The following is a 285,526-nucleotide window of genomic DNA, read 5'->3' on the forward strand; positions in this document are numbered from 1 at the left end:
GCATGGCACAGTTCAAGTCATCAGAATTAATTTTTTCATGGAAGATTTCGACAGGGCCTTGCCTCCTCGTGCCGTCCCCACCTGCCACCCCTCCGTGTCCCACTGCCACTCCCCCGTGGGTCACAGTGACCTACGCTGCTGCTTGCCGGACAGGAGAAGGAACACCTGGCAAAGGCTTTTTCCTCTGCCGGCTTTTGTCCCTCTGCTTCAGGACACGGCAGAGGAAATGGAGGCGCCCTGCGTCCCTCCGCTGTCCTGCGGGGAGGAGCGGGCTCCCCTCGGCTGTCCCTGGGCAGTGTCCCTCCCTGGACGGGGGCACCCATGGGGTGCTGTCCCTGGAGGGATGCTGTCCCGGGGCATGGAGACAAAGGGCGGATGCTGTCCGGGACAGGTGTCACCGAGAGTGGTGGGTGGCCCCGGACAGATGTTGTGGCGCGGGATGGGATCACGGGGACGGTGTCTCTGAACGGATGCTGTCCCAGGGACTGTGACCGTGCATGGAGGCTGTCCCTGGCGGCAGGCGGTGTCCCGGTCACCCTCTACAGGCGCTCCCAGCCGGGAGGGGCCCGTGCCGCCTGAGGACCCCGCCCAGGCCGGGTGTCCCGGGGTCCCGGGGTCCCGTTCTCTCGGGGTCCCAGTGTCTCGGTGTCCCGTTGTCTCGGTGTCCCGTTGTCTCGGTGTCGCGGTGTCCCGGTGTCGCGGTGTCCCGGTGTTCCGTTCTCTCGGTGTCCCGGTGTTCCGTTCTCTCGGTATCCCGTTCTCTCAGTATCCCCTTCTCTCGGTGTCGCGGTGTCCCGTTCTCTCGGTGTCCCGGTGTCCCGGTGTCCCGTTCTCTCGGTATCCCGTTCTCTCGGTGTCTCAGTGTCCTGGTGTTCCGTTCTCTCGGTATCCCGTTCTCTCAGTATCCCCTTCTCTCGGTGTCGCGGTATCCCGTTCTCTCAGTATCCCCTTCTCTCGGTGTCGCGGTATCCCGTTCTCTCGGTATCCCGTTCTCTCAGTATCCCCTTCTCTCGGTGTCGCGGTATCCCGTTCTCTCGGTATCCCCTTCTCTCGGTGTCGCGGTATCCCGTTCTCTCTCGGTATCCCGTTCTCTCGGCGTCTCGGTGTCCCGGTGTTCCGTTCTCTCGGTGTCTCAGTGTCCCGGTATCCCGTTCTCTCGGTGTCTCTGTGTCGCCCCCCGCGCGGCCGCGAGATGGCGCCCTTGTGCCTGGGAAGGCGCGCGGGGCCCGACGGCGCGGCCGGCCCGGGCCGGGCTGGGCCGAGCCGGGCTGGGCCGGGCGGGGCGGGGCAGGGCCGGGCCGGGCCACACCGGGCCGTGCCCGCGGGGCGCGGCACCGCCCAGGTGTCGGTTCCCGATGCCAACCACCCAATGGGACCTGTGCCGCGGCGGATGCACCGGACCCCCGCCCCGCTGCCCCCCTCTCCCTTCGCCGCCTGGCCGCTGCCGACCGGCGGGCTGCGGGGCGCTTTGCCGACGGCCGCGCCGGCACCGGCCCCGCTGTAACCCCGGGGAAGGGAACGGCGTGTTGGGAGGTTTCCGAGCCGAGAACTGCCGGGGATTTTCCCGGTGACAGCTTCCCCCGGCCCCGTACGGAGCCCCCGGGACCCTGCGGACGGCGCGGAGACGGGAGGTAAGGTACGGGCACACGCACCCGGGAACGCTTTATTTCATCGTTAGGAGGACTCGGTACCGCGGTGGTTTCGCCAGGGATCAGCACGGTGCAGCGAGCGCTGCGGGGCTGGAGCCTCCCGGGGGCGTTGGGCGGTCCCGGGCCCCTCGCCGGCTCCCGGGAACACTGCCCGGTGGGGCGGAGTCCTCCTGCCCCAGAGGGTTCGGTCTCTACTGAACGGACTTGGGGCGCTCCGCGGGACCCGGTGGTCCCCGCGCTGCCCGCGGAGATCCGCCACCGCCCAGTGCGCACTGGCTAAAGAAGTAACCACCGGTGACCGCGGCCGCGGAGCCAAAACACCGCTGCGTCCGCAGCTCCCTGGCAACGGGACGGTCTCAGCGGGGCAGCGGAGCAGGGACAGCAGGGACAGAGGGCTCCCGGCTTGGGAAGCGGCTCCGTCCGGTTCCGCTCCGCTCCGCGCGGCTCCGTGCCCGCTCCGCTCCCGTCCGCGCCGCCGGCCCCGCCCCGGCCCCGCCCCCGGCCAGCGGCGCTATCCCATTGGCGGCGGCGCGGCGCGCAGGTCCCGCCCCCGAACGCCCATTGGCTGCGGCCGGGCGCCGCCCGCCCCCGCGCCGCCCGCCCCCGCGCCGCCCGCCGGCGCTCCGGACTGCGGGCAGTGGCGTGCGGCCGCCGCAGCGAGCGCCGGCGGGAGCGGGCTCGGCTGGCTCGGCACTGCACTGCACGGCTCGGCTCGGCTCGGCTCGGCTGCTCGCCTCGCTCCTCGCTCCGGTACCGCTCGGCTCAGCACCCCGCTTCTGCTCCCGCACCCGCTCGCCATGCCCGGCCCTTCCGCGGCGCCGCCGGCACGGAGCGCCTGAGCGGACGGCGTTGGCGTGTGCGCGGGGAACCGCGGCTCCGGTGCCCGCAGCCGCCCGCCCGCCGCCGGGGCAGCCCGGCGGGCGCTGCCCGCATGAGCGCGGCGGGCCGCTGAGGCGCGCGGCCGGCGGCCGTCGGGGCGCGGCGCGGCGGGCGGAGCGGCGGCGCGGCCATGGGGGCTCTCCCGGCGCTGCTGGGGGCCGCCTTGCTGTGGGCCGGCGCCGGGGCCCTCGTCAACCTCAAGTACTCGGTGGAGGAGGAGCAGCGGGCCGGCACGGTGATCGCCAACGTCGCCAAGGACGCCCGGGACGCCGGTTTCGTGCTGGACCCTCGGCAACCCGCCGCCTTCCGGGTGGTCTCCAACTCGGCCCCCCACTTGGTGGACATCAGCCCCGGGTCCGGGCTGCTGGTGACCAAGCAGAAGATCGACAGGGACCTGCTATGCCGACAGAGCCCCAAGTGTGTCATCTCGCTGGAGGTGATGTCCAGCTCCATGGAGATCTGCGTGATCAAGCTGGAGATCAAGGACCTTAATGACAATGCGCCCAGCTTCCCCACTGACCAAATCGAGCTGGAGATCTCGGAGACGGCCAGCCCTGGCACCCGGGTGCCACTGGAGAGTGCCTATGACCCGGACTCGGGCAGCTTTGGTGTGCAGAGCTATGAGATCACCCCCAATGACCTCTTTGGGCTGGAGACCAAGACGCGGGGTGACGGGTCTCGTTTTGCTGAGCTGGTGGTGGAGAAGAGTCTGGACCGTGAGACCCAGTCCCACTACAGCTACGTGATCACGGCGCTGGATGGTGGTGACCCGCCCAACTTTGGCACGGTGGAGCTCAGCATCCGCGTCATCGACTCCAATGACAACAACCCGCTCTTCGAGGAGCCAGCCTACACCGTCAGCGTGCCTGAAAATGCCCCGCCGGGGACGCCAGTCATCCGCCTCAACGCCTCCGACCCGGACGAGGGCACCAACGGCCAGGTCCTCTACTCTTTCCACAGCTACGTCTCTGAGCGGGCCCGGGAGCTCTTCCAGATTGACCCCCAGAGCGGCCTCATCACGGTGAGTGGTGCCATCGACTACGAGGAGGGTCACGTCTATGAGCTGGACGTGCAGGCCAAGGACTTGGGGCCTAACTCCATCCCTGCCCATTGCAAAGTGACCATCAGCGTCCAGGATGCCAACGACAACCCGCCCCTCATCAACCTGCTGTCTGTCAACAGCGAGCTGGTGGAGGTGAGCGAGAACGCCCCGCCGGGGTACGTCATCGCCCTGGTGCGCGTCTCGGACCGCGACTCCGGGGCCAACGGGCGCGTGCAGTGCAAGCTCCTGGGCAACGTGCCTTTCCGGCTCCAGGAGTACGAGAGCTTCTCCACCATCCTGGTGGACGGGCGGCTGGACCGCGAGCAGAGGGACCAGTACAACCTCACCATCCAGGCCAGGGATAATGGCATCCCATCCCTGCAGGCCACCAAGTCCTTCACCGTCAAGATCACTGATGAGAATGACAACCATCCCCACTTCTCCAAGCCCTATTACCAAGTCATCGTGCAGGAGAACAACACTCCGGGGGCCTACCTGCTCTCGGTGTCGGCCAGAGACCCTGACCTGGGCCTCAATGGCAGTGTGTCTTACCAGATCGTGCCGTCCCAAGTCAGGGACATGCCTGTTTTCACCTATGTCTCCATCAACCCCAACTCTGGAGATATCTATGCTCTGAGGTCCTTCAATCATGAGCAGACCAAGGCCTTTGAGTTCAAGGTCTTGGCAAAAGACGGGGGTAATCCCTCTCTGCAGAGCAATGCCACCGTCAGGGTGATTGTCCTGGACGTCAATGACAACACGCCCGTGATCACGGCCCCGCCGCTGGTCAACGGGACGGCGGAGGTGTACATCCCCAGGAACGCGGGGGTTGGCTACTTGGTCACCGTGGTCAAGGCAGATGACTATGATGAGGGTGAAAATGGCAGACTTTCCTACGAAATGGTGGAAGGAGACAGAGGATTTTTTGAGATCGACCAGGTCAATGGAGAGATAAGGACCACCAGAGCCTTTGGGGAGAACGCCAAAACAGCCTATGAGCTCATCGTGGTGGCTCATGACCATGGGAAAACATCTCTCTCGGCTTCTGCCTTGATTTTGATATACCTGTCTCCAGCTCTGGATGCCCAGGAGTCCATAGGATCTGTTAACCTCTCCTTGATTTTCATTATTGCCCTGGGGTCTATTGCAGCCATTCTTTTTGTCACCATGATCTTTGTGGCAGTCAAGTGCAAAAGGGATAACAAGGAAATCAGGACCTACAACTGCAGGTAAAGATACCTTTGTTTACGTGCACCTGCGGGTCTGCTTTGATTTTTGCCACCGCGGTTACTTTTGCATTTGCTGCTGTATACTCGGGGGCGGTGAAGAGGGGTGGATTTGCCTGAGCAAATTTGAACAAAACTGAGCTTCCTACCCCTGCAAGAAAATTTCTTGCAAAGCTTTAAGAAATTGCTCTCTGCGAGGAGAGCGCAGAGTAACGAATCGACTTAATCGTGCGGCTTGACAATCTGTTGCGGCACCGCCGATTTGCCGTGCTCCATCACTCGCGGCGGGCAGAGCGGCGTTCCTGCCTTTTCCAGGAGCACGGCTGGATCCCGGCGGGGCTGCCGAGGGGGGAGAGCCCCCGGGCCCGCAGCATCCCCGCAGCAGCCGCTGCCAGCGGCATCCCCGAGCCTCGGCGGGCGCTCAAAGGAGCTATTGTGTGCCCGCTGCGGCTCCCGGCCACGGCACGGCACGGCGAGCAGCCCCGAGCGGCTCCGGCACCGGCCAGGGCTGCCGGCGACGGCTCCGGGGCATTTTTGTGTCGTTTTGCCCCGGCTGGGCCAGCGCTCCTCGGTCCGAAATGCCGGAGGGGAGGTCAGCCCCGCGCCTGGAGCCGCTGAAAGGCTGATCGGGGAAATCCAGTCCCCTGAATATGTAACAGCCTGGCGATTATTGTCTCTCTTTTACTATTCTCTGTGTTACACAAGTTAGGAGACAAATGCTAACCACACATGAATATCAATCAGATGCCATAAAAGAGCAGCTGCAATGCCTCATAAATGGTTTAATCCTGTTACTAGTGAAATAGCCATGACTTCTCCATTCCTTCGGCACCGAGTCGTTTCAGAGAGGAGGGATGGAAATTAATTTTGCTCTACCTTGGAAACGCACGCTCGCCCCTGGCAATTCAGCGGCGCGGGGGGATGTGCGGTCTTTAAAGTTTTATTTACGCAGAAATAATGCCGGAGAGTCGGGGCATTGTACCCCGTTTTCACAGCGTAAAGTGCGTATATAAGCCTTTTTGCTCGATGGGGGAAAAATCATCTGCAAATAAAGGTCGGTCTGTGCTGTATTATGGGATGTCTAGCTTCGAGTGAAAGCTCACAGACCAGATTTCTTGCCAGCTCGGCCCATTAAAAGGGGATGGGACCTGAATGGATAAAAATCATGTTGTGGTGGTGCCCCTAACAGCTACCCACAAACGTATAAGCCCCGGGTTTACTGTGACGGCTTGGGGATTAATGAAGTGCGGTTTAATTAAATAATTGGTCAATAGAGAAAGGACAGAAAAATGAATGCCTGCAGGAAATAATTGGGCTCTCGCATTGCCAAACTTAAACATTTAGGTAAACAAAACAATTAAATCTTCATCAGGCATTGTTAGACGAGTCAGCAGCATATAGACTGTTGGCACAACAGCAGTCCCTGCCTCCCTGTGATTTATCTGCAGGCTCGGGGTGCTCGGGCTGTGATCAGTGTGTGTCTGAGCAGGAGTCAGTGCAGCGGTGGGGAGGCACCAGGCAGGCTCGGCGATCGTGGGGCACCCTCTCCCCACGCCTTTGGGCTTTGCAGTGCCTTGTGTGAGAGATTGTTCACTCGAGCTGCTGGAGACTCTTCACATGACGTGTTAATTTATGAGGCACATATGAGGGCTGTTCGACTTAGTGGCATTTTCATGCTCAGGCAATTGGCTTTCTGGAACAAGGATATTTGTCCAAGATTTGCCTTTCCAGATAAACTGTATTATTTATTTATCCCGTTATTTCTGTTGCAGCTATTGGATTTTTTTTTTTTAATGCTGTTGTCATAACAAGAAGAGGAGCAAAATCCTGACTTTCAGATGTGCATTTCTGACTGTGCATGGCATTTGATGTGCTTCCCTAGGAAATACCGAGTTGCCCAGTGCTGTGCATGTACAAATTAATGGCAGGGACTGTTGTGGTGCTCACTGTGGGAAGATGAGCCACAGCCACTCTGAGCCCAGCAGACCCAACTAATGCAAGGTGCAAATAATTTGTCATTATTTGCTTGGGTGTTGTTTTGCAGTAACTTTTTTCCTCTGGTGTTTTGCAGAAGGCAAACAAGGCAGTTCATCAGTTGATTCTTTTGGCAGGTGGGAAGCGAAGAGGGAAGGAAAGGCAGAGAAAAACAAGCTTGCAGTGAAATAAAAAGGTCAAAAAGGATCATTTTTCTTTGCAAAACACACGGTTGTTGTTCTCTGGTTTTGAGAAGGTGAAAGCATTTCCCAGCAGAAGGGGATGTGTGTGTCAGTGTGAGGCAGGAATGGAATTCAATTGGAGAAAAGATCAGGTGTGATCAGGAGACAGTCAAAACACCAGCAATTTAGATAAAGCATTAATAAACAAACAGCCTTTGGAGTGTGAGAGAATTGAGCTTGCCAGCTAGGACTGCTTCTGGGTCTGCTTTATTTACTGCTATGGAAAACGAACCGGGGAAAAAATCTGCTATTTGTTTTGAATTTTCATTATGGGGACCAAATGAAATCACTTTTAAAATCCTTATTATGCATGGAAATGAATGCAGATACCCTTTTCAGTTCATGGATTTTAACATCTCCATTTTTCTCTTCTGCAGGATGGACTTTACTTCTAGTAACTAAATATCAGCAAATACATAGACTAGGTCAAAACAGAAGCATTCTCCCTTCCCATTTTTTTTTTTTACATGTTTGACCTGAAAACGTTATGCATGTGAAAATAAGCTAAAGGCCGTGTTGTGCCACCAGCCCCAAACCATGATGTAACGTGCATGACTAAGAACCTGCACGGAGATGGGGCCAGGCCCTCTGGGTTCCTGTGTGGGAGTTTAGCGGGGCAGGGTTTCGGATGCTCTCAGCTTCTCATTTCCCCTCTGTCCCCCAGGATCGCGGAGTACTCCTACGGGCATCAGAAGAAATCCAGCAAGAAGAAGAAGATCAGCAAGAACGACATCCGCCTGGTGCCGCGGGACGTGGAGGAGACGGACAAAATGAACGTGGTCAGCTGCTCCTCCCTCACCTCCTCCCTCAACTACTTCGACTACCACCAGCAGACCCTGCCGCTGGGCTGCCGCCGCTCCGAGAGCACCTTCCTCAACGTGGAGAGCCAGAACAGCAGGAACGCGGGCTCCAACCACATCTACCACCACACCTTCACGGGCCAGAGCCCCCAGCAGCCCGACCTCATCATCAACGGCATGCCGCTGCCCGAGGTGAGTGCGGCCAGGGCTGTGCCCGGGGTCAGCAGGGGCTTGTGCTGAGCTGTGCCCGGGGTCAGCAGGGGCTTGTGCTGAGCTGTGCCCAGGGTCAGCAGGGGCTTGTGCTGAGCTGTGCCCGGGGTCAGCAGGGGCTTGTGCTGAGCTGTGCCCGGGGTCAGCAGGGGCTTGTGCTGAGCTGTGCCCAGGGTCAGCAGGGGCTTGTGCTGAGCTGTGCCCGGGGTCAGCAGGGGCTTGTGCTGAGCTGTGCCCGGGGGGGTTTGTGCTGAGCTGTGCCCAGGGGGGTTTGTGCTGAGCTGTGCCCAGGGGGGTTTGTGCTGAGCTGTGCCCGGGGGAATTTGTGCTGAGCTGTGCCCAGGGTCAGCAGGGGCTTGTGCTGAGCTGTGCCCGGGGGAATTTGTGCTGAGCTGTGCCCAGGGTGGGTTTGTGTTGAGCTGTGCCCAGTATGGGTTTGTGCTGAGCTGTGCCCGGGGGGGTTTGTGCTGAGCTGTGCCCGGGGGGGGTTTGTGTTGGGCTGTGCCCAGTATGGGTTTGTGCTGAGCTGTGCCCAGGGGTCTGACAGTGCCAGCGCTGCCAAAATGGCTCTGTTGGTGCCAGCGCTGCCAAAACGGGCACTGCTGGCTTCTGTGTGCTGCACAGAGCAGGCTTTGGTGGCTTCTGTGTGCTGGACAGGGCAGGCTTTGGTGGTTTCTGTGTTCTGCACAGAGCAGGCTTTAGTGGCTTCTGTGTGCTGCACAGAGCACAGTCTGGTGGTTTCTGTGTGCTGGACAGGGCAGGCTTTGGTGGCTTCCATGTGCTGGACAGGGCAGGCTTCAGTGGTTTCCGTGTGCTGGGCAGAGCACAGTTCAGTGGTTTCTGTGTGTTGCACAGAGCACAGTCTGGTGGTTTCTGTGTGCTGGGCAGAGCAGGCTTTGGTGATTTCTGTGTGCTGGGCAGAGCACACTCTGGTGATTTCTGTGTGCTGCACAGAGCACACTCTGGTGATTTCTGTGTGCTGGACACCCCAGGGGGAGGCAGTGATGGAGGATGGGCAGGGGGGAGCAGCCAGCACTCACCTGTGGGTTCTGGGGCAGCCCTGACGTGTGGCCATGGGTGGATGTTTTGTGCCCAGACACTGCAGAGACCCTCAGAGGTGACCCTCAGGGCCAGCCCAGGCTGTCTCCACGTGCCCCAGAGGCTGGAGGTGGCTGCTTGGCAGGAGGATTCTGAGTGTGGCAATGGCAGTGCTCAGGAGAGGAGACACTCTCCTTCACAGGAGTTCTTTTAAAAGGCTGTTGGAAGCAGTGTTGGTGGCTGTTCTCTGGAGGCAGCTGGCCCTGCTGGGGGTGCAGACTGTGTGGGATGTCCCATTGTGACCACTGGCCTAATGCTGTCCCTGCACTCTGCAGGCCCCTGGCTGGCATGGGAGGGATGTGTGGTACCTGCCAAAGGCAGGGAAAGGGACTGCCCTGATCCACACCATCCTCATCAGTTTCTTCTAATTCTTTGGCTTTCCTGTACATCACAGGCATCATTTAATGTTGCTTGTTTGTCTCTCTTTGAATTATTGTTTGGTTTTAAGCAAAACAATCAAAGGTTTGTCATGTTTCCTGCTTTGAACAGAATAACAAAGCTGAAAAAGCAGCTGAAATATTTATGGCTCATTCTGTTTTGTGTTCAGTGTGCTGGTGTAAATGCAAAATGCTGTTGCTGAAGGCAGTGGAGCCGCTTCAGATTCATCCTGGAGCTGCAGAGAGCCGAGCCCAGTGCTCTGCAGGGCTGCTGGAGAGGGCTGGTGCTGGGGGCCTGGTCCTGCTGTGGTGGTATTGGCAGAATGCTCACTGAGCCCTGGTGTTTGACCTCCCCTGAGGCAGAGCCAGCTCTGAGAGGTTGTGTACCAGTGTTGGCCCACATGAGTGAACACTGCTGTTGTGGGCAGTGGTCCCTGAGAAATTCCTGTTTTCCTGGAGCAGTGTCTTCTGGAGAGGACTCTGGAGTGCATCTCTGGCTGGTGCCTTGCTCTGGGCACTGGAGCAGTGGAGCATCCTGTCAGCCTGTGGTTCACAAAGCCCATCACAGGCTGGCATTCTCCAGGAGTGCAGGCTGGCAGTGGGCGGTCTCAGGTGCCAGGGAGGATGGAGGGACCATCAGGACCATCAGAACTCAGGTGATAAACTTAGCAGGCAGCTGCATGCAGAAGGCTCTGCTGCCTGTGCTTCTCTGTGATGCAACAGCTGGGCTGGGCTCTCATGGAGTGTGCCCTCCAGAGATGTCCCTGCCTTGGTCACCCTCTTGTGAGGGACACGGGATTCTTGTTTCTCCCTGTGGCTGCAGCTCGCCCCATCTTCCCATCACTCGTGCAGGTGAGATGCACTGTGCAGGGCTGGTAGCTTGCCTGGAGAGAGAAGTCTGTCTCTTGTAATGAGTGGCTGGAGTGTCAGTGGAGCAGCAGCCCCGGGAGCTGGCCGAGGGCAGCAGCAGCTCACCAGTCCTGCCAAGGCTCTGGTGTGAGAGAAACACGTCCTGGCAGGGTCTGCTCCCCCTCTGGAGGTGCTTCTGGACAAAAGGGCAGGATCAGGGTATGGGGTGGAGAAATCCCAATGGGAAGCTGTTTGGAAGTTTAGTTCAGGGTGGGAATGTTGATGTTTTTTGGCAGAACCCCCGTGTTATGCTTCCAGCTGTTGCAGGCGCAGCTATCTTGCTGGTGGTTGGGTTCTGTTGGCTCCTAAAACTCCCAGTGACCCCTGAGAGCGAGGTGGTTCTTTGGTGCTGGAGTGCCAGCCCTGTCCTGGCCCTCGGGGTGGCACAGACACTCTGCAGCAGCTGTTCCCAAGGGGGAGCAGGCAGCCCTGAGCCCTGGCAGGAGCAGGGAGCCCTGAGCCGGAGCAGCGCTGTGCTGTGCTGTGCTGTGCTGTGCTGTGCTGCTCTGGCTGTGCTGTGCTGTGCTGTGCTGTGCTGTGCTGTGCTGCTCTGGCTGTGCTGTGCTGTGCTGTGCTGTGCTGTGCTGCTCTGGCTGTGCAGGGTGCTATTGGCACAGCTCCGGGGGCTGAGGGTGTAATAAACACAGTCCCTGCCCCGAGTTTACAGAGCCAGAGCCTTCCCTGCAGTGCTTGCAGGGCTGCTTTGTCTGGGCTGGTTTGAATGGCTCCCAGCGATGAAGCTGCCGTTGTTTCCCCGGGGAGGCTCTGAGAGGTGCCAGCATCAGGGAGAGATCATTGCTGCTCCACCCAGGAGTGACTTTTCCTGATGGGAAGGCAGAGCACAGGTTGAGAACAGATGAAATACGAGGTAAATGTGTCTGTGGCAGTGTCACTTGGCATATGGTGGCTGTGGCTGAGGGTAAGCTATTGCCTCTGCAGGCACGTGCTGCCCCAGCAGCGGTGGGTTTGTGATGTGGCTGGTCTTTAACGTGAGCCTCATTTATTTTAACAGTCAGGAGCCTTGAAATAAAAGTCCCCAAGGATGGCTTGTTTGTGGAGCTTCAGGAAATGTTTCTTCTAGTGTGGTGGCAGGTCTCGGGGCTGGGAATAATTGGGTTTGTTGGTGCTTCTCATCTTTCCCTGGTGATCTGGAAAGGATTAAAGAGTGGTGTCTGAGGGGCTGCAACCCCGCTCTGAGGATGCAACAGAAGTTTGAGCCCACCCTTATAAAGCTTTTCCCTTTGGCTGGGGCTGGGCTTGGCTGTCAGCTCTGCTTGTGCCAAGAGAGCAAGGAGGGGATATCCTGGGGTGCTCTGGCCCTGCTGGGAATCAGTGGGTGCCAGGGAGCCACTCAGGGCACTGCCCACAGCCCCTCAGTGCCCTGTGGCTCTAGGCAGTGATGGCAGGAAGCGTTTGTGAGCGGCTCTGGTGATCCTGGCTGACAGCAGGAGGCTTGGCCCCTGTTAGTTCAGACTTGTCTTGCAGCAGGGAGCGTGGGACATGTTGGAGCTGCAAGGGCATTGCTGCTCTGGGGCTTTGCTGCTGCTGAGAGCTCTTTTTCATCTTCCTTGAGCTGGAGGAGAAGTCAGCTTTGAAACCAAAAGGGCTTGTTGTCAGGTTTTGCATGTATATTGCTGGGAGTTGTACCAGGAGATTAAAAATCAAAATTAATAGGAGCCATTAGGCAGCTTCCTTGATAAAAATGTGTGTTGCATTGGGCTGGTGTGGAAATTGGTCTGAATACTGAGCCTTTTAGGATCCAGGGCACATGATCTGCATGTAGAGCAGCCACCCTTGGGTAGCACTTACATGCCTGCACCTTGACTTGGTGGTTTAAAAGTAAACAGTGTGCGTGTGTGATGGCTGTATCTGTGCTTCAGAGGCAGTTTTACATCCCAGATTTGCACTGCTTTGGGAGGTGGTGTTCATTTGCTGCTCCAGGATGGGAAATACCCTGGGTACAGCAGCTCACTGTCCCCAGGGCTGCCCTGGGGGCACCGTGGTGGCAGGGCCCGGCTGCCAGAGGCCAGGAGGTGTGACATGGAGAGGGAGAGCCCTCTTTGAGAGGCTGTGTGTGCCAGGGTGGAACTGGCAGGGAGGTTCTTGGCTGGCTCTGTGGGATGGCTCTGTGGGATGCTCTCTGGGATGGCTCTCTGGGATGGCTCTCTGGGATGGCTCTCTGGGATGGCTCTCCAGAATGGCTTTCTGGGATGGCTCTCTGGGATGGCTCTCCAGAATGGCTCTCTGGGATGGCTTTTTGGGATGGCTCGGTGGGGTGGCTCGGTGGTGGCAGCGTTGGGAGGGAAGTGGCAGCCCTGACATTGCTCTGTGAACAGAGCATGGATCAGGTGTGCTCCTGCTCTGGTTCTGCTTCGGTAGGGCCCACTGGAGGAGAAGGTCAAGGTGGAGCAGCCTCTGACCCAGCAGGACCCACACACCCAGCAGTGCCCAGCCCCGGGGGCTGTGGCCATCCGGAGCTGATGGCCACCATCAGTAAGATGGGGAATTACTGGTTTTAGTGATAATCCCGGTCTAATCCCCCAACCTTGATACACTCCCCCATAATCCTCACTCACACTGATTTAGCTGGGGCTCCTCATGGCTGCAGGGATTATTTGAGGGAGCAACAGTTGCAGGATAAGGCCCCGTTGGTTTCTGATCTGCTTTGTACTACCTGGAAAGCGTTCTGCTCACTGTGGGAAATGGTTTTCTGAGCACAATAGAGCAATTTTCGTTTCAGGCAGCACCGGCAGCTTTTGCTCTGGCTATCTGGCGGTGTTAACTAAAGCACATTTCTACAACACACAAAGATTTTTGTTTTGTAAGAAATGAAATCAGCGTGGCTGTTTCTCTTTCTCTGTCATTTCTCTACTTGTCAATTCTTTCTTCCCCTCCAGCTTATCCTCCTCTTCTCCGCTAGCCTTAAAAAGCCCCCAAAGTGTCTGTTATAATCACATTTTGTGTGTTACAACCAGAATGAATGTACTCACTTTAATATGCTGGGTTTGAGGAAATCAGTTTCTGTCTGGTATAACAGACAATTTGTTATAAACCGTGCCATTTAGAAGTGAAGGGCCTCGCTTTAGTGCGGCGCTGGGGAAACGTCATGATATATAATTGGAAGGGATTTGGCTTGCTTCTGAGTAATGCTGTGTATAGAGCAGGGAAAAAGGGGAAAAAAGGAGATGATTTCCAACCCGGAGAAAGTTTGCAGTGTTGAGGCAGGCGGGGCTGATGAGATGAGGCTTATTTTCAGGAGCCATAATAATTAAAGCATTATCAGGGATGATGTTCCACTCGTGGGAAGGCTGACTTCGCAGGCAGCGCTGCCAGTCTTGTTTTCTCCTTGGGAGGTCACTGTAACTCAGCACTTTTTTGTGCCTGCCACTGATGCACGGTGCTGGGGAAGGCAGGTCAGGCTCTGCTCTGCTCTGCTCTGCCCCCAGAGCCCGAGCAGCCCTGCCTGGAGCCAGCCCAGCCTCAAACAGGAGTGATGCTCTCAGCTTTAGACATGCACGGCTTGTCCCCTCCCTGGGGATGGCTTCTGTCCCTGCCTGGGCACCCAGCCCCACTCTGCATTGCCAGGGATCATGAGACCCCCAAGCTCCCTGTGTACTGCCCCTGCTGGCCCCAAACCCCAGCAGATCTCTCATTTAACTGTTCCCAGAGTGGTTTGTGTATCGCTGTAGGTTCCCTGACCTCTCTGAGTGTCAGAGGCTGACATGGAAATCAGCAGCTCTTTATTCCATTCTGAGGTCAGCCTAACCAAATTATACAACTCTTAATGCAGTCGCTCCAAGCTGTTGTATGGAGAAATTCCCTTCAATACCTTGCAACAGAGATAAATACAGCAGCTCCCATTTGTGTTTAACCACGCCACGCTCCCTGGGTTTTGGGCAGCCCCTTAGTTCAACGCTCTTTGGCTTTTCCTAAGATCATCACATCATTTAGGTTGGAAAAGGCAGTTGAGGTTGAGTTCAGCTAACAGCTGAACATTGCCATGTTCCCCAGTAAACAGCACATGTTTTGTATTGGTGATGTGGGGCTGCCACCCCATCCTGGCAGCTCCTGGGGCTTTCCAAGGGTTTTCTGGCCTGTGGTAGGGTCCTGGTCGGGAGGGACCAAAGGGGTTTTCTCCAAGGGTTCTTGGAGGATTAGGGCTGGTGTGCCAGTAGCTGCTTGTAATTAGCAGCAAGACCTGAGTGCTGCCATGGATATGATCACATTGTTATGTATTACATACTGTATGTTGTATCTTGTATTTGTGATATCCTACATAGAATCACAGAATCCTTTAGCTTGAGGATTTAAGATCATGGGGTTGAGACAGTCATCTAACACTGCAGTGTTCACACTTGTATCCCTATGCCTACAGAAAGTGTGTATGGAATTATTACATATTGCACCTAATTATGTGGGTATATAATATGTCATATAATCAGATACATCTCATTTGTTTTTATGCTACGGCTTTTATGGTTCACTTTTACTGGAAGTGGAGAGGCTTCTCTTGTTTTCATAGAATCATAGAATGGTTTGGGTTGGTAGGTTCCTTAAATATTTCCTCTTGGAAAATTTGAATTTCTGATGCACATTTTTAATGCATAACTCGTGAAGTCTATAAAAAAGCTTCTGCAACTATATTTACATGGCAGATAAGAATTTTCTCTTAAATTGGGAAAGATTTCTAGTAAGGTTTTTTTAAAAATTTCATCAAAAGGATAGTCTTGCAAGGTACTTTATGGGCTTTCTTGCAGCAGTATCCCAGTGTATTTGTGTTGTATCAAGTGATTTGAACTCTGTGGTTTCTCCCTCTGGTTTCCTTTACTTCCAGCACGTGCTCATGCAGAGGCATCACTGAGGCCAAGTGCAGTAGCCTTTGAATAACCTTGTGTGCATCTGCTTGGCTGGGTGGAAGAGCTGGATTTTCCAGCTGCCATTTCCTGAAGTCCCTCCTGAGGGCTTTGAGCCAGAGCAGCTCCTCAGCCAGGTGCCCTTCCAGGCCCTTGGGCTCCTGCCCTCACCGGCTGTGCCCTGCTGAGGTCTCTCCTGAGTTCCCATCAGCCAGCAAGGGCAGAGCCACTGTGCCCTGCCTGCTTCCATCCCCAGGCTTTGCCTGCAGGCTGCCCGGGGAGGAGCCTCCATCTCTCCTGGCAGCCCCCTCTCCTGGCAGCCCCCTCTCCTCCATCTCTCCTGGCAGCCCCCTCTCCTCCCTCTCTCCTGGCAGCCCTCTCTCCTCCCTCTCTCCTGGCAGCCCTCTCTCCTCCCTCTCTCCTGGCAGCCCCCTCTCCTCCATCTCTCCTCCATCTCTCCTCCATCTCTCCTCCATCTCTCCTCCATCTCTCCTCTCTCCTCCATCTCTCCTCTCTCCCCCCTCTCTCCTCCCTGCCCTCTCTCCTGACCTCTTGCCCTCTCTGGCAGCAGCTCCCGCTCTTGTGTGAGGGCTCAGATGGGTGAGACCCCCAGCCCTGCCCACTCCCCCTCTCCTGCCAGGCTGCTTGTGGGGCTGGCGTGGCCTTGCTTCAATAAATTGTTAGATATTGTTCCCAGTAGAGGCTATAGTTGAGTTCCAATCATTTTCTGTTAATTAAAATACAGGATGGTCTTATTTGTAGCATAAATAGTTGTAATCTGTGTACTTATAAGTGTAATTATAATTCAAATTAGAGCGTGCTCTGCATAGGAGATGGGTGGGGTGCTGTGCAGGCAGTGCTGCCCTGGCAGGGCTGTGCTGGGGCTCATCCCCTGGGGCACCCACAGTCCCCAGGGTCCCCAGGACAGCATCACCCCGGGCTCAGCACAGGGCACTGGGGCTGCTGGCTGCTCCCAGTGTCACTGTTCCTGCTGGGGCTGGGCTTGTCTCTGGCACCTGTTGGAGGGTTTGCTGGAGAAGAGGCACAACATCTCTGCTTCAGTGTCTCCCTCTAGCTCCTTGTCTAAATTTGGAGTGAAGTAATGGCTTATGTCAGCTGGACAAGTGATTTATGCTGAGCCTTGAAGTGTCTCCTGTTTAACATGGAATTACAGAGAATTCTCCCAGGCCTGCTGAAGGCTGGGGACAGCTGATGCTGCAGCAGGCAGGTGTGTGACAGGTACTGCACTTCTACAGCCTCTGATGGCAGCTGAGCAGCCACAGGTGATGCCAGCACTGCCGCACCTGACACCCAGGACAGGCAGGCAGGTGATGAACCCTGTCAGTCAGAGTGTGCTGCAGAGTCACCTGCAGGTGAGCTCCTCATCTCAGCACCCTCTTGAGTGAGATCTGGGTGTGAATGCCTCGTGTTTCTCACGGGGAGCTGGAGCTTGTTGGATTATACCATCGTTTGTACTGGCAGGTGTATGCCACAGGGCAGGTTGTAAATTCCCGTGTTGGTGGATTGCATTAACCCATCCTAAGTCAGGTATGTAAAATTCCATTAAGAGAAACCCCTCTGGCATTTTCTCACCCGTGCTCCAGCTCTGCAGGCTATGCTAATGCAGTGTGTTTGCTCATCTATTAGAAGGATGATGGCTCTAAAATAATAACATTTATCTTTGGCAGCAGACTTACAATAGTGCACACCGAGTACAATTTTGTGAAAGGCTCTGCAGATGTTGCCTCATTCAATCTGGGTCAAAAAGAGTGCTTAGAATCATAAAGGTTAGAAAGAGATCAAATAATTCGGTGGTTTTATTGCTGAATAATGTACTTGGAAAATATCATTCACCATTATTAGACTAAGTGAGTACAGAAAACACAGGACTCAATAGTCATTTCTCAGTATTGGCTGATTTTACTGTTTTTATAATGTAGCTAAATTCCCTGCTATTGATTCCAGCATCGATTATCGATCTGGAAATGTAAATGTAAGTGATGGTGGGAGCACACAGGAGTTGGACACTTGGGGAATCAGGCAGCTCCTCCCTGCAGTGCCTGCTGGTGGGCAGCACATGCTGCGGCAGACTGAGGCTGCTTTTGGGGAGCTGGCAGGGTTTTGAGAGCTGTTTTCACAAGTGAAGATGAAAAAACAGGAAAACACCCATTCTGTGTGTTCTTTTCCGTGCCTGAGAGCTTATGTAAACTTGCTGAGACAAACCCAGATGGGCTGGGACGCCGGCACCAGGATGGGGCTGGAGCCTCTGTCACCTGCTCCCTCCTGGACCTTTCATATTCAGATTCACATCTGGATGCTCTGGCAGGGACCCAGCTCAGACGTTCAGTAAGCAAAGCCTCAGGGCTGTGCCTCAGATACAGACCTGAACCTGTCTGCCCTGAAACACTTCCCGGGCGTTTGGGAGCAGTTCCTCTGCCTCCTGCTTCAGCCCCCAGGGTGCTGTGCCTAGGGGCAGTGCCAGCTTGGGCTGAGACTCTCCCTGAGCAACAGCTGATAATGGGGATTGGGTCAGTGGGAGCAAAGCCACGTCCCATCTGGGCTCTGTGTCCTGTGCTGAGCTGCACCAGAGCTGGCAGCATCACTGAGGGAGCCACAGGCTCCTGCTGGGCTGGGGCTCGCTCAGCCACGCCATGGGCTCCTTTGAGGAAAAAGAAGAGATAAATTTTGGATTATGTTCATCTCCTGTTCCCTGCACTTAGTTGTTGTCAGCATTAATATGCCATTAACACATGCTCATTAGGAGGAGAATGATTGTACCCTGCAGAGTAAGGGGGAAACCTTCATTAGGCACTAACATATTGAACTGAGCTGCAAACTTCACTTGGGAGAGCTGGGGAGTGCACTGCTCCCCTTCAGGTTTCCCTAATTTCTCCTTTTGCTCTGATAAAAAAAGCAACTCATCTTCTGGAATGTATTTTTGGTTATAAGTGGGGAGGATGTGCAGGCAAGCCTGGGCTCAGCCTGGGCTCAGGGTCCAGCACTGAAATCCTTTTGGGACCTCAAATCCATCTTTCCCCAGATAAAACTTCCCCATCAGTGCTTATTTTGCCATGCAGAGAGAACACAAGCCCAAGTCACCCCTCCAAGGGCTCTGTTGGCTCTTCAGCCTTAATGAGATGAATTCTTCACGGGGCTGGGAGATGCTGGGGGAGCAGATTTGTAGAGAAGGGAGGTGTCATTTCTGCGTGCTCGCTTTTCACACTGTGAGGACGTTTTAAGTGTCCGTGTGGCCTTGCTGCCCGCGGTCTGCAGCCATTCCCTGCCACGTGTGACAGGGCACTTGCTGGCCCTGCTGATGACTGCAGCGGGGCTCCCTTGCTTGCTCACAGCTCCAGGCTGTGCCTGGTGCTGTCTTGAAGTCAATCAATAGGAGTAATTGCAGGTTCAGGTGGGGGGGAGGGAGGAGGGGCCCTGGCAGACAAATATTTGGTGATCAAGACCCTGTTTAGGTGCAGATGCCTCTGTGATAGGTAAGAAGGGATGGACAATAAGGACCATATGTGGTATTAAATCAGAATTTATTCCAAATGTAGTGATTTCGTAGATTTCCACAGAGCTGGCAGCTGTCCTCTGTATTAGGAGTGAATGTCCTGGCTCAGTCCCTGCCCCACTGCCCTCTGCCCTGGGGCTTTGCAGGATTTTTCAGCGTGGGTGCAGTGTGGTCCCATCCTCTCTTGCCTCTGTGTAGGCATAGCCAGAGGGAATCCCACAGATCAGTTTTCACCAATAAACCTCAGCAAAGCTGAAATGACATTGGATTGGCCTGGGCTTGCTGTTGTGAAGGTAAATGAGAGCCTAGCCCAGACTGGAGCACGGGCAGGTCCTGGAGGAGGCAGCTCCTTCTGCAGCCAGCAGCAGCCCCAGCAGGAGCAGTGCTGGCTGAGCAGTGCTGTGGGACAGTCCTGATTGCAGGGGGGTGTGCTGCAGCTGCGGCTCCTTGTGGGGACACCCACACTGGGGCTGGGGCTCAGCAGGAGCAGTGCTGCTGCCTGAGGGACAGTCCTGATTGCAGGGTGTGCTGCAGCTGCGGCTCCTTGTGGGGACACCCAGACTCAGGTTGGAGGGCTTCACCCTGCAAAGGTGAAGACAGAGGGCTGGGACTGTCACCTCAAGGTCACTTTGCCTTTGGTGCTCTAACCCCCCTTTTGTCATTGATCCTAAACCTAATGGCAGCCTGGCAAAACCAGACAGGTGATCCATGATCACCTGTCCTTGTCAGGGAGGGAAATGAGCTGGTGAGGTGAGATACCACCGTGGGACAGGCTGGGCTTGGGAGCTTTTTGGGCCTCTGTTCAAGACCATCTCCAGTGGTGGCAGCTGGCCCCTGCAGCAGTGCAGGTGGGTGGCTGTCCTGGCTCAACCCAGCTCTTGGGTATTTTCTGTCTCCCTCTCATCCTGCCACGCTGTCTGCAGGCAGAGCAGCCACAGGCTGGATCTGGTCCCAGCTCTCCATGTTGGAGATGTGGCTGTGTCCATTTGCTGGCTGCTGGCGTGACTCATGTAATCACCATGCGAAATGCATCATTCATAAACTGTTTAGCGTGACCTTTTGTACAGTAGCACTAATTATTATTATCACAGAAGCCCAGTAAACTAGACTAGTAATTATCAGGGATTTATTTGAATGGACAGCTAAGCTATTCTTGGCAAGTTAGTCAAAGCAGTTGTCATGACAGCCACACAAATGTGTCTTATGAATTGGGTTAATTAGGGTAATTAATAACTGTTGTTTTGCCCTTTTTTAACAAGGTATTGCTGAGACACTATCAAAAAATAGCAATTGTACCTAACAGAAATAGTCTTATTTTAGCAGCAACCCTCACATCACCAAACAGAAATAGTAAATACCTGTTGGGTTGTTGTTTCACAGAGAAATGTGCCATCCAACCTTGTCTTTGAGAAAAAGCAGGGGGTTAGAGGCTCTGCTGTAATTTTTCTGTTGTGCTTCCCCTCCTGGGCCATATTACCAAGAAGTTGATCATCATCCTTGCTGATACTGTCCTTATTTATTGCAATGCTGTGCTGCACTGAGCCGTGGGCACAGAGAGGTCTCTGCCATGCCCGGCTCCGTGCGGGTGGTCAGGGCAGTCCCAAGGTGCTCCCGTCGGTGGGAGCAGGCTCCACAAGGACTCGGAGCCAGTTTTGAAGTTGTGGCCATAAATTAGAGCTGTTTTGCTGATGCATCGTCACCGTCGTCATCAGGACAGCAGGTGCCAAAGCGCCGCGGCCTCGCTCAGCACAGCATCTGCTTCCCCTGAAAGGAGCTTCTGCTGAATAAATGCATTTGCTTCTCTGGGAATCTCAGAGGATCCTGAGCTGAAAGAGACCCACAAGGATCCTGGAACCCACTCCTGGCTCCCTCCAAAAACAAAACCATGGTTGTCGTGCTTGTTGTTGATATTGAGTAATGGTAGTTAAAGCTCTTAATAACCAAATAGCATCAAAACATCTCAAAAGGAACAAAAACCAAAGTGCCCATCTCAGGGAGCACCCTGGGTGCCCTTGGTGGCCTCATAGTGGATTGCAGCCTGTGGTGGGTGATGATCCTGTCCCACAGCACTGGGCTGGTGCTTTCCAGCACAGAGCACTGTCTCCCCAAGGACTGCAAGATGTGGTGCTGATGATTAAAAATGACCCAAGATTATGGATGCAACTGAGGAATATTACGTAAGTTTTGTAGAAAAATGACCTGAATAGATGAGTGAAGGCTGAGCTCTATCTATTTATATCACCCCTGGGCTTTCCAAGCCCTCTCTTAACTAAAGCTCATTTGATAACGCATGTGTTTTAAAAAGAAAATAATAATAATAAAAAAAGAAGGAATAAAAAAATAAAGAAGGAAAGGAGGAAAAAAACCCTAAAGAAAAACACCTCTATGGAGAAGGTAGGGTTTTAATGAAGAAATATTTTATACTATTCTCCTACAACCTTAGGGCTAATAGCCTGGAACTGGTACTTTGGCTCCTTAAAAAGCCCAACAAGACAAGCCAATTACGGCCTCTGAAACATTTTTATTTTTAGTTCCTTGTAATAGCAATTTATCCTCGGCTATGGTACATTAACTGGAAGGAACAAGAAGTAGTAAGGTTTTGGCATCTTTGTAATAACCAAGGGGCTGTGTTTACCAGGCTGTTAATAATGTGGGGTGGCTGTGGGCAGGGGAGAGGGCAGGGTGGGGATGGAAAAGGGCACCCAGCTAGTGCCAGGCTGAGATCCCCTCATCTGGAGAGGGCTGTGCTGTCATTCATTTCCCTGCAGTTTGTTCTGGGAGAGCACAGGCTCCTGCTAGCTTGAATTCTTCAGTGTCTGCTGGCCCAGAGCTGGAAGCTTGGCTCAGAGGGGAGGAAGGGCTGTGCAGAGGGTGCTGCTGTGTCCCCAGGGATGCTGGAGCTGCTGGCACCTCTGGGAAGGGCTGAGCTGAGCAAAGGCAGCCTCACATCCACTCCCCGTGCAGGTGAGACAGCGATGGCAGTGGGAGGAAGGCCAGTCCTGCTCAGATTTGCTGCCAGTCTCATGGCTGCAGGGTAATTCTGTGGGCTGGAGAGCTGCACAAGTAGGGAAAAAACATTAAAATAGGGGAAAACTGGTTTTGATAAAGAGTTTTGTTTTGAGCGAAATCCCCTGGAGGCTTCGAGTGGGAGCTGCCTGAGGCTATCCTGATTGCAAGCCTTCCCATGCAATTCCAGATAAACACTGTGAATGATAAAGCCATGAGCACCAGGACAGCGTTTGTCTGCGTTTGATTATCTGCCAGGGTGGGGGCATGTGAGCTGAAGCGAGGCAGGAGCTGCTGCTGCAGAGGTTCCAGGGCTGGGTCTGAGTGCCTGTGACCGTGTGCCAGGGCAAGCCTGGGACCAGGTCTGGCCTCTGGTGAGGCCGTGGCGGGAAGATGCCTGGGGCTGTGTGGGTTGGGAAGCTCTGTTTGCTTGCCCAAAACCCAGAGAAATGGGGTTTGCACTGGGAAATGGGGCAGGGCCAAGGTCCCTGTGGCCCCTGAGTGCCCCAGGGCTGGTGCATGCTCGGGGGGCATCCCCTGGCTCTGATGTACTGAACTGGCAGCAGCATTTCACACCTTCCCTATTTTTAACTCAGCTGCAATGATTTTTGGTTTTTGGTTTTTCTTTTCCCTTTCTTTTTCCTCCTCCTTTTTGCAGTGACAAATCTGTGATTTCTCCTGTTCCCTACAAAATGCATTGGCCTGACCTGCCACTCCAGAAGGTGAATGACAGGGAGTTTTATTTAGCCCTAGAGATGGGAACATTTAAAAAAAGGTTCTTCTGTTATATTTGTTTTCATTCCTAATGGCAGGAGGCAGGGAAAGGACAGTTCTGAAAGGTTTTTTTAACAAATCTCTAAGTCATGCCCCATCACCCTGGGCCTGCTGATTAGATCCAGATTGTTTCTCTCAGTGCCTAGGGAGGGGTGTAGTCTGTGCTGGGAGCTGCATGTGTGGATCCATTGCACATCTGAAAGTCCCAGGTACAGGGAATGAGAAAACCCCCTTCTATCAGGTTTATTGGCTGTTCTGTCCCTGCAGGGAGCTTTCCTTGGCACGCTGAGGCAGGGCTGTGCCCCATCAGTGGGCACATGGGAGGGAGGCATTGCCCCTGCTGCCCCCAAATCCCTCCTGTCCCAGCCAGGGTGGCTGCCAGAGCATCACCAGCCCCTGGCTGCTCGTGGCCCCTGTGAGGAGGTGTCTGTGTGCTCCTCTCTCGATAGCCTGCCCCACTGTTGGGTCAGGATTTTGCTCTTCAGTAGATTTTGAGGAGTGATGCCAAGCTGGTATCTGCTGTGATGGTTCCAGTGGAGGAGCCCTGTGCCGTGCCCCCCAAAAAGCTTTGGGGTTATAGATACCATGTCAATGTAAGGCAGGTGTTTCAGGATTTTTGCTCTTCATAGCCATACTGTAGATTTCTGATCTGCTGACAAATCCAGCCTGGTGACACAGTTTGTGGCTTTGTGGAGTGTAATTTTGGCTTTGTTGTGTGTTGCTGCTCCTGGATTCAATCTGAGTTTTTAATCCTATACCTCTTTTTCAAAATCACATCTCAGCAGCAGCTTTTCTCTTGCCTCCCATCCATTTTCAAACAAAAAATGACAAAAGCCTGTGTTTATTTGGGGAGGGGACAGGAGTTCAGCGTGGATTAGTGGGATGCTTGCGCTATAATAGAGTCTGGCTTGATACTGCTGCTTAGTCTGATGAGAGGAGTGATGCTAAAGGATGAACTCTCCCAGTGATTTCTCTGCAGTGCTTTTTATTTCATCAAGAGAAAATGGAGGCTGGACTCAGTTCCTCCAGTGTTTAATAATGTCCATCATAACGGAATGCCCTTCATTTAAGCTGCAGTAGTAATTAGAGGCTTGGTGGTGTTAAGTAGCCATAGAGTCTGGCTCTGAGGAATGTTCATTGTACCTCATTAAATTTGGAATTACTACTTAAAAGGCCAGAAATAAATATTCTGTTTATATTTCGGGGATAGTAAATCTAAATGGATGCTGTGTTTGCACATCCTTGTCTCTGCTTGTTCCTGCTGAAGTGAGCAAGGCACTGCTCCAGTAGGCTTAGGCAGCAATCAGTCTGCAAAACAGCCTAACCCCAAACCCAGCCCTGGTTTCATTGATCAAGTGCAGGAAAATGATCTGCTGTATTACATCTAATTATAAAACATCAATATCAGATGCTAGATGCACTTACTGGTTCAGAGGCACTACGCTGTAGTTCATAGTTGGCAGGCTCCTGTAGGAGAAGCTCTGGCAGCGAGCTGGGCATGGGGAGAGGGCTGCAGAGGGAGATGCCAGAGGTCAGGTCCTTCCAGCTCTTCCAGGTGATGGCTCCTCAATGCTCTTCAAGGGCTGAATTGCTTCATGTGTTCCCTCTGTCTTGCTGGGGCTGTTGGCAGTTAGAGGTGCATCCTCTGCCTCCTCCCTGGCTTGTGCTGCAGTGCCCGTGGAGTGGCTGCAGCTACGATGGGCACCAGTGGCCAGATGGGTCCTATGCAAAGGTGCTGACCCTGCAGGGGTGTCAGCCACAGCACAGCCTGGCTGTCAGGGACACATGGTGGCTTCCTTGCTGTGACCTGGGCATCGCTCCCCCACTGTGTCTGTCAGCGTTTGCTGATTTTCCCCCATGGTGGAAGCCCCAGTAGCTGTGTGGTGGGGTTTGCACTGGTGTTTAACCCAAAGCCTCGAGCTGCTGCTGCTGCTCCCAAACCTCTGGCACCCACCATGCCAGGAGGTGCCACTGTGGGAGGGTCAGGACCTGGGGAGCAGGAGTTTGGCATCTCCCAGCTGTGCGTGGCTGTGGGTGCTGCAGGTACTGCCAGTCCCAGAGCAGAGCAGGAACAGAGCTCCTCATGTGGGTCAGGCACTGCACCTGGTCACGTCCTGGCCCCTGACCCCGCTCTGGGGCAGAGGAGGGCTGGTAGCACAGGGCTAATTACTAATTACGAGCCATCACACACAGTGGGGAAATCTCTCCTGACGTCCTTTGAGATGTGCTCCCAGCCCAGAGCTGGATCTGCCTCTCCTGCCAGTGTGCAGGGGGACACCAGCTCTGGATCTGCTGGGTCTCTGTGCAGGGGGACACCAGCCCCTGGACCTGCTGGGTCTCTGTGCAGGGGGACACCAGCCCTGGATCTGCTGGGTCTCTGCTGCTGTGCAGAGGGACACCAGCCCTGGATCTGCTGGGTCTCTGCTGCTGTGCAGGGGGACACCAGCCCTGGATCTGCTGGGTCTCTGCTGCAGGGGGACACCAGCCCTGGATCTGCTGGGTCTGTGCTGCTGTGCAGAGGGACACCAGCCCTAGATCTGATGGGTCTGTGCTGCAGCCCTGGATGTACTGGGTCTCTGTGCAGGGGGACACCAGCCCTGGATCTGCTGGGTCTGTGCTGCAGCCCTGGATCTGCTGGGTCTCTGCTGCAGGGGGACACCAGCCCTGGATCTGCTGGGTCTGTGCTGCTGTGCAGAGGGACACCAGCCCTGGATCTGATGGGTCTGAGCTGCAGCCCTGGATCTGAGGGTCTCTGCTGCTGTGCAGAGGGACACCAGCCATGTGGCTGGGTGTGAGAGCATCAGTCCCAGCCTGGCTGCTCCTCTGGGCCGTGGGCTCCATCCCAGTGCTCCATGGGGTTTCCCACTGCGCCTGCTCCCAGCAGGAAGGAGTCTCAGACCGCTTCTTTATTTCCCATGGGCTAAGTAAGCAGCTTGCTAAATGATAATGACTTTCCCTCATTGCTGATGCATACTTCATTTGACCTGGTCCCTACTTGGAAATTTTCAGTTTCCCGAGTGCAGCTGGAGCATTCTTATTTAATTTGCATGAATTTTGTATCACCCACAATATAATTCAAACCATAAGAATTAAATGCTGGTGAGATCTCCTAATAGGCAGCATCAGTTCTATTGCAGATGCTGGAGCCTGAGATTGAGTGGCCCATGGAGAACAGGACTGAGGATACACAAGGACCAGGAGAAGTGGTCTTACAAGTCCTACCCTTCCCACCAGGGAGGCCCAGTGGACTTTGGGGAACAATTTGCCATTTCTGTGGTCCCCAGTGATGCCTGCAGCACAAAGGGGAGTCAGGAGACTGGTGCTCCGGGTGGAGATGTGCAGCTTGAAGCAGAGGATGAGGAGCCGTCGATGTTTCTGGAGGATTTTGTGAAACCAAAAGGAGAGATGCACATTGCAGCCTTGGAGAAAAGTCCGCTTTGTTTTTTAATAATAAAGGGTGACATGCAAGCTTTATTAACAAGGCATGTAGGGGAAAAAAGGCTCAAGGGATAACCCTGAAAAAGTGGTGCTAAATGTGTCATTTTTATGAAGCTGATTTTGTGAAGAGTCCCTACATGCTTTGGCAGGAGGTTGCAGCAGGTTTACAGTAATTTGTGGAAAGATAGAAATGTTTTCACCCTGAAGTGAGAAGAAGGGCAAAAATCCCCTGTGTTGAGATGCTTTAGAGCCATCTTGTGAGGCAGAGGCTGGCAGATGGATGGATACCTGTCACTTCGGGTCGGGAGAGATGGGTCCAGCTCCAAACAGCCATAGACTGTGCTGGGGGCTGATGGGAAGGAACCAAAGCCTTTGTCGAGAGCCTGCATCCACATGCCATGGAGAAAGCTGGATTTTCACCTTGTGGAGTTCGGTTTGAAAGATATCCCTCATCTGAAACTGCTGAAAGGAGGAAGAGTGATAAAGAACCAGCTGCCAGGATTGCCCTGAGGCGAGCGGGCTGCAGGGACATGCCCGAGCTGCTCCCAGCCCGCTGGCATGGCCCAGGACACGTCCCCCTACCCTGGCACTGACCCTGGCAGCATCCTCTGTTTGTGCAGCCCTGCACAGTGCTGCTGGTGCCTGGAGCTGCTGCAGGCTGCTGCCCTTTCTGCTGGCACTGCATGAGTTCCTCTTGACGCGCCTTGGATGCGCCAGGGTTTATTTCTGTTTCTGAGGCAGGGAGTGAGCAGTCCTTAGAGCAGTGCCCTGTTGCTAACAGGCCCTTTGCTGTCAGGGAAGTCCCCCCATTGATATCCAGGTCAAGAAGAGTTACACTGACGTTTGTACATCTTTTTTTTTTTTAATTTAATGGAATTGGCAGTCCTCAACCAAAAGCAACCACTAGGGGAAAAAAAAAAATTAATATTTCCCTCCTGATTGCTCAGTTTGGAGTGTGTCTGTTGTTATATTTATATTTGTGTTGCTAAGGCAGCGGTTAAGAGTGTTTTTCAAATTAGGCACTGGTAAGCAGTGTGGCAAGCCAGGGCTCTCTTTGATGGCACTGCCACCAACACGTCTGCATCTGGAAAGCAAGGACAGACCTGTCCCTGGAGGACAGCAGGGCTTCTCTCCTCCAAGAGAAATGCGGGCTGAGTTCTCAGACTTCATGCAAGGTGTACTTCAGCATTTCTCATGTCTGGAATGTGTTGTTTATTCCTGGCACGGCGGCTGTGGGGCTGATGGTGACAAGTGTGAGCATCCTTTCTTCAGTTACAACGAGGAGATAAGAGCTGGCAGCATGTCTGGGAGGTCCTCGCTGTGCCTGGCTCTGAACATGGAAAGGAGAGGCTGGACTTGGGGCTGGGCTCCCCTTTGATTTCTACAGCAGTGATGCTGATTAGTGAGAAAGTGACAGTTCGTTTGCTTTTGCCAAAATAATGAAGAAGATGAGGGCCAGCCTCTCAGTGATGCACTTGATGAAGAGCACACTTTCATCGGTGCCAGCCAGCCTTACCTTTTCCCTCTTTTTTGTGCTTTGACTTTGTTCTTTGGGTCTCATTAAGAGAGGGAGTGGATCCTTTCCCAATTAAAATGTTGACATGTCGAAGACGCTCTCCTCTCCCATCATTTTGCCTCTGTTTGTAAGTGGTTGCACCTTGCAGGATGAACTAGAATTAAATCAAGTGAACTTTGATTGAATAATGCAAGCTGTAAAGCAACCCTTCTCCGTGAAAAATCTCATTTCTTTTTTATTTTTCTGGTTTGGTCCCCTAGTCTGCTTGGAGATAACCTTGACAGATAATCCCATGGCTAAGTAAAGAAACTGGGCTGGAGGGAAGGATGAGCAGCCCACCCTTGTGCCAGCATGGACAGCACAGGCAGCTCTCACCTCTGAGGGTGCAGACCCAGGGAAGAGGATTTCCCATCCTTGTGGCCGTGTCACTGCTTGTTTTGCCTGGAATCTGGAAGCAATTATCATTCCTTGTGCTGTGTCCAGTGGTGGGGGAATTCCGAGCCTGGGAACGGATGCTGTGTCCAGCCCCTCAGGAGCCCTTTTGTTCTGTGTGGATGTGGGGGTTTCATCAGTGCTGCAGAGCATCCTGAGCAGGGGACACGTGGAGCAGGGAATGCACAGGAAGGACATTGCTCCAGTCCATTGGACAGAAATCAGGGGGAATTTGCTTGTTGGTGAATGAGTTGAGCCAGGATATGATCTTTGTTTTTGGTTTGAAATCCATAGGAAAGCTCCCAGGGATGTTGTTCCGAGGGGGATTTAGTGCCAGGTCTGTGTCTGGGCTGTGGCACTTTGATGGCAGCACGTGTGGTGGTGTCTCCTCAGCCTCTGGGATTTTGGTGGCAGTGGTCAGACTTTCCCTGTGGATCACCTGGGGTGTTCCTTGGCTCCTGAAGCCTTGGTGATGCAGTGTCCATGCTCTGAGTGTTTTAAAGCTCTTCAGTGTACCTGTGTACATTGAAATTTGCTGTCTGCATCCTCTCACCCAGCTGTTCCTCTCCTGGCTTTCCCAGGGCTGTGCACACACAGGGATGGAGGTGATGAGGCAGTGGTGGGTGCAGGGGTCTCCCTGTTGCTGGGCACGGTGATGGGGGCTGGGGATGCAGGGATGGAGCCAGGCTCTGGGCTTGTGATCCCACATCTGCCAGTGCAGGGTGATGGGGGCTCCCCACGCTGTGAGGATTGTGCCAAAAGTGGCTCCCATCCCTTCTGCCCTCTATTGCTTGGCTGCTCTCAGCTCATTGCAGGGCTGGGGGCTGCTGTGAGGCTGCCTGGGGGGAATGCTGTGGGACCCCCTTGGCATGGCAGCCCTGGGACAGACGGACAAACACAGGGTCAGGTGATTTCTGTGCTGTTTGGGTTCTCAGGTATCACATGCTTTGAAAATCCGTGTGTCTGTCTGCTCCTGAGCTCTCAGCACCAAAGTCACCCGGCAGGAGCAGGGATGCAGGAGCTGCAGGGACAGTGGTTTGTGCAGTAAATCTCCAGCGTGGCTCCCCAGCAGTAATTACTGTGTGCAGTAATAACAGAGCCGTGCTCAGCGCTGGGCCAGCTCCCCCGGCTCGCTGCTCCTCGCCTGTTTCTCTCTGGGAGGTTCCTGTTTGGTAAATTGGACATTGTGCTGTATTTCAGAAAAGGTTACACTTAACCAAGGCTGCCTGTGCTTTATGATCTTGGCAGAGCCGTGTAACCTCTGCTGGGGCATGATTGGATTTCACATTGGGCTCTGCTGCAGCAGCCCCACTCCCTGCATCCTGCCATTGTGATTACGTTAGCAGCAGACTCTGCTTTCCTTTATTTATTGAGACATTAAAGATGCATGCATTTATTTTTACCGTGTTCATAATTGCCATAAAAACAGGCCCTGGTATCCCGGAGCAGCTCTTTGGGAAGGAGAAGAGCCCCGGGGCTGGGGCCAGGAGGAGCGTGGCAGAGAGAAGGCAGGACAGGGCTGGGGGCAGGTGGATGCTCCCATTTCTGTCCTGGGAGGATGCTGCTGCTGTCCTGGAGGAAGGGGAGCAGAGCAAAGCCTGCTCCTTCTGCTGCTCAGGGGGCAAGGAGCACCCCAGGGCTGGTGCTGGTGGGAGCCCGGGTGGGATCCCTGCAGGTGTGGGGGGATTTGGGGTGGATGGACAGGTGGGCTGGAGTGCCTGACTTGTGCAAGATCCTGCATCCTCTGGGGTCCCTGCAGTGCAGGAAGGATCCTGGCCAGGCTGTGCACATCCCAACATGCTCCACCACTGTGGTGCACCATGCATCATCTCCCATCACATGCTACCATGCACCTGCCACTGCATGACACTGCACAGCTCCCTCTGCATGGCACTGCACAGCTCCCACTGCATGGCACTGCACAGCTCCCTCTGCACAGCTCCCTCTGCGTGGCACTGCACAGCTCCCACTGCTCAGCTCCCACTGCTCAGCTCCCTCTGCGTGGCACTGCACAGCTCCCACTGCATGGCACTGCACAGCTCCCACTGCACAGCTCCCTCTGCATGGCACTGCACAGCTCCCTCTGCATGGCACTGCACAGCTCTCACTGCATGGCACTGCCCAGCTCCCACTGCATGGCACTGCACAGCTCCCTCTGCATGGCACTGCACAGCTCCCACTGCTCAGCTCCCACTGCACAGCTCCCACCATGTGCCCCCTGATGGCTCCCACCATGGCCTCATGGCTTTCCCCCTGCTCTCTCCCCTCCCTTCTGGTTTCTTTTTTTGGTTCCTTACCTGCTGCCAGCACCAGAGCCCCGGGGCTGTGTAATCTGAGTTTAAAAGATGTGTTTCAACTGAAGAATGAGTTAGTGGGTTTTGCTTGTAAGTAACAACTCCTTTGACTTTTCTCTCCTTCTTTTACTCCCCTCCAACTTTTAAGCATGTCACCCATTGTTTGCTTTCTTATTAATAACAGAGCCCACTGTCTCTGCAAATGAAATGATGTAAAACAAAGAAAAGTGCCTGCATTAAATTCTTTGGCAGGGGATTACCTTGCTGGCATTTACATATCTATGCAATAAAAATTTTAACATGTTAATTATACACTAATAAGAAAAATGCCTTTTGAACTTTCAGTCAAATTGACACACACAGAACTGAGTCCATCAGGGAATTAAAAGCAATTAGTTTTGTAACAGAGCATAGTCACATTGTTTCTTCTTTGCAAATTGTTCTGTGGTCACCAACCAGCCTTTTTTATTGGTGAAAGTTGGTGGAAAGACTGACAGGTCCTGGAGTTTTCCAGGCCTGCCTCTGTCCTGCTCACAGGGGCCTGTGCCATCATGGGATGCTCCTTCCCTCTCCAAAGGTTTCATCCTGGCCCTGCAGACCTGGCTCTTCCCACTCACGGAGAAATCAGACTTGTAACCATCTCCTGTTTTCTTTTTCCTCCTTCCAGACTGAAAACTACTCCTTTGATTCCAACTACGTGAACAGCAGAGCTCATTTAATAAAAAGGTACGTAGGCTTGCTTGGAGGGCTTGCTTTGGCCAGCCAGATCCCAAGGGTTTAATGTTCTTTCATGCTGCCTTATATACTACTTGCTTATTTTAATATGCAAAACTTTTTAAGAGTAATAATTTGATTTTAAAACAGTACTTATTTACCATTAAGTCCCATTGCTCGTGGTTTGCAGTAAAGGAAATATTTTTTTCCTTCTCTTTGGCTTCTTCATGCTGGGAAGGTACAGTAAGTGAGGTAGAGTGCTGTTACCCTGACAACTTTCAAATTCTGAAAGTTTATTCCATTTGAATGCACAGGAATAAAAGGATAGATTTGGGTGGTGAGATCTCCCTGCCATGTGAGGCGGGGAAAATTAAAAAAAAACAACGAGTTGTTTGGGGGCAGGTAATTGGGTTGGATGCAGCTCATGGCTCTAGCTCACTGTTTTAGTTTGAATACCAAGGCAAACAGCACTTGGCTAGGCTGATTTTTTCCCATGTGGGAAACAATCAGTTCAACTGCAACCTAGCAGTCACCCTTGGGGAAACAGAGCCCTCTGGGTGAAACACTGCTGTCCTCAGAGCCTGGCAGTGGGGAGGGAATGTCTCTGGGGGTTTCACACCGGGGTTACCCAGCTGAACCCTGCTGGGCTCTGTTAACCCAGAGGTGAGCATCGCCCCAGGGGCAGGAGGCTCAGGAAGGGTCACCCAGCGTGGTCAGTGCTCCTCACCAGGGCTGCAGGGCTGCAGGGCCAGCTCCCTGCACAGGAGCAGGGTGCAGGACAGGGCCAGCAGCTCCTTGCCCACCTCCCTGCTCTCCCCAGGGCCTGGCCAAGGTGTGTGAGCACCAAGCCGTGGCCGTGGCCATGCCCATGCCCAGCACAGCTGTGCTTGTGACTCTGCAGAAGCCATCACTGAGCCAAGGGTTTTACAGAGAGCAGAAGCCAGCCCTGAACTGTTGAGATCTGATCTGAGCAGTAAAAATATCCAATTATCTGCCTGGCTGAGAGCCCATTTGTTTACACCTTAGGAGCCCGAGCAGCGAGGGAGCTGCGAGCGGGTTCAGCTGTGGAGGGCAGGTGTGCTTGCCCATGTGGCTCGTGGTGTTTAACCATGCTAATGTGACACTGAGAGAGCTGGCTGGCCCGTGCCACGCTGCTCCTGCCAGAGACTCTTCAGGCACACTGAAAAGCCCCCAGATCTATTAATCTTTCCCCGTTCTCACCTAAGATAAAGGCAGGCAGCGCTGCCGCCTGCGCGGCGGGGCTGACTCCGAGCCTGTATTGTTTGGGAGCTGCTGCTGCTGCCGATTCCCCCAGACCTGCCCATCCTTTAGGAAGTGTCAGCCGTGGAGGCACGTCTGAGGCTGCTGCATTCCAGTCTGGCTCACTGCAGGGAAGATAAATGCCTTGTAACACGGGCTGCCTGTGCATTATGAGCAGCAGCCCCGTGTAGGACAGCGCTTCCCCTGCTTTCTGCCTTTGTCTGTATCTTAAGTACAACGGGTGCCAGGAGTGCTGTGCAGACATCTGAGAACAAAACATATTTTCTGTAACATACTGTGGCATCATTTTCATCCTTTGCCTTTATGAAGATGTTGTAGTTCTGCTATCTTTGGTGAGTGAACCTTCTCAAATCCAGCACTTAATTAATCTATTTGTACTTTTCCTGTGTTGTCTGCCTGCCTCTCCTGCTCATCTACACTCACACAAATGAATTGTAGATTTGTAGTGCTTTCTTAACTTAAAAATCTTTGATGTCACCTGGAATCAAAGTCAGCGGCTTCAATAGGGACATCTTTATTTAAAAGGTAATGTTTGAAGGTTTACCAATTTATATGTATTTCAGAGCTCCCCCCTCGTGTGCTTTTGCAGAGCATTAGATGGTAGGTGGTCTGCTTGGTTTCCGTGGAGACACAAAAGGGCTTTTCAAAGTAATGAAAATCTCCAGCTCTTCGGGGCTTTGAAGCCCAGGCTGAGTCTTTCACTGACGTCTCACACCAGATCAGCCAGTGAGAAAGTTCAGAGAAGTGGGTGCAGGTGGATCCTCCCAATGGGTGCAGTTCTGCCATGCCATGGCTGGCTGTGGAAGGAGCACAGGGTGTGTCCCCCCAGGGACACCCTGATGGCTGCTCCACCTGGGTCAGGTGTGTCCCAAGGTGTCCCTGCTGCTCACAGCACCCCTGGTCCTGGGGCATGGCCCTTCTCAGGCTGTTGGGGTCCCAAATGCAGCCAGAAATGCAGCTCTTCATAGAGTCACAGGATGGTTGGGGTTGGAAGGGACCTTAAAGATCACCCAGTGCCACCCCTGCCATGGCAGGGACACCTCCCACTGTCCCAGGTGCTCCCAGCCCCAATGTCCAGCCTGGCCTTGGGCACTGCCAGGGATCCAGGGGCAGCCCCAGCTGCTCTGGGCACCTGTGCCAGGGCTGCCCACCCTGCCAGGGAAGAATTTCTTTGTATCATCAAAATATCATCTCTCTTCTTCCAGTTTAAAACCATTCCTCCTTATCCTATCACTATCTGCCTGTGTAAAAAGTCCCTCTCCCTCTTTTTTGTATGTCCTATCACTGTTTGCCCTTGTAGAAAGTGACTCCTGTAGGAGCTGGAAGGGGCTCTGTTCCCAGAACATTGTCCAGGATGAGCAGTCCCAGCTCCCTCAGCCTTCATAGGATCTGCCCTTCCTCCATCCCTCTGGCCTGGGGGCTGCTCAGCCCTGGGGGAGATCTGGGAGCAGCTCAGTCCTTGGTCCTTCCAGCAGTGGCTGTGCTTGCAGAGGCTGTCAAGGATGTTTGACTGTGTATCAGATTTCCTTAAAGCTGCATGAACTTGGACCCAGAATCACTGGTTTATTTTTAAAAATGAGAATGCATCATCATGATTAAAAGACATTCCTGTTTCCAGGAAGACTTTTTTTTTTTAAGCTTGAAGTGATTAGGACTTGGCTTATAACCTAAAAAAATGGGGTTTAGATCTTGTGTAACTTCAGTATGAGGTAGTGCAACTTGGGAGAGCCAAGTTGTAGGAACAGCTCATTTAACGTATATTTTTTAAAATTTTATTTCAAATTCTGCTTCACCCTGAGCTTCTGTAAGATGAGGGCAGCCTGAGGGTACCCACAGGCTGATGCTAGGGCAGGAGGGGCAGGGATGGTGCAAGCTGGATGCTGTGTTTTGGGGTGCAGAGGTGCCAGTCAGGGAGTGTCCCCCCCAGTCCCTGCCCAGCTCTCCGTGCCTGGCAGTGTCACTGGGTGCCACTGGGCGTCACTGGGTACCACTGGGTGCTGGGGTGGGCAGGGATCTCCCATCCCCACAGGTCTCACTGCAGCACCACGGGGTGTCAGGGCCCACCTTGTCCCACCCAGGAAGTGACAGCTGTGTTTCCCCAGCAGCTCCACGTTCAAGGACTTGGAGGGGAACAGTCTGAAGGACAGCGGGCACGAGGAGAGTGACCAGACGGACAGCGAGCACGACGTGCAGCGCGGGCTCTACTGCGACACGGCCGTCAACGATGTGCTGAACACCAGCGTGCCCTCCATGGGCTCCCAGGGCCCCGAGCAAGGTGAGCCACCACCCGGGGGTGCCCCCTGCCCCCACTGCCCCTCTGGTGCTGCCCTGGTGGGTGTGCAGTGAGGATGCTTGGTGCTTGCTGGGGATGATGCCGTGCATTGGCAGAGTGCTGGCTAGGTATGAATTAACCTTCACGCCACGCCTGTCAGTAAGCGAGCAGTTGGGATTATCCTCTGCTCACGGGCAGGAAAGCCAAGGCCCTGAGACGTGCCTGACAGTGAGGGAGTGCTGGAGTTGGGATTAGGGCAGGAATCAGGGTGCTGTGCCCAGGGCTGGTCCCTGCCTGCCTCCCCTCAGGAGCCTTGATGGTGTGTGCCCATCCCAGCCCTCCCATCCCAGCCCTCCCACCCCAGCTCTCCCACAGGTCAGCAGAGCATGTGGGCAGTCAGCCAGGCATCCCACAAGGGATTAGCTCAGGCCAGTGGGTGAGGGTTTGCATCTTTTCCCTTGCAAAGGTGGCAGCTTTCAGCCCTTCTCGTGCCCATGTGCAGGGATGAAGTCCTGCTCTGAAACCAGACTGGTATTAGCTGCAGGAAGGAAGTCAGAGGAGTTCAGCTGAGCCCAAGTGTCGTTTGTACTTGGGCATGAATGTCGCTTTTAATGTCTGAGGGATGCAAACATCCAATGCAAACATCCTGTCTTTTTCAATTAAGGAGGTTTGGTGCTGGGGCACGGGGGAGCCTCGGGGCACTTGGCTATATCTTGAGATAAGCTGGAGCTGAGGCTCAACTGGAAGCCCCACTGCTAAAAGACTTAAGGATATGAAAACAAAATGCTGTGATTATGAACTGGTCTTCAGCTGTTAAATTCAATTCATGGTAAACATCATTAAAAGCCTTTGTTTTGCTGTCACAAAAGAGTCAAACGGGGGAGAGAGAGTTCTTGCCATCTGCGCCACCGGGTGTGGGATTTTTCTGGGGAGATTCTGATGGCTGTATTAATTCTGGATAGAGTCTGTTAAATGGCCACAGTTAACCCTGTGAGACTCCACGAGGAGGGGAACACAGAGGTCACCTCCACATTCCACGCTGCCAGCCGCACTAATTGGAGAGGGATGGCATCCGCAGCGATAATGTATTTCCAGACAACCCTACTGTGGCCAAAGATGAAAAAAATTAAACATTTCTATAACTGTACAGTGGCAGTTTGATTCTCTGCGGACCAGCACCATGTCAGAGAATGCAGGCTGATAGCTATCATTTATTATTCTTCTATTACAAAGAAATGCTTTTTCATTTCGATCAGGAGAGGGTTTCCTAAGATGCGTTTGTAGTAAGGGATGACTGTGGAAGCAAAAATGTTCATAATTGATTCCCATCCTGGTGAATGGTCTGAGCAACATCTGTTAATTTTTTGTCACATTTCTTTAGCAAAAAACCCAATCTCAATGGGCTGCAGATAGGGTTTTACAGGGATTACATTTCTGATAAGTCTGCGTGCTGGCTCTGATAACAATGCAAACAAGTTAAAAAGGCTGAGTTGGAGGCAGAGCTCCTCGGAGGAGTCAGATGGGAGTAAATATGGTTCAGTCCATTGTAGCATGGACTCCTCACTGCATGTAAAATACACCCAAAATTCAGGTGTATTTCCAGAAGGTGACTTCTGAGGGCAGCCTGTCTGTGTCCCAGTCCTGCAATGGCCCAGGGGGTTGGTGCTCCTGGATCTGGTTTGTTCTGGGAGGAAAGCTGCACTGACACCCAGCTGCACCTGCAGGCCACAATCAGCTCTCTTGTCCTGCAGGACCCACGCTGTCGAGTGTGGGAGAGCTCAGGGTGACCCTGTGAGGTTATCGGGGTGCTGGTGGAGCAATGAGAGGAGCAGCACAGGCGGGGAAGTGAGTGGTTACTGTCACAGAAGCTGAAAAAAAGGTTAAAGAGAGTGTTGCCTGAGCTGATTTGTGAAACAGGAGCTGCAGAAAATAATCAGGAAAATCAAGATGCTGAGATGATGGTGATAACAGCAGTTCCCACATGATTAAAGTGATGGTTTTCACTTGGTAATTTTTACCTGATTTTGGGGCAGAGTGGCAGGGTGGGGAGAAAACACCAGAAATTCATTGAGAAGGATGTGCAGGACTGTTGGCTGGCTCCTGCTCCAAACACACAGTCCTTATCTGGAGAGCAGCCTGGCAGCTCATGTACCCATGCTTTGCTTTTCCTTGTTGTCCCTGCCCAAACTGCATCTCATGTAATCCCAGAGAAATGGGGTGGAGAGTTGTTGGAGTTTGCTTGTTAATGGTAATGATCTCCTGGCTGGGAGCCTGGCGTGGCTCCCCTGTGGCCAGTCTCTGCTGGGCTTGGGCCTCAGCTTGAGACACCACGAGTCCTTCATGAGTGGCTAGCCCTCAGACTGTGTCCCAGAAATCTGTGAGTCTTCATCTGCTCACTGGGTAACCCTGGATCTGCCAGGGGAGACAGTGGTTGGCAGAAATCCCTGTAGCTGGCTGGTGGAGGATGATCCCTGTGTGGTGGCTCAGGGTGGTCAGTGTGGACCTGTCTGGGCAGCCTTTGCCTTCTGAGATGCTGCATTTCCTGCAGAGGGAGGTAAGCTTGGATGGATCCAAGCTCCTTTGTCTTCTTAAACCAATGGCACCAGCGGTCAGTACTCAGGCGTGGGAGCCCCAGGGAGCTGCTGGTGTTTCACTTTCCTGCTGCCACTCTTGGGTGGGAGTGACACCAGCTGCCAGTCCTGCTGGCAGGAGCCCTTTCTCCTCCTTTGGAAGTGACCTAGATTGCCAGAAAAATGGCAAAAAAAATGGAGAGTGCTGAGCTCTAGTGGGTAGCAGCAGGTCATCAGAAATACTGCCTGGAGCTCAGCCACATTGCGTATTTTGGGAGCAGGACTTCTGCCCAGTCCCTCTTTACCTCAGGATCTTAATTATTGATTATAAATTCATCTGATGAAAAGATGGCTTTAATTGCTCTAATATGTACCCAATTTGGAGTTCATTATAGGCCAGGATTGTTTTCCTTCCCTTGCTAATTGGCACCGAATGGGATGCAGAGGAAGGCGGGCACTGGTGCTGTTCCACCTTCAGCGATTGCCTGGCTGCCTGTAATTGTTTGTTTATTTGTGGAGGTGCTAAGTGCTGCTGGAAGTTTGTATGTGCTCTCTTCCTAACGAGTCCTCAGCTGAACCTCCAGGATTTCTGTGAGACAGGGGTGTTTTCAAGCAGCTGCTGGATCTCAGCGATGTTTTGGGATGGCTGGAGTACTCTGCTGGAGGATGGGACTGAATCCTGGGCTCCCCTTTGTGCCTTGGCCTATTTCCCTGCAGGAGGGGGTGGATTTTCTCTGTATCCTGGTGTACCTGAGGCTCCCAGTGCAGCTCTGGAGGAAGCCCTGGCTTGCAGGAGGAGCTGAGGTGTGGAGCTGGTACAGGGACGCTGCCCTGAGGACAGGTGTGGGGTGCTCCTGACCCTGTTCCTCCCAGCACCACGGGCAGAGCTCAGTGGGAGATGTTTTCCAGCCCTGCAGACTGTGGTGGTGGTTTTCCTTGGAAATGGCAGCGTGGACCAGATGTTCACAGGGTAATTGAAAATTCCATTTTATCAGAAAGCGTTTGCTGTCAAAAAGTTTTATCTTTACTTCAACAAAGAGGCTGATTAGATCCCTCAGGACCTGAATTAGCATCTTTGAGGCTGGATACTCTGTTTTGTGATTCAGGTAGTTATTCCTGCCTTGGTTTTCCTCATACTGGTACTTTTTTCTTTAAATCCCTTTGCCCTCTTCCAATCATAGTGTTTGTGCAGGTTTGGCTTGTTTTCTTTGTGTGGATGTGCACCAGCACCTAGATATGCTTAAATGTATTCTACTGCCTTTTTCACCTTGCCTTGAGCAAGAGCCATTCTCGCACTCTCTAAGTCGTGGGAGCCAGCATAGAAATCAGAAAGGAGATATTTCCAATATAAGTTTTTAATGTTAGAAGCAACAGATTTCACACTTATCTTAATTCCCAGTGCTGGCCAGTATTTTAGCCATCAATTACAGAAAGAAAATCATTGGTCCAATGAAGCAGTGATTCACTGTTTAAGACAAAAATAGAAAATATGAAAATAATAAGCACACGCTAATCATAAAATGGCAGTGTTAGAAATAGTCACCACCGACATAAAATAGTGAAAAAGCTTTAAAATCAAAATGAGAGGGTTTTAAGCAATGTCAGTAATGGTTCTCTACAGAGAATTGCTTCTAAAAGCATCACTTCCACTTTTCTGGTGCCAGATCAGCAGTAAAGGTTCACATGAAATGTCATCTGGAAAGACCTGGTCCCGCATTCATTTCCTCATCTGTGTAACTTTGCTCACAGGGGAGATTTAATTGTGTCTGAGTCCCATAAACTCCAGCAAGATGTAGGGTTCTTTGAATAGAAATGGGTTATATTTAAATAGTTATGTTAAGTCTTCTTTATACTATCACACAGTATAGAAATAAGATTTGGATGTAAAGGAGAAATGGGCCCGTGATCTTCACTGAAACTTTTCCTGCTGGTTGCATCCCAAATTATTCGGATGTATCATCATTTAGGGGATCAGGTTTTATCTGGAATATTCCAATTGGTTCTTATGCTCATCTCCATAGTATCTGGGTGTTTTCAGTTGTGAATTGAGAACATGACTAATGGTATTAACTGGAGGCAAACTCAGGTATTAGAAACTGTTGATTTTTTGTAAGCTGATTTCCAGCAGTCGTTCTACCTACAACCCCCTTTCACTCTGCAGAAAAGCCTTTCTGTAGAGCTGCATGCACATAAAGACCTCAGTGACATATTCTGGGGCTTTGGAGGCTGCATTTCTCTGGAAGCTTCTACAAATTAATAAAACTACCTAATTTCTTGTATTCATACATGCAGCACAAGACATAAAGTATAACATTAATGTGTGAGTGACAGCACATCCCTTAAGATGGATGAATGCTGTAAGCTTTCTTTCAGGGCAGTGTCAATTATTCCAGCTCCTCTGATTTCTGTATTATTGCACAGCTCTGGTAAAGCAGCCTCAGTGAGCTCAGTGGTGCTCCTGCAGTGGCCAGCCTGGAGGGAGCAATCAGCTTCTCACAGCACTCTGAAAGCCCTGAGGAGGATTTTCCTGACGAGTGGGTAAGCTGGTCTTTGGGAAGAGGAGTTGATTGTCTTATGATCCCCACACTTTTGAATGATTGTGTGTTGAGCATCTGAGCTCAGCTCTGTGTGGAGGTCACTGATGCTTTTGTCCATGCTCTCTCCATCCTCCCCAAGCTCCTGCTGACATTTCCTAACCGGGCTTGTGGAGGGCATAATGTCTGTTGTTGGACCATTGAATGTAACTCAGCTCCTTCAGAGGCTGATGTGGACAGGCAGAGCTGGCCAGGGGGACAGGTGGCCCCACTTTGGACTCAGCTGCCTTCACCCCTGTGCTGCAGCAGGCAGGGCTCACGTCAGGAGGGTTGGTCTGTGCTGGGAGTTGCTGCTTGGCACGGACGGATCCCCTGTGCTGCTCTGCCTTAGTGCTGCTCTCCCTGAGCCTGGAGCATCCTTGCTGGAAGGTCCTGGGGGGCAGGGGTGACACTGAAGTCATCTCCCTAGCAGTGAGGGAAGCCAATCCCTCTTTGCAAGAGCAGAACTAAATAACAAACAGATGTGCAACCTCCTTGGTTTGCATGAGAAGCATTGTCCTATATCCCACGTTCCTGGCACTCTTCCTTCAGCTTGCAGGGTCCTTCAAAGATAGTTCTTGTGGAGTCTTCATCACTGAAGTTTCTCCATTCAGGCTCACAGGAGTTATAACCTTTAGGTCCTCAAGTTTTTTTCCCCCTAAGCACAGAGAACACTCAGCAGATGTGAACATTTTGGCAACTTGGAGAGGAAAATTAAAACTTGAATCCATGCCCTGTTGTGTAGGTTTGCAATGGATGAATGATCAGCCCAGAAATTTGGAGAGTTTCTACTGTTTTATTGTACTTTTTAATGAGATTTTCTCCAATTCAGTCATTGCTTACCCATATTTTTACTGGGTGACTGGAGAGCAATTTATAGGAGATATGAAGAAGAGGTATTTCAGATTAGAGAATTTCAGCTTCTATTTCTGCTTGGTTTTTTTAACTGTTCCTAAACTCCAGCCCAAGGAGAACCTTTGCAGAGAAGATCTTTGTCTCAGGGTTCAGCTGAAGATGGGGTGGTTCTAACCCTGGCTCTGCCAAAGCCTCCTTTTCCAGAACCACTACCCCATACTTGGATTTTAAGATATTTGCAGATAAACAAACAGTTCAGGCAAGCTTGCAGCTTCCTTTTGCCTTACAAACAAGTCAGAAAAGGCTCCTGTGGCCTCTTTTGCCCCTCTGCCAGTAACTTCTAAGGAAGCCTTTAACACTTTCCTTCTCCCAGCAGTCAAGTCTGGCAAGGTGGTCAAGGTAATGGCCATCGGATTGAGCAGTGGGGAAGGTACATGAATAAAACCAAACCTTCTGCTCACGCAGCAAGCCAGCACTTCCCAATCTCCTCCTGTAATCAATCTACATCGTTAATGACTCTGAAAACAGACTGAACTGCTGGGGCTGGCACTGGGAAACTTGCATTACAAACTAACCATCTCTTATTAACCTTTCGGTGTTTCCTTCACAACACTAATTAGATCCAAATAAAACCAATGTTTGTGAAACTCTTAAGTTAAAATATAATTTTCAGAGAAAATATGGTAAACTCCAGAGCTCCTGTTTGCTTGGCCTTTCTTTTTAATTATGATAGGGGATGGCTGTTACTTGTTTTACAGAGGCTTACATGATTAATGCTGCAATGTTACTGTAATTAAAACAGCAAAAAAAAAAAGATGTGATTGGGGCCTGTATAATTTACAGACATCTCGGCATTCTGGTGGCAGAGCTGCTCTGAGCGTTGCAAAGACGAATCATAAAAATTTATTCTAATTAAAATTGCCAGATTGACTAAACAACAGGTGACTTACATAACTTGAGCGACTTGCACTTGGGGTGAGAAATCATCTGAAATCAGTGAATTATACAAAGCTGCCTATTATTCTGCTAAATGGGAAAGTGTGTGCTTACCATGGCAACCCGCATCAATTTTGCAGCCTCTGGAAAATACAGGGCCCTTTATTAAAGGAATAATCAGCACCAGCAGCGTGGTGACCCCGGGCTCTGCAGGGGCAGGGACACGGCCTGGGGGCTTTGGGGCAGCCCCTGGGCACAGGTGGGGCCAGCAGGTGAAACCCTGCCCTGGTACCTGGGGGCTCAGGTGTGAGCCAGCCTCTCCAGAGGGGCTGCCACAAGTTGGGTGCCTGTTGTTTTTCCCTCCGAAACGTGGTGCAGTTAAATTAATGTGTGTGATAAGGATAAATTGTTTGGACCTCTGCCAATTAGGCTGCATGCTGCAGAGAGCTGTAGGGCAGGGACTGTGTCTCCCCTGGTGCAGGGGAAGGAGCCCACCTGTCTCCAAAATACGGAGATATGGGTGAGTGTCTGAGCTGCTCCAGATCCTGCAGATATCTGCTGAGGGGAGACACACCACTGGGTTTGTATGTAGGTTGTTTTACTAAATGATCTATGTAATAATATATAAGTCAAAACTCTGTAATAATTGGCACCAAACAGCAAAAAGAACTCGCAGCTTTTATCTGTCTTGAGGGAAGTGCTGCCACTCAAAACTTGGGAGTGCTATATTTTATTTCTCATACAGCATATGTGAATGTAAGACTAGATAGTTCTAAATGGGTCACAGAATTATTAAGAAGTTTGGCAGCCTTTCCTCCTGGTGTACGTGGGGAGCAGGAGCATGGGCTGTGCCAGGCTCTGGCTGGGTGTGTGTTGCCTTTGCACAGTCATTTCCCCTTCCCTCCTGCATTTAACCCCTCTGTCTGTTTGGGAAATAAGTTCTTTATAAAGTACTATTATAGATGTGTGTTAGTCACAATGTTTATAATCACGGCACTCATAAGGTGGCCCCTGTTTTTGCTGAGTATCTGTAATGGTAGTGATCAGTTCCCCACCCTCAGCATTAGCTCCCTTAGTGTTTTTATTTTTCAACAGAAACCCCTTTTTTTTCCATTTCCCTTATTGTATTTCACCCTTTTCCAAGTGTGAAGAACAACTTGCTTTGTAACTGGCTTCACTGTTAGGTTGTGTTTCATTACCAACATCCACAGCTGGCCGGGGGTGCTGGCACGTGGCAGCAGGTGACAGCAGGGCACTGCTGTGCCACCTCACCTCTGGGCAGTGCCAGTCACACCTGGGCAGGGCACTGGAGCTGGGCCAAGGTGGGTCAGCCTCGAGGTCGGGGTGTGTGGAATGACTGGCTGTAGTACCAGAGCTTCATCCCAAAGAAATCCTGGCTTAGCATCAGTCCCTGCAGGAAAAAGAGTTTAAATTGAACCACAGGGAAAAAAAAAAAGAAAAAAAAGATGAAAAGCCCCCTCTCTGAATTGAAGCAATAGGAAATGAAAACTGCTGAGATACACTGTCATGTGGGTAGTGGTGCTACCAACCTTGTGCTGCAGTAATTACCTCTATGCATGCAATTTGTGCTCAGCTACGACTGATTTCCCACATCATCCGGTGCCCAGGCTATATTCAATCAGTCCCAGCTGGAGAGAGCTATCTTGGATTATTTGGTGAGATTTCCCCACAGATGCTGCCTGGCACGCCAGGGAAGGGCTGCGGAGCCCCCCTGGCCCAGGCTGGAGCTGTGGGGACAGTCACAGCAGGGTCCCTGCCCCAGGGACATGGGTGCTGAGGACCTGCAGCGGCTGGGGTGACAGGTGAGGAGCTTCTGGCACCTCCTGGGGAGAAGTCTTGGCTCTGCTGGGTGCGTGCTGGAGGGAGAGCAGGTTCTGTGCTTGTTCCTGTGCTGTTTCATGTGAGAAATGAAAGAGGAGAGCGTCAGCTGGGAATCTTCCTGAGAAGCCAAGGGAGGTGGGAGTCCTCATCTCCTGCAAACCAAAATAGGTCGAGCACTTGATTTCCTCTGACTGCTTTGGAAGTGTCAGCTTCAGTAAGGAGCTGAGCAGAGCAGGAGCTCTGGTGTGAGTGCAGCCCTGCCTCGCCTGCTCGGGCACGTCCTGTCAGCTCCTGCAGGAGCCAGAGGGCTCCGAGCCATTGCCTCAGGACAGGAACTTCCTCAACTCAGCTACCTGCAATCCTGGATTAGGTACAGCTTGGTGAGGGGTTATCGAGGGGCAGCTCTTGTGTGGGCAGAGGAATTTGGCAGGAAACCTGAAGTTAAAGCTGTGCACAGTAGTAATTCAGGAACTGTCAGAGAAGGGGTTTTTTTGGGAGCAGTAGCTGCATTATTGGAGGGTCAGGCATACTCAGGTGTGTCCTGGAAGGTTACTGTGTGTATACTGGACTTGGATTTGTTTTTTTACTCTCTGTGTTTACCAGTCCATCATCATCATCATCATCATCATCATCATCATCATCACACAATGGTTTGGGTTGGAAGGGACCTTAAGGATCATCTGCTTCCAACCCCCTACAAAGGGCAGGGACACCTTCCACTATCCCGTGTTTCTCAGAGCCCCATCCAGCTTGCCTTGGACACTTCCAGGAGTGAGGCACCCTCGGCTTCTCTGGGCAAGCTGTGCCAGGGTCTCACCACCCTCACAGTAAAGAATTCCTTCCTAGTGTCTTATCTAACCTGTGAGTCTAAAGCTATTCCCCCTTGCCCTGTCACTTTTGCCCTTGTCAGCAGTCCCTTCCAGCTCTCCTGCAGCCCTGCATTTGTTATTTGTGCCACTGCTGGTTCCAGTGGGAGCTGTGTGGGCAGGATGTCCTGCTGTGTGTCCTGGCAGGCTCCCAGGAGCCACCCCTGCAGCCAGGGATGAGTGCCTGGCAGCACTCACAGGGTCACTGCTGTGTCCTGCATTGTTCTGACAGGCCGTGCTTGTGCAGCCACTCTCAGGTTAGTGTGGGTCCCACTGATTTACAGACCTCTCCTGTGCAGGGCAGCCTGTGTCCATGACAGGCCATGAAGCACATGATAACTCAGCAGCCTAAATTATTCAGGCAAATTGAATGTGTTTGGCTTGTTCCGAACTTTAGTTTCCTTTCAGTGCTGTCAGGAGCACAGGTAGCCCTGATGCTTGTATTGGAACTCACTCGAGTGCCAAGGAGACACAGACAGCTCAGGTATAACTTATGTTTTACCTCGTTTGTTGCTTACTTCCACCTTGCTGGGCTCTTTCTGGGCACTTCTGTGCCTCATGAGAATGTTTGTCTTGCTCCTACTGATGCTGCCCTCTGGTATGCTGCTGGGTTCTGGGAATTCTCTGCGTCACGTGGTGGAAAAGCCCCTGTAAAATCCAAAACAAATTCTGTGTCTGTTCCACCCTTTAGTGGAAGTATATTCACTCATGCAAAAATTTTGACCCATTAGTCATCACTGGAGGATCCAGAAACCTCATCTTAATGAAGACAAGTAATTAAAATTAACAATTCTACCTGCAATTCCCTCATTGCCTGACCTCTGCTTTGTCAGTCTTCCTCCATTGTTACTAGGTGGATATATCGAATTAATTCACTGTAAAAATCCACACAACCCTTCTGTGAGCAGCCTTGCCTTGCAAGGACCACCGAGCTATGGCCAGCAGATGGACAGGAGATGCCTTGTCAGTGCAAACATGTCCCCTGGCTTTCTGGACACTGTTCAGAAGCTTCTGGGATAGGTGAACAAATTGGCTTTCACCCTCCAAACATGTGTCTGGAGATTTAGGAGCTCACTCAAAGCCTTTTGAATCCACAAGGATTCTTTCAGCTGAGACCACTGGGCTTGAAATAGGACCCGAGGGAGATGGCATCCTCAGGGACGTGCCCTGAGACATTGGTCATCTAAGCCTGTGTTCAGAAAAGAACTGAGGGAAGAGGGGATCTCTGCTGCTGAGCATCTCCCTAATTCAGTGAGCAAGACAGAGCCTTGGGAGATGGAGATTTGCCTTGGAAAATTCCAGCTGCAAATGAGATGCATGATTTTAGGAATTAGAATAATTACCCCCTGGAACAGGTTCCCAAGGGATGTGATATATTCTGTATCACTTAGAGTCTTTAAATCACATTTGCATATTTTTCTCAAAAGCGTGCCTAGTCACTCAGAGTGCAGGGCTGTCCTTGAGGAGCACAGTGTGACAGGGCTGAGCCTCCCCTGCTTTCAGGGCAGGAGTCACCTGGTCCTGCATGGGCTGAGCTCTGCAGATCCCTGCAGCAGAGGCTTTGGCACATCCTGGAGAAGAGCTCAGGGCTGTCCCTTGGCCGGCGCTGGCGGCTGTGCAGGAATGTGCAGAACTGAGCAAGTAACTGAGCTGGGGATGATTCAGAAGCCAATTCCCCCAGCCAAAATCTGCCTTCTCTTCCCCAACACACGCAGTCCCTTCCTCTGAATCAGATGTCCCCAGGCGCTGAGCAATCCTGGCTCTATCAGTGTTTCCAGGACCTTCCCTCCCACCACCCCCTGAGTGATGAGAATATTTTTGTAGATCTCATTTCCTGGCCTTTCCCTTTCATCTCTCAAAGCAGCAAGTAAATGAACAGCCCTTTAGTTTTTAGTTACTGCTCTGCACCCAGTGAGCTATCAGAGGCTGTTGACAATGGCTTTTCTCTTTTCCGTGCTCCTGCCTGCAGGATTTGGGGAGATAATTCATTTGGTCCTGGTGCTTTGTCAACTTTCAGCACTTGTAATTGCCTAATGATCAGTGCTGATGCTGTTGTTAAGCCTGTTAAAACTTTGTCCTGCTGAACAGCCAGACTGTGCCTGTCTCATCATGTTGTGCCTGCTGTGCTGGCTGGGGCTGCCTTTGATGCTCCCACCCTGGCCCCATCTTTGGTTGCTGCTTCCCACCCACCCCAGGCACTGCCGAGGGGATGGATGGATGCAGCAGGGTGCTGCCCACGCTGAGGAGCTGCACCTGGAGTTACAAATAGCTGAAGAATAATCCCTCAGAGAGTCAGATGCTCTCCAGGGTGAATCCCCTCTCGGCCCCAAGGAGCCTGGAGCTGCTTGGGGAAGGTGGGCTGGTGTCTGTGCCTGGTGGGGTGGGTGAGAGCAGCTCTCTGGAGCAGGCTATCACTGCTAGAGCACTGCTGTTTAGCAACATGCCGCTATTTCTGCTTTTCCATCTCTCTTGTGCCTTTTCCACCATCATTATAGTTTTTCTAGGGCTCTAATTGGCCACATTTCACGCCACCACCTCTTCTGCTGCTCATCCGGGGTGCCCAACTGGCTGGTGCCATCTCTGGAAGCCCCTGTCGCTCATCCTCGCCTCCTCCAAGGCTGGTTTTTAATGGCACACACTGAACATTAGTGCATTACCATCCCTTTTCCAAGAGCAGTCTCCATCCACTCTTCTCTCGTCCCCCAGTGCCTCATCCAATTTAATTAATTATACTTAGTATATTACGCATCCTGTCAAAGTTTTTCCTTTCCGAGGTTTAATGGTTTTTTAATTCTAATGCATGCTGCATGTGGAAGCGTTTGAGCAGTGAGGGAGTGTGCAGTGGCAAGGAGGCAGCATTACAGCATGTGCTGCAGGCAGCCAGGGTGGGTCCCTGTAGAGAGGCTCCAGCTGAGCTGCTGCAGGACTGAGCTGCCTCCTTCCCTCTGCTGCTGCTCAGGGGCACAATCAGGGGCTGGGGCCAGTGCAGGGGGCACTGCAAGGGTTTGGGTTGAGCCCACTCGCCCTTGGTGCATCTGGTGGAACAGGAGAGAGAGGGCTGGTGGCTCAGCCCCAGTGTCCTCTCTGCAGCTGCAGCCCGTGCTGAACTCAGGGTAATGAACCTGCCTCTTCTCCTTGTGCTAACTGTGTCTGAAAGCACCGATTCCATCAGTCATTGCAGGCCTGCCTTATCCCCTTGCAGAAGGGAGGTGTTGAGGATGTGGTGGGGACTGGGCTGAGCAGGTAACGCCGGCTGGGGCTGGTTCCTATCGCTCTGAATTTCCCAGAGACACTTAAAAGGCTTGGTCAGGAAAGTGGTTCAGCAGGAATGACTTTGTGGGGTCTTACACTGACTAGCTTTGGGTATTTCCAGATAAAACCTGCTCAGACTAAGAGGGTTGTGGGTTGGTGGTTGTTTTTTTCCTGCCTGTCAGTGTTGCAAAGTGCTTAGGTTTTGAAAATCCAGCTGGGCTCTGTCTGTCTGTCACACCATCACTGAGAGTAACGATGCTGTGGTGCAATTTAGCTGACAGCCCTGTGAACTGGGGCCAGGAGCCAACACAATCCAGCCTGACCTCGGGGCAGTGCTGCAGGAATGTGCCTCAGGAAACCAGAAACCCTGCGAGGCTGCACTGGCAGGAGCTGGGGCAGAGCTGGAGCAGCCCATCCTGGGGAGCAAGGGCATCCCACCTCTGCACTGTATCCACAGCAAGGGGTGTGTGGGACGATCCCAGTGAGGTGTGCAGCCCCCAGGTGGGACTCAGAATCACTGCCCAGGTGCCCATGGGTCGGCAGCTGGGAGGGCTGGAGCTGTGGAGCTGAGTGCTTTCCTTGCAGTGCTTGTGCAAGTCATGGAAATGCAGTTATTTTCCATTCCAGTTGTTCAGCAATCCCCCTGTGGCTGTGGAGCTGACAACCCCAGACACACTGCAGGGCTTGTTCTCCATCTCACCCCCGTGGCTGTGGGCCCAACAGAGCGGGGTAGGGTCGGACAGGATGACACCCCAGCTGGATTGCTGGAGTTGAGCTTGTCCATGACTCACAGGTAAAGACATTTCCCCAAGCTTATAATGAGGTTTTAGATTTAGCTATTGACCTTATAGTAGTTTTACATGCATGTTTATCTGCCCTTTGGATTAATGAAGGTAAACTTAATTGCCAGAACAAAGTTTCATCTAATTAAATGGATCAGATTCTCAGACTCTGGCAATTCTGTCATGTCTTCTCTTGGCCCTGGGGCACTGTAACCCACAGCTGGCATTTCCCTGGCATTCTTGTTATCCCTTGTGGAGCTGGAGCCTGCTTTGAGCCCTCTCTGCAGCTCCATGGCCATGCAGAGAGAGCAGGAATGTCCCTGTGAGTCAGGTGCTGGGTCAGGCTGGACAATGCAGAGCAGCTTTTGCAGACCTGTCCCAGATCCCTGTGGGATTTTCTGATGCACCTGCCCCCCTAGGCAAACATCTCATTGTGGTCCATCCCTGTGCTTCAGAGCAAAGATCCACCAGCATGGAAAATCCCTGTGTTCATCTGAAAGAGACTTCAAGTAGAGCACCAGGGAGGGGATAATGCTGAGCTCCAGGGTGGAAGCACGAGAGGTCAATGTCATGATGAGAGATGGCCAGCAACCAACATTTCGGTTTTCTAAGAAAAGGCGTAAAATTCCCCAGCTCTCCCTTGATGGTGGGGAACGCCCCATTGTGCTGGGAAGCCTTCCAGCTCCCTCCACTCTTCAGAGCTGCACACTTTTAGAAAGTACAAAGAGCTTCTCATAATGTTTTGCCTTGTGGGTACGTCTATGATTAATTCCGTGCAAGCATTACTGGTGCAATAACAATACTGAAGGTCCTAAAACTGAAAAAGGAAACACATTTGGCTCGTACTTCATACACAATCACTTACACTTAAGCTATTGATAGTTGATTGGGATCTGTAGACTGCTGGGCTGGTGCCACTGGGTTTCTGAGCGCGCTCAATGGCTGGAACAGACAGCGAGGCTGTAGGTTTTGGCAAGCTGTAGGTCTCATTAGTCAGGCTGACTGTATCTGACACGAGAGATTCCCATCCACCAAGATGAAGCTCACTTCCCTAGGCTTTGGCTGACATCCCAACAATATTTACATGAAGGACAACAGAGGATCAGTGTTAGATTAAGGCTGTGAGTTTCCAGTAGGCAGACAGTTAAATATTCTATTGAAATACTCTTTTGATTATTTAGATAATAATGAAGTTTATGCATGTCCTTGAGAAATCTGGGGAAAGGCAGTTGTTTTATGCTAAGCATGCAAAGATGTGTTTAATCTTGATAATAGGAGTAAATTATGTATCAGCGTTTATAACCTCAGCTCCTTTCTTTCTCACTTGTTGTGTGGAGCCACCAGAAGCCTTGCAGGGAAGGGTGGCAGGAGGAGGGGGCAGCAGCCTCCCCACGGCACCCTGGCCTTCACATCCCCGCGGGAGGAGGATCAGGATGGCTTGTTCTGCTTTGTGCTGGCCGAGGGAGGTGCTGGTTGAAGTTATGGCATTGACCACGAGCCCCCGAGGAGAGAGCAGGGATGTGCTCTGACAGGCGCTGGGCCAGGAGTTGGCCCAGTACAGGCATCCAGGAATTGCTTCTTATCTCCCCCAGCTGTAATTTCTGTTTTGTTGGATTTTTATCAGGATCGTTGAGTTGCCATTTTCTGACCGACGCCTGATTTTGAATAGGACTGAGTAATAATTTGATTTATTGCTGCCGTTGGAATGTGGCTGCCTGGCTGGTCCTGCCTTACCCTCACAGAATATGTGAATTTGCTTTGTCTATGACAATAGCAGAGAACAGTAACCTTTGGATTAATTTGTTTCAGTGACCGAAGTCCCATTAAATGGAAGGCAGCTGGTGTCAGAGGCATAAACTGAGACAAAGTTTTGCTCCCAATTGTGGGAAATGTGTTTAAACAGACTAGAAATGTTTCCATCTCTGCAGGGTATAATATACTCAAATGGTTGCATTAACATGAAAAAAGTCTAAGGAAGAGTGTATTTAGGACAATCCCTCTGTATCCAGTGCTAATGAAATTGAATTGCAGTAATGAAGTCAGGGGTTGTGTCTGCGCCCGTGCAGGAGCTGCCTCAGCATTGATGGAGCCGTGCCCAAGAGTGGTGGAGCACTAATGGCTCGAGATGGAAGAGGTCCATCAGAGCCCAGAGTGCTCTCCTCTCCCTGCCAGGGCTGGATCCCACATCCCAGAGCTGTTAGGATGCTAATGAGCCCTGGATGGAGGCAGAGTGCTGGAGTTTCGGAGGTGCTCCATCCCCGCTGCTCAGGGGCCAGCAGAGCTCCACAGACCACTTAAGAAAAGGATTAATTGGAGTTTAAATGGTGTGTTCCGCCGGCCCTCTGAAAGGGAATTAATTTTTCCTTGTGAATGAGGTGGGGATTGGCCTGCGGTCCTGGATAAAGGGGAGCAGCCAGCATTAAATTGCATTCCAGCCCATAATAATACCTTCTGGGTCTGACTCTGCCGTGGTGCATGGCATAGCCACACCACAGCTCCTTCTGGTGATCACCCTCCTTCCCACAGCCTGCTCCTCACCCAGAGGCATCAGCATCCCCAGGAAATCCTTGACATCGACTCTGTCCTTGCCCTCTGCTTGCAGCTGGCCAGGCACCCAGGTCTGCCTGTCCCTCAGTCCTCATTCACAAAGCAGGGACAGCTCTGCAGAAGGGAGGGAGTTATTCATGGTGATGCAGAGCAGGGCAAGAGGGGAATGGGCCAGCTGTAAATCAGAGGGAATCCTCAGCATTTCCTGGGAGCTGTCTGTGTCTGCAGCAGCTGGGGACAAGCCCCCTTGCTCACCTCTGCTGACCATCCCAGAAGCACTGCCCATGAGCTGCATGCAGCCACAGGTCCTTATCAGCAATTGCTCAATAAATTAATCTAAATGACAGCCCTTGTTTCATTAAAATAATTCCTGTGCTTTGTCCAAGCACTGTTGACCTTCTGTGTTGGGACAGACAATCCAGGATTAAAAATACAGCATTTTTAGCTTGCATAAATCCCAAATAATGGTGAAAGAGAGGAAGAGAAAGGCTTCTTGTGGCAGTAAAGAGCATTTGTCACTGTCCCTGGTTATTAGTATCCTCTGAGCATTGTGCAGGGGAAGCCACGCCAGGATTACATTGCTGCATTGACTGGAGATTTCTTATTAGGAAAGGCAAGGAAGGCTCTGTGAAGCCCATAGGTCAAAAATATAATACACTATTCCTCACCTCTCATTTCCTGATGTTATGCTATTAGAGGAGATAAGGGAGAGGTGCAGAGTCTTAATTTACAAGCGAATGATGAACCGCGGCTCGGGACTGTTTGTATTTTGCTGGAGCTTATTATTTTATCTGGAGTGTGATGCAGAGGATCGCTGCCCCTGAGCCAGAAACAGCCACTCCTGTTGGGGTGGAGGGGTGTGGGCTCCACTGGTGTGCTGAGGGTGCTGGGTCCTGAGAAGATGAAGGTGCTGGAGTTGAAAAGAAACCCCGAAGTAGCTGGAAGAGGAGGAGTGTTAAATAATGCAGTCGCGCTTTGTCCATGAAAGATGGCTAACCATGAGTAAACAGCCACAACAGTGTTTGATCCCTTCGTGTTTACTATTTATTCATATTTATTATTCATAAATTCTGTCACAAATGTTGGGCGCGCACCCCAGTGAGACATTTGCATTTTATTTTAAGTTTGATTCCCCCCCGCCCCTCAGTTTCATGAACGGAGATTTAATGATTTGCTTTTCCACATTGCTCCCGTGCTGGCTCTCCCTGGTTCTCCTCTTCTTGTTTCAGGAAGAGATTTCTAACATGGAAAAGTGATATTTGAATAGATTCCCCTAAGGCAATCAATTTACTTCTAATTTGTCTGGAACTAAGCTTTTCTTTGTTGCAATGAGAAAGGATTGAAACTGCTGTAAAATTTATTAGCTTCCAGGAAGATTTTGAAATGAATTTTTTAATGATCGTGCTGTTTGCTGTACCCAGGAGCAGTGTCATCGTGATTACAGTATAATCACACGTTTGCTGAAGGAACACTGAAATGTGGAGCTAGAGCTGGGCTCCTGCACGAGGGGACCTTTGGCACTGCCCAGGTATGGGCACCGCCTAGGTACGGGTTGTAGCCAGGTACGGGCACCGCCCAGGTTTGGGTAGTACCCAGGTATGGGCATTGCCCAGGTACTGGCACTGCCAAGGTACTGGCACTGCCCAGGTCCTGGCACTGCCCAATACAGGTACTGCCGAGGTACTGGCACTGCCCAGGTACCAGCACTGCCCAGGTACTGGCACTGCCAAGATACAGGCACCACCCAGTTATGGGCACTGCCGAGGTACTGGCACTGCCCAGGTACCAGCACTGCCCAGGTATGGACATTGCCCAGGTACTGGCACCGCCCAATACAGGTACTGCCCAGGTATGGGCACTGCCTAGGTGCTGCTACTGCCCAGATACTGTCACTGCCCAGGTACTGGCACCGCCCAATACAGGCACTGCCCAGGTACTGGCACTGCCCAGTACAGGCACTGCCCAGATACTGTCACTGCCCAGATACTGTCACTGCCCAGGTGCTGGCACCGTGGCTGGCACTGCCCAGATACTGTCACTGCCCAGGTGCTGGCACCATGCCTGGCGCAGCTGCAGGGCTGGGGGCTCTGGGCTGGGGCTGCTCATCACAACGCTCCCCCAGGCTGTGCATGTCCCAGCAGCCTGGGATCCCTCGGTCCCTCTTTGTCTCCCCTTATTTCTTGCTCTCAAGCAGCTCCTGCTCCTCTTCCTTGCTCGCCTGTAACAGCACAAACGAGCTCTAGTTATTCACCGTGGCAAAGCTGCTCTGACACGGATTGGATTGAACTGAGCGCCTGTTTGGAAATGGAAACTCCAGGGACTATTGTCATCGCCCAAATTGCACCTTAGATTGTATAACAGCACATGTCATCTGGCCATTTATCAGGAATATTACATTCCCAGGCACTTGCACCTTGCTACGATTTAACTTTGTCTCTTTGGCCAGCGTTGCAATTCCACTGGAGATAATTCAATTGCTGGGAGCTGAACGGGCACCTCGCGCACCCGCTCCGCGTTGCGGTGCCTCAGGTACCCGGGTGTTGGACAGGGGACTGGGGGATTTGTTCACCAGGGCCATTCCTCAATCCCCCTGTGATGAGGGAAGAGCCCGTGCTGTGTGGAGCTGGGGGCTCTTGCTGCAGTGCCCACCACGTGTCCTCTGCCAGCTCCTGCTGGGCTCTGCCTGTTGGGCATCCGTCCTGTGTCCCTGCTCTTCCGACCAAGAGCTTGCACAGTGGGATTGGAAAGTGCCAAGGGTCTTGGCTGGGTGGGGGATTTTTATCTCTCCCACCAGGTCTACCTGCAGCTGCTGGTCCTCGGCAGCTGCTGCCTGGCTGAGACCACAGCAGTTGTGGGTCTTTGTAACCCATAAAGTTGCCTTTGTGCTGGTCTTCTGAGTTCCAAGTAGAGCTCTGATTTGAAATCTGGAGCTTAACATGGATTTTGGTTGACTTGTTGAGGAACGTGTTTATTCCAGAGGTGGCTGTGGATTTTATGTTATTTCATATTTGCTATGCAAGAGCTTATGTTTAGTAATGACATTTTTCCTGCCAAGTCTGACTTCAGGATAACTGCTCACCTCTTGACGAAAAGGCTTGTGCCAGGATGTTTTGTCCCTGGGGAATGTTTTAAAAGTGACCCTGCTCTAAGGTGCCCTGAAACAAAGTTCTGGGTTTGTGCTGGGTGAGGGCAGTCTGGCTGAAACACGGGTATTGCTGCAGTGTGACCTGCACATCTTTCATATGTATAGGGCACTTACCCTCAAGCGAGCTGCTCAGCGTGTCTCTGGGCCAGCTGGGTGCCACATGGGTGCCCCCACGGGTGTCCCCACAGCCTGACTGGCAACTGAACTATCCCCTCTGTGTTTGCAGTGTCCTCAGCTCCTTAGAGAGTGCAGCCCAGGTCATGCCCTGGGCCGTGGTGGTCTCAGCCCCTGGCCATGGTGTTCTCCAGCCCATGGTGTTCTCAGTCCCCAGCCCATGGTGTTCTCAGTCCCCAGCCCATGGTGTTCTCAGTCCCTGGCCATGGTGTTCCCCAGCCCATGGTGGTCTCAGTCCCTGGCCATGGTGTTCCCCAGCCCATGGTGGTCTCAGTCCCTGACCATGGTGGTCTCAGTCCCTGGCCATGGTGTTCCCCAGCTGTGCCAGCTGGCAGGTCCTTGCCAGCCTGGAGCACTGGGGCCCTTGGGGGCTGTGTCAGGATAAGGTGCTCATGCTCACACAGAGCAGTGCCAGAGCTTGGGGTCTCACCCCACTTTGCCCCTCTGTTGCTCCCCCTCCCTTTGCCTGTCTCTAGCTCTGGTCAGGCAGAGTTTCAGCCTGCTTAGCCCTGCCATGAGCACAGGGGTGGGAGCTGTCTGCTTTGGCTGCCAGGCACTCACCACGTCGTGGTTCTGGTGGTTATTACCTGGGCTTTGCTCCATGCATCAAGAACATTTTGTCACTGCAGACAGTAACAGCTGTATTGACTAGGGCAGGTCTAGGGCTGTAAAAGAATTTCCTGTTGTTCTATTTCTGATTGTTAAAGTGGTAAAGAACAAGACAGAACAGTACAGTAATGTGAATGTGAACGTGAATGGCTGTCCTGGGTGCCATCAAAGCTGGGTGAGTCAGACTGAGCTGCAAAGGGCAGCACCAGGAGCGTGCCCAGCAGCTCCCTGCCTGCTGCCTCTGTTGGGGCGGGAGCAGCATGCAGGGATCAGCCCTGGCTCAGCCACTGGAGGGGCTCAGACCCTGCTGTGCATGCCTTTGGATCTGGGACAGCAGAGGAATGGCATTTCTGTGTATCAACAGGCCTTGCTTGAGGCGTAAAAATAATATTTTATACCAGCTACAGGGCTAAGGCAGTGATGGATGGGTGGGTAGCTGAAGATGCCCGTTCTGCCATGTTGAAGAGGCTGCTGCTGGGGGCTCTGTGCTGGTCCTTGTGTCTGCTGCCAGGTCAGGGCTGCTCTGGGCAGCCTGGACACATGTTGTCCCCGAGAGCAGGATGGTTCTGGCTGCAGGGCATGGTCTCAAAGCTGAGATGTGTGCTGAGCACAGAAGCAGAGCAGCAGAATGTGCCATGGAACTACCTGTTGTCTCAGGTCTGTGGATGGTGGTGACTTGTGACCCTCTGTCTGTCAGCCTGGCCTCTTTGAGACTTGTTAACATTCCCTTCCTCATACAAAAGATTGAAACAGTATAATTTAATGTAATGCTTCTCAGCTCCTTTCCTCCCTGCATTTCAGCTGCTGCAGGTTCTAGACAAGCATTGTAATGTCCAAAACTGATCATCTCCCTGGCAGAGAGGCACCAGGCCCTTTAGTGAGCTGCTCTTAAAGCACAGGTGCCTTTCTAGGCTTTGAGGAATATCCACTTGCATTAATCAGGGAAGTCCTCCATTTGTTTCTAGCTGTAAAATGTGGCAGTTGGAATAAATGGGTCAAGGCAAGACCAACCTGCCTGTGCTCCCTCTGGAGTGAGGTTTGCCTTGGCTATGGCAGACCCATGGACTGGGGGCTGAGCTGTGCTGCTGGGCAGGGAGGGTGAGGAGAAGGAGCTCCCCTGTGCCTTCTCGTGCTGGACCAGCCAGCCCAGCACGCTCACAGATCCAGCTTTTCATGTTTGTGGAGAGACTGAAGTGATGTGTGCTCCAGCAACACGCCCAAGGTCACACAGCACAATAAATCAGTGTCTCATCGGGATGAGAATCCAAGATATTTCTGTAGCCCCTCCAGCCATCACCAAGTCCTCTGCTATCACAGCCAGACTACACAACTTTGTATGCCTGTAGCACCCTTTTGAAGTTAAGCTGTGGATAAATAGGGAGACAGCAATATTTTCTGGGCCATTTTTCTTTTTTTTTTTTCTATTTTGCTCAAGTACTTGAAATTAGCAGTATCAAAGTATAAGATCATGGGCTTTTAGAGCTCAGTGCTGGTTGTTCAGTGTGTAGGGCTCAGGGCATCCTTCTCTCAAGCTGCTGTAAAGGCAGCTGCCAAAACCCAGACCTCCTCCCCTCCACCCAGCCCTGTGCTCCACATCACTGGGTTGCTGCTCTGATGTAGAGAAAAAGCTGATGTTTTACCCATATATTTTTCAATTAATTGGCTTCTTCTCTTTCTTTAAAAAAAACCCTTTCTTGGTGGTTTTTTCTTTTTTTCTTCTTTTTTTTTTTTTTTTTTTTTTTGAGGTCTGCCTTTTACTCGTTTATTCTCTGTAAGTGTTAAGCTGCTCATATTTTGGTGCATTGTGTTATGTGCTGAGAATTTTTATCAGCCGCCCTAGTGCTCGCATGTGGTGGAAATACCAATGTGTCTGAGGAGCGGAGGTTATGCACACAGATGTACAGAGCAGCAGAAGGAATGGTTTTCAGACAGAGGGAAGGAAATCTGGGCTGAGCCTGCTCCTTCCATCCATCAGCCCAGCCCCGACTGAGCGTGGGCTCCTGGGGGTGATGGCGTTGGAGCTTTGGTGCTGCTCCCAGCGTGTGTGGGTTACGGGAGGAAGGAGCCCCGTCTCTGCGTGGGGAAAGGCTGTGCTTTATGAGGGCTGCTGCAATTACAAGCTCTTATCAAATGAAGGAAAAGCCGAGACTGAAAAGCAGCCAGGATCCTGCGGTGTTCGGCAGGAGCCACGGTCGGATGCTCAGCAAAGGCTGGGCATGGTGAAACTGCTGAATTTCATTTCCAGCTTTGCACTTGGCTGAGCCTGGCTGCTTCCCTGAGCCTCGGTTTGTCCATCTGTGATGTGGAGGTGAAGCTGTGCAGTCCTCCGGGATTGACTGACAGTGCAGGAATGCACACAGGCCCTGGGCACCAGGGTTTGCACTCGCCTGAGAGCCCTTGGACCTGGTCTTGGAGGATCCTTGGGAAGGGTTAAACCACCAGTCCGTATTTCAGCACTGTAAAGTGGTGTTGGGACGACAGCCCCAAGTCGAGAGAAGGAATCTTTATTGCTCCTGTATGAATAAAGCCCCGGCACTGGGAATGACACATTTAATCTTCAGTGGAGTGGACAATCTTGGAGATTTATAAAGCCTCTGTTGTGTGAGAGGTCAGTGGGGATTAAGCAACAAGTTAAAACTCACATATACAGCAGAACCACAAAGAACCTTCCCTCCTCCCCCTCTTCTTTCCTCCCTCTGTTCCTTTCCCCTCCTTGCAAAAAGTCAAACTTAAATGTCACGTCAAACCAAGCTTAAAACATGGTGGCTTTTAACACTGGCCACTAAACCCAGGAACCACTGGCTCTGAGGGCTTGACACATGGTCAGCCCTGTTGTGATGGATTTGCTGCCGTCACTCCTTTTCCAGGCTCCTGTGCTGGTGCTGACAGGTGACACACAACCTACTGGAAATTAAACTCCAGTCTGTAGAGCCTCGAAAGCGACGGCTGTTTGAGGTTCAGTCAGTGCTGCTTGGGGCAGGATCCCCTCTGCAGTGCCCGGGCAGGCTGGAGGCTGTGGGCACCCCATTCACCGTGCCTTGTGCTTTCTCCCCACAGAGCCGAGCGAGGGCTTCCACTGCCGGGAGGAGTGCCGCATCCTGGGCCACTCGGACAGGTGCTGGATGCCGCGCGGCGCCGTGCCCAGCCGCGCCAAGTCCCCCGAGCACGGCAGGAACGTCATCGCGCTGTCCATCGAGGCCACGGCGGTGGACGCGGAGCCTTACGCGGACTGCGGCGCCAAAAGGACCTTCGCCACCTTCGGCAAGGAGGGCGGCGAGCCCCCGGCCGAGGAGCGCCTCGCCAACCCCAAAGGCAAAAGAACGGTGGACTCGGCCGCCTGCTGCAGCCCCAAGGTGAGCGGCGCCGTCCGCGAGGCCGGCAACGGCTGCGAGGCCGTCAGCCCCGTCACCTCGCCCCTGCACCTGAAGAGCCCCTTGGCCGGCAAGCCGGCGGCGCCCTACGGAGCCGGGCACTGCGCCGGCGGCCGGGAGCCCTTTGGGAACAGTGGCCCTTCCCGGCCCAGCGAGGCAGAGCCCCGGGGCGCGGACAGCGAGAGCAGCGGGCAGGAGGGCAACCCGCTCCTGCAGGCAAGCCGGGAAAAGGACTCGCCCGGCGCCCGGAGACTAAAGGACATCGTCCTCTGAGCAGCGCTCGGCCACAGGAGCATGAGGATGAGGATGAGGGACCGCACGACTCCCAGCGCAGATTGTTTTTATCGCTTACCAATGGTTCACAGATTGCTGTATTTAAAAGCTTTCCCTAAATGTATTGTTTATAAATGGAGCTATCGTTGATGTGACAATCCCACGTGTCTCGAGGGCGGCAGGGGTGTGCAGCCCGAGCGAGGAGCCGGTGTTCGGCTTTGGCCGGGAGGCAGCGGGTGGCGGGGGCAGAGGCCAGACCCCCCCGGTCCTCAGGAGCGCTCGGTACCCCCTCCTCGGAGTTTATATATTTTTGTATCTCAAAACGAAGATAAATTTCCATTCCTGGAGAGAATTGAGTGGCCAATTCCTTATTCGGACATCTTTAGTAACCACCCCGGCGGTTTTGTAGTCTGGACGAAGTAGCGGCTGTTTCTTGTGTGGGACTGTTCAAAGTGACAGTCGGGTGAGTTTCAGTTCAAATTCACCCAGCACGAGGTTGTTTGTCTTTTAAGGTGTTGGTGTTTTGCTATGGACACCCCTGCATTTACGAATCCTTTTGCTGTCACATACTTATCTGTACTATTATTGTATTTGATATTGCAAATTACTGTATGTCTAGTGATGGCAAAAGGCTTTCAGGCTTAAAAAAAAAAAAGGAATAGAAAAAAAAATAAATCACAATCATCTTACTTAAACTTTGGGGAGCCTGCAGTTTGCAGCCCCGGTGGAGCAAGCGCTTCTTCCAGCCCCCACCATTGCCTGCAGCCTCTCCCTGCTCCTGCAGGAAAATATCAGGGCATTATGGGAAGACGTTTTTGGGAAAATCCTGCCTGGATTGCAATTGTCAGATGCACTGTGCTGAACTTTTCCCCTTACCCGTTTCTTTTGCATAATTTCAAGGCAATGCATGGAAAGGTTTTTTTCCAGAAGTTGGTTATTTTGGTTTTTTTCCAGTTCCCAGATTTAGATATCCCTCGCCTCCAGTCATTTCCAAGTCAAAGAGATGGAATTATTTTAAGAGATCTAAATTACCTTCTCAATTAGACACACACACTTCCCAGTCAGCGTTTCCTAGCCATGATTACACCAAGAGGGTGTGTGTAGGTATGACATCATGGCATGGATTTTAGACCCTTCTGATTTCTTTCTATCCCTGCATCATAAATAAGTATGGAATGAGCAATAGTGATGTTAATTTAGGGGCAGACAGGTGATACGTAACAACGCTACTAATTCAATTAATGTGCCTTCTTAATGGAGAAAAAATTAAAGCAATTCTTTATTTTTTCTCATAATTAAGGACTTTTTTGTGTGGGTACAAATCTACTCATGTAAAATTGATTTGAAAATTGAGCTACTTTAATAGCCATTTTGTAGAAGGGAGAGAGGGAAGGGATTCCACAGCTCTCTGCTCTCTTGCAGTGATGATTCCTCAGTGAGGTATGAGTAAGGTAGAAGGATTTCAGTTAGTGTATTATTATTATTATTATTATTATTATTATTGCTATTATTATTAACCCTTCACTGAACAGATTTTTCCTACCCTCAATAATGTTTCCTAGAATTTAAAATTGATTATGGAAGGAAAAATATATAGCTCTTGCCAATGTTTGCTGTACCAGCAAGTTGAAATTAGTGGTTTCTAGAGAAAGAGTCTTTCTAGGTCTACATATCATGATAAAGTATTTGTTACTTGATTTATTTAAATGAAAAACAACAAGAAAACAAGTTCCAGTTGTTATCATCCTCAAAATAAAATTAAACTCCAGCCATTTATTTCTTCAGGGCAGATTGATCTTGCCTGAAGCCACAGCTGGTCTGAGACAGGTCCAGAGTCAGCCTGTTCCCCCTGCCACTTGCTAGGGCCAGGAATTGGGAAAGAATCAACAAAAAAACAGTTGTCTAATGAAATTTGTGATGCTTCCCTCACTGGTGTGATGACTACCTCATTCAGCTCCCATCCCACGTGCTAACATGATGTCCTGCATCCCTCCAGAAAGCAAACTGGGCGTTTTCTCCCCTCTTCTGGATTCTGAGCCCATTTTTCAGGGATATGTTGTTTCTGTTCCCGCTGTGTTTCCTGCCTGTGTACTGTTACTGCTGTCATTTATTTCTGGGTTTTTTCCCCAAATGTGTGTTTTATTATAACACGAGCAAAGAGGAGAGGGGCTGGCTCGGGGCTGTTGGAGTAACTGGGTGTTCTGTAACTGTTCAGCTGAGTTTATTCTGATCTTACCTGGTTTTGTCAGCTCTGGGAGGTTTGTTTTTGGCGGGAGGGGGGAACTTCTCCCGTGTGTTTGCGGAGAGACAGAACCTGCCTTGCCCATCTGTCAGGTGCTCTTGGCTTCACAGGGCAACGGCTCCACGTGGCCCCATCATCACCAACACCTCTGCCAGGAGGGGACCCAGCTTCCCCATGGCCCGGGGTGGGGTGGGGAGTGGGGGTCCCCCCAGGTGCCCCACCACCGTCCCCAGGTGCCTGGAAAAGCACCAGCCTTAATTCCTGCCGAGCGTTGCCCCCTGCCTGCGGAGCTGCCACCACCAGCCTTGTGTTTCGGGTGAAAAATAGATGCTAACTGAAAAGGAAGAGAGGAAAAAAAAAAAAAAAAAGAAAAAATAGAAACATTTCTCTAATTTACCCAGAGGAAACGTTCCTTGCCACTCTGAATAAAAGCACAGCCGAGAAAGAATGTGAAATAATTCTGTATTAAAAGGGGACATTAAGGAGGTCAGTAAACCCTTATGCCTCCAAGAAAATCATTTAAACACCAGTTTTCTGGGCTGACCCAGGCTGCAGCGGGGGATGTGAGCGAGGGGCCCTTCCCTGGCATGGCCTTGCTGTGCGGGGCCAAGGGGAGACCCAGAGAGCTGCCCTGGCTTTGCTGCCTTGGCCCTCTCCAGAATATTTTGGTACTCCTGTCACTGTCCCTCTGTGTCACTCGAGATGAGTTCAGGCTCCTGGGCAAATTGCAGTCCCTTGGTTTTTTTCCTACTTGCATCGAAACTGGCCATGCAAAAAATGTTCCAAGCTGCAGGGCGGGCAGGAAGGCTTTTTGGAAGGGTTCCAGATGTAATTATTGTGCTTTTTAATAACTTAAACCTGTCCTCAGATTTGGTTTAGGAAAAATCGCTGGGATCTGTTGGTTCCCTTCAGGCAAACTTGCTCTGCTCCCCTGTTAATCCAGGAGAGCAGCAAGCACCGACGATTCTCCCCCGAGCATGACGAGGACCCCATCTGGAGCAGCTTTGGGGCTGGGGGCCAGGGGCTGAGCTCTTCCCTGCTCCCTTGGGCGCCCCTGGCCTTTCCCACCCTCGAGGCTGCAGGGCTGTGCTGGGAAGGATGGTGGAGGGCTGGGGGGCACAACTGATGGCTGGAAACATCCCCCCTCCAAGCACTGTCTGCTGAGGTTGCTGCCGTTCCCTGTTTGTTGTGAGCTGGAGGTCGCCTGTGGATCACACTTTGTGCAAAAGTGAATTCCTTTCTTTTTTAATTTTTATTTTTCCAAACAGGAAACAAGTTGCTTTTGTGAAGAACACACTGTCTGATGAATATGTTGAAATTATTCTTGGGGAGGGCAGGGTGGGAGGGAGAGAAAAAAAAAAAACCAATCTAATTTTGAATGGAAACACATTTGTCTGTCATTGGGGAAAAGTGATGGTCTTGTTGCTACAGCTGCTTTTGCAGCTCTGGGTAATCTCTGATCCAACCTGTGAGCTGTGGTACCGCCGGGGAGAAACCCCACTGCCCCCACTGCCAGCTCTGCTGGGGCTGAGATGGAGCCTCCGCTGGTGCCAGCTGATGTTCAGCTGATCTGAGCTGGGGGAGAGCCTCCAGACACCCCTGGGGTAGGGTCTCAGACACCCCTCCCTCACCCACTGGCTCTATTCAGCTGATCTGAGCTGGGATGGGGTCTCAGACACCCCTCCCTCACCCACTGGCTCTATTCAGCTGATCTGAGCTGGGCTGGGGTCTCAGACACCCCTCCCTCACCCACTGGCTCTGTTCAGCTGATCTGAGCTGGGCTGGGGTCTCAGACACCCCTCCCTCACCCACTGGCTCTGTTCAGCTGATCTGAGCTGGGCTGGGGTCTCAGACACCCCTGGGCTGGGGTCTCAGCCCCCCTCCCTCAGCAGTGGCTCCCAGCAGCAGCAGCAGCAGCCACCCGGCGGCCGCGGCACCGAGCGCGGTACGTTCTCGTCATGGTGTCTCCGTTGCCGAGTATATGAAGAATAAATTGTTGTATATGCTGATATGTATGTTATGTACATTTTCACAGTGATTGAATCATTGTAAACAACAAAATGGAAAAAGGAAAAAAAAAAAAAGAAGAATCACCATTCTGTCTATTTTATGAAGATGATAAAGCAGCTTTATTAAATTATTATGATTCTGTTTCCAAATGGTGTACCTGCCACATTGGGATTTTTTCATCTGATGAGAACTTTGTTTTCCACCTAAATGTGATTTTCTTTTCTCTGCTTTGAGCATCTAATGCATTTTAGTATTAAAGCAATTATTGAATAAAATGGAAAGTAAGTGTTTGGTTAAATATGCCTCAGTGGGTTTGCTTTGATGGGCTCCAGGTGCTGGTCCTGCAGAAGCCAACGCACGGCTGGGTGCCACCCCAGCCCCGTCCCTGTCCCATGGCTGGTCAGCTTTGGCACCCCAGAGGCTGCAAAGCTCAGACAGAACTTTCCTGGTCCTGAGGAGGGGTCATCACCATCCCCAGTGGTGACCAACTGGCACAGGCAGACTCTGAGCCCCCGTGAAACTGCGCTCGGTGCTGGTGCTCTGCTCTGCCACCTTCACCTGCAAGGGGAACACCACTGGGAGAGGGATGAGCACAGGTAGGAAACGCCTCCAACACACACTTCTCCACTGAGGCATGGCAGAGACTTTCTTTTCTGCAGTTTTTCAGGAGGGTGCTTTGGAGGAGATGGTGAGGAGCATCCACTGCCTCTGAATTAACTGGTTGATGGACCGTATTTACACATGGAGCATCCAAGCACTTTGTGGCTACCAGGCTAAATGCTCCCACAAGGTCTCTGCTCACTCAGTGGCTCAGTCAGGGTGACACCAAGGTGGAGCTGGAACAAGAGCAGTGGCACGGGAAGCCCTTTCCCTGGCATGGGAAGATGCTTGAGCTGCACACCGAGCATCATCCTGCCTGACAGGGACACGGGAACAGAGGTCAGCTGCAGGTAACCACACCTGGGTGAGGCCCCATCACTTCAAACCAGCAGGGTCTGACCGGCCTGGGGTCAGCTTTGTCACAGGTGTGTGCTGGCACGGGGACGCCAGGTAACGGTGCCCAGCCAGCCGGGCACCAGCACCTGCAGCTTGTTCGCACCCTCATTAGTGACTCATTTGGCAGGTGGGTAAGAGGAGATAATCCAGGCTGTGGGAGGGAGGCTGCTGTTTGTCTGAGGGGGGTGGATTGCTGCCGGGCTGGGGAGCAGCGGTGCCGCAGCAGCAGCGGTTCCGTGCCCGGGTGGGCTCCTGCGGTGTGCCCGGGCTGGGACCCTGCCTGCACCGGGGACCTGGAGCCGGAGCTGTGCCAGCACCGTGACTCGGCTGCCAGGTAGGAGCTGAGCCTGTCTGGGGAGGAGCTGCCCAGGTGAGCGGTGGGCAGAGGGGCTGCCCAGGCTGCGTGGGGTTCGCTGGGGGAGCAGGGCGCAGCCCCAGCCCGGGGGCTGTCTGGGGGATGCGATGGGGCTGAAAGCCCCTCGGACGGAAGGGTTTTCTCGTGGTATCGCAGCCTGCCGGAGCCCTGCGGGTGCTGGGCTTGTCCTGGTTTAGTCGCCTCCCTCCGCTCGCTGTGCTGGCTGGGCGAGCGGCGACGGCAGCTGCAGCCGGGTCCCCGCCGTGCTCCCCGGCCAGGTGTCACTGTCCCCTGTGCCCCCCGTGTCCCCTGTGCCCCCCGTGCCCCCCGTGTCCGTGCCAGCGCCGGGGAGGGCCGGGAGGGCGGCCCGGGAGCGATCGAGCGTCTGCCGCAGATAAAACCGGGATTGCCTGTCTGGAACCGGGGATGTGCGAGGGGAGGATCCCGGGATGCAGCGAGCCCAGGCAGCCCCTGGCACTGGGGGCTCTGGCTGGGCACTGCTGTGTGTGGCACTGCTGGGATGCTCTGTGAGCCCCTGGCACTGCCTGGCACTAGGGGCTGTGTGTGGCACTGCTGGGCTGCTCTGTGCGCTGCTGATAACCGAGTCCTCGGGGTGCAGTAGGCTGTGGGCTGCACGCCCAGGGAGGGACCCGTGGGCATCCATCGCTGGTGGCCTGAGCTCCCCACCCTCCCTAGGAGGCCGTTCTGGGGTTGGGTAGGTGGCTGGCTGCCCCTCTCCCATGGGAGAGAGTTTCTGGGGGTGCTGCAGGGCACCCCGAGGGACAGAGTCCCCACCCTGCTGTGCCTCTGGCTGCAGTGAGGGGCTCAGTGTGAAGCCAGTGAGAGAATAAATCAGCAAAGAAAGCAGGCAGCCCTCACCAGGCAAGGTTCAGAGCCATGGATCTCGTTCCTGTTTCTTCTGGACGTTATTCTATATTACATTTGATGTTAAACTGGAATATCTAAACAGAGCCAAATTGGATTAAGAAGCAATGACTTATTGTACAGTCTGACTGTTAAGCCCACAAAGACAAGAATAAATAAATTGGAGGAATCAAAGGCGTGAAAGCATAGAGCAAAAATATATATAATTTATCTCTGTTTGAGGCAGGGCTCTGCTCAGGGCCTGTTGTGGGCCCGGAGGGGCAAGTGATGGTCCCTGTTCTGCTTTTCTGTTGTCTGGATTTAGGTTCTGCTCCTGTGTCTGGTGCTGGACCAGCTGCCTGCTTGCCTTGGGCAGGAACTGGAGTCCAACAGCCCCAGCGGGCTCCCACTTGTTTAACTTGCAGCTGTTTTTTGTTTTGTGTTGTTGTCCTTTCCTCCTGAACGTGATGTAAGCGAGCGTCCCCAAAGAGCCGTGGCAGAACAAACACAGGCAGGTGCACAATTACAGAGCTCACCTCTGCTGCCACACGCAGCCTGCTCAGCTCCCCCTCCCTGCTGGCTGCTGGAACGGGCTCTGCAGGAGGGATGGCTCTTTGGGGACACTCTCTGGGCTTTGGGGCAGCCATCACCCGCTGGCAGGGCTGTCTGGGCAGCTTCTGTGGGGACACAGCCCGATCTGCTGTGCTGCAGAGTGATCAGTCACTGCAGCCCAGCCTGCAAAATACAGCAACCCAAGAAAGCAGCACTGTGGTGCTGCTGTGGAAAACCCAGCCGTGGCAGTTTCCATTAATACAGATAAAAAATTGAGACACAGGGCAAACAATATTAACCCCATCACTGATCAAGCTTAAAAGCTTTTCCCAAGAAAAATTGTCTCTGGATTGCAGTTAAATAATGGGCAGGGGGGTGGCTGTGTGCAGAAGCCTCTGCCATGGTGCTGGCAGGTGCTCCTGGCCAGGGCAAGGGAAGGTGGCTGGGGTGGCAGCAGAGGGTCAAACACCAGGCTGATCCCTTGCAAAGCTTCAGGACATAAGAAGCTCCAAGTGCTCTGTGCTTTAGGGGAAAATGGCACAGAAGCAGATCATCAGCCTTGGCAGAGGCCAATCTCTGCTGCCTGAGGGTGATAAATTGTCTTCCAAGGCAAAAATAAAAAGGAATTAGGATAATAAAACCTCCAAGAGAGAAGCTTAGTGTGAGGGTTTTCAGCTTCCCAGGCAGGAGGAATGGAGGCTGATTGCTGGGAGCTCATATCCCCAAGCGTGGAGGTAACTGGGGCAGGGACTGCCCCTCACCTGTGCGAGCCCTGGTGGGTGTGAGAGCCCAGCATGTCAGACCTGCTGGGCCACTGTGCTGCTGGTGCAGCTTCATGGGCCAGGGCCCACCTTGGAAGGGCTGGAAGGGAGGTGGGATCTGGGCAGGAGGCTCCAGGGATGGGGACTGCAGCAGCTTCATCCTGGCACTGCCATCAGAAACCTTCTGTGCCCATGAGGGGAGCAGGCAGCAACAGGGTTGTTTGGACTGAGAAAGGGAAAATGAGCAAATAACATCCTCCAGGTTTTCTTTTTTCCCTTTTTTTTTTTTTCTTTCCTAACTCTCCTGATAAGGAAAGAACCTTTTTTTAAACTCCCCCCTCTGTGTCTGCTGCACACCAGCTCAAAGGCTGTTCTTTATGTATTTGATTCTCTGTAAAATTGATCTTATTCTCTTTGGAGGAGTTAGGTTTAAATCACAGGATGAAATTCTGGCCACAGTGAATCAATAACAAATCTCCAATCAACCTCAGCCTGGGCTAGAGACTTTGGTCATGGAACTTAGGTTCCCTGCTTCCCAGTGGGAAATGTCATCTGTTGATGGAGGACATTCTTTCTTTGCTCAGTGAGCAAGTCCCAAGGTCTCCATTAGAGCACTTTGGTTCTTCTGTCTTTCTGCTCCAGCCCTGCCTGCCTGTGCTTGGGACTGAGAAAAGGGATGAAGTCTCCAGCTCTAAATTCCAGTGGGAAGCCTCCAACACGCTGCCATGGGCCTCCCCAGCCTTCCTCTGGTTCACTCTCCCCCCCTGTGCTGTGTGAAGGCACAGCACAACAATGGCTGGCCTGGCTGGGTGAGGCTTTGCTAAGCCAGCCGTGAGCTCTGGCTCTGCACCATCCCTCCTCCATCGTTAGTCCCACTCTCCAAACCCTCTGCATCCTGCAGTGCCTCGTCCCTGGCTGGTGGCGTAGGGAAGTTGGCCAGCATTGACACTCACAGCCATTCTGAGAGGGTCTCCCAGGCAAAAAAAAAAAAAAAAAAAAAAAAAAAAAAAAAAAAAAAATTTAAAAAGTTACTATTTTAATTTTTAAAATTTTTAAAAAAAAATTTTAATTCTTCTTGTTGCTATAGTAAATTCATCCACCTCCTTGAAGGTGATGGGGGCTGGCAGCTGGGTGCCATCAGCTGCAGTGGTGGGCTGGGTCATGGCTGTGTCCCCCCCCGACCTCTGCGGGGCTGTGTCCCCCCCTCTCTCCCGGTCTGTCCCCACGGCAGCCCCGTCCCCCTCCCCACCGCCGGCGCAGGGAAGATCCCCCGAGGCAGATGGTACAGCAAAGCTGTGTCTTTATCGGGCGATACTGGTAGTGTTCAGCTGCTTTTGAAGTCTCCAAAGAGAGCTGGGATATTTCTTGATCTGCTCTTAAATAAGTCATTGGCGCTGCTGTTAGCTCGCATTAAGCACGGAGGATGCGGGGAAGCAGCGGGACCGGAGCTCGCCCGCACGGGGCTCGCAGCCCTGGGCCAGCCTCGGGAGGAGATTTCGGGCTGCTCAATATTTGATGTGAGAAGTTTATTTTAGCCCGAGCCAGGCTGAATCGCTGCGCCTCCACTGTGCCGTTAGTCGGAGGGGCAGCCTCGGATGGTTCAGGGCTGGTTTTGCTCCTCAGTTTCTCATTTCAATCTCAGCCTGGTCCCCGCGCATCCCTGGCCACGGGGGCTGTGCCCGAGCCCTTCAGCGCTGGTTTTGCTCCTCAGTTTCTCGTTCCCATCTCATCCCTGGCCACAGGGGCTGTGCCCCAGCCCCGCTGCAGCCCCCGGAGCAGCTCCCTGCCCATGCCCACGCCTGCCGGGCTCTGCATCCCTCCCGAAGCCTGACGGAGGCAGGAGCTGCTTTCTGCTCCACCGCTCGTGGTTGGCACCCGGGTACCCTTTATTTCCTGGTCCTTTGCTTGTGCTGAGCAGTGGAAGGAGGAGGGCTTGGGAGGCTGAACCCGTGCCCGATGTCCGGGAGGGATTCAGTGCTAACAGAAACATTGACAGGTCGGGCTGTGTTTTTTAAATGCGCCTTTTTCACTTTTGCTCGTTCCCCTTGGACTCTCTTCCCACCAGCAGCACCTTTAGCATTTATCTCATTCGAGTCCTCTAAGCAAATCTTATCTCTACATTTATTGCATCTTCGGGAATAGTAATTTTCGAGTCAGCTTTCACATTACTCCATATTTGTTACTAGTCCTCTGTCGAGGGAAAAACCTGGCTCTTTATTAGTTCTCTGCCTGATACAAAACATTTAATTTGAACAGAAACCACCAGGAGAGAGATACATATTGCTTTTCATAACCAAAGTGTCAACATCTTGACCAGACTGTAGCTGAAGCAATCTTTACCATATGGTGGATTTTTATACTTGAACGTCACATCTGCATCCCCGCTGCCTCTCCTTTCATTCCAGAGATGCTGTGCTGGTGATAAAAGGCGCTGTCTCCGTGTCCTTCCACAACACAATCACAAAAGGACCCCTCAGCAGATAAGGAACTAAACCAGAGATACAATAGCTGTGGCTTCCCACTGGCTTTCTGCTCAATAGCTTTCTGCTATGCAGTTCACACAAAAAAAAAAAAAAAAAAAGGAAAAGAAGAAGAAGAATAGCAATGAAGGAGCATGTGTTGGGAAAATAAGCCCCAGTAAATCCCAGGGAGGGCACGGCTGCAGAACATGCTGGGAATAGCGACTAGAAGTGGGCTGAAACAAGATGAAATATTTTTTAAACATTTTTTTTCCCCCCAGATTCCTGGTAAATGGGATGCTCCCCACAGCTTCACTGAAGCTTGGGGGCCTTCAGAGTACTCAAACTTGGTTTTTGGGAAAATGGGGCTGTGCTAGCATTGAGTTTTACTGCAAGGTAATGCAGAAATCTGTATCAGCTGCTGTTGGATCCTGGTAGGAGCAGGATGTAGGAAGTTTCTCACTGGAAAGCGTGTTCAGAGCCCAGGGCAGTGGGGAAGGAGCTGTGTGTAGCTGTCACTGAGCAGCAGGCAGAGGCCATGCACAGCCCCTGCTGAGCCAGGGCTGTGCCAAAAGAGCTCCAGTCTCACCTCTGGTCTCTGCCTGCTCAGGCACTGCCCCTGTGCTGCTCCCCAGCCCTCCTGAAGGATGTTTTGTTCCTTGGAGAGTGATGGGAGCCTCAGAGCCCTTCCTGGCAACAGGATTTCTTGCCATGCTGTGTAAATTGGCTACAGATGCCTGCTTTTGCTGTATTGAGGACGCAAAGGCTCTGCTGCCAGCCCTTCCCTTCTCTCACCTGGGCTGGGCTCTGCCCTGTGGGCCACCCCACCGTGTTTCCACAATGGATATTTTCATTCTGCCATTTCCTTACACTCCTGTCTGCCCTCTTTCCCACCCCTGGGGCCTCGCCTTTTGCCACTGGCCTTCCCACACTGCTTTCCACATCCCTGCTTTGCAGAGCCTGTGGGCTTTGCTTGGGTGCAAGGATTCCAGGGTTGGGCTCCGTGCTTGGCACGTGCCCCAAACGCTTGCCTCAGCATTTTGCATGCCGCAGAGGATTTTATTGTATTGCTTTAATGGGAAGTCATGCAGCTCTGAACCCCAAATACACAGCTCTGTAAGAGTAGTGGCTGGAGGAATCCGCAGATAATTCAGTCCTGCCTCCCTTAAGTGAAATAGGATGTTAATACAATACAGTGGAGAATCGCTAATACAATCCTATTTTTATACTAGCACTTTCATGTCATATTAGAAGAAGATTCGACTTTTAGATCTTTTTTAGCAATTTAGCACAGTGAGGATTTCATTATACTGACAAGAACTATTGACAAAAAGAAACACATTAGAATTGGGAGGATAATGGTCCTGGGGAAGAGGAAGTTTTGCAAGGCTTTTCATTTAAAACTGGACTGGGCAAAGTAACAGGCACTGTGCTGAGGGGAATAATCCTGCATTAGCAAAGGGGTGGACTGGCTGACCTTTTAAGTCTTGTCACAGACTAATAGAAGTCAGAGATGGAAGAGACTTTTAGGTCACATCAAACACTTCTTCCAACCCAGCGCAAGATTATTTCTCGATATATTTGATGGTGTTTTTTTCCACTCCTAAAAGTTCCAAGTCACGAAGCTTTCTCTCCTAAGGAGCCTTTTCATACTGTTTTACCCAGTAAGCGTGCGCTTAACTTTGCGCACTATCATTAATTCCCCTGAATTAAAGTTGTTAAATCCTGCCGAGACTTAAATTGGATTACTCGCAGCCTGCAAAGTTAAGCACCTGCATAAGACTTTGCAAGAGGGAGGTTTAACAGATCTTAGCATTAAGTTCTTCTCACTTTTCCACCTTAATCTTTATTTTACTTCGCAGTTCTCTCACCTTTCCCTTGCCTGGTTCAGCTCAGCCGCTCCTTCTCCCTCCCCCTGATGCACTGACAGTTCTCACCTTCCCCGAGGTCTGAGATCTCCTCCCCAGACTGGCTCTGGCTCTGCAGGCATGTGAGGCACAGGGAATGCCTTGGCAGCAGTGGCTTCTGGCACTGGATTAAACTGGGATAGCCTTGCCACAGTGAACAATTAAAGTGTTTTTGCCGCCCCCTGCTCCATGGCACAGCTTTGGAGTGAGAGGAGAGGGAAGCACGGGGATGGGTGGTGAACCTCGCTTGCTGTGGGTCTGTGACAGGAGGAGGAGAAACTTTCCTGCTCCATCTGCTCCCAGCCTCCTCGACTAGGTACCCACTTTCCACACTGAGAGCAGATGTTCCTGCTGGAAATAGGCTTCCCTTCTGAAGCTGGAGCCATCACTTTGCATTAGAGCCTGCAAGCCTGCTTCCTGCCTTATAGTGCTTTCCCTGCTGACAGGGTGTGAGGCGCAAAACATTTTAAATGAAGATCTTTACAATTGTGAACATGCTGCAATAAATATTAATGCTGACTTGTTAAATGGCGAACCAGCAGCTCCTGCAGTGGCTGGGGATGCCTCTCCTTAGGTGACACAGGACAGCTGGGTGCTGCCCTGTGCTCCCCAGCCTTGGCTCCTGCTGCCCAGGGGATGTGTCCCTGCTGCTGTGCCCCTCCTGCCACCTCGAGGGACTGCAGCACCAGTGGCTCGTGGGGAGGGCTTGGAGCTGCTCTGGCTGGTGCCAGGATTTTCTGTGTGAACCATCCAGGAGGGTTGGAGGGCTGCCCTGCAATGCCCAGACTCCCTCTTACTCTGTTTAATCACCTCAAAGGGACAGACAAGTGTAGCCATGATATTTTCTGAAAAATCCCTTTGCCAGGATTTTCCTCCTGAGAAGCCGAGAGAGGCCTCAGGAACAAAATGCAAACATTGATTATCTGCTGCTGTGGAATGCAACAGGTGCATCTGGGATTGGCCTCATGTGGTTGTTTCTAATTAATGGCCAATCACAGCCAGCTTGGACTGTCTTGGTCAGTCACAAGTTTTTGTTATCATTCCTTTTCTATTCTTAGCCAGCCTTCTGATGAAATCCTTTCTTCTATTCTTTTAGTATAGTTTTAATGTAATATATACCATAAAATAATACATCAAGCCTTCTGAAACGTGGAGTCAACATTCTCATCTCTTCCCTCATCCTGGGACCCCTGCAAACACCATCACAGACAAGAGCCCTGTGTAACTTGGTTCTGGGGGGTGCAGATGAGCACTGGTGGAATTGTTATCACTGAATGAAAGGCTGCTCAGAGGGTGACCTGTTGCTGTTAATTAATGTATTACATTAATATGGGGGAGGTCTGAATAGGCTGACCAAGGCACATGCTCAGGTTCAGTTGTTCCCCTGGTGAGGGCTGGGGCTGCAAGCAGGGTTTGTCCAGGCTGCAGCCCAGCTCTCTGGCTGCCTCTTGCCTGCTGAATAGCCGTGTATTGTCCAGGCAGGAGGTGGATTTTCAGCGGAGACAAAAGCAAGACAAGTTCCTTTTTGAGATTTTAAGCTTGAGTTCATCCAGAGGAGACAATTTACTTCTCTTTGTTGTTTCCAGCATCATTCATCCCTTCTGTTTGTGCTCTGTAGACGCTGAGCCTGGGATATCATCTGAAAGAAGTTTCTCTTTCAGGATCTTTGATGTTAGGTTTGTTATATGTATATTTGAAAAGTACTTCTGCAGTGACAAAGCTCGGCACTGCTCCTGCTGGGCTGATGTGTGTGTGAACCTCTCCAGTGAGTGGCAGTGATTAATCCTGCAGCACCATGTGCTTTTGTTGCTGCACCCTCCCAGTGTGGGCAGGGCAGCAGCACTTGGGTTTGAGCTGGTGACAAAGGGGATGGAGCAGTTTTCCTCCTCCTCAGGTGTGGAGGAGTTTGGGGTGGGGCAGTGCTGTGCCCTCTGTGGCCTGCCAGGGCTGCTGGGGATGGGAGGGCAGGGCAGGTCCAGCCGGGGTGTGTGAAATGCTGCAGGGCCCCCGGCGGGCCTGTGAAGATGGGCTCCTTGTGCAGTACACTGCTTTCAAACAAAAAAAAGCCCTGCAGGTGGCCACCCCCAACCAGGAGGGCTCAGCTGAGGATCTGAACCATCCCTCAAGCACCAGCCCTGCAGAGAGCAGCTGGAGCCCTGCCCAGCTCCTGTCAGGGTGCCGTTGACTCCAGGTTGGCTCCTTAGCACCTTGCCACCCGTGAGCAGAGCAGAGGGTGCTTGTGCCAGCCCCGGGCTCAGCTCTGTGCTCAGCCAGCAGCAGGTTCTGGGAGAAGGTCTTGGAAACAGGGTCTGAGCTTTCCTGCAGCAGAGCCTGCTGGCTTCCAGCAGGGAGGGACTGGGCTGCCCCGAGCCAGGGATGGCAGCCAGGCCTGCTAGCCAGCTGATCCACTCCCCTGTTTGTGTGTGTTGTCTCTTTTGAAGCAGCTCCTGCCCTTGGCTACCGCAACATCTGGTGGTAATAAACAGTGCCATGTAATTGTGCTCTGTGTGGAAAAGGGTTTCCTTTTTTTTCAGTTTAAATTTACTCATTGTGGCACTGGTGGTAATTTGTGGGGTGTTCTTTTTGCCACAGCCTGTGGTGCTGTGGAAGACCTGACACCCATGGGGACATGCTGAGTGCACCCAGCGTGTGGCCCTGCCAGGCTCTGTGTCCCTGTTGTAGGGGCTGAAACCTGCTTTTGTTTGCTAGATGCTACATAAATAAAATCCAGATCTGTCACATTTGCTGCTAATTGGCTTGCAAGGGCTGCTTGTTTGAATTGTGGAGCTCTCACAGAAATGGGTGACCTTTGGCAGCACTAATGTTTCCAGAGAAATCCCCGAAGCTCCGTGCCTTCCCTCACTCCTGCTGTGAAAATCTGCTGAGAGGAGCTGCTCCCCTGCTCTCCCATGCCTTCCCCCACTGCCCTGCTCTCCCCAGCCTTCCCCCTCTCCCATTCTCCCATTGCCTTCCCACCACTGCACTCAGCTCCTCTTCAATGACACATGCCGGGAATGCTGCTCGTTAATTAACAACGAGTTAATTAATGAGAAGCAAAAGTCCAGTGCTCAGAGTTGTTAAGAAAGGGCACTGAAGAAAACATTCTCAACTTTTTTGGCTTCTGGGCTGTTTCTGAGGCCCCACTCAGGTCACTGGCACATCTGTAGGTGTTTCCCAGGTTAGAGAGGAGCAAAAATTTCCCTGCAGGAGAAAATCCTGATGTGGCTTGGATTGTGATGTGCAGAGGATGTGGTTGGAAGGCGGTGTGCTGCCCAGCCCTGTGCTGAGCCAGCTGTGCTGCTCTGTGTGGGGATGGGGCCGTGTGCCTCTGGAACAGCCTGGCTCTGTCATCCCATGGGGCTCTATTTGTAGGTTTCAGTTTTTGCTGGTTCAGCTGCTTGACTCAGCTCAGCAACCCACCAGCTAAGCACCTAGTGCTGGGCCAGGGCAGGGTGAGCAGTGGAGTGGGGCAGCACCCTGAACCTGCCCCACAACACCCCAAACCTCCATGGAACTGCATTGGGCTCAGCAGCATTTGTGCTTTTATCCTAGCAGAGTAGCTGGCTACTTCTTTCCCATCTGTCCTTGCAATGTCTCTCCTTATTATTCCTTTATTTGTATTGATTTTGGTTCACTGGAACCTGAATTGCTGGGTGTGTAAATTGCTGGAGTCTGGCTCTCCCTTGTGTGTGGCTCTGACCTGGGGTGCAATCCCCAAACCAAAACCCCCCAATGGTCAGGGCCCCCACGCCAGCCCCTCTATCGTGTCCCTCCATCCTTGCCCACTGTCCCGAGGTGTCCCTGGGTTGTGCTGCTGCCGGGGAGGTTTGGGTGATGCATGCTCAGCCCCTGCTATTTGTGCTCTCCCTTTCCAGCCTAACCATGGTGATTTACATGGCAACCTGATGAGGCCTGGCATTTCAGTGCCTTTATGCATTTAGCGGCATCAGCTCCCATGTAATTTAATTGTCTGTGTTTTAAACATAAATCAGCAAACTGTGGGCTGGAGCAGAGCAAACTCCTCACTGGGCACAGAGGCTGTTCCTGCTGCCTGCCCCTTGGGCAAGACATGGCCCTCAGGGATGCTCCTCAGGGATGCTCCCTGCAGAAAATGAGGCTCTGTGCGTGTTTCAGTGAGGCTTTGGGGGGTTTCAAGCAAGGTTTTGGGGGGTTTCAGCGAGGCCATGGGTGTTTCAGCTGGATGAGCTTCCCTTCAGGGCTCTGGTTAGGTCAGCATGGAGCAGAGTCCTGGCAGTGTTCACCCTGGAAGGTGGTTCCTGCATCCCCCCCTCTGCAGCCCCACAAAGCCCCTCGGAATGTGACACCTCTGTGGACTCCCCTTCCAGCCAGTTTTTGTTTGAACTTGGCCAAGGGGCTCAGAATTCATTAGGCACTGTGACTAATAGTTGTGACTCAACCAGCCTCATTTCCTGAGGAAATTGGGCTAAATGCTTCCCCACAAGTTCACGGGGAGCGGCTGCTCTCAGCAAGGCTTTGATCACCCCGTGTCAAGCGTCTGGGCAAAGTGATGTTTGGGTTTCACTGGCCTCTCTTTGTGGCTCCCTGGTTGGAGCATGGTGAGAGCAGCACCCGTGCTGTGCCGCCTGCTGCTTCCCCAGGGCCTGGGGAGAAGGTGCCAGCAGAGTGGGAATGAGAGCAGGGATGTGCTAATTGGGCAGTGTTTGGGCTGGGGACAGGCTCCCCCTGCCCTGCTGGCTCCGGGGGATTTCCGTGGCAGATTCCCGCTGCCACAGCTGTGTCCCTGCGTGTGAGTGGTGCTGGGGAGCAGTGCCAAAATCCTCGAGGGCACTTGGCCCTGCTGTCCTCCTATCCCTGGGCAGCCGCTGTGCTGGCCAAGGCCGCTGCTTCCCTTCACAGCCAAGGCCAGGGATGAGCTGCCTGTCCCTGCCAGCTCCCTGGGCTGTGGGGAGCACACGGGGAGTGATCCCACGCTGGGCAAGTCACAGCTGCAGGCTTGGGAGCCAAGGTGATGCTTTTCCCAGACATCCCCCAGTGTGTCCTGCCTTCAGTCCAGTGAGGGGAGCTGGGATGGAGCTGCTTGTGTGGCCACCCCAGCAGCCCCTTGGACTTCTCTCACACTCCCTTCCTTCACCCCTGGCCAGCTGTGTCCAGCCCACAGGAGCAGCAAATACCAGTGCTGTTTTACCCTTCTTTTGCACTCTTCCACAAAGTGTTTTGCAGGCTCTTTGGAACGTATAAATCCTCCCATGCAGGGTAAATCAAGGACCAGAGGGAGGTAAAAAATAACTTAGGGGAAAAAATAAACCTCACACTGCCAGGTCTTAGCAGATGTATGTATGTCAGGGTACATGTTACACTGGAGCTCTGGCAGTAAGGAGCTTCTCTACACCAGCTTTTTGTAAGCCTTTTTGTATGTGAGTGCTCCCTGTAGGGTAAAGCAGCTTCCTGGAGCAGTTATCTCCTGCAGCTGCACGGCATCTCCACACACGGCTGGGGCTGGCATGGTCCAGGCTGGGCAGGTCCTTGCAGGGTCAGGGCTGGGCAGGTCCTTGCAGGGTCCAGGCTGGGCAGGTCCTTGCAGGGTCAGGGCTGGGCAGGTCCTTGCAGATGAGGCTATCCTGATGTGGAGCCCGCTCTGCGCGGGGCAGGAGCAGGGGGTGCTGTAGCTGTGATATTTTCTGAAAAATCCTTTCCTTGGGAATTTTTCTCCTGAGAAGCTGAGAGGCCTCAGGAACAAAATGTAACCAATGGTTATCTGCTGCTGTGGAATGCAACAGAGGCATCTGGGATTGGTCTCATGTGGTTGTTTCTAATTAATGGCAAATCACAGTCAGCTGGCTCGGACTCTCTGTCTGAGACACAAGCTTTTGTTATTCATTCAATCTTTTGCTATTCTTAGCCAGCCTTCTGATGAAATCCTTTCTTCTATTCTTTTAGTATAGTTTTAATATAAGGTATATCATAAAATAATAAATCAAGCCTTCTGAACCATGGAGTCAGATCCTCATCTCTTCCCTCACCCTCGGACCCCTGTGAACACCATCACAGTGTGCAGCTGATTTCCATAGCTAATTCAGCTCCGTGGCTCTCCCTGGAGGAGGTTGATATTTTGGGATGCAGCAGGTGTGAGTCAGGGTGAGCCAGGTGTGACCTGTGAGCATTGCCACAAACACCTTGGTGGGCTGGGGCCAGGAGGGCACAGGGTAGCTGGGGGCAATTTATTCCCGTAACGACATTCACAGTCTGCAGGCTCCAACAGAGAATGATCTATTTTTGTGTGCTGGGTTTCTGCCCATGGAAAGGCTTGTCTCGTGTCCTTAGCACAGAGCATGTGGCTTGTGCAGAGCACAGTCACTGTCTCCCAGGATGGGCTGGAGGTGTGAGAACAGACCTGTGCTACAAACCCTCCCCTTGCTGGGGCTCTGCTCTTCCTGCCTGGTGCCAGCTGAGTCCCCCCTCGTGGTGCCCAAGGTGCTGCTCCCCCATCCTTGCAGGAGAGCCTGGGAAGGGGATGCAGGCTGGAACTGCTGCATGCCCTGAGGCAGAGGGGCTGGGAGCAGGGTGGATGCTGGGCAGCTGCAGCCAGCCTGGCAGGGCTGTGCTGGGCACAGGCACTGGCAGCAGAAGGATTATCCCTGCCAGCAGTGGGGCTGGAGTCCTTGTGGGGGCAGAAGGAGGTGGCACTGTGTTTAGTAGAGACGCTCGCAGCTCCAGACAGTGTGAGAGCGATGCAGAGGCTGCACCCCCGACAGACAGAGCTGCCAGGCACACTGACAGCAGCTCCAGCTCGTGACTGAGGCTGGCTGTGGTGAGGGATGCTCTGAGCCCCATGTACAGCCTCTAGCTCGCCTCCCAGACGGGGCCTTTGCTGCGTGGGTCGGGCCCTTGGAGCACAGCGAGGGTGGTGGGCACAGCCCTGCTGCTCCTGGAGCCCGGGCATGCAGCAGGAAACTCTGCCGGGCCCGCTGCCCTTCTCATCCAGCAGCTCCTGGATAATTTACGAGCAGCCTCCGCTGGATGAATATTTCCCATAATGAACGTCGGGCTCATTTTCACGTTTTTCTTCTGCTCTGTTTGTTTTATTTGTTTTTATCATGAGAGAGATCCACTCTTTGCCTCCTGCCTAGCCCTGTCCCGGCCATGCCGTGTCCCCCTGTCCCGGCCATGCCGTGTCCCCTATCCTGGCCATGCCGTGTCCCCCTGTCCCATACCAGGCCGTGTCCCCCTGTCCCATACCATGCCGTGTCCCCTGTCCTGGCCAGGCCGTGTCCCCCTGTCCCTGTCATGCCATGTCCCCTATCCTGGCCAGGCTGTGTCCCTGTCCCTGCCATGCCATGTCCCCTGTCCGGCCAGGCTGTGTCCCTGCCATGCCGTGTCCCCCTGTCCCTGCCATGCCGTGTCCCCTGTCCTGGCCAGGCTGTGTCCCTGTCCCTTTGCTGGCTCCTTTCAGAGGTCGGTGCGGGCAGCGTGGGGCAGGGACAGCCACAAAGGGAAGCAAAGAATCCTCCCCAAAGGGCCGGGGAGGAAGGCAGGTGGCCTGTGAGCATCGGGCAGGCAGACAAAGGGCCGTGAACAATGAATGGGAGCTCCGGGAGCACAAACTCGCCACTCTCGTTTTCCCCCCATTGCCCAGCGGCACCCCAGGGCTGCCAAAAGGGAGGTTTTATCTCCCAAGGGCTCTGCAATGGTGTTGGAGGCTGCAGATGCAGCCTGAGGAGCGGGTCCCCAGAGAGAGGGGATGCGGTGCCACTGAGGCATTTCCCTGGAAATCTTCCTGAGCTGCTCGGAGGGTGCAGAAACGTGTGCCTGGTGAAAGATGAAACTGCCAGCACTGAAGTAGAGAAAATAAACCTCTTAGGCAGATGGATTCCGCAGGTCAGGCATCGGCTGCCGGCAAATAGAGAGCTAATGACTTGGTTTTTGTCATGTACCAGGCATAACTATTCCAGGGACCTGCCGGTGCGCAGGTGGAGGGCAGGGGCAGGTTTTATCTTAGCACACTCATATTTAAAGGTGCTACCTTGTGATTATGTCAATTTTTCCTGCTTTTTCCATTCATCTATCACTCTGTGATGAGCATCTGTTTGTGTCAGAACAAGGAGTTGTTGACGGCACTCGAGCTGAGCTGCTTTGACCCGCACTTGGCGGCGCACAAAGGCATTTCTCTTGCGGAGATTAGCTCTGTGCTGCAGCGCCGGGCGCCGGCCCCCTCCTTTCCTCGGGGCCTCTTGCAGAGCCTGCGAGGTGAGGAGCTCCGCAGAGCCGTGCTGGATGGAGGGTCCTGCGGCTGGGTGACTCAGAGCTGCGGCTGCCCTCGCTCCCCCTGGAGCAGGAACCGCCTGACTCAGTGCGGCTCCATCACGAATGTGCAGAGCGAGGAGAGATGCAGGGGGAGATTACCGTGTGCAACGGGAGCCCCGGCCTGTGCAGGGCTGTTCTGGCTGGGATTGGGTGTTTATAGGTGCAGGGGCAATGTGTGGGTGAGAGGAACATGGAAACAAGGGCTCAGGGGGGACAGGGATGTGCCTGCAGGAGGCTTGGGGTCACCACGACTCCTCTCTTTCTGCCTGTTGCTGGCTGCTGCTCTCTTCCACCCCGCAAAACAGCCCAGAATTAGCTGGGAAAGCAATCCAGGAGCTGCCAGGCTGTGAAGGTAAACTGCTCGGTGCTTGAAGGTCCTCCTGAGCTGTTCCATGGACTCTCCCATAGATGGGGATAGTATTTTTCCTAGAAGGAGACAGCATTTTTCCTACACCCAAACCCCTTGATTTCTCACTGGTTGGGACTCCAACTTTCTGGAAACATTTGTGAAGTGTCTTGTGTGACCCCAAACATCTTTGGGCTTTGTCATTGTCACCTGAGCTCCTGCTGCCACAGGGTGCCCATGGGCTGAGGCACTGACTGACCCTAGAACCTGAGCTTCAGCACAGATTTCTGGGCTTGGGTATCACACAGTGACCACTCTTCCCCCACTTATGTGTGACCAGAGAATTAGTCTCATCTCTTCCCAGTTCTTTGGTAGAAATCTGAGAAGGGAAGCCTTTTCCTTCCATCCCTTTTCTTTGATAATTAATTAAATAAATAGAACCCTTGAGCAAATGAAATGTCATTTCCCATTCAGGCAAATACATTTGGGTTAGAAATCTAGGTCAGAATGTAAATTATCATGCTGCCTTCTTGAAGGTGAAGTCCCTGAAATGCACTCAATTTAACTGAAATTGGGGATTTCCCAGTTTTTGCAAGCACTTTATTTTCCTTCTAATGAATACAAGGAAAAAACTTTTCTGAAATTGCCAGGGGATACAATCTATCCCGAATGGCTGTAATATTATATAATAAAATAAACCTTAACAACACATGCCTTATGCTCTCAGAGGTTCTATTTTGAGCATGACATGTAGGGTGTTAAATTTGGTGGAAAATCTGACCAGAAGTCAGAAAATAAGTTGTGTTTTTTTCAGAGAGAAAATGAGACTTTGTTCATTTTGGTGCCATGGAGAAGAGGGACCCATGGGTGCCCCTCACACAGGCCAGGGGGGCACAGAGCATCTCCCAGTGCTGGTGGCACCTCCCTGTGCCAAGGTGTGGGATCAGGGACACCCACATGGAAAGGTGGAGTGAGAGGGACCTTTCCAGTGCTCCCATCCCCTGGGCTCTGCTCTCCCTTTGCCCAGCTGAAGTGGCCCCAGCCTGCCCAGTTTGGCTGTACATGAACCACCAGTGGGAGGGAATGGGAGGGAACGCACAAATTCAGTCTTGTGGTTGATAGGGAAAGACAAACTTCCAGTATTACACTGGGCTGAGACCGTTTGGACAGCAAAAACCTCATTAGCACTGTAAATTATTTGTCAGAAGGTGCAACCAGGAACAGGAGCTGCAATCAGTTCTGAGGAATTCTGTGATAGGAGCTCTCTGCTCTCACTGCCCCCTCCCACCTCTTATCCAGGGAATTAAATCCTTGAGTGTTTCTATTTATCACACAGTCAGTGTTTGTTTGTCTCAGCGTTAACATTTCCTTTCTTTTTTGTCTTTAATCAGCTGCAATTATTCACTTATATTCACGGGTAGCACTAATATAAAAATAGGTGCATTATGAATATTAAACTCCTGCAAACAAAGCCCCGAATTAGATGATTTGTGTGCTCTGTGTACGTAGCTTTTCCTGCCTGGATTATGCAGTGAGCCATATATTTTCCCTCTTCTTTTCTCTTTCATGCGATGCAAACGCCAAAGGGTTCACGGGGGAAAGGAGATGGGGAAACTCTGGTGCCCTCTGAACATTGCTGTGAGGTGCTGCTCACAGTGAAGTCTGCAGGGGGGAGCCTGCAAAGATGAGCTTTAAATTGCTTTAAACCTGGATTGCAGCTGGGAGACCCAGGGTGGTGGGGAAGCGCCTGCTGCTGCCCTGCCCAGAGAGAGGATGGCTCAGTTATCTCCCCTGCCTGAGACCTGCCCAGGGCAAAGCCAGGTTCCTCACCTCCCCAAGGCCAAAGCCAGGCTCCTCACCTCCCCAAGGCCAAAGCCAGGCTCCTCACCCTCCCAAGGGCAAAGGCAGGCTCCTCACCTCCCCAAGGCCAAAGCCAGGTTCCTCATCTCCCCAAGGCCAAAGGCAGGCTCCTCACCTTCCCAGAGGCCAAAGCCAGGCTCCTCACCTCCCCAGAGGCCAAAGCCAGGCTCCTCACCTCCCCAAGGCCAAAGGCAGGCTCCTCACCTTCCCAGAGGCCAAAGCCAGGCTCCTCACGTCCCCAAGGCCAAAGCCAGGCTCCTCACCCTCCCAAGGGCAAAGCCAGGCTCCTCACCTCCCCAAGGCCAAAGGCAGGCTCCTCACCTCCCCAAGGGCAAAGCCAGGCTCCTCATCTCCTCAGAGGCCAAAGCCAGGCTCCTCACCTCCTCAAAGCCAGGCTCCTCACCTCCCCAGAGGCCAAAGGCAGAAGGATCAGTCCCTGGGCATCCTGCCTGCATTTTCAGCAAGTCTGGTTTTGGGGCTCCTCTCCCAAGCACCCCTTCAGCATGGGCTCTCCCAGGGAACTCACATCATCCCTGGCTGGGGCTGTTGTAGGGTGTGGGGCTATATAGGGTGGGAGTTTTTTGCTCTAGGTCACTAGGGGACAGAGTGGGGGACTGGGACCAGGCTTTAGGGGATTTGGGATGTCTCCCTGCTGCTGTGGGCACACCATCCTCGTGTGTTCCCATTGCTGGTGCCCTGGGATGAAGTTGGACCCACTGCTGTTACCTTTGACCAGGGCTGCTGCCCTTGCTCCCCTGGAATGCTTTTGTGGGCAAAGTCAGGATTACACACCAGCTTTGTCTTTGTCCTCTTCTGCCTCAGATTGCCCTGGGTTTGTTGAAGGGCAGCTGGGGGCCAGTGCCACAGCCTGCTGCTGCTGCCATTGCTCATGCCCCTGGTCTTTGGCTGCGTGGATGGCTCTTTGCATTTTTAATGGTATTTTGTATTGCTTTTCTTGTACTGCTCCTGGATATTTTGCAGTCCACATCTTTGTGGATGGATGCAATGAATCAATAGCGAATAATAATCTGAGTCTAGAGGGAACAGAGTTTGCAAAGCAACTCACCATTCACACTTGCTGGAAGCATGGTGAGAAATCACCAGCATAAGGCCGAGTAGAGAGAAAATTACCTGGGAGAGGGACAAGAAGGAAATCCAATCTCTGAAAATGAAAATAGATTTTTTAAAGTGCTGTGTAAAATTATACATTTAATTCTTTCTCTTTTAGCATCAAACCTTAGAGCAAATTGTGCCGTAGCAGCTTCCTTGCTGCTCTCTTTTGCTGACTCTCAGGAGCTGGGGTGTTAGCCACTTATTTTTCCCAGTACTGCTATAGTTTTCCATCTTGTTCCTTAAAGGATTGGATTTGGGAGTCTTTTAAATCGCTGCAGTCATCTGGGGTGAGCGGTGTTGTTGCCATTTAGACCTGCAGGCTGTCCTGGGGAGGCTGCCATCCTCAGCCTGGCTCTCCACAGCCCTGGCACCGCTCATTCCCGGGGCTGTGCCTTCCACCACAGCTCCCCCTTCAGCTGGACTGTGCCTCTGGGGCTGCTGTGCCTGATGGATGTCCCCGGTGTAAATAAAATCTGTTCCAGGGGCTTGAGCCGCTGGCCATGTTCATCCCCTGTCCCTGCTGCTGCTCACTCTCCGGCCAGGACGATTGTCTCAATCTATCACAATTACCAAGAGCCTTCAGCTAAATAACTTGGTAAAGATCCACTGGGAAAATTCATTGGTTTGAGATCTTAGAAATAGATTTTATTTACAGGGAATCCTAGACAAGAGCTGGCCCATGTGCCTGTGCTCGTGGGCAGTTCAGCCCCATAGGACAGGCTGTCTCTGCCCTGTGGTCCACAGTCCTCACCACCCACCAGCACTGGAAACTTGAAAGTCTTCTTGGAAGGGGATCCAATAAGAGAATGGTTTGAGCGGGAAGGGACCTCAAAGACCACCTAGTTCCAACCCTTCCACACCTGGATTCCTTATAGAGGGATGTTTAACCCCACCTTCACTGAGAATAAAGGCATAGGAAGGATTTGCTGGCAGTGCCTCTATCCTGGACAAAGTTTCCCAAAGCCTTTCCTGTCTGGGCTGCCCATACTCCATTTTCAGGACTAATGTTAGCATCGGAGGGCTGGCTGGAGATAGGATCATGTTACAGCAACATAACAAATTACCTGCTGTCAGCAGAGCCCTGATACGGGCTGGGGATGTGCTCTTCCCAGTGATCTTTCACTGACATTTAAACTAAGCTGTTTTAAGGATTTAAGAGCAGTCATAACAGATCATAGCAGAGGGCCAGCCAGCCTGGGAGGGGCTCTGGCCACAGCCCTGGGAAGTGAGTAGGAAGAGGCAGAACTGCCCTGCTGCCTCCCCAGGGCTCCCACCACCCCCAGCACCGGGGCGGGCTGGAGGAGCTGCAAAGGGATGGGATGGGTTGGGTTGGGATGCTTCAGCCCACGAGGGAATTTTCTCCTACTCATTTCCTTTCTTTTCTTGAACTCCAGTAAATTTTAATCATCTGTAAAATCCTGTGGTGAGATATTTCAAAGCTTAACCCCATGCTGGGCTTAGGGAAGTTTCCTGGCTCAGTATTTGATGTTCTGTGGATCATTTCTGCTGTGGTTTGGGGTGTACATACGTAGCAGAGGATCTACTCCCGTGTCCCAGCCCATATTCCTGGGCTCAGCAGGGCTGTGGCTCCTAAATCCCCTACAATTTGGTGCCTAAACCCTGTGAATTCCAGGAGGCTTTATACACTGGGTGAGGAGCAGTGTGTACAGTGAGATGCCTGATTTTGGCCGGGTCACTGCGTGCTGCTGTGGCTGTGCTGCTCAGCACCAGGCTGACTCTGCTCTGGCCATGTCCCTGCTGCCAGTGTCCAGGCAGAGTGGCACATAGAGGGGACAAGCATTTGTAAAAAATCACGTGAGTGGTGGGAGCTGAATAAATGGTGCTTATTTCGTGCTCTCTGAGGGCCAGCTCCTGGCTGCTCTCTGGAAGGGAGCTGTGCACGCTCTGTCAGGGATAGCTCTTGTTCCAAGCACTAAATGCCAATTTGGCTCCCTTCACCCGTTCCCAGTTCACTACAATTGACTCGCCCAGTGCTGAGTGTGATGGGCCAATGGGTCTGGGCACTGTCTGGGGCCTGGCCCTGCTGGAAGGGGCTGGTCTGGCCAGGGGTGGTCAGAGCAGGGCTCCCTCTGCCTCTCCCTGCCCCATGGACCTTCCTTCCTTCCTTCCTTCCCCTGCTAATTTAAATACGATAATCTTCGTTTAGCTACTGCATGCAAATCCCTAAATATCGTAATTTTGATTGCCTCTCTGGCAGTTTAAAGGATTATATCTAGGTTATTTTTAGCCCAGATCATTTCCTTGATCTGATTTCCAGGCTGTGCCCAGAAGGAGCGTGAGGCAGGTGGGATGCAGAGGGAAGCCATGGGGGCTGAGCATCCCAGGGAGGCTGCAGCCACAGAGGGGGTGAGGGAGAGGCCCCAGGGTGGAGGTGCAGTGTTTCCATCTCGTGCAGAGTGACGAGCTGCATCATTGCAGCACAGCTGGGCCTGCGGAGCTGGGTTGGTGCTGCAAAGTGGTTCCTCATCTCTCCATGGCTTTGGCAAAAAACTCCGTGATTTTCTTCACCTCCCTCTCAGAGCATGTTTAGGACAGACAGGAGGTGCAGGGCACCCTTTGTCAGCTCTAGCTGCCTCTTGAGCCCCTGTCCTCTCTCCTCCACCTCTGTCCAGCTGGCTCAAGGTTCCCAGGCAGCCTCTTCCATCTCCCATGCTTCAAAGTCAGCATCAGTGGCACAGCAAGCCCCCTTGCTCCTTTCACTGGGGGATTTAGCTAATGCTCCCTCCAATCCCCTTTGCTTCCCTGCAGCTTAGTGTGGATTTCCATCCCCATCTCATCAGCCCACTTGGGTGCAGCCCTGAGGCAGCTCAGCCCCTCCTGTGCTGGGGGCCCAGGCAGGGCTGAGGGTGCTGAGCACCAGATGAGCACAATGGGGAGCAGCTCCAGGCCCAAGAGAAGAAGTTAAAGACAGAGAAAATCCTGTTGTGGCATGTTTGGGCTCCAGAAACCCTGCTTGTGTGCCTGCACATCTTGGGGCTCTGGAGGGGGAGCCCAGGGAGGAGCAGCAGAGTGGCAGAACCAGCTGTGCCATGGTCCCAGAGATGGCTCTCGGGCTGCTGAGCCTTCCCTGGTGATGGAGCAGAGCTCTGGACTCATCAGTCATGTCACATTGCATTACGTGATGCAACGCAACGTGCCATGACTGATGCGAGCCAACGTTAAATGTCATAGAGCAATGGATCAGCTCAAGGCTACGGTAATTTTATGTGCCCATTTAATCTGGTATTTAAAAACAAACACTCATAGCAATCTGCATCACACGCTACATTTTGCAAAATTGAGCAGCAAATCTGTACCAAGCAAATTATATAATTCTGTCATCTCTCAGCCTTGTGTACATGTGTGCAATGCTGCAGTCAGGTTTACATTGGTGTCTGGCTCCCCTCTCACGCCATGAGCATCACCAGGGCTGTGCAGAGTGCCCAAGGATGGGGTGTGCACTCCTCAGGCCCTGCTGGGGCAGGTCCCACTCTGGCATTCCCCACCTCGGGCTGGGTGCCACTCTCACCACTGCAGGTAGAGCAGCCCCTGCCACCACCCACTCCAGGCAGGTCAGCCAGGCTGCTTTAGATCAGTCACTTACACTCCCAAGCTGCAAATGACAAAGGGTTTGGTCTGGAGGGCATTTTGGGTGGCCTGAGCTAAGGTGAGTGCAGGTGTGGGGGCACAGCTGCACCCACATCTGTCTGCAGCTGCACAGAATTCCAGGGCTTCCCTCTCCCTGGTGGCCTGCAGATGCATCTGCCATGTGTCCCATGGCCCAGGCTCTTCTGCAGACTCAGTCTTGCTGTCTTTCAAATCATCTCGATCTTTTGAAAGGGAAAAGCCTCTCCTGTTGTTTCTCCTCCCAGCTCTGTGTCTGTGTGGCCTTGGTTTGTCTCTGCTTGGAGAACAAAAAAAAAATCCCTTAAGTGCTTGCTTAGTCCAGCCCAAATGAGGGAAACACTTTGACATGAGCTGAATTTCAAGCAGGTGCTTAAGGGCTGTCCTGGGATGCTTTCCCAGAGCAGAGCAGGGCAGAGCTCTCCAGAGCAGGGGCCATTCCTCCTGTTAATGGCCAGAGCAGCAATAATGGGAATGGATGTTTCCCCTGCCTGTCGTAGCACCGTCACATTTTATCACCAAAAGAAGTACCTGGGTCCCTTTGCCTTGCTGGGCTCCTTTGCTGTGTCCCTGTGCTGGGTCAGGGGGGCACCCCTCTGGATGCCCTGCCCACTGCCTGCCCTGCCTGCTGGGCAGTGATTCCTGGCAGGAATGCTGCTTTCCCTTCAAGGCAAAGAAAAACCACTCAAACCAAGCCAAAGGAGGGGACCCACTGGCCTGCCAGGTGTCCCTGCCCTGTGGGTGTTTTCTGGTGGCTTGTGCTGAAGACCTCCACTGGCATCAGTCCATGTGGATTCCTGCTCCTTCCATCCCCAGCCTCTCACCATTCAGCTCTTGGTGTGCTTTGCAGGGCTCGTGTCTGCATTTGCAAGGACACCCTGGTGTCAGAGCATCCCCTTTGCCAGCAGAGATGGGCTGCTGAGGTCTGGAGGCTGACAGGCTTGGGAGAGCACGGGCTCCCCATCCAAACCTCTCCCTTCCAAGGCTGGGTGCTCCCTAGACAGCGTGGCTGGGGCAGGAGAGCTCAGCACAGCACGAACCAGAGCCAGGCTGGGCTCAGCTGGTGCCAGGCACGCTGCTGGGCTGGGATCTGTGTTTGTGCACAGACCTTTCCACGGGGGGCTGTGTTTTGCAGCATTCTCCAGCCCTTTTCCCTTTAATTTCTGAGGCTGCCTGGCAGCGTGCAGCCAGGTAGGGATCCAGGGCTGGGCTGGAGAGAGCAGCTCCAGAGAGGCTCAGCAGCAGCAGCACGGCCAGGCAGCGTGGCTGTCTGCAGGGTGTGTGCTCAGCAAACACATCCCAGGGCTCTGCAGGTACCTGCTCGCGGCCTCGGAAGTCTGTTTTTACATCTTGAATCAGAAACATGCAATGAAAAATTCATATTTCGGTTCAGATCTTATTTTTGGCTCAAGATCAGAAAAAAAAAGTTAAGTGGGGAATCTAATGTGCATTTATATTTGCGGAACTCGCTAGCAGTGGAACTGCTTTGTGTCTCACACAGCTCATGCCAAAGTGAAGGATTTGCTCTTTCATTTTCAGCCTGGGGTGAAATTTTACAGTTGAGATTATAGGATCCTGAAAATAATTGTTGCCCCAACCTTAACTCTTACATTATAAATGAGGATGCATCATACTCAGCATGACTGGGAATTACAGAAATTAAGGATGAAAAAGACCTCATCTCCCAGCCAGTGTAGGATTATTTTGTATGGTGTATTTGATTTTTTAAAGCATTCTCTCTCCTGTTGTGATGGCCATTTTCCTCCCAGAGCAGTGCTCTTAATGAACACCTCCATTTCAGGAAAGACACAACGGTGGTGTCCTCATGCTGTTCTTCTCCAGAAAAAGGCAAGAGCAGTTTCTTTGCCTTGCTCTGTTATTCTTCTGGCCCAGGGAGCTCAAACATATTCAGGGCTGAGGTGAGGCTGAGGTTTGCTGCATGCCAGGGCTGCCAGCATTTGGCTGGCACCATGTGCCACTGACTGTGTGAGCCTGGGAACAAGGAGACTCCAGCTCCATCCCCACCAGTGACCTGCCATGCTTCCCCCTCACCCTGCCTCCGAGTGCTCTGCCACCCTGGCACCAGCCTGGGCTCAGGACAGCAGCACTGGCACTGTCCCCACCCTGTCCTTCCAGCGTGGAGCACAGGCAGAGAGCCACAGCTCTAGTGGCACTGGTTTTCTTCCTGAGCTTATCAGGACAGATTTCTGCTGTGGAAAGAATAACCAAAAGCTGTGAAAAGGAAGTTTTCTTTCTGTGCTTTCTTTTTCTCCCTCTTTGCCCATCCAGGCTGGCTCCTTTCCACCCTCCTTCCACTTCTCTTTGTTGTTGCTAAAAAGATTAAACTTGTTTGACCAGGTTCTGAGTCAGCACAGTTGTAAGGGGAAGATGAATGAGGCTCTTTAACCCTGCTTATCCTTCCAAATGCCCTCCTCCTGGAAAGAAACACACACACGTATGCTCCGGGAAACATCAGTTTTAATGTTCCTTTTATTTTTAAGTCATTCTTTCCCCCAGTCTTATTTCTACTTCTGTCAGATAATGGGGCTGCTCTCACTCCTGCTGCTCTCTGTGCTGAACCTTTCTCTGCTTTTCCATGCTGAAAGGGCTCTCCCTTTCTTCTGCATCTTCTGCAGTAAGCCAGAGCAGGATGCGTGATCCTGAAAGGCCAAAGTGCCTTTGTTCTTTTGTCCCCAAAACCTTTCCCCTCTCCCCTTGAGTCTCACATCTTGATCCTTTTTTTCCCTGAGTCCTCGGAGGAGTCTGCTTTCAAAGCCCTTTCATCCTAGCAGTAAAAATTGGAAGCATGAAGAGAAAGATGGAAGAGGGTACAGAGGGATGGGGCCTAAACCCAGCCAGAGCAGGTTTGGGATGGGCTGGGATGCTGCTGAGCACTGGGGGAACTTTGGGAACCTTGGCTCTTGCATCTCCTGACTTGTGGTCAGACCTGACCTGTCCCATCCCTGAGCACTGCCGTTGTAGGGTCCTGGCACCTGCAGCATCCCAGCCCCAGAGCATCTCCCCAGCCCCGGGTGGAGCCAAGGTGGAATGGAGCCTCAGGGCGGGATTGCAGTCCCGCTGTGTTTATTGCTCCCTGCATTCCTGTTTGTTTGACATCCTGCCGCCAAAGTCCACAGAGATCCAAGAAATGTCTTAAGCTTGAGCCTTGGGAGAGGCAAATATTTTGCTTTCCTGTTTGGGGGATAAACAGAAGTAAATGGTGCATCCATAATCCTGGAGCCTGCTTTACAAATGCCTCTGTGGTGGTACTGCGTGTCATTCATGTAGGTGACTTTTACAATGAAAAATCCCATTTAAGCCTGACCTTTCACGTTCTGGAACATAATAGACTGTGCAACCAGATCACATCCTGCTGCTGGGGACACCACTGACCTGCAATATTAGTTTTGTAAGGGAATGGGACACTGCAATCCTGGAAATTCATTGGTCAGAAGTTGTGTTCCAGGAAACCCTTGGGGAACTTTGCGGGCAGTGCAGGGCACAGAGGCTGCCCTCAGCTGCCATCACCATGGTCTGGAGGAGGTGAGAATCTCCCTGATGAAAGGTGGGCAAAGGAAAGAGTCTCCTCTCTGCAGGGGGGTCTGCTTGTCTCCCAGGGACCAGGGCAATGGAAATGCAGAGAAGGTAAATGAGACAGAAACGAGCCCTGCTCTAGAGCAAGCACAGAGCCATGTGGGTGATGTGTATTCTGCCTGCATGAGATGGAATGGGACAGGTCTAGTTCCCAATCCCAGCACCACTGCCTGTCCTGTCTCTGGGTGGAGGCCAGGAGGGGCAGCCCATGCAGGTGGGCCAATTTTGGCTAATTTCCAGCTAACAGTTAATTATCACTGCCATGCTCCTCGCGGGGCTCTTTGTGCAGCAGCTCAGTGTTGGCTGAGGAGGCTGAAATTCCCCTGCTCCCTCTGGCTCCCGGGGCTGCAGTGGCTGCTGCTGGAAGCATTTATGTTAATACACTATCAGGCAGCCACATCCCATGGCTTATCATTTTCATCAAGTCTTGGTTTTATGGTTGAAAGGAATTACTTTCAAAAGACCATTACCACCTCCCTGTTTCTCATGGCCTTATGCCTACCTGCTGTTAAGCTTTTATAAAGGCATATTTTTCCTGTGTAAAGCTCATAAAAGCTCCTACTCAAGTCCCATGCTTGAGTCCACTTCCCTCAGTCGGGCTCTGACTGATCCTGGCTGGAGCTGCTGGGAGCTGGGCAGGGCAGGGGGGAGCAGCTGCTGCCCTGGCTCTGCAGGGCTGAGTGGTGCTGCCAGCACCCCGAGGCCAGGAGTGATTCTGGGAGGGTGCCCCAGGTCCTGCTCAGGGAGGACTGAGAGTTTTGAGAGTTGAGAGTTTTTTGCAGATTGAGGAGTTTTTGCAGGACAATGGCCACGTTCAGCCGATGCACAATCCAGCCTGCCTGTACTAACGGACAATGCACACGTGCACAAACAATGAATAATGGACATATTCACAAATGGGGTCGGTATATCCTTGAAAGAGATACAGGAGGAGTCATCAGGACTCAGCAGGTTTGTCAGTGAGCTTGGGAAAGTAAGAAAAAAGTGGGCCAGATGACCACAGCAAGACGTGTGAAAAATTAGATGATCCAATCAGCATTCTAATTTATATGTGTGAACAGCTAGGATTAACCAATCATATATTAGCTAGAGACACGTGGACAGTAGAGATTTATTATAAATACAGTCTTTTTAGGGATAATAAATTTGGCTTCACTGGATCATATTGGTCATGGCCTGATGTCCCTGAACCTCTGCACCCTGCAGAGGACAAGGGGACACAGGAGTGCTTGGCCATCTTCAGGCAGGGAGAGGCAGCTGACCCCGAGCCTCTGAGGTCCTGCTCACCCCAAGCACAGATTTCAGCACCTCTTTAACCTCTGGGTTCCTTTTGGAGCCGAGCTCCTCACTGCTGAGGGGGGCAGCCCTGGGCTGTGCCACAGGTTCTAGGGCTGGGGCAGGCACTGCTGGCAGGGCAGCATCTCCTTTAGCATTCCTGCCACATCCACTGCTGCTTTACTTTTTATTTTTTCACTGGTGGGTTGAAAAGGGGCAGGCAGCTAGTCACACTGCCTGATAGTCACTTGCCAGTAACATAAAAACTCTCATGCGCCAATATATCAATCAGCGTTACGTGTCAGCCTTGACTACTGCATTCAGCTTCCATCACCCAAACAAAATCATGCTGGAGCAGCTGAGGAGGAGGCTAATACTGCTGGCTGGAGGCATGGCTGGGCATACAAAACAAGGCTGGGGAGCTGGGTGGCCGAGCTGGCTGCTGAAGCTGGGGATGAAAGCTGGGGAGATGCAGGATGCAGGCAGGGATGGGGTGTGCCCAGCAGAGCCTGGGGTGCTCCCTGCCCCTTGGGGACAGACGTGGTGGCCAGAGCAGGGTGGGGGTGCCCTGCATGGTCACTGCCAGGAAGGGGTCACAATCACATGGCAGATAAGAGATGCCCATGGCTCTAGGCAGGAACGGCCAGGGGTCAGTACCTGCAGCTCCCCAGCCTCCTCCTGCTGCCCTCCACACCTGCCACTCCTCTCCATCCAATTAGAGTAATTGCAGCCTGTTAAAAGGAGGTAATGGTTTCCAGAGGAGCACTGTGTGCTGTCACCATGTCCCTTTCCATGAGGTGTTTGCTGCTTGTTAGAACCTGTGCCAGCCCAGGTGCCCGTGGTCACTGCTGGGCACGGACAGTGACCATGGTCACTGCTGGGCAGGGACAGTGGCCGTGGTCACTGCTGGGCAGGGACAGTGCCCGTGGTCACTCCTGGGCAGGGACAGTGGTCACTCCTGGGCAGGGACAGTGCCCGTGGTCACTGCTGGGCAGGGACAGTGGTCACTCCTAGGCAGGGACAGTGCCAGTGGTCACTCCTGGGCAGGGACAGTGGTCACTCCTGGGCAGGGACAGTGGCTGTGGTCAGTGCTGGGCAGGGACAGTGCCTGTGGTCACTCCTGGGCAGGGACAGTGGTCACTCCTGGGCAGGGACAGTGCCCGTGGTCACTCCTGGGCAGGGACAGTGGTCACTCCTGGGCAGGGACAGTGCCTGTGGTCACTCCTGGGCAGGGACAGTGGTCACTCCTGGGCAGGGACAGTGCCCGTGGTCACTCCTGGGCAGGGACAGTGCCTGTGGTCACTCCTGGGCAGGGACAGTGGTCACTCCTAGGCAGGGACAGTGCTCGTGGTCACTCCTGGGCAGGGACAGTGGCTGTGGTCACTCCTGGGCAGGGACAGTGCCTATGGTCACTCCTGGGCAGGGACAGTGGTCACTCCTGGGCAGGGACAGTGGCTGTGGTCACTCCTGGGCAGGGACAGTGCCCATGGTCACTCCTGGGCAGGGACAGTGGCTGTGGTCACTCCTGGGCAGGGACAGTGGCCGTGTCCTGGTCCTGGCAGTGCTGGGGGACTGGGGAGCCCCTGCAGCCTGTGCTGGGCAGGCAGGCAGGGCTGTCAGTGAACACTAAGTTATGTTTTGGATTAAATTGCACAGAAATGTGAATGTGACCGGGGCAGCCCCCAGGTGCTCAGTTACCTGCTGATGAGGGGTTTGCATCCCCTGGCTTTGCACAGGAGGCTTCCTGAGGAGCCCCTTGCAGACCATCTCTGGCCCCAGGCTGCTGCAGGACACAGAGCTGGCCTCAATTGTCCCTGGGGTGGTACCTGGGATGGAGAGCTGCAGTGTGGGTGCTTTCACAGCAGCACAAACCTCCAGGCTTTGTGCTTCTTCATATTCAATATGCGAGTGGCCACTGTATCTCCTGATTATTTAATTTGACTGGAATAAGAGGTATTTGTATTCATTTCCAGAGATGATGTACAGGCCTGATCTTAAACTGATTTAGACAGTATTGTACATCATGAAAAATGAGAATGGGGAAATCTAATGTATGGGTTTTTTTCCTTTAAAAAAAAAAAAGGGCACTTCACAAACCTGTACAGAATTACAAGAGATAGGCAAATGCTGTCACAAAAGTCTCTCTTAAATGACAAAAGGACATGAAGAATAGCACTGCTCAGCAGCACAATACAAGCTCCAATAATACCATCACATGCTTCCTCTCAGTAGTTTGTAGTAGGAGGGCTTTGACAGATGTCCTGTGTCAAACCTTCCCCTGGTCACTGGAGCTGTTACCGGTGTCTCCGTGCCCTCTGGGGCAGGGACTTGGCTTTTCCAGGTGCCTGCACATCCCCTGGGCACGTCCACCCCTCCATGTCTGTGCTCCAGGCCTGGACTCATCTTGTGTCTGTGTTGGCTGGCTCAGGCACGATACCATAGAATTGTAGAATGATTTGGGTTGGAAGGGACCTTAAATATCAGAAGTTCCAACTCCCCCACCGTGCCTGTGCTCTGTGTGGGCAGTGGCCTGTGAGCCTGGAGCTCTCTGGGGGATGTGTCTGTCCCGGCCAGCCCAGGTTTGGGAGGGTGAGTGCAGAGGCAGAGGTGAGGGCTGCTGCTCTGGGTGCTTCCAGCAGCGTGTGGCTCTCCTTGCACACACAGACACCTGCAGAGAGAGGTGCTGCTCCGTGCTGGGGGGCTGCAGGCCAGGAGAGGTGACACCAATGCCTTAATGACAGCGCTCCAGGTGGGAATTAAAGCCCTGGCTGTGGCTCAGGGGTGCTGTGACCTCTGCAGGCTCTGATTCTAAGCAGTTATTAAAGCTGATGTGATGGAGGGGGAGAGGCTGGAGCAGGTGCCCTGGCTGGGTGGGAGCACACACACACACACACACACACACACACACACACACACACACACACACACTCATCTCTTGCTGTGTGATTTCTGTAGCTGCTGCTCTGATCCTCCTTCCAAAATCATCACAGAGCAGTTGTGGGAGCTGCTAGGAAACAGCAGTGTGATTGGAGGTGGCTGTGTGCCTGTCAGAGGTACATGGATCCTTCTGGGAATCGCTAGGATCAGCTCAAACCTTTCCATGGAAGCACATATGTTTGGATGAGGGCCATGTTTTGACCTTGACTGGATGGGAGGTTTTAATTATCAGAGCTGGCTGAATAGCACACAGCATTTTGCCACGGGCAATTTCTAGGAATTCTTTTCAGCACTGCTTACACCTTTTGGGCTCTGCGTGTATGAGCACACAAATAAACCCTCTCCAAAGCAGGTGTTTTCACCTAAGTCACATGCTGAGTTCACGGTGATATTATTTACACCTCTTTGTGCTGTTTCTGTGCTGTAGTTATAAATATAACTTACACTTTGCCGTGTCGCTGCAAAGAAAGTGTGAGATCCCAGTTCAAGGAGTCACAAACCTTCAGTCAGTGCCACGGGGTGGTCTGGGGGTCAAAGCTGGGTTTGCAGAGCCTGCTCCTGCATGGTAGGAGTAGAGGAGCCACTGCAGGCAGTGTGAGTGTGCTGGGCATGGCCTGTCCCACCCCACCTCATGCCATCCCTGTGTCCTTCAGAGCTGTCCTGCCTCCTTCCCAAAGCATCCCACTGTCGCAGACAACTTTTATGAAAAATCCTTTCTTTAGGATTTTTCCTCCTGAGAAGCTGAGAGACCTCAGGAACAAAATGTAACCAATGGTTATCTGCTGCTGTGGAATGCAACAGGTGCATCTGAGATTGGTCTCATGTGGTTGTTTCTAATGAATGGCCAATCACAGCCCAGCTGGCTTGGACACTCTATCCGAGATAGAAGCTTTTATCATTCCTTTCTATTCTTAGCCAGTCTTCTGATTAAATCCTTTCTTCTATTCTTTTAGTATAGTTTTAATGTAATATATATCATAAAATAATAAATCAAGCCTTCTGAAACATGGAGTCAACATTCCCATCTCTTCCCCAGTCCCAGAACCCCTGTGAACACGGTCACATCCCACAGTCCCTCCTGGGCTGCCCCTCCCGACAGCCAGGGAAGCACTGGGAGGTTTGGAACTTTGAGCTTTAGGAGACGCTTGTTGCTGCTTAAATAGATAACAATCAAACGAAAACAGTCTTGTGCGGCTCAGGGGAGCGCTCCATCTTCGCGGTGGCACGGAGTGATTTAGCCATTAAGGTTAATGCTTGTCTTCCTGCTGTCTGCTGGAACTCTGGGCCAGGCAATGCAAATAGCTTAGCCAGTACTTTTAAAGGTCATTGTGCATGAAAAAATAAAGATCATACACCGCTCATGGAAATGTCCTTAGTAATCACTGCCTTCTCCGGGAGGAGGGACCCGGTGCTCCCTCCTGGAGCGTTTATCTCATCCCACTGGGAGTTCAGGGACAGCCCTTGGATTTTCGGCAGCTTGAGCTGCAGGTTGGCATCACCTCCAGCACTCGTGTCCCCCGTGTGGTTTGTGCCCTGGGTGATGGTGGTTTGGCAGCCCCTGAGCACGGAGGCTGCTGGCTCCAGGCACACACCACCAAGGCACACAGGGCAGGTCTCACCTCTGGGCTCTTCTCTGGGTTTCCTGCAGGAATCCTTCGTGTTCAGACCTTCCTTTGTCTGCCTTCCCCACAGGATGTCTTGCTCCTAATTTATCTAGGAGGTAATTTTAATCCTTCTCTCCTCAGACAACTGGCTACCTCCATGCATAATTAATTTATTAACACACTAACCTACTTTAAGGTGATAATCTCATTAGGGTCACAGCGATCTCAGCCTGGCCGTGTGACAGGAGATTTCAGAGAACCTAAATTCCTTGGTATCCGTGTGGACAGTGCCATTCCCTGCAGACAGCCCTTTCCATCTCCTGGGGCTGCCCCACAGCCAAGGCTCTGGACCAGGAGCAGTCAGTCCTTTTGGCAGTGCCCTTTAGGAGCTCCCTCCTCTCATTCTTTGCTGAGTGGAGCTGCAGGATTGTGACTCCCGCGGGGAGGAGAGGAGGGAGCTGCTGTGCCCAGCCTCTCTGATGTGGGTGTTTAGCAGCACTCTAATAGCCTCCCCTCTCAGCCAAGTGAACTGCATCCTCTGCTCATTACTGCAGCCCTTCAGAGGAGAGGAGAGCAAGAGAAAAGATCCCGTTCAGTCTCGCTGTTTGCAAACAATGCCAAGAGGACGAGGACTCCTCTGTTTGTAGTGAGCTTATATAAGAAATAAGCAATAAATGAGGAAATCCTGGTGACCCGCAGTGTGCCCCAAGCCCCAACGTTTCTGGAGTTCGACTGTCCATGGACATAGCTGCAAAGTGAAATGAAAGCAGCTTTTAAAGTCTCTATTCTTCTCTTCTGCTGTGAAATTCCTGCCTCTCTTTGTCGAGTATGATCTTTGTTGGTGTTTTCTTTGTGCCTGGAGTAATTTCTGTGTTGAGAGGCTGTTGTGCTGCCGCGCAGTCGTTGCTTACCCTGACACACAGCCCTTCTCCCTCCTTCTCCCTCCTTCTCCCTCCTTCTCCCTCCTTCTCCCTCCTTCTCCCTCCTTGGGAAGCTGCTGTGCCAGCGAGGCGCTGCCTCTGCTGCTGGGGTGGGGGGACACCAGCAGCCCCCAAACCCAGGGAAGGCAGCTGGGCTTTTGAGACTGTTCCATGCCATACAGAAAGGATATCAATGAATATGAATAAATATTGATATTAATTGTCTCAGCCTGCTGGAAGCTCCTGAAAAGTACATGTCTGGGGCTCTGTAAGAGGCAAGCTGGCCTTAATTCTGCTGCCACTGAGCAGGCTGTGCTGACAGCCCTGCACAGGTGCTGATGTTTCTGCAGTGCTGGTGGAACCAGGGGGACAGGTGAGATTATGCACAGTGTGAGGAGTGAAACGTGCCCTGTACATCTGCAGGAGAGCAGGGACTGAACCTTGTACTTTATAACTTCTCTGGCTTCTCATCTGTAAACTTCCCAGTCAGGGTAACAGATGGGGACAGCTTGGATGTTGCAGATACAGTTTGATGTGTATGGACTTGAGCCAGTGTCCTGTTGAAGCTGAGGGTTGCCTTCCAGCCGCAGCATCATGGCAAATGAATGAATGCAGGCTCTGGGGTCATCAGAAATACTCACCCTGTCCAAGGAGTGGTGTGTGTGGCTGGAATACCACACCTTGTGAAGGCAGGCTCTAGTCCAAAGCTGCACTGAGCTCTCCCACCCTGATGCAAGCCTTGTTCTTGCTGGGAGTGCTGCAGGCTGGCAGGGGAAGGAGGGTAACACACCCAGGGAGATGATGAAGGATGATGGGGGATATTCCCAAAGAGTCTGTGTGGCTGCTGTGAGACCAAAGCCAGGGCTCCTGGCTGAGCCAGACCCCGTGCAGAGGGTGGAGGGCAGAGCAGGGGCTGCCCCTGGGGGCTGCTCACACCCACCAGGGCTGCCCAGCTCCCGCTCCCCAGCTGGCAGGGGAGGAAGGTGAGGAGGCACCCAGCCTCCTCCAGAGGGGAGCTGATGCAGATCTTCTCCCTGCTTTAGCCCATCTGTGTGATGGTTCACCCTCCTGGACACCCACAAGCCCCTCTGTGCCATGGCAGATGTGGGATGCTCCCTTCTTTCTGTCACTCACCCCTGTGCTGCAGTGTTGTGCTGTCACTGCGAGGCATCACAGCCTGGCCAGGCGACATCCTTGGCTCCTTTTGCCCCTCTGCCAGAGGATGTCTCCTTTGGAGAGGCCACCAGAGCTTGCACCCAGCTTGGCTGTGTGACTGTGAGCTGGTAAATCAGGCAGAGAGACTTGTCACCCTGGCTTGGGACGCTGCAGCTGTCCCTGGCTGGGCTGGCACTGCCCTCACTGTCCCCAGTGGCTCTGGGGCCGCGCTGGCAGCAAAACCTGCCCGTAAAACTTCAAATCTCTCTGGGGGCAGAAATGGGGGATTCAGTCCTCCCTTTCCCCTCCCTCTGGCAGCACATTTCCTTGGAATAAAGCTGCTTTAAACTGCTTCCCTGGCTGGTCCTGCTGGGGTGAGCTGCATCTGCCTGTCATGTCACGTTAGCGTTCCTGGGAGTGTGTCCTGACATCCCAGGCAGGCCGGCGGGCCAGGGAAATAAAGTTGCTCTATGTGAAAATGGAAAAGTCGGCGCTTTCCAGAAAATAGGGCTGGAGAACATCAGCTGCAAATGGGAAGGAAGGAAAGAAAGGGCTTGTCTGAGTGGATGAAGGGATGGCTTTTAAAAGGCAGACCCAGCTTCCACCGGTGTCAATGGAAAGCCTTACACAAACGCTAATGGCTGTGGAGTCATGCCCTGAGGCATTATATTTTTTGGGATGATGTCAAATTGTAGCATCTTAAACGAAGCCTTTGTGTAGGGACTTTTTTGATTCGACTGCTTAGGTAAGGTCTTTAGTGAAGTCACTTCACCTCTCCCTGCCCCTGGAAAACAGCTCTCATGAAACCGTGAAACTTTATCGAGTGCTTTGGGATCTGTAGGTGGAGCGAGGCTGTTGGGGATGCATTGTTATCACTCTCACTAGAGAATGATTTGGGGCAGGAAAAGTGTTTGTGATTCTTTGGACAGATCTGCAGAGGGTAGAAAAAAATGAGTAATTTGTCCCCTATTAAAACATTGTGAAATACTCCAACTCTGGAATAATTTCCCTTGGGCTTTTAGAAACCCCCTGAGTTCAAAGCATCCACCCCCTGACGCTCCAGCCTAAGCTGTATCTTGTAATCTCTGCTGTACCCTTTGGGAAATCTGCCCACAGCTTTGTGTACACAAGAGAGACTCTGCTCAGGAAATTTTATTAAGAAAGACATTTTTTTTAAAGCGGGATTTAAATAGTAAGCTACATTCTCCCTGTCAGCAGCTCTCTCCCTGCATGCCTGGTGGGTCCTGCTCTGGAGCAGATATCCATCTCCTGTCTGGCACCTGGGCATCTCTGGTAAGCAGGGCTGGTGCTGCCTGCAAGGAGCGGGGCCCCAGCTGGTGTGGAGGCTGTGAGCACTCACAGCCCCTGCAGATACACCCTGCACTCCCCTGGCTGTCCTCTCAGCAGCCCTGGCAGGATGAATTGGGCTCAACCAAACACAAATCCTAAAAAATCCTGGCCTTTTCTTCCATCTCCCACCTAGGCTGAATAGCAATCATTATCATCTACAACCCTAAACTCACCCTCCTCAACTTCTACCTATAGGCTGTAGTAACTGCAACCTAAACACCATCAAAGTCCTAAAGCTGTCTACCCTAAGGCTTTGCCTGGAAGGGGAGAGGGGAGCAGCTCCTCCAGGATGTGGCAGGTCACAGGGACAAGGACAGGGCTGGCATGGTCTGTGAGCTGCATCTCTGCTCAAGGACGCAGCCTGGAACAGGCTGATGGCTCATTTTTATTGTGGTGGTCCTTGTGGGGAGGAGGCTCAAACTGTTTCCCTGAATTCCCATCACATCACAGAGGCAGCACTGAATATTATGGATTCTTTTTGCATTGCTCTGATAAATACTGTCTACAGGGTATGTTGCAACAAATGTTACAAGTCCCAAATATAGCGTTTCAGAAGCAGTACACAACTTGATAATCTCATTATTTGCTACTCCTACACAATATAAGAGCATCATCACATCAGCCTTATGTTTTGCTGCAATAGAAATAATTAATAAAAATCAAACTGCCACCTATAATGTCTTTAAAAAGCAATAGAGAACATGCAGAATCTACTCTGAAAACAGCTTCAGGACTAGAGCTTCTGAAACTTCTCACCTAAAAAAAGGAAGAATTGTTTTGCATTCAGATTCACTTTGAAAGTTGTAAATACTTTATGGCAGTTTACTTGCAGAAAACGGTGAATTTTTAAAACATGAATTTTGAGCTGGTGCTCGTTCTCAGGGTTGTGGGTGGCTGAGCAAAGTGCAGTTCCCTCTGCAGGTCCTCCTTCCCAGGTGTGCCCAGCTCCCCTGGCACAGCTTTGGGCCATTCCCTCGGGTCCTGTGGCTGTCACCACAGAGCAGGGTTGGTGTCTGTCCCTCCTCTTCCCCTCCTAAGGAAATTGGAACTGCTCTGAGCTCTCCCCTCAGCTCCTCGAGCCTGAACAAGCCAAGTGACCCCAGCTTCTCCTCATGTGGCTTCCCCTCCAGACCCTCCACCTTCCCCATAGCCCTCCTTTGGGAGCTCATCGTGGTGTTCTAGAGCTCACCAGTGTTTCTCCATCTATAACAATTGTATGTCTGGGCCATGGTTTGAGCTTGGGCCAGCCTCACTCAGGTAGGAATCGTCACAGCACTCCCCGTCTGGTGGTGGCCATGGGGTTATTTTCCATTCGGATTGAAACACTCTGCCCTCCCAGCCACCGAGCAGCCCAGGCTGGGCTGGAGGTGCCCGAGCAGCGAGCAGGAGGCTCTGGCTGTGTCTGAGGAGTTCCCCAAGGGGCTGGCATTGCCAACCACCGTTTAAAAGCAGCAGCAGCAGCAGCAGGAGCTCTGTATTCATAATGAAAAATTCTTCAGCAAGCAAAGCAGTCTAAGGGACTGCTAGAAGGGAGCCTGCCCAGCTGGGAGTCATTTGCAGATGGTTCTGGTTCATTTGTTGGCTGCTTTTTGCCTGTCTCCATCAGCCACCACTTGCCTTGGCTTAGCAGCACACTCGGAGCAAATTCTTTGCTTTAAGCACCTGAGAAGTCCCATTGACTTCAATGGAGCGACTAATGCTCCTGATTAAAGGTAAGTAACTGCTCCCGTGTTCTGCTGAATATGAGGCTTGGGAATAGAAAGAAACGGGAGGATCCTGCCCGCACAGGAGGGAAACTTCAGTGGAAATGTTTACTCCGGAGGAGTGGCCGATTTCCTACCCACGGTGACTTTGGCCATCTCCTTTTGGGAAGCTGTCCACACTGAATGTGTGGCTCCAGACTGAACCTGGACCCTTTCCTGGCCAGGAAAATGTTCCTGTTCCATAGGATCCGTCATGTAAAGTCAGCAACGAGTGGGTGGGAGCAGACACAAAGTGTTTTGGAGGAGGAAGAGGAAGGTGAGGAAGCCATCTCACCTTCCAGAGCACCAGCCCGGGGTGGGAGCAGTAAACCCATCACTCCCTGAGCACGTTTTGAAGCTGGCTCGGTGATGGCCCGGGCTGGTCCCTGCGAAGGCTCCCAGGTGGGAGCAGATCTGCTGTGGCTGCTCTGCCTGGCAGTGAGAGCCAATCTCCTGGAGAGAGTGAAGCACTGCCAGGACCAGGACAGAGCTGATGGGCCACTGGCCTCGGGGGACTAATGGGCTGGCTAATAAGGACACGGGTTTTGACATGGCAGAGCAAATAAGAATTGGCAGGCATTAACCTCAGACATGTCTGCTACCTAGAGAAATCCAAGCCCCTCTCTCACTCTTGTCCTGTTTAGCATATTAATGTTTAATTCCATTAGCATCAGCAGCGGTGGCTGTGTTCAGCTGGGGAGCTGCTCAGGAGCCTCAGGAGCTGCTGCTCTTGGAAGGGGGGCCCGTGGCTGCCCAGGAGCCCTCAGCCCCTGCCCCAGCTCTGCAGCATTTGCCAGCCCTGCTGTGGCTCCCAGCATCTGCCTCTTGCTTGTGCTCCCCTGCTAATTCAGCATCAGCTCCACAGGCTGTCTCCTGCCTGGCTGTGCATTCCATTGCTGCTCTCAGAGGGATTTCCCATCCTTCTCTCTCTCTCTCACCCCTTTCCCCTTCACGTCCAGGGTGCAGTTCCCCTGTGCCTCCCAGGAGAACAAGGTTGCAGGGGTTGCTTCCAGGATGGAAATAGGACAGGGCAAGAGCTCCTGACAGAGAAATGAAGCATGTTGATTCATCTCCTGCAGCCTCCCCTCACTAAGTGGCCGTGGCAGCAGCAGCACGGTGCTCAGTGGTGCATTTCCCCTGTTCGACCCGGCAGCCCTGCACCTCTGCAGGAGGATTGATCACAGGAGCCCGGGAGAGGAGCAGACCCAGTGTCTGCTGCGATTCCTTGCAGAGCTGATAAATCTAATCAGTGAGGTGCTGTTCTATTTTCCCCTCCTTTCTCCCCTTAATGTTTCCCTTTAAACGAGATATTAAAAATAGGAATATTAATTTGGCAGATGGTGCAATTGGGCTTTTGGCAGGAGTCTGCACACTGTGCTGTGGAGCTGCAGACCTCTGTCTCCACGCTGGAGCTCTGAGGGATGCTCTGGCTCCTCTCCAGGCTCTGCCTTCCTCCAGCTCCTGCTCCCTCCTCCAGCTCTCAGTGCTGGGGCACAGGGAGCTCTGATGGGTTCTTGCTCCAACTGCAGCCAAGCAGATTTGATTTCTGACAGTTCTGAGCCATCACCAAAGGGTGGAAAGCTCGTTTCTGCTTTAATTGCAGCCAGGTTTGATGGCAGTGGGAGCACTGTATGTGTGGTGCTTTACTTTTGTGGGGTCAGGTGAGTCTCAGTTCTGAATTTGTGGGGCTCCTGGGTGCCCTGGGCTTTTGCAGCGTCCAAGAACCCCTCCTCAGGAGGGCCTGTGGGGGCTGAGTCTGATGGGGAGATGCAAGCAGAGCATTTCCACCCAGAGACTTCTCTGGGCACTGGGATCAGTTTTTTATCTTTTTCTTTTTTTGTGTGCTGTGTCTGATTGGTCTCAGCTCCATCCAAGAGGAGGGTTCTGGTATTTCACTGCTTTCCATTGCCTGAATTTTCAGAAACACTACAGAGTTAAGTTTCCCCTGAATTTTCTCTGCTGGAGCTTTGGCCCAGTGCTGCAATTTCACCAGGGGCAAAATGAGCCCTGATTAATCCCAGCATCAGTGCTGTGTCCCTTTAGTCCATCCTGTTGTTTAACATGTCTCCCCTCACCCTGTGGCTGAGCCCAGGCTCAGTTTTGGGGCTGTATCTCAGCAGGGTCCTGGGAATGGCAGGGAACAAAGGCAGAGCCAGGCCTCGCACTTGCTGTTCATTTTTCACATGCACACAAAGATTTTTTTTGTTTTCCCGAATTCTTTTGGCAAATTTTGTTGTCCTTTGAACTCCTTCTGGCTTGTCTGTCTTTGTTAGAGTGTGATGCCCAGATCTGGGTGTGTTGCTTCAAACAGCAGCCCGAGGAGCACTGGGAAGAGCAGAATAATTACCTTGCAGGGATGCAGCAGCCTGGTGCTATTGACTTCTGTTCAATCGATCATCCCCCCCAGCCCACTCTCTGTTGGATGGCTGTTTGGCCAGATATCTCCATACAGCCTCTCTGCTTTTGTTTATTCCTTCCTATGTGTTAATCTTTTGCATTTGTCCTCCTGAATCTCTTTGTATTGATTGCAGGCCACTTCTTTAATTCATCAAGCTCGTATTGTATTTTATTCCTGTCCTGCAAATTATTTGCTACCCTCCCATCCTGGTAAAATGCTCAGATTTCATTAGCATACCCCTGGTCTGGCTTCCAAGTTGTTAATAAAACTATTGAATGGTATTGACCTTGCAGGGCACTCAGTGGGACCCCACTTAACATTTCTGCCCACTGGACTCTGACCTGTTGAGGTGCATGCACATGTATTTTTAATCAGCAGTACATCTTTGCTCCTGTAGTTCATCTCATTTACACGATGTAAGGAGCCATATGATGTTTTGATAATGGAAATGATGATCTGTGCAGCCTGAGGATCTTCCTGGAGGCAGACACAGCCCCTGCCACGGTGCTCTCTGAGCCCCTGTCTGCTGGGCAGCTGCTGATAACAACGGGCAGGGCTGGTGTCAGATCTGAAATGAAAATATGCTACTGCTCTTTAAACCCTCAAAACTCCTCTTTGGGCCCCTTCTGCCAAGCTGTAGGGTCTGCTCTGCCCCTTGGGCCTGTCTGCAGGCAGAGGGTGTTGTTCCATCAAAAGGGGATCACCTTCAGCCACACCATTGTTTCCCAGTTGTTCTGTAACCGAGGTATCTCAAAGCTTGTTTTCATTTCAATCTCGCTGATAATTTCCATATTCTCACAATCTTTTGCCAGGCAGTCACATTGATAAGGCTTTCCTGCTTCATCTTCCCCAGCACCGTGGGTCCTGCCTGGTGGGAGCACCAAGGTGGGCACTGTGCAGGGCAGGGGCTGTGCCAGGCTGCTCCCGAAGGAGGGCATCACCCACAGGGGCAGCTCTGCCCTGGGTGCTGCCATCTCCACCTTCCCTGGCTGCTCCCAGCTCCCTGCCAGGGCTCTGTTCTGTAAAGGAGCTTATCCTGAGCGTGTTTGCCTCGCTCTGCTGGGGATGGAAGTTACCTTTAAGTACAGGGAGAGGCGACAGGGAAAAAAACACCTCTCACTAATTCAGTAATGTGCTTTTGACTGCCAGAACCAGCTTGCATTTCACACTCCTGCTTTAGGTGCTGCTCCTTTTGCCAGGGCCAGTGGCTTGAGGGCCAGGGCTTGCTGGGAGCATCCCCTGAGCTTTGGTCCTGACTGTTCTGAGCCATCACCAAAGGGTGCAGAGCTCGTTTCTGTTTTAATTGCAGGCAGGTTTGATGGCAGTGGGAGCACTGTGTGTGTGGAAACACCATGGATTCCTGGCCAGCAAACATCAGCCCATCCCTTGACCACTGATGGACAATATGCTCCCAACACATGAGAAAATTAAACCCTAATGAAAATGGATCCTTCTGATCTAGAGACCACTTTAGAAAATTTGGGGATAAATTGCTCTGGCAGCCTTTGCCTGGATGGGGCTTGCCTTTCATCTCTTTAGTTTATTGGAAGCTCCTTCCCCCACACACTTCATTTGATGCCCTTGGATTTTATCTGGAGTTGGAGGAGGCTGAGCTGTGTTCATCCTGATTTCCCTCACTCTCCTGGGGTGCTGCATGCTTTCCCCTCCCTTCCCTCAGCCTCCTGAGGGGCTGGGGACAGCCCAGGGCTCTGGCACGGCTCCCCTGGCCCTGGGGCAGTGCCAGGCCATGTCCCACTGCTCCTTTCCTCTGCAGGGTGTCTGCTCTGGCACTGCTGCTTGTGCCTGTGACAGCTCCTCTTCCTGCTAACTGTTATTGAATTACAGAGCCTCTTAATTGTCTCCTTTTCCTTGAAGACTAAATCAAAGCAACTCTTTAGTTCATTAGTCTCCTTGCTGTCTGTCAGAACTGACTTTTTTGACTGAGTCTGTCAGGCTGTGCGCCTCCTCCCTTCTCTCCCAGTGACTCTGAAGGAATTCACCTTCCAGTGGTGTTTTTATGCCTCAAAGTTGCATTTTGGGGACTCCCCTGTGATCACCAGTGAAAACCAGCCACGGTTGCATTGGGGGACCAATAGAAGTGAGGGAAAGGGTGTCCTGGCCCATCCTGTCCCATCCTGGCCCATCCTGTCCCATCCTGTCCAGCCCCCATCCCTGGTGGGCAGCTGAGCTCCCAAAGAGTCAGAGCAGCTGCCCTTGGGCAGGGCTGGCAGGATCTGCCCCTGGTGCCTGACATGTGGTGAGGCAAGATATCTTTCCTAGAGTGTGGATGCAAAAATTGTTCCTACAAGGTGCAGAGTTACATTGATTGTATTACTGGATTATCAAATGATTAAAGCCATTAACAATCCACTCTTGAGCAATCAACGTAACAATGTTTAGTTGCCTTGCAGTAACAATTAAAAGATGAAGCAATTTGCAATAATTAGGTAGTATCTGGAAAAAGTAGTCCTCATTAAGAGAAGTTAAAAAGACTTTTTCTTTTGGTTGAGATGAACCTAGCAGGCCAATTTTGCTCCTTCTCGCCCTCTTTCCTTCCCCCCCTGCATTTTAAGAAAACAATGTTCTTTTTCAGCCTTTTATAGCAGCAGAGATCAAAGGGGATGCAGTGACTGGCTGCACCCAGGGGATGGTGGGGATGGTGGGGATGGTGGCACATGGCGCTGGAGGTGGCAGCTCCTTTCCCAGGAAAGCTGTCCTGGGTTAGTGCTGGGCTCTCGGGCTGTTTGCTGCCCACTGGGGTTCCAGGGCAGAGCCTCAGCAGTTTCTGTGCAGGGAGGCCTTGGGAGCCAGCACCTGCTCAGGCACTGCCTGCTCTGCCCTCCCTCTGCCCCCACGAGGAACGGGCACCACCTCCAGGCTGGTGCCAAGAGCAGAGCACGGCCAGGGCAGGGCCAGCAGCAGGGCTGGCTGCTGCAGGAGGGTGTGGGTGCTGTGCCCTCCTCGTGCCCTGGGCACTGAGCCCCTGGGAGGGCTCGGAGCTGCTGCCAATCCAGCTGTGGGGGCTGCTTCTGCTCCAGCTGTGGGGGCTTCTGCCAATCCAGCTGTGGGGGCTGCTGCCAATCCAGCTGCGGGGGCTGCTGCTCATCCAGCTGTGGGGGCTGCTGCTAATCCAGCTGTGGAGGGGCTGCTGCTCATCCAGCTGTGGGGGCTGCTGCTGTTCCAGCTGTGGGGGCTGCTGCTGTTCCAGCTGTGGGAGCTGCTGTTCCAGCTGTGGGGGCTGCTGCATGCCCAGGTGCTGCAGGACCACACAGCCACGTCCCGATGCTCATGTGGGGGCTTCTGGATGTGACAAGCCAGGGCAACCTCAGTGCTCAGGAGCAGGAAAGCAACTAAGGGCCCAGCTATACTGGGCTGAATTACTGAATTACTTAGCTGAATTCAGGTGTTTTGAGGTAGTGAGTCAGGATTTTGGGATACCTGGTGCTGTTCTGATGGCCACGGGAACTGGCTCCAAAGGAGACCTCATCTGTGTACATCATTGTCAGGCTTTGCTGGGGCTGGTGCCTCAGAAGATGCTCCATTTCCTCACACAGTGTAAAAGTAGACATGTTTCTCTTCTGTGCCCTGTCTCCAGGCACATACTTGGGTGATGTTTCTTTGTGTTTAGTGCCATCAGCCAGAGGGAAGTGGAGGAAGAGGGATGTGGGATGTGCTGTGCAGAGGGGCTCTGTAAGAAACTTGGGTGTGCAAGTGCTGGGCTCTGTGTGTGGAAGTAAAAATGAATCCAGTGCTTGTGTGGAAGTGCATATCCACCATGGAGGGGCACTGGGAAACTTCCAGGAACAGGTTTGTCAGATGCATAGCTCATGCAGAGATGGGTATGTTACTTCACTGGAAAATAATCTCCTTGGTGACAGTCCAATCATCCTGTCTGGAAGGTTCTGCTCCAGAATTTCAAACAGATTTTCCACCTGAAGGTACAAGTGAAGATGTTCAGGTCAATAAGTAATTACAGACATTGGGATCTTGGGATCTGGCTCCTACCCTGGGATTCCCTCTTCTGCTCTGGCAGAGTGAGCTGTGGCCAGGATCTCCTCTGGCTGGCACCAGGCAGGCTTAGATTATCTGCTGCACTCACGTGGCAGCTGGTCTGTGGCCCCTGAACCTCACTGGCACACATATCCCTGGAGAAATGCCATCCATCTCCACGTGGGCTCCAGAGCTGCATGGTGGGGCTCAGGAGCTCGTGGGTGGAGTAGAGAAACGTGAGTTCAGAGCACCAGCTTGGGGTGGGGTGATACAAACAGGGTGGCACAGTCTGGGGCCTGTGTGGCAGGATTTGGGATTCAGGACTCCCAGCACTGTGCAGAGCCGCCAGTCAGAGCGTGCTGGGGAAAGGGCCTGGATTGCCTCTGGTGAGTGAAGCAGCACCAGTGTGTCCTCCTGTGCTGTGGCCATATGGGAACCATCTGGTGGGGATGCAGGCTGTGCCTTGGCGCTTCCCTGGAACACGCAGCTGTGGGCTGAGCTGCCGTGGAGGCACAGCAATCAGGAGTGATAGCAGAGACTGGAAAGTTGTCACCAACGATAGGAACTGATAGCAGCCCGTGTTCTTTAGCAAACCACTGCTGTCACAAATGGAAAATGAGAATGGATTGAGCTGCATTAGGACTGTGAGAGTAAATCATCTGCAGTTTCTGGGATATTTAGAAATACGAGGATACCCTGAAGGTATCTTTGCTGATGAGAAGGCTGGAGTGAAAAAGTCATTTGAATAGTGGATAGACAGGAAAGATGCAGGCACTATGATAATTTATATAGTCATCAGGAGCCGAGCAGCATCTGCAATAAATGGTCACAAAACCATCAGAAAGTACTCAGGCACATATTGGCTGTAGCTGTTTCTGGGCTGGAGCAGGGCTGACTGGAGCAGAGATCATTCCACACTCACTGCTGGGCACGGTAGATGTAGATCAGACACGTTTGTTCTGGCTGCTGAAAGATGAACATGGATTACAGCTCAGGTGTAGGCACAAGGAGCTGGCTCCATCCATCACTGTCACTGGCTGACGTTGTTGGAGCCCCAGGAATGCATCATCCAGTCTGAGCCTAAAGCTGAGGGAAACTGGAACCACAGGAGTGCACCATCCAGTCTGAGCCTAAAGCTGAGGGAACCTGGAGCCCCAGGAATGCATCATCCAGTCTGAGCCTAAAGCTGAGGGAAACTGGAGCCCCAGGAGTGCACCATCCAGTCTGAGCCTAAAGCTCAGGCCAGCCAAGCCCTCCCAACAGGATCCATGGGGATCCCTCAGTGTGCCTGGGAGGAGCTGTGGGGCAGCTGCAGTCTGTCTGCTCACACCAAAGCTCAGGAGGAGCTGGGGCAGCTCAGCAGCGTGGCCAGAGCAGGGCTGACAGGGCTGCTGGGGGTGTGTGGTGCTCTGGGGGTGGCACAGCAGGGGCACAGCATGGCACAGGCACCCTCCTCCTCTGCCTGGCACAGGCTGGTGGCAGCCCTGACTTGAGCAAAAGGGGATGCAGTGCAAGGGAAGAGTGACTGAAGGATGTTTTGATGTTTCTCTTGACTGTCATTCAGTATTTCTTAAAAAATCCTGCCGGTTGCAGATTTAAATGAAAACCCACTATTTTTCTACTGCCGTCCTCCTCAGCTGCTCCCAGTTTTCCCCCCCAAAATGCCCATGTATTCTCTTGCCCCCAGAGAAGTGTCAGCTATTAATTGTGCCTTCTAAGGAACCCATCCCTGCACAGTGCTGCCTGTGTGGGTGCCCACGGGCTCCATGTGCCCAGGCTTGCCAGGGCAGAGCTGGCACAGCTCCGGGTGCAGCAGCAGCAGCAGCAGCAGAATTGTGCCAGTGGCTGGAGCCCAGGGGAGAGGCTGGGGCTGTCCCTTGCCTTGGGGCAGCAGAGTGAGCCCCTTGCTGCTGGCCCAGGGCCTGTGGGTGGCACTGGGAGGGCTCACAGTGCTCAGCAGAGCTCCCGTGGCAGTCTGGGACAAGCATTGCAAACGCTGCTGGCAGACTCAGACTGGTGTGAGTCTTGCTCTATATTTATGTTGCCAGGTATTCAGACTACTTCCCAGAGTAATGGGCTCTGCCAAAATAATTTATTCCTGATTTCAGCAGTGTGTGTGCGCATCTTTCTGCTTTTATTCACAAATAAAAGTTATGTGGAATGCTGTCTTACAAGAACAGAAATATATTTAGTGATTCAGGTTGTGTTATAAAGCATGAAAATGAAGCTCATGTTGTCAGTCAGTGGTAGGCTAAGACGTATTTATACCTTTGGTCATAATTTCTTTGCTTTAAAATACGTGGTTCGGGGTTTGAACTTGCACAGGAAAAGCAATAGCACTTACAGGGGAAATGTAACAGACATGCTTTAAAGAAAAATTCTGTGTGTGAGTATATATATGTATATACAACATATACTTTGTAATATCTATTTATCTGTCTTTAATGTTTTAAACCAAATATACTGTCAGAGAAAAACACAGCCTTGCGCTTTGCTGAATTTCTTAGGAATTTTCAAAGCCTAAGCATGTCATACAAGTCCTGAATTGGCCACAATTATTAAGGCTGAGGTTTTTATTTTAATGGGCTGGACACCCTGCTGTACTGGGCAACACACAGCTGCCTCTAGCAGCTCGTGGTGCTGCTGCAAATTAATAGAAATAGGTTATTTCCATTTTGGAAATGGAGATAAATGATATATTTGGTCCCATCCAGGAAATCTGCAGCAGAGTGGAAAATCAGGCCTCTGTCACAGAGTCCCCTCCAAGCACTGCACCATGAGCCTGTCTCACCTCTTGTCTCTATCAAAGGTTTCTGAGTGGTTTTAAGTCCTGAGCTCGGTTTGGCACAGTTCCTTGGTGCTTTTACACCAATGCTGAAAGCAGTAATTACATCATTGCTTGTAAAATCACCTAAAGTGAAAGATGCCACAGCTCCTGGTGCTGCTGCCTGCTCCAGTGGCATCTCCTGGCACGGCTGTCAGAGTGCTGCCCAATCCCCTGGCTGTGCCCAGCACACGGGGGTGCCCCATGCAGGTGCCCTGTTGCACACATCTTTTCATGAAAAATCCTTTTTTCAGGATTTTTTCTTCTTGAGAAGCTGAGAGGCTTCAAGAACAAAATGTAAACAATGGTTATCTGTTGCTGTGGAATGCAACAGGTGCATCTGGGATTGGTCTTATGTAGTTGTTTGTAATTAATAGCCAATCACAGCCCAGCTGGTTTGGACACAGTGTCCGAGCCACAAACTTTTGTTATTGTTCTTTTCTATTCTTAGCTTAGCTAGCTTTCTGATGAAATCCTTTCTTCTATTCTTTTAGTATAGTTTTAATGTAATATATATCATAAAATAATAAATCAAGCCTTCTGACACATGGAGTCAGATCCTCATCTCTTCTCTCATCCTCAGACCCCTGTGACCACCGTCACAGGGCCCCCTTCCTTCATCCCCACCTGGGTTCCCAAGGGCAGGAGAGCTGAGCCCAGGGGCTCACAGCAAGGGATGCTGACCCTGGCAAAGGGAGCTCCTGGCAGGGCCTGCCCTGACCAGGGGTGTTTGTCCCTGCTGTGTTTGGGGTGTGGGAAGCAGCCTGGGCACTGCCATGCTCTGCTTTCCGCTGGCACTGCTTGTCCTTTTCCCCAGGAGAAGCCCCAGGCACCCCTGCCCTCTCAGCAAAGGGAAAGCCCACGAGCCAAGGTCCATCCTCCAGCCCAGGAGAGCTTCCCTGGCTGGCCATAAATTCTCATTAGGCTGGTGCTGCCGAGTGCTGGGCGGCCCAGGGCGGGCCCAGGATAGGTCAGCTCCAATGACTCGGTCGTGTTCACACTCAGACTCGTCCCTGGTCGCAATGGTGGCTGCTCAGCAGCGCACACAGAGCACAGTATGTGGGGAATTAATTAGCTGTGTGCTTCTCAGAGGGAGCTGCTGAGTGCTGCCCTGGGCACTGCAGTGATAGCAGTGCCTTCTGGAAGCACCAGGGTCAGCCCTGCCTTTCCAGAGCTGCCAGGGAGGGCTCCTGCCTCTGCTCCTGCGTTTCTCCCTGCTGAAGAGGCAAAGGCCCTTCCCAGCTGTCCCTCCCGAGGCAGAGGAGCTGGGCCAGCAGCATCCTGCCCTGGTGAGATCACCCTGCTGCACTGCTGAGGGGCCTCGGCCTGCCCGAGAGCTCTCTGCAGCGCAGCAGGGGATTGGTGCTTTATTCTTCTTCCCTACTTGATCTTCTATTTTCACCTTGGGCTGCTGTGCAAATAGTCTGGGAGATGGGCTGTGTGTCAGGGTTGGGCCAGAAGCTGGCCAGAGGCCCTTTGCATATGCAGTTGTTTGATGTCTGCTCCCTGTCCCGATCTATTTATAGGCCAGAACTTTCTGCAAATTTGAAATTCGTTCTATGAAAACTTACCCAAACTTTCTTTAAATGCTTCCTTGTCCCTGCAGTCCTTGTGGAAAGGTCAAGCTGTGCTCATCAATGTATTGATTACACATTTCTCCTTCTATTGATTCTGGTTAAAGACTCTCATGATAGGTGCCCTGGATACTAATCCCTAAATGCATTGGAGGCTGCAGGAAAAGAGGAGGAAGATCCTAAAATTGTTTCAAAGTTTGCTGGCTTTTAACATGTCAGCCATGATTTACCCCCATAGAACAGACCTGAAAGCTCGGGGAAAAGATAATTCCTGTGATTTCAGAATGTTTGATGTCAGGCATTTAGGGAACAACAAAGATTTAGTGACTGTGTGCAGCTTGAAAGGGGGAAGTGGGCTTTTTTCCCCATTCCAGCTTTATGAAACAGAATCACTTTTGTCCTGAAATACAGAAGGGGAAATCCTGGTTGAGACCTGTCCACATGGAACTTGGCAGAGCCTTTGTTTCAGTCGGCAGCCCCTCACAGCCAGGAGGAGCTGCATTTCTTGTTACTGATGCCAGGCTCTGGCTTACCACCAAACCTTCATTTCTTTTATTATGGGGCAGAGGACCCACGGTGGCAGATGCATTTGGTTGAATTATCTCCCGTGGTGTTTTCACAGCTCTGCTGACACTCAAGTTTCACTTTCCTCCGCCGTGCTCAGTGCAATTCTGTCAGCTTCATTGGGAATTCCTTTCAAGCTGCAGGATGTAACGCAGTAATTAGCACTGTTCCCTGCACAAGGCAGGAAAAGAGGCACCAGGGGATTGAGCTAATATCCCCTCTGTGGGGGCTTGGTGCAAAGCAGTGGGCAGAGCAGAGGGGAAGGAGGAAGCCCCAGCCAGATGTGATCCTGCTCGGGAGGCTTGGCCCTGCAGGGAATGAGAGCTGCGGGCAGGAAGCCAGGCCAGGCAGGGTAATGGTGCCAGGGGTGAGGGACGAGCTCGTCCTCACTGCACCAAGCAGATAATTGAGCAAGAACCTGTGGCTGTTTGAGCACAAGAGGATGGTTCCCAGCTGGCAGAGCTCTGCTGTGCCCTACATAGCACGGGCTGGCTTCATGCTGGGCTGGCATGGCTCACAGAGCTCCTGGCATGAGGAGGAGGAGGAGGAGGAGGAGGAGGAGGAGGAGGAGGGATTGGCTGAGGTGAGGCTGCTCCTGCCACCTGCAGAGGTTCAGGTGGTGGGGACAGCAAGCACACTGAGGGCTGTCCCACTGCACTGCACAGAGGTGGAGGGAAACAGCTGCCAACCTCTCACAAACTCATCCAAACCACCCGAACATATTTGTTCATTAATTTGTTACCAAGAAGGTTGTAATTGGAGCCATTTTTGGTGTTGCCAGTAGGAGAATTTAATGTGCCATCCAAGACACCCAAAACCCTGAAGGTTGTTGTGACAGTGTTCACAGGGGTGAGGGAAGAGACTAGGATCTGACTCCATGTTTCACAAGGCTTGATTTATTATTTTATGATATATATTATATCAAAACTATACTAAAAGAATAGAATTTCATCAGAAAGGCTAGCTAAGAATAGAATAGGGAAGAATGATAACAAAGGGTTGTGTCTTGGACTCTCTGTCCGAGACAGCTGGACTGTGATTGGCCATTAATTAGAAACAACCACATGAGCCCAATCCCAGATGCACCTGTTGCATTCCACAGCAGCAGATGAGCATTGCTTACATTTTGCTCCTGAGGCCTCTCAGCTTCTCAGGAGGAGCAATGCTAAGGAAAGGGTTTTCCATAAAAGATGTCTGTGACAGGTTTTGAGCAGAGTGAGCACAGGAAGCTCCCAGAGGTGCTGGTCAGGACCTGCCCAGGTCAGAGAGGTGCCAGCTCCAGCAGAGCCCCTGGCAGCCACCACATCCGCTCAGCCGCGCTCCCAGGCACAGCAGCTCTGCAAAGACAACATTGATCTGAAATTTAAATCCAATGTAGTAACTTAAGCATTTTAAAGTGCCTGTGAATCAATGGAAATGATTGAAGTCAAAATCCGGACGGCCACACGGCTGTATCATATAATACTGGCCCAAGGTTGGCTTTCTCTGAGCAAGGGTATCTTCTAACACAGACTTAATCTTCAAAGCATTTTAAATGCTGCAAAATGCTCATCCTGCTAAAAGTCTTTAATATGAGCCTTTTCTGTGCCCCCTTAGTAATCGGCAGTGCTGTCGCTGGGATTGTGATCTAATGCTTTATGGATGTTTTTCTGCTTCATGCTTCCCAGGGCCCTGGGAGTGAGTCATGTGTGCTGGTGAGCACAGATCCGATTGCAAAATGCACTGAGATGCTCTGGGAGCACACCCAGGCTCTCCCAGGATCTGTGCTGCAGTTCTTGCTGGATAAGCCACAAGATACTAAATGTGATGGGTATTTAGGATTTGTTTTCAGAGCATAATCCCACTAATACTTTCCTGTCCGTTTGTCTGATCGATGCAAACGCCACTGGAGCAGGCTGGCCAAAGCCTGCAGGACTGTGGGGTGGGAGGCATTGCCTCTGATCACACCAGGGCCGTGGAGAGACCAGGAGCCAGAGATCAGGATTTCACACGGCGCCTCTAGGGTGCTTGCACTGAATGAGGCTGTGAATAAATAGGATTTGCTCGGGGTGCTGGGCTTTATGGAGGGGCTGCCATGCACGTCCTGTCTTCTGGAGGCTTGACTAAGCCTGCACCCACGTGTGCCCAGGGAACCTTCCCTGATGTGTTTCTATTTGATATAAAAAGACCTTCCACCCTTGGACATCAGTGACCAACAGCCCTGTGCATGTGGGGGCCCGCTGGAGTTTAGCTTAGCTCTGCAGCATGGGACAAAGGGCTTCCCTCAGTTTCTGTTCAATCAGCTGCAAATCACTTCCAGACAGCCATGTCTCCTACTTGTATTGCAGGAAACAGTGAATAATTGTCCCCTTCGTTTTTCCTACGTGACATTCCTGATTTTATGGCCTACTTAGATGCCTCTTTCCTGGGAGTAGGGAATCCCAGCCCAGGTAATGGCTTCTTGGATGGGAGCCCTTTCACAGCCATGTCCACATCTGTGCTCTTTATTTGTTGTTTCCACTTGAACACATTCAGAAGCTGCAGACCAAAGCAGAGCATTTCCCATTTCAAACAGAAATATGCTGGGCAGTCCCGAGTGAAAATAACCTTCTCCACTGCAGGCTCTGGCCATTTATTCCCCTTTTTAGCTTTGTTTCTATGGAACAGTTGTTATTTCAAGAGAAGTTTTGGTTTTTGCACCATGGCCCCTTGGTTCCAGCAGCACTTTGAGGGCTCCCATGACTTCCATCAGCTGCATCCCCCTGATTCCCACACCAGGGGGAAATAATCAGGTTTTGATGCTCCCCACAGGTACCAGAGCAGCTAGATAAGGTACTCACAAACAGGTGGCATCAGTGCCTGTGCCTCAATCTGTGCCTCACTTCCTCAGTTTCTGGTTTTACACGGGCTCTACAAGCTCAAGGATCCAAGCAGGATGCACTCAGCAATTCTGATGGCGAGGATTCTGTGTGCACACGGCCATACATAAAGATTATTTCCACCTTTAGATTGGAATAAAAATTGCACATGAGCCGTTTGGGACTGCCCCACCTATGGATTTTATTGAGCTAGAACCCCGTCTTCTGAAAAATCCCCGCTGTAAGGTTTTGATTGCATCTCAGAAGCTGCTGGAGGAATTGTATTTTAATGTGGTTTATTTTCCTCTGACAGCTCTCGGGAGGCACACACCCACATGGGGCTGTTCTAAATGATTGTGTCATTACATTTGAACCCTCAGTAAAAGGGTGGTTTTCGGCAATTGAATTCATATGTTTAATTTGGAATTTTTGTTTTGTTGCTGTATACAAATTAAGGTCTCTGCCGGTACAAACACAGCTTTCTAGTAAGCCTGGAGGTGTTGAAATGAAAATTAGAACTGTGCAAAGGTTGGTTCTTTTTTTTTTTTTTTTTTCTTTTTTTGTTAATGAGGTCTGTAAGGCACAGGCTGGAGTTTGCTGCAGCCTGAAAGCTCAGTCCAGAATCACAGTACAACCTGAATTACAGCACAGCTCCTGCTGGCAGTGTGGGATCCTTGAGACTGCTGCATGGCCTGGGTGGGAGGAACCAGCTCAGGGATGGCCAATGCTGCCAGCAGCCCCTGCCCGTGATGTGCAGTGCCAGGGGATGGTGGGGCTTGGCACAGGGCTTTGGCAAAAGCCAGAATTTGTGGAAGTTCTTGGGTCCTTTTACACATAGCAGGGTTCCAGGTGAAGCTGTGGAAGTTCTTGGGTCCTTTTGCACATAGCAGGGTTCCAGGTGAAGCTGTGGAAGTTCTTGGGTCCTTTTGCACATGGCAGGGTTCCAGGTGAAGCTGTGGAAGTTCTTGTTCTTCTGTGCCATGTCCTTTTGCACATGGCAGGGATGCCTGGGGTAGGGTACAGAATCACAGAATGGTTTGGGAGGGACCTGAGGGATCACCCACTGCAAACCCCCCTGCCCTGGGCAGGGACACCTTCACTATCCCAGGCTGCTCAGAGCATCCAGCCCAGCCTTGAGCATCTCCAGGGATGGGGCATCCACAGCTTCTCTGAGCTGCCTGTGCCCCTGCCTCTCCATCCTCACCGTGGAGATTTTCTCCCTAATATCAAATTAAGAATCTGATGCCCAAACCCACTTCTTTCAGCCTGAAGTCATTGCCCCCTGTCCTGTGGCTCCATGCCCCTGTCCAAAGCCCCTCTCAGCTCTCTGAGAGCTCCCTCAGGCCCTGCCAGGGGCTCCCAGCTCCCCCCAGAGCCTCCTCCTCTCCAGCCTGATCCAGAGGAGAGGGGCAGAGCCCCCTGAGCACCTCTGTCGGACTCATTGCAGCAGCTCTGTGCCCTTCCTGTGCTGGGCACATTCAGTCTGGGACACCAAGGACTGGCCATGGCCTGTGACCTGAAGAAAGTCACCAGATGCCACTTTGTCCCTCAGCACTTTCCCCCAGGGGGGTTTGGCCCCCTGTGCTCCATCACAGCAGGGCAGAAGCAGGACAGGTCCTGATCCCCCTCCTTGCACTGAGTCATGGCTTGGAAAAGCAGCAAGTCCTGCTCTGCTTCCCACATCTGGGTTATGAGATATCCATGTCTTGAATTATAATGTTTTAATACAGACACATAAAACTTCTGCCTTAAGACACAAAATGATCTGTAACTATTAGGGATTACAGTTGAATGTTCCTGTTGGGGGAGTTTGAATCCTGAGGCTGCTCAGGGGATTTTAATACTCTTGTCTGGAACAGCTGGTGCCAGTGGAAGTGTGCTGGATGAGACAGTCAATGGGCCTTGTCTTATCTCTCATTCCTCTTTTCATATATTTTTATTTCCATCTGTGAGAGATGTGCCTGTGTTTCAAGATATGAGCAGAGAGCAGGCAATGTGGATTATCAGTGGAAAGGCTGAGCAGGGAGGCAGGAGAGCCCAGGGAAGTAGGGATGCAGCAGGGAGACAGAGCAGAACTAGAGACCAGGAGATGGCAGAAAAAAAGTGGGGTTTTGGTAGGCCCTGAGTGATGGAAGGAAAGGGACTGAGTGGTGGAAAGGCTGAGGGACAAAACCTCCACAGGGAGACAAAAAACTGGGACAGCTGGAAACTGGGAAGGGAAGGAGTTCTGGAGAGTGGGCACTAGGCAAGAAACAGGCAAGGGTTGAAGAGAAGGAGAAACCAGCAGAAAACATCTGAGGGAGGCACCATCCCTGCAATGCACTGGGAAACTGCCAAGGGGAAGGAGCAGTTTCCCTGTTATTCCTGCAGCATCTACCACAGATTCTATAGTGTGGAGCAGGATCATGATGCACAAGTTTCTCCACAAGAAGTTTGTCTCCACCTTACACAACTTTTCATTTAAGAGACAAGACAAACAGAAATGCAGACATTGAGATGGAAAAATAGGAGATAATGAGACCACAGTCTGGACATGCAGGACACCCTTTTAAATGCTGTTTGCCACACATGAACAGTGTAATTGATGTCTGTATTTCTGTAGCACAAACTGGCATCTTAAGGAATGTTTGAGGAGAACAGCAAGGCGAAGGTTTACAAAGACTCTGTGTTGTCCTGAAGGGTCAGAAGAGGAAGAAAAGGTTTGCCAGGCAATAGAACAGCAGAGGTTTGCACCATCGGGGGAAATGGCGAGACTGGGAGTGGTGGTGAGTTGTGGGAAGGATGCATGGATAGAGATTCTGTGTGGTGCCACAGGGACCAGGGCTCTGGGAAAGCTGTACAAAGGGTGATGGGGTCAGGAAAGGAGCTGGCTTTGGCAGCAATATTCACCGTGAGCTTTAATGCCTCAGGATCCTGGAGGATGTCATGTTAATGGAGGTCTGAGATAATGAGAGGGCAGACAAGAGCCCTGGTGATGTAAATGAATACAGAATGCAAGGGACATGATGCAGAACTTCTAAAAATTCAGACAAGCTCTGGCTGTGAGGTGGCAAGGGCTCCAAGGGGAAGCTGTGTCTGAGGAAGGTGCCCTCGTGACCAGCAGCACAGTGAGGGTCTGAGGGGAAGGGAGTGACCACATGAGGGCAAGGAATGTCCTTGCCTTGAGGACAGAAACTGCACCCACTGTCTGGAGGAAAATGAGGACAGCAGACAATGGAAAGAATAAGTTATCTGCCTGTGTGTGAGAAACATTCTTTTAGCACAGAAAAGATTCACCCAGGGCAAGAGAAGAAATAACTCTAATCACCACCCACCTGCTCCTCTCAGGCATCGTTGCTAATGCCTCACTTCAGCGTGGTGCTTCACCAGCTGAGGCAGGCTGAGATGAGGAATTGCAGTGCACAGCTCCTCCATTTACCCTTCTTTCATCCTCCAGAAACCTCTCCAACATCCAAGAGCAGGAATATTGCAGGGTTATTGTTCATCCGTGGATGCAGAGTGCAAGTGTGCAGTGCAGCTCACAGCTGCTGACACAACCTGTGCTTATCCCCAGCTGGGCAAACATCTGCTTAGGTGCTCCAAGAAGATCATCCTTGGTTGCTTGTGTTTATCCTCTGTGTCCCAGGATACTGTAGGGGAAGAGAAGAGAACCCTAAGCCATTAGTTGTGATCATTAAAACCACAGCACTGGATTTTATTCAGCATCTGCATCCTCATTTTGGCAGCCAAAAGTCCGTACTGCTCCCTAAGGCACTTGCCAGTGGCTGTTCTTGTACTGTGGGCTTGCAATGACTTTCAAGAGAGCTGTTCAGCCCCTCTTTTTGGGGCTGGGAAATGGTTAATAGCTCCTGTACTTCTCTGCATACTTCCCACAGTGCTGCACTTTCTGCAGTGCCATCCATCACAGTGTGAGGTGCTCAGTGATCACCCACGCCAGCCAGGGCACCGCTGTGGTGCCACAGCCTGCCTGTGTCTGTGCCCTGCCATCCTCCTCACACCTCTCCCCTGGGCTGCTCGGGGAAAAGACATCTCAGCCTGCTTCAGGAGCACCATTAAGGGAGAAAACAAGCTGGCAGATATCAGTTTTTGAGCCATTCTTATCTGATTTATTGCGAAAGTCACCCCTTTTGATTTAGGTGGTGCTGATAGTGAATGAGAAAACATGTGTTTCTAAAACAATGGCAATGAAAACATTTCTTGTCAGGGACTGTAGTTTATTGTCTTACTGCTTGAAAAGTAAAATATCCAGCAGGGAAGACAGTGTGTCATCATAAAGCAAATGTGGATTATACAATACGACAATAACTTCACGGGAAATGCCCAGAGCCGCTTCTGAGCACAAGTTATGTCGAGTGGTTTGTGCTCAGCAATGCTGCAAACCCCCTCCATCACCCAGAGGTCTGCCAGGACAGGCTTTCTACAGCTGAGAATGTGACTCATCTGGCTGTGCCTCTGATTCTTCATTTTGTATTGGCTCTTGACCTGGGCTGTTCTCCAGGGAAGGATCCCCGGGGCTGTGTTCAGCATCTCTTTGCTTTCTTGTGTTAGGTGGCCCTCCAAAAACACAAACACCTGCTCTGAGCCATGTCTTAGGGTACCTGAGCAGAACAGCCTTCTCAGCATCAGCATTTGTGCTCACATTTGGTGCCTGGGACCATGCTAGCTTTGGCTTCTCCTCAGAAGGAGCTGCTGGTCTCAGTGCAGGCACTTGGCAGTGCATCCTGCATTTCTCTGTCCCTCTCATTTCCCTGCCTGGGCTCCTCTCCCTGATTCTGTTTGACAATGTTTTCTTTCCCCATTTGGCAAGTCAGCTCACCTCTAAGCCTTATCATATTTAAATGTTTAACTGCTCTCAGACCTTAATTAAGAGTAGTAGCAGCAGCAATAGCTGTAGCTGCAGGAATGGCAGTGATTTTCCTGTCTTAAATTTTAATGGCTTTTGTACCAGGCTTTCCAGAAAGGGTGATTAATGGTACCTAGAGAGGCTGAGGTAAATGTTTCTCCATGCTGATTTTTGCCCTTTCTATTCATGGCCCCCTTTTTTTGACATGAAAAACTAAAAAGTCCATTTAGAAATAATTCTGTGATTATATTTTTTCTGGGGTTCAGTAGGTGCTTAATACAGCACTTAATATATGTGTTGAATAGGAGCTGATCCCTTAAAGACCCAGCTCTTGGTGGTCTCCATGCCAACTCAGCTTTGCTTTGAGCAGTAATTACTAATATTGTTGGTAGTCTCCAAGGATTTGATGGTTTTTGGGACTTAAGCTTCCCTAGGCTAACCTTTGTTTTTTCATCTTTTGTACCAGGCTGAAAGGAGTATATGGACTTTTCATTTGATAGAAACACCCGTGCCTGAAGTTTTAGTGTTTTAGGTTTGTAGAATGGGTCATTGAGTCAAGGTGTGAAACATCTGTTTGCATTTGCGGTGAGACACCTAAGGGAGTTTTAAGACCAAAATAAAAAAAGAAAAGGAAAAAAAAAAAACCACCCCAAAATCAAAGGATGTGAAAACTCCCTCAGGTCAGGTGGCAGCATCCTGATTATTCCCTTGGACAGAAAATATTTATTGTGGCTTGTAACCGTGTCCACCAGGCGGTTAATTAGCAAAGCAGATATTGTCACAGTGGAAGCAAGTGAATGCAATTCATAGCAAATCCTCCAAGATAAGCAGCAGCCACAAAGGTGATTAAGCTGTGAATAAAGAAAAAGCCCAGAGCAGGGGGGAAAGCAGGTGGATTTCGGTACATGCCCACAAACCCAACCCGTGGCACTGAGCAGGGAGCCGTTTACATCGGTAATGTTTGTACTCCCACGAGCCAGGATCCCACACCGAGCTGATTGATCCCGAGCAAGGAGTGCCTCTGCATTAAAGACCTTATGATTTAAACGTTACAAACGCTGGCCAGGGGCTGGAGCTGGAGCAGCAGAGCAGCGTGTCCATGGAGCACTGCCACAACCTGCCTGCTGTCACCTGCTCCCCTCGTCAGCAGCGAGGCACTGGCGTTCTGACAGGGCAGGCACCGTGCAGGGATCCTCCCAGCCCTTAATTAAGCATCAGAGAGGCACGGCTGTATTATTGCAATCTCGTGCTTTGCAGTGAGGGGGTCTGGGACAGCTGGGCTGGGCTGGGTAGCCCAAGGCTGCTTGGTGAGGGGGTGAAGCTGCCATCCTCTCTGGCATTCCCATGCTGGCTTCTCCCAGCTGATTGCACTAAGGGATGATTGTAAGAGGTATTTACTTGTATTTCAAAGCATGGGAACAAAGGCAGCAGCAAAAGGAAAACTTTAGATGACAGAAGGAAGAAATTTATACTACATTTTTAGAATTACTGTATTGTCATCCTTGGTTGGAAAGAGCTCAGATCTAAGCTCTCAGGTTATTTTTTTCAGCTATGTAGGAGCATCTCTGCTTCCTCTTAGCTTGGCACAGTCTAAGATTAGCATGTGAGTGCCTCTGGCTTACAGAGCCTGGCTGTACACATGCCTTCTCTCTAGATCATCAGATACCAGCTCCAGGTTTGGACAGGTTATTTCAGATTATTGGGCCATTCGTGTGCTGATATACCCCCATAAAACCAGAACTCTGCCTCATGGTGTTAGAGTACATGCTATGAAATCTACAATACTTTAAACATCTGTTTTAAGGCTTTATCTAGTAAAGACAATAAGCTTTGATGATTTTTTATTTTGTCTTTCTGGAAACCGAATGTGTTTCCTATGGCTTATGACCACAATTCATTTCTAAGTGATTTTCCCTGGCCAATTTCCATTTATCATTTAAATAATCTAGGAACAAAGATGAGGTATTCTGCAAGAAGGTATATGACTCTGTAATCATTCTAGCTTCATATCCCCTTTGGGGGAATTATCAGAGATGAAATGACCTTCCTGGCTATCAAGCACTGCCAGTGTAACAGGGATGGATAATGTGACACCCCTGACACAGAGCCAAAGGCAGGTCGAGCTGATCACGCTGCACCCGGACCTGAAAATGACAGAAACTTGATTAAAATAAATGTGAGAAAGAAGTCTGAGAGTGATGGGAGCCCTCTGCCAGCTTGCAGGAGAGTGGGGAATCTCACTGTGATGTATGGCCTTTACTGTACTTTTCATTTGGACTGTGATGAGGGAAATTTACCATTTTACTGTCCTCTCCAGGGACCTTGTTCTGTTCTCTTTGTGCTCTTTAGAAGGAATCCATACCTAGTGCCTGGGAAAAGTTGGTCTCTGGCATCCTGTACAACAGCATTTGACACCTACAAAACTCAGCTTCCCCATTTGGTGGATGATGAGTACTGTACATCTCTTATATGAGTTGTTAAGAGCTTGGGTTGCTGAACTTGTAGCATGCTCCATCACACAAAACTACATGGAAAAATCAATATTCTATATTAGTGCCACTATTTATTTTTCCTCCAGAGACTTCTAGAGCAGTCAACAAGATACTTTAGCACTTATTTGCTCAACTTTTGGGCTGAGAAACTTACATAAGATTTTTGCTTTTTATACTCCCAGGAGCTCTTATCACACTTCTTGGGTAGGCAGCCATCTGTGGCATGTAACACTGCAGAACAGTGTCTAACAGAACTGAAATTGCAGACAAAAGTCTGGAAAAAACTTTTGTGTAGACCCTCAAGCTCGAATTTGGCCAAGGGAAATTAATTTTGTTAGTTCTATCTAAGATTTTTGCTGTTAAGGAACATATGATATCTGAAGTGATGTGGAAGCCCTAATGGTCCCAGTGTAAGCTTCCTTAGAGGGTAAATTGGAATGTTGGTAAATATGGGCAGGGCTGAGGGGTCATAGCTGATCTCCAGTGTAATTTGGAGTGTTGATAAATATGGGCAGGGCTGAGGGGTCATAGCTGATCTCCAGTGTAATTTGGAGTGTTGTTAAATATGGGCAGGGCTGAGGGGTCATAGCTGATCTCCAATGGTGAGCACTTTGGCTTTGGCCATGGCTGTGGGACTGTACATTCATTCCTGTTCTTTGAAAGCAGTGCTCTATTTAACACAAGGCTGTGCCCAGGGAATATTCCAAGGAGCTCTTGGCTGTAGATGCCACCTCCCTTTAAATAAGAAACACTGACCCTGGACTTTCAGGGAGGAAGATGAGTGGAAGGGATGAGCAGGAGTGCACTTGCAGAGCTGTGGGACAGCAGGGCCGGGGCACAGGAGCCCTGAGCCTGGATGAGAGGGAATCTGAGTGCTTCCCCTCATCACACCCCAGTGCCAGAGGGTGCCCTTGCTGCTCTGCATCCTGGAGCAGAGAGGTTCTGGACTCCTCTAACTTCATTTTCCGGTTCATCCTCAGGAATAGTTGTGCAAAGAGCGTGATTTATCATGTCTGTTATGGTGATCTACCTTGATTTAGTGGTGGAATTACAATGATGGATCATACTTAATTATGATCATTAAAAGACATCAAAAATGTAATCGGCTGTTCATCATATACCTTATAAAGGAAAAAAAAATACCTCAGGATTTTAAAGACTGGGACTCTAGGTGTTGATAAAATTAGAATATGTTTTATTCATGCGGTGACACAGCGTTCTTCCTTCGCTGATTCCTTGTCCAGGCGTTTAACTTCGAAGGCATTGGGGAAGGATTTGAGCGAGACTTTAATGAGGGATAAGCAACCACGTGTCCTGGTTTTTCCACGGGCCCTGTGGGGTGCAGGTCTTGCCCCAGGTTAAGGAAATCCACTGGGCCCCATCCTCGGGGAGAGCCCGTGCAGCGAGACAAGCTGCAGATCAGCACCCAGGTGCGAGCTGTTTGGATTCTGGAAAGGCAGATTTGCCCCTATTTGACCTTGATTAAAGTCTAGCACAGTTTAATGAGGCAACATAAAATGCAAGTCAAATGCTCAATAGGGAAAATCTTGTCAGACATAAGGAACAATTGGGATCAAGTCAGTCAGGGCTTCCCTGGGCTTTTAATGACCTGTTAGATTCAGCTTTACCGAGGGTTTTACAAAAAAAAATAAGTGATAATGACTGAAGGGAGCATCATTAGTATCGGAGTGAAATGGCTAATGGCTCCAGATTGCTCACAGGTGTCAGAGAAGAAAAGTTCCTCCCTGGGCAGCAGGCTGTGTGATGCCCCCGAGCGCTGTTATTGGCACTGCAGGAGAACCCACCAAGGTTAATGGAGATGGGGCCCCCTTGGTGCCATGGGAATGCGAGCAGAGCACAGGAGGGGCAGGAGCTCAGCGCTGACATCCCTTCCCTGGTGCCAAACCCGCTGAGGGGACCTTGGCAAGATCGGGGAGGAACCATATGGCTGAAGGCAGGCGCTGGAACATTTGATAAATATTACTATTAGAGTGTGTTATTAGTACAGTTTGGTGCCACAACAGGAAAGGAAAGGTGCTTTGGTCGTGGTCTGAGCTATCTGAGCAGCAAACCTTTCTGTTGGCCACTTGTGCTCAGCAAATGCAGGAGTCCATCCGGGGAGCTGAACACAGACATATCTGTCTGTGATGGTAATTAACGTTGGCACCGTTTATCACATTTCCTTTGCATCCTCAGAGTGTAGCTATGAGCAAATCAAAGCAGGATACATTTTCCAAGAGGTTTGCTTTGATTGAAAAGAGAATTCAGGGAAGTCCAGTGGCCTCTATTATACAGCACTCCAACTCAGATGATTGCTTATCCCATTTGGCTCTAAAACCTGTAGCACATTATCATGCCCCAGTTAACAGATGGCAAACTGAAGACCAGAGAAGATGTGCCCAAGGTCGTACAAGGTTGGGAGACTCAGAGGGTATGGAAAACATCTGGTAATTGCATGTGGTAGTGAAATGATTCCACAGAGCATCTCAGCCAGTGGTCAGCAGGGGAAGCAGAGAGGGTCACTGAGAGGCTTTCATGCTCATGGAGGTGGCCAGGGGTGAGCAGGAGAAGCAGAGAGGGTCACTGAGAGGCTTTCATGCTCATGGAGGTGGCCAGGGGTGAGCAGGGGAAGCAGAGAGGGTCACGGAGAGGCTTTCATGCTCATGGAGGTGGCCAGGGGTGAGCAGGAGAAGCAGAGAGGGTCACTGAGAGGCTTTCATGCTCATGGAGGTGGCCAGGGGTGAGCAGGAGAAGCAGAGAGGGTCACTGAGAGGCTTTCATGCTCATAGAGGTGGCCAGTGGTCAGCAGGAGAAGCAGAGAGGGTCACTGAGAGGCTTTCATGCTCATGGAGGTGCTTGCTGTGGCCAGAGGGGGCTGGCTGCCAGGGCAGGACAGGCACAGAGGGACATCAGGGGCTCAGTGTTGTCCTTCTCATGGTGAGGCTGTGGCTGTGGCTGGGAGTGAGTGCCCTTGGCTGGAGCTGACCGCAGGTGCACAAGGAGGAGCAGACACTCCTCCTCCTCCTCTCCTCTGACGCTGCTCTGAGTCCTGGGCTGGGAGCTGAGCTGGGGATCCACACGGTGGAGAAGGGACCACCATGGTGTGGTGGGCCCAGCTCAGGTTGTTCCTTTCTAGACCTGAGAGGGGATGGAATTTAATCTCCTCCCTGCAGCAATCCAAGTCCCAGCCAGGGGCTGTACAGCAGGGTTTTGACCTTTTCCTTTAGAAGAGCTCCACTTCTTGCCAAAAGGGCAAATTCTTACAAGTGTGTTTCCCTCTCTCCTGTGGGGCCGGAATGCATGTGACTCACTTTTCATTCTAAGAGCAAAGTGTTTTCACAGAGACAATTGAAAGAAATTAAGAATGGCACATCATGATCATTTATATCATGTGTATCTCAGAAAGTTCATCAATTCATATTACATTAGGGAATATGTAAACTAAATGTGCACTCATTTGGCATAGTCCTCAGAGCAATTATTCTTCAGTTGATTTAGTACACTTGATAAAAATAAAGGTTAAGGAGGATGTTAATTTGGGATTTATTTTTTTTTTTTTGCTGGTTTTTATAATATATTAGAATGCAGATTAATTCCAGACTTTATAATACTGCATCCAATTCACTATCATATAAAAATAACTTGCATAAATCAGGGAAGTGGGCCTGATCCTTGTGCTTGAACACTGGCAGGGAATTTTGACATTGACTTCTATAGGAGCAGGCCCAATGTCAAAACCTAGATATAACATGAATCCGTGCCAGACACGTTAGAGCTCTGCTAGGAACATCCTCATTGGAGCATAATAATATGTGAGAGAGACACACACTGTGAGCACTCCTGGGGTTGGGGGCCCTGGGCAAAATGTTGGTGGCAGAACTAATTCTAGTCTGAGGAAATTAGAAAGCCAGTGTCGTGAAATGTTGTTGCTTCCAAATCTCAGCCCATCAGACTACCCAAGACCTACATTTTTCTGTCCAATTTTGGGGGTGGGGGAGTGTTGGCAGGACATCCTCAGGAGACAGTGAAAAGAGATAAAACTACTGCAGATTTTTTATTTTTTCTCTGAGTTCAAGAGAGAGGAGTGAAAAACCTGCCAGAGCTGCCCTAAAATTGCTAATGAAAGAGAGTGAGAGAGGCATTTGCTTCAATATGCTCAGCCAAAATGGGATTTTCAAAGGAGTCTGGATAAAGACATCAGACACAAAGAAATCAGTACCTAATAAAAGAACTTACCTGAGTCAATCCTGCTGATTGGCTTCAATAGCAGACATGTGGGTGTTGAAGCAGAATTCACTGCAGAAGTAAAAAAAAAAAAAAAAAAAAAAGAGAATGAAGAGGAAAAAGAAAAATAACATGCAAGTAGTAGGGAATGCTAATAACCCGAGTAGGAAAGGGTCCTGCCTCTGCAGGGCTGAGAGGCTGCTTCACAGCACTGGGAGGAGTGCTGACAGTCCTCTCCCTCAGGAGCAAACCCAGCCTCTATCCTGGTGTGGATCTGGGGGCAGACGAAGCGGAGGAAATCTCCCCAGAAGAAAAATAGGATTAGAGAAGCATTGAATAAGGAATTACATGGGAGTTATACACGGGAGCTTTCACTGTAGAAAAATGGGGTTACATACAAAAACCTGTGCTTGGTTCAGAAGACTCTTACCCATTGCCTTGTGACTGAGGGATGGCATGGCACACCTTCATTCTGCTTTCACTGCCACTCCCTGTCCCTGGTGCTGTGGGGACAACCCTGGTGTCCCTAGAGCTGCCCCAACCCATCACAGCCATGGGAAAAGGCTTTTTCTCCATCAAAATTTCCCCCTGTACACTGATCCCACAGCCCTGGTGCATTTGGGGTTTGCAGACAGCCTGTCCTCCCTGGCAAATCCAAAAGCAGCCACACAGGAGCTGGCATGCAGGGAGTGAGAGTAGCTTGCCATCCTTTCCCTGTCCCTTGGCACTGCCAGCCCTGAGAAACCTGCTCCCAGGAGTGCTCTTGACAGCTGTGGCTGCCCAGGGATGGGGTCAGTTCTGTACAGGGATGGGGGGGTCAGCTCTGTACAGGGATGGGGTCAGCTCTGCACAGGGATGGGGTCAGCTCTGCCCAGGGATGGGGGGGTCAGGTCTGCACAGGGATGGGGTCAGCTCTGCACAGGGATGGGGGTCAGCTCTGCACAGGGATGGGGGTCAGCTCTGTACAGGGATGGGGGTCAGCTCTGTACAGGGATGGGGTCAGCTCTGTACAGGGATGGGGTCAGCTCTGTACAGGGATGGGGGGGTCAGCTCTGTACAGGGATGGGGTCAGCTCTGCCCAGGGATGGGGGTCAGCTCTGCACAGGGATGGGGGTCAGCTCTGTACAGGGATGGGGGTCAGCTCTGTACAGGGATGGGGTCAGCTCTGTACAGGGATGGGGTCAGCTCTGTACAGGGATGGGGGGGTCAGCTCTGTACAGGGATGGGGTCAGCTCTGCCCAGGGATGGGGTCAGCTCTGCCCAGGGATGGGGATCAGGTCTGTACAGGGATGGAGCTCTCCCTTTTATCCTTTCTGCATCTCCCTTCTGTTCCGGGCCCAGGTTCCTGTGGACACGGGTACACAAGCAGGGAAGGTTTTGTTGTGCTCCTTTGACATTGTCCCTGTTTGGATCTGTGTGTGTAGGAGACAGCTGGATTCACGAGGATGCCAAGCTCCAGCCATCCTTGGTGCAAATCCTGTTGGACCATGTGCATCCAATTCTCCTCCCTCCCCCGGGTCGGGGGCGCTGGGATGCTGGAAGAGCTCGCCTTGGCTGGGGAGATGGGGGCTAAAATTAGGCACAGACCTTCCTCTGTCCTCAACACAGCCGTGGCAGGATTTATTTCTATCTTTTGTGCATCCTTGGGTGCCTTTTGGTGGCAGTCTCCAAGTGCAGGCCTGAGGGGTTGCGGTGAGGGTGGCTGGGAGCTCTCGTCTGCTCAGGGCTTTGCTTTGGATTATCAGGCAGCACAGGCAGGCCCGTGGTGCCTGGCTTCCATTAAGCTCATTTTTTGGACCAGTGAGTAAAACTACACATTTCCACATTTTTTGGAATAAGAGAAGCGTGCTGAGCTGGAGTTCTCAAGATGCCAAATGTGATTTCACAGCCACTATCCAGATAGAATTGCCCTTTAACATCATCCAAGAAGTTCTTATACACAAAAATTATTCTGTCATACATAAAATGGCCCAAGTAATTTGGATGAGTTATTTAATCAACTCTGCCTTGCTGTAATCCATGAACAATTTATGATGTTCTTGAATGTCCTCATAATTCAGTTATTTCTTGCTAGATAAGTTGCACGAATAAGTTGTGGCCTGTTGTCTGCATGTAAGTGATTAATTAATTGCATATTTCTGGATGCTGGAGTTTAAGTGCATTGGTCAGTCTAATTGGATCAGTAGGCCACATGGTGTACTTATGTTCTCAGGTTGGATGGATGCTTCTCCTTGAAAGAATCCTCCAAGAATAAAAATTCCTGATCAAGCATTTAAAGCAGGCTGAAATGCCAGGATGCAGGCAACCACAAACTCCATCAATTAGGAGAGTGCTGCTGGCATCCCGGAAAGCAAAGTGCTGCATTGTGCAAGCCTTTTTCCAAAGGAGAATTCCAGCTCCTGAAAGTATTCATAGAAGTATTACCTAATAATCACTTTGCCAAGCTCACTCCTGCCAGCAAGTTCAGTTGTTAAAACACATGTAAAGTACAAGCTCAACTGAAGCAAATTTCTATGAAAATTATGTATAGCACATGCTTTCATCCGCTCTTCTGAGCTCTCACAGGGCTGATATTAAAAGGATCAGCAGCATCTCTCTTTGCACCATGTTTATTGCAGTTTCATGTAACCTGAATGCCACGTACATCCTGGCTCTGTCATTAATTTTAAGCTAGGTCAAATTCATACATATTAGATAATAAGCATTTTTAGTCCCCAAATGTGTGTGTTAATTAATTTTATTTCATTCAGAGTAATTGTCCTTATAGCTCTGTGCTCATTAAAGGAAGAGGTTGAGAATCCTCCTTTGTGCTGGGCTTAATTTGGGTGGAAATCACAGAAGCTGCCTCACAACTTCTCTGTCAATGTAGATGAGTTCTGACTTGCAGGCAGCCCCCCTCCTCCCCAGCACTATTACTGACTCAGGAGTCCTTTCCAACCCCTCCGTGTAAGCACACATGACTCTGAGGAGGCAGAAATTACATCCAAAGCAGTAGAAATAGCCAGGGAGACCGAGTTTTGTGTGTTTTCCTTTTGAAAGATCTGAGCACCTTGTACTGAGTGGCAATGCCCACAATGGGGCAGGTGCTGGAGGGCCCCCTCCCCATCCCCTCCCTGTCCTGTTCACCTGGCCAGGTTAACCAGCTCTCCTTGCAGGTGGCACCCAGGGTCTGTCACAGTGCATGAGCCCCAGCAGGAGCTTCCTCATCTGTACCTGACAGCACAAACTGGGGTTTAGAAGCAGCTCTTGGGAGATCAGGTAGACTTGCTGAGGTTGGTACAGATTCTGAAACTATTTGTGTTGGTTTTTTATTATTTTGTTTTGTTATCTCGTGTTTATTAGCAGGGCTTGGGTGCCCCAGACTTGTCCTTTCTCAGTGTCAACCACTTGAGCCTTGAGACCACTGCTGCAGGTGCTGTTCATTAAAAACCCATTTCTCATTTCTTGGGAATTTGTAAATGAGCCCTGCACAGGCTGTTCTCTCCTGCAGCACTGGTGCTGCTGGACACCTTTGTGTCCCTTTGTGTCCCCTTGTGTTTCTCACCCATTTTTGCTGTGAGAGAAGGGCTTTTTAGGGGTTCTGCTGTGGAGCCAGTGTTTGAGCTTTGGATTTAGAGGAGGTGTGGCTCAAGCTCATCTCTCACAGATCACAGCAGAGGATGAAGATGCTCAGCACCAGCTGGGTTGGTGAATATTCCCTGGTGAAAGGCTGCCCTCAGCTTCTGCCTCCCCCAATTGTCATTTGCAGTTGACATCTTTCCTGACTCAACCAGACATGTAATACTGAATAACACATTTTAGCCCTGAGTTGGCTCCTTGAGGTGTGTCTAAAAAATGTATGAAGCACCAGCCTGGGTCTTGGCTTTCCTTGGTGAACTTCCGAAGATGTGATGGGTGAGGAAGCATTTGAGGAGGAGGCAGTCCCGAAGGGAACGTGTCCCTCCAGAAGGTGATCCTTAGAGAGCAGAGCAGCCCAGCCTCTCCTATAAATACAGCATTTCTCCTCACCTGAAGAGGGCAATAAGATGTGCAGCGTGTCCTGATGATCATCAGACATGCAGCATTCCCTGGGCAAAGGAGAAAAGGCAGTTTAGAAAGAAAAGGCCATTTAAAACCAAAGGGTCTTGAGGAGACTTCTCTTGCAGCTGAAAGTCTTCCACAGAAAGCGCCTCTGATGGCCCTGCACAGGGAGCCTGCCTTTCTCCAGCCCTCTTGAGGGTTCTGTTTGCACCATTTTTGCAATGCTGATCTTCTCAGCTAACGCCTTGAATTCCTCTGCCTGGTAACGCAGTGTGGTCCTCTGAGGCCCCTGGGCCTATTTAATTTCATGCATGTGTAAGATACCTTTTCCCTTTTGGCACCATGATACCAGCTGCAGTCACTTTAAACACTGCCAGTTATCAGAATCTGTACGGGGGACAGGAGGAGGGAGAAGATAATGGATTTGCCTTGAGAGCTCATCTAGAAATCCAGCCCTACACAGCACACTGCCTATGTAATGTATTACTTTTTAATAATGTAAATATATTAACATTAGAGCGGTCTTCTCAATCTTCCATACCTAAACATTACATCACCATCAGGAGCAAATGTAATTAGATATCATAAATATGAAAAATATTGGGGCATTAACATAAAGAGCACCAATAAGTTGCTTTGCTTGTCATGTAATGGAAAGGCATTAAGGGTTCAGTGTGCTGCACAGGGATGGAGCCTAATGCGAAGGGACAGCTCTGGTCTGCAGAACCTCACCCGAAATAACTTCACAGGGACACTGGCAGGGCTTTTTTAGGTCTGAAAGTGAACATTTCTGTGAAGTTGATTAGTGCTTGCAAGCGCTCTGTGCTATTTTCTAATCAGTGACATTCGCTCTCTTGGTTATTTAATGGTATTAGCAGCAGCAAAAGTGGAACCATTTGTTTCAGGCCAAGCAATCATAATCCTGCTCACTCTGGGTGCTGGTATTTAAGTATGCGTGGGATGCTGTTTTCATCCCACACTCTTCTATAAGATTTTTGCTTTGCAAAGTTTTCCAGTCTCTTGGTCTTCTGCTTAGCACCCTCCAGGTAAGCCTGGAATTGAAGAAATGTCAACCATTTTAAGTAAGGTACAATGCCAAAATGACAGATGAAGATTTTAAACTTCCAAAGCAAAAAGGAATTATTTAGCATGGCTCTACTGGGAGTACAGGCTCATGCTGAGAAAAAATGGGATGCTTTGAATGACTTTCTGGTGAGGAAATCTGTGGAATAGCCCAAGAGGGAAATGCTGAGTCCTTGTTGCTGGGGTAGATTAGATCCACGCTGGAGACACCTAACCTTGGCTGGAAGACAGGTCAGTGGTGCTTTCCCAGCAGCTGTGCAGGGGTTTTCTAGGCTGGCCATGAGCTCCTGGAGCCCCAGGATCACATTGTCCATGTGCAGGGGAGGGCTTGGTGAGTGATTCTGACCCAGGAGCCGCATCCTCGGGCACGGAGGGGAAGCAGAGCGGCGCAGCGTGGCTGTGTGCAGCCAGCAGCAGCTGAGATAGCTCAGCTATCTGAGATAAGGCTGTCCCTGCTGCTCCCCACCCCGTGCTGCCTCTCTGTGCCAGCTTTCTGGAGCATCCACCGCTTCCCTGCCTGCTCCAGCCCGTGGGCACGAGCAGGGTGTGACAGTGAGTGGGGTCAGCCTGGCTTTGCAGGGAGCACCTGCAGAGGGGCTGAGCAGGGAGTGGGGGTTCCCTGGTGCTCAAGCCTTGCACTGAGCTCTCAGCGCAAGCAAGCCCAGCCAAGAGGGTGTAACTGGGCCTGGCCTTGGAGAGCCAGAGGTGTGCCAGGGGTGTCCCCTGGCTGTAGGGTGGGAGGAGACCCTGACACTGCTGGCAGTGGCTGAGCTGGGTGTCCCAAAGCAACCTGTCACTGGCAGTTCTTCTTTTGCCTCCTGCAATTACCCTTGGTCTAGGTTGGGATGCCAAATCCTCTTTCACCTATATCTCTTTTTCTTTCTGTACATACCTTGTTCTCTAATTAGTTGAATTTCTGTCTCTGCTTTACTTCCACTTTAGTCCTTTCCCCAGCTCTGCTCTTAGATCTTGCTGTTCTTTACTTTTTGTCTGCCCTCTCATGGCTGGATATTTACTTGCTTATTTTAATTTCTCCGGTGGGAAAGAAGCCTTTCCCTCACCACGTCTTGTAGACATCAGAGGATCTTCTGGGCCCCTTTCTGTCCTCCCCTTCCCCGTGCAGGCGTTTTTCCTTTGCTCTCTCCCCCTCTGCGAGCTGTGCTGTTGCTCTGCTCTCACTGCCATGGTAACTTCAAAAAGCCACGGCCATTTGATATAGCAGAAGTCCGCAGGAGAGAGTGTGTGCGTGTGGATGTGCCAGGGGAGGAGAGGGAGCATCCTTTCCCTTCCTCCTTTCATTTCTAGGTTCAAAGCCCTCCATTGCAGCTGCTGGGAGGAGGCAGGCCGGCTCTCTGTGGGACAGGAGCCGTGAGCCCCACCCTGCTCCCCGTTTTGGGGCTGGGGATGCTCAGCTGCTCCCCGAGCCCAGCTCCTGCCTCTGCAGCAGCCAGGAGGGGGAAAAACGAGGCAGGAACATCTTGAAAGTCTAAAGCATAGCAAGGAATAGCTCTGCTCCTGGGGGAAAGAAACACAGGGGGCATTAGGAGCTCTTTCCCCAGCTCTCACGTTTATTCTTGAAAGTGGAGGAGAACAAACACAGCACTCCAAACCACAGCAGGCACGGGGGATGTGGGCCTGCAGCAGCAGCATGGGGTGGCACTGGGCCCTCGGGGAGGGTGAATGTTGGGGGGGCTCTCCCTGAGCCTTTGGGCTGGAGGGGAGGCAGAGGAGGCAGAGATTCCTCAGGTGTGGCCCCAGGTAAGGCTGGGGATCCCAGCTGGGACTGCAGCACCCTGCAGCCAGCCCTGGGGCTGTGGAAGGGGTGGTGGAGGCTGTGGCTGCAGCTTTCAGCCCCATCCCTACAGAGCAGGCAGCACCATTAGCCCATGGAATCATCAAACAAGAAGCACAGAGCCACAGGTTCAGGAATGGTTTGGGTTGGAAGGAGCCTGAACAGAGAGCTCATTCCAAACTCCCTGCCATGGGCAGGGACACCTTCCACTGGACCTGGCTGCTCACAGCCCCATCCAACCTGGTCCCAAATACTTCCAGGGCCTCCCCATCCCTGCCCTGTGTGCTGGTGTGCCCAGAGCTGGCTGGGGATGAGGGGCCAGAGCTGGAGCTCCACAGGGACCAAGGAGGGCATTCTCTGCAAAGATTTCCTTGTGTAAATACCCTCCTGTGGCTTTTGGTATGGCTGGGGAGGAGGGAGGAGCAATCTGGGCCAGCAAAGTGAAACCTGGTTTTCTAGTCTGTGAAAACCAAGCAGGTAAAGGATAGAGGGAGGAAAGGAGCAGACAGTGGTGACCTTGCTGTGTGTCTTGGAGGAGCAGAAAGAGGTGCCTGGAATGATGCTGTGCCCTGAAATGATGCTCTGCCCTGCTCAGCTGTCCCCCTCACACCTCTAGAGCTTTGCAGTGCACCTTTAATGCCTGGTGCTGCTAATGAAGCAGGATGTGGCTGGAACCCCTTCCCTGGTGCAGTGGGAACTCAGGTCCATGATCTTTGTCATGGTAGCACCACGACCAGGCTGTGTGGATGCAGAACACTTTTCATTTGCACGACTTTCTCAAGTTACCCATAGAGGATTGACCAGGGGCTGGTGCTGCTCCTCAGCTGCTGTGCTGTGCTCCCACCAAGGAGCTGCAGCCTGAGACACAGCAGGAAAAATGCAGCAAATCTTCCTCAGTGGGAGAAGCAGAGGCACACCTGGCCAGGTGGGGCAGGTTGGCCCCAGGACTGGGCACTCCTTGTGCCTCCTGCAGGGTCTGGGTTCAGCTGCTGGCCCTGTTTCAGCAGGCAGGGACAGCCATGGAAACTCCTTGGTCTTGGCTGTGCATCCTTGAACGGATCTGCAGAGCTCCCTGGAGAGGAGAGAACTGATGGGGACGGTCCCAGAGGGAAAATCCAGTGAGAAAAGATGGAAAGAGAAAAAGGGAATTCCATTTGGATTAATGCTGGTTTGGCTTTCATCTGAAAGTGCTATAAAAAATTGGAAGAAAATTGTAAATGAACTGAAGTTTTGAGCTGAAAAGACCTGAAAGTCTGCTAGTGAAGGCTTTGACTTTATATTTTTCTGTAAGCAAATGGCAGACATGTTTTGATGCTTAATCTCATTTATTTTTATTGGAAAGGGTGTTTGGCTGTTTGGTTTTGTTTTCCCATGCTTTATATTGGAGAGAAAACATCCTTGATGGAAATGTGTGATCCAGGAGGGAATCTGAGAGTCTGCCACCAAACACATCTTTTCAGTACAAAATGTCCCCAGCACCAGAATCCTGGGTTAATTTGCCATTCTTGCTGGGCTACAGACAAACTGTTTAGCTGATTAGAGCAGTGCAAACACTCCCACCAGCACACACACTGTGTGTGCTCAAAAACCCACAAACAACAACAAGCCAGGGGCTGCTGTTTCCTACCCAGAGCCATTCAGTCTTTAACCCTGCCCAGCTCCTGGGTGTGAAATCAGCCCAAAAACACCTTTATCCCTGTGAGCCCTGGCTGTGTCTTTGTGTCCTTCTGCCTCCCCACTCCCCCTGGTCTGGAGCCCCCCAGCCCTGAGCAATGCCCAGCTCAACCCTGGGGCTGCACTGCACCTGTGGGGCTGCAGGAGCCTGGGCTGGGCATCAGGAGCTCTATCCCATCCTGGAGGAGATGGAATTGTCCTCTCAGTGTGGTTTGGGAGTGGGATTGAGGAGCTCTATCCCATCCTGGGGAGATGGAATTGTCCTGTCAGTGTGGTTTGGGGCTGGGATTGAGGAGCTCTGTCCCATCCTGGGGAGATGGAATTGTCCTGTCAGTGTGGTTTGGGGCTGGGATTGAGGGGCTCTATCCCATCCTGGGGAGATGGAATTGTCCTCTCAGTGTGCTTTGGGGCTGGGATTGAGGGGCTCTATCCCATCCTGGGGAGATGGAATTGTCCTGTCAGTGTGGTTTGGGAGTGGGATTGAGGAGCTCTATCCCATCCTGGGGAGATGGAATTGTCCTCTCAGTGTGGTTTGGGGGGCTCTATCCCATCCTGGGGAGATGGAATTGTCCTCTCAGTGTGGTTTGGGGGGCTCTGTCCCATCCTGGGGAGATGGAATTGTCCTCTCAGTGTGTTTGGGAGTGGTGTGGGAGCTGCTCATGCTCCTCACAGCAGCTGCAGCAGAACCTGCTCCTCTGGGAAGGCACAGGCTGGGAGCCTTCCTCACCTTCCTCAGCCTCCCTTGTGGCAGGCAGGGGGATGAAGGGTGAAGGGTGGAGGGAGCAGATGGAGGCAGACTCGGGGATGTGGAGCCTGGAGGCGCCACTGGTTCGTTCCCAGGGGAGGTGGGAGGGCTGGCCAGCCTCTCCACAAGGGATGCCTGGAGGAGAATTCAAAAATACTGATGCCAGGTGTGACAGGGCTGCTCCCAAAGCCACCCAAGCCCCAAGGGCAGCTGAGCCCCTCTGCTCCCTGTTTTGGGGTGAGCCTCGTGGCTGTGACACCCTGCTCTGCTGCTGGGGGTGCTCTCAGTGCCTGCCCAGATGAGCTCCTTGTGGCTGGAGCAGCACAGAGCAGTGGCAGCACCTGCTTCCCAAAATCCAGCAGCAGAGCCCCGTGGTGCTTCTGAGGCAGGGACACACACACAGAGCTGTGCCCATCATTCCTACCTGGGGCACTCAGAACCCCACCTCTGCTCCTGGGGAAAACACACCCACACCTCTGTTCTCATGCAGCTTGGGAAAACAAATTTAACACAAAAAAACAACCCACCAAAAAGGGGTGTTTTAAATTGAGCTGATATTTTCCCAAACTTCCTTTCTCTTTGTCCTTGAAGAAAGGCTCTTGGTTTCCTCTGTCTGCTTGCTGAGAATGAATTTCCTAGCAGGGACACCTTGTCAGCTTTTTTTCTTGGGCTCGAATTCAATGTTTCAAATGAAATGCCTCTTTTAGTCTCATCTACTTCATCTACAAGAAGATGGGTGAAAAAATCTATTTTTTTCTTCTTTTTAGAAGATTTCTGTTTTCCCTCCAAGTGGCCTTATGGCTCCTTTTAAGAAATTATATAACAAATTGTGAAAATCTGGAAGGGAGCTGGTAGTTTGATTTCTTTAAGACTCTCCCTTCTGCCACCAAGACAAAGAAAGGGAAAGTAACATTCAGTACACAAAAAAAATATAATAAAAAAAATCAAACCTACTGTTTTGCTTTTGAACAAGGTGCAAATTAGTGAATATTTGTTAAAATTTGAGACAGCAATTGTCTAAAAAAAATAATTTCAAAGAAGAGAAGGTTGTTTTTTCTTCTTAAGTAAAAAAGCCCCTGCACCTTTCTTTCTTTTAACTTCAAAAGGGAGCCAGATTGCAGAGGAAGAGAGAAAAACCTTAAATCTCCTCTGAAGGGAAAGCAAGTAACTTAGTCAAAGTGATCTTATTTGTGAGGGAATAATTTTTGGCTCACTGTGGGGTTTTCCCCTAAGATCACGATCAAGTGGTTTGTACATTTTTAACTGAGCTGGTGGGACCTGTGCTCCACCTGTAGAGCTGTGGGATTGCCACTCACCTGGGCATGGCTGGGCATGGCTGGGCTCTTTCCAAAGCCTCCATCAGCAGGCAGGGGCTGCCCCTTGGCTTTGAGGAGGTGTTTTCAGTGTGCAGGAGCTCAGGGAGATGCTCCCAGCCCCTGCCAGGGCGTTTTGTGTTTGTTTCTGCCCTGATGCAGGCACCAGAGGCACCGAGGGCTGGATCCAGGGCTGGGGCAGGGAAGTGCTGCCTGTCCTGCCTGGCTCCTCTGACAGCCCCTGCTGTATTCATTCCAAATGAACAGCCAGACACAGGGGGATTGCAGGTGTGACCCACAGGTGCTTCATGTTTATGTAAGGGATCATCTGTGGGGACAGGGCCCTCTAAGGAGTGTTCTGTGCTGGATCTGAAGGGCAGAGCCAGCCTTGTCCACAGCAATATTAACCTCCCTACACATCTGTACCCAGCCTTGTGCTGCTGATTTGCCACTGAACTCTTCATTTCAGCCCCAACAAGGTGCCCCAGGGGCACAGAGTGCTCCAGCCCTACCAGTGCCTGTGCCAGCTGCTGCCCAGGAGCTGCAGAGCATCACCACAGAGCTGGGGCAAACTCAGACTCAGCCTCTTGTGCCTGCTGGGATAAACTAAAACTCAGCCTCTTGTGCCTGCTGGGACAAACTCAGACTCAGCCTCCTGTGCCTGCTGGGACAAACTCAAACTCAGCCTCCTGTGCCTGCTGGGACAAACTCAAACTCAGCCTCCCGTGCCTGCTGCTGCCCTCCAGCCCCTGTCCTGGTGGAGATGTGTTGCTCTAGAACATGTAATAAACGACACAGACACACAAATCTCCAAGGTAAAAAAGAGGGAAGTTTAATTTCTGACTCCGACATTTATAGATGTCCAAAAGTGACAGTGGGTTGGAGGGTAACAGTGCCACCTCTCCAATGACATTGGGCAAACCAACAGCCCATCAGATTTCTCCTCCTCCAGAAAAGAATGAAGAACAATGAGTTATTTACATAAAGTGTGGGAGAAAGTTCGTTGCAAGAATGTAAATATCAGAAGGCTTAGAAAAGCTTAAAAAAGCAGGGAGACAGAGGTGCCCTGTGGAGAGCTTTGTGTGTGCTTTCCACCACAGCAGCACAAACACAGGGATGCAGCCTGGCACACTGGGCACCGTGGTTTGGAAGGGGAGGACAATCTGGGGAAGTGATGTAAAGTTTTTTGTGTAATTGACAGTGTGTTAAGCTACTTTTCCAGTTACACTTCTTTTCTTGGAAGTATAGATTTACTTTTTTTTTTTTTCCTGTTTAAACTTCTGATGCGATCACAGTTGTTTATTTTAACACCTGTTTACCTTTTCCTCCCATTCCACACCAGGACAGGGGCGTTGTGTGGGGCTCTCTGCTGCCTGCCTGCCCTCAGGGCACCCAGAGCTGCCACCCCTGATGGAGCTCCAGCAGTCACAGGCACCAAAACCACCAGCAGGACCTGGCAGGTGAAAGGTTTGGCTCTCCCCATTTCCCTCAGGGTCCTGGAAGCTCAGGGGAGCACATGGGAGCTGCCCCAGCCAGGGCCAGGGTGGGCACAGAGATGCTCCTGCATCCGCAATAGGGTAAAAAAAATAAAATTAAATCAGTAAAAGAGCACAAAGCTGGGCAAAATGTGACAACAGAATTACAAACGCTGCAGCCCAAGGCTGGGCTCTAGCTGGGCCTGGTGTCCCCAGAAGTTGAACATTTCCCCTCTTTTGTAGAGCAGCAAAAGCTATTCTGGTAGCTGTCGAGTCCTTTTTGAAAGTTAGTAAAGGTTCTTTTTCTTTTTTGCCTCAATAACCTACAGCAGAGAGTCCTACAGGCTAATTATATGTTTCATTTTGAATCCTTTAATTTTTTTTTGGAGTTCAAATAGATAACTGCGTTTTTTCCCCCACATCTTTGATTCAGACAGATGATTTGCTTCATTAATTGATATGTGGAGGAGGGGGGCCAGAAATGAGCTATATTTATGCTTCAAAAATATCTTTTCCCAACTGCATTTTTTTCTTCTATGAATCCTCATATTTATTTCAAAATTATCCTGAAGTGAATGTCATCAACCTTTGTGCAGGAGTCTTCTGCTGGCTTAATTAGTCTATAATGAATCTACTTCTCATCCACTTTGATTTTCAGCTCTCAGGTTGGCCGGGTGTCAGACTGCACCCAGAAATCTGCTTTCTCTCCTGAGCTGTCACACTGAGGAGGAGGGCAGGGTGCTGGGGCTGCCTGAAGAAATCACAGTTTGGGAGAGCTGGCATTTTGGTTGTCGAGGTGAGAACACATTTGGGAAGTGCTTGATTGCTGCAGAAGCTGCTGAAAACCAGCAGAGAGAATGGAGAGAATGAGAGGAGAATGGAGCCATCCCAGAGCCCAGCCTGCTCTGGGCCCAGCTGCTCTCCTGTGCCAGGGTGATTCACATCCCACAGGGCAGATTCTGTGTGGCCCTGTCCCTTGGTGATGGTTATTTCAGCTCTTCCTTTCCCTGGACAGAAGGGGCAGCTTGTGAAGGGCCCAGCCCTGAGAAGCAAACTCCAGAGTGAATCACACTCGGGGTCTCATCTCCCCAGGGACTTCTCCAGCTCCTCTTGCTTGCTGCTTTCTTCTTTGGCTTTTTCTCTTTGGCTTTCAACACACTTTGGTGAGAAAAAAATGGGTGTGAACAATTTTTCAGGAGAAGCTTCCATTGCAAAAAAAGTGCTTTTTTTAGGAACTCAGCATCTTTGTAAGTGAAATGCCAGAAATCTCACAAGCTGAAGCTGAAATGTGCTGGTTGCAACATTAGGTGCTAACAGTTGGCAAAGCTTGAGTCCCAGTGGCTAAAACAGCAGAGAAAATGGCAGACAGCTCCTTGGCTTTTAAATTTGGGCTGTCTCACTTGTGTGACAGGAGGAGAGAGGGTAGGGCTGGGCTTGGGCTGGCTGGCTGTGGCTGACACTGCTCAGGGACAGCTTTTTATGGCTCTCATCATGGAGACGCTCTGATTGCCTCCCCAGTGCTAACGAAGACATCCCTGATGGGCCTGCCAGGTAGGGAAATGTTATTATCTCTGATTTCCAGATGAGCTGCTCCACGTGGCTCCCTTTGCCTGGCCCGTGACAGTGGTGATGACACATCCTGTGCAGGTGCTGCCTGCATGGGGCTGGGGCTGGCCCCACCATGGGCTCTGAGATGCTCCTAAAACCACCAAAAAGCCTCTCCAGATCAGCAATGGTTTTGGCTGAGAAATGTGGAAAAGATGCCATGTTCACTGTTGGTTTTGTCTTGAAATCTTCAAACCAAACCAGTTGGTGGTTTTTGGGGAGGATTGTCAGTGGTTTTGTCTAGATATGTGAGAATTTTTATAGAAATGACTGCAAAAAGAAAAAAAAAAAGTGCATAACATGTTAGTAACAGTCTCAAGAAAGCTGGGAGAGCAGAAAACTTTTTTTAGGAGAGTAAAAATGGATAGAATATTTTGTGAGGTTAAAAATGTTCGATGCTGGCACTAGCTTGGGGTAAGGTGGGGAGAAATGTTTGTGAAAACCTTCATTTGGGATGAAACCTTTCCTGTGGCAGCTCAGCTCAGCCTCCAGCACGGCACAGGGGCTGTGACCCCTGGCTGGGCAGTGTGTGTGCCTGCCAAAATCTCAGAGCTGTCCCCTCCTGTGCAGTGCAGCTGGCTGGGGACACACCTGGGCTGCAGGCTGGGGACACACCTGAGCTGAAGATTGGGGACACACCTGAGCTGCAGATTGGGGACACACCTGAGCTGAAGATTGGGGACACACCTGAGCTGAAGGCTGGGGACACACCTGAGCTGCAGGCTGGGGACACACCTGAGCTGCAGGCTGGGGACACAGCTGAGCTGAAGCTGGGGACACACCTGAGCTGCAGGTCAGGGACACACCTGAGCTGAAGATTGGGGACACACCTGAGCTGAAGGCTGGGGACACACCTGAGCTGCAGGTTGGGGACACACCTGAGCTGCAGGTGCTGGGGACACACCTGAGCTGCAGATTGGGGACACACCTGAGCTGAAGGCTGGGGACACACCTGAGCTGCAGGTGCTGGGGACACACCTGAGCTGAAGATTGGGGACACACCTGAGCTGAAGGCTGGGGACACACCTGAGCTGCAGGTCAGGGACACACCTGAGCTGCAGGCTGGGGACACACATGAGCTGAAGGCTGGGGACACACCTGAGCTGCAGGCTGGGGACACACCTGAGCTGCAGACTGGGGACACACCTGAGCTGCAGGTTCTGCCCCATCCCTGCTGCCCCATCCCTGCTTCTCCATTCCTGCTTCTCCATCCCTGCTGTCCCTGCCCTGCTTCTCCATCCCTGCTTCTCGATCCCTGTTTCTCCATCCCTGCTGTCCCTGCCCTGCTTCTCCATTCCTGCTTCTCGATCCCTGTTTCTCCATCCCTGCTGTCCCTGCCCTGCTTCTCCATCCCTGCTTCTCGATCCCTGTTTCTCCATCCCTGCTGTCCCTGCCCTGCTTCTCCATCCCTGCTTCTCCATCCCTGTTTCTCCATCCCTGCTGCTCCATCCCTGCTGCCCCTGCCCTGCTGCTCCTGTGCCTGGGACAGACCCCAGGGCTCTGCAGGCACATTTGTGGCAGTGGAAGTTGTGCAGGTCAGGGACAGCCCGAGATGAAGGATGGGGACTGTGCTCTGCTCCCCTTTGACCTGAGCCCAGCAGCAAACTCAGCTTGGCCTCTGGCTGCAGAGGTGGCACATATGGATTTTGATAACTTTCTTCTGCTTAGAGGTCACTGTCCACTTTAAATATTCATGTTCTGAGGGACATTAAATAAATAATGCTGAACTTGTTAAGCTGAGTGGCTTGCAACTTTTGCATTTTGTGCCTTGTTTGCAATTGAGAAGGGATGTGAGGCTGCTAAGTACAACCTGCTCTTGAACTAGGAAAGGTTTTGCTGTTCAGACCCTGTTATCTGCTCACTGGCTTTGAAAAGCAGGACTGAAATGGTTTGCAGACAGGTGTCTCCAATACCTACAGGCTGGTTTCCACTCTGGGGGGGAGAAAAGCTAAAAAAGGGTCCTGCAAATGGATGGTTTTGTTTTGATCAGGCCTCAGTGCCCAGCATGGATGGTTGTGTGTAGTGATGGTCACTCCATGCAGCCTCAGGGCTCCTGGCAGGGTGTCAGGCTCTGCCCATCCCTTCATGAGGATTCTGATGTGCTGCCTGCAGTATTTGCAATAAAGGACAATTTGCAAGAAATCCCTGTGGCATGAGATGGAAAACAAATGGCCAGCACCTCATATGTTATTTTTTTCATCCATTTGATTGGTACCAGAATATCCCCAGGTGCCTTGGGACTTGCAGCTCAATCCAGACACTGGCTTTTGCAGAAGGTGGTTAATGAATATGAGGTTTCAAGGTAGGAGCCTTTCAGTGACATGAGATTTATGCAGAGACAGTGATTATACTTCCTCCCTCCCCCCCCCATCTGCTTCAGCAGGAATATGAATCACCAGCTGAAGGCCTCCTGTATTTGTAAATCAGCTGAAACATAACGGTGATGTTGGGAAGTTGTACTGAGTTAACTGAGCTACTTCTCAATCTCAGAGCTTTACATAACCCCTTCTTAACACACTGTTATTTCCTTTCTGGATAGACTCATAAATTACTCCTGGTACACAGAATGTGTGGGAGGCTGCCTGTTTGCACAGCATGGGACCAGGACCTGCACACTCAAATATCAGCAGACAGCTGGAACACAATCTGTGAAAAGGCACTCAGAGCCTCCAGGTCTATTAAATACAAACTCAGAACATCCACCAAGAATTTTATATCTTGCACTACGTGGGTAATGCCAGAAAGAATAGGTGCAGTACCTCGGGGACTTTGTCAATAAATGTCACAGCAGAGCATCCAAAGCATCTTCTGTGGGCAGGTGGAGGGGTGTGCATGCAGAGCTGGGACATATGTGTGCTTCTGCATGGACGTGACTTTCTGCAGAGCTGATATCTCAGTCAGGAGGCTCAGCCTGTGATAGCTGAATTTCATTTGGTTTCCCATTTTGTGCTGAACCCTAACCATGTAAGAGAATTAGGAAACGTGTCACTTTGGGTTCTGCAGACGTTTTACTGCAGTCATATAAACCCACAATGTATGCAGAACCCAAATTGTCCTTTTCTGAAGTTATTTCCTTCCTAATGTGGGGAAAATTTCCATTATGGACAAAGTTGCCTTATTTGCTTCCAGCAGTACTTCCAAATCACACGCACAGTTTTTACCAGATGAGTGTGGGAGGTGCAGCCCTTTGATGATGGACACAAAGGGAGGCAGGATGGAGACTGCATCTGGTTGCACTCCCATTTCATTGCCTTTTTTATCTTACTGTCTGTCTTCTTCAAACATCAGCATCTGATTTTGAAATGTGGTCCAAGGCCATCTCTTACCCCAAACCCTCCAGTGGTGTGTGGTAACATTTACGCTGCTTTTTGCTCATGTAGCAGCCCAGATGTTACTGATATATCTCAGTTTCCTGTTACCCACATCCAGTAACCAAAATCTGGAAAAACATGGATAAAATTTTCTTTGGTTTTAATCTAAAGGACACTTCTTGATTACACAGATTTTGATACATCTCCAGCTGTGAATAAGGCGTAGGTGTTCAGGCTGGTGAGATGTTGGATTTGATAAGTAGCCCAATCCTTTGGGCATGGAAACAATTCACTGCTCCCAAGAAAATCATCATTTCTGGGGTATTTTGTTTCTTTGAGGAATAAGTTGTGGTCAGGAGGGAAGAGAGAGATGTGACAACAAGTAATGGTCATGAATGGCTGGGTGGATGGTGGGCTGGAGGGAGGACAGGCTGTTCCCTGCCAGTCCTGCTGCCTGCTCATGTGTGGCACGGTTTCAGTTGCATTGCTGCATCCTTCAGTCACCAGAGGATAAAAGCTCTTGCCTACGAGGCCTACCAGATGCAAGGAAAATGCTTTGGGATTTTGGAATAAGAAATGGATAAAAGCCCAAGTGTCTATTTCTCATTGCACTGCTAAGGAATTTTAATAAAATTTGATTTAAGAGGCAGGGATTAGGTATGGTGCCGTGTAAAAACATCAATTAGCAGAAGAACAAAAGGCAGTCATACAGCTTGAGATTGTTAGGAACTCCTGCTAGAAATATTTGGTGGAGAATTTCAGAAGCATAAGTTGCCATGAAGCTGACAATTCTCTTCCTGATTCCTCTGGTAGCTTTCTGTTTTTATAGTCATGGGGGAAAAGAAAAAAAAAGATTAATGTATCTGGTTTTTAGCAATCTATCCAGGGTGTGGAAAAAAGCCCTTCTTACGCTTTGCCTTTCCATTCTCCAGTAATAAATTAACTATCCCAGTTTAAGATGCAATTGTTGTTCTTTTATGTCTCCAGACTAATGCATCGTGACACCTCGATTACACGGAGTGTGGATGGCTCCTGCTGCCCTCTCTCTTCCAGGTGAAAGCCTGTGAGCAGACCAAGGGAATGCTCACCTGCTGCCGGGCTGGGTCTGCCCCATTCCTGCAGCAGCAGCGGTCCCGGCTGGCAGGGAGGACACCATGGGGCACCCGTCCCACGCTGCTGTCAGAGCTCTCAGTGACACCTCTGAAGGGACAATGCTGCTATTTGTGCTCCTGTGTACCTGCTGTCCCTAACAACTGTAGGAAACAATGAGAAGAGGGGGATTGCAGAGCAGCAGGGCAGAACGCGCAGCAGCGCTGTGCCCCTGCTCCTGCTCGGCTGGGCTGGGGACAGAGGGACAACAGGACCACAGCACAGTGAGAGTAATGAAATGTTGTGAGGCTGAGGCTGCCTGGCCCCAGAGCTGCAATAATCAAATCCCGGTAAGGCAATTTAGCAAGCTGAGGGTTTTTTCCCCCAAGAGAAAAGAGTTGGTTGTTCTTTTATTCCATCAGCTGGGCTGTGCATTCCACCCACCCCCTCTGGCTGCTCTGCCCTGGCCAAGCTCTGCTCACCATGGCTGGACCAGCAAAAGCCATCACTGATGTCACCGAAGCCATCCTGGCCCTCAGAGCTGCCTGAGCCCCAGTCCCTGGGCAGAGCTGCTCAGTTTGGACACTCCCAGGCGTAGGCAGTGTTCCTCAGCCCAAGTGCATGAAAACATGATTATTGTCATGAATACACCCTGTGATGCCCTCAGGATGCCCTGACTGAGCCTCCCAGCTCCTGCTGGAGCTACACACAGTGCCCAGCTGTGGAGGCCCTGCTCTGTGCTGGGCTCCCACTGCTGCTGAGGGTCTGTGGAGGGCTGGAGATCATTGTCACACCCTGAGAGTCACACACAGAATAAAGGTGTCTGCTTTCTTTCCCTCCCGCTCCCTGCAGGGCTCGCTTTGCAAACTGCAGCTACAGAGAATGGGAAGCCAGCTAGAGCAGCATCACTCCAGCTGTGGAACTGGGAGGCTGCAACAGAAGACTGCAGGAGGAGGACAAACACACTGGGCTCCTGAAGCACCGTGTTTTGATGGACTTACACTTCCACTAGTGAGACAATGTACTGAGGAGCCAGTGGCACTGCTGCTGCCGGGATCTGGTGACAATGCTGTGACCACGAGAACACGTGTGGCCATGTCCTGCTGGTGCAGGTGGTGGCTGTCACCCTACAGCTCCTTGGCTGTGTCCATCCCAGGCTCAGGACCAGGTGAGTAGCCAGTGGTCATTGGGTCAGCATACAAATCCCCTCCTGCTCCATCCCAACAACTCCTTTGTTGTTTGGCCCTTTAGGAATCTTAATGGGACCCATAACATTTAATGGGTTTGCTAGTGATAATGTCATTTTAAGTGACATAGCTGTGATAAATTGCTTCCACACGTCATTGAATTCTATTTCTAAATTTTTATGTATTTTTGATAGGCCAATTTATCCCTGTTGCAGCTCCAGCCCGTGCAGTCAATGGCATTCCACTGGGGGTGAATTTTGTCTGCTATTTACAGTGTGTGCTTTTAAGCAGTGATTGGTGTGACAGTGTGATCTGTACAGCTGTCTCTCTGTATTTATTCTTTTGCCTATAAGTTTGATTTATACTAGCTTCAAAAAAAAAAAAAAAAAGCTCCAAGCTTTTCATGTGAATGACTTTAGGTAACTGATTAACGATTACTATTAGCACGGCTCTAATGGAACTGGGCTTGCCAAGTTTATGGGCTTGGCTGAACAATTGCAGGTAAATCTGCTGGGTGCCCCTCTCCAACTCCAAACCTTTTCTGAGGTTTCCTTTATAATTGGACAGTGCCCTCTGGGTTCAACCCGAGCTGATGTGTCTGACACGAGGTTCACTGCCAGGGCTGTTTGATGTCTGCTGGCAGCGTGGGTACGCGGGAGCCAGGGGTGCTGTGCACCAGCCTGCTGCTGCTGCTGGGGACAGCCAGCCCACGCCCCCAGCCCACAGAGGGGCTGGCAGGGGCAGGCAGTGCTCCCGTGCTCTGCCTGAACTCGTGCTCTAGTCCTCAGATTTGTTTGCAGTGTTCTAAGGGCTTCACACAGTGTCTGGGAGAGGCAGCATCCTTTCGGGTTCGTGGCACTCAAAGAGCCCCCAAAGCTCTGCTTGCAAAGCTGCCTCTGTGTGTGTGTGTGGGGCTCTGTGGCTGCAGTGAGCTGTCTCCTGCCCCTCTGGGGGCTCATTCTGGAGTGGTACTGATTTGTTCTGGGGGCTCATTCTGGGGTGGTACTGCTTTATTCTGGGGGCTCATTCTGGGGTGGTACTGATTTATTCTGGGGTGGTACTGATTTATTCTGGGGGCTCATTCTGGGGTGGTACTGATTTATTCTGGGGGCTCATTCTGGGGTGGTACTGATTTATTCTGGGGTGGTACTGATTTATTCTGGGGGCTCATTCTGGGGTGGTACAGATTTGTTCTGGGGGCTCATTCTGGAGTGGTACGGATTTGTTCTGGGGGCTCATTCTGGGGTGGTGCTGATTTATTCAGTACCACCCCAGAAATCTCTTGGAGATTTTGAAGGAGTGCAGTGCTGAGTTAACCCCCTCTGCTTGGCTTTGTGTTTCTTCTCTCCCCCTGGACCAATAATGGCAGAGTCTGGTGGCCAGGAGCACCTGCAAGCAGCAAAGCTCTGCTCCTGTGTGTCTGTGTGTCCCAGGGATGGTGCAGGGATGGGCTCCTTGCTGCTGAGCCCTTGTGGAGAGCAGCACAACCAGCCCCACCTCACCCAAACCTGCCTCGAGGTGCCAGTTGGGACCACTCATCAGCACAAACTCCCTCCCAGCAGAGCAGCTAGTACACAGTTAACATTTTCCAGCACTGAGACCTCTGGGATGTTTATTCCAGCATTTTCCTGCTTGAGTTACCACCTGTGGTAATAGGAGGAAGGATGGCTATGTCAGTGAGATGTTCATGTCCTGCAAAAAGAAGGAACTTGCAGGCCAGGAAATGTGTGTGTTTTCCTGAAAGTTTGAGTCCTGAATTCCTGAATGTGTTTGTTTTGATGTGTTTGCAGAAGGGGCACCAGGAGCAGCAGCAGAGGGGTTCCATTTTCCCCAATCTCGTGCAGTGCAGCCATCCAGCTAGGAGCACCCTGGCTATTTAGTTGTCAGATTTGTTCCTGTCAAAGTCCTAGGAAGGGAATAATATGGGGATTTTTTTCTCTTTTCTTTAATAAGACAGCAATGCTTCAAAAGTAGTAGGGGATAAGGCAAAATCTGGGAATACAAAGCTTTTTTATTGTTGTTACTATTAATCACAGCTCAAGCAGTCCTGCCTGAGAATCACTCTTGTTATTTTGTCTGCTTTCCTCTGGTTTATGTTCCCTGAGAAGAGTTTGATTAAAAACTGTTGCATCTCATTTTGCTCACAAGGCTGAGGTACTGTACTGCTGTCACCTGTCTGCAGCCAAAATTATACGACACATCATGGAAGAGGCTGAATATTTTCTACTGGTTTTGATCTTCTTCAAAATATCGTTTTCACTTTGTGTAGCTAGAGAATAGTTGGCCTCCTGCCGTTCCCATTCACTTCTTACCCTTGAACAATGAGAATAAAATCTGCCTGCAGTAATGTTCAGTTTATGTTGGGGAATTTTTCCAATACAGAAAGGAAAATAAAGAAGCTTTATGAAATAGCGGTGCCATGCTCAGATAAACAGATATTTTTGCTGTTAACTTCATATTCAAGGGGTAGCAAGGAGGTCAAGTCTGGCTGAACTCATAGCAGAACTCTGGAACTGTGCGGCCATTCATTTGGCCTTTTGCACTTTTGGGGATTTTTTTGACAATACGCTTAACTCATGCAGATTTTACCTTCCTGTGTGAAAAATGGGCAGGTTTATTGCAGATGTAATGGTGTGAATATGGGTTCCTCAGGGCTGGGGGATGCCATGTCCCCGCAAGCAGCCCAGAACAGGAATGTGTGCTGGGCAAGGCAAATATCAGCTGGGAGTGTCTGTGCTTGTGTTTGTCACTGCTCTCAGTGGTGCCAGGGGACCCTGACCTCCAGGAGTTCTGCCCTGCCCAGCCCTGGGACCCTTTCCTGCTCCCTGCCTGCCCTGGCACTGATGCTGTGCCAGCCCAGCAGTGGCCCCATGGAAATGGGGATGCCAAGCAGGTTTCTCAAGAGCACCATGGCTGTAGGAAACATGTGCATTTGCTAGCATGACTCTGCAACCAAACATCAGCTCAACTACTTTTTATTACTAATTTCAAGCTCCAGCTGCTGCCTTGAAGCATTTTGTTTTGTCATTTTGAGAGTTGCTGCTCAGAACAAACAAAAGGGAGGGAAAAATGAAAGCAAGGCCCCTAAAACTCCCTAGTAACGTCAAGTCTAGCAAGGATGGCTAACCGTGACTAATCACCCATCAGGGTGGCTCATCTGTCAGCTATCAAAGCATCATCCCTAGAAGTTTACTAAAGCTTTTTAAGGTCTAAGCTGAGTTTGCTGCTTGTGACAGAAGCAGGGTGGTGGCAGTGTGTGGCCAAATGTCTGTCACAGGGTCTCCTTCAGGCCTGGCCACAGAGGACAGTCAGTGCCTGGGTATGTGACTCTGGCCAGAGGTAACCAAGAACTCCAACAGCCTGGGGGATTGCCCAAGTGTAAGGGGACAGAACATAAGTAAATAAAGGTAGTATAGAAAGTAATCATACCCCCTAAAGAGTGCAGCTGGGTTAATTATTAAAGATTAGGAGCGGGCCTGATGTTAATAGGCCGCAGTTGTAGCCAATAAGAAGAGTGTTATAAAAGGGTGGATTGGTTGGTTGAGGGAACTGGAGTCAGTTGGGTACTGTGAGGATAGGGAAGAGTCAGTGCCCAGAGGAGCTGCCTACAGGAAACATCGAGGAGGTGTGAAACTCTAGTGATGTGGAACCCTTGCAAGGTAATGACAATAGAGCTCTTGTACTATAGTGACAGCACCCAAGAGGGGGTTAGGAAGGGGCCTGCTTTGGGGGGGTCCTTGTGCCTGCTTTCACACAGCATTCTTGTTGGTCTCTGATTCTTGCAAAGCTTTGCTCATCCTCTCCTCAGCTCTGCTGTCACAGTGCAGACCAGGTACCTGGTGGGGCTGTGTGGAGGGCAGGGCATCCCTGGCTGCTCCTGCCCACTGGAGGACACGCAGCTCTCACCCTGCCTGCCTCTGCCAGCACAGACTCTCCCTCCCCAGCTGGCTCTGCCTGGCCCAAGCAGGACCAGCTCTGTGAGAGATGGGCTGAGTACAGGGAGGGCACGAGGGCTCCCAGGAGCGGCTGAGGTTGATCCATCTGGAGTGGGCCCTGCTGAGGGTTGTGAGAGCAGCACGTGGCTGTTTGTCACCAGCAGATATTCGCTCTGTGCCTCCTGTAATGTCTCAGTCACCTTCTCCAATCTCCCTGCCAGCGACTTTCCCTCTGCCCTTAACTAATCCATCATTTGGAGCAGCCCCTGGTGCATTTGCTGTTTTACACTGCTGACCTTCAGGCTTTGCTCCCACCATGGCTCCAGGGCCACACTGATCCCTTTTCCCCTCGGAGCCTGCCAACACAGTCTGGTTTTGAAACAGCTTCATATAAAACTGGAAGGAGGTCTCAAATCCAGATCAAGCTTAACATCCACTGCCGATCCCCCACGTACTCAGCCTCTTCCCTCCTGCAAGTTTTAAGCCATTCTTTTCACTCTGCTGCTTTGTGGGGCTAATGAATTTGCTGCTGCTATTCCCTCTGAGGAGGGGATGGGAACAGTCACACAATTGCTGTGAAAGGCTTAGAAACACATGTAAGTAGTTTGGGTTTCTCTGTGAAATCTGAATTCACATCCCTGCTCTCAGTAAAAAAGAAAAAAAAATAATAAAAGGGAGAAACACCAACACTGAAGAGCAACAACTTAAAAAAAAATGTTCATAGGGAGTCTGAGGTTTCTCTGCCTTTATCTCTGGATGGGGATGTTGTAGTGTTGCCTACAGAGCCTTTCTTCTCCGCATTAGGCGAGCGAGGAGATTTCATTTCATACATCATTTACAATGGAGTGCATCAAGAGCAGAGTTGGTGCATATTAACAGGGATGTGGGCAAAGAGTTGGGTTCTTTGAAAGTTTCAAAGCATCTCCACCAAGGAGGGGAGCCCGGGCTGCTGATTCCCTCTCACTCTGTTGTGGAAACTGCGCAAACCAAAAGCCCATGGAATGGAAGGAGGGGAGAACAAAGGCCCTAGAGGCCTGTACTGCAGCAGCATTACTCACTGGGGGCTGGAGTAGCACAGGGATGCTGGAACTGACTGCCCCTAAGCCCTGAGAGGCTCTGCTATCCCTTCTTGCTCTCCTAACTGCAGTACAGGCTCCTTGCAGTCCCTGGCAAGGGTGGTCATGGCTTTGGAGACCATGAGGAAGACATTGTCCTTCTTCCTGCCCAGCCCATCTGACCTGCAGCTGCCATAACCAAGCTTTCTTCAGTGCCTCATGCTGCACGTTGAGCCAGGTCTCCAGATCACTACAGAATGGCCACCCCATGTATTCATGGCAGGATCTTGTAGATAATGACTTGGGCTAAGGATTGATTCCCTTCTTTGTTCATTGTATTTGGGTTGGTTTTGATTTCCTCCTGGCATCTGCATTCATAAGATACTCTTGAGAAAATTGTAGCTTGTGATGAGCTGCAAAACTGCATCTAAGGATGCTGCTGTTGTCTCATCACAGAACTCAAGGTACTGGAGCTCTCTGGAGAGCAGCAGGCACCACAAAACCTGCTGGCAAGGTCTTCTCCCTTCCCTGTTCCTATCTGCTGCTCCTTTGGCAGGAACTGCTCAGGCCACCCTGCAGGAGTGAGCAGGAGAGTCCCCAGTGCCTTGTGGCATCCATGCCAACACCTTGCCACCTTCCTCGTGGCTGGAGAGAGCCTTTGGCCAGGGAAGGAGGGGACCTTGGGCCTTTGTGTGTGGAGAAATCCTCTCAGCCTGCTGTCCCTTGCCTGCTCCACAGAAGGCCACCTATGTGGTCTTGGATTTTGTCTGGAAGAGTCTGGCAGAGAGCCTTAGGAACAGCTCCAGTATCAAGGGCATCTTCCAGGACTGCTGCCCTGGGAGCACAATGATTGCCTTCTCTGCCTGATGCTGCTCTTCCACGTACACATTTGTAGGTCAAGGGATTGGGAGAGATTTAAATAGGAGTTCCCATGGCTCCTGAAATTAATACAAAGTCTTATTTGGCAGACATTGATATAAAGCCTTTCCCGGCTGTTATAAAATTCACCACATTCCATTCTGGTGGGTCACCTTAGCACTGTGATCTGAGGGAGGGCAGAAACAGCAGCAAAAATTCCCCCCACCATGTTTGGGATTACCTACCTGGGCTCAAACACCTTTGGGTTTGTCCAGTAATTGATGTTGAACAGAGAGGTTTCCCTGGATTTACAGCGTTTATTTTCAATTAAACTGTTGACTGGTACTTGCTCAGAGTCTGTTTCCAGAGCTGGTGATGGATTTAAGTTGCTCAGGAGACATTCAGCTTGCTCCAGGTGACATCTTCAAGGTTACAGGAAAAAAAAAAACCCAACATGTTGGGTTTCTGTCAGCTGCAATTTTTGCCCTGTTAGAGTTAGGAAATGAAAATTTACCCATCCCTCCCCCATGACTGTGCTCAAAACTCCACAATCTATTTTCTCTCACTCTTCACCTCTTCTCCTTTATATTGGCTGCTTTGCACCAAAAGCCCCACAGTTACATGCACTTTGACACTTGCATTTCAAAATGCCTGATTGTGGAATTCTGCCAATACCAGCAATTGATCTGGTGCCACAGACCAGCTTAATTATTCAAGGTCAGTCTCCCTCTGTCTCCTCTCGTCCAGGGAGCAGCAGCTATGGGGAATAAAACTTGAACAGTCTTTAAATTTTAATCATAAACTTTAGTAAGTCCCAGGTTTGTTTTGCTGTATGTGGGGTTTTCTCCATTGTGCTGGCTGCAACTTTTGCAGCCTCCTTGCTCAGAGCAGGGCTTTCCTGCTCAGTACAACACTGGGCTTTTGTCAAGCACTGTATTTTACACTGCTATTTAAAATGCATAAGTTGTGTGATCTAAGCAGTTTCCAGTTCACTTTTGAGCTCCTGTAAAACGTATCCCTGAAGGCATTTCAGCTGAGCAACTAAGAAGGTGAGGGTATTAGAGGTTGTGAAATGGCTTGTCTGCTAATTCTTTCTATGTGCATCTCTTCAGATAAATCTCCTGTGACCTCCTGCTACAAGCAGAACATTAGTTAAGTATCTTCTTGGTAATGGAGTGTCCTGGACATGATCCTATATTATACTAAGGGCTCTTCACAATATCTGGGAAGATGTTTGCCTGCAGGGGAATAGCAGAGGCATCCCTGAAAGCACACGAGGTGCAGATGGCTGCTCTGAGCAGTGCTAGGCTGGCTTAAAGTGCCCTGTCCAGCCTGTGGGGCTCACCAGGGCAGGCTGGAGGCTCGGGGGCTGCCCTGCCCCAGGCTGGCTCATGGAGGGCTAAAGAGATCCATTCACAGCAGCCTTGGGCATGCCCTGCGCTTCTTCTGCCCCGAGCTATGGGCAAACAAGGAAGCCTTTGGACCCCTCAGTCCACCCCTGAAGCAACCTGGATAACTGGCAGAGCCTAAGGAGATATAATTTTAATAATAAGTCATTGAAATAATGAGTCTGGCTTTCAGAATAGTAATTATAAAATGAGACATTCTGAAAAAACAAGATCCAAATGGCTTATAAAATTGTTATCATTATTATTGTTGTATTTGTTAATAATAATAATGATAATAATGATGATATTAATAATAATATAGTACTAACGTGGAAGGGGGGCAATATTGCAAGGATGCAAGAGGTAGAGTTATTTTTGTCAGACAAAGGGAGGGAGAGTTGTGGGAAAGCAAGGAAACTGGGGTTGTTAGACAGAGCTCCAGGTTAGACAGTGATCCTGTGAGTAGGAAATGGAGCCTGTGCTGGGACCTGTCCCCACAAGGGCAGTGCCAGAGCTGCCTGGGCAGAGCCCTGCAGAGGTGAGGGGGCACTGAAGGCCCCTGGCCCAAGGGCAAGGTGGTGAGGGGCTGGGCATGCTGGGGACACCCAGCCTGCCCAGGGCTGGGGCTGTGCCAGCTGCCAGGGCTGAGGGTGGCACTGGGCTGAGGGTGGCACTGGGCTGAGGGTGGCACTGGGCTGAGGGCTGGCGCTTCTTCCATATTTTTGGGTGGGGAAACAAAGCCCAGCAATCCCCGTTAATTTTCCAACTCAGCGTGATTACGGTATCTCAGTTTTCCAGCTCCCAGCAATGAGAGGAAAGCTCTGTGTGAGTCAATTATTGATAATGTCTCTGTGCTGGAGATGAAATGGTTCGCTCTTGCAGCGGGCTGGGCTGCCCTCGGTGCTGCGGTGCCTTCCGCGGCGCTCGCCGCCTTTGTCACAGATTTAAACAGCCCTGCTTGAAGCCTTGCCTCTATAGCTGTGCTGTGCTGTCCTCCTTTGTCATGAAAACGTCTCCTTTTTCATCATTTTTAATTTCAAAGCCTTCAGGGCTTGGCTTCCTCAAGGCTGCCTCTCAGTCTGGCTCTGCTCTCCCTCGCCAGCCCAATGGCCAAGGCTAGTTGGCTCTCGCCTTCCTCAGCAATGGTTTATAGCTCTTGGCTGGTGTTTACCCAGCACCTTGTCTCGCTTCAAAATGGATTTCTCGATGTGAAACATTTGTTCCTGAGCTGAAGCACTCGCTGTTGGTTTGGGGGAGGTTTGTTTACTGCAGTAACCAGCTTGCTCTGTATGTATTCCCATCACTCTCCCTTGCTATAACCTACAAATCTCTTCAACTTATTCAGCTCAATACTGGAGATGGTTTTTGAAGTCTTCTTTAAAGTACAGTGAGTGCCTTTAAAAATTTTCCCAGCTTTGAAAGGTTCTACCTGTTCTAATGCAATTCCCAATTTTAAAGATAGGAAATAAATATCTTGGGGATGGTTGGCTCACATACAGCTCCTATCTCTTAAAACATTAATGGTCTATGCTGTTTGATTCTTTTTGAAAGTACTCTGTTCCTGCTTTGTTTATTTAAGTTCTTTTCTCTGTGCTGGGACTTGCCAAATGGAGTTGTGTCTCCCCCAAACCCCCACTGCCACCCTTTCATTCACAGAAATCAGTGAGATGTAAATACGGCTCATTTGGCTTTAGCACTGCCAACTTTTGTTTCAAAAATCAGACATAAGGTCCCTTGAATTTGGAAAAGGGTTTCAAAAACCTTTGTTGAAGAAATAAATTCTGAATAATTTCTGGTTTTGCTTTCTGCATTTTGTGCCTTTGAAGGTTCACACTTCTGAGCCTTCATGTCCAATCATAAGAGATTGAAACTTGCTTTACTGTTAATAACTGCTGCATCCCCTGCAATCACACAGCTCCGAGAGGGAGCCACTTGTAGGAAAGGAGCCAAGTCAAATACTGCAGCTTAACAAACTCCTGATACTTGACAACAACAAATTCTGCTCCTGAAAATGGGCCCTTGGTTTGCCTGCAGCAGCTCTGAGTGCTGGGAGGACCTGGGGGCAGGATGGGGGCATGGTCTCCACACACACTGGGGGCTACAGAAATCAAGTTTGAAGGGAGCAAAGAATGAGTGCCCTGAAGAGTGCATGGGCCTGAAGGGTTTATCAAAGCTCAGCACTGCTTTGTGTTAGGGCTGGTCCTTCAGCCCTGTGGCTGAGCCTGGGCTGGTTGAGCCTCCCAGGACACCCCTGTGGTTCACCCAGCACTGTAAATCACTGGGCTGATCAGCTGGAGCTGTCTCTCCTCTATCAGTGTCGTTTGAGCTTGTCCTGTCCTGTGGCAGGTATCCACAGCTGTTTGGCTGGGTATGACTGATGTCTGCTCTCATTCATGTCATGTGTCAAGAAGAGAAAAGCTGGGGGAAGAGGGAGCTGCCCTTGGCCAGCACCAGGGCTGGAACCAGGGCCCTGCTGCAGGCTGGGGAGAGCAGGGCTGGGACAGACACCTGAGCTCCTCTGGGGTGAGCACAGAGCTCTGCTGGGCACGTATTGATGGCACAGCTTTGCTGTGGGTTCTGTTTCTGGCAGCTCTTGTGCAGGAGGTGAGCAGGGGCTGAACAGCAGATGAAGATGATTCGGTCTGTCAGAAATATGGACTGGTTTTTTCTCTGCTGTTGGGATGTGGTGGTGACATTGCACAGATGGTCAGGAGCCAAAGCTCGGGATGGCTGTGCCTGGTCATCTCTGCCCCAAGTCTGGGTGATGCTGACAAAACCTTCTCCAGTGAAATCTGGCCTTCCATGCAGAGCAGCAGTGACACCAGCAAGAGAGGGGGACTGAAAGCATCTGTGCACAGCCTTGGCAGTTTGGAACAGAGGCTTGTGCAGGACTTCATTAATCTGACAGGATTTTTGGGCAGCCAGGGCTGGCAGGCAGCTCACCTAACCCCCCAAACTTCAGTCAAGGCACCAAAATTCCCCTTTCTATTCTGCCTTTTAAGTCTTTTATCTTTCCAATCTGCAAGATGTGAGATAGCAGCACAGGCTTTCTTCCTTTTTTCTTCACACATTATATATATATATATATTTATATAAAAGTATATATAATTTATAGATAACGTATACATAAAATAATATTCAGTCTAAATACATGCAGACACACACACGAAGCATGTTGCAGAGCCTGTGGGAAATACTGTCTGCAATGGAGTTTGCTAATTACAGCAGCTCTAATGGCAACTTCCCCCCACCCTTCCCAACAGCAACAGAGATCAAAACCTTTTTTGTTTAAAATATTTACTGTACAGCTTGCAAAGCTTTAATCAACGTAACATGACGTTTCCTTGCAGCAGCCGAGTAATAAATATGCAATTAATAGGGAATTGAAATACCCCCATTAGCTGTTTGCAGAGCCTCACTTCCCATTGCACAAACGCTTTCAGAGCGTTTATTGCTGTGCCTGCAGCCAGCTGTGCCACCCCAGCACAGAGCCAGGCAATGCCCCCTCTTTGGCAGGGGCACAGGGGCTTTCAGAGCAGCTTTGGGACTTTTGGAGTGAGGATCATTCCTGCTCCTGCTCTGGCAGCCACCACAAACCTGGGTGGCACAGGTGGGCTGGGAGCAGCGGATCCACCCACAATTTCTGTCTCTCCCACCTGGGAATGGGGCTTTTGAGGCTGTTGGTTTTGCTTTAGTGAGTGTGAGTCTGCACAGCTGCCAGGGCCAGGCAGGCTCTGCTCCAGTGAGGCTGGCAGGGGAAGCAGGGCTCTGCACATCCCTGGGTGCCATGGAGCAGGGCTGCTCCTGCCCTGGGGCACCCCTTGGGCAGCCTGGCACCTGCTGCATGGGCTACAGCCCTGCTCTGGAGTGGTCCATTGGCCAGGTCAGCACGTGCTTTCTGCAATTCATGTGCTGCTTTTACAAAATTCAACTTCCCACCGCGGCTGGAGCACCGTCCTGGCTCTGCCTTAGGAGGCAGCACGGAGGTGGCTCTGAGCCCCTCAATAACAAAGTGATAAAATGCACACAGCAGAACCACTTCAGAGCATTCCCCAAAGCCTTGTCCCACACCTAAACCACAGTGTGAGACAAGAGCCTGAGCTGAAGCCCCAGCCCCAGCAGCCAAGCAGCTCCTTGCTGGACAGCTGCTCACGTGCCCTGCAGCCATTCCCTCCAGCACTGCTCAGGATTGCATTCAGTGATGCCAGGTGGGTGCTGGGGCACTGGGGGAGCTGCTCTGTACCCAGCCAGAGCCATCCCCTCCAGCACTGCTCAGGTTCAGTGAGGCCAGGTGGGTGCTGGGGCACTGGGGGAGCTGCTCTGTACCCAGCCAGAGCCATCCCTTCCAGCACTGCTCAGGTTCAGTGATGCCAGGTGGGTGTTGGGGCACTGGGGGAGCTCTCTGTACCCAGCCAGAGCCATCATTCCAGCACTGCTCAGGTTCAGTGATGCCAGGTGAGTGCTGGGGCACTGGGGGAGCTCTCTGTACCCAGCCAGAGCAGCACCAGCTGCTGCTTGCCAGCAAAGGCTCCCCACTGCACGGGGAGGAGGCAGCACAGAGCCCTGTGCCTCCCAGCTAAGCATTAGTGAAGCTTTTTAATCTCTCACTGTGGGATTTCTTTTTGCTTCAGCATCGCACCATAAAGTATTTCAGACAAGGTGACATTTTCCATCTGCATGAAGTGCTTGCAAACAGTGTGAATTTAACTTTTATTGGCCTGATTTAGGGGTATAGAACTGTGCATAAGTCTTGGTCTCTCAACCTATAGCCTTGCACTTTAAGTGATGAATTAGTCAGTAAAATAAACAGGGCATTATCTAGCTGTACACACGTCTGCATCTTCCAAAGAAAATTAAAGTGTGTCTGAACGTACAAAAGCTAATGATGGTGAAATCAACTTGGCTATAAATTAACCAAAACTCAAAACTAATGCAGAACTTTCTGAGAGCTTGGGAAAGCTCTTCTCCTGGAGCAAAGGGCTTTGCATGTAGGAGGGCAGGGTGACCATGCTGAGTGGCCTGTGCCACCCTGTCCCTCTGTGTGTGTGGGTGTCCCACGGGGTGTGAGCAGTGCTTGGGCTGAGATGCTGCTGTTCCTGCAGCTCCCGTGCCATCCCCAGTGCCCAGGGAAGGGGGGATCCATCAGGGACCGTCTGCAGCCGTTCACACACGCTGATGTCTCAGTGGCAAGCACCACACCTGCAGCTGGTGTGATGGAATACTGATAGAGACGTTAGTGCCGGCCTGGCCATGGGGTTTTATATTTCATTTAACCCAGGACACAGCACACTGCAATGTATACATTTGTAACTGCTCCCCTGATGGTCTCTCTGGAGTATTATAAAGATTTATCATGTAGTGTTTGGTCAATACTAAATACCGTGAAATGTCAGCAGAGCAGTGCTTGGGACTGCTTGAGCAGTAAATAACAGAATCCTGCAATATCCAAAAAGAAATGAGCAGGTGAGCAAGTAACCTTAGAGAAACAGAATGAAACAAACCCAATCCCTAACCTTTAGAAAAAAACAAAGCAGGAAGGATTTTATTATTAAGTGCCCTTGAGTTTTAATGCGATCTATGAATATTTGTCATTTAGGTGCACTCCTCTGGGAATGCTGCACCATGGATATTCGGGGTCACTCTCTCTTCCTGGCACCTCCTGCCCCTGACCCCGTGGCTGCAGGAGCAGAGAGCAGCAGGAGCATCCCCTGCATCCTCCCCTGCAGGAACCTGCCTGAGGAACAGCAGCTGCTCTGTGGGAGGTGGGGGACACCCCTTCCCATTGCTGCCTGCTCATCACTTCCCAGCTAATGGTGGGGATTGCTCTGAGAAAACCTTCCAGGATGGTTTTTTTTTTTACAGGTCAGAAGTTGGCTACTGCTTAAACATATGTTCCTCTTTCCCTGTCTCTGACTTGCAGAATAGCTGCTAACTAACCCAAAGACAACATGGTGAGCCAAGGCTATTAGTGAATAATAATGCCATTTGCAGGCAGCAAAGGCTGAAAGGCTTCCAGAGCAGTTAGCAGTCTGCAGGCATCTCCCAGAAATGCATGAGCAGAGCTCCTGTGCATCAGCCAAGGAGCAATTATTCTTGGAAAGCACGTCTGCCTCACGCTTTAAAACCTTTTCTAGTGTCTTGCGTTTAGGAAAAAAAAATAAAAATTAAACGTGCTGAAAGAAAGCAGAGAAACTGGAGCAAGGGGCTCTACAGGCTGTGGATGAGCAGGGCTGCAGCTGTGGGCACCTCCAGCTCCACGCTGGGTGCCCCATGGCAGCGGGAGCCAGCGGGGTGAATCCAGCCTGGAGCCTGGCCTGAGGAGCAGGAGGTGACCCCTCTGTGGCCCTTCCCAGGGGCACAGGTACAGGCAGCCTGCAGAGCTCCTAAAAATTGCATTTGAACTGCAATTACAGTGAACTTCAGTCAAGCAGGCTTGTTCGTTGTTGGTGTTTTGGTTTTTGTTTTTTCCTTTTGGCTTTCTTGTGGTTTTCTTTTCCCCAAACATCTCATTTGTAGCAGAAGATTATATTCCTAATGGGGTCTTTGTGAGTGCAGTATTGTACACAGTTCTGCTCTTTAAAGAACTAGCACGGATCCTAACAACTCTCCAGGCAGGAAGTCTGGGGGGAGCTCTGCTTTCCTGCTTACTGATCTATGGCTGAATTCAGGGGTCCCACGGAGCCCATCACTGCAGTGCCTTGGTAGCAAGTAATGACACAGGGAGCCACCAAAGGACTGCTTTATGCTCCAGACTTGGTAACTTCAGAGAATAATTCTTTTGCAACATTATTATATTTTTTGGCAAATCACCGAGATGTTTGCTAGTTTATGCCACAATTTTATTTAACCACTGTAGTGCTATCTTTTTCCTTTTTTATTACTATTTTCCAGTTCCTATATGAGACCTACTGTCAACATTTGTGTGTCTATGTTGTAGCATCTTTTTTTTTTTTTTGGTTCACTTATTTTAATTATGCATTTTATTTTAAGTGCATTGTTTTATGACATCACTTGTTAATTGTTCAATTATCACTTTGTTCCTCTGCTGCTCTGCAGTGTGCAGTAGCCTTGAAGTGCTGTAGAGGCATGCCACAAACGGGGGGAGCAAAAAAACACAGCTTAAAGACCCAAAGATGCATCGCAGGCAGTTCTGTGCTATTTAATTACACGTTGTTTGACAAGTAATTGGTAAGAAATGAGCTTGGTGATGGCAGCCCGGAGCCAGGGAGGGAGTGCAGGGTGTGCATGGAAGAGACCCAGGTGTGCCTGCAGGGGGAGTTCCAGGTGTGCATGCAGGGACACCCAGATGTGCATGCAGGGGCACCCAGGGTCTGACAGGTGCAGGACAGGTTGTGTTTGACTGCAGGAAAGGTGTGTTTGTGTTTGACTGCAGGAAAGGTGTGTTTGACTGCAGGAAAGGTGTGTTTGACTGAAGGACAGGTTGTGTTTGGGCTGCAGGAAGGGTGTGTTTGTGTTTGGGCTGCAGGAAGGGTGTGTTTGAGGTGCAGGACAGGTGTGTTTGTGTTTGAGGTGCAGGACAGGTGGGTTTGGGCTGCAGGAAAGGTGGGTTTGGGCTGCAGGAAAGGTGTGTTTGTGTTTGGGCTGCAGGACAGGTGTGTTTGTGTTTGAGGTGCAGGACAGGTGTGTTTGACTGCAGGACAGGTGCGTGTGTTTGGGCTGCAGATGCACCCAGTGAGGGCTCAGGATCAGCCTGGAAGGGCCAAGGGTGTGCTCAGTGGCAGAGGAAGGGCTGGCACAGACCAAGGGGTGTGTGCAGGCTGCTTTGGGGACAGCCAGGTTCTGAGGGGCTGCCACCCATTTTTGGGAGACCAGAGACTGATGAGGTGCCCAGCTCCTCTCACATCCCAGCCCAGAGCTGGGTGTGACACATCCTCCCAGGAGCTGTGCACATCTTCTCCCCTCGTTTTTATCAAACAAAGCCAAACCAGCCTGAGGCTGCTTTTTAACACGAAACTCTTCATTAGGTAGCTCACACAAAGCATGCCAGGTGCACCAGGGCATGTCCAGCTACAAAACATTTTCATTTGAAACCCGTTCTGTTCACCAGTTTGGGAGGGATGTCTGGGTTGATGGCTCGTGTTCCTGTGAGGAATGCAACAGTTTGCCACCCACTTATAACCAAGCCTGAGAGAGAGCTGAAGATGCTGAGATTCCCCATATATTGCTGCAGTTTCTCACTTGTTTTACAGTAATTTGATGTTGCCTGAACGCAGTGGTCGACCTTTTTTAAACTCCTGCTGGCAGGGTAGAACAGCAGGGATGATAAACCTTCTGCTTTAGCTCAGAAATAGCTCAGATCAGCGAGAGCAACCAGGGCTGCACCACGGGAGAGAGGGGCAGTGGCAGCACAGAGCTCCACTGAGGTTTAATACATGTACAAAAAACCATATTGCCTGCCAGAGAAACTGCGTGTCGGCCTAAAAGGCTGCTGAGGCTCAGTTTGCTCCTGAACCCTGGCTCATGCCTGGTTTTACATCCTTTCTCTCCTCAGAATGTGCTCACTCGAGAGCTCTGAGTTACTCAGAGTCCTCAGAACCCGAAATGGAGACTTTGATGAGCACCATGATGGTCCTGCTCCACCTGCCAGTGGCAGAGTCTCCAACAGCTGAACACACGTTTGGGTTGTTGTTCCTTCCTAAAGGCAAAACTTGCATCTCACAATGTCCTGAAAAATCTCTGAACTTGTTAATTAAGGTGGAAAGGCAAGCACAGTAAGTGCATGGAGAGGAAATCCCACTCTGGCCAATTGAAATTTTATTTGAGCCCTAAAGTGGGGAACAAAACCAATTAAGAGTAGCAGTGACCCTGCATCCTGTGCAGCAGGATTTGTTCTTAGGGCAGCACAGCTGGGGGAAAGGTAAACCACAGCACAAGGAGATGGAAAAAATGAGCAGAGAAAGGAGGAGAGGATGAAAGCAGCACTCAGAGTCATCTGGGTGCTGGAGAGCATCTGCTGTGTGTGCACAGAGGGACACTGAGCACGGGAATGGCTCTGGAGCTGCCACGCTGGATCTTCACTGCACAGACAGGGCTGGGACAAATGAGCCCATGGCCACGTTTCCAGCAGGCTGGGCACAACGTGTGTGACTCTCACAGTGACCACAGGCCTCAGCAGCAGTGGGTGAGTGCCTTCCTTTGAGTCAACTGCATCCTCTATTGCCAGAGCCGTGCAGCCCGAGCTCAGAGATCACAGGGATTTTTGCCTGATTAAAGACCAGAATAAATTCAGAGGCCAGGTTGTCTGGCTGTTGTAGCAGCAAATGTGGGAAGAAGGGCCTTGGGCTATTTTCCTTGACACGGAAAACTTACATGACAGAACATTTGATGTGTTGATTCTAGTTTTTAAACATTGCCTAGCACAGACAGCAGAGCTGGCTGCAGCTCAGCCAGCATCAGCTCTGCCCTGCACAGCCCAGCTCTCCTGCCTGGCAGGGCAGGGCTGGGCTCCCACAGGGCACAGCACCTTTGCCCAGGTGCCTTTTTGCCCAGGTGTATTTCCTCAGGTGTCCTTGCCCAGGTACCTTTCCTCCTTATTATTATTATTATTTTCTGAGGGAGGAGGTTCAGGGGAGCCTTGATGGGGCATTCACTGCTGGGATCACTTTTACTGGTGCTGCTGGGTGACTAGGACAGAAATAAGCCTGGCTGTTAGGTCCTGAGAAGAAATGTGCTCAGAAACAGGGAAAAAAAGATAAAACTCTACTTTCTGCTTTGTTTTGTAAACAGTTTTAAAAGCAAAAGTAGTCCTAAATCTTCAAGGTTGCATCTTTGGTGTTGTCAGATTTTCTTTTCAACAGCAGCACTTCAGAGCTTGTGGACAGAGCTTTAAAACTGCACCAAAGGGAAGTGCTGGGGTGCAGAGACAGCTGAGGCTCTTCCAGCTGGGAGGATCCTCCCAGCCTCACTTCCTGACAGAGGCAGTGGAGATGGGAGCTGGCAGATGGTGGGTGGCATTTGTTTATCAAAACAAGAACTGTGGCATCTCTTGGGGTGCTGGAAGAGCTGTACAGCTGGAGTGAGAGGTTCTCTGTGTGCACTCACCAGCTATTTCCTCTGAACTGGAAAACTGCTCCTGTTTGCTGCAACTTGCTGAAACAATGAATTTAGCCAAGGAGAACCAATGGGAAGGGCATCAGTCCTGTGCTGGGTTGGAAGGTAAAGTCACCAGGGCTGCCCACACCTCTTTTATCATCACCAGGAAACCCAGAGTTTGGACTCCAGAAACAATCACTGAGGGTAGGAAGGGCATCCACATCAGAGCTAACACCAGCCCCACTGAGAACCTCAGCTCCAGCCACTCCAGATCCCATTTTCAGTGTCCTTTCCTTGTGCTCAGGTCTGTGGCATCCAGAAAGAGATGTCATGTTCTGTTTTAACATCTAAAATATTCAGACTATTTGACTAGAGAGGCTGCAGACCTGTTGGGTTGGATTTTTTCCACACATGAATATTGCCAAACTCTCTAAGAATATTCAGGTTTTCCAGCCTTTCACCATCCCTGTTTTGTCCTAGAAAGAAAAACGAACCCAATTTGCTCCTTGCATGCTCCAGCCTCCCAAATGACCAGGGTAGCCACAGCAGAAAGATGAGGTGCTCAAAGGCAGCACAACTGTAACATCCTCATGGGAGGCACCTGAAAACTGGAGGTAAATGCCTCTCACAGGGAACAGTGAGAATTAGCAGGGGCTTTCCTTTGAGCTGTGCAGTTTTTGGCTGCTTTCCTCAGTGGGAAACACTGAGATGGTTGGGAAGAAGCAAAGTGCTCTGTGTACAGATGTGCATCCAAACAGATGTGGTCATTCTGCCACTGGGGCAAAGCCAGAGCAGCTTTAGGATGAGAATGGAGATAAATTGGAATTAAAAAAAGGTATGGGAGGAGAACTGGAACCCTAATGTTGCTTTTTCTTTCAAACTGATCTGTACACATGTCACACAGTTGGATGTATGAATAGTAAATTATTCTATTCATTTCTTACTCTTGATGAACAGTAAATTAGTCTAATAACATTTACTGTTCAATTCATTGATTGTCAGAGGGAGATTAGAGGCAAATAGCTTTTAAGTCTTTCCAGCTGCAAACATTAGAGTTGTCTAAAGTTATGATTTTTGACTGTAATTAGCTGCAGCTCTGCAGCATCCCCCCTCCAGCTCTGCTGCCCCTGCCCAGCCCTGCTCTGCCAGCCTGGGCAGCAGGGAGCCCAGAGCTCACCTCAGCCAGGTGAACCCTGCCAGAGCAGCTGACAGAAATTCCTGGGTCCAACACTCATTTACCCAAATGGCACAGCAAGAGCAGCTGGGCAGTGGAGCAGAGTCCAGAGGGCTGTGAGGGGTGCAGGGTGGGTTTGGTGTGTGTGAGCAGTCAGGCTCTGCCATGGCAGGACAGGCCTTGCTGTTCATATCTGCAGGGTTTCACATTCCCAGAGGCTCCCTGGAGCTGGCCCCAGTGGGATACAGGTGTTGGAGCAGGGAGAACAAGGCCCATAAAGCAGCAGAGGAGCCAGGCCAGCTGCAGAGGGATGCTCTGCCTTGTGCTCTGTGCTCCTCTTTGTCATCCTGCTGCCCCTGGCCCAGCCCTGTGCTCTCAGGTACTGCTGCCCATTTAACAGACACAGAATTACTTGTAGCCAGGAGAAACCATAAACAGCAGAATCATTTCCAGCCCTGCCACAGCTTGGAGGTGTTTATTACCTTTATCTACACCCTGCCCCCCTCTTCTTCCACAGGACTAAAGAAGTAAATAAAAGCAGCCTCCTCTTGCTATGCTGGTCAGGCTTTGTGTCTGTCCCAGACGTGCTCTGAGACACCAGGGATTGGGGAATTCATCCCTGCTCAATCCCAGAGCCCAGGGATGCTTTGGATCACCTTAAAGACCACCTTCCTGCAAGCCCTGCCATGGCTGGGGACATTCCAACTCCACCAGGTTGTTCAAAGCTTTGTCCAGCCTGGCCTTGGACACTTCAGGGCTTGGGCATCCACAGGGGTTGAGCCAGAGCCTCACCACCCTCACAGGGAAGAATTTCTGCCTAATCTCTGATCTGAACCCCCACTTTCAGTCTGAAGAGCATTACCCCTTGTATGACCCCCTGAATGGGGTAATTCCCCTGGTCCTGTCACTCAGCTCCCTGTGAAAGGTCCCTCTCCAGCTGCCTGGTGGCCCCTCAGGGGCTGGGAGGGCTCTCAGGTGTCTCTGAGGGACCAGCCTGGGTGCCCAGCCCTGCTGCTGGGGCAGCTCAGGTGAGGCTCCTGGCACGGCAGGGCTGGCATGGGCTGCTGGCAGGGCTGGCTGCAGGGCACAGGCAGCCACTGGCACGGATGGGGCTGGTTCAGCTGGGCAGAGGCAGCTCCTGCTTTCTGAGCATGTGGGCTGAAAGCAGCCATAAGCCAGCACTCACCATATTCCATCAGAAAATAGGAGATGTGTTAAGCCTCACTGTGTGCAAATAGCTGGTTTTTGGTGGAATGTTCCAGGGGGAATGTGAGGAGATGTTTCAGTGCCTGGGGCACGCTGGGCTTTGGGCTGTACCTGGCTGAGCTCACCTGGGCTGGGGCAGTTTTGGGCAGGGCTGTGCCCAGGGCTGGGGCTGACTCACAGCTGGGAGCTCAGGAGGCAGGAGCTGAGCAGGGCTCCCACAAAGGCAAACAATACCTCAGCTGCAGACAGGGATTAATGTCACAGCAAGATCTTATTAAAGACAAGGCTTCTAATTTAAATTTCTCCGGGTGTTTGCTCATTTCTTTTTTTTGCTTCCTCTCCTTCCCATAGAGCGACCCACAGTAATGAAAAATGTCAGAACTTGGGGGAACTGGAGTTGTGACTGCTTGGATGGGGTTCCTGTTCAAAGCTTTACTGTTCATGCCTTTCTTATCCTAAGGTTTTCAAATAGAAATATACACACACCTTAACAACAAAAGGCTATGATGACTGCATTGTCACCAGATAAAACTGTACTAAAAATAAATAAATGCTGCATTTAGCATGATTCAGTAGGCAGGGTCCTTATTATTCTTCCACCATTCAAAGGCAGATTCAGTTTCAGCACAGAGCACTCCATCTCTGTAGCATCCCTCACTGGGCTGGGCTTCTTTCAGAGCTTCTCCCTGCTCACGAATGCAAAGGGTTTAGGGTAACCACGGGTGAGTGTTGTGGTCACTGATGCATGTTTTTAAGTGGCAGGACACAGAGAAGAATCTTGGTTTAAGTGTAATAAAAGTGAGGTCCCGATTTGTTAATGAGGAGCATTGTCTGCTGCAGACACTAATTTCACTACAGGGTGCAGTCTTCAAACTTTTCATTCTAATTAGAATGCATTTCCATATTCTTTATCAATTTCTCCCCTTATTGAAATCTTATCAAATGACCTTTTTTTCCTTCACTTATGAGTCATCCCAAGCTTTTTATTTTTCCCAAAACAATCATTCAGATGCAACTGCATTTTTCCAGTAAACACGCTGAAAAACAAATGACCTTGCCAGCTCATGCCTACACAGTGGGAGAAGGGCATTAGCAGTGCAGAGGCAGCTACTAATAATACATGGGAAAATTAAGTATGGGAGAAGACCTTCTTCTTCTAATTCCTCCAGCATTTAATTTCCAAATGCCCTGCAGTAGAATGTGTCTGGAGCAGGAGCTTAATGGCAACCAAAGAGTTCCAGCAGTGGGAAAACAAGTCCTGACAGAACAAGGGGCATTTTATGCACATAGGAAAATAGGTTATCTGCTAAGGAGGCTGTTTTTTATTATTATTTATTTCCTTCAGCCCTCCACAGCTGTGTCCGGTTCCAATTTTTCTAATAAAGTAAATTATTAACTCAAGCTGACGAATTGGTTGGTGTTGGTAATAGGCTTTCAAAATGATTAGTGATATATACTCATTACCCAAATTAAAAAGCCATATTAAAAATAAGGAGAGGAAATGTAGCAGCATTATCAAGGTAATAATTTCTATTTAGTGCATATCTTTCCTGAACTTTGGCAGATGTTGAATTATGCAAGACAAACACTAATCTGAAAGCATTCTAATTAATGATGGTATTTCTTTGCTATCAAATTAAACCCAACACATTCACAGTGCATCTGACTTAAATGTTATCACAAATTCTTCACACTTTGAGGAAGATTGTTGATGTGTTTGAAAATATTACACCTATACACAAGTTACCAGGCTTGAGCTGTGGATCTTCCCTTGCCTGAGGATAATTATTAATGGCAAAGACCTGTATAACTCAAAGCTCACCCCAAGGAAATGATAATGGTAATAGTGCTAATAACGATAATAATGGTTATATAGTAATAATAATGGTAGTAATTATGATAATGAATTATAATAAAAGTAATTTTATAAATTATTGGTTTTATTTATATTATTATTATTATTAATAAAAAATCCCCAGAGATGAGTATCTTGACATCAATTAATCACAGTGTTTGTAATCCAGGGTTTGCCATACTTTTCACTGATTAACAGTATCAAACAGTTGTTTTCCCTTTAAAGATGCTTTAGAGATGAAAACATATTTACAAAACTTCTTGTAGAATAAAAACAATAATCAGGCAGGTAATCAAGTACAATGTAACTGCTGAGCTTTTGAGGTAAAGACCTGTCCAGGCTGCAACATCATTTTTACTTTGTTATTATATGCAGAAAGCTAATAAAAATATAATTTTGAAAAAAAAATTACATTAGCGATTTGCCAGAGCGAATGTAGATGTCAAAAATGCTAATGCAGAGAAGCTGTCAGGAGTTTAAATAGATTTTTCACTGACTTGCTGTTCTTAATTATAGCTCAGCACCCTGTACAGGTTAAAAAATGCTGGGTTCCTTTGAAACAAACTATGAGCTCCTTGCCATCTCATCAAATTCTCCTTCTCTTTCTTTCAAATGGATCAATCAGATGCCAACACATAACATTTTTCACTTACATCTTTTCTTAAGCTTCCTTATCCACTGCAATTATATTTTTACCCAAACCTATCCTGAAGGGGATAGAAGAGATTTCATGGCAGAAGCATAATTGGCAATTGAGCTTCCTCTTTTCGTGGGCTTCTTTTATGAGAAAAGATAACGTTCTGTGTGGTAGAAATTCAGCACTTAAATTAGGGGGTATGCTGGCTACTTAGTCAAATAATCTAGAATAATCAGGTCAGGAGGGAATAGCACACAGCTTTGGCTGAATGTTTTGTGTTAATTTTTCAGATAATGTTATTCCGCGCGCTAACCGGGCGTTTGGGAGCGCATCAGCAAAGCGCCTGCGAGCGGAGGATTGACAAGCTGCTAATCCAATCCTCTGACAGTCACAGGGTGCCGTGGAAAAGAGATCCTTTGTTCTTTGGGAGCTGATTGAGTTCCATTAGTACCCATCCTCAGAGCCCTGGGCACAGTATTAATGCTCATACTGTTGTTAGGGAGATGGAGAGCCGTTAGGAAGGAACAGTAATCAGCTCACAATATCACTGGACATATTCATGCAGCTTGTTCTGGGGTGAGATCCCAGAGCCCTGAACCTTCCTGAGGAGAACACAAAAATCCAATTAACATCTTCCCTGTCACCCTCCTCGGCTACTGTCACTGCAGATGACCTTGGGCAGCTGTGCTGCAATTTTGCCAGACTTCAATGATGTCTTTAACTCACTGTGTTGTTGGGTTTTGCCCAAACAGAAGGCCTGGCTCTGCAGCACACCTCTCATGCTGGGGAAGAGTTGCTGACAGAAGTTCCCTCAGCAGCCTTGGCGTGCTCTGAGCTGAGCTGTGGCACAGATGGATTTCAGGACTCGCACGTCCTTGGGGATGTCCAACCCAACTGGTGAGAAAACTCCTTTCCTCTCCCCCCTCCTGCCAAAGTCCCAGCTCTTGGATCACAGAATGGTTTAGGTTGGAAGGGACCTCAGAGATCACCTTGTCATGGGCAGGGATGTGACCTGACATGGATTTCCTGGGAAAGGTGGGGGGTGAGCCCTGGCCTGTGGTCAATCCATTGTGCTGATAAAGGATTTTTGGGGGGAGCAGGAGCTGCTCCATGCCCTCACAGAGCCCTCTGCTCCAGCCCAAGGGCTGTTCCCTGTACCCAAGGGTAGCCCAGCCTGTGCTCAGAGGAAAATCTGCTCCTTTAGAAAAAAGGGTCATTGCAATCAGTTTGAATCAAACCCAGAAAAACTCTAATTATAAGCAAAATTTAGCCTGACGGGACAAAAAAAAAAAGTATTTTAATCTGGGGCAGGATAGGAATTTACCTGCATTCATTGCCCAAGCTAGGGTGAGGAAGCAACTGCTATAGAAGAACTCACAAAGAATTTATTTTTTATATATTTTACTGCACTGTCCACTTAATATTTTTCCCTAAGCTGGGAAACAAGGATGAGTTTCCACAGCCTGCTCTCCACATCTCTGCTCCTCTGACAAGCAGCCTGCAATGAGACTGGCAGGCATTGCATGACAGGGACCCTCTTCCTGGTAACCCCACGGCTCAAGGCTTCCACGGGAGCATCATCCACCAGTCCTGGTCCTAATCACCACGAGCAGGGCTCTGAAGGCAGTGAGGATCCTGATGGAGAGAAGTGCATTCCTTCCCAAGCACCATGGACAGCTTCTGGACATGGAGCATTTCCTTCTCATGGCTGTGCAATCCACAGGGACAGAGGTAAAAGACTTGGCACTGGCTGTGCTAATGCCACGGAGATGTTCAACATGAATTGTAAGTTGTCTTCAACCTGAATCTTTGTTGCAGCTGCTGTCAACACCACAAGTGAAGATCCCAAAATATAAAGCGTTTTGAACTCTTTCTTTTCATTTCCTTTCCATTATACCGGGATGATACTGCCTTATCTCAAAGACACACTTGCATACTTGCACTCCATAATGGAGAAACAGCACTACATACAGGTCCCTAAAAGTAAACACCAAACTCTGTAAATGTTGCAAATAATTAGGAAAATTCTTCTGGATTTATTTTTTTTTTTTCCCCAAAGCTGTTACTGCTTGATATGGCTGTCATCTGTGTCACTTCTACGGAAAGATTTTCTGTGTTAGAAAGGGAAAATCAGAGCAGCAAGCTAGTAACTTGTTACAAGAGGGAGATTTAAGGTAGAAAAGAATGAGGCAGAGCTGCTGACAGCACTGTGGTGGCTGTACCTCCTCCTTAAGCGGAACAGGTCAGGATCAATCTTTGTTTTAGAGGGTCTCTTTTGGGAAGAGCCAGCACAAACCTCACACCTGACAGACACAAATGCCCTTCAGACTGCAAAGAAAAGAGCTGCTTCCTGTAAATATCCCCAGCCCAAGACCAACAAATCAAATTCAGTCTCAGCTTCATAATTCTGATTTAATTTCCTAGTATATTAATTTTCACCATTTGATTTCACTGATCTGTTGAGTCCATTTCAGTTGTGGCCTTTATTTGATTGCTTAATTGGCTTAGCAAAGCCTGGGTGCATCAGCTCTGCAACGGGCTCACTTGGCTTCTGTGTGTGCCTGCTTCTTCCTTCTTGCAAGACCTATAAAACATAAAAAGAACTTATTTTACATTAAATGGTGGTCCAGCCTGGAGATCCCAGGGCAGAGATAATCTCAGTTGTAGGGAGGGCAGTCTCTAGATTGGTTTGATCTTATCTCGTTCTATTGTAAATCAAAGGTGACTCCAATGAAGGAGAGAGAATGATGCATCTGACTCCATGGATATCAGAAAGCTAATGAATTACTTTATTATGTTATACTATATACATTTCATCTAAACTGAATCTGCCAAGCACTCACCTGCTCACACTGCACTAAATCTCATGTCTGTCCTGTGACAGTCTGACACACACACACCCTGACAGGCCAAGGAAACAAAACACCATCACTGTGAGTAAACAATTTCCATATTGCATTCTACTGTGGCACAACACAGGCACAGCCAATGAGATAAGAACATTCTTGGGAAGAATTGTGCCTTGCTTTTCTCTGTGAAGAGAAATGTGGGGCTGCACACTTGGCCCTGACACGCCAAGGAACCAAAACACCATCCCTGTGGGTGAACAATCTCCATGTTGCATTCTACTTTGGCACAACACAGGCACAGCAAGTGACAAGAATTGTGTTTCCCCTTTCTCTGAGGTTCGGAGAATGTGAAACCCAGAAACCCTTGGGAGGGATTGTGCCTTGCTTTTGTCTGTGCAGAGAAATGCGGCGGCACCGTTCAGGCCTGGCACTGCTCGAACGTTGGCACGTGTCCTTCAGCACAGGTGCCCAGGTGAGATCAGTGCCCAGGCCGGGCCGGGAGCTCTCAGGTGGGGCTTTGCTGCTGCTGGGAGCAGGGTCAGGAGCAGCTGGTGGCCATCAGCAGGGACAGTGACATCTTCCCTGTGCTTCCCTGCCACCAGCACCCCTGAGCGAACCCAGCCCCGGCCGCTGCTGAGGCAATGCACCGGCAGTTCTGAGTTTGCTTCATTTGCATTTAAACAATCAAGGGTTTTAATTAAAATGCATAAATGAATCATCCACTAGAAGCCCTATCTCCCGTGTTATTTATTTTTTATATTAAACCTTCAATTTGATGGATAAGCACTGCCATTGGTCATTTCTGCTGAAATGATCCCATCAGCAGTGAAATATTTGACAAATCTGATGTTAAATTTTTCATCTCTAGCTTTCAGCACTTGTGGTCCATTGAGATAAATAGTACAGCTCACACTTTTGATCTATTCTTTGAAGCTCTCTGGGACCAGCTCTCTGTTAAAGAGGGAGAAGCACAGGTCAAGGGATGTTTGGAGATGCAAACAGTGCTCTCCTGATGGCTCTCAGACATGGCCCAGCACATCCACAGTGATGAGAGTGTCCTCTCCTTCTTCAGCGTGCTCCAGCTCTGACAACTCTCTCTTCTTTCTCTACAGAGACAGAATTTGGGGGTTTGCCTCTGATCTGTTTATAAAACAAGAAGTAACGTGGACTTTCTGCTCAGTGAAACCCATTTGCTTTATGCTTTTCCTTTTTTAATTATTATTTTTACCCTGTAACAGTGGTATCTGCAGTCATCACAGGAGATCTTCCTCCTACTGGAACACACTACTTTGCAGCATGGCACTGCACATTTAACTCCAAGGAATGTAATTTGTCCTAAGAACTGCATCCTACAGAGAATAAAGCAGAAAACACACTCTGCTGGTAGCTTCTCTCAGAGGATTACTGTAAAACTAAGCTAATAACAATGCAACATTCCTTCAAAAACTGAAATCTTGCTCACATGCTAAGAAGCTGTAAGAGTAACAGCATCATCTGGTGGCTTCTGCCACAAAGAATGGATTAATTGATTTTTTTTTTGTTCTACTTTCATTTAAATTCCTCATCTCTCAGGTGAGGCCAGGTCCTGAAGGAATGTGTGAGAGGAGAAACAGACGGAAAATGATAAAAATGAGAGAAGGTAATAATGAAATCCTCAGCTATACTGAAACATTAAACTGCATCTGATATCTCAGATCTTTTTAAAAGGATTTTTTAAAGAACATTGAAAAACACCATCCTCATTGAAGTCAAGCTTCATTTACAGCAATGCCAGATGGGTTGGGATTTTGGAAGCATACATTAAGAGCAGGAACGATGCTGCTAAAGGCCTTGAACCTTAGATAAGGATTGGTGTAAACCTCCACAAAATCTTAAAGACAATTCCTTTTCATCATTTCTTTTGTAAGTGCCAAATCAAACCCTTCCAGCTCCCCCTTCACCTTCCTTTTGGAGTTCTTCTTGCTGATCTTCTCAGCCCTCAAGAGGTGGTGTGTAAAAGTGAGATGAGCGTGCATTGGTTTGCAGAAGGGATTCACTGTGCAGAAGGGATTCACTGTGCAGAAGGGTGTCTCTGTGCAGAGGGTGTCACTGTGCAGAAGGGTGTCACTGTGCAGAGGGGTGTCTCTGTGCACAGGGTGTCACTGTGCAGAAGGGTGTCACTGTGCAGAAGGGTTTCACTGTGCACAGGGTGTCACTGTGCAGAAGGGATTCACTGTGCAGAGGGGTGTCTCTGTGCAGAGGGGTGTCTCTGTGCAGAGGGGTGTCTCTGTGCAGAGGGGTGTCACTGTGCAGAGGGGTTTCACTGTGCAGAAGGGTGTCACTGTGCAGAGGGGTGTCACTGTGCAGAGGGGTGTCACTGTACAGAAGGGTGTCACTGTGCAGAAGGGTGTCACTGTGCAGAAGGGTGTCTCTGTGCAGAGGGGTGTCACTGTGCAGAAGGGTGTCACTGTGCAGAAGGGTGTCACTGTGCAGAGGGGTGTCTCTGTGCAGAGGGGTGTCACTGTGCAGAGGGGTGTCACTGTGCAGAGGGTGTCACTGTGCAGAAGGGTGTCACTGTGCACAGGGTGTCACTGTGCAGAGGGTGTCACTGTGCAGAAGGGTGTCTCTGTGCAGAGGGTGTCTCTGTGCAGAGGGTGTCTCTGTGCAGAGGGGTGTCACTGTGCAGAGGGGTGTCACTGTGCAGAGGGGTTTCACTGTGCAGAGGGGTGTCACTGTGCAGAGGGGTGTCACTGTGCAGAGGGGTGTCACTGTGCAGAAGGGTGTCACTGTGCAGAGGGGTGTCACTGTGCAGAGGGGTGTCACTGTACAGAAGGGTGTCACTGTGCAGAAGGGTGTCACTGTGCAGAAGGGTGTCTCTGTGCAGAGGGGTGTCACTGTGCAGAAGGGTGTCACTGTGCAGAGGGTGTCACTGTGCAGAGGGGTGTCTCTGTGCAGAGGGGTGTCACTGTGCAGAGGGGTGTCACTGTGCAGAGGGTGTCACTGTGCAGAAGGGTGTCACTGTGCACAGGGTGTCACTGTGCAGAGGGTGTCACTGTGCAGAAGGGTGTCTCTGTGCAGAGGGTGTCTCTGTGCAGAGGGTGTCTCTGTGCAGAGGGGTGTCACTGTGCAGAGGGGTTTCACTGTGCAGAGGGGTTTCACTGTGCAGAGGGGTGTCTCTGTGCAGAGGGGTGTCACTGTGCAGAAGGGTGTCACTGTGCAGAAGGGTGTCACTGTGCAGAGGGGTGTCACTGTGCAGAGGGGTGTCTCTGTGCAGAAGGGTGTCACTGTGCAGAAGGGTGTCACTGTGCAGAAGGGTGTCACTGTGCAGAGGGGTGTCTCTGTGCAGAGGGGTGTCACTGTGCAGAAGGGTGTCACTGTGCAGAGGGGTTTCACTGTGCAGAGGGGTTTCACTGTGCAGAGGGGTGTCTCTGTGCAGAGGGGTGTCACTGTGCAGAAGGGTGTCACTGTGCAGAGGGTGTCACTGTGCAGAGGGGTGTCACTGTGCAGAAGGGTGTCTCTGTGCAGAGGGGTGTCACTGTGCACAGGGTGTCACTGTGCAGAAGGGTGTCACTGTGCAGAGGGTGTCACTGTGCAGAAGGGTGTCTCTGTGCAGAAGGGTGTCACTGTGCAGAAGGGTGTCACTGTGCAGAGGGGTGTCACTGTGCAGAAGGGTGTCACTGTGCAGAGGGGTGTCACTGTGCAGAAGGGTGTCAGGGTTGTGAGGGTAAAACAGCCCAATCCAGCAAAGCCCAGTGTGTGGTTGTGCAGCACCAGAGGCTGAACCAGCCTGCCTGAGCTGTTGAACCCCCCCAGCCCCAAGGGGCTGCAGCACTCCCAGAAATGCCCAAGGTCCCCCTAAGAAGTTCCCCACAGCCCAGATGAAGCACCAGGGCCATGCTGGCCCAGAGAGCCCAAAGACTTCAGGATTAGCTGTTGCAAAAGCTGATTAACAAGGCAGTAACATGAAAATTATTCCTTCTGGCTTTATTGGTGCGCAGTGTCTGTTTTACATTCATATAGTTTCTGTCCTATCCTTGGCAGTTGTCTTCTTTGTTGTATTCTTACAAAGAGAGAAATATCAAAACATTAATTTAAGCTGTCACAATGCAAAGGGCTGACAGTCATATAAAGAATTATCATTGTGGCAGAGAATGGAGACAAGTTAGTGAAGGAAAATTAAAGTGACTAGCTAAACAGAACCAAACTTCTTGAAAAATCCAGGATATTGCCATGACAATTCAAATACCTCCAACTTTTTCTTTTTTGTGTTTTTCAGCTCTTTCCTACACAGACTATTATCAATCTGATGGGGAAGAGAAAGAAAAAGAAATCACTTCATATGTACTCTAGTTTTAGTGAAATATGTATTTCAAAAGAGAAGATTCATCCTGTACCAGTTTGTGAATAAGAGAAATTGCAAGTAACATCAATCTTTGTAATTTTCCATAATTGCAGAAGTCAGACTGACCAAGATTACAGCCTGTCTAATCCTTCTTGCCAATGCATACAATATAGAAATGTTTCTTTGTCCTATCCAGGTCTCTTATGGAAAACAAAAATGATTCCTTTTTACCAAACAATAAGGTTCCTACAGGTGGTGGCTTGGGGTATCAAATTGCCAAAGAACAATTTTAATTAGTTTACAAATAAGAAGAGGCTGGTTAAAAGAAGAAAATAACCACTTCCCTCTTGTGTTTTGCTGTTCAGCTGTGGCTGTTGGGACATTTTACTCTGTCCCTGAGGGCAGCAGGAGCCTCAAGGTGCACTCTGTCCATGCCCACAGGCCAGACCTGCACTCTAACCTGCTTCCTCTGGGAAAGAAAATCAGTGAAATCTTTTCCATAGGACAACTTTTCAGTGGGGAGAACAACACTTACCCTGGCGCTCTGGCCTCTCACCATAAGCTGCCCTCCTGATGAGAGGAGGATGGTAAGAATTTAATGTGAAGAGTTGGTCAAACGCCCCAAATTCCACATAAAGTCCCCACAATTGGTGAAACATCCCAAACTGCACACAAATGGTGAAACATCCCAAAGTGCACCCAGATGTCTGCTCCTTCCAGTGATGGTGCCTGCAGCGTGCATTGAGGCCCTCAGCAGTGCAGTGGCCTGCAGATCAGATTACTGATGAAGCAGGAGTCCACAAGATTGCTCTATACAGCCTAAATTCATAATTAATTCCCATACACACAGGCAAGCACGGCGTTCTCTCAGCCAGCACATCAAAAGCTGGGCAGAACACCCAAGGCTGAGCAAATCCCTCCTCCCGAGGCGGATGAGTGAGAGGCTTACACGGCTGATGCCAGCAGGCCGGAGCACGGGCTCCCTGCGGATGTAGGGACATGGGATCCTCTCCCCTCGCTGTCATCCTTACCTGTCCTCAAGCTGTAATCCTGAGCTGGGCAGGCAGCTGGGGAGCTGCAGAGCCGCCTCTGTGTGTCTGCAGCAGCAGCAGCAGAGTCAGCCCAGGGAGAGCCAGCCCATGGTGCCAGCACTGCCTGCCAGGGCAGCCGGGCCAAGGGCTGCTGCGCCCTCTGCACGCTGAGAACACACCTGAAACACGGCAGGGAAAACCCCAAAGAACAAACAGAACAAAGAACCTAAACAACAACAACAAACCACCCAAAAACAAAACAAAAAAAAACCCCAAAGAACAAAACAGAACAAAGAACCAAAACAACAACAACAACAAACCACCAAAAAACAAAATGAAAAACCCACAAAAAGCAAAAAACAAAAACAAACAAAAAACCCCCAAAAACAAAAACCAAAACAGAACAAAAAACCAAAAGAACAACAAAAAACCACCCAAAACCAAAATAAAAAACCCACAAAAAGCAAAAAACAAAAACAAACAAACAAAAAAACCCCCAAAACCAAAACAGAACAAAAAACCAAAACAACAACAACAACAACAAAAAACCACCCGAAAACAAAATAAAAAAACCACAAAAAGCAAAAACCAACCAAACAAACAAAAAATCCAAAAACCAAAAAACAAAACAGAACAAAAAACCAAAAGAACAACAACAACAACAACAAAACCACCCAAAAACAAAACAAAAAACCCACAAAAAGCAAAAAACAAAAACAAACAAACAAAACCCCTCCAAAAAACAAAAAACAAAACAGAACAAAAAACCAAAAGAACAACAACAACAAAACCACCCAAAAACAAAACAAAAAAACCCCCAAAACCAAAAAACAAAACAGAACAAAAAACCAAAACAACAACAAAAAACCACCCAAAAACAAAACGAAAAAACCACAAAAAGCAAAAACCAACCAACCAACCAAAAAACCAAAAAACCAAAAAACAAAACAGAACAAAAAACCAAAACAACAACAACAACAAAAAAACACCCAAAAACAAAAGAAAAAACCCACAAAAAGCAAAAACCACAAACAAACAAACAAAAAAACCCCAAAAAACCAAAAAAGAAAACAGAACAAAAACCCAAAACAACAACAAAAAAACCCACCCAAAAAACAAAATAAAAAAAACCACAAAAAGCAAAAAAAAAACAAAAAAAAACCCCCAAAAAACCACCCCCCCCCCCCAAAACAACAACAACAACAAAAACCCCAAAAAAACCTAAAAAAAAAACCCCAAAAAAACCCAGGGAAGGACTGCAGTCATTATAATTTCCCAAATAAATCAGATGTACATTATGAGTTGGGAAAGCAGACAAGAAAACACTTAGAAACATAATAAATGTGAATAGCTGCAGTTACACAAAATGTAGCTCCATACCTCTAATTGTATCAATTATTTTATACGATTGTGATCTCAAAGATGTCAAGTTTTGCTAAGAAGATGTATTTGCAAGTTACTTTGATTACTGTGAATAGTGGGAAAGTATTTAAAAGCTTCTGCATATTTGGCCCTCTGATCCCCCTTTGCAGCATCCTGAATCAGCTGGCAGAACATGAGGCACTTTAGACACTTCTGCTTGAAGCATTCAGACAATCCTGGAATTATTTGGGCTACTCAAATGCAGAGCCTTTGTCCAAGCTTTCTTTTCACCGATCCCTGGGTTCTTATGACTGATTTTGCTTTTCACATTTTTCTCTCTCTTTCATTTTTTAATCAGATATGTTTTACTGTGAGGAAGAATTTGACCATTTTCTATTGTATTCTGAGAAATAAGCCTACTACACCCAAGCGTTCAAGGTAATTTCATTTCTGCAATAGAAGGTATAATTGAAGAACCATATTTTCAATGTAAGATATTGTCTAAAACTAGGCCCTAGCATGAACCCTGGTCAACTACATACAATCCTCTTTAATATGGCTTTTGATAGCATTCATTTAACACTCTAGTGCAAAGCCTTCAAAGGGACATTGAATGAAATTAAGATTCCAAAAGAACTGTAATAGTGACAGAAGTCTCTTTCTCTGAATTAATGGCAATCTTAAAATCTCTCCTGCTTTGAAACAGCACATTAATCCACAATGGAAATGTTTACATAGCATTTAAAACTACCAACAGGATTAGCAAAGACCTTTCCAAGGACAAGATATATTCAAGCTGGATTTTAAGAATGGAAGGAAAGTTGGAGGGCGAAAATTAGACTGGGGGAATCCTATGCAAAATGGATTTGGTCTTGGTCTTAACCCATGGAGAGCCAGTCCACTCCCCTGATGAAGCGTGTGCTGAAAAGGTTCAGGCTTTACAATACACAGAGATTCTGGATCCAGAAAGGAACAAGCAAAAAGCTCCTGCAGGGCAGAGAAGCAAAGGCTGCCAAAGGAGAAGTGCCTTGACTGCCCCTCCATGAGGACCCTGCTCCCAGCTGGAGAGCAAATTCCTCCTGGAGATTTTGATGCCTTCAGTTTGAGCTTTCGTATTTCCCAGGCTCTGCACTGCACTGGTGTGTGACTCTGAGCTCCACACACAGGGTCAGCAGCTCTCTCACAGCTCAGGCACACAGAACAATCCTTTCCCAGCCCAGAACCAAGGACAGCTCTGCAGCTTCAGCCCAAAGACTGCAAACAGCAGGGAATGGAGGGGAGCAAACAGAGGGTGGGACTGCACAACCTGGAGCTGGAACTGGACAATGAACCCCAATATAGAAATGGACCAAAACTTATAAAAGTGTGAAAATTCCTGACTCAGGGTCCATCTTGGGCAGAGCCATGGCTGGGCTCTTGTACTGGCCAAGGTACATCCTCTGAAAGCCTTTTAATAAATCCTCACTTTATTCTTTAACTCAGCCCAGCCTCTGCTCCCGGGAGCCTCTTTGGGCATCACCTTCAGCAGGTTCTTACTCCTTGTTCAGGTTCTCTTTTGGGCAGAGCAGAGCAGCAGCACCAGAGCTGCCCTCCCAGCCCTGCTGCTGGGGCAGCCTGGAGTGGAGGAGAGCCCCAGGAGCATGGAGCATGCACACAGTACCTGTGGGAAGGGTGTGCTTGGGAAGGCTCATCTGTCACACACATCTCTTATGGAAAACCCTTTCCTTAGGATTGCTCCTCCTGAGAAGCTGAGAGGCCTCAGGAACAAAATGTACCCAATGGTTATCTGCTGCTGTGGAATGCAACACGGGCATCTGGGATTGGGCTCATGGGGTTGTTTCTAATGAATGGCCAATCACAGTCAGCTGGCTCGGACTCTCTGTTGGAGCCACAAGCCTTTGTTAATCATTTTTTCTTGTTCTATTCTTAGCCAGCCTTCTGATGAAATCCTTTCTTCTATTCTTTTAGTATAGTTTTAATGTAATATATATCATAAAATAATAAATCAGCCTTCTGAGTCAGATCCTCATCTCTTTCCTCATCCTGGGACCCCTGTGAACACCATCACACTCATCCTCACACAGCACCAACCATTCCTGCCCTGCTCCAGCCTCTGGCTTTTGTCCTGCCTCTCCCTTTTCACCTGCACACCTGCACACACAGCTCAGCCCCTGCACAGCCCCCCTGGACCCTCTTTCCAAAAGTGACTTCAGAGTGAGATGAACAGGAATTGTTTTGGGAGCAAAGAGCAAACCTCTGTGAAGCCTTAAAACCTGTTCTTAGCAGACTTTTTGATTGCTCCAGGGTGTCTATGCCCACATGTATGTATTTCTGCAGCAGAAAAGTGCAGCAAAAATGATTAAACACATGAGGAAAGAGGCTTCCATCTAAAAAGTGATTAAAAAGACTAGCATTGTTTAGTTTACAAAACACAAGAGTAAAAGATGATATAACAGAGGCAGAGAGAAGGGGCTATTTATTCTGCTTTCTCTGAAGCACAAATATGCATGGAAAGGTGAAGGGAAAATGCTGAAAACATTCATGCAGTGTATAATCAACCCTGCAACTCATTGCTGCAGGATATTAGGCAAATTTTTCAGAAACACTTCTAAATGTGTTTGATGTGACAAATAATAAGCCTCAGCTCCTGAGGTGAAGGAAAAGCAAAAACAAACCATCTCCCCAGACTGGAAGGACACTCAGTCCCTGTCCTTGTGCTGAGATGGAATTCTTGTCTCCAGAGGGATGGCATTATTTATTTATCAAGTGCATGATATGGAAGGGCTGCTTTCCTTCGAGCAGGAGGTTCTGTGCAGGCAATTAAAAGGGTCAGCAAATGCAGCTGTGTGAAGCCATTGCTTCAGGTTCCTCCCCAAATACATGGACTTGGGAATGCTGAAGTGGCTCAGGTTTAGTTCCTGTGTTCTCAGCTGGTCATTCTCCCCAAAGACCGTTAACAATATCTCGGTAGCAGTCAAGGCTGGGAATGGAAATGGAATTGAAAATATTCACATGCTTAGAAAATTCTTGTTCCTACACACTCGCAAGAAACATTTTCTCTGTGGGTCCCTCCTATTTTGGGTACACAAGGGAAACTGTTGTACCTCCAACGTTACTCCAAGTTAGCAGCGAATGGAATTGGAATTTCAGGGCATGGGAGCAGCCAGGAGGGTGCTGTGGTGCTGCGGGCTGGGGAAGGTGCTGCCACAGACAGAATTAGTACCTGCTTAAAATGTACACAGAGAACAAACTGTCTTTTTTTTTTTTAAAAAAAAAAAAGAATTTTAAACGCTACTTCTGGCTTATGAATAGTTTTCTTGCAACTGTCAGGCCATCTGCTTGGAGAGGGGTCTGTGCAGTCATGAAAGGGATCTTAAAATATACTCTCCTCATAAACATCTTTTGTTTGGAAAATCCACATGCATCACATAGTGCAGTAAATGGCAGCACAGGCTGAAGGGAAGCATTTGAGATGCCGAGGATGCAGCCCTGGATACAGCTGCCCCCTCCCCTGTGCTAATGAGCTCCCTTGAAAGGCACCCCCGGCCCCGTTCGCACAGCTCAGACTGGCAGCGCCCACCTGCTGGGGAACAGGCACCAGAACTTCCTTGGGTACATCCAAAATACCAAACTGCCTGGTGGGCAGAGCAGAAACAGCTCCTGCAAAGCAGCTCGCAGAGATTACATCATTCTCACAGCCAATTTTCTGCCTACACTGCACCATTTTCTGTGGGGGGTGTGTGTGTGGAAAAAAGCCCAGCATACGTTCTGTGTCCACAGTCAAAAAGGGCAAATGAGGGGTGTGCAAGCACATCTAATTCCAGCATTTCCTAACTTCCATCAGCTCAGCTTTCCAGAACTGCTTGGTACATGAATTTATACAATACATACATATGCACACAAACATTTATTTAGTCTGCATGCTTGGAATATGAAATTGTGTGTATGAGAACAGTGTTTTGCTTTCCTTAGTTTTTTTTTTTTTTTCTGTTTATTTTCATCATTCTTTGGTCATTTTTTGTTTACCCACTTTTTGTTATTGTAATGTAAGTTCAAATACACAAAATGCTAATTTTCTTTTACATAAAAATGTAATAAAACTTTCTGGCTTTCTTTATAAACAAATTTCAGCAGGAAGGTTGATGGGATGCTGTATACCAAGTAAAGAAGAAATACTGTTTAATTATCTTCCATATAAAATCCAATAAAACGTTCTGGCTTTTCTTATTTTTCTGTACTGGGGATTAACATCAGTGTCTTTGTGATGAGAAATCTGCATTCATGGCTCCTCTATTTAGATTTAAATAGGAATTATAGTTCTTGGCAGAAAAGGATCTGTCAAATATCACAGCATTTGTGGCAGGTGGTCACTGCATTGCTTAGTACAGACACTGCCTGCTTAACCATAGCCTGAAGTAAACATCAAAAGTCAATTATTCTCTTTGTAAATATTTTATTTATATTTTGGAGGCTAACAAACATCTTTTCAGTGCCTGGCTGAGGCCTTCCTCCACGGATCATAATCCCACTGAACCTGCATTGGGGTGGCTGGGAACGTGCTCAGCAGTGCAGGGACACCAGCAGTGAGTGTTGGGTTTCATAACCCAAATCTCTGCCTGGAAACCCTTAATGACTTGGCTGCCTTGGAGTGGACAGAGCTGAAACTTGTCACGGCTGTTACCCAGAGCAGCTGCCAATTAGCACCACAACCATGCATTATTTTGCCTTTCCTCTGTTAAAATGTATTTTGAATATAAATAATGAAAAAGAAAAAGAAAAAAAGAAACCCGGTTCTAATTCCTTGGATTTAACACTTTGGGGTGGGAAAGGAGGAGCTGTGGTTTAATGGCCAGACAGGTGTGTGCAATGGATGCACTCTGAGCAGCAAATCCAGAACAGGAGCTGAGCTCTGAGGGTCAAATGCCTTGAAGAAATGTCTTGTTGCAGGGTGAACCTGCTAAAACAACATGACAGTACCTGGCAAGCCCTGCATACATGGCAGAATCCCTCCCAAAACCAGCGTGGTGTGGAGAACGCCTGAAGATGCTGCTGCTGGTTTTAGATCCTTATCTGAACTCTGCCTGAACTCTTTGGGCCATTAACTAATCAGATCATCTCATTTAAACAATGTTATAAAAATAATCAACTACTTCTGCCTACATAAATACAGTTTGGATGTATTTACCCTAAAGAAGCAGGGTTTTCTTGGGCACCTACTCCTGGCATTTGGGAAACAGAAGGAGCACAAAATGTTAGGGAGGAGCAGAATTCTCTGAGATGGGGCTGTGGGTAATTTTCCCTGCAAGCCTGTTTGGTGGCAAGTTAATTGAGTCCCACATTACCCAAACTGCAATGCACTAAAGCACTGGGTGCTCGTTTTCCTGCACTATTTGCCTGGCAAAGGCCATCTGTTCTACCCCATCCATGCACAGGCACTGCCTCTATTGTTGAAAGAGGATTCACACACACGTGGATCAAGGCAAGCATGTGCCTCCAACTGTTTTGATCCCTAGAACATGGATTTTTCATTTTCATTGTTTCTTTGTGCTCACCCAGTAATAATACTTGTCATCTGAGAATTCATATTGATCTTGTCATTGCCTTAAAATTGGATGACAATTACTATCTTTGTCAAAATTCAATCTGATGAAATGGCTCCAATTAGGAAGGAAAAAGAAGGAATCCATCACAGCAGGGAACATTGCATTTGGCTTTAGAGCAGGGAAGCTTCTCTTAAAGGAAAACTGAGAGGAAAATGGGAACAAGCATGACAGAGACTAGGATGAGAGTCTGAAAATCCACAGAAATGAGGTGCACATATGAAATGAACAGCCATTTCATTTTTGCAGTCCGTATCTGGCTGCGGATCTGAGTTGAAGCTCCCCTGACAATAAATGCCAGTAACTGTTGTTTTCCTTTTGTGATCTGGTCAGACACACAGTGGCAGTTGGCACCAGGCTTCCTGCATTTTCAAATCCAGTTCTGATTACCAGTATAATTATAATACATTATCAGGAGTAGATTTGCTGAAGTTCATAAAATGATAACAGCATAAATGAGATCATGTTTCCAGATACTGATCTCACCTTGAAAGTAAACACAAAGAGGTAGTGAAAGAGTTGAAAACAAAAGAGCAAGTGCACTTCCATTGCTACTGATATTGGCACTAAAGCAAACAACTTATCCCTGCTAGTTACAAACAAAATTGTGCTAATTACAGATTTTTTGTTTATAAGTCATCCCTAAAAATTAGTGTGTGCATTTGTGTGTGTGTGTGTAGGGGTGGGGCAATCTTTTTCCAAAACAAAGACGTTTGTTTCATATTGAGCTGATGTTTTATTTGGCCAAAAAGCCCTGCCAGTGTTTTGTTTCTGAGCAGGACTGAAGGGTCAGGTTCACCTGTAGTTCTGGCCTGGCCTCACCTGGGAGCTGGGAGATGGATGCTGGTGTTTGGCTCTATCTGAAGGACTGGAAGCTTCCATCTACCCCAAAGATTATCTCAGCTCCAGGCCATTCTTGCATGGGTTTCACTGAATCAGGCCATTAAATCTTCCCAAACAATCATGGGTTTGGATCTGTACAGTCACATGAGCTCCTGGACAGGGGGCTGCACAGTTTTACCTCCCTGGAAAATCACATTTCCTTGACTGCATGGAGGAGCTCCTCAAGACACTGAGGGGAGCAGGGAAGGACAGCAGGCTTCAGCAGGTGGTGCCTTTCCAGCTGGAGCTGTGGCACTGCTGTGATGCAGGGATGAGTCACCACAGCTCACCAGCAGCAGCTCTGTGGGGAAGGTGGGCGAGCTGGGGCTCCTCTGCAAGCTGGGCAGACAGAATTTCCCTTCCCCAGATCTTCCTCCCCCTGTCTCTGTTTTCACTAGCTAAGCATCCTCACCGACTCTGACCTACATTTGAAACACTTCCAGAATGCAACAGAACTGTGTTTCTGGGGAATTTGATATTTGCTAAAAATTTTAATCCAACCCATTTAAAAATGTTGCATGTTAACTGAGCAAACACAGCCATCAGAAAAGTCTACAAACCCCAAGCAATTGTCCTGGATTGTTTACAACACACTGCTATTAATGAGCATCTGGGATGACTATGGGATCTCCTACTATGGATCTCATGATCTGTACAATAATGGCTGATTTTAATTGACTTTTGCTTCATATAGCAAATCCCAATTGGAGAAGTTCCAGGACGCTGCTAGTGAAGAGCTGTGGGCGGGTGCATGTTTTGAAGTGATGGTAAACATTGTGACATATACTGTGTGTGCCACATATTCTCGTATGCACATTTTGACTTTTGTTGCCTTGGCTTTCACACAGCATCTCGAGCATAGACATCCCTATTTGCCAGTTTGAGTGGAAATCTGTTAATATGTGAACACTGCTCGCCAGCATGCCCCACCAGGGCTGGCTCTCAGCTCCTCTGCTCCCCTCTGCCACGGACACCAGCCCCTGCTCTCGAGGCATCTGTGCTCACAGGGGAGCTGGGAGCTCTGGGAACGTGGGGCTCAGCTCAGGAGGAGCCTCTGATTTCCCCTGTAAGTCACATCACTGAGAAGGCCTCGCTCTTCAGCTGCTGTGAGCTCTGTTTTCCTTTCAGGAGATGCTGAATGCCAAATTTGGTCAAGCTGTTTTAGCACTTGGAGTACTGTGGGTGTTAAAATACCTCTAAAGGTCTGGGAGTGCGAGCCAGATTACCTGTATGATGTATTTTAATGATTAGCCAACCCTTCTGCTTGAACTGAAATCTGTCCTGAATCCACAACAGCTCTTTGGGAACCTGAACTCAGCCAAGATTTGCAGAGGTGTTTTAATCTGACACATTAAAACGTCCCCTGCTACATATCCCATCCTGCCTGGCTGCAATATCCTGGCCAATATTAGACTAACAATTTGGGTTTAGGCTCTTCCTGCAAAACCATTTGCATCACACAGAGCAAAGCTGTGAGGTATTTCCAGGCACTGGAGCTCTGGGTGTGCTGTCCCTGGCAATGAGGTGAGCACAGGGAGCTGCCCACACCCTGCCCATTTCCCGGAGGTGTGACACCTCTGCAGCAGCTCCTCCACCTTAGCCCTGTTTTTTTTTGGTTTTTTTTTGAAAAGGAAAAAAAAGATTAAAAAATAAAGAGATATATTTTCCTCACTGCAGCAGAACCACTTCTCCCAGAGCCCACCTGGCTGTTGGACAAGATTCCTGCAGGAGAGGTTTGCATGTGAGGAGAGCAGCTGAAGCAGCTGCTGGAACCTTCTCTGCTGCACACAATGCAATAAATGCTGCTGAAAGGGAGTTTCTGCAAGGTAATCCTGCCACAGTTCCAGAGCTATCCAGCACTCTGCCTGGCCAGGAGCCCTCCCTGTGCTCAGGGAGCCATCTGGGATGGCAGCCAACCTGGGAAGGGAGCAGGATTCCCAATGAGCAGCCATTGGGAGTGCTCCCCTCAGCACAGCTGCCACCATCATCATCAGCATCATCATCATCATCATCAGCATCATCATCATCATCATCATCGTCATCATCAGCAGCAGCAGCAGCAGCAGCTCTGCAGTGGGGAAGGCAGTGCTGCCCAGCCCCAGGGGATGCTGGCTCTCACCTGCTGCTCCCACCTGGCTCCCCCCTGTTCCCACTGTCCCCACTGCCTCCACACCATCCCCATGCCCTGAACCCACCTGTGCTTGCCCAGGAACTGCCACGGAGGTGGTGGGAGGCCCATGGATCCTCCTGAACACGTTTTCTAAAACCCTCTTTCAGTATTTTTAACATATCTCCTGGCAGAAAGTGCCCCTTGTTTTCACTGATCTCTGCTGCTTCTGGGTTTATTTCCCTTCTCTATCCCCAAGCCTGTATCTCGTGTCCCTTTCTCTGCCAAGCTATTCATTTGCTGCTCAACAATCATGTGGTTGTGTTTCAGGGAGTTTCCTGGTTTGTGCATCTTTCCATTCTGTTGGCCATACATCTTTTTCTCTGCAGATTTTCCCTTATTGTGCAGTGGCATGTGGCTATCTGCTAATGCCAATATTACTCCCTGAGAATTCTTTTTCCTTGCATCATCAAGGATTTAAGTGGAAAGCCTTCAGCACAGTGCAAATTTCACTCCTGAGAAAATCCATCTTTTGAGGTAGCTGATTTTAATTAAAGAATACTCTCTCCCTCTCTCTCCCTCTCTCTCCCTCTCTCTCTGGATTATACTTTAATTTCAGTTTCTATCACAACATTAGATACTTCTTAGATAAAATGTATTTTTGTCTCCTTTCATCGGTGATTATCTGGAGTTCTTAAACACTTGGGGTCAGCAGCTGGTCCCCAGTTGATGTAGTTCAGGAATAATTCTATTCAAAGGAATTAATTCACAACAAAATTGGTTTTAAGTTCAAAATCAGGCAAAATGTTCATAATATTTTGCCCTTATTGCATACATGAGAGTGAAACTCTCAGAAATATCAGTAATAGCAGTGGTGGTAATAAACAATAATCTCTGAAGTGTAGAACACCTTCCACCTGAGCATTTCAGCTTTAAGCTACTGTCATATGAAGAAATGTCATTATCCTAATTTTACACCAGGGGAAAGGAGGTGTCAGGAAGTTAAGAAAGCAGCTGAAAATCTCCTAACAAGAACTGAACCTCCACCTCCTGATCTCCTGCTTCTAACAGCCTCAGCACAGAGGGAATCTGTTCCCAGGGGATATCAAATTGAGGTCTTGGAAGTTAATAGTTATGGAGGAATCAACACTGTTCAAACACAAGTGCAGTTTGAGTTTCTGCCTCCATCATTTTGCCAAATTAAGACTGAAATATTATCGTTATCATAACTTAAACTGTTTATGCATGATAAATTTGCACAGTTAAACCATTTCCAGACTTCTCCCAGAAATGGCTGAACATAATCCCGGGCAGGGAGAGCCCTGCTGCAGATTTAGAGCTTTACTGCTGCAGAGGAGGCTGGAGTAAAACCCTGCCCCTTCTCCAGCCAAAGCCTCAACTTCCTCTCATGGCAAAGTGGGATTTTGGCCAAGGTGCCCATGGCCACGAGGACTCCTCCTCTCCAATCAGAGCTTGTGGAACACCCAGGGATGGGAGTGCATGTACATATGTCCATATATGTGTGACAGAATGCAGGCAGATGCACAGAAACCCACACAGAAACGATGGGATGAGAGAGTTCAAGCTGGCAAGAGGGGGTTGTTCTGTTTTGTTCTATTTTCTGTGTGCTGAACGACATGCAGCAAGTTGTTAAGTCACTGCACAGCCACTGCAGACTCTCCCCCACTCCTTTTGTCTGATTTTTGCCTGTTTTAATGCCCCCTCCAGCCTATGCACGATGCAGATATGGATCTCTGCTTAGTCATGCATTTCTGTGCTGAGCAGAATTAAAGGAAAAAATATCTATGTAGGATAAGGGTAGGAATAAAATGTGCTTTGGCAAAGTGCTTCAAACTGCCTTTCTGCCAGTAAGCCATTAATTTGTGCTTCTTTGTTTTCTCCAAGCTCAGAATAATTCCCATCTGCCTTGACTCACTATCTAGCTCAGAAAGGAAGAGGTCCTTTTTTGAGCAGGGATGAAACAGGAAACTTTATGTATAAATGAAGAATGGAGCTTGGAATTCTGGTGTTTCTACCGCTGGGACCTAAAATAACTCGATGTCCTGCTCTTTTAATTAATTTCATTCTGATGAGCCTGCCTCTCCTGTTCTTGTGTTTTTTCCAAGCTTTTGTGTTCCTGGCCTGCCTGCAATCCATATGTATTCCCCTTCTCTCTTCCTGCTGAAGCTGAAGACGCAATCACATCTTTGAACCATCTGGTTTTTAATTTATTATTCTCCCCTCTGCACTGATGGGCTCTCTCGTGTTCCTGTCAGGGTAACAACTTGGCTCCTGTTTATCTAAGATATGTTAACACGCTGTTCCTCTTCTGGGCGCTTGCTTGGGCTATTGGATTTCCTGAAATTAAACACTGGGGAGTTTTTAATATTATTTTCTTCATCAGGCCAGGGAATACCCCCTACCTTTACAGCCTCTCTTCCTCCTTTTGTTGCTCCAGTGAACATTTTACCACTCTTGCTAAATTTAGGCTAATATCTTCTTTTTTCTGTCCTCTCCACATCATTCCCAGGGTGATTCACTGCAGCCTGCCTGGACACGTTCCTGTGAGGAACACGGAGAGGAACCCACTCATGTGAGGCCAGAGAGCACCAGAATTCCCAAAAGGAATTCTGCAGAGCTCCTGCTGTGTCCCCCCAGGGCAGGAGCTGAGGTTTGGGAAAATCCTTCCATGTCTTGGCTCCCTCATGCACAGAATGAGCAGAGGGAGCAGAGGGGCCCCCACAGTGCCAGGGGCAGCTGCTGTCCCTGCCAGGGGTGACAGGAGCTCCAGGGAACCACAGGGTGGATAATAATGTGGATTCATGTTTGTTTCTTGACTTTCCTCTAGCGCCTCCCCAGAGCCTTCTGAGGCATTCCATTCTTTAATAAGCTGAAAGTGCTCCAAGATTTTTCTAATGAAAATGATATAGGAGCACACAGTGTTATTATTAAAACCTCTCTCTTTTTTCTCTAGGAACTGCTAAAATACATTTACAGTTTATATCCTTTTTGGTGAGCATTAAAGTTTCTAATTTAAAATAATAAAGCCTGGTTTGCTCACTTTCTTTCCCTTCTATTTCAAAAATATAAAAACCTGACAGTTTTCTAACTATTCTTATTTTGCCGAGTGATTTTTGGATTTCAATAAAAGTAACACTGTGGTTACAACACTTTGTGAGATAAGCAAAGAGATTTTTTTTTTTTTTTACAGCACAATTATGGAAATTTCAAAGAATCTTATAAATATCCTGCTATTTGCATATATGAGATAAGCATATTTTAGTAATGGTTGTGACAGGCTAGCAAGGAAAAGGAGTGGGACAGGCACACAGCAGACACATGCAAACATGAGGGGGTGTGTGTGCCCTGCTCCAGTGAAACCTGGGCTGGGTGGGTGCAGGATCACACCTGGGGCTCCCCAAGGTGGCACCACCCCAGCTGTGCCTCAGTTTCCCTGTACAGGCGCAGGACCAGCACTATTTCCTTATGCCACAGGCAGTTTGCTCAGCCCAGGTGGGGAGAGAGGAGTCAATTCTCCAGCCCTGAGCTGTGTGAGCCCTTGGCAGAGATCCCTGTGCCTCCCTGGGAACCCTGGTGCTCCCTGGGCTGGGTTCCCCAGCAGGTTCCACACACCAGGAGCCCTTGGCAGGGATCCCTGTGCCTCCCTGGGAACCCTGGTGCTCCCTGGCTTCACAGGGCTGGGTTCCTCAGCAGGTTCCTCTCACAGGAACGTGTCCAGGCAGGCTGCAGTGAATCACCCTGGGAATGGTGTGGAGAGGACAGGAAAATAAGACATTAGCCTAAATTTAGTGAGGTACAAACACGTGGAAGGTCTGCCAGGCCCTGGGGACATGGGGACACCTGTGCTGCCACTGCCTCCCTGTGCCACAGCCCTCGCCCCTGGGGACAAGGAGGCTGTGCCAGGCAGGTCAGCACTGCCAAAAGGCCAACACAGCCCCCAGAAAGCAGCTGGGGCCAGCCTGGTGCCCCATACATCCCCACAAAACTGAGAGTGGAGCCAGAGCTGCTCCTGGAACCGAGCTGTGCTGTTCTGCTGCTGCTTGCCTTCGTGTTTCTGAGCTGGAAATCTCTCTGCTGGTTATGCCTCAGAGCTGCTGGGAAGCTCCTAGAATTAGTGTGGCAATTTTCTCAGCCCTTCGTTGAAAAGGGAGAGTCCACATGAAAATGCGGTGGCATTCCAGCTGCATAAATAGTGTAAATTGCTGTCAAACCAAAAGGCAATTGAGCTAAAAGAAAGCCCAAACAAACAACCCCCTCCCCACACACTTGTGTGTCCCCATTAGAGCTGCAGGTTTCCATTCTGTAGATCTCCCAGCCATCTGCTTGGCCCTTGAAAGAGTCCTTGAGAAACTGAAAAATGAAAACCACTTACTTTCTGAAAATGAATCTTGGCTTCTCAGTGCCTGGCTTTCAGGGGAGCTCCACTCCAGCCTTGATTTCTCTAAGTGCAGATACACACTATGTCCTGAACAATTAGATGCCTTTGAGGATGTTGAAAGCTAGACATAAAAAACCAAATCAATCTGGAGTCTTGTTTGACAACTGACACTATTTCTAATGCAAGGAAAAAAAATCCAACCACAAAATAAAATAATAAAATAACCCCCAGAAAACCCCTCAAAACTTAAAAGAAAATCTACCAAATGGACCCTTGACTCTTTAAGTTTCAAACCATATCTTTTTTCCATCAAATTTTCTTTAGCCTGCCTAGAAAAAAAATTACAGAGCTCCAGATCCATCTTTTTTCCTCCCTGCTGAGGCAGGTGACCTTCTCCAGAAGCCAAAGCCCCTTGGCTTGTGCAGCACAGCCAGGGACCCTCAGGAGGTCACAGAGGGGTGGGAATGGATTTCTTCTGGCCCCTGGTGCCTGCAAATCCTTCTTCTTCACCAAACATTTGGGGGGAGATGGGCTGGCAGCATTACCCAGAGCCTGCGGGTTCTCTGGGGCCGCTGGCAGCCTCGGGGCAGGAAAGGATCTATGGCATGGGGAGTCTGCAGGCTGCAGCTGCCCAAACTGCACAAACTCTGCTGTAATTTGCTCCCAAGCTCCACAGAAGCCTGTTCTGGACACAAGAAGGATGGCAAGCAAGCTCTGCCTCCCGAGCAGCTGATTGGTATTTTTCTGTGATATTCACAGGAAAAATAGAAGCACAAGGCAAGAGGCAGTTCTGCCTCGTCAGCTAATGATCCTTGACTCTCTCGCTCTGTGTTTTTGGTGGCAAGCAGAAGAGGTCACACACGAAGCTGTGCAGGTGTGAGGTGTCTCTATCAGAGCCCTCAGGGGTTTGTGCAGTGGGGCTGGCACAGGGGTGAACCATGCACTGGGGCAGGCTCAGGCACCGGGGCTCGGGGTCACTCCTGCCGGGTGTCCCCTGCCCCGGGCCGTGCCCCCAGCCTCAGCGTGGGCCCGATTGCAGGGACGGCTCCCAGCGGGCTCCGCCTCTGCCCTCTGCCCGGGCTGTGGCTGCTGGGAGCTTTTCAGCGCCTCACCCAGGCCACTTCAGAGCCAGCTCGAGGGACGGAGCAGAGCCGCAGTCCTCATCTCCTATTGTCCCATTGATTGTTTGGGCTCTGGAAGAGTCTTCCCTTTTGAAGAGCTTTTCCTTTTCTTTATTTTTTTTAATCTTCCCCCTCACCCTTTTCTTCTCATTTTCAACCGGTACCAGGAGGGCAGAACAGAAGAGGCTGCTCAAAGACATTTTCAGCTCGCTTTCTCTCAAGAGATCCTAGCTCCTGGCAGGAAAAACAAGCTCCTGACAGGAAAAAGACCCTCCACCATAACAAGGCAGCTCTGCCTTCCCAGCTGCTGGATTGCTTGCAGGGGCTGGGGACGGAGGTTTGAGGGAGGATGGGATCCAGAGGAATGCAGACGGGAGGAAGGGATTAGGCACGATGGTGACGGCTGTGTGATTAGAGGTGACAGGAACAATAGTGCATGGCTGTGTCTACACTGCCTGCCAGACACACGCTGGCCTCTCAGGAAAGGGGAGCACCGTACTTTTAAATTAAAGTGGATGGGGCTGGGAAATGGAGGGAAGGGAAAAGGAAATGAAACATAAGGGCTTTCAAACTGCTGGGAGAGCTGGTGCTCTCCTTCCAGCCACAGCAAAGCACAACTGGCAATGGGAAAGTGGGGCTGATGCAGCTCTGAGCCATCCCTGAACATTTCCAGCAGTGGATGATGGGGAGCTCAGGCGCCTCAGAGAGGAGAGAGCCCCAGGTCCCACTGCAGCAAGGCTGCAAATGCCTTCATCCCCCTGAGCACCACCCTGCTGCAGCAGGGGCTGTGTCTGGCACAGGGGGAGAACGTGGGCATCTCAGGGAACATCCTCCAGGGTGAAACACAGGCACCACCACTGCATGCAGGGGGCAGAACAAAAAGACCCCAACACCACTCAACCAGGTGCCCAGCTCCAGTAAAACCCATGTCCAATACAGCTGGAAGGGCTGTCCTTACCCACCCCAGCAGATCCATGTCTCTGTGCTGCTCCAGCTCTGGTGATGCTGGACACTCTCTCCTTTCTGTCACCTGGAAAGTCAAGACAACTTTCCTTTTGGCTTGGTGTTTTTCTCCTTTCCAAAGCTCTGGCTGTGATTGATGAAGCTGCCTGGCATTGTCAGAACTTACCTGAGCTAATAAACAATGAAAATGCCTTTATTTGTGCTAGTGCCAGATCCATCCCCCTCACAGCTCCAGGTGTGCTCTTTGCTGGAGCCCATGATGTACTACCTGAGCTCCTGCCCACCATCCTTCATGTTGATTATTTACCATTTTCTGCCTTTTATCTATTCTATGAACATTTTGCCCTAATTGCTCAGCTATTTGTTGATTATCCTGCAGTCGTTTGTCAGATCCTTTTATCCATTAATCTGTGAGACCCTTCAGTTGCTATTCATCTGATGAGGAAGTTTTTAACCACCAATTCTCTCAGAGTCGTATCTCACTTCACGTCAAGGCCTTCAAAGGAACAGAACCATGGCTGACTGCAGCTGCTTGTGGAGTCACTCAGATGGGAACACCACATCCTGCTTTCTGCCATTCACCTGCACTAACCTCCTCCAAGCTTCCTTTGGAAGCTGAATTCTGCACATCCTGAGGTTTGCGGGCACTCTGCTCCGTGCACTCGCTGCTTTGTAGCTAGCCGGGCAAAAACCTTGTTCAGCAAAACGAAATCCTTGCTGGTGGCTGGCTGAGCCCGTGGGGAGGCAGGGCTGACAATGCCTGCAGGATTGTCCCTGTCAGCTGCCACTTGCAGGGAGCGAGGTGAGCTGAGCCCTGCCCGTGCCTCCTGCTCTGCTCTGCACTCACCGAGCGCAGCCTGAGCCAGCCCCGCTCTGCCCGGCCCCTGTGGGACTCAGTGCATCCCCCTGGGTGTCCAGAGCTGCCCAGCCCCTGTGGAACTCAGTGCATCCAGAGCTGCTCAGCCCCTGTGGAACTCAGTGCATCCAGAGCTGCCCGGCCCCTGTGGAACTCAGTGCATCCCCCTGGGTCTCCAGAGCTGCCCAGCCCCTGTGGGACTCAGTGCATCCCCCCGGGTGTCCAGAGCTGCTGAGGACCCCACCGGGGGCTCAGAGACCCTGGCACAGCCCAGAGCACCTGTGGGTTTGATTGTGACCCCTGGAGCAAGTTACCAGCTTTGTATGAGGACCTGAAAGTAATGGAAGTTTAAATAGTATAATAATAAAATTATCACAGGATGAAAATGTAGATTTTAGGATTTTTAGAATGGGGGTTATGGGGACAAGATGGAGGAACTTGGGTGTGTCCAGCCTTTCTTCTTCTTCTTCTTGTTCTCCATTTTCTGCAGTGATGTTGGCACTTTGGGATTGGTTTAGAGTAGAAGTGCACTGTCCAACATAGGTGATAGGCATTGGGAATTAAGTGTAAATATGTTATATGTAGTTTGTAGTATAAGAGGACAACACCACCCTGGGGGCGGTCAGAGTGCCTGTGGCTGCCCTGCTGAGCAGACCTTGGCTGGGCAGAAGGAAAATTTTCTAGATCAGAATTAATAAACAACTTCAAGACTGAAAACTGAAGAGCTCGGACTCGTTCTTCAGACGCACGGGCCGAAACAGAGACATCCTGCACATCTGGGGGCAGCAGCTGACAACCATCTACCTGAGCAGCCTCAGCACCTGTACAGCCCATTTCTGCTGCATGGGGATCTGTCCTGGCAGAGGCAATTCCACCCTCACAGCCCACTGCCCATCAGGAGGCTGCAGCACCTGACTCAGCTCAGCACTCTGCAGTGCTGGAGCTCAGAGCTGCTCGTGCCCCGTGTCCTGCTCCAGCCCTGTCCCTGTCCCTGTCCTGTCCCTGTCCCTGTCCCTGTCCCTGTCCCTGTCCTGTCCCGTCACCCACCCAGGGCTGAGTGCCAGCCCAGGGCTCCCCAGGCACCATCCTGTGCTGCACTGAACACGTTGTATTTCAAGGAAGCATGACTAGGGTGTTGTGCCACTGGCCGCCCTCCAACGAGATAATCCAATTTTTCTGATTTCCAGACTAAATATACTCATTCCTTTTGACAAGGAGCTGCGGTGTCAATAAGATTGGAGATGCACAGACAATAGCCTGGAACACGGTATCCTCCTCTTTGTGCCAAATTGGCACTTTTGTCCCTGGCTGACAGAGGGCAAGCCATGCATGAGGAGGCTGCCTGGGTCCAGCCAGCCCAGCTCTGCAGCTTGGGCTGGGCTGGCTTCAGCCTGACTGAGCTGCCTGCTCCCCTACACCCTGCTCCCACTGCCTGGGCTTCTCTAAAAGCTTAGCTGGAGGATGACTCACTTCAGTGAGCATCAGAATAAAATCCTGCATACAATTAACTGTGCAGTGCAGTGCTCTCAGCCAGGCAGAGCAGTGGGGCTGGGCAGCTCTGGAATTAACTCCACACTCTGTTTATCAGGAGCCTGGCCTTCAATGCCTCGTATTGCTCCTAAATATTTTACCTCTTGTTGCACTAATCGAAGCTTTTGTCTGTTGACTTTCAATCCTCCCTCCTGGACTGCAGCCAGATCCCCAGTCTGCTGACACACTTGCTCTGCAGAGTCTGCCCCGTTCAGGTGTGAGCCACATCTGATGTCACACACTTCCTGCAGGCTAATTTCTCCCACATCTGGGTGATGTTTATGTGACAGACCACAGCAGCTTGTGAAATCCTTGAGGAACTCAAGTGAAGTATTTTTTCCCCCCTCCTAAACTGTAAACCCCAAACTTTTACCAAGACTTCTCTGCTAAAGAGCTGAAGAAAAATGCACTTGCTAGATCTATGGCCAAAAACCACTTAGCTCCTCATACTGCTGCAGCCGTAATTTCTGGCATTTTAACAAGAAGAGGTGATGTTTGCAGAGTTACAGCACTTAATGCTCTGAAATCCACAGTCAGATGCATCTTTCTATTTCCCTTTAATACCAGCCCCACAGGGGAATTGCACATCCTGGGTCATTGCACTGGCACTCCCCGATCCAGCGGCTCTGCCTGGGCACTTACAGCATCTCTGCAGCCTTGGATCAAGCCCTGCTATTAAAGCAAAGGCATTAATCTTCCCATACTCCAACTTATCTCAAGCTTATACTTGCAGAAAGGTAACTGACCCTCATCCCAAGCTCCTCTGACTGTTTCAGGAGCCTTTACAGGAAAACATCATTTTGTAGGCAAGGTAATTATGAGTCTTTCTATTTCTGTATTATACGTGCACAGTTAGTCAGAACTAAACTCACCTGTTTTGTTTAAGGAACAGGCTGCTGAAAAGCCCATTTTTTATCCTGTACATGATGCTGAATACAAAAGCCCTGAGGCACAGTCTCCATAAGCAGCTTGCACTGGAGTGTGTGTGGGGGCAGAGCTGAGGCTCTCCCTGCACCACAGGAGACCCCTGTGCACCCCTGTCTGTTGGGCACCTCATGGGCACCCTGGCTCTTGCAGAAATATTAATTTCCACAGTCACTGAGGCACCAGAATCTAATAACAGTTTGGGCTCCAGGAGCTTGTTTTTCATTGCTGTTGTACAGTTCTGCCAATTTATGCATTAAGACACTAATGGATTTTATATTCCATCCAGCCAGATCTTCTCCCAGGCTCTAGCTCCCTCCAAACCCTATTTCACATCTACTTCAAATGCCATTTCCAAGATTTATCCAGTCCAGACAGGATACCCTCTGCCTTCCTGTGGGCAGACAGCCACAGACTGCAGGACAGTCAAGGGCCATCTCCTCCCCCACAGCTTTGGGTTTGTTTGTCCATCCTCTGCACCCTGATCCATGCAAGCAATTATTGCTTTGCCTAAGAACTTCTGAGTTCCTTTTCTTTCCAGAGAATCCTTCCAGTCCTCCTGGCACGTCCTTCCACCCCTGCCTGTAATTTATATCAGCAGCATCCCCAGGTGCCCCAGTCATGCCTGACATCCAGCAAATTCTGAATGCCAGTTCATTATCCCCCAGCAGCAGGGCAGCACCTACACCAGGAGCCATTTTCTAGGAATGGCCTTTTTCCTTCTTGTTTTTTGGGGTTTTTTTTCCCAGTTTAGGCTCAAAACCAGCCTTCACTGGCAGCCAGCTGCAATTAACTGAGTGTCTCAGGGGTGTCTCTGGCCCCTGTCTCCCTGAACTAACAGCTTTCTTTACCGTGGGGGGATCCTCCTCTTCTGTACCCTTACCCTGCAAAGGAGCACAGGGGTGCAGGGTGTGCTCTGGGTGACACAGGACCATTCCTAACAGCTCCACCCTTCACCAGGATCACTTCTCCTTCTCCAGTTTGTAGTGCACTCAGTAGATCCAGTTTGGCTGACAGCCTCTGTTTATTTTTCTCACTGGAGTCTCAGCATTCAAGTGCTTCTGTTCACTCCATGTGGCAATGATTTGATTTCTGCTCCTGCCCCTCAGCCTCTCACAGCCTGGCTCTCCTGGACCTGACTGCTGGTTAGCACCAACCTGCCTGAGATGCATTCAGACAGCCCCTTCCCCTCCAGCAGAGCAGAATGAAAATGGCTTGGCTGATATCTCCTCTGCTAAAGGCAACTGGAGAAGCTGACAAGTGCCACTGCCCTTGCACCAGACCATTTTGGACATTTAAATGTACATTAAGGCACCCAAATGCCAAAGTCAAGAGCAAGCCTGCCAGTGGTGAGTCCTTTTCAGATCCCTGGATGGCAGCTGGCATCTTCTGGCTACTGAGGAGGATTGCTCACGCTCTATTACAGCCTTGGTTTCTTCCTTATATTGCCTGGCTTCAAAGGCAAACACTCCTGATCTGCCAGCCCAAGCCCTTTTATACCAGGGCTAACTGTGCAAAAATATAATAATATTAATAATATTAATAATATCAATATTAATATTACTACTAGTACTGATAATAATAATGTTAGGATATTATGTACAATGCCAGGATCCTTCTGTGGAACAGATCCCAGTTCCCAACAGTTTCCCAGCCTACTCACTTCAGGTCTACCCAGTAACTCTGAGCTGGCAGGAGAATAACCAGCCCCAGAAGGGCTGCAGCCAATGTCCCTCTCTGTGCCATGACCCTTGTCACCAGTGATGGCCTCACCTTAACCCTTCCTTGCCCACAGCTCCTTACAGACGTGCTGTGGCCATGTGGAGCACACAGGAGCACATCTCCCTGCCTTTCCATGGCACGGCCCAGGGTCACTGTGCCCGGCCCCAGGGGCTGAAGGGCCGTGCAGAGCAGCAGCTGCCAGCGAGGGTTGGCCCTCCCCAGGTGTCCCTGTGCAGTTTGGGGTCCCTGATGGGGCTGCTCCCCCTGCATGCCTGCGTGGGAAGCTGTGATGCCCCGTGCTGCACTGTGGCACTGCTCTACAGAGAAGGACCCTGTGATTTGTGGTGCTATAAAAGCTGAAAACCTCCATCATTGCCTTTTATATATAATTGAAAACACAAGAATTGACTGCAGTGCCAAGTGAGGAAGGCAGCAGCCCTGCAAGGAAGCACACCGAGGCGGCCAGCCGCTGCTGCCTGACTCCTCCTAATAGCAGGCTGAAAATAAATCAGAATTATTTCCAGATTAGAGGGAAAAAAAGCCTGTGAAGATGTTTCAGTCAAGCACAAAGAACACAAAGAGAGCAGTCTCTTTGCCAGTCAGCACAGCATTTGCTTTCCTCTGGTCCTTTGCTCTCCTGATCTCCTCCTGTTCTCAAAAACAAACCAGCTTCATCTTTTTTTTCTGTCTGACACAGGTGAACACCCAGGATTGTAAAGCTGCTGCATCCACACTGGTGTGTCTGTGAGCATGCCACATGTCTCCTGGAGCCTCCCTTTTAATGTTGTTGGCAGAGGTCCCAGCCAAGCTCACCAAATCAGCGTGGCTCCTTTCTGAACTCAGTTACAGCAACAGTGAACACAGCACCCAAAGCAATAAACTCTGCTCCTCCTGGCATCCCTGTCCAAATCCCAGCCCCACAGAGCCTTCAGCCATGCCCATGTCACCTGAGAGAGGTCACAGCAGGGCTCAGGAACACCTGGGAATGCTGTCTGCATCTCTGCCAGGCTCCCAGAGGTGTCCCTCACATGGAGCTGCTGCCCTGCCCTGCCTGCTGCCCTGACTGCATGTCAGAACTCAGTGCATCCCTCCAGAGTTGCTGGGGACCCTGTCGGGGGGCTCAGAGACCCTGGCACACAGCCCAGAGCACCTGGGGATTTGATTGTGACCCCTGGAGCAAGTTACCAGCTTTGTATGAGGACCTGAAAGTCACAGAAGTTTAAATAGTATAATAATAAAATTATCACAGGATGATTTTAGGATTTTTAGAATGGGGGTTATGGGGACAAGATGGAGGGGTCTGGGTGTGCCCAGCCTTTCTTCTTCTTTTTCTTGTTCTCCATTTTCTGCAGTGATGTTGGCACTTTGGGATTGGTTTAGAGTAGAAGTGCACTGTCTAGCACAGGTGATAGGTATTGGAATTAGGTGTAAATATGTTATATTTAGAATAGAAGTGCACTGTCTAACATAGGTGATAGGCATTGGGAATTAAGTGTAAATATGTTATATGTAGTTTGTAGTATAAAAGGACAACACCACCCTTGGGGTGGTCAGAGTGCCTGTGGCTGCCCTGCTGAGCATACTTGGCTGGGCAGAAAGAAAATTTCATAGATCAGAATTAATAAACAACTTCAGGACCCAAAACTGAAGAGCTCTGACTCGTTCTTCAGACGTGCAGGATGAAACAGAGACATCCTGCACATCTCGGGGCAGCCACTGACACCTAAGTTCACGAGAACTGCTGCAGGCCAGAGCACTGGGACAGGGAACACAGCACCTGCCCTGGCTGTGCCAGCTCAGAGCACTGGGACAGGGAACACAGCACCTGCCCTGGCTGTGCCAGCTCAGAGCACTGGGACAGGGAACACAGCACCTGCCCTGGCTGTGCCAGCTCAGAGCACTGGGACAGGGCTCTCATGGAGCTCCTCCCTGGCTGCTCCAGCTCAGAGCACTGGGACAGGGAACACAGCACCTGCCCTGGCTGTGCCAGCTCAGAGCACTGGGACAGGGCTCTCAGGAGCTCCTCCCTGGCTGCTGCAGCTCAGAGCACTGGGACAGGGAACACAGCACCTGCCCTGGCTGTGCCAGCTCAGAGCACTGGGACAGGGAACACAGCACCTGCCCTGGCTGTGCCAGCTCAGAGCACTGGGACAGGGCTCTCTCATCTCCCGTGGTGTGGAGCTGCAGGCAGCTCACTGACTGCACTCCTGGAGCACATGGGGGTCGTGCATGACCTCCCTGGTGCTCCTGCTGCAGGACAGAGCCTGCAAGATCTGCTGCATGGCACACGAGGAGCAGGGAGACAGGGAAGGGGAGGGAAGAAGGACAAAGGCTGAGAGAAAAGCAAAAATCCCTCCCAGATTGCCACCAGCATCTCCAATTCAGGTGTTTGCATCAGGAGAATATTTCAGTTTTGACTGCTCAAGTGTGTTGTTTTCTTTACCTTGGGGATTTCTAAGGTAAATTATAGAAACAGGCCAGTTTACTTCACTCTCATTTTTAGGCAGTTTCACTTTCAGCTGCTTCTGCACAAACAACATGCTACAATTTGGGGGCTGCAAAGGCTGCAGGGAAATATTGATTTCCTCACAATAACACTAAAACAGTTCGACCCAACATTTTCTGAAGGCTTTTACAAAACATACATTTTGAGGGACAAGTTGGGCTTGACAGACTTCTTTTAAAGAGAGCTGCCTTTCTTGCAGCCACCTCGGAACCCCTATTTACTACTTTATATCACAAAAAGACAATTGTGGATGTGAGAAATTGCTCAGGTAAATCCCTCTGAAGTTTCAGATTATCTGGCTACGTGAAAACCTGCATTGTAACACAAGAAAAATTCCAATTATTCAGCTAATTAAAAAAGACTTAATTATAATATAGAATAATTAATTTCTTTTGATACTTACAACTCAGACACTCCCTTGTATACCTCAGGGGCCCACAAGTTTTAGTGAATGCAATAATGGGAATTGCTTCTCAGAACAGCCAGCTTTCTCTGAGGTTTTCTGAGCCTGGCACTGGCTCTGTGTAAGAGAGTAGGGACTGATGGCCAATATTAGAGCTGGAGGTCCCTGAGCCACCAGATCTCAAATGCAGGAGGTCAGATGCCACCTCGACTATCACAAGCCTTCCAAAAAAAGACACCAAAGTTCCTCTGACTGCCACACTGCTCCTGCACTCCTGCACTGTGTGAAGTGCAGCCCCTCTCATCCCATCCCATCCCATCCCATCCCATCCCATCCCATCCCATCCCATCCCATCCCATCCCATCCCATCCCATCCCATCCCATCCCATCTTGCCATCACAGCCCCAGCCCAGCCCATGGAGTGCCACTGCCCTGGGAGCTCCAGAGCCACTTCCAACCCCTCAGTCCCAGGGTCTGAGCACGGCCTTCCAGCCCCTCCTGCCCTGTGATGCTGCTCTGTGTCATTGCCCAGCCCTGGGGCAGAGCTGCTCCTCTGCCAGCACTGAGCTCCAGTGTGGGCTCTGCCAGAGCTGCAGGGACAGGGGCTCACAGCAGCAGCTCAGAGGGACACACGAGGCCAGGAGATGCCAAGGTGCAAAGGAGGCTGATGCCCATCACAGGGACCTTTTCCTCATTTTGCGCCATGTGCCTCGACTACAGAGCCCCCCAAATTTAATTTGCTCCCCAGTTTAACTGGAGGAACAGATCCCAGCTCTGCCCTCCCATCCCATGGAGCCCAGGGATGGTGGTGACCCTGCTCCTCAGCCAGGCAGGGGCCAGGAAGGATTGGGCTGTGTCTGCAGGCTGCTCCCAGGATGGAGGGCAGCTCAGGGGCAGCAAACACCCCAAAGGCAGCTGCCAACTGCTGAACACACTCAGATTCCCCTGCAGCCTTTGCAGCCCCCAAATTGTAGCATGTTCTTTGTGCAGGAGAAGCTGAAATTGGAACTGCCTAAAAATGAGAGCGAAGTAAAGTGGCCTGTTTCTGTAAACAAACCTGGAGAGGGCTGGGAACAGGCAGTGCAGGCCTCTGGCTCTGCCAGGACAGGAGGTGCTCCCTGGGACATTTGCAGTTTTCCAAAGCTAGCTCATAGCAAGGGCTTGGTTTGAGGGAGGCTGCAGGTGACTGCTCTGAGGGGTCAGATCGCCTGGCAGGCTGCTCCAGCACTCAGAACACCTTCCCTCAGCACACCTGACGTGCTCTCCTCTCCAGCCCAGGGGGAGCACAGCCCGTGGCAGCCTGGTGTGCCAGGCACAGCATGCTGACCCACAGCAGCTGAGGATGGGTGCTTTGCTGGCTCCTTTCCCCAGAGAGCAGGAGAGGAGAGGTTTGGAGCTGGTTTTGGGGGCTCTCAGGTCCAGCCCCTCAGCCTGGGGCTCTGTGCCACCCCAGCAGCACCCCTGTGTCCCTGTGCATCTCCCAGCACATCACCTCACGGGCCCCCTCCCCATCCCTCCACCCTCCTGGACATTCCTGGAGATGAGGGCAGGCCAGTTTCCCATCACACAGCCAGGCACCTGATGGACACTCAGTGGAGCAGACACTCAGTGCTACTCATACCTGTTTGCCCCATTTCTGCTCTTGGTGGGGCACTAAATCCCAGTGAAAGTTATGGTGCCATCTTTCTTGCTCAAGGCTCTAAATCTCCTCTCCACCCCTTGCTGTGGCACAGATGAGAGCTGCATTTCCATCCCTTCAGTCACACCCTGCTGCACAGGAAGGTAAAGCCACTTTGCACAGCTTTGTTAGCAATGCAAGACCCTTTCCCACAATGGTAAACCTCTTTCTGCCATCTTTGATGGCAAAATAGGAAAAGGAAAATTCAATTATATTTCAATCCCTAATAAAATTCACTTATCTTTCATCTTTTTCTATTTTTAAATTATACCTGCATTTGCTACTTTCACTGGATCTTCTCCCTCTTAATATTCAGTAAACCGTGTGTGCATCCTCACTCATCTCCTCCTCTGTGAAGAATTAGAAAGAATTAATAAGCTGAGATATTTGAATAAAATCCTTTTTATTTCATGGCCTGATTTTACTTCCATAAATTCTGCATTTATAGCAACCTCATAAATTACCAACGTATACAGAAAATAAATACTCCTTGTCTCTCCCACTAAGCCTGCAGACTTAGCAAACAGATCTCTCAAAATCGCAGGAAAAGGGAAGGATATTTTCTTTTCAACTCATTCAGCTGGAAATACAATTTTGAGAAAAGCAAAGCAGTGTTTCCCTTTCGCTGTTTCCATTTCATTTGGGCTGATAAATGCCTCTGGGACACAGCATTTCTGGTTTCACCTCTTCTCAGCTGTCTGTCTCCCTCTGTTTCCTTCCCTCTCTCCCTCTCCCTCTGCCCTGCTTTTTCAACTGGCCTGAAGAGCAGGAGGTCCCTGGCAGCTGCAGAGCGGTGCCTGCCTCTGGCTGCTGTTTGTGACCTTCTGCCCACTGCTTCCTTCAGAGCAGGCTGGGAAGGGCCGAGCTCCTCGCTCACAAGGAGCAGGGGAGGTTCCAGGAGGTGTCACAGCCCCACGGCTCAGCAGGCACCAGATGGGAGTGACAGGACCCCACTGCAAACAGCCCCATCCAGCCCAGGCTGTGACAGCTCTGAGAGAGAGGAGAGCCACTGTGAATTCATGTCCTGCTTTGTGCTCCTGCTGGCAGCAAGGCACTGAACCGGTGTGAAAACTGAGCAAAAATTAATCTTTGCCTCATAATCCATTATTTAAAAAGGGAACACTCACTCACTATAATTTTCAAGCCACTGCCACAGCAAAGTCATTGTGAAATCTGTAAGTTTGCCATAGGGGAAAAATAGCAACACAAGGCTAGGTCTAGAGATTTGCCAGAGTGCCAGACTCCTAATCTGGTTACTGCAGTCACCATTTGCAATTTTGTGTTGCAGTTAGAGCCTCCCCAAGGTCACCCCAAACATCTCAGAGCTCTTAACCATCTGCCTGTGATTCCTAAAGACTGACCTGGAGATGGAAGGACTCCTTAGGGTCACTCATTTGGCACTAATGAAGAGCCCCTGGCTGATGCACTGGGAGCAGAGCCAGGGCAGCACAGCAAAGCCCCTGAGTGCTCACAGCTGAGCTCACCTGTGTGCCCAGAGTGCCTGGCAGCACTCACCTGTGTGCCCTGCATTCACCTGTATGCCCTGCACTCACCTGTGTGCCCAGAGTGCCTGGCAGCACTCACCTGTGTGCCCATGCCCTCACCTGTGTGCCCTGCACTCACCTGTGTGCCCATGCCCTCACCTGTGTGCCCAGGGTGCCTGGCAGCACCCACATGTGTGCCCTGCACTCACCTGTGTGCCCAGGGTGCCTGGCAGCACTCACCTGTGTGCCCATGCCCTCACCTGTGTTCCCTGCACCCACCTGTGTGCCCTGCACTCACCTATGTGCCCTGCACTCACCTGTGTGCCCATGCCCTCACCTGTGTGCCCAGGGTGCCTGGCAGCACCCACATGTGTGCCCTGCACTCACCTGTGTGCCCAGGGTGCCTGGCAGCACTCACCTGTGTGCCCATGCCCTCACCTGTGTTCCCTGCACCCACCTGTGTGCCCTGCACTCACCTGTGTGCCCTGCACTCACCTGTGTCCCTGGCAGCACTCACCTGTGTGCCCTGCACTCACCTGTGTGCCCTGCACTCACCTATGTGCCCTGCCCTCACCTGTGTGCCCTGCACTCACCTATGTGCCCATGCTCTCACCTGTGTGCCCATGCACTCACCTGTGTGCCCTGCCCTCACCTGTGTGCCCAGAGTGCCTGGCAGCACTCACCTGTGTGCCTATGCACCCACCTGTGTGCCCATGCCCTCACCTGTGTGCCCTGCCCTCACCTGTGTGCCCATGCCCTCACCTGTGAGGAGAGGCCAGGTGAGCTGGGGTCCCCCACCAGCTCCAGCAGCCCCTGCTGGCCCCAAAGCCCCTGCAGGTCTCAGGGTCTCTGCTGCTCAAAATGACCCTGAGATGTGTCAGAAAATCTGTTTTCCCAGCCTGGCAGTTGAAGAAGGAGTCAGAACTCCTAATTTCTCAATCTCAAGGTTGTTTATTGTACCTTTTCTATAAAATTCTTTCTCCTGTCCAGCCAAGGTCCCCTCAGCAGGACAGACAGAGGCACTCTGCCTGCCCTGGGGCTGTGTTATCTTTCTATACTAAAATCTACCTGTACAATATTTACAATTACTTTCCAGTACCTATCACCTATGTTAGACAGTGAGCTTCTACTCTAAACCAATCCAAAAATGCCACCATCACAGCAGAAGATGGAGGACAAGAAGAAGAAGAAGGAGAAAGGCTGGACATGCCCAGATTCCTCCATCTTGCCCCTGAAGCCCCATTCTAAAAACCCCAACAATCTGTTTTTCCACCCTGTGATAAATTCACTATCATTCTACTTAAACTTTCATGGCTTGTAATTCTTCATTCAAGGTTGGGGATTGTTTTTTCCAAGGGCTAAACCAAAGGCACAGAGGCCTTGGGCTCTGTGCCAAGGTCTCTGAGCCCTCCAGGGCAGCCAGAGGGATTTCCTGCGTTCTGTGGGCTCCTCTCCACACCCTCCATCCCAGGGTGGCCCAGCCAGGGTGTCCCTGTGCCCCTGGCACAGCCAGCCCTGCAGTGACCCAGCTGTGCCCTGAACCCCAGGGCTGTTCTGCCTCACCGCTGCCTTCCCTGGCATCTGCGAGAGCTCTGAGAGGATAAATCAGAATTTTGTGGCTGCAGGAACCATCTCCAGGTGTTTGGGCAGGCAGAACCAGGTCCCTGCAGCCCCTGGTGCCTCTCCTCCCCTGGAGCATGGCACTCACACATGGCACTGACACAGCCCTTGCTCTTTGTGCAGGATTTGATCCTGTTTGGGCTCCTGTGAGCTGCTGTGCAGCCTGGGACGCCAGGCTCTGCTGGAATCCCTGAGATTTAATGGAATCTAACAGCACTGCTAACAAGGAAATACATATGTTACAGAGTGTGACACACACGCACAAACCCAGCTCCTGCCACCACACAAGAAAGGACTAGCAGGGAAATTTGTATTTTGTTTCTGCTTTTTGGAAAACGCAACGGAAACAAACAATAATGGTAGACTATAAAACAGCAATGAAAAGAATGGAGATTAGACTGCAGCATGCAGGCACTTAAAAAGAAATAAATAGCAAAATATGCCTGAATTTGTTCCAATTGGGTCTGAAAAACAAACCTGAGACAAACAAACCTGCCCCCCTCCCCAAAAGCCACAGGCTGCCTAAAAAAAGATTTTATGGGAAGAAAAGACTGATGAGTACTTTGAGAATGTGTTAACTTTTGAACAGCTTGAATATTCAAATTGGAATAAAAATATTCCTTCAATTAAAAATTATTAAAATTAGCTCAAAGTATTTTTTGGTGTGTTCACTGCAAGAATTTAATAGGATCTAGTACTCAGCAAAGCTTTGAAGCAAAAATAACGTCTCAGGAGCTCATTACGCATTAAATCCTATCAAAAAGCAGAATCCCACTATGAAATTAACACAATTTGCAAATCATTATTGCAGGTTACTCCTTCCCCTGCTCTTTTGGTCACTCTTAACATGATTCTGTGATGTTGTCAAAAGCAACAATAACAAAAATCACTCACAGGAAAGCGGGGATTGCATCTGAAGCACCCTGAGCTGCAAACAGCATGGTAGAATAGTCACACACAACAACAAAAACAGCAGAAGCTGTCAGCAAAGCCCAGAGGTAGAAAGTGAAGTGAATCAAGGGATGTGGATGGAAATAATGTTTGGGAACTTTTTATACAGGAGGAAATGTTAGACCTTGTGCCTCCCTGGGCTTCTGTTAATGTAGTGGTGTAGTTTTCAGCCTGGGTCTTAGCATGGCTGAATTAATTGGTTATTTTATGGGATGTGTTCACTCACAAGTGTTCATGAAATATGAAACACTGGACAAAGTCTCCTTTTAATGAAATGCTGGTTCTTGTTTCCTCTTGCTGAATTGTAAGAAGAGAGAAAAAAAGGCCAATCAATATGGTCTGAGCCAGCAATAGCTCATTAAAATTGGAGGCTGTCAATACAGAATGTGTCTATCACTCGGGGGTACTGAAGTGGTGCTGGTAATGGCACTTTGCTCTGTGTTTGTTAAAAGTTCTTGTGGTGTTTGCTAAAAGTGATCAGGTGCTGGCTGCCTTCAGCATTCCTGGGGGCCAGAGGGAGGTGCCAAGTGAGGGAGAGCCCCCAGCCTGTGCTGGGGTGATGTGGGAACCAGCATAGCTGAGTTAGGGGATTCATCTGCACAGAGCCCAGCTGTTATTTTTAATGCAGTATGTGGAATATTAAACTGTTTATCTTGTTATTGAAGCCATAAGAAGGCTCTTTCATGTCATCATTTCTATTTTATTTTGTTTAGAGTCCTTCATTAAGTTTTCATATGAAAGATCTGTAATTTAGATCTTCAAAGAACTTTCAAAATGTAAGTTTTAGGGACGACAAGTGCTGTGTGTGTGCAGTTCTATTCTAAAGGCAGAGTCAAATCGCAAAAATACCATCAAGAATGTTTCTTCCTTTCCTTTTTTATTTATGAGTAAAACACAGGGGATTTCTCTGGGGAAAAAAGAATTAGTCTGACTTGATGGTAATCAGCACATGCAGAAGGCTAAGCCAGTGCTACCTCTGAGAGGCTAAAGAAGGCCTTGGGACTGTGGGCCAGGGCAAACAGCCCAGATTAATTGCAGGTATTTTAAGGAAATACTCTGGAATACTCTGCACATAAGCATTGGGTTTGTTCTGCAATCCTAATTCTTAGCAACCAAAGCCCAAAAGCCCCTCAAAGCTGCCGTGGCTCCATCCCCCTGTCGGGTCAGTGAGCACAGCCTGGGTTTTGCACACCTGGGAGCAGAGCAGAGCCTGGCCTGGCTGTTCAGCTTTAATTCTCTGTGTGCAGCCCTGCCCAGCAGCGCAGCTTGAAGACATTTCACTGGGACATTCCATCCCAGCCACAGCAGGTTCAGAGCTGCACACCAAACCCCCTGCCCCACACAGGGCTGTAGCAGCATCCTGACAAACCCCAGAGATTTGTTTTACAACATCCAAGGCTGATAACCCCTCCTGGGTCAAGTCCCTTATTATGAATCAGTCCATCAATCCCCAAGATTGCTAAAGCATTTGGTTTCATGTTGTGATGGTGAAGCAATTAAAAGCTCAGCCCTAAACAAATTAGATTTTGTATGTTTGGTTTTAGAGACATCCAGAAAGGGGTCAGATCTTTTATCACTGTTGTCAAGGGGGAGGGAGAGAATCCATCAAGTCACACAGAACTAATTTACACCACTTAGTGAAAAAAAATTGGAGCTATAAATGGTAATCCAAGTAGAAAGGTTTCTTTCAGGACAGAAATGCACCAGGCTCTGCTGGAGCCTGACAGATCATGAGCTGGTACCAGCTGAGGAATCAAAAGCATTAGGGACATGCTGGAGAAAAGGGACTTCTGACAGTGACTGGAGAATGCTGGAATCTGCAGTTGTCTGGCTGTGTTTGCACACCTGTGCTGTTACCTGCAGGTGGTGTTTGCCCATCCTGCCTGGAGCCCAGAGGGTCACTGTGCTGCCCTCCCCTGCAGATGTGCCCAGCTGTGCTCCCCTGGCATCTCCCACGGGTGGTTGTGATCTCATGGGGGCTCTCAGCTCCCTGTTCCTGGCACTCACCCCATCCTGCTGGCAGCTCAGGGGTTCCCCACACTCACCCATCCTGCTGGCAGTTCTCAGGGGTTCCCCACACTCACCCATCCTGCTGGCAGCTCTCAGTGCCCTGTTCCCCACACTCACCCATCCTGCTGGCAGCTCTCAGTGCCCTGTTCATGGCACTCACCCCATCCTGCTGGCAGCTCAGGGGTTCCCCACACTCACCCATCCTCCTGGCAGCTCTCAGTGCCCTGTTCATGGCACTCACCCCATCCTGCTGGCAGCTCAGGGGTTCCCCACACTCACCCCATCCTGCTGGCAGCTCCTTGTTCCCCACACTCACCCCATCCTGCTGGCAGCTCTCTATTCCCTGTTCCCCACACTCACCCATCCTGCTGGCAGCTCTCTATTCCCTGTTCCCCACACTCACCCATCCTGCTGGCAGCTCTCAGGGGTTCCCCACACTCACCCATCCTGCTGGCAGCTCAGGGGTTCCCCACACTTATCCTGCTGTCTCTCTTGCCTGTCAGGCACTGAGATACAAACAGCAGCACCGTGAGCTGGGGCAGGCAGGGCTGGGCAACTCTGACAAAAGTTGGGGGCTGTATTCAGCCCTGAGTGATGCCAACACGTGTTTGGGTTAAATTCCTCCTTAAATTCTGCCAGCAAGTCCACCCAGGCTGGAGTGCAAAGTGCTCAGAGCAGGGACCATCACTCAATGTGCCTTTACTCATCAAGGCACAAGGCTAATGCCTTATCTTTAATGAAAGTCTCCACATGTTCCTGTACTATAAATAATAATTTAAATATTGTATGTCTCAGCTCCAGTGGCTGAGCTTGAAGTGATCATTTTGGAAAGATGGAACAGCTCTCATCTAAAAATACGTATCTGAAAAACTATTCTGGAAGAAGCGAGACTTATAAATTGATAAATGAGTTGAGGCTGGGATGGAGACCATGATGAGAGGAGAAATTCAGCTCTCAGAAGGAAGGAAATTAAAGGAAAGCAAGAACTGTTCCAAGACTTTCATTGTTTAGAATTAGGGACTTGAGGCGTAGCGATGTAACAACTGGGAAAGTGGCACTCTGAAAATGCTGACCTAGATGAGGAGCTTCTGAATCCACAAAAACATCATTAAGGAGACTTTCCACTTAACGAAAATAAGCAGGAAAAATGGAAATTTTTTTTCATGGAAATGTAACTTTGCAGGAGATTAAAGAAGCATGACAGAAACCCAAAAAGAGGATTCGGAGGAAGCAGATCTCAGCCAGCTAGGTGGCTTTGATCCTCACTGATAGCAAGCCCAGACACCATCACTCTCCTCCCAGGCCCTGCACACGAGCAGCAAGGCCAGAGACCAGAGCTGGAGAGGGGAAGAGTCCATCCCTGCACTGCACTGACTGCCACAGCCAGCCTGCTGCCCCTGGGCAGGACACTGCCACGACTGAGGCTTGGGCTTGGACAAAATTCTACCCTTGCCATAAATAAACAGTATTTTTATACCTTAAGCCTGCCTTTTTCACTGAAAAAATGTGATATTGCATGTTTTTCTGACACTCAAAAGCACAAGTAGGAACAGTCCCTCTGACATCTTCCCTTTAATAAACCAGTAAAATTCTAGCATTTTTTTCCCACATTCCTTGTAAAGAGCAGAAAACATTTCTCATTTCCATTTGAATTTTATCACTTCACTAATACAAAAGACATGTACTTCTAAGCATGACCTACCAAAGGTCTTCGAATTTCATAGCACACACCCCAGATTAATTGCTTTATTAATGGCTATGATAAAACCAGAGCTCTGCTTCCTACTTAGGAAAACCTTTTTCTCTGAGAGTCTTTGTGATGTAAACACGAGAAGGTGAAGGCACTGAGCAACACTGGCACTGGAGATGGTGAAATCTGGGGGAGGGAGGAGGCAGAGGGGCTGGGGGGCTGAAGAAGAGAAGAAAACAGCAGAACATGGAGCAGGACCCACTTCTGTGGTCAGGAGGAATGGGCAGCTTTTATTTTCAGGAAGAAAACCCCCTCCCCACAGTCCTACCTCAGCCCAGCTGCAGAGGAGACTCACAGCGAGGTGAGCTCTTGGACAGAGACTCATCTGAGGTACTCAGAAATCAGTGAGAAGCTCTAAAACCGTTTGTTTTAGCCCTAAAAACTTACAGTACCCACCTAAGCTTCAGGGAAAGCTGCAGCTTTGCAGGGATGGTGAGCAAAAACTGCAGGAAACCTTTGTTGGCTCACAAATGCCCCACTTGCAAATGGAGGGGAAGAATGAGCAGGTGATGGGGGGCTTGAGCAGTTTGGGCTGGAGCAGGGAGACAGAACATAAGTGCCTGCCTTGGCACTGGGTGTGGAGAGCTGGGAACTCAGGGAGGGTGAAGTCTGCACTTACCCTGCACTGCAGTTCAGGCAGGAGACTTTTATGCTGACAGAACACAGGCTGGGAAGGGAGAAGAAAGCTGATTGATAGGAGAGAATCAAGCAAGTGAAAGTGAATAATAGAGGAGCAGACAGTAATTGTTGGAGGAGATTTGATAAACTGTTTCAGAGCAAGACAAGGAGCAAAGAGTCAAATACTGTGCTGCCATAAAAGCCAAAAGTCAGAAAAAATAATAAAAGCGAGGATTTTTTTTTTCTTCCCTCTCAGAAAATGCCTAATGGGGCTACATGAGAGAACAATCAATTGAGCTGATTTAAACTGTGTTAAAAATTATTTAAAAAATAATCCAAATTATTCCACTCAATTTAATTGGTGGATCAGCAAGATCTACCACATCCTATTTGAGACCAGGGTGGAGGATTATGAAATGAAGCACAGAGAGGAGCAGGGCTCCCACAGGAGCCCTTCACAAGAAACCTGAGAAGGAAAACATTAGGAAGGTTTGAACAAGAACCTTTCAGCAGGCACTGAAAACATGACTAAAATGTCAGCCTTGAGGAGATACCTAAACAGTGGAGAAAGGGGAGATAAGAAATAATAGTTAAAGGGGCCCAAACTGGACAAGACAGGACACCTGTGTCAGCTGGGTGCCCCAAGGAACAGGGGCTGGGTGCCTCTTATGAGGAAATCAGCAACAGCACTGGGGCTTTTTAACTGAAGAGATTAAAGATTGTTTGACCCATTGTTTGTAGTCCTTGTGCACGATCCACTGAGAAAGAACAGAAAGCAAGGAGAGCCCTGCAGCCTCACACACCCACCTGTTGGAATTTGGGGGACACAAGACAGATGATGCACTTTGGACCTGGTTAACATCAGAGATTTGATAGCAGGATGCCTTGGCAAAAGCAAAGGCAACTTTGAAAATTAGACCTGGATTGCAAGAAGATTAAATCAAACGGGTTCACCGGAAAAAGAAAACCCCATTAAACTCTGCAAGCAAGAGATGTTGTTATAGGCATCAGTTTGTGTATGTGATTTTAACCTAATCATTGTAGTACACATTACTAGTCTCCCTGAAATAGTATCTAAGTGTTTGTATCCCACAATAAAATCAGCTTCTGATCACTGAGTCAGTGTCCCTGTCTGTCTCCATTGCTGACACCCACCCACAGAGGGTTCCCTCCCCAGTCCCTGCTCGTGCTCCCAGGGGATGGCTGTGGGCTTCAGCTGGCACTCTGTGCTCTGTGGCTGCACCTGCAGGTGCCATTGGCACTTCACCACTGGCTGGGTGCTGGTTTGGAGCTGGAGCTGGGCTGCAGTGGACACAAGAAGCTGGGCTGGCACTGCCAGGGGGGCTCAGCCTTGCAGGGATCCCTGCTGGCCTGCCCAGCACTGATCTCCACACACCAGACAAGGTCTCAGAGCTGGAATGAGCTCAGGGGTAATGCTGCAGTTGGCCCCTTCCCAGAGAAAGCTGAATTTCTTTAAGGCTGGTTTACAGCCAGGCTTGGCCATGCTGCCTGCCCCCATCCCAAACACTGCTGGGAAAGCCCAGATCATCTCCAGCCTGGATAATCCCATGCTTTAACAAAGGTGGAACAACACTGGTGTGGAAGACAGGATTAAGAAGGAGTTGTTGTCTGCTTTAGAGCACAGATCACCTTTAAAGGTAGAAAATCAACTACAAAAAGAATCTTGGGAATGTAAGGAAGCAGCACTCAGAGAGCGCAGGCTGGGGCCTCGCACCTCCCAGCATGCCTGAAACACAAGCAAGTGTAAAAGCAATCACTGATTAAAGTTTGTCTTTTCACTGTTTGACTGGCCTAGGGGAGACAATAGCAGGATAAAAAAGAATAATAACAGCAATCAGCCTATGGGGGTAATTTTTAATAAGAGTGCTGTGCTGAGGAGGCACCTGTCTGTGCCGAGGCTCCCAGGAGGGCAGCGGCTGCTGCTGCTGCTGCTCAGGGATCAAAGGGGCTCCAAAAGAGGGGACAGGGACACGGTGGGGACAGGGACACAAGTGCCAGGGCAGCTCTGGTCTCAGGCACCGTGTGGGAGTGCAGCAGAGCAGGGATGCAGAGGGGTGAGGGCTGATGAAAGCGCTGACAGCACACAGACGCTAATGAAGGCATGAACCCAGCGCTGGGGCTTTTTTTAAGGACTGCTTAATGAACTCCACTTTTAGATACATCAAGTAAAATATGTAAAATATTCACTACAGGGGTGAATCTCTGAGAGACCAGGAATAGACACCACTGGGAAAACACAGCTGCACCTGAGCCTGCAAAACTGCTCAAAGGGGCCATCAGACACCCCCAGCTGCCTTGCTGGGCTGAGGCAGGCTGACAGCACACAAGAGCTGACACCAGTGGCACATGTGCCACAGTGGGGGAATCAGCTCACTTCTGTGCCTCATTTTGCCACTCTAATAATGGAACTAATCATATTTACCCACCTTACAATAGAGCAGTGAAACTTAATGGGGTGCTTTGAATTCTTGGACAATACGCCCTATAGAATTACAAAATTATAGCAGACTCCTTCTCAGAGATCCTACAGTGTTTCATCTTACTGCAACTGCCATGGTAACTCGCTGCCCTGAAAACCTTTGATAAAAACCTCAGTTTTCTGTTGCACATCTGCTTCCAAAGCAGTGGTAACCCTGAGTGGCCACTGCTGTGATCAGAGACATCTCTTATGTGATGCTTTTTGATGGATGCCCTACCAGAGCTCTGACCAGGCCCTACGTGGCCAAAACTGCAAATAGATTTACATGCCTAAAACACAGCTGGTGAATTAATGTGACTCCAGGGCTGATGGGCCAGGGAAACTTAAGAGATGCAAACAAAAAAGTGCCAAACTGCCCCCAGGTTAAGTATCACATTTAGGGACTGCTAGTTCTTTTCCCTATGCAGGAAAAAAATTGCCAAGGAGTTGCAACAGAACAGTATAATGACTTTGCATTCCTCTTTCCAGGTCTTTGATACATCATGGAAAACACTGTCCTGCCTTTTAAACTTTTTGACATTAATTTTTCAGACTTTCAACCAGTACATGCCAACACCTTCATGGGCTTACACCTTCTTCAAAGGAAAATAATGCTAAAATGGAAGAAACAGAAAACCTGACCCTTCATGTTCCACTCACACCGCCATCAGTTCAGGCCTTATTCCCCACACAAAGGTGGCAAAAGTGCAACAGAAACTTATTTCAACAAGATCAAATGAAAGTTATTTTGTCATTGTTCCACATCAAGAAAGCTAAGTCCATAAAATGTGTGTTTTTTGAGTGATAGCTTTTCCTACAGCACTAGCTTATGGTGTCAGACCCTTCCAAAGGGGCTGAAAATGAAGAAGATGAAATGAAGAAGACGAAATTAAAAATAAATTAAATAATTAAATGATTAAATAAAAGAAATAATTATATAATATGTATAATATAATAATATGTATAATATAATAATATGTATAATATAATATAATATAATATAATATAATATAATATAATATAATATATAAAATTCCCCAGAGAAAGGGATGGAATGAGCTGATTAAAGAGCTGATGAGCTGACCCAAAGCTGGTCCCCCTGGCTGGAGAGTGACCATCAGCCAGCCCATGAGGAGAACGGAGCAGGCCCTGCAGGGCGGGCACAGGCAGGGCTGGGGCAGCTGCTGGGATGATCTGGGCAGGCACAAGCTGCCCCAAGGCTGCACCCAGCACTCTGTGACGCTCTGGGCAGTGCTGAGGGTGCAGGGACACTGCCCAGGGTCCCATCAGCACTGGGGATGAGAGGAGCCCACACAGAAAATGTTTCCTTCCTGCATCAAAGCTGCTGCCTCTGTGCCCTGGAACAGGCTTTGAGATGAACCAGCAGAAAGCTCCATTGGAGACAAAGCCAGGGAAGTTTGTTCCAAGTGCTCACAGACGAGGGGAAATGTGCAGGGCCACCTTGCCCTGGGTGCAGCTGGGCAGGGGGACGTGGCGGGGGCTCTGCGAGGTGGCAGAGAGGGCTGGCCCTGTCCCCGTGTCCCCAGGCTCCCTCCCAGGCTCAGGGATGGGGGATGCTCGTGGAAAAGCCCTGCTCAGCATCAGCACAGGGCTGTGGCACCTGGGCCTTGGCCCTCAGCACAGGGGCTGGCATACAGCAATAAAAACCCTGGCTGGCTCTGCTGACAACACCTGCTCCTGCGTCCTGATAAGCTGGGCTACACAAGGACAATTATAAATGTCTCCAGGACATGTTAGAATGCATGTTTTAATTTAATCAGAGAGAACAAAAAAGCACATTAATCACTGCTCTCTTAACAGCAAAGATGTCCAGATATTTGCCAAGATAGCAGCGTTTTTCCCAAACACATCAGGTGCAAAAGGACAACAACAACAAAACATTGCAGCCTTACAGGGGAGGTACAAGGCCAAGCTGCAGCTCGTGCTCTGCTGAGCTGCTGCCAGCACAGACAGCTGGGCCAGGGCAGGAGCCTGGCAGGGCTGGGACACACCTGCAGCTCTGTCCACAGCAAAGCCACCCCAAAGGGGCTGTGACACCCTGAGCCCAGCACACCCCTGCAGGACACATCTGCTTCCCGATCCCTCTGCACGGGGAGCTGAAAACTAACCAGAAACATTCCCAAAATGACAACTGCACACTGAGGCACCAATCCCAGGGCTGATCAAGGAGCTTTCTGACGTGTGATGGAAGGATCAAGGAGCTCTCTGATGTCAGAGTTTAGATAGGTCCTTTCCTTGCCATTCCCAGAAGAGAAAATAGCTCTCATCACAATAACTTCTTTGTGTTTTGCTTTCTGTGCTCTGCCTGACTCACAGCTGCCCCTTTACAGCACCCACTGTTTTTAAATGAGACCCTTGAGGCTTGTTCCTGGCTCTGCTGAGGGGCTTTCAGTGGGACCTGAGGCTGCAGCTCCCTTTTTGCCTCCAGGAGATGCACTTAGGTTGGAACGTCACCTCTGTGTCCTCTGGAAACATATCAGGAGGTGCTGGTGCCCAGGGGCAGCCAGGGCACTGTGTAATAATAACAACACCACAGCATGAAACATCTTCTCAAGTCTACAATAAAGAAGGATAAGCTCAGACAAACACCACAGAGGGAGCACAGCTGAAGAGGCACTTTCCAAAGACAAGGCTAAACCCCAGTGTGGCAATACCCCATGCAGAAAGAAGCAAGAACAGCCTACTGTTTTTTAAATCCTAAAAATCATCTCTAAAAGTTCCCCAGCTACAGTCCAGCAGGACCTGGCTGGGCTGACCACACAGTGTAAAACCAGCACCTCAAAACCATTCCAATTTAATGGTGTGGGTGAGCACACAGACAGGTTTGTGCTTCCCAACTCTCTGTAGAAAGTTAAACTTCTCAAATTGAGCTTCTTGTGACATGAGGTTTTCTTTCTTCCTACTCCTGTTATGTTTTCCTGTTTTAAATTAACAGTGCAGCTGAGTTTGGAGGAGCAGGGCAGGGAGTGAAGAGGCTCCAGGTAATAATCACCTTCCCTAACTGTCAGAGGATTGTTTTTGTTAATGCAAAATGCAGGCAGTTATTGGCACAGGGATGGTTTTAGCTGCCTCTCCCAGGCTAAGGAAGCACCTGGGGAAGCTGGATGGAGGCACTGGTTTGATCTCCAATGGACAGCAAGCCACAGTGATGTGTTCAGCTGAGGGTGCTTGGCAGGGACAGATAAGAGAGAATCATCTCCATCAGGCATTACACTGCACCTTTTGATCCCAAATCACAGGAGGCTCTTTCCTTTGCCTTTTACTCTGGGCTACAGCTCCTGTGGGGAGAGGGGAGCAGGGAGAGGGGCTGGGCTGGCAGACACAGGGACAGGGGAAGGGCTGGGGGCACTGGAGGAGCCAGGGATGGGCTCCACTCAGGGGCCACCTCTGCCCTGCAGCCTGAGGGGAGCCCAGCTGAAGGCAGCGAGACTGCCCATGGGAGAAATTGTTGTCATCTTATTGCAAAAGTTCCATAACCTCTTGGTGATTTCTCATGGGCACCTCCTCGCAGGACTGACTCCTTCTTCTTCACATCACAGCCAACAAACTTCATCTCCCTTCACAGCACAGCCAACAAACTCCAACACTCCTCACCAGCTACCCCACTCTTTTGTAGCACTCTGCTTCTCACTGGACACAGCTGTGGCCTGTTAAGGGCAGGCCTGTTCCTAATCTTTGGTGATTGGTACAGCTGCAACTCCTCAGGTGTGAGAATGCCTTCTGTGCTATCTTTATTTCCTTACACTCTATCCCTCCACAAGAAATGATGAGAAGGGTGAGGTGGAGCTGGAGCACACTGATGGCACTTTGATAGCACACTGATGGCACTTTGATAGCACACTGATGGCACTGCTGGAGCATCTTCCCAGGCCTCCTAGCTGGGCATCACCTGCTCGGGTGATTTAAGAATTACTCGAATTTTAAATTCCAAAAGGCACAAGGCCTCTGTGTCCTTCAGGTTCACTGCAGAAATTTAAACTGGTTTTTGTTTTTCTGACCATCTCCACGTTTACCTGAGAAATAAAGAACAATTTCCCTAAGAGTTAGTGCAGAGACACTGCTCAACACCATCCAGTGTGACACAGTTGAGCTGTGCTACGTGTTAGCACTATCCAACCTCATCTGACAGGAACTAGAAAACATCTTTTTCTTCTGAAGCCACAAGGGAATTTAAAGAGGGAAAGCACAGAGTACAGGAAAAAATGCAGAAAGTACAAAATCAATTCATCTGTGGCATTTGGCAATTCAAATTAACCTCAGCTTATTAGCACATGGCTATTCATTAATTTTCTCTTTTTGCTCTTTAGATTGGCAAATGAATGATTACTGCTTAGTCATATTTGATCAAATGAGCTGCTATTGTTTCCATTCCACTTCCTGCAAAAGTCTGAGGAAAAACAGTAAATACCAACAAGAGAGGAACTCTCTGGAAACACGACCACAGGAAAAGCCTGGGGGCTGTTTTTGTCCATTTCTTTTCTAGAATCACATGTGACAGGAGGCTACCGAAATGGGAATTTACTGGAACAACCTCTGTCCAACAAAGTGCAGATACCACAGGACAGTGTGTGCTCCGAGGCTGGTTCATGTGCCATGGCCAACACTGCACTTCTGGGGCACCAATGTGCCATTATTGACCCACTGAGCCCCCAGAGATGGCTCCTCACAGCCTGGCTGCTCCTTGGGAGCCCCATCTGAGCAGCCTGGGTTACCCAGGGGAGGTGGATAGGGAAGAAGAGCTGTGGATCAGACCAGGAGAAGCTGAAATGGCCATGAAGCCCTTGGCTCTCTCTGTTCCTGTGACAAGTGGAGCTGGTGGCTCGTGACAAATATCCCTGCCTGGAGATGGAGATCAGATTGCTGCAGAGCACAGAACAGCACTTGATTGTTGTGGAAGAGCCTTGTAAAATGAACAGAAACTCTCACCCAGAAGCTTTTGCAAGGTGTATCAGTGTGTCTGAAGGCTGTGCAGTGCTTTGCCAGCTCCTGGCTCAGGTCACTGATGTGCTGGCACACCCTGACACAGCCTCCAGAGAAGGCAGCTGGGTTCCAGGTCTGTGACTAGACCTCCTGACTTGCCAATTAAATCTGGAGGCATGAATTAAAATGTAATTACTGAATACCAGGAACAGTAGGGGAATGGCCTTAGCAGTATTTACTAATTATTCTTATTAAGAATATTATAGTAAGTCTTTATTTATAGGATAAGGGCTATCCCTCTTTAAACTAAAAGAGGCAGGTTTAGATTAAATATTAGGAAGAAATTCTTGAATGTGATGGTGGGCAGGCCCTGGCACGGGTGCCCAGAGCAGCTGGGGCTGCCCCTGGATCCCTGGCAGTGCCCAAGGCCAGGTTGGACGCTGGGGCTGGGAGCAGTCTGGGACAGTGGAAGGTGTCCCTGCCATGGCAGGGGAGCTGGAATGAGACAATCTTTAAGGTCCCTGCCAACCCAAACCATTTAATGACAATTCTGTAATTTTAGAGGAAGATTTTACTGCTGTCTGAAACCAGATCAGTAAGGGAAAGGAAGAAAACAAGGCAGATCTGCAAAAGCTGGGGACAAGCAGTGGGGAGGACCCTGAGTCTGTACTGTGCTGGCTACAACTGAGCAATCTCCTGAGAGCAGAAGTGTTTCTAAATCCCAAGTGATTACCTGGAGGCAATGGAAGCTGTCGCCGTTCACATCCAGCTCTCCTCCCTCTGAGGGAGTGGCAGAGCTCTGCTCCTGCTCTGGGATCCTCCAGGTGCTGTTTGAGCCCAGCTCAGGAGGATCCCAGCCCAGGGGAGCAGGGAGCTCAGTGCTGGGTGGCTCTGTGTGGCTCTGTGTGGCTCTGGGTGCCTCTATGTGGCCCTTTGTGTCCCTGTGTGTCCCTGTGTGCCCCTGTGTTGCTCCGTGTGGCCCTGTGTGCCCCTGTGTGGCTCTGGGTGTCCCTGTGTGGCCCTGTGTGGCCCTGTGTGGCCCTGTGTGTCCCTGTGTGGCTCTGGGTGTCCCTGTGTGGCCCTGTGTGGCCCTGTGTGGCTCTGTGTGGCCCTGTGTGGCCCTGTGTGGCCCTGTGTGTCCCTGTGTGGCTCTGTGTGGCCCTGTGTGCCCCTGTGTGGCTCTGAGTGTCCCTGTGTGTCCCTGTGTGGCTCTGAGTGTCCCTGTGTGTCCCTGTGTGGCCCTGTGTGGCCCTGTGTGGCTCTGAGTGTCCCTGTGTGTCCCTGTGTGCCCCTGTGTGGCTCTGAGTGTCCCTGTGTGTCCCTGTGTGGCTCTGAGTGTCCCTGTGTGTCCCTGTGTGGCCCTGTGTGGCTCTCTGTGTCCCTGTGTGTCCCTGTGTGGCTCTGTGTGGCCCTGTGTGGCTCTGAGTGTCCCTGTGTGTCCCTGTGTGTCCCTGTGTGTCCCTGTGTTGCTCCGTGTGGCCCTGTGTTACTCTGTGTGGCTCTGTGTGTCCCTGTGTGCCCCTGTGTGTCCCTGTGTGTCCCTGTGTGGCCCTGTGTGGCCCTGTGTGGCTCTGTGTGTCCCTGTGTGCCCCTGTGTGTCCCTGTGTGTCCCTGTGTGGCCCTGTGTGGCTCTGTGTGGCCCTGTGTGTCCCTGTGTGTCCCTGTGTGTCCCTGTGTGGCTCTGTGTGGCCCTGTGTGGCCCTGTGTGGCCCTGTGTGTCCCTGTGTGGCTCTGAGCAGCAGAGCAGGGCTGTTGACAGCAGTGGGACAAGCAGCAGCTGCAGCAGCAGCCAGGGTGAGGAACAGTGTCCAGGGATGTCACAGAGCATCAGGGCTGGCAGCAGGCCCCTGCCAGCACCTTTCCCTTCAAACCCTGCCTCGTGTGTCTGCTCTTGAGCATATGCCTGCCCGGTGCAGGGAATGGGAGGTGGGAAGATGGGTTTCCTCTCCTTTTGTGCCTCATGTAAAGCTGTGTATCTGCAGCCTGACAGGCTTCTCTGGTCAGCCAGGTGCTCCTGGTGTGCTCACATCAGGGATTTCAGAGGGACTGCACTGCAGGTCCCCAAACCCTGGGAACTGGGTGGGAACTGCCCCGAGCAGAGGAGCACTGCAGCTGCCCCATCCATCCCCACTGCAATGGTGGAGTACAGAACAGAGGCTGCAGCTTCCTCTGGGCTCTTCCCTTGCATTATTCCAAGGTTAATACCCAGGCACTGCTAATGAGCAGGCTGAGCACTGCAGCTGCAGCAGAGATGGGAAGGAAAAGGTCAGATGCTTGCTCTCATAGCAAAAGCATTTGTCACGTGTGGAGTTGAATCTGGAGGCACAAAGATGCTGCCTTCAAAATTCCTTAATTTCTTTGAGGAGTTCATTACCAGGGCCCTGTTTCCTGCTTCACCAGGAGCTCATCAATACAGGGGATTTTTGTTCTCGTCGCTGTCTGCTCCAGACTCTCCTCACTGCACACCTTTCAAATACATTAAAAATCTCCTGTTCCATTCTTTAACTGGCAGGTCACCATCACCCTCCTCTCACATCACCTGAAAACCACTTGCTGCTCTTTGTGCACCATCTCCCAAAGCTGTCTGAACTCTCTCTGGAGGGCTTGGGCACCTTCAAGAGCAGCACACACGAGCTCTCCACCCCCAGAGGCAGCACCCAGGTACAAAGGAAAGTTTCTGGGTGAGGAGCTGTACCAGCCCCTGCTGCCTTTTCCAGGATTCTGTGGAACCATCCATTTCCAGCCCAAACCTTGGGGCCTGGGGCCTGTGAGAAGAGGGAACAGGGAGGCACCACATCAGTCTGGGGCTGGGGTAGGGGTGCACAGGAAAGGCTGAGACAGCTGAGTGTGGCCAGTGTTAAAAAGAGAAGGGGAGGATCCCAGTGCTGCCTGGCAGAGTGCAGAGAACTCAGAGCTGGGCCCTTGCACATGGAGAGGTGACAGAATCAGAGGACAAGAGCTGTGATAAAAAAATTCTGAGCAGATGCTTGGGGAAAAAAAATAAAAAAAATTACCAGTCCAACACTGGAACCTGCCAGTGAGGCTGTGAAATTTCCATCCTGGACTCCAGGGTGCTGAGCAGCCCGAGTGAGCTGTCCCACCTCTGGCATTGCCTTCCCTTGGAGCCTCCTGCTCTGTCAGAGCGTGGCAAGGCCAGGTACAGAGCCCAGGTGCTCCAGCCCAGCCCAGCAGCTCAGCACTAACCAGATCCATTTCCTTGCTGAAAGGCTCCCCCAGAATGTGCCCTGCCAGCACTGAGAGGCTGCAGAGCCTTTCAGAGCTCCTCCTGCAGGGGTGCCATGATCATGATCATAAGTTTGCAATAATGATAATGGAGCTAACCACAATTCCATTTCCAACTGAGGTAAGCTATGGATTTGTATAAAATACGTATCAAATTATTTCTGGATTTTTTAAGTTCAGAGGCGACAGGAGTTTTTTATTATAATGATTTTGTATTGACAGAACAACGACTCTAAGCTAAGCTGTTAGGACTATATATTTCCCTCATGGCCTCCAAAAGCACTGTAAATTGAAATGTACATTAAAAACAGTCAATCTTTGTTTGCTGGCAACATTGAAGGAGAATTGACTGTGTTTTTATTAAAAAAGCTCATATCTTATAGTGACTGGACTGCAATGAGAAGGGGCATTAAAGTGCTCATTAAAGATAAAAAAAATACATCCTCAGTTTGACTAAATCCATAGAAGCATCATTGTGTTCAACAGAAGTGTAAAGCTGCTCATTAATGTAATCTCTGAGCTGGTGACTTGGTTCAAGCCCTGGTGCTCTGTCCCACACTGGCCCAAGCCATCAATAACCCATCAATAACCCCTCAATAACCCATCAATAACCCTTCCATGTGCTGCCTGCAGCTGCTCCAGCAGACAGGACAGCCCTGGGCTGGCTCCTGCACAGACCAGACCCTCACAGAATACTCTGGGCTGGAATGGACCCCTGATGCCATCAGCAGGGACACCTTGACTGGAGCAGCTTTGAGCCCCTCCAAGCTGACCCCCAATGTCCCCTGGGCTGTGGCACCCACACCTCTCTGGAAATGCAGTGTTTCACCATCCTCACTTCAAAAATCTTCCTTTTGCCCAATCTAACTGCACCCTCCCTCAGTTTAAATCCATCACCCTGTGCCTCACTGCCCTGGTGAAGGGTTTGCTCCCATCTCTGCTCAGGCTCCTTTGTTCAAATGCCTCAGTGCCAGACCAGGCTCATGGACAGACCCTCAGCCCTAACCTGGTGGCAAACAGAGCAGGAAAAAGCTGGGATTGCTAATGGGAAAATCCCCCTGGATGCCAAAAACTTCACTCAGGTAAAGCAAGAAAACAGCATCTAAAATCTGGAGTGCTGAATGACAGGGCTTGGGCAGGCCCTAAGGCTGTGTTCTGCAAACAAAGTCAGCCCTGCACAAGTGATAGGTGCTAATTAATAAATAGTGCTGGCTTCCCTTTGCCAATTACTTATTGATACACCAGATACTCCTCTTTGATAAGCCACTCTAAATTGGTAATAGCTTTTATCACAGCTGTGAGCAAGGAGAATCAAGCATCCAGCGCCTTCCCTTTTAAGTTGTTTATCTTCTGCTGTTACAGAATTCTCTGCAGAGTTTGTTTGGAATTGCAGTGAATTAAACACCTTCTTTTTTAATTATTATTATTTGTATTGTGGTAATACCTAGAAATCCCACTGTGGACAAGGGCTTTGCTGCTGTGTGAACAGAGCTCTGAAGAGAGGGAAAGCTGTGTCCCAGAGAGCTCACCCTGAGCTTTGTGATGGATTGCTTATTCCTATTCCTCCCAAATGTTATCTCTGAGCGGGTGTTTTCTGTAATTTATGTCATATCCCATCTCCTGCCTTGGTTTGTGTCTGTATTTGGGGATGCAGCTGCAAACGTAGAGCTGGATTGCACGGGCCAGCAGACATCCTCTGGGCTCTGCAGGCCCTGGGGAGTGAAACCAAACTCAGAGCAGGAGAACTGAAGATTTCTAACCAAGCCATGTAAGTTCGTGAGGGAAAGACCACAGGAAAAAATAAAGGGGAGACAATGAGGTCCTTAACGGGGAGGCTGGCACTGATTTGGGAAACTCAGACACACTGTTGTCACTTAATGGGATCATTTCACTTGGTTTTCTGCAGGGAAAAGCCCAAACCTGAAACCCAAGGGTGTAAACAGAGCAGATTGCTGGGCTTGCAGCACTGAGCCTCCAGAGCAAGGATTAAAGGCACTCACCCTCCAACACACACAGCTCCTCCAAGAACCAAAGACATAATGAATGCCCTCACAACCTATTAGCAGCCTTTATTTTCTGAACAAGAGAACCCCGGGGCCCAGCCCGGAAAGGTCAGGAAGTTTTCTCAGCTCAAACTAGACCTAATCAAGCTTTTCCCAATAGCAAGTGCAGGAAAATACTGATTTGTAAGGGGAAAAATTTAAAGAAAGAACACAATTCTCCCATTCTTTAGAGTGTCTGAGCAGAGTTGCAAATGATATGGGACTCTGAAGAGGAAAAAGTTGAAATTTGGTCTGGAAAAAGACAGAGGGACTTGCTTCTGCAACAGAGGGGGACAGTGATGGAGCCAACACCCACCAAGCTGCGCTTCAGTGAGGGAGCAAAGTTTGAATAAATCCTGAATTGTGCTCTCTACTCCCAGTGGCCGTGGGGGTTCTCTGTCTGTCAAGCCTGCTGTACCCTCACTTTTGTTATCCTTAGCAAATTTCTGTGTCAATCTTGAAGAAACAACCTTTGCTTTGTTACAGGGAGGGTTTCTTTTCTTTTTCTTTGACTGCAGATAAAGTCTCACACCCAAACTGTCCTCTCACACACACAGCACTTTCTCAAGAACACAGAACACCTTTCCAGACACCTTCTGAATTGTCACTGGTGATATCACCCACAGCTTTTGTTAATGATAAAGAATTAAGTTGGGTTCACAGTACCAAAAAGGACAAGCTAGAAAGTTTGATGGTCTATGGGAGAAAATACATCAAGTGACAAAACCGAGTTTACCACATATATTTTGACCTTCTCTCCCCTTTTTTTTCAGTATTCCAAAACATCCCACAAGGACTATTAGCTACAAAAGAAAAGCATTTGCTAATGACACAGCTTAAAAGCAAAATCAAAACGTTCAGCTGTCTGCCTCAAAGATGCCCTCCTACAGTTCATTTAAGGGTTTTCAAAGTGAAGGGTTTTAGAAATGGAAAGAATAACTGACACTTTTTCTATCCATAATGCATTCCTCCCTAGGCACATCCACAGCCTATACAGTCTGTGGTATTTAAGAAAATACCCTGAGATACAAACCCAGTGACTGCCCTAAAAAAATCACTTTCTGAAGCTAATGCAGTTTTATCAGTGCCAAGGATCCTGAGCTGTCTCTTGGACTGTGACCTCTGCTTCACTTTTATTAATCTGTGTGCAGGTCAGCCCTGCTTATCAGGGGTTTGGTGTTTGAGGTGAAGTTCCTTCTCAGGCTCCTTCCACTGCACCATTTGTCTTCACAGCACAGATTCTCTTTTCTCTCAGCTGCTGCACTGACATCTTTGCTTGACTCCCTGTTCTTCCATCCCCCCCCCAGGCTATGGCTGCCTGCTTATTTATGCTGTCGGCTTAATTTCTTGATTGATATTCTCACATTCCCCTTGCTACTTACTTATTTACACCCTCTGCTTGTTTCCAAGCCCTGCTCCTTTAAGGCCTCGGTGCTATTTTATTTATGGGAAAGAATCACTGTTTTCCACAGCATGTTCTTTATGCTGCTGCCACGACCTTCCAGAGCACCAGTTAATCATCCCAGATATTGCCACGCTCCAAGTGCCCTGCTCCTCAATCCTCTGAGCCTCTCTGGTGCAATTCTCTTCCTGGGGACACCTGGCCAGCTGAAGCTGTGCATCTTTTTTATTCTATTCATTATTTAGCACCTAAACAGCCCTGCATTCTCTAGGTAAATAGGAGGGAAGGTACTCATGCTACGTTACTCATGACCTGAGATTCTGGTTTGCCTTCTCCAGGGTAAAGCAGCAACAGCTCCCACAGCCAAGGGGTTTTTCCCCTGGGTGAAACAAACTGGCAAAGAACAAAGCACCACAGGAGCTTGTGTGGCAAAAGAGACAACATCCTGTGGGGAGAGAGAAAGGCTGCTCTCATCTGTAAAGCAAATATTTGGGGAGCCTGTGAGCACAGGGGGTGAGATGCTGGCTCTGGAAAGGCAGCAGAGCTGCTCTCAGCAGTGCCACAGCTCCACTGGGCTCTTGGTTGCTGCAGGATGAATTGGGCTGTGAGGATCAGGGCAGGATCTCAAAGGACTTGCTGGGGTGAAAGAAAGTGTGAGAGAAAGTGAGAGTTACCCTGGCCAGCAACCCAGAGAGTTTCACCTTGACTGAGGAGCCAGAAATCATCCGCCCAAAGTGCTCCTTCCAGCCCTGCCAGAACATTTCCATGGCTCCAGCCAAAGGTTTGTCATGAGAAAGGCTGCACTAAGGCTTCCTGGTACATAACAAAATGTTCTGTGGGCTTCTCCTGATGAATGCTGCTGATTCCTGTTAAAGTGATGACCTTGCACCTCCCAGCCAGCACAGAGGGGACAAAGAGCTCAGGATGCTCCTGCTGCTGCTGGGCCATGTCCCTGGGAGCAATACTGGGACAATAGAGCTGGGAAGGAGGACAGCAGGTGAGGAGAACGAGCTGCAACGTGACTGTTCAGGTGAATTCCCAAACGCACCACATGGATTCTTTCCCAGAACTGTCAAACCCAACACACTTAGAGCCATGCCTGAGTGATATCTGGTCCTGGTTTTAGCTCTCCTCAGTGTCTGCAGACACAGTCTGGGCCCCAATGCAATATTTATAAATGATTAGTGGAGTGCTTTGGGATGGGCACGCTGGGCTGAGGGAGGGGAGCCTGCCTGCCCTTTTCAGGTGTAAAATGGGGGATGCTCTAAGAACCCAAGATGCAGTTAGTTCGTAAAACAGGTCAATTTGTGGCCCTATTTAACTGCCTTGACTATTTTGTTGGCTGCTAAGAAGTTGGAGTGTTTGTTTTGCTCTGGGGTGCAGAGCAGGGTCCAAGTCCATCCTGTGTTTGTGTGTGCAGCAGGGGAAGGAGGGAGCAGAAGCTTTTCATTTAACAAGTGGCAAAGTGATGCCACAGGGGAAAAAATAGATGCAGCTGTGCCTGCAGCATTACTTAATCCTTTCCTTCCATTTCCTTCCATGAAGATTGAGCCCCAGCCAGCAGAGAAATAGCTGCTGGTGCTTATACAGAGTCTAATGCCCAAGCCCAGCCTGTAGCTGGGAGATATGGGTTTGGCTTTCTGCACAGCGCCTTCTGCCTTTGAAGGGTCACAAAACTGTCCTGAGTGCCTGCCCCAGGGCTGTGCCTCAGTGCTGGGCACTGCAGAACAGGAACTGGGGTTGGAGCAAAGAGGAGGCAGCAGGGCAGTCCTGGGGCAGCAGCAGCAGCAGAGACAGCAGTGCCCTGGCTGCCCTGCTCACCCCCAGTGCCCAGCAGGACCTCAGGGAAACCTCAGAACTCTGTCCCCTCCTGTGCCACCACAGAGAGCTCTGTGCCACCCTGCTCTGTGCCACCACAGTGAGCTCTGTGCCACTTCCTCTGTGCCACCACTGAGAGCTCTGTGCCACCCTACTCTGTGCCACCACAGAGCTCTGTGCCACCACAGTGAGCTCTGTGCCATCACAGTGAGCTCTGTGCCACCCTGCTCTGTGCCACTTCCTCTGTGCCACCACAGAGAGCTCTGTGCCACCTTCCTCTGCCATCACAGAGAGCTCTGTGCCACCCTGCTCTGTGCCACCACAGTGAGCTCTGTGCCACCTTCCTCTGCCATCACAGAGAGCTCTGTGTCAACCTGCTCTGTGCCACCACAGTGAGCTCTGTGCCACCAGTGAGCTCTGTGCCACCCTGCTCTGTGCCACTTCCTCTGTGCCACCACAGTGAGCTCTGTGCCATCACAGTGAGCTCTGTGCCACCCTCCTGTGCCATCACAGTGAGCTCTGTGCCACCTTCCTCTGCCATCACACAGAGCTCTGTGCCACCCTGCTCTGTGCCACCCTGCTCTCTGGCACCCTGCTCTGTGGCACCACGAGCTCTGCCTCCAGCCCCACTGCTGGACCCTGCTGCTGGGGAAGTGCAGGGCTGACTGGAAAGGCCTTCCTGGGTGCCACCCTGCTCCTGCAGACAGGCATTGAATCACCAAGACATCAGAACAACAAAAAGCCATAAATACCCGGTTTTAATTCCCAGTTCTATAAAGGCACATCCAAATATAAATCACAATGGGAACTTCAAAGAGAACCAAATTGCCTGATCCAGTGAATCGGATCCAAAGCAGCCTACCCTCAAAACACAGCCCACAGGACATCAATTAATACAGAAGCAGAAGGGAAGACTGATGCCAGATTTAAATAGGTGCATTGCAAATCACAATCTGGTCCAAAGCATCTCGAGCTATATTCCTGAATTACGTGATTCGTGGTGGGTGGTAGGGAGTGTCCTGCCCAACTGGGAGATTGTCCCTGCTGTTCTGGCAGCCTCAAACCTCAGAGCACTGAGATTTCTGTGGCCTGGTTTTACTGGTTTACCCATCACCTCATCCTCTCACACGGAGCAGAAAACTTCGTCCTTCCATTCTTTGATGTAAAACAAAAATGATGAAAATTGACAGAAAAATTCAACTATCGAGAGTCTGACAGAACATGCAAAAAGAAGAGAAACAGAGATTAATGGATGCCAGCACCATGTATCCATTTTATGTCCTTTTGGAGAGGGACGGGGGAGATACCACAGCTGTGGCTGTCCTTGGATCCCTGGAAGTGCCCAAGGCCAGCTTGGATGGGGCTTGGAGATAGTGGAAGGTGGGACAGTGGAAGGTGTCCCTGCCCATGGCAGGGGGTTTGGAACGAGATAATCTTCAATATCCTTTCCAACCCAGGCCATTCTAAGGCTCTGAAATTTACTCAAGGAAGGGCTGTGTTAGCTCCTCAGAGCAGCAGCACCGGTTCTCACCTCACCTTTAATTCCTGCAGCAGAGTCTTCTGCCACTGGAGCTCCCAGAGGAGCCTCCCTGGGCATGACTAACATGCTGCACTGCACCTCAGCACATCATCTGGCCTTGCACGTTTGCAAAGCATCCAGGATGTGACAAGGACAGAGCTGAGAGCAGCCCAGGCCTGAGCATGACACGTCCTGCTCATCCAAGGAGACATCTCCTAAACTCCCTGTTGTCTCCCCTAAGGGGACAGCACGTTGTACAGCACAGAGACCTTCCAGAAAGCCTGCAGGCTGCTCAGGCACACACACACACACACACTCTGAGCACCTGGCACATTCCTGGCAGCAACAGCCTGGCTTTAGTCCTGGCTTAAGTGAAGTGAAGATGAACATGTGGGCGTGCGGGCAACGCGTTCCCGAGACTTAAACGAGCCATAAAGGAAAGCCTGGCCTGAAAAGAAAACAAGCAGTTGGTTTAGTCAGATGCTTATTAAAAGCTTGTGCAATACCTCTTGACCATGCTATTTTTAAGATCTCACCCTACAAAGCGCTGGCACCTTCTCAAAGGTAATGAATGTTCATACCTGAGAGCAGGGCTGGACAAAGGGAGCGCTCGGTGACTCTCACAATAAAACTCACACAGAGGATGGAGGAATTAGAAAAGCAAAGCCTCAGGCTTGGATGATCAGAAAATCCTGAAGGAGTTCAGATGCTTTTCTGAACCTGCTCTGCCTAAAAATCACAAAGGATTTGCTTCTCTCATGTGAATCACAATACTGTTCTGGTTTCAGCTGGAAACTACGCCATATTTCAGCAGATTTTTCTGCTTTCAGCCTAAAAGCAAAAATTGCAAGAGCACAATAAACATTCTGTTAAGTCTGACCAAACTTCTAGCCTCAGAAAAAATACTTATCCTTGCTTTATTAGACCCAATTTGGATCACCCATCTGTTGTCTGAGGGAGTTTGAAAGCTCATGGGTGGAATAAAAAAACCCTTTCCATCTCCTTAACTATTCCACTGGCATTTGCTTATGAGTTTGCTGCCAACCAAGAAGTGTCTGAAGGGGACAGCACCTGAAGCTTTTTGGAACTGGCTTAGTTCAAGCTCTACCTAACAAGCAAGTGACAAGTGTATTGTGTATTGTCACGGGCATCTTTCCTCATAAAGCAAGAAAGGCATGTATAGATCTGGAGTTATTTCCCCCCACTCCTCTTTATTACTTTTCCTTTGTTCTCATGCTTATCTATTCCTTTTTAATGCAGAAGATAATACAATTCCTATTCTCCTGGCTTGTGATGTTCAATGCATTTTGACATGTGATGCTGGTTGATGAAATTGGAGGAGAAAAGCTGCATGATGATTTAAAGTGTTATTTTCATGATTGTGCCACTCTTGAGTATGGCACAAAGGCAAACATGACACATGAGTCTCCCAAAGAAAATAATCAGGATGACAGAACGTTAAATTAAAAATTAGACTGTCCTGGTTAAAGCAGGATGTCTGGACATCTAACCTTATAGGATTATATCTAACATCCTTTTACCAGCGACAGTTAATGCTTGAAGGGATTTTATTCTCATGTAATCCCTGCATTGCTTTCAAATCTGCTTGTTTGGGGAAGATATAATTAAAACTTATTATTCCTCCTTTCTCTGCCAACCAACTGTCAGAGAGCAGGAACAGAGAAAACAAGATTTCTTTACTAGTGAAAACCCTTGTTATGTTATAACTAAACCCTTCTATTTCTACTTAATTTAAAGTCAAAGGATCAGCACAGCCTTTTTCACTGGCAAAATGTAGTGGACACGTATCAAATTTTCTTTAAGGAAAAATAAAATAAAATAAAATGCTGACGAATCCTTGGAGAAATAGAGTTTCAGGAACAATCTCTTTCTCATCCTCCCTTCTTGTTCTGCATCTTTTGCATGTACCAGCTGACTTCTGCATATGATGCAGTAAAATGACTAGACAATTACATTTTCCATAGCATTCTACCTGTCTTGTCTATTTAGTGGAAAGGAACAAAATATCCCTTGGATATAGGCTACACACATCACTGGATAAAAGAGAAACCCCCATGAAATTTGGGAGGAACTCTCTAATGTACACACAGCACATATGAACAGCATTGTGCTGTTTAGATCCCTGAAGGAGTTTCAGAGATTTGACAACCTTAAACCCGGGGATTCAGGACTTTTTCATTGCTGATACACTCTCTCATGTCAGTTCAGGTCGATCTTAGCAGCACAAATCCAGGATATGAAGGATGGCATCTCTGCCGGCTTCAGAGAGGACAGAGAAACCTGCCAGGAAAGCCTTACACACCACCTGGCCACAAGAAATTAAAGCTTTTTATGTCTGAGGCATTTAAATAAACTTACAATGGCAAAACCTAGTGTGGAGTAAAGAGCTGGGAAATCCCTGGTGTCTATTAGCTGCATGAGAAGAACACTTTTATTCCTCCTCTGCACAGAGAAACATCTCGGTAGTGAAGCAAACCAGGTTCTGCTCTCTTCCCGTGCCAGCCTTGCCTGTTGCTCTCCCTCTGGCTGCCCTGCAGAAGCAGATGAGCCCTGGGCTCTGCTCCTGGGGGCACAGCAGGGCACAGACTCTGTGCCAGCCCTGCCCTGTGCCAGCTCTGGTGCCCTGCTGAAGGCTCCACAGCTGATGGGGCTCCCCAGGGCTGTGCCAGGTCTCCCCCTTGCCAAGGCTGGCACGCACAGAGCTGGGCTCTGGGGCTTTGCTGGTCACCTCCAGCCCCACGGGGAGCTCACAGCTTTGCTCTCAGGGTGCTGCTGGTGCTGGCCATCCCTTGGGTGGGCACTGTGTGAGGAACCCCTGCCCACAGCCCATCCCCAGCCCCAGCACCCCTCTGCTCCTCACAACTGCCTGCAAAGAGGCCAACAGGACCTTTCTGGAAGGAACTAAGGTGCCAGTGCTGAGACACATCCCCAGGATGGGCACAGCCATCCCAGTGTGCCCAGCAGGATCCCAGCCAGGGCAGTCTGGGCACAGCAGGGTCCCTGGGAGAGGGAGCTGCAGCCTGCCTGCAATTACAGCCTGGCACATTCCAAGGGACAAGCCAGGCCATCGCTCTTGTGAGAAGAAGGGCACAGCAGCAAACCATCCCATCAACTTTGGTGCTCAACTCGAGAACCAGAGGGATTCACCAATGAAGGAGGGCAGTGTGAGGGCACTGCTGGGCTCTCAGGGCAGCACCAGAAGCTCCCACAGGGGCTGGGAGCTGAGGGGGGCTGCAGGTGTCACTGAGGGGTACCTGGGAGCTGTGAGGGGCTGCAGGTATCACCCAATGGTACCTGGGAGCTGAGGGGGGCTGCAGGTGTCACTGAGGGGTACCTGGGAGCTGAGGGGGCTGCAGGTGTCACTGAGGGGTACCTGGGAGCTGTGAGGGGCTGCAGGTACCACTGAGGGGTACCTGGGAGCTGAGGGGGCTGCAGGTGTCACTGAGGGGTACCTGGGAGCTGAGAGGGGCTGCAGGATGCAGGTACCACTGAGGGGTACCTGGCAGGTGAGGGGGGCTACAGGCTGCAGGTATCACCCACTGCTCCCTGACAGGTGTAAAGGGGCTGCAGGTACCACTGAGGGGTACCTGGGAGCTGAGGGGGGCTGCAGGATGCAGGTACCACTGAGGGGTACCTGGGAGCTGTGGGATCACCCACTGCTCCCTGACAGGTGTGAAGGGGCTGCAGGTATCACTGAGCCTTCCTGGGCAGGTGAGGGGCTGCAGGTACCCCCCAGTGCTCCCTGGCACATGAGAGGTGCTCAGGGGCAGTGCCACATCCACCACCCAGCAGGTTCTGCACTAAACACCCAAACCTGAGCTCCAAGCAATGCGGGCAGGGCAGAGGCAGGGCCAGGGAACCAAAGCTCCTGGTTTTCATCAGATGAGGTTTTCTGAACAGCAAAAAGAATAAAAATCCTCAGAGCAGTGTTCCCTGCAGAAGTGTGGGTGTGATTATCTCATGGTGTGGATCACTCAGCTCAGCCCTGTGATAATTGATGGGGCTGCACTCATTTAATGCCAGCTCGGCTCTGATGCATAAACATCCAGCATTCCCTTCAGCAATCAGAATTAAACAGGATCTTGGGCTTTTGGAAAGCTGGGACTGAATTCACTGACTACATCATTAAAAAAAAAGAGAATGCTATTGATTATGTAAATAAAGAAATCCTCAAATAAGTAAACTTCCTAACAGCTGTTCCTCCAAAAAAGGAAAACAAGTAGGTTTTATTTACCTGGGAGATCCTCTAACTAGCAATTCTCAGTCACCCAGAGGTGGCTGATTGAAATATTGATTAAGGTCTATTTCCTGCATTGTGCTCCACTGGCAGCTTTGCTGCAGCTCGTTTTTACAAGCTCAAGGAATGCATTGTTTGGGAAAAAATGCAGTAACCAGAGCAAGTTTTTAAGTCGTTTTAAGCTGAACTAAATTCAGCCTGACTTTTAAAATTCAGTAAACTTCAGTTTAGACTAAATTCAGTCAGACTTTTCTGATTCTCTAGCAGACATGAGCAATACAGGTCTTAGTCTTGAGGTGGAGAGTTTCTATTTATAAAGGATGAGAAGATTTGGGTAAGGGATGAGAAGAGTTGGATGAAGTAGAAGCATTTGGACAGCATCTGAGGCACAAGGTGGCATTCTCAGGGTGATTCTCATCTGCTCCTTCCAGCTCAGGGATCCTGAGGCTCCTCAGCCTCAATGTGTTAAATGGCTGGCCCAGAGATGGATGCACAGCTCAGCCTCAGCTATTTATACTGCTGGTGTAGAACTTGGCTACGGGCCTGGGTATGACACATCTCACTCTTCCTGCTCCTTCCTGTTTCTTGTTCTTCCCTCTTAGATCCCAAAATTCAATCCTGTGCTCAAGCACACCCCTATGCAGAACAGATCATGAATCACAAAATTCCTTTTGACCACTCAGCTTTGGGCTGAATAAGGAGCTTAGCAGCAAACCAAACTTTCTGATGTCTTGAAGGAAAATTCAATCTTCTGGACACAACCCAGAACATGAGTGATGAGAGCCAGAAGCAGCTGGCAAAAGTGCTGCAGAGCTTCCTGATGCACACAGCCTCTTCCTTAGAGCAGCAGCTTTCAAAAAAGTCTAGGCAAGCCTTCAATAATCCAGTAAATTCATACTTTTCCTAAGCCATGGAACAGGTATTGACTGTAAAAGCTAACAACTGAAAAAACAGCTCCTTTCATCCAAGTAAAAGCTCTTTGAATGGGGGACTATGAAAAAGAATCAATTTTAATTGGTTTGTGATATAAAAATAAGCAGAATTTGGAGAGATATTGTATCCACTCATGATTTTTCTACCAGTGGGCAGCAATGAACTCAAGCTGTCATTGAGACAGGGCCAGATTCTACCAGCCAAGGTCGGGGGTGTTAAATAAGAGATTTGTATCAGGGCAGAACCTGCCTTGTGGTCTGGATTTGAACCAGGTGATCTTTTCAGAAGAGCTCCAGCACCTTTCTGGAGCCCCTGTTAACCTATCAGTGTTGTGGTACTGATTTCTCCACACTTGTTACATCCCTTCACCCCAGAGTCACTGAGAGGGCACCTTTGTCTCACTCCTATTTTTCTGTTATTTTATCTACTTTTAAGCAGTAGATACAGACCATATCAGCCCTGCTGGAATCCTTCTTATAGAAGGACATATAAATCTTTTTATCACACAGCACTTGAATACCTTACTTTGTAAACAGCCCATTCATTTCAGATAATTTGGCAGTTCCCAATTGGATTTAGTCATTAGCAAAAAGCTATGTTATCTTCCCAGAAATTCAAATATATGATTTCATTCCTATCTGTTGATCCAGATTCTAACCTAACCTATGATTAAGGTAATGTGAGCATCTTTTAGCAGCAATGTGTTTTTCCAAAATGCAGTCTGAGTTAAAAGCAGAGCTGCTGAAGTAAGCAAGGAAATGTCCCATGGCAGCAGCAGAGATCAGGGAGGGGGAAGATCCTGATAATGAAAGGACCAGAGGAACTCAAGGAAGCAGCCCCAGGTTCATGGTCTCATCCTGGACAAGGTTCACAGCCAGTGCTCAGCGCTGGGTTTTACCCCCATGGCTGGGAGCTCAGGGCCCTGCAAGGATGGCTTTGGCTCAGGGCTGGAGTCTGAGGGGGGAGAAAAGGACGGGACCCTGAGAAGCACCACCAGCTTTCTCTGCAACCCTCAGATATTTCCACTCAGGTGTAGTCCAGGATCAAAATATGTAGCCCAAGATATAGCTTGAGGTCTTCAAAACACTCAATCAGCAATATTCAATACAAAGCACAACAGCAGAGCGTGCTACGTTTGGTTTGTCACTGCCATAGGGTTCAAATAATTACCTGAATACAACACTCCTTAGACACTCAATTAAAACTTTGTAAGCCACAAAAGCTTAGAAACACAAACCTATCCCAGTCTACGTGGAGCAAAATGAAACCCAGGTAACTAAATACCATAAGACTCAGTGGGAACACTGACATATGTATGCAAGGTATTTTAATTAGACAATGCAGGAGAGACACACACACAATCTGCTCCCTCCTGAACAGCCAGCTGTAGGCTCAGAACATGCTGCACCTAGAGAGAGCAGCACTGCCAGCCTCTAAGGCTTCTCAGGAAAACATTGCAGCCACCAGCCTCTGGAAAATAATGTCTTTCTGAATTTCTAAACCAGTGCAGCCTCTCCAGCTCTCACCCTAAATTACTCTTGCAGGCAGCCAGTCAATTACTGCAGCATCTCTGCTACCTTCTTTTATTTAAAGTATCAGCAAACAGGCAGATATTTTGACATCAGCAGCTGGAAGAGCTTCATTACTTTGCAGACCTAAACCTACAGCTTAATTAGTAGCATAAACATCTATAAAGGAACTAAAGGTAAGGGACAGCTTGTTTGGCTGAGCTCTCATTGAATGATTGCCTGCATTTGTGTGCACTGATCTCCTTGCTCTCAGAGCTTGGCCTTTCCCTCCCTGTTCCTCTCAGGCCCAGAGCCAGGCTCAGAGCAGGGTGGTGCTGAGCCAAGTGAGAAGAGTGGGGTGTCTTATCAGCAAAAACACACTTTCCCACTGCCCCTGCTACTGGGAGATGCACACCAGCCACTGGAAGTTTTGCTGACTTGGGTTTTGCGAGGAAGCACTCAGAGGTAGGAGGCAGTGCCAAGAGGAGTTTGAGAGAATTCAAATGAGAGCACAGATGAGCAGCTGGCTGGAGGAAGGGAGGTTTGCAGCTCTGCATCATGGCAAAGAATGACCAGGGGCAGCCAGGCTGGTTGGTGGGGACAGAACATCTTGCAACACATCACAAAACAGGGTGATAGCAGCATTTGGTGGCTTTACCAACTGGAAGTCGCATTTCTTTCTAAAATGGGTGGAAGTCAATAAATTCCTATGGATAGGAATGGTTAATTGATTTTGCTGCCACCTGTGAGCCCAAGTAAGCTGTGAATATAATATTACTTGCTGGCTTCTTCACACTGCTGTGAATATTTCACACAAGAGAACTCCAGACAAATTATTCTAGTCCTGTGTCTTTTTATTGCTGCTAATAGCTTGTTTCAACAAAGAGTCAGACATTCCAAAATTGATGGGAAGAATATTGACATTGGCTTAATAAATCCTTCCAACCAGAAAGAGTTGAACAAAGGGAAATAGGTTACAGTTTTCCTTGTGGACCTGTTCCGTAATTAAGGAGCTCCGGGCAGAATTTTAAGACCAAGAATTCCAAAACATGTGTCAGTTTGTAATTCCTCTGATCATTTCTTCCCTCTGTGTGCCCCTCTACCATCTAAATGCCTTTTAAAGTCTGCCCCTTGAACGCTTCTTTCCTTGGCAATTTGTGCAGATCCTTTTTGATATGCAGGGAGCTTAGATATACCTCACACTGTTGGGCTGCAGCAATGAAGCTTTAACTAAGATGAAACCAAAAAATCTGGAAAACCACAGGGTCAGGGTTGCCTGAGCAGCTTGTTCCAAGATTAGTGGTGTGCAGAGTTAAGGTTTTAATACAGCCAGCATTAAATGTCCCAGAGATTCAGAACAGAAAGGAGGTGGCCTTGAATTCAGCCCATCAGGGCAGTTTAGCACCACTTGACTGCCAGGGCCAGGCTGAATTTTGGAATGATTGCTAATATCAGCTGCATAATAAGCTCCCACATGAACATCCCGGGCAACCTTGATGAGCGCTTGAGTGACAAAGTGGCAGCGGAACAGGAGAGGTGCCAGGACAGAGGGGACAGAGGGGACAGAGGGGACAGAGGGGGCTCTCCCATGCTGTGACCTGTTGGGATGGCTCCAGCTCACCCAGCTGCCCAGGGAGACAGAAAACAACACTTTGTGAGGAGACAGGTTCACCAGGACAGGAGCATCCAGAGGGGAGCAGAGCAACACGGTGGGAGAGGGATGAATGATCCTTAAACTCTGTGTGGGCGCTTGTCAATGAATCTCGGGGGTACAAAGGATTAAAAATCCTTACAGCTTCCACATCTTGTAGATAGAGCTCTGGCTGATAAGGCCTATAAGAAGATCTTTATAAATATACCTCTGCAAGCACATTTCTTTCTATCCAAGGAATTAACGTAAAAGGTACTTTTCTAAGCACCTCCTCCTCCTCTGCCAGCCATCCTGCCCTCTGAAGGACGATCCCATGTTCAAGAAGAGTGGGATTTACAAAAATCTTAACAAGCACAAAGGATTTTTTTCGAAACCCTCCTCTGCTACAGCTGCAGAGTTTTGCATGTCACATTCTCCCATTATTCTCTCTTCTCCACGATCCCTTTTATCTCCCCCTTGCTCAGCTCTGTACCTGTCCCTCTCAAAACCCTGCTTGGCCCAGTGCTCAGCTGCAGGGACAGAGCTCTGCTCACTGATCTCTCTCCATCACAGTGCTCCAAGCTCAGGGCACTTTTGGGGGAGATCAGAGCTTCTCTCATCTGCCCTCCTGTCCACCTGGAATGCCACGTCCAAAAGGGACCATGGAGATATTTGGGAGGAGAGAGCAGGAGCCCTCCCACACAGCTTATGAATGCTGTCTCCCATGGAAGGGGTAACCACGTTTTTACTCCATCACTGGATGGACCTGTCATCACTGCAGCAAATAAACAGCGAGGATAGGTGTGAAAAGTGGCTTTCGGGCTGATCTGAAAATAATTTCTGAGCTGCAGGAGCGGCAGTGCTGGGAGCTGGCTGCTGAGGAAAATGTGGCTCTGGCATGTGAGAGGGGAGCAAGGGGGGAGCTTGGTGCCTGGACTGTGCACAAAAGGTCTGAGGATTTGCTGTCCTCTCGGTGAAAATTTCCTCTCCCTGGTTTATAGAAAACACAGGTTTATTCCAAACGGCTGTTTGTTCAAGAACAGAGTTCTTTGAAGTTCTGGCAAAAGGTCCCTGTGAAAACGGCTGAAAATTGCAGTACCACTGCCTTAGAAAAGGGCTTTTCATAAGCAAATATCAAATTACCATGCTATCTTCATAGGAGGCATTGTTCAGTCAATACACAGTACCGATAATTGACACTAAAGCCAGACATTCAAATTCCAGAAGGTGAAAAACATTCCTCTGTATCGGCCCTTTGATTCCACATGCAGCTGAACTCTGCCTACAGAGAACTTCTATTTAAAACCAGCAACAAAATAGCCTGTTCTTTCCTTTGTACTTTTCCCTGCTTTGTGTTAGGGACTTGTACCGACTTTGTGGAGTCACTGCAGTTACTTGTAAATGATGTATGAAAAGAACAATTCCTGTCCTTTCCATGCACCAAGAGAATACTGACAGCTCTCAGCAAGCCCAAGTTTGCTGCTTGTTTATATTAAATCCGAACCCACCGAGCTCCTGAATTTAAAGATAATTCTCATCCACCCAATTAGCTCTACTGCCACTGCAGAGGAGACACCTTTCAGGAGAGCCTTTACCCCCTGATCTCCCCTCAGCCACCTTCAGGTTTAAAGATTTTGTTTTGAAAGGGCAGTTTTGGACATTTAGAGGGTAAAGCTTGAGGTGGGAATTGCCAAAGATCTGGGTGTGGTTCTCTCTGACACCACAGGTAAGAATTCCCCAAAAGATGGATCCTACAATCAGAACAGCCATTGCTGCCACTGCAAAAACCAGAAGAAGACCCCATGACAGAGATCTCCAGACAAACTCAGCTGTTTTCCCTCTTAAATTCACCTCCCTTAGTCCAGTGGAAATCCAAGCTATTTTGTGTAGGTACTCGATTTTCACAGTAATAAAAAAGCCTTCAGTGTGTACTACAGGAGTCTCTAACAGGAGAAAGCACAGGAATGGGTATGATGGCCATGATCCCTGATGTGCAGGAGCATCCCAGCAGTGCAGAGCCCCTTTCTGGCTGGGTCATGTGTAACTACAGGAGTCTCTAACTGGAGAAAGCACAGGAATGGGTATGATGGCCATGATCCCTGATGTGCAGGGGCACCCCAGCAGCACAGAGCCCCTTTCTGGCTGGGTCATGTGTAACTACAGGAGTCTGTAACAGGAGAAAGCACAGGAATGGGTATGATGGCCATGATCCCTGATGTGCAGGAGCACCCCAGCAGTGCAGAGCCCTGTTTGGCTGGGTCATGTGTAACTACAGGAGTGTCTAACTGGAGAAAGCACAGGAATGGGTATGATGGCCATGATCCCTGATGTGCAGGAGCACCCCAGCAGTGCAGAGCCCCTTTCTGGCTGGGTCATGTGTACTACAGGAGTCTCTAACTGGAGAAAGCACAGGAATGGGTATGATGGCCATGATCCCTGATGTGCAGGAGCACCCCAGCAGTGCAGAGCCCCTTTCTGGCTGGGTCATGTGTAACTACAGGAGTCTGTAACAGGAGAAAGCACAGGAATGGGTATGATGGCCATGATCCCTGATGTGCAGGGGCACCCCAGCAGTGCAGAGCCCTGTTTGGCTGGGTCAGACTGCTGCAGCTGGAGTTTTGTACAAATGTACACAGAATTCAGCACAGGGAGTGTCCTGCTCTCAGCTCCAGGTGAAAGCACAGCCTCTGCTGTCACAGCTCTGCTGGCTCCAAAGCCTCAGAATTGCATCTTTTCTCCCTGCCACGCCGTTTGATTAGGGGAAAAGTCACCACAGCTCTGCTCTCTGCATTCCAGCATCTTTAACACATTGCCAGTCAGCTGACAAAACCACTCGAAAACATCAAACACTTCACCTCCCCAAAGCTGCATGAGAAGGGGAATGCAGATTTTTATTTTGCTCCCTTTCAGTGCTCAATAAGCAGCCTGTTCTTCCAGGGAGGACAGGGACTGTGCCCCTGCCTTAGCTGCCTTCCCCAGCATGCTGTTCCACTACACAGGCATGTAAATAAATTACCTCATTTTTCCCACGGGAATAACACACTGACATTTAATTCTAACTAATGCTTTAGGGGGTAAAAGATGGGAAGAGCTGGGTCAGGAAGAAGTATTCTCCTGCTGTTTGGAGTGAGAAGCAAGGAAGAGACAGATGGCAGCTTTCCCTTCCTTCTGAAGCAATAGTGTCTTAAAGCTCTTGGAGGCTGTATTCTTAAATCCATAAAGAGGTTTAAAAGTGGCTCTGTGTGTGTGAGAGAGGCTGGCAAGGCTGTACTTGTTTATGGGGAGCATTCCTGCTCTGGATAGGGTCATAAAAGAAAAGGCAAGAAATGTCTGGGGTGTCTGGGCTGCAGGTTTGCAGGTACATTTAGATTTCAGTTCAGCAGCTGGATATTAGGAAAGGAAAAAAAAGAAATCTCTAGCCAAACAATTCATCTTTTAAAATATCACCCGTGCAAATGCTCCTCCATTATTGCTTTTGATCTCACATCACCTTCCCCTCTGCCTCCCTCGGGGCTTTAGAAAGAAAGCTGAAAGAGCTTCAGCAGACAGTGATCCTTCACCTCCTCCCTGGCTGCTCCACTCCTGCAAGCCTTGCTGCAAAGGGATGGATGGGCAGGCTTGGAAGTCAGACACAAAGGCGAAAATCCATCCCTGAAACGCTGCACACTCTCATCTGCTCACTCTTCCCCAGCTCCCCAGAGCAGTGATCATTTCTGCAGCAGCCTGGACAGCACAGAACCATTTCTGAGAGATGCCGTGTTTGAGGTTCTGTTCCAAGGCGAGCCAGGCTCTGTCCTGTGGGCTGTGTGATGTCTGTCCACAGAAACCCCAGCCGGGCTCCTGACCCAGCCTGCCACAGCCACGGGAACAGAGAGGGAGAGAGCAGAGAGCAGGGGATGATTAAAGGTGCTTGGCAGGAACTCTTTGCACCTTTCTTAGCACTCCCTGCATCATTCACTCCTTCAGAAGTTTGAGCTTGGATCTCATCAAAGCCTTCAGTCACTGAAAGCCTCTGCCAATTCTTCCTTGCTCCAAGTAGCTACTGTGGTCTAGGCACAAGTACAAGGGAAATTAACACCTTAATTAGCTCTGCTGCTGCTCTCAGGCGCTTCCTTTGCCTCCTGAGGGCTCTGAAGCTGCTCCAAACCACCCAGAGGCCACAGGGGTGCTCTGCCACCCTCACCCCTCCTGTCCCACATGTGCTGGGGCATCTCAGAAATCAGATCTGACTCCTTGCACCTTCTTCAGGAAAGAAGAGTATTCCAGAGTCACATCCAGCCACACACTGCCCAACACACCCCACAGAATCACAGAATCACAGAATCACAGAATCACAGAATCACAGAACGATGAGGTTGGAAGAGTCCTCCAAGATCACTGAGTCCAACCTGTGCCCTCACACTCAGCCAGACTCTAGCACCCAGTGCCATGGCCAGTCTGCTTTAAACACATCCAGAGGGGGTGATTCCACCACCTCCCTGGGAAGGGCATCCCAGTAATTCGTTATTCTTTCAGTGAAAAGTTTTTTCCTAATATCCAACCCCAAGGTTTTATAGTGAGAGAAGGAAAAAGCTTTAATTCACTTCTGCCATGGGATGGACAATGGATTTGGAGCTGCATTGGTGTCTCTCCAGCATCCCTCAGACACATCAGATGAATTCAAATAATGGAAATAAGAGGGTGAAGGTTTGCTCTGGAGCAGACCTTGCCTACTAACTGAGGAACAATTGCAATAGTTTGTTTTTTGTCTGAGGCTGCCAGATCTCACAGGCTTTACCTTGCAGGGATCTTTGTACCAGTAAGTGGAACTGAGGTGCTTCACAATGCACTTGATTGCATCCACACAGAATTGTTTGGTGCAGTAAGACCTGGCTCTGCAGGGCTCCTCGTGAAGGAAGACACTTAGAAAACAAGATGTGCTGAGGGAAGATGAAGAAATGACTTTCTGTTTGCAAGAGTGATGCTGTCTTGCTGGGCAAACATCTTGCTGTTTGAGTTTGTATGCTCGTGTTTACTTAAAGCTGACATGGTTGATCTCTGTGCCAATCACACACAAATATGTACATCAAACTCTATTTGCATAAAGCAACTTTGCAGTTAATTAAGAAATACAGAAAGATTTAATCTGGATTTATGCTGCCAATTTAGCTGAAATGCAGGGTTGTGTTTTTCTGTTCTCCACCAGTTCCTGAGCAAGGAATCCCATATTTCAAACTTGTGTCTGGCTTCAGCCATTCACATGCACAATCACTATGGACTTGTAATTACACCAGAGGCACGATGCCAGCCTTCCTAGATGACATTTGGATTTTTTGCCAAGTCATTAACCTTACATCCAATTCATTTTCAATCTACTCTACCTCCTGAAGGCTTAGAATATTTGTTTGCTCGATCAGTTCTTGTAAATCACAGATTCATCTGAGACTTGGTCGTGGTTTTGCCACTGGAATTTATCTCAGCCCTAAGCACAAGCTCTGCCCTGTAAAGATCAGGAGTTCCAGAGAGAGGCTTTACCCTCCTCTGCCTTTAAGAGAACAGAATCACACATGGTCTGTGAGAGGGTTTGCTACAGGTAGCTCATGCAAGGTATAAACTTCCTTCAGATGTTTGTAAAGTATCATGCATAAAACACTAAAGGAAGTTCCACTCTCTGGATTCTGGAGAGGGCTGGAACATTGGACGTTATGTATGAAATATTTAAGGAATTGAGTTTTGATGTGTTATTTTCCTTGTCTGTGTGCCTGCAAGTGGAGAGGTGGATGGGATTCCCAGAGAGTCTCTTTTATAGATTCTGCTGACAGCTCTACAGATCCAGTTCTTTTCAAGCCCCATTGATTCACTGTCTAAGGAAAACACAGAACAAAACAGGTACACGTCCAAACTTTACAAAGAAAAATAAAAGAAACTTTTTCACTGAGAAGTTTGTTTTAAACCATTTAATTTTTATGTGGCTTCATTAACTCTGGGTGCCCTGAAGCACTCGACGCATGTAAAAAACAAAACCCAGGGACTTTGGACTTTTGCCCTCATACAAATCGTGTTCCCTGGCCCCAGCATTAGGATGGCAGCCTTGCAGAGCTGGCTGCCAGTGGGTTTGCATGTCTTCAAGACAATAATGATGGATAAAGCAACACAGAAAGGCTCCCAGAAAGTCTATCCTCCATTCCTTTCATTTGAACCCATAACTCTCTAGTGGCTGGCAAATGCCAGACTTCATGGTAAGACCCCAAGTGCCTAAAGGTTCAGTGTCCTTTCTTTAATGTGCTCACAGAAGGGTTTGGGTTGGAAGGGACCTTAAAGCCCACCCAGCGCCATGGCAGGGACTCTTCCACTGTCCCAGGCTGCTCCAAACCCATCCAAGCTGGCCTTGGGCACTGCCAGGGCACCTGTGCCAGGGCCTGCCCACCCTCACAGGGAAGGATTTGTTCCAAATGTCCAGTCTGATTCTGCTCTCTGCCAGTTTAAAGCCATTGCCTTTTCCCCAGTTTACTAGAAAACAGTTGTGCCAGTCAGCATCTAGAAAGAGTTTTGAGACCCATGGATTAAGCTTCTGAAAGTTCTCAAAGTTTCACCTCCTGTATTATTACCAGCCACAACCTCCCTGTCAGATGTTAGGGGAAGAGGCACAGAGGGACAGGGAACAATGAATAACAACACAAATCTTCCACCTTCAGGTCTTCTAAATTGATGACCTCAATCATGGGTTAAGGTGGCCTCATGTGTGCTGGCATTTATCACACGGGAGGGAGGGAGGGAGGGAAGGAAGGAGGGAAGGAAGGAAAGAAGGAAGGAAGGAAGGAAGGAAGGAAGGAAGGAAGGAAGGAAGGAAGGAAGGAAGGAAGGAAGGAAGGAAGGAAGGAAAAGGAATGAAATACTGCCTCTCTTCTCAGATTTCTCTGCCATTCTGCTGCCCTTGCAGAATTAGTCCCAGTTAGCAGCCCTGATGGAGATGCCCTGATGCACAAGTGATTCATACACCAACACCTCTGTAAGGGCCTGAGCTGGGCAGTAAATCTGGGATCTTTCTGGAGCTCACTCACATGAAGGCAGACTGTTGTGCTGTACATAGCTGCTCCTGCCCACACAGCTCTGAATAAAAACATGGAAAAGTTGGAAAAGTTCCCTTTTTTGCCAGCACTTTGCCGTCCCCTCTGCAGAGCTCGCTGTGAGCTGGCACTACAGCACTGGGCCTCTGCCAGCATCAGTTTTTAAAAGCTTTACCTGAATCACTGATGCTTGTCTCACCAATCCTGTAAACAATGGTTTATAGCATTACTCAGGTTTTACATGTTAGGACAACTGCTGCATAATATTGTTTTCTCTGCTGAAGCTTTTGCAGGAGCTGGAGTCATGAATATGTTCTGCATCTCAGCTGAGGCAGTAAAAGAACCAGCCAAGGACCCATGTGGGGAGTGACAGGAACAGAAATACAGAGTTTTCTGAGCGGTTTTCAGTTCAGCTGTTCCTGGTCACCATTTAACTCCTGTTTGCAAACACCTGCTCACACTGGGCCCTTCACCCAGTCCCGAATGTTTACATGAGCAAAGGACCATGAGCAGCTTGTTTCACAGGTGGGTTTCACCTGTGCCCAGCTCATCCATCCCCAACCCACGGCAGGCTGCAGCTCCATCCCTCCCAGGCTGCCCCATCCATCAGTGGGGCCACGCTGCGCCCCAGCAGCTGCAATCTGGCCCCATATGGCTGAGCTGACCGGCCACACTGCACTAATAATGAGCTCAGCACAAGATTAATGAGCCCAGAGCACAAATCAGCCGTGCAAATGGCTCTGGGATTAGTGAGCAGGGCACACAAGTGCAGCCTCCCACACTCACAGGGGACAGGGCTGTGGGAAAGCCCCAGCAGGGCAGCACAGCACTCAGGGAATGCTGACAGGTCTGAGCAGGGAACTCAGATCAGGGGAAAAAAATAATAGAAATTTTGACTATGAAAATTGGTGAAAAAAAAAGTCTGCCAAAAATGCTATTTTAGTAAGATTATAGCCACCCGTGAGTTCAGATTGAATTTGATAAAAGGCAGCCCTGAGTTCATATTGATTTTGATAAAACTGTTTTGGCTTCAAATAGTGATCAATTTTTTTTCTAATTGAAAAATATTTAATTGCAAAATATTTAATTCTATTAAATATTAAGTATTTAATTCTATCATGCAAAATATTTAATTCTATTCTTTTCTAAGGAAAAAGTTATGGCATTTTTATTTTTCAGTGAGACTTCTACTTGTGCTTTAAGCACCTTGGCTTGCAGTTGTAATAGGATGTGTTTATAATTCTGGAAATAAAATGAAATATTGAATTTTGGACCAAATTGTTCAAATCTGGATCTTCAGCCATAATAATAACACATAGCTTGATATAAGCCCACATGGCTGTATGCATGCTTTCCTTTCAGCTGGTTAGGCCAACCACGTGGAAAAACCCTTCTGACAGCCCTACACAAACATTTCTATCAAACTGCAGAGCCTTTCCTTCGCACCCAGAGCATGCAAAGAGCTGATTTGTGTCTCTGGGCTGTGCAGATGCCCAGGCTGGCAGTGCAGCCCAGCTCTGGTGAGCTGAGCAGATCTGAAGGCTGTGCAGCATCCTGGGGGCACGGGCAGGTTTGGAGCCCACTCTCCCCAGCCCCAGTGGCCCCGCAGATCTCCTGGGGCTGCAGCAGCTCAAGGAACCCTGGATCCTGAGCTGGACCCTGAGCTCAGCACCCTCTGCAGCCGGGCAGAGCAGGGAGCTGGGGCAAAGTGACGCTTTCACCACACCAGGCTGCAGCAGGGGGAATCAGGCGGTTTCTGAGAGTGCTCTGAGCGAAAATTCAAGATGAATTTTGTAGCTGCTAATTTTAGATTGCTCCCCTGAGGCAGCAGCCTTCAGGGATTTCTGCTGAGGGGAAGAAAGTGGCAGGGGAAGTTGTTCCTGCTCTCCTGCAAGGCTCCCTGAATGTGCTGTGGGGCAGGGCTGGCATTGGAGCAATTCCTTCCCAAGTCTGGAGCTCAAGTTTGCCCTGAAACGGAGCAATTTGTCACTGGGTGCAAAGCACCGCTCCTGACCTTTAACATGTACAATGTACACATCAAATTACACCCCTCCTGTCACATTCCCCTCTCCCTTCCCCACTGAGCAGTCCTGCAGAACACGTGGAAATAACCAGGGAGGAAACAAGCAGCCACCAAAGGCTTTCCAGCACACCAGCCTCTGCTGAACAGCAATGTCACAGGGAAGCTGTAAAACCCCCAAAGTCATTTCCTCCTTCTAATTCACAGTGACATTAACAAGAGCTGAACCCTGACCTGCAGGTGACTAAATTATGCTGCCAAGCAACTGCACTGTCAGTGGGAGGGAAGGGCAGGAGCACCAGGCTGCACCTGGGGGGACACACCTGGAGCCCCCTCCCTGGGCCAGAGCCTGCTCCTCCCTGCGACGGGGCTCTCCCTCAGGTGCGCACCCTGCATCTCATTTTTTCCCCCCTTTCCCCTTGAAATTCCACACAGATAGGTATACAAGAACATTGCTCCAGCTAAAAGTGACAAAATGAAATATAGCAGCCATTTTTCTTTGGAGAAGAGGTGCTTATAAATTCACTTCGTCCAAAGTATCTCTCACTTCAGCAATACATCAAACTGTGCAGGCCCATCAGTCTGAATCAATTAGAAATTACTCACCAAGTAAATTACATTGAAAAGCTTTGATTTGTTACTGGAGTTTGTTACTGTTCTCTTCAATCTTAAAAGACTGAAAGCAAAAAAGTAATAATGTGACAGTGATAGTGAAATGTAACTTTTATTGAGATTGATGGGAACCTATTTGCCACAATATTTGCTTTTAATAATTTAATTTTTCAAACTCTGCAAAGAGAGCCATAAATATTTGACTATGAAGTTCTTCCAATTTAAGGTACTTTTGCACTAGTTGCCTATTTTTCCCAAGATTTTTGTATTCCATTTCTAAAAATAAATCCACCAACCATATGTTCATAACCACCTTTTACTTTGCCTCCTAACCATGTTCTTTTAACTTTCATCTGTTGCAGGTTAGTAACCTTTCTACACAAGGCACTTCAGGCACTGGAAGAAAACACAAAAGGATGACTCCCTTAAGAAAATATTGGTTTTTGCAGCTTGGGTTTATTTTTGAATTGGGGAAGAGGCCCAGCTCTGCCTGCCACGGAGGTCAGGGACCAGCTTGCAGTGCTGCTGGTGGGAGCAGGGCTCGTTTTCCTCATTAGCATCACTTATGTGCAGGACCCCAGCAGGGCATTGTGTGGCTGGCACCACAGGCAGCTCTGCCGGGGCTGGGCCACGCTGAATTGTGCATTTTGAACCTCACAGTAATGAGAATACCAACAGAACGGATGTTAATCACAGCAAAGCCCCTAGCCAGGAGTATTTCTGGTACAGAGAGGTTTGCCAGTGCCCAGAGCAGAGGGTTTGGCTGTCTGTGAGGGCACAGCTGCAGGACTGGGCTGTTCTGAGGTGCCAGCCCCCACAGGTGTGCAGCAAGCAGGTGCAGGGGCTGGCCTGCCACTCTTCACCTGCCCTTGAGCCCTAAAGGTACCACAGGACACGATGTGAAGCAGCTTTTGTGTCCTGTCCTGGGCAGGCTGTTCCCAGAGCAGGGGAGCCCATGGGCTCTGCCCACCCTGGGACACTCTGGGGACATTCTGGGGCTCCTCTGTGCTGGTCCCACCCTGGGACACTCTGGGGACATTCTGGGGCTCCTCTGTGCTGGTTCCACCTTGGGACACCCTGGGGACACTGGGGCTCCTCCCTGGGCACCAGCAGCTCCTCTGTGCTGGTTCCACCCTGGGGACACCCTGGGGACACTGGGGCTCCTTTCTGGGCACTGGGCACCAGCAGCTCCTCCCTGCTGGTCCCACTCTGGGACACTCTGGGGCTCCTCCCTGGCACTGGGCACCAGCAGCTCCTCTGTGCTGCCCCAGCTGCACTCTACACTTGGTCATTTTGCAGGTGCCAGCCTCAGATTTGGTGCTGAGCATGCCCTGAGCCTGTGGGACAGCTTGGCTGCCTCCTGAGTGCATTATCCCACCTTGTACCTGGCAGTGCTGGTGCTGCAGCTCCCACATCCACCCTGCCCAGTGCCAACCTCTGCCTCTGCTGCCCTCCCGTTCCTGCAGGAGGACTGGGCTGAACAATGTGGTAAAACACAGTAGTGTGTAACACCTGAAATTAAGATAAATGCAAACTAAAAGCACTTCCAACATCAGTGTCCTATGTAAATGTCAAACTCTAAAATGTGTCATTTGTAGAGAAAATGACTCAGAAGCTGAAAGACAAGGCAAAAAGAAGAGTCAGGTTAAGTTCTTTTAAAGGCTAGTAACAGATGACAAATGTAGTTCAAATAGCACAGGTGAAGAATGAGTCATTATTAATGACCAAGGGCTTTAGTTATTGGCGTTGAATGGAAAAAAAATCATTATGTTTGAAGCTTTACACTGGCATAGAGTGGAAATTATATGCAATCCCTGCTAAGTGCCTGATTTTACTGCTAGAAAATCCCTCTGACTGAAATGTACTTCAAAGTAAACTACTTTAGAATTTCTTTGCGCTGTTGGATGCCCAACCAAAGGTCATTTTCTCTCTCTCTTTGTGCATCGCTTTAGCAATTCCTAAAGTTTTTTTCCTGCCCCTCTTCTGCAGCACACTTCTATTTTTCTACACTTCAGAGGGCCTAAACTGAAAATTGGATAACTGCTTTTGGAAGTGAAATGCAAAAGCAGAAGCCCAGAGTGATTTAAAATGAAGATGTTTATTCATCACAGCCCTTTCCCTGCCAGGCACTGGCCACCCCCTCGTGCCATGAGCTCAGGGGCTGCAGAGCCCAGCCCTGCCTGGGAGCCAGGGGCTGCAGCTCTTCCCCTCCTCCCTCCCCAGATTTACTTTTCCCTGCAGCAAATTCCCACCATGCCCTGAAAGCAAAGCTCCCTCACTGGGGATGCTGGGATCCTCTGGCTCTGAGAGGCTCCTCACTCCCTCTGTGTGTTTTTTCCTCTGCTGATAATCAGAGCACTGGTACTGCACCCTGCCTAGAGCCTGAAAGGAGAGCTGCTCCCTTTGCTGCTCAGCACAGCTCCCAGGGATGGAGAGGAGCACTTGAAAGGGGCTGGTGCCGGGGGGAGGCACGGGGCTGTGCACAGAACTCGTGGCCATGTGAGCCTTTCGAGTTACTTCAAGAGAAACCCCAGCCAAACCTTGCAGGAACAGCCAAGCTCCTCGGGGCACAAACTGGGGCACACTCAGTGCAGGTACAGAGCTCCCATTCCTGCCCAGCTGCTCAGGACCCCGCAGAGCAGCCTCAGCTGGCTCAGAACCAGAGCTGAGCGAGCACCTCTCCCTCCCCACCCACCTTGTACATGGGCAAGGGATGGGAACACCTGATTGAAAGCCTCTGAGAGCAGCCAGAGCTGAGGATCCCTGTCAGAGCAGGGCTGTACATGGGCAAGGGATGGGAACACCTGATTGAAAGCCTCTGAGAGCAGCCAGAGCTGAGGATCCCTGTCAGAGCAGGGCTGTACATGGGCAAGGGATGGGAACACCTGATTGAAAGCCTGTGAGAGCAGCCAGAGCTGAGGATCCCTGTCAGAGCAGGGCTGTACATGGGCAAGGGATGGGAACACCTGATTGAAAGCCTGTGAGAGCAGCCAGAGCTGAGATCCCTGTCAGAGCAGGGCTGTACATGGGCAAGGGATGGAAGCACTGGATTGAAAGCCTCTGAGAGCAGCCAGAGCTGAGATCCCTGTCAGAGCAGGGCTGTACATGGGCAAGGGATGGAAGCACTGGATTGAAAGCCTGTGAGAGCAGCCAGAGCTGAGATCCCTGTCAGAGCAGGGCTGTACATGGGCAAGGGATGGAAGCACTGGATTGAAAGCCTGTGAGAGCAGCCAGAGCTGAGATCCCTGTCAGAGCAGGGCCAGGGCTGCTGGGCTCTGAGCAGGCTGCAGAACGGCCCAGCAGCAGCAGCTGCTCTGATTTCATCCGTGTTTCAAGACTCTCCTGGACCCCTACCCAAAGAGCTAATTCAGCTGAAAATTAATGCTGCCAATCTTCTCATCCCCCCGAAAAGGACAGTTTTAGCATTATCCCTGAGTTTTCCAGGAAGCTTCCACAGTGGCAGCACCACCCTGGGCATGGGGCTGCTCCCCTTGGCAGCTCCCCACACTCCTGAGAGACCTGCAGTGCGAATCCTCCTTCCTTTCAGTGTCTCCTTTCTCTTGTGCACAAACACCAAGTGGATTTTGAGCAGCATCTGATGCTGAGGCAAGAAGGAAACACCAGGAACAGAAGAACAGCCAGATGTCATGAGAGGAGGACAGACAGACACACTCCAGCAACGTGGACTGGTGCAATAGTGGCACTGTGTTTTCTCTTACTATTTTCAGGAACAGCAATATGGGTTTTGTCTTGCAGAACACCATCACATGTGGCAAACACAGCGTGGCCTGAGGCCCTGCAGGGCTCTTGGTGAACAGGAGCTGTGCTTACATGGATCTCTGTGCTGCACTGACAGGAGGAAAAGAAAGAGGAGAGAAATAGGACAAGAAGAAAAACTCTTCAGGGCAAGATAGTAAAGCTAGTAATAAAAGAAATGTGAAGTTTTTAAACTGGCTGGGGGATCAGCATAACACCCATGAGAAACCTTGGTTCAGTTTCCAATTTCTGCTGCAGCTCCTGACCAGCTCTCTTCATCTCTCAGTGCTTCCTTTGTTTTTTTTTTAGACCAGAAATGACACTACTAACCACCTTGTATTTGTGTTGTGGGGACTAATTCATTATTAATAGCAGAGAGGTTCAGAGCACAATGATGCATGGCACACGAGGCAGCAGAAACTCTGCTCTCCCCCCTGCACCACTCTTCATACACAGGGAGATAAAGGGCTTGATTTCTAGCAGGAGAGCTGTGACTCCTGCAGATAAAAGTTTCCTACAGACTTAAGAAGGCACTATTTGAAGGTGTTTAATGCTGTAGCTTTCCTTACACAGCCATCTTTATTCTACATAAAAGCATATTTACAGAATCCAGACTTCAGTATGCCATGAAGGGAAAGGGATTTTTAAAGGGATTTTTTCCCCTGCCTTTTCTCCCCAGTTTTCCCCCTAAGGGTGCCCTGGCTCTATATCCTGCCCCCAGCCATTCCTGGGGCTGCTCTTTCCTCACCTGCACCCTCAAACATGAAATCCCATCCTTCAGAGCACAGGCTCCCTGCCTCTGAAGCCAGGTGGGTTTACCCAGTAACACAGGGAGTGGATCATGACTCGAAACCTGGATTTGTCCTCAAGAAAACCACACCTGAAACAACAAATCCGAAATTGCTCTGAGGAAATGAACAGTTCTGCTCTAGGGGGTGTGCAAAAGAAGATGGGGTGGAAAAAGGCCCATGCCAGGTTTCTAACTGGGGCTCAGAACAGGGTGAGGGGATCATTTGGCATTTCACTGGGGTTAATTCTGCCTTTTTGCAACTTCATTTCTGTACAATGCTGTGAAACCAAGCTGACCCACACAGCCACGGCTGTGGCAATTCAAACATCTCACGAGAGGAGCAGTGGCTGGAAGTTCAGGCACTTCAGCTTTCAGGAGAGCATAAATAAATCCTCAGCAGTTACCAGAACCCACAAAAAGCTGCAGCTGGGGATGACAAGGACAGGTAAGGGGGTCTAAGCAGTGTCCAGGCAGTCCCAGGACATTTTGTGACCCTCCAGCAAAGTGGAGCATTCACCAGGACAGTGGGACCAGCTCCTCAAGGTCAGGAGGCTGGATGGAGCTTTGAGCGAGCTGGCCTAGTGAAAATGGGACTGTATGACCTTTAAAGATCCCCTCCAACCCAAACCAAACTCTGGTTTGATGGCTCTCCTGACCCCAGAGAGGCTGCACAGGAACAAGGACGACAGGGAGAGTAAAGTGGAGCCAATGCACTGCAGCCCTTGGTAAATGCAAACACTCCTCACAGGATTTATGCCAGTTGACATTAGGATTAACTTATTTCTTAATTAGGATTACACACTCTTGGCTAATACCAAATGAAAGGACATCCCCTGCCTGATAAAGTGTGGCCCTGTGTGGTGTCCTGATGTAAATCTGACCCTGCAGGAAGGGCTGGAGGTGAGGTATGAGCTGGCCTCCAGGGACTCTCTGTCCTTCAGGTGAGGTGAACACTTTGGGAAGTAAATGATAGCCCTGAAAGGCAGCTTCAGGGGCAGGAACAAGCTCTGCAGTGATGGTGGGAAGGAGCTCAGCCCTTCACCATCCTGGGCTGAGCTCATTCCCACCATCACCCCTCTCATGCCTACAGCTAATTTGTCTCGTACCAGGGTGAAAAATGGGAGGTTGGGCAGAATCCAAGCCAGCATCCTCATCATGGAGCTATTTCTGTAAATAATACCTTGAAACTCCCATGAAATATTACAGAAATAGACCTATTTCTGTAAATAATACCTGGAAAATGCCCTCTGGTTGATACAGACAGAAACAGGATTAAATCCCCCAAAAATCCACACCGCATTTTACAAAGCTTCCTGCTGGTAAAGAAGTTCATGATTTTTAATTAGTACTATGCAGACATGAGGCCAGACATGCAATGTTCAATAAACCAGTTAGTTTTTACATCAGTAATGAGTCTTAGAATATTTATGTAGGGCCTTCAGAAGTCAGAAACAGAAGAGTGAATGTGCAGTGATCCTAACATTACCCCTAGGTGCATGTGAGCAGCAGAGATATTAACAACCCCAACAGTATAAAGTTAAAAAAAAAAAAAATCCATGGAGGTGGAAACATGTATTTCACATGGGTTAATATAATCAGCTGCAGGTAGATTTCAGAGGATTATTTCCAATCTTTTGAGAAGAGATTTCTTTTGTGGGCATGATAAAAATTGTTAATATGTTGCTGCTGTTTTATTCAAGGTGAAAATTTTGCTTTAATCACTTTCAAATAAATGCGAACTCAACCATTACTCCCTTCTAATAATACTGAAGAAAATAGTTCACACTAAATCTAACATAATGAACACAGCACGTTCATAGAGAACTGAGTGTTCTCAGCTTAAGTCCCCTTTAATCCATAATTCCTTTGGAACTACATATTACATCCACATGAATACCAAAGAGGTTTATGATTAATGTTATTTTAATGAATAATGAAAAAATTGATGATGATTTACACAGAGTTATTTTCAGGGTGGTTATTTTTTTTTTTTTTTTGCATAAAGATTTGTTGGTTAGAGACTAGCACATATAAACCAGAGCCCTACAATCTGATTGGGGTGGAAATGATGCCAAAGCTTCTGAGCAATGTGAGGGAGCAGCTGAGCTGAGCAGGAATCCCTGCAGGCCCTGACAGCCCCAGGTACTCCTGAATCCCTCCCTCACCCAGGCTGGGCTGAGGAAGCACAAGAAAAACTCAGGAGAGGTGCCTGGGTAAGGCTGGGTGCTGGGCCTGATTCTCCCTTTGCACTGGTTTGGATGCAGAATTCCAGAATCCCAGAATTCCAGAATTGCAGCACTCCAGCATCTCAGAATTCCAAAAATCACAGAACTCCAGAATCCCAGAGTTCTAGAATTCCAAGATCCCAGAATTCCATAATCCTAGAATCCTGGAATCGCAGAATCCCAGAGTTCTAGAATTCCAAGATCCCAGAATTCCATAATCCTAGAATCCTGGAATTGCAGAATCCCAGAATTCCAGAATTACGGAATCCCAGAATTCCATGATCCCAGGATTCCAGAAATCCAAGATCCCAGAATTCCAGAACTCCAGAATCCCAGAATTCTGGAATCCCAGAATTCCATAATCCTAGAAAACCAGGATTCCAGAATTGCAGGATCCCGGAATTCCAGAACTCCAGAATCTCAGAATTGCAGGATCCCAGAGCTCCAGAATTTCTCAGAATCCGAGGATCCCAGCCCAGCAGTGTCAGTCCCCTGGGTGCACCCCAGGGCAGGGTGAGGGGTCCCAGCTCCTGCCCTGGGGCAGGACCCTCACGTGTCCCCAGGGCCACCAAGGCCACAGGCAGTGAGTGACAGCAGCACAGCCAAGAGCAGCACAGCACAAATGATGGGATCTCCAGAAATAACAGCAGTCAGAGGGGACTGGAGAGGCCATTCCAAGAGGACTGGAGTGTGCAGCCCCCAGCACAGCCCCAGCTCAGCCCCAGCTCCCACAGGAGCCACCGGAGCTGTCCCCAAATGCTCTGAGGATGGAGGGGTGGCAGGGGCTGCTCGCCCAGGCTGTGGCTCTCACTCTCACCCTCCCTGTGCAGAGCTGCTGCCTCAGCCAGGCTGTCCTGCCTGCTGTGCTGAGACTCTGGCCAGGTCTGCCTGGCTCATCTTTCCCAGGAAGCCAAGGAAGTGGAAGCAGGGCTGTGGAGCAGTGATAGCACAGCATAAGCCTGTCTATACTGTATCCAAATAACCTATTAATGGAAACCCTTTGGCAGCTGTTTAAGTGCTGGGAGGATGGAAATATCTGCAGTCAGAACTCTGTGGGATCCCTTCCTGAAAATGTCATCACCACGTTATAATTAAAATAACATCCCTTCCATGCCAGCTATCTTTATTAGGTACCAAACACTGAACCTCTTCCCAAACCACTGGGGTGCAAATTACTTTTCAAAAACATTTCTGGAGCTGATAACCACAAGCTTTCACGCTGGAATGAACTTTCCCAGGGACAACCATTATGTTCCCTTCCCCAGGCTCTGTGCTAGAGACTTCTGACTCACTGCCAGCACCTGCCTGGATGCTGGAGCTCCTTTTCTGCACTCAAGTGTTGGTAGACCCTAGATCATAGTCCATAATGACCATTTTTTAGATGTCTTTGTCACTTTGATTAAGCAATGAAAAGCCCCACTGCCATACCTCCCAGGGGAACTCTGAGCCAAGGCTTGGTCCAGGAAAGGGCTGCAAGCCTGGAACCAGGAGAGGTATGAGCTGGATGTGAATGCCCACCTAAATCAACTCAAGTGCTACGATTTGCTGTAAAACAACCAATCAGTCCTTCATGTTTTAGTGTGCAACAATGAAAATTTCTCACTAAGGAGAGATAAGTGTTCCCTGCTTTCCCACACACCTGTCTGGAGTTGAGAGCAGGCCAAGTCCTGTGTCTTGCTTCTACCAACCCACTCCCACCACTGGCATTATTTGATTATTTGATCCCCTTCCTAAAATCCAAGACCCTTGAAGGATTCTGAGTCCCTAACATTGAACTAGAGCAACAATTTGTTTTGTGCCCTGTCAGCGTCCCCCCAGCCGGTCTGACAGCCTGCAGCAGATGCTTCCACAGACAGAGAACGTCCCTGTCCCTGCAGCCTCCCACAGGACACAGCCAGCTGCAAACAGACCAGCAAACACACCCCAGGACTCTGACAGGGAACTACAGTGTGAGACTGACAGGGAACTACAGAGTGAGACTGACAGGGAACCACAGTGTGAGACTGACAGGGAACTACAGTGTGACTCTGAAAGGGAAACTACAGTGTGAGACTGACAGGGAACCACAGTGTGAGACTGAAAGAGAACTACAGTGTGAGACTGACAGGGAACTACAGTGTGAGACTGACAGGAGACTACAGTGTGAGACTGACAGGGAACTACAGAGTGAGACTGACAGGGAACCACAGTGTGAGACTGACAGGGAACTACAGTGTGACTCTGAAAGGGAAACTACAGTGTGAGACTGACAGGGAACCACAGTGTGAGACTGAAAGAGAACTACAGTGTGAGACTGACAGGGAACTACAGTGTGAGACTGAAAGAGAACTACAGTGTGAGACTGACAGGAAACCACAGTGTGAGACTGACAGGGAACTACAGTGTGAGACTGACAGGGAACCACAGTGTGAGACTGACAGGGAACTACAGTGTGAGACTGAAAGGGAACCACAGTGTGAGACTGACAGGAGACTACAGTGTGAGACTGACAGGGAACTACAGTGTGAGACTGAAAGGGAACCACAGTGTGAGAATGACAGGAAACCACAGTGTGAGACTGACAGGGAACTACAGTGTGAGACTGACAGGGAACTACAGTGTGAGACTGAAAGGGAGCTCCAATTGAATCCAGTGTCCCAGGCTGGCCACGCTCAGATTTGAGGGAGATGATGACCATGTCCCCTCCTTTCCCATTAAGCACACACACTCCTGGTCACACTTTCCCCATCCCCTTTCCCCAGGCACACTGCACCACCTTTCACCAGTAAATGCCCACTGAAATAATTACAAAGCCTTTTCATAGTGTGAATTTTACATTCCACAATTCCATCTCCAGTCTGTCAGCCATCTATGATGCAGAACACGCTGTGGTCTGCAGGAAACAGGAGCAGCTTTTCCTGAGCAGCATTCTGGCACCAATTTACCCTGGCTTTTCTGAGGGCACAGACCATCGGGCTGGAGAATATCTAATTCTGAAAATACATCTTGCAACTTTTATATTGCCACTTAAGTTATTTGGCCCTCTTCCAGTTTTTTAAATTACCTCAGTTTTCTAGAGCAACTCGGGTACTTAATAAACAAAATGCCATTTCTGTGCCTCACAAGATCACAGTGCATATCTGCTAATAAGGTCAAAGCCATCCTTCAGAAACTTAGGCAAGCACACCCCAGAATGGCTTTTCCTGCTGAAAAAAAAAAAAAAGCACTGGACCACATTTTGTTGCAACTAAATGTTTAAAACTGTTGTTCTCGGTGTTTAGAACCATAAAAAATACATAAATGCTAAGGGAGACAAGCAAGCAAGCAGCCTGTGTGTGCTGGATGACCTCATTATTCCTCTGTGACCAGCTGGAAACCTGCAGCTCTGCAGCCAGCCCCTCATGCCTGGGAGAGCAGCATGGAGCTGATCCCAGGCCCTGCTGCGAGGGCTGGAAATGATTTTCACAGTGGCTTTGCCTCTTCTTAAAGGGTTTGGGCCCTTCCCTGTAGAGCAAAGCCCAAGACATTGGCCTTGCTCTGTCCCACTAAGGAACAGCTGGGAACTCTCCTGGTGTCCCACACCTCTCAGTCTGGCTCTCCACACCCTGCCTGGGCTGCTGCACTGACTGCCAGCTCCAGAAATACAGTTTCCAGCAGACCAACAGCAGAAGTTTCTATTTTATCAGCACCCCTTTCTGCACTGGTGTTTCACCTTCAGTGTTTTGCTATCATCCTTGCCACAATCACGTTTTAGCATCTGCTGTGTCAGCATCATGTTTCAGCATCAGCATTTAACCGTCAGCTGTTCCACCATATGGCACAAGAAGCATCAGCACTGCAGCCCTCACAACACACCCCAGCAAACAAAAAGCTCTTGTAATTCCCCTCCTTCCCTCCAGCAGCCTCTCCTGTGCCTCTGCCACCTTTCCCTGGGACAACACCGTCTTTATCTCTTCTCTTCCATGAAGAAATAACGTTCTGCAGAGAATTAGAGACAAAACAAAACCAAACAGCTCAGTTCCTCTAGGCAAATTTGCAGGAGCCTCTCCTGTGATCTGATTTTCCTCTGAGGTTCACTGAAGCATTTTTAAAGTCCTGTGCTACAAGAGCAAACTCAGGGTCACTGCCTGTCATGCTTTTAATCACAGCTGCCATTTGGCATGGGAGCCTCCAGCAGCAGTGGCAGGAAGCCTCCTGGAGAGCTGGGCTGAATTTCCAACTAATGCAGTCCTCTGCTACCTTGGGGGATAAATTTAGGACACTCTTTAGACTAAAATTCTTCAGAAGGCCCCAATTTATTTCACAAATGCTCAGCATGCAGGGCAGGATGGTTGGAGGGAGCAGCATTTGCACACCTGCCCTGGTGTCTGGAACATTTCAGGCTGACATTAAAATGCTGAAATCTGGGAGGAGACAGGCAGTGTGAGCATGATTCAGGAGCCTTGCCATCCTGTTAGTCACATCATGTACCATCAACAGTTTCAGATGGCATCAAACCCCCAGCAAATGCCAGCAAACATCTCTGGGGGGGCTGCACTCTGCAAAACCAAAAGTGGGATTGAACTCATGACCAAAGAAATTTGATATCTGCTTTGCTTACAAGCAATTATGCCTCAAAGTTTGTTCCTGGTAAAGAGTGACATTTTTCCACCTCATTGTAAAATTTGACAAATGCAAATTTTGTAGGCTTCACTCTGAGTGTGAAATTCTCCAGCACGGTGCCTGTTTATCTATAGAAAGCTGTAGCTAGTAAGATAGCTTTAAGAAAAATGCAGCAGCAAGGGAATGAAATGAGACACAGGGCTTTTCACCACTGTGGTCAGAGTCTGATCACTCCTTGCCATGCTTTGAAGAACAGTCAGTATGGATCAGTAATTCTCCATTTTATAGACACTGAGGGAAAATGTCCATCCCTGGAAACCCCTCAGCACCAAAAATGAGATCTGACAAAGCCCTCCAAGGGAAGCACAGCATTGGCTGGCCCTGGTGCTGTTAGGCACAGTTAGCAGGGCCATGGACACCAGTGAAGCAACTTCAGGGAGGGAGATCAGTATAAAATCTGCCAGAATTTACTCTTTGGTACTATCAGCTTGTCAACTATGCAACAATCTCATCTAGAATCAGAGAATCACAGAATGGCTTGGGTTGGAATGAATCCTAAAGATCACCTGGCTCCAACCTCCCATTTAATTTGATTCAAAGTTTTAGATCAGAAAACCTGAATTTTCAGCAGTAATAGACAACTAGCAACAGTTTAGTTTAGCATGGTGGTGTCTGAAGCACCATTTTCATGAAAGAAGTCTCTGATCAAGTTGCTGGAGGAAAGACCCCACGAAGGGGGACCCCAGTGCAGGTGTGAAGATGCCCAGAGCAGAACAGCAGTGTCTGTACAGGTGTAGCCCAGAGGAAATGGAAATGATCTGTGCAAGTTCTACACCCCCATCAGGCACCACAACCCCGCTCCTGTGTGGGCTGGCTCAGGGAAGGATGGCCACAGCTTCTGTCCCAAAAACACCTCCCAGCCCCTGCAGAGGCTGCCAGGCTCCAGCCAAGCCTCACAGTGAGCAGGTTTTGCTTTGCACCCTCACCGTGGGATCTCAGGGCTTTGCCACCCAGGTGCTTCCAGAGCCAGCTCATCCCATGGTTTCTGGAATGGCGCTGCCATCCCAGGGCATGGGGAAATCCTGGTGCTGGGCCATCAGTGGCCATTTCCATCTAATTTAAGGATCTCTTCTATCTGTGAATAGCTCTCTAACGAGGCCAAGATTCTCCACACCCAGCAACACTTTTTACTGTAAAATACTGTATTTTCCTCCCATAAATATCAATCCACTGCGCTTTCCAGCCAACAGAAGCTTTTGTAACCAGCAGAGCCTGCATCTGCACTGCTAATCACTCCAACCCTGTAAATTGTAAACAGGTCTCTCACAAAGCCACAAGTAACACTTCCAGCTGTAATGCTATTAACCTAATCCCTGGTAGTTATTACAGAAACTCATGACACACAGCTTAGCAGACACCAGAAAATGCAGTTTTCCCTCAGTAAGGTTGGAGCTGATCTTTATATCTTCGGAGCATTATTAAAAGCAGCTGAATTAACACGTTGGAAGTTGAAGCTTCTAAAGCTTTGATGCCCAGATGTAAAAGGGACTCCAGCAATTTTCCTGGGGCATGAAGATAAGGGCACAGGAGAGCACGTTCCCTGGGGCACATTCCCTGGTGAATGTTTTGCATTTTTTGAACCCATACTACAATTATTTTGTTGTATACAACCCAATTTCCCCAATTTTTTTCTCTGTCTACATCTTCCTGTCCCTCTATACCCTGAGAAACACGGGGCAAAGTCATGGCCAGGCTGAGGCAGGAGATAATGACACCTTAAATCACCTTAGGTTAGGCACGTTGGTAGATAGCAATTTATTCTGAGAAACTTCTAGATTGCTGCTATAATGCAAAGGCACCAAAAGTGCAGATGGAAAAAGGACCTCACTTATCCTAGTGCAGCTGAACACGTCCATGATTGCCACAAATGAGTGTTGTTCTGGAAACAACTGCCTTGAAACAATTAAATCTCACTCATTGCCAGGGGTGCAGAGACATCAACCAATCAGTTCTACAATTACTGCAGAGAACTTCAGGGAAGGCATTTCCTGTGGCCTTTCATGGAAACTTTGTTTTTGTTGGTTTTTAATGCTTTTCTTCCACTAAAATAAATTACTTCAGACTGAAACTTCTCTGTTTGCCTTTTTTCTGGGGAGCTGCAAACTCCCACAGACAAAATTCTTGGCAGTCTGTCTGCAGAAGAAGACTGGGAGCCTCACAGATGTGATGTGAAAAACAAGGATTATTTCAGAGATAAATAATGGTACAACCTGTTCCTGCAGCGCTCACTGAGGCAGGCTGCACCCTCCCTGGGGCCGGGTCCTGGAAGGAAGGAAGAGGAAGGAAAAGGAAGGAAGGAAGGAAAAGGGAAGGAAGGAAGGAAAAGGGAAGGAAGGAAGGAAGGAAGGAAGGAAGGAAGGAAGGAAGGAAGGAAGGAAGGAAGGAAGGAAGGAAGGAAGGAAGGAAGGAAAAGGGAAGGAAGGAAAAGGGAAGGAAGGAAGGAAAAGGGAAGGAAGGAAGGAAAAGGGAAGGAAGGAAGGAAAAGGGAAGGAAGGAAGGAAGGAAGGAAGGAAGGAAGGAAGGAAGGAAGGAAGGAAGGAAGGAAGGAAGGAAGGAAAAGGGAAGGAAGGAAGGAAAAGGGAAGGAAGGAAAAGGGAAGGAAGGAAGGAAAAGGGAAGGAAGGAAGGAAGGAAAAGGGAAGGAAGGAAGGAAGGAAGGAAGGAAGGAAGGAAGGAAGGAAGGAAGGAAGGAAGGAAGGAAGGAAGGAAGGAAGGAAGGAAGGAAGGAAGGAAGGAGCATTAGCCGGGGCTCACCCACTGTTGGGAAGGATGAAAGTTTGACAAGAAAGTCTCACAGATCTGTGTGCTTGGCAGAAAGATCTTAAAATGTAGAGTCTGATGAAGGAATAGAGATGGAAGCAAGTTTTGATATAGAATTGCTATAGTTTTGATATAGAATTTTGAAAAGAATTGCTGAGCCAGTCTCACTGGATAACCAAGGAGGCAAAGGGTGTGTTAGTTAGAAGGGGTTTTTATGGCTTAGAGCAAAGGATAAACCCACCCCAAACAAGAAGATGTTTTCCCCAAGCAGAAAGAGAGCACAGGCAAACAAGGCAGCAAAGCTGCAAGTAGAAAAAAGGTCTCAGAATTTTCCATTGCAAGAAAACTGAAAAACAACTTCTAGCTTAAAGTGTACTGTACTGACTTTGAGTGACTGGAGAATAGTGGCATGAATATGGTAATTACAGTAGTTATGATGGGCTATAGGTAATAGTTAAGGTATAGATTGGTTCTACTGTATGAAGATGCTGAGCAAAGAAAAGTCTAGAATGCATTGTAACCAAAAGAAAAGTATAGAATGCATTGTAACCAAAAGAAAAGTCTATAATGCACTGTAACCAAAACCAAAGGGTCTCCAGGCCTGCCTGCAGCTGGAGCTGACAGCTGTGGGCACAGCTCTGTCACCCATGACCCTGGACTGCTGTGACCTCTTGGATGGAATAAACTGCATTTTGGATACAATAAACTGCAGTTTGGATACAATAAACTGCAGTTTGGATACAATAAACTGCAGTTTGGATACAATAAACTGCAGTTTGGAGAGCCCCTGGAGTCCCACATCTCTCATTTAGGCTCTTACAACCCACCCAGCTTTGGGGCTGCCCGGCTTTGGGATGGGCTGGGCTGTGAGAGCACGGCCCTGCCTGCTGATCACCGTCCCAGGAGGGCTCTGAGCCCTGTCCCAGCTGCTTTGGGATGGGATGGGATGGGCTGGGATGGGCTGGGCTGGGATGGGCTGGGATGGGCTGGGCTGTGAGAGCACAGCCCTGCCTGCTGATCACTCCCAGGAGGGCTCTGAGCCCGGTCCCAGCTGCTTTGGGATGGGATGGGATGGGATGGGGATGGGATGGGATGGGATGGGATGGGCTGGAATGGGATGGGATGGGATGGGATGGGATGGGGATGGGATGGGGATGGGATGGGATGGGATGGGCTGTGAGAGCACAGCCCTGCCTGCTGATCACTGTCCCAGGAGGGCTCTGAGCCCTGTCCCAGCTGCAGGGCCCAGCTCCAGCCCAGGCTGAGCTCAGCTGGAGGAGGGCAGGCCCAGGGAGCAGCACTCACAAGTGACTCAGGGCATGACACAGCTCTGGCACCAACCCTGCTCCCAGCTGGCCTCCAGACCCGCCAGGGTGAATTCCCAACATTTCCAAGCTCCTGAGCTGAGCCCAGCAGGGAGAACTCGAGGAGGAGTGAGGGGGGAGAGCTCTCACAGCTCTGCCATGGCCCCCAAACCCACAAATCCCATAAACTCCATAAATCCCATAAACTCCACAGATCCCCACAACACCACGCTCTCCTCCTCTGACAATGAGGCATTTAGTTCTGGAAAGTGGCCCACAGAAGAGGTTTCCCTCCAGAAAAGGAAGGAACACTCTTGTAATTTTAAATTAAAGTGTGCAATTACTGTTCTTTATTGTTGCCAGTTAAAAGAGATTTGCCACAGTTGCTTACATGCACGTATAGGAGCTGGGAGAAAGCAGCAGATTCTATAAGAAGGTTTCCTCCTGAGAGGTGTGAATTTCACAACAGCAATAAAAATGTTTGCTACAGAGTGAGAGCTACGATTCAAACACAGACAAATGCTGCTTTCCCTTCTGATAGCATTTTCCTGGCTTCTTTCTGTCACATATAAATACACTGCTTGGGAAGAAGCCCTGGAATATTATTTTAAGATAAGATAGTACAGGTTCATAGTAATTAAGTCAAACTCTTTTTTCTATGAGGAGAAGATAGCACGTTTCCATGGTAATTCTTTTCTTACCTTTTAAGACAAAGGACAGCTTAGAACTACAGAATTAAGTAATTTTCATCCCTTTCTTCTCATCCTTAACAGAAGCTGTTTCTGTTTTAAACCATCAGAGGCTCATCTTTTTTGATAAATCCAGCTTCAATATCAATTGCTAATGCAAATTTGCACTAAATATTTAATGATTTTAAAATTGAAGGCATACAAAGAGTTAATGAAAATACCAGCTCCTCATTTTTCTCAGCCAAATAATTTCAGGTTAGCATTGGAAGGAGGGTGGGGGTGGCACAAGTCTCACTGAAAGAATTTTACCTAATTATTGAGTTATTCCAAGGCACAGCTTCAGAGAGTTAATTGGCACTGCAGCAATGACAAATTTGGCCCAATGTAAATTCATCTCTTCTCCATTGTTAGGACTGCTCAAAAGAATGTTTTTGTAACCTATTTCTGAATCCAACCATTGTATTTCATTATGATTTTCTTTTGATTCTGTTACCATGTGAACAGTGGAATACACATAAGCACAGCTCATGATCTCAGAATGTCAACCGAGGGGTATTTTGTGCTTCAGAACTGATTGCAGTGACTCAGAGCACCCTTTGAAAGTCCTTTGAAAAAGTTACATGTCTGTTTAGGTCTAAAAATTAATTGGGGATTAAGGAACCAAAAAGTAGGCAAGGGAAAATTTTGATCACCTCAAACTCTCTACAAGAACTTTGCTTTGAGAAAGCTTTTGCTCTAAATCCAGTCTTTACTGCAGATTAGATCCTGGGCTGAGGTAAACTTGATTAGTTGCATTGACCAAAATTACTGAAATTCAGTGGCTGAATTCCCAATTCCCAGGAGCTGAAAAACTCTGTGTATTATGGCAGCAGTTTGCAGATTCCCAGTATGGCAGTAATTGACTCCATTTATACTTTATTTGTACAGACAGGACCCAAAAACCCACCCAGCAAAGTGCCACACTGTCCACTCACTCCTCATATGAACACTGATCATTTCTTTCCTAATTGTGCTATTAAGTTTTTCGCAGACACGCAAGGAGTTACAAAAACCAGCAAGGAGCTCAGATCCCATTTTGAATTCAAGGAGATCCCAGTTATAAAGGCATACTTTGGGTCTTCAGACTGGACAAGAACGGCACAGCCTGATACTGAACAAGCAGAGTAACTGCTGGGTGCATGGGACTGCTCTGGGCTCCTGCCCTGGCCTGAGGGGACAGCTCCAGACAGCAGAGGGAAGGTGCAGGGCAGGGATTGCCCAGGGACAAGGGGAAGGTGCAGGGCAGGGACTGTTCAGGGGAAAAAGTGAAGGTGCAGGTTAGGGATTGCTCAGGGAACAAGGGGAATGTGCAGGTTAGGGATTGTCCAGGGGACAAGGGGAAGGTGCAGGGCAGGGATTGTCCAGGGGGCAAAATGAAAATGCAGGTTAGGGATTGTCCAGGGGATAAGGGGAAGGTGCAGGTTAGGGATTGTTCAGGGGACAAAGGGAAGGTACAGGTGAGGAGTTCCCCATGGCACACCACAGCCCTGGGCAGGTTTCCCAGAGTGGCCCCTGAAGCCTGTGGCTGCATTGCTGGTCAGTGAACATTTCTGCTCTGCTCCAGGTCCTCCAGCACCTCCAGCCCTTGGGTGAAGTTCTGTGGACCTGGGCTTGCTCAGCACGATGGGAGCTGGCAACAGGAGGAAGACCCAGTTTGCTTTGGGTCTCCTGCCAGTTCACCCATCTCAGGGAAGCTCAGTGCTCGCATCAAACTGGGGAGAGCTGGGCAGGGTCGTGAGACCTTTCTTTTGTAGCCCAAATGCATTCATCAGAAACTGGTTGGAAGCTTTTCAGGGGCTGCTCAGCTTGTGCTGCTCCTTTCCTGACTGAACTTCCCCAGGCTGCATCCATCATTCTAACACCAAGAGTAAGGGGATTGTTTTCCTTGTTTCCCTCGTGTGGTTACCTGAGAGTTCCCAGCCATGCCCATGAACAGAGGAAGGGTTTTCTGTGTGGCAGACGTGGATGTGGAGTGCAGCAGGATCTGAGCAGGGGTTTCCACACTGCTTTGAGTCCTGCCCAAGTCTCAGCAGAGACCAGGAGCTAAGAGGGGAGAGGAGAACACCCACAGCCTCACGCCCTTTGCTGTGACCTCTCCTCCTCACCAGCAGCTGCTCTTGACCTGCATTTTGGAGCTTGCTGCAAACTCCCTGTTTCAGCTCTCGGGCCATTTGTGCAGCTGCCAGGTGGCAGAACCTTCTAGAAGAGCTGCTGGGACTCAGTGGATGAGCAGCTTTATTCCCTTCAGCAATTCATTTCTCCCTAGGAATGCTGGGGGCTTCTCTCATCTCCACAGGAGAAAAACAAGCAGCTCAAACCACTGCCAGAGCAGAAAATCTACTGGGGCTGTGTCACTCCTGTGAAGAGCACAGGAAGAGGAATTGCTTGCATTTGAGAGAAGCTGTGAGAGATTTCTGGAAGTGTTTCTGGATCAGGAAAGAGAGACAGATCTGGGATGCGTTCAAGACAGATTTCTGAATGCCAGCAGAGGCGCTGGGCTGGCTTCAATGACCTGACTCTAAAATGAGGTGGGTGATGCTGCCAACTCTTTGAAAGAAAGATTATCTGGGTTTATTCCCAGCTGTGCTACACAATCCCCATGTAACTCAGGATGAGTCACTTAAATTCAATTTCCTTCTGTTTACCTGTCTGAAAAATCAGAGAGCAAAGTAGATAATTTTCTCTATTCAATTCCTATTCAGATTATAAATGCTCTGGTGCAAGACTGCTCTTCCTTTATGTGGAGAGCCAAATGCCAGGTCAGCAAGGCTCCTGCCTCAGCTGGAGCCTCTTGTTTCCAGCACAATACAAACCCCAGTGGCCGCTCTCCTCTCCCCTCCTCTGCCAAGGACTCCCTTCCCAAACCTGCCCTGGGTTCCCCTTTCTCCCTGTGCCCTGCTGCTGGCCATGGTGAGCTGCAAGCCATGTGCTCCCTGCTCCCCTAGATGCAACTAAAGCTCCACTTCCACATTTGAATGCCATTTTTCACCACTTCTTTCCACATTCCAGCTCCACTTCCATATTTGAATGCCATTTTGTCACCACTTCTTTCCACATTCCAGCTCCACTTCCACATTTAAATGCCATTTCTTCCCAAGGAGAAGAAAAGGAAAACCAATTACAGTTGGCTGTTATTTTTATTTAAGAGCAAAATCAATGACTTTCATGTAACTTTCCTTGTATTACCATAATGTTAGCAACTTTAGCAAACATCTTGAACCAGAGGAGCTGCCAAATTCTCAAGTGGCCACACTTGATTTATAAGCTGCAATTATGTTTGTCAGCTGATAACCAAAGACCAGATCAGCTTTCACCAACTCAGTAGATTGGAAGTGAATATTTTATTACCTTCAGCCAATCTTTCTTTTCAGATACAAAGTGCTTTTCAGACACAAGGCAGTGACTTTTCTAACGAGCAGCAGGAGATGATTCTTGGTCAGGGGCAGGAGCTGAATGCCTCTGTCACGTGGCAGTGCTCAGAAATCACAAAAGCAATTCTTCCAACCTTTCTAATACTTGAAAGGGGCTCAAAGAGCTGCTCTCCACACACTTCTGGACTGTTAAACTTCTTTTCAGGACTCTCCTGCCCAAGCAGTGTCATTCACAGCCTGATTTTCTGCTATGGACACAGAGCTGTGCAAACAATCTCTCTGTTTCTTCTGGATGTCCCTGCCTACCAACCTTACAGTCTGGATGCACTATGGCAAAAGAATCCTAGGTGAGCTCCAAAAGCAAATTAACTTTCCATTCTCAGATAATAACTTCCTGGAAAAAAAATAAAGCAAGTTATTCTTCCTGTAGTTCACAGTAAGATTGACATTCACTGGAAATTACTGTTCATTTCAAACATATTCTTTTACTGCAAGGACTTGATCCATGGCGCATGCTGGGGTAAGATACCACTGCAGAGCCCAATTTCCACAAAACCACAGTGAAATTAAAATCAAAATTAAAAAGAGAGAGAGGTCTACCTGGAGCAGGAGTTCCAGGATAACCAAGAACAAAGATTCAGCAGAGGAATGTAGGTGTGATGTCAGTGCTGCAATCTGGAGCAAGTGCTGCTTTTTTGACTTAATAACAGTGAATGTCAAATTCTGCAGGAAAGGAGCTTGCAAAGTCCTGGTAACAAGTCTGCTGAGGAGCTAAATCACAGTACATTCAGCACAGTAGATTATCTGTCACTCACAAAATCAGTACTTTCCAAGTCACTTCCTAGCATGGCTCAATATATAGACACAGATAAAAATATTTACAGACCCCCAGCATATCCAGCACCCTGACACCACTTCCTTAACTGGATTGTAACTTCAGGCTTTAGAGGGAAGCTCTGCAACAGGCAATCTTACACTGCAGTGACAGTAATTAAATGATCCATTTATATGAAATCCACCATTTTCATTGGCCACGTAATAAGAGAGAATGCAGAAAACAACAGCTGGATCATACTCAGAACAGAAGCAAGCCCCCTCCAAACCTGTCTGGAGGGATCAAATTCCTAAGCTGGGGAAAGTCAGATAACCTGGTTCTCATCCCTGACAGGCACAGATCAGGGCTAAACCTGCCAAAAGCCAGAGCAGGGTGTTCATCACCCTGGTGGAGCTGCAGATGCCATCAGTGGGATGGGAACAAGGAAAGCAGTGTTAATGAGATTAGGGCCCATCCACATGGTCCCACATCCATGCAAAAGGGTAATCAGGCTCTTATCAGACACCTCCTGCATTATCACTGCACAGCAGGTGCAGCAGCACGTGCTGATGGAAGGAGCAGGGTGGGTAGGGAGCATCCTCCTGTCCACTGATGGATGATGGATGAGGGAAGGGTAAAACAGAATCACCACTGGACAGGAAGAAAAGAGCAGCTTGATATGTGAGGGAGAGCTGGGGCTGAAGCTGTCAGCCCCAAAACAAGGCAAGATGGTATCACAGTGCTTGGCAGGGTAACACCAAAATGCCTCACGAGCACCAAAATGCCTCATGAGCAGCAAAATGCCTCACGAGCACCAAAATGCCTCATGAACACCAAAATGCCTCATGAGCAGCAAAATGCCTCATGAGCAGCAAAATGCCTCATGAACACCAAAACGCCTCATGAGCAGCAAAATTTCAATTTGACATCGCTCAGTCAAAACGTACTGGATCAACTAAAATGTTGAGCCACAGGTACATGGGCTTCTTGTTATTCTAATTATTTTGTGATTCAGTTTGCCTGTAAAGCTGGATGCAGCCTGAGCAGGCAGGGTGTGTGCAGCCTTGGTGCAGCACTCACATCCACACTCACAGATCTGCCTGGGGCACTGCCTGTGGCTATCCTGGAGGGCAGAAATGGCACTTCTGGAGGGTGTTCAGGGCAGAATGGCCAAACCTGGCCCTGGAACTGAGGGGAGGACAGGGCACAAGGGCAGAAGCACTGGCTGGGAAAGAGGTGAGGCAGCAGCTGCTGTGAGCAGGGTGTCTGTGCCCACCCCAGAGTGATGATGAGCATGTCTGTCTGTCTGCAGGTGAGCACAGAGTCCCTGCAGGACTGAGGCATTCATCCCACGCTCACCAGAACCCGGCTCCTCCTGGTGGGGTGTGATCCTGCCATCCCTCTGGGGCTAACGTGGCAGAGGGTGTGCACTGGGTCTGGCACTGCCCTTAGGAACAGCAGGAGCGTTCCCACCCCAAGGAAGTGCTCGCAGGTACCATCACTGATTCATCAGGAACTCCCACGCTGCCCCTGACCCCCAGCCCCGGTGCAACTGGAGAGACCTCAGGTGTAAAATGCAAACAGCTCCCTGCTGCAGTGTCCCTGGATACACCTGAAATCCCTTTAGTGCTTGCCTGAGATCAGCAGCAGGATCCACCCCTGCAGCTGCCATTCCTCCCTGCTGGAGCTCTGGGGCTCACACTTCACCTCCCTGCGCTTTAACCATGATGGCAACACGTCCACAACCACAGCAGAGCTCTGGGACGTTGAGCAAGATCCAGTTCCCATCTCAGGGATGGCACAAACAAACCCTGAATTGCACTTTGAGGAGGAGGCTCACTCAGGTGATTTGCAGAGGTGATTAATTCCAAGTGAGGGATGGTTTTAACTCAGCACAGTCCCCCTGGTTTCAGGGGTATTGCAGAGGAATTTGTCCTTCTGGGCATGCTTTGCCAAATTAAGCTGTGGAGAACTATTTCCATAGTTTGAATGGAGATATAACAGCTTCCTACATCGAGGTAATTTAATTCTCTGTCTGATAGACAGGAAAATCCTTTCAGTGAATTATATCAATGTCTCGCTTTTCTTATATGCTGCCAGTGCAGGTTTCCTGTAACACAATGGCCAGAACTGTGAAATTTCAAGATATTTGCCAGGCAAATTGGAACTACAAACGATGCTGTGGCTGCAGCCCCTGCTTGGCTGGCAGACCTGAACAGCCACGCTGATCCTTGCTGAGGGCAGTAAGATGTAACCTTCACTCTGTCATTGCACCTCCTCTCTTTAGATCATTTTTGCCATTCAGAGCATTGGCAATCTTTGTGGCTAGGTGAGCACAGCAATGCTCAGGCTGGGAGGTGTGGGGCCTCTGCAAGGTGGGACAGGGAATGCAGCACTAGGAGCACCTGGAGGAGATTGCAGGAAGGGAGATGTGGCATTACAGAAGTGTCTGAGAGGCAGCACGAGGAGCAGATATGCAGTGTAAGGAGATAATTGCTACAACATCATAAAGAGCACTTGGCATAGAGGGAAGATTGAGAGATAGAGCGAAGCAGGGAATTCCCCTGCAGAGTGTCTGAGTGATGGCACGAGGAAAGGAGATCGGGGATATTCCTGAACTTCTTATCAGAACTGCAGGATGCATCACCACTGCAAGGTGCTCAGGAAAATCTGCATTTCCCTGTGTGCTTGGGACTGGGATGAGCAGGGAAAGGCTCTGGCAGCTCTGGGGCTCCTCAGCCACGAGCTCTGACTGAAATGTGCTGGGGAAAGCCTGGGGCTGCAAGGTGCTGAGCACCTTCAGCAGTGCCAGCAGGGACAGCCCTTACAGAGGGGCTGAGCAGCCACAGCTCCACGGGAGCCACTCAGACCCTCAGGGAGCCACCACCTCTGAAAAATCAAATTGTGGGAGCTGAAGGCACCCAGCAGGCTCCGCTCTGAAGTGTCACATCAGGGACGAGACAGCAAAATGGAACAAAATCTCTCTCCACACACACACACACACGGGCAAGCACAGGCACACACAGAGTTAGACATTGCCACGCTTCTCCATCTTCCCTTGTTAAAGTGATAATAAAATTATAAACTAAATTATAAATTAAAAATTATAATTATCAACCAGCAACATTTAGCGAGGGCAATCAGGGAAGTGGTAATTATCACAGTGGGTCTGAACACCTCTGGTGGCCACGGAATGGAAAGGAAATACAGCATGTCTTGAAAAGCAGAACAAACATGAAAACTCTCCTCTTAGCCACAGCAACCTGCTTTGGATTATTTCATTCCTGCTTTAATAAGCAGCAATGGTGAATTGAAGCACAGCTGTGCACGTGCCTTGGGATGAGAGATAATCTCCTCTTACATCCCCCAAACAGGCCCCAGTGCTGATATTCACATGAGGTCAGGCTCTAACAGCAGCCCTCCCTCTTTGAGCTGAGCACTCCCTACCCCTCCCAAACTCCATCCCACCCTTCAGGGCAAAGGCTTGGGACAAGAAGGATGCTGAGCAAATACAGGGAGGCAGCACTGATGGAGTTGGCTCAGACACACCTGGAGCTCTCATTGTGCTGGGGCACAGCAAAGGAAAACCCCTGGTGCCACAACCCTGGGATGGTGAGAGGGATGTGGGGCAGCTTGGGGAGAGCACACACTGCAGCAGAACGAACACCTTCCCTCCCAAAGTGGCTTTCACCAAGTGTGGTGGTTGGGCTCTTTGGGCCTTGTCTGCAGCTCAGGATTTTGTGCTCCACTAACGTAAGGAAAGCCACTGTGATCCAGATTGGAAGGGCACAGGAGAGGGCTGTGATGAGGCTGGTTAAGAGAGGGTAGTTAGTGATGGGAGATGATTTGGGTTTAGCTAGGGAGGGGATTGGAAGCTCTGAGTTAAAGGATTTAAGCCTTTTGCATTTTCTGAGCTCTGCCACGCTAGCTGGCCCTTTTCTTGCACATGGTGTGGTGTGATAGCTTTTGTAATTTAGTTGTTTTCATTACTGAAGGAGAAGGCTTGCTTGTGGTATCAGCCTCACTTTTCCTGTCCTTTTGTAGTGGGAAGAGTTCATCATAGATAGAAACCAACCTGGATTGCTCTGGGCTGAACTCAGCTCACGTAGGACTGTTAATGTGTTAAACTGGCTTTTACTAAGTGTGGTCAGCTGCCTTTCCCACAGATTTGTCTCCTTTTCCCCATGCCTGCACACAGGTTGTGAGTGCCCTGATGTCTGCCAGCCCAGCCTTGATGAAGCTGCTGCAGGGGCAGCTCAGAGCAGAGCACCTGTGCCAGGTGCTGTGTGCTCAGCACTCCCCTCCCAGGGCTCTTCCTTCGGAGTTGCTGCCCTGCTCCTGCTGCAGAAGCACAGAGAGCCCTGGGAGCTCTCCAGCAGCTCCAGCCTGTGTGGGCCAAGGCAGCCTGGCACATCCTCAGGGCTCTCTGGGGGGATTCCTTCTGCAGCTCTGAGTAGACACTTGACAAAACTCCCGTCTCAGAACTCAGTCACAAGCTGATCTTTTTTTTTGGGACTCAATCCCTAAAGATCACAAGAAGAGCTCTTCAAACTTGGATTAGTGCAATTTGCCTTTTCCACCTTTCTTTTGTAGTTTTAAAAACTGCTCTTATACAATTCCTTTTGCAAGAAGTGCGGCACTTCTCAAACCTGAATATAAAATTAACTGGAAATACTAACCCTGTAAAATGACTGTTCTTACTGATCAGCCCTCAGATGTATTCTGATGTCTCTTCCCTCCTGTACAACATGAAATGCAGTTCTCCACTTGGCTCAGAGCGATGCCTCTCCATGGCAGCACTTTCCATAGTATTCGAGAGAGCCAGACCAGTCAGTCAAAGCCTTTCCTCACCCTGCTGTCTCTCCAGGCTCCTTGCCTTAGACAAGGAGATTTCTGAAGAAGTGTCAAGGTTACAGAGGATTCTTGGAGCTCTGGAGAAGCTGGAGGGGAGGAGTGCTGTGGGATGTGCCCATCAGAGGAGCTGCTGGAGCATCCCTGGGGCTGGGGAGCTCTCAAGGGAGCAGAGCAGAGCCAGGAACCTGCAGCTCCAGGGCCATGGCCAGGCGGGCAGGGGGCTCTGGGGGAGGAAAGGAGCTGAAAGGAGCTGCAAGGAGCTGAAAGGAGCTGCAAGGAGCCGAAAGGAGCTGCAAGGAGCTGCAAGGAGCTGCAAGGAGCTGCAAGGAGCTGCCAGCTCCCTCGTGTTGCTGTGCCCTGCAGGACTGCAGGATGGGACCATCGGGACAATCCCTGATCCCGTCCCTGCTGGCTCCTGCTCTGGGGAGGACTCTGCTGTACAGGAGAGCTGCTCAGAGACCACAATAACCACAGTGCCAGCTCAGCTGACTGCAGCACATCTGGTTTTTCTACCTTGTAACATCTGTGGCATGGCTCTGGATCAGGCACAGGCTCCCTGCTCGGGCACACTGGGGCTCTCTGCCTTCTGCTGCTCTGCCCCTCATTCTTGCTTCGTATTTGTTTATCATTAGCACAAATGATGATGGGTGTCTGTAGGATTTGAACAACCTTTCCTCTAACAGCATCATCTCAGTCTTTTTTCTCTCTAAGCTGCAGTTCACTACAAGGGCTGAGACAGCTTTTATGTTTAACAGAATCTTTAGTCTGGCAATCATGATTAACTCGTCTCTACAGAGAAGTGCTATTTTAATAAGACCAAGTGAAGAGTTCTAAGAAAATCTTTTCCTTTCTTTTCTATTTTTTTTTTAGAAGACTTAGACATCTAAGAATTAAGACTCTGTAACTAAAGTTTAGATACAGCATAGCCAATTCTTCTGTTGGCCCCTTGAAATATTCTGGAAGGTTTCCAGCAGACCCAATTATTTCAAATAAGCTTCAGAAGTTACATTAAGGGCAGCGTAACAGAATCTGTGAATGTATTCAGTCTGTGCCTCGCCTTCTTCTGACCTCTGATTTATTTCCAAATAAAATATTTAACATAACTTTTCCTAATTTTTACAGGAGCTTCTGGGGCTCAGGCACTGACATTATTTGACATGTAAATTATCCCAAAAATGTAATAGCTTCTTTAGGGTCACGGTTATGTTTTGGAGCAATAATGAATTAGGAAACCTTATTCCACCATGCTTAGCCAAAATAAGATACTGTCCTTTCTTAGGAGGCTCTTAAAAAGCTTCATGAACAACAGCATGCCTGTGCTAGCCTCATTCTCCTGGAAGTGAGGTCATTGTCATAAAAAGCCAAACGACCCCCTCAGAGTCTGAGAAAGAGCAGTGCCAGGCAAGGTAAGAAACGAGGTGATCCAAATGCCAGAAACCACCTGCTGTCCCCTAATTTCCTTTAGACCAAGGTGAATCCCTCCTTGTAACACAGGCAGATTTGGAAATTAAAAAATAATGACGCAGAAGGAAAGCAAATCCAAGTCTCCATCTCCCTCATCCCTCTGCCCTCCTCAGTTCACAGCCCAGTGCTGCTGATGTCTGGCCTGAGTTGTAGGATTTAGGCAGGACCTGCCCCCAGTTTCTGCAGAGGGTGAGGTCAGGCTGGGAACAGCTGGAGAAAGCAGAGAAAAGCACAGCAGGGCTCCTGCTGGTCAGGCTTCTCTCACACACACCATGCCATACAGAGATACTGGCAATAAGGAACACAACTGAAGGAGAAATCTGGACTCCCTAATAGCTGTGTACCTCCAAAGCCTGTACAGTGGTTTTTTGGCGGGTTTTATTGGAAACTCTGCAGAAATTGATCTGAGAGCAAAGCAAGGGCTGGGGGCATGGCCCTGCTTTTGACACAACTTTAGCCTGCTCCAGTGCTCAGCTCCAGCCAGACCTGACACATCACAAAAATCAATATTCAGCAGAGGTCTCTGATGTTTCCACAGGGTAGGAAGAGTAAAGGCAAGGTAGAAGAGGCTGTAACCAATGTGAATCTTGAGCTGGACTGGTCAGCCAGCTTCCTAAAGAAATTCATCTCTTCTGTGGTGTAAGGAGATTTCTGGTCCTTGCTCCCTTGTAAAATTCATTCCTGCACGAGCAGTGTAAGATAATCACATTGGAACTGGATCAGTGGAGAAGTGTGAAAAATGTGGCAGCATTCAAGTTCCTGTTTGAGAAGAGGCATTTACCAGTCTTGGGAGAGAGAGAATAAGAAAGTGTATAATTCAACATTTCCTTTTGATCTATAAACTACTTTTTTCTTCTGAGTTAATTTGCTTAAAAAATGCACAAAGAGGGAGGGCAAAGCAGAAAGTAAATGTGCTAAAATGTTTGACAGAAATTCAAATGTTTGTGAAGAAATGCGTTTGTTATTCCACGCACAGAGAGCATCAGTATTTGCTTTGCTTACTTGGGTGCATAAATCCAATGGCAGGAGGATGTGAGCACAGCATTAGGCAGGAGAAATGCACAGAGCTGATGGCCTTTGAGCTCTGGAGGAACCAGATCCCCTCCAAGACAGCCCTGCAGGGGCAGAGCGGGGCACTCGCGCTGCTGTGCACTGGGGCAAGCCTGGCTCCTCACAGATATTGCTTAATCCAGCAAATGGCTGCAGGCTGAGCTGATGGAGCCACAGAAAGGGAGCACTGTGCTGTCAATTCCCACACAGAAAACACGGCCTGGGAAATGACAAAATGTGGGTAACACCCCAAGTAAAACAGTTAAAGTGACTCTGCTGGAGCAGAAGAAGTTTTAACAAGGTACCACCACCTGTACTGGGCTGCCCAGCCTCTTCCTAAAGAGAATTTGGTTTAATGCCAAATTAAACCAAAATTAAACCAACCATGGAAACCCCACATGAGCTTCACCCTGAAATGGGGAAGGATTAAAAACGCTGCTGCTCCCCTGAGCCAGCCTCCCTCTGTGAGTGCAGGGCCCGAGGGCTGGGGACAATTCCGGGGTCAGCAGGATGGGTGGACACTAAGCCTAACCCTAATCCTAACCCTAATACTAACCCTAATCACCCTAACCCTAACCCTAACCCTAATCACAGAGGATTCCAGAAATCCTTGATCACCACAGGATCTATAAATCACACAGGATTCCAGAAATCCTTGATCACAACTGAGCCCATCCTGGGACTGCACATTTTACTGTGGGGAGCTGAAACCAGCTCTGCAGCCCAGCTGCAAACAAGCACATCCACTCAGAGCAGCCCTGGCTGCACAACAACAAGCACAACACCTGGGCCCAGCCACCAGAAGCACAAAGGGAATCTTTCCTTGAAAACGTCCTTCCATGCTCTGCTGCTGCCCAGATGGACATTCCTGACCCACCCCAAGGGCCAATTTAGCACCTGAGGTGAGAACCAAGGAATGCCAAATTCTCAGCTCCGTGTGCCCAGAGCTGCTGATACAGGGCAGCCACTGAAGCACCTCAGAGCGACCTCCAAGTCCCAGCATTGCTGAACTGTCTACATTTTTCTGGTTATTTTTAAATTTTTTGTTTGTTTTTTGTTTTTGTTTGTTTGTTTGTTTAAAAAAATCCAGGTCCTTGCTATGCTATAATAATTTATAGTGAAACCCTGCATCAGTCAGTTTGGACCCAGGAGTATTTAAAATCTGTATCCTAATTTTATGATTTAGACCTATTTATATGTAAATTAAAAAATAAAAAAAAAAGGGAAAAGACGACTTCACTATTATTTCCCTTATGATAAATTAGTCTGAATTAGTGATGAATATAAAGAATTAACTCTTATATTCCTTATGCTTTGGCTCATTTACAAATGTCATAAGAGCCCATTAGACACTTAAGAAAGTATGTCAAGTAAAAATAAAATTCTCTACAGAAAACAAAGTAAAATGTTTAATGATATAATGAAGACTCATTAATGTAATGCTTATTTTAATATTAAAAATTCACAAGAATTGTCATAGCTCTTGTCTTAATCAGATGAGCTTTTGTAATATTTATTTGTGTTGTAATTTCATAAATATTTATACATCCATTCCCAAACTTTACTGGTCTTTGCTGTATTAAATACATTTTAAGCTTGTTAATATTTGAGGAGTGTTGTCTCCATGTGTGCCAGGCAGGCACTCGACAGTGCCATGTGATCCTGACTGTGGGCACACAGACTGTGGGCACCAGCCTCTGACAGAACATTTCCCTGCCAACCTGCAGGGGATAAAATCTCTTTTTCAGGAGATGCCTGGCGTTAGGACAGGGTTAAATGTGCAGGGTGGGGACCCAGGGTCCCAGTCCCCCCCTTCCCCTCTGCCTGAGCTCAGCACAAGCTGCAAGGAATTGCTCCAAGCGCTTCCACAGAAATCCCAATTCCAATCCCATCTATTCCTGAGACCCCTCTGTTCCTGGGCTCTTGGCTCATGGTGCTGTGCCCTGCCCAGAGAAATTAAAACTCACAGTGCCACAGTCCCCTTTAATTTGTGCCTGAGCCCACCAGCATTTGCAAACTTAACCTGAGTTAAAGCAGGATGTGAACATGAGAATGTCTTGAAAGACAAAAGCACTTGAGGTAGCATTCAGTGCTCTGAATTTAATGCATGTGGAAATAAATGTGCTATGGAGCCTTTCAAGTAAAAAAAAAAAAAAAAAAAAAAATCAAACATTAGGCCTGACTGGTGGAAAGCCTTGGAGAGTTCTTTCTTTCATTACAGAAAATTCCCCAGACAAGTAACTGTGACATCTGAAGGAACAGCAGCATCCATTTTGGGTGCAAAGGGGCTCAACTCACACACACACTGCCCTGGAGAAGGGGCACAAACCACAGAGCTCCTTTGCTCCCAACTCCACCTCTTCCACATCTGTACCTGCACTGAAATCAGAATTTCCATTACCCACTCCCACTGTGCAGGGAGGAAAGTTTGGGTTCCAGGAGCTCAGGCCAGCAGCGAGTCCCTGACACCCAAACCCTGCAGCCCAAGGTTTGGAATTCCATGGAATTCCATGGCAGAACCACCCCAGGATGCCCAACTGCTGATGGCACACAGACACCAAAATCCACAAATCAGGATCAGCCCCTGCTCCTGAGCCCTGCTCATCCACCCCTGTGAAACAAGCACCTAGGCATCCTCCAGGAGAGTTTTTCACTTCATCTCCCTTGATTTGCCATCCTCTTTATAATTTGTGCAGTAATATTCATAAACAGTCATTATTTATACATCGTTATGGACCTCTTGAATTTGATTCTCTTCTCACTTAAGCTATAAATATGGAATAAAATTAATATGAATCACAAAAATGAGGACCCTGAAGACTGAAATATATGTAAAATCACTTACAGTCCTCTAACTTTTTAAAGAGATTTTTTACTTGAATATTCTCCTGGGTTGCAAACACTACAGGGGAAAGTTTACATCCAATCAAGAACGCATTTATTGAAGTGCTTAAAAATGCACGGAAGTAATTCTGCTAATATTAAGTTTTCTAACTCTCTCTCTCTCCTGGATTAAAAACAAAGCAAGCCCTTTCATCCCTGACATTTTAGCATTTGGAATACATCAAAATGTTTCTTCCACTGCTCTGGAAAGGAGCTCTGATTTTCCTGTCCTCCTGTGTTCGAGGCAAAGAGGCTGACAAAGAATGCACAAATTGGATGTACAAATGAACTCCTTTGCATTTCTGGGGGAGAGGGAAGGAAGATGCAGGATTCAAACACACTTTACTGTCCCTCTGGGTTGGTATCTAAGGCACACACCTGACCCCTGCACCCTCTGAACCTCCCTTCGGTGCCTGTTGGAAATGCAAGTTCAAATCTTGCACGTTTGATTGGGCTTGCTCAGCAACCAAATAATAACTGAGCTATTGAGGTCAGATTAGAGGATTTAACCCCTTCTGGCCTTAAATCTTCAGAATACAAAGATGAATTCTTCTGAGGTTTAGATTAAAAATGGAAGAAGCACTTGTGAGGCTCAGGAGACACCACAGGGATTTCACCACTTTGGTTCAGAGCTTAGGAAATCTCTTTCAGCACAGAAAACCAAACCTGAATGATTCTTCTTCCCAGGCTTTCCAAACCCACTGGAAACACAACACTACTCTGGACCAGGACAGATCCTGTCTGCCACAGCTTTGGATTTAACACTCAACTCTCAAGTTACAAATCAGGCATTTCTTTTTCCTGCACTGCAGTGAGATGTACTGAAAACAGAGCAGGTGAAGGGAGAAGAAAACAAATAGAAAACAATTAGAAATCGAAAAACAAATAGAAAACAATTCTGAGAATGAGGCCCTGAAGTTTGCACCATAAACCCTGGGCTGCAGCATTTCCCATGGCTCTAATTCACTCTGACTTCTCTGATGCATTTATTCAGCCCAAGCAGCACTTCCACACATGCAGTTGCTGTTAATTTTAATCTGCTTCGATATTATCTTTGCAATTTTATAAATATGAGCTCAACTGAAAAGGACATTCAAAGAGTTGGGTGGTTGTGTTTTTTTTTTTTTTTTTCTCCTGGAAATGAGTGCTGAGTGATGCTCACCATAAATTAATTTTTCAAGCTCTGTAGAGGTTATGTAAATTTGCAGAATGTTCTTCTGATGTTTAAGCCACATTTTGACAACAGCTTCAAAAACTGGTCAGAGAACTCTTCCTACTAACATCTGCTTGTTGAAATATATGTAATGACATGGTTGTGTAGCACTTCCCATTGATCTCGGGATGCCAGGTGATCACTCAAGCTAAAAAAATGCATGTGCACACAATGGAAAATGGGAATTTAGACCTTAAAAGCACTGGAATGAGGGGGGTGGGGAGAGAGTGGTAAATTTCCTTCACCTTCTTTAAATCAGGATTTTAAAAGACCCAGCACAGCTACAGCTACAGTTCCAATGGCAACTAAAATGCCTTTGACTCATTATTCATCCCCACCGCTCCTCTTGGTAACTGTTTTGCCTACCTTATCACAGCCTATAAAATAATTTAAATTGGGTTCCTCAAAACCCCTCCCAGTTTAGGAATAAAGTTAAAAGCATCTCAACAGTTTGTGGGAAAATGGGAATCACTGTGGTTTGCTTTGAGGTTCAGCTGTTTGAGAAACTCTCAATTAAAGCAGAAGGGAAACAGTCCTACAGTGCCTGACATTCAGCGTCTGCAATGCTTTTGTCACAAATGATGTCTCTTTTCAGCAACATGGTCTCCCTGCCACCAACATAAGGCTTGCTTTAATTTAAAACACAATTTAAAGTTCTGTACACGGTGGGAACTCTCTCTGTCAAAACACTCTGCTGAGCACAATGGGTGCAGCCTCCTTTCAAGCCTGCTGTGCTGCTCTGGGGAAACACACACAGGGGCAGCTCCTCACGTCCCAAAACCACATTTACAGGGTGGCTGATGCAGCTGGGCATGTCCACTTGATGAAGATTTCAGTATGTAGGCAGATGTGGCAATAAATAATAGAAATTTCAGAGGGATCAAAGTAACCTGCCTTGTTTGGTAAGAGGGCTAATGTCTACTTCCAAACATACCATTTTTACTTATATATGACAATATAAATAAATATGTGACTTTTTCTCCAAGAAATTAAAGGAGTTTAGACTCTCAATTTAAAATGCATCACAAAATACAGTGCAGAAAATATTCTTCCCCCACTAACAACTCCACTTTGTTTTTGAACAGCTTCCTTTTATCATGGAAGTAAAAAAACCCAGCACGACTTGTCTAAAAAGCAGCAAAGAGGATTTGGGATTAGTTATCAGGGAGGAAACTTGTGGAAAATCCTGCAGGTGACAGAAGTGTGCAGCGAGACACGGCTGGCTTTATCAGTGGTTCAAAGCAAACAGGCTGTATGTGATCCATACATCACAAACCCACTCACACTGAGATGGCACAGCAGAGCAGGGCTGCCATCAGCGCTGCTCCACTCCCACAGCCGAACATCAATTATTCAGGCACTCTCCAAATAAATGAATTATGACTTTTTTCCTTTTTTTTTTTTTTTTTTGAGAGACGTGGCTTTGATTGCTGGAAGGTGCCCGTGCTCTCGAGGGCAGCAGGTGAGGTTTGCTGGTGGCCTCACAGTGCCCTTGGCCAGAGGAGCCCTCCCTGCCCTCTGCAGTGACCCCACTGGGAGCTGAACAGGGGCCTGCAGGGATATAAACTCCAAATTATGTATTATACCCCAAATTCTGCTCATCTAGAGTTTGGAATAATGTCAAGGCTGCTCTTTAGTCCAAGTGACCTGAACCCTTTACTTCCAAAATATAGGGAAACACTTGATTTACACTCCACAGCACACTTAATTTACACTCCACAGCACAAATTTATAAGCAAGACAATTGTGGATTTCTACCTAAACAAATGAGCAACAAATCTGAGAAACCCTTCTGGCAGAACAGAGACTCTGGACAATATTGCCTTTGGACACGTTGCCTTTGGGCAATATGGAGAGCCTGAATTTGGAGATATTTAAAAACATGGGGAACAGGCCCTGTTGATATTGGCCATTCCTGGTTGTGTTAACCTTGCTAAGTGGCGCTGCCTTGCTGTGGGCAAGTCATGATGTCACCTGTCACACTGTCACCAGCACTGAGCATGAACACACATGGCAGAGCCTCAGTGAGGCCAGGAGCAGCTCCTGGAACACGGCACAGATCTCCCCCACCACGCTTTGGAAATTCAGTGCCTTCATCTTGACTTGACCTGACAGATGGCAATGGTTCCTGGCTGGCTTTTTCAAAGCCTTCTTTCTTCAATATCTATTCTGTCAGTGTTCAAACAACTTTCTGGCATGTTGTGTCCTTGCTTACTTTCAATGAATTCTTCTTAGGTTAATTATTTATATTATCTTGAAAAGTGATGAGATTTTGAAAGCTGTGTTACACAAAGTCGTTGGAAAAGTCAGTATCAGCACCAGATGTTAACTTTTGCAGGAGGACATGAATACAGATTTAAACAGCAATTGGCAGAGTCCCAAAGTCTGCAAAGGAGCATGTGGATAAGCACCAAGAAAAGGGGTGTCCTACTCAGACCATCACCTCAACTACTTTCTAATTCCTTTTTTCCCCAATATTTGATGGAAAATCTTTTTAGTCCAGGTCTAGCAGAAGCTTCCTGATGTTACCCACATCTGGTCAGGGCAGTCCAACTGTCAGGACAGATTCTCCAATGCTGCTTCAACACTTTATACGAGCTGAAGCTGGCAGCAGAGGAATGTGAAAATGCAGCATGACAGGAGAGAAAGTGACAGATCTCTCCCAGAATTCAGGGATTCACTCTGAATTTCTGGTAAAGTTTTGGACCGGTTATTTCTCTTGACAAACTGGTGATGAATTTCCGTGGAGCCAGACATTGAGTTTGATTTAGAAACGCTGCCCTTCCGCTCATGAAGCTTTAATTTAGCTGTTGTTATGAAACAGGAATCCAGTAGGGATGGCTAAATAAATCCTGCTTTCGTTTAGAGAAAATACTGCACCAATAACTGCACTGAGCTATAACCCTCACTATTCCCCACGTAAAAAACTGAAATAAATTAATAATAAAAGAGTGCTTAAAAGGCAAAACTTTGGAACACCACAGAAGTGCAATCTCCTCCAGTTTGAAATACTTCACTAGGTTTTGTACTTGTACGTTGTTTATCTTTGTGTCATTTTCCTGTATCTGAAAATCATCCTCTAAAATGTTCCTCTGCACGTTCTGCAGGTGAACATTTTGTAGGGCATCAATCATGTGTCTCCCATCTCCTTTTTCTTTGAAAGTAACTAATTTCTACTGCTTATTTAAACTGGCAGAGCGCCTGCTTTATTATCAGTTACGAACTTGTGCACAAAAATGACACCAGTTTGCATAATTATCATGAAATAAGACAGGCTTTTTTGGGGGTAACAATCTGGTAACTTCATAATAAATCTGTCTGGAGCAATCGTAATTACACAGTAACTCATCTTAATACATTTGTATTCGCAGCAGATAAGGGTGGTGATAAGAAGTCCCACTATCATCTGTGTTTCGCTGAAATGAGAAACTGCACACAAACCCATTACAAACTGCAATTTCTAGAGCTTTCCACCCTGTCTTAAAGGCTGACTGCAAGAGCCCAAGGGTTTGTTTATCTAATCTGGAAAACAGCTTGAATTTTGTTTTTATTTTCCCCCCACAACCAGCGATACAAAGACGGCATGGGAAGCCAAGTTCCCAGTCTGTGTTGGATGTGTGTACACTCCAAACTGTGAACACAAGCTCCCTGCTTCAGCCAGCACCAGCAGTTGTGCATGTAAATGGGTTAATTGCCTGCTCACCTCTCCCCAAAACAAGCAACAAACACGTCCAGGGACGTGTGCATGTACACATCCCTTGGATCACCCAAATGAAAGGCTCTCTGTAAACACAGCAATATGTTGACTCTGCTTTTGTAGGGGATGATGATAAGAAAAGGGTCTGAGGAAAAGCTCTTTGTTTGGCAGAGGAGCAAAGCAAAGGCAGGAAGAGCACAAGCAGGGATATATTCCATACAACTGGATAATGAAAGGATGTTCTAAGACTCGCTCCTGTGAATAGAAAGTTGAAAGCAGCTCTATAAGCTCACTTCAGTGCTGATAAGAGCTCAGAGGATGAGACAGATTTTACCATCTAAGAGACAAGAAGGAAACCGCACAAAGTTGCACAAAGTTGGTTGTTAGGAACCAAAAGCTAAAACTTGAGGGGAAAACAGCTTAGAGAAGCACCACAACATCTCCATGCTATTCCTACAATGTTCTGAAACTGGGGCTCTAAACTGATGCTGGATCCTTCTTCTATCTCAGTCTTGTTTGCTGCTGGATCTAGCTTTGATCAGTCCTTGTGCCACCACAGCCACTCAAAAACTGTTTTCAATTTGTGTGCCTTCCAAACTCTGCTTGTTCTTCACCCCTGGTCTCCCCTCTCATTTACTTCCCAGCTTAATAAATCACACAAAGCAGATGCAGAGAAATCACACGGTCTGTGTCACTGCCTGAAGCAGGAATAAACACACCCAAGACATTCCTGACAGATGTTTATCTGTGTTGCTTTTAAAAATTTGCAGTGAGCGTAAATCCATAACCTTCAGAACTGCTGTCACCAGAAGGAACATTTTCTTCATGTTTGTTTTAAATTCTTCTCACTAAAATTTAAGTCTCAAACTTCTTACACTATCCACTTCTATTTCTCCAAGTCTCCCCAGTCCTTTTTCACTTATTGTTTCACCTCTCTTCTTACCAGCCCCATTTTTATCCTCATAAAACAAACCCAAAGTTTTACTTTCAATGACAGCCAAAGCTCACAAAGACACACATCCACCTTCATTCTGCTTTGGATAGTACTTTTCTTTCCTGGTTCTTTCCACGTTTTTTTACCTCCCCATTTCATTGTAACCCTCCAGGCTGTGGAGGAGAGCACAGAGTACAGAACCTGAAGCTCTCAGTGACTCAGCACAGAATCCCCACAGTTCCCAAACCCCTGAGATCCAGCTGATGGTATTCCATGGACAGAGTTATGAGAGGAGAAGGTGCCAAGTATTTAAATAAAGGAAAAAGGAACTAACATTCATATATTCCACAGCAGTTGATAATCTCTGGTTTTACCAACACTAAACACAGAACTGTCAAAGGAGAAGATTGCTGGGCTGGCACCCTGAGCCCCTCAGCATGGACTGGGTACAGCAATTCTTAATTGTCAATGAGGCAAGCCTGAGGAGATCCAGGAGAAGTTCCTGTGCAATGAAATTGAGTGGAACTTGTGGATGGGGGAATGTAAGGGATACATAAGATTAATTTAACGTTGATGAGAAAATTTAAGATGAGGCGCAGGGAATTAACTCCAGATGCAATCTGAACTTTTATGACATATAACTAATTACACAGGCAATAAAAAGAAATTAAATTGATTATTTTCTTTGACTCTTTAGCTCTAGGATTAATGTGTAATGCACAATATTTGGTTCCATTTCCAGAAAGCAAGAATGACTTTTATAAGGCAGAACCCCTGACGTGAATTTGGAGATGTGGAGAATGTTTTTCTCCACTTCAGACTGGCACTTTGTAGAGACAGAATTGAGACTGGAAATATTTTACTGCCACAAATAAACCAAAATGACTGAAAGGAGAACATAGGATCAATGAATAATTTATTTTTCAATATTTCTTCTCCAACCCCCCAAACTCTGCCACTGCATTTCTGGTGACCCTCAAGGTGTCCTCAGCACGTGGATGAGAACTCAGCAACCAAACCAAAGGCAGACACAGACTGTGGAAACTCCTCCCCAGAGATTCAATAGACTTTCATATCAACTGAACACAGTATTTTAGTGAGTTACAAACATGCCCTGTTTAAATAATTACCATGGAAGTGTCTTCCTCCCTTTTAGAGCTCTCTTGCATGCAGCAGATTTCTACAGACCCGACTGTACAAGATTGGTGGCCCAGGGAATGCCCCACTGCTGGTTTCTGTATTCCTGACCTGGTGATGTTCTCTGACTGCTGCCATATTATCACTGTACCATCTCCTGATTCCCTCTATTTATTGATCTGCTCTTCAGTGTTTTCATGGAAACAGGGCTGAGGTGCTTTGGCCAAACACTCCTGGTGCACAGGGAGGTTCAGAGCAGGCTCCTGTCAGGCTGCAGAAGCTCAGCTGCTCAGGGCACACTGCACTTGCCAGGCTTCTCATCAACATCTCTGAGGCTTTTGCTCATTTCCATGGTGTACATCTGAGAAGAAACTTGGGGAAAATCTTTAAATTCTGTATTCCAGAGCACTACAGAATCCAGCCTGTTTGCTGTTTGTCCCCCTGGGTGGTGTTTGTGAGGTCCCCAGGATGAGGTGAGAGATGAGAATTTGACTCCATGTTCTCAGAAGGCTTATTATTATTATTATTATTATTATTATTATTATTATTATTATTATTATTATTATTATTATTATTATTATTATTATTTTAAAAGAATGCTATACTAAAACTATGCTAAAGAAAGAGAAAGGATACATCAGAAAGTTTAATGAGTAATAAAAACCGTTGACTGACTCAGAGTCTGACACAGCTGGCTGTGATTGGCCATTAAATTAAAGCAATTCACATGTTTGATAAACAACCTCCAGACCCCATTCCGGAGCAGCACAACAGGGAGAAGCTGAAGCTTCCCAGGAGACGAAATCCTGGTGAAAGGATTTTTCAGAAAATACCATGCTGACACCCCTGTGCCAGAGATGAGGAAGACAAAGGAGCACTGATTTTTCTCCACCTAATTTAAGTGTTGGGTCTGATCTGGGAAGGAGTTTTTTGGTGTCTCCCCCCACCCACGCTGCTCCCAGGGTGCAGAGCTGCTCTTGCAAGAGCAGTGCCCTGACTTTGCTCCTGCAGAGTTGGGAAAGCATCAATAATCTGCCAAGGACTCTCAGGAACCACCCCTGACAGCCCTGTTTGGGAAACACCAAGGTTGTGACAAATTAGTCAAGGGTAACATCTCCATTTCCTGCCCCCCTCCCTCCTCTGGGGCAGCCACATTTCCACAGTTTGTCAATATTCTGCAGCTGCAGAAGGCGATTGTGACTTTCTCCTTTAACTTTGAAATATTCAAATAGTGGCTGGTAATTTTGTTTTTCAAAATTTCAATACATAAGCATTAATCTCAAGGACTGAATAAAAGGATTCAGGTAACCTCAGAATGCAGATAGCTCAGCAGTAACTAATTTGCTATCTTTGATACACCAGAGGTGAACAGATTAAGCAAGCTAGTTTGCTATCTACTAGATAAGAGAGGAATGTATTATCATTTTCTCTGATTAGTATCTTGTGCAGGTAATTATACTTCTCCTTTGCACATAATTAAAGTGAAGGTTGATTTCCATTCATTCTTCACAGTGGTAAAATTATCAAGTTACTTCTCAACTAATTATTTTCTGTAGTATAGCCCTGTTTCAGATCGCTGTCACATTCCATTTAGCAAACACAATAGCTCTGAATAAGACTTATCACAGTCTGGGACTTTTATGCTATTAATTTGTAGGGGAAAAAATCTTTAGATGGATGCTATCCAAGCTGAAAATGAATTTCACTCTAACACATCCAATTGCTGTGTTGGTTTTTGGGGGTTTTGTATCTTTTTTCTTTCTCATATCTAGCTTAGAATCTTTTGTCTTTTTACAATCTCTGTCTTTTGTTTGCTTGATTTGTCCTTAACTTGTTCAAGTTCACAACATTTTTCTGGCTAAGATTCAGTGAATGAATTTATGCTAAACTTTTTTTCTGATGATATCAATTGCAGATGAGCTGCCCCTTGTTTTAAGGCTCTCAGGATGCTCAATATGGAGTGATCTGTGTTGGCTGAGATAATTTTTTTTTTTTGAGATACAGGCAGAAACACCACCACCATTGTGATTTGTGGTCAGGTAGTCATGCAGAATAAATGGGAAAGAAATCCCTACATTATCAACACATGCAATTGTTGGTTGAAACCACTTTTTAGGACAACAATTTCTTTTATTTTTTGCTTCCTGCCAGAAGCACTTAAAGGACTGTGATTGAAACTGCTGTCATTTGCAGAAGGAAAATTTAGCTCCTGCTATTATTTTCCATCTTTCCATTTACCATCCTCTTGAAACAGCCCTAAATTACATGGTCTACCCCAGTCCTGATTCTTAGATTTTCTGTCACCCTACTTCGATGGTTTTCCCCT

The 285,526-nt window shown here is 49.6% G+C and overlaps 1 protein-coding gene and 2 long non-coding RNA genes across 5 annotated transcripts; 2 read left to right on the forward strand and 1 right to left on the reverse strand.

The window, feature by feature from the left end:
• Positions 1-2,259: 2,259 nt before the first annotated feature.
• PCDH19 (protocadherin 19) lies at positions 2,260-62,842 on the forward strand. 2 transcript variants are annotated; one of them, XM_071442160.1, is made up of 5 exons: positions 2,260-4,799; positions 7,677-8,004; positions 30,898-30,956; positions 34,328-34,500; positions 57,706-62,842. In XM_071442160.1, exons 1-5 carry the CDS (start codon positions 2,659-2,661, stop codon positions 58,290-58,292), a joined length of 3,288 nt encoding a protein of 1,095 aa, XP_071298261.1. In that variant the 5' UTR covers positions 2,260-2,658; the 3' UTR covers positions 58,293-62,842. The 2 variants fall into 2 exon arrangements, with proteins under 2 accessions (XP_071298261.1, XP_071298262.1); XM_071442161.1 differs by having other exon boundaries at positions 2,261-4,799; positions 34,331-34,500.
• An 893-nt stretch (positions 62,843-63,735) lies between these two features.
• Positions 63,736-169,002, forward strand: LOC139597144 (uncharacterized). 2 transcript variants are annotated; one of them, XR_011681520.1, is made up of 4 exons: positions 63,736-63,874; positions 144,947-145,262; positions 168,195-168,339; positions 168,878-169,002. It is a non-coding gene; the product is annotated as an uncharacterized lncRNA (long non-coding RNA). The 2 variants fall into 2 exon arrangements; XR_011681519.1 differs by lacking the exon at positions 168,878-169,002 and having other exon boundaries at positions 168,195-168,704.
• LOC139597145 (uncharacterized) lies at positions 168,822-185,842 on the reverse strand. The gene is made up of 2 exons (XR_011681521.1): positions 185,683-185,842; positions 168,822-170,026 (listed from the first exon to the last, which is right to left on the reverse strand). It is a non-coding gene; the product is annotated as an uncharacterized lncRNA (long non-coding RNA).
• Positions 185,843-285,526: the final 99,684 nt, after the last annotated feature.

The sequence above is a fragment of the Agelaius tricolor genome, unplaced genomic scaffold (genome assembly GCF_023055355.1).
Source record: "Agelaius tricolor isolate 1412-34295 unplaced genomic scaffold, bAgeTri1.0.p SCAF_17, whole genome shotgun sequence".
Lineage (NCBI taxonomy): Eukaryota > Metazoa > Chordata > Aves > Passeriformes > Icteridae > Agelaius > Agelaius tricolor.

Coding starts and splice junctions, on each gene's coding strand:
- PCDH19 (XM_071442160.1), top strand. CDS start 2,659: ATGGGGGCTCTCCCGGCGCTGCTGGGGGCCGCCTTGCTGTGGGCCGGC. Junction 8,005..30,897: donor ACGGCATGCCGCTGCCCGAG/GTGAGTGCGGCC, acceptor TCCTCCTTCCAG/ACTGAAAACTACTCCTTTGA. Junction 34,501..57,705: donor CTCCCAGGGCCCCGAGCAAG/GTGAGCCACCAC, acceptor TTCTCCCCACAG/AGCCGAGCGAGGGCTTCCAC.